Here is a 288,358-nt window from a genome sequence, read left to right as displayed (position 1 = left end):
ACCTACCCTCATCTCGAGCAGCTATGCCGAAACGTAAATGTAAGTTCTCGGATGAATTAAAAAGAAATTCCCATGTTTTGTGTAGCAGATAAAGGTGTAAAGGACTTAAAATCACACATAGGTTCAGCTAAGCACACAACGGCAGCGAAGGGCGTGACCTCATCCCCCCCCGCCCCAGATCTGGTCACCCTACTTTAGCCCACCAATTTACCCTACAGGGCGGCACGGTGACGCAGCAGGTAGTGTCGCAGTCACACAGCTCCTGGAGGTTGTGGGTTCGATTCCCGCTCCGGGTGACTGTCTGTGAGGAGTTGGTGTGTTCTCCCTGTGTCTGCGTGGGTTTCCTCCGGGTGACTGTCTGTGAGGAGTGTGGTGTGTTCTCCCCGTGTCCGCGTGGGTTTCCTCCAGGTGCTCCGGTTTCCTCCCACAGTCCAAAAACACACGTTGGTAGGTGGATTGGCGACTCAAAATTGTCCGTAGGTGTGAGTGTGAGAGTGAATGTGTGTGTGTGTGTCTGTGTTGCCCTGTGAATGACTGGCGCCCCCTCCAGGGTGTATTCCTGCCTTGCGTCCAATGATTCCAGGTAGGCTCTGGACCCACCACGACCCTGAATTGGATAAGGGTTACAGATAATGAATGAATGAATTCACCCTACACTGAGTATACAGAAGTTTAGCCCCTCCCACTCATTCAGAGGTAATTAAGCCTGGTATCTTTCGCTCCAGGGCTGGGCTAAAGAATATCGACCGAATAACAGAGCAACACTGAGCCAGGGCTCGCTCTCAAAGGCCAGCGTCCACTGGGTGGGCTGCTGCTGAACTGGTTCTTCTGAAGATTGCTGCAAGGTGTAACTGGACCCTACACAACTAACAACCCAGTGGTGTGACATTACACTTCTGAGCATGTCTCAGACCCTAGGGAGCCAGTCTGGACACAGCAGGCAGCCATTTAAGTGACTGGACAAAGTCACAGGTCAGTTACAACGGTACACCAGCCACTCCAGCAGGAGGCACTAGTTAACTAACACTGCATTCACATTGCCAGGCTGAACTTAAATCAGATTTTTTGCCTAAATTTGAATTATTTCAAAGCTGTGTGAACATGTCAAATCACATTTCTCCAAATCAGATTTGAGACAATTGGGCTTAATTCACATTATTCACAAGCATTATTAATTAATTCAGATCTTGACGGTTCACATTCATGAATTAAAGTGAGACAAAAAGAGCCAAATCCGATCTGAACCAAAATCGGAAATGATTAATAAGGAGTGTAATGTGAACAAATGTGTAATCTAGCATGTGCAAATACATGAATGCTCCATTATTAAATAGATTACACCACCATGGTGAGGTCCTGTTCATTGTTATAGTCCAGGGTAAGTAAAGATGGTGATCTTAATCATATTGACAAGTCTGACCGACCCGCTGACCTGTTCATTCAACTGATGTAGTCAGACTGACTGCAAATGTGCTCTGTCATAACTACTGTTTCTAGACTGGACACAGATCACTGCGGTCAGTAAATACTTTGTTTGAGAGAACAATCTCAGGTTTTGAACATTTAAGGGTGTCTTTAAATTTAAAATGAATCTTTGAAACTTTATTAAATAATGCTTAAATGGTCCATTACCTCTACACAGAGCCAGTGACATCCATTGTTCTCTGGGGAGACACATTTCGGCAGGTGTGTGTGTGTGTGTGTGTGTGTGTTTGTAGGGGCAGCAAAAGCATGATTTAGAGCTGCAGTTTCATATTTAACGAGGGGAAGGAGTCCCAGACTAATGTGTGGGGCCCTAGGCAGGGTGTGTATGTGTGTGTGTGGGTTAATGAGGGGGGGGTGGTCAGGATTAGGGGGCTTTTCTGGCGCTGGACTCTGATGGTTTACTCTAAAAAAAAAAAAAGAACACAACCTGTTCTAAAGTGAATGGAGTCACCAAACCTTTACTGTAACTCAAGAACCATCCCTGAGAAGAACCTACAGAACGTAGAGAACCCAGCAAGGCTTCAGCACAGCAGAGTCGCATTACAGATTCCAGCCCTGCACAGAGCTTGTGTGTGTGTGTGTGTGTGTGTGTGTGTGTGTGTGCGTGTGTGTGTGTGTGTGCATGCGTGTGTGTGTGTGTGTGTGTGTGTGTGTGTTTGTGTGTTTTTTATGTTTCCAGTTAAATGTCTTAACTGTAGAGACCTACCTGTAGGGGCATGTTATTATTTCATACCGGTATTTAACATGTTAAATATATACTTGTATTTACATATAAATGCTTAAATAATACATATGACATGAAATAATTTTATACTATTTTATGTTATAAAAAAGGACATATTAAAAGTGTATGGACATTATTTTGCATATATTATAGATATAATATATATGAGACATGATTCCATGGGCTGAGATTGCATGAAAACATATCTGTGCATGTGTGTGTGTGTGTGTGTGTGTGTCACACGTATGTCTATCACATAAGGGGTCCAAAATCGGTTAACACACTCACATTGTGGGGATGTGTCTTCCGACTAAAAGCATGTCTCTGAAATGCAAATCTTAACCTTAAACATGAGATGTTCAGGTTAGGGTTAGGGTTAAGGTTAGACTAGTCATATCTAAAGTTAAGATTAAGGTGTCTCTCAGTGAAATGAATGGAAGTCTGTGGTATGTCCCCTGAAGTGGTGGAGACAAGACAGTTTGTGTGTGTGTGTGTGTGTGTGTTGGGGGGGGGGGGTGATGGCTGTGCTGGGGGCTTAAGTGTCAAGTTCGCTCTACAAACACACTTGGACTCACTCGACTAATTCTAACACACACTTACACATACACACCGTGTACGGTCCAGGTCCCTGGTAACCCAAACCTTGATGAAGTTACAAGAGAGGTGATGGCAAGTCTGTATTCAGGATCCGATTTAAAGCTCAGAGTTCAGCCGATGGCAAAAACAGCTCAGCACATCAGAATGATGACTGAGCAAATTTCACTTCTGATTAACATGAATGAGAAACTTCAACAGCTGTTGTATTACTACAGTCGGTATTTTATCCTGTTGAGAAAATGTGACACCTTACAAAAATAAAAGGGCTTTCATCTTTCTTCAGATCTGACACAATCCACAAGGTGGTTGGATTGCATCCTTCCACTGTCAGAGGACAATTCAACACTCTGGCTCTGGTAGAATCTAGAGGAGTTGTCAGAAAGCAATTACTAAGAAAAGGAAATAGACACAAAAGAAGAAACGAAAATAAAGAATGTCCATAGATACAGTGAAACATGCCAAACCATGACAGAAAAGGTGTGTTAACTCAAACAAATGCGTGAATACATTTCATGTAAAACTGAAATTTTGTAAATCTACAAAAACACATATTTATTTTTTGTTTTTCTGATGTGTTAAATACCACTATGTTAAATACTCTTGCACTGTGTTTATATCAGAATTATTTCATAATATTCATATAACAGACAACACTATCTATTTTTTTATATATTTATTTATTGTGGAAATTATTTAGTCAAGCCTAGGACTGGGGGTGGGGGTGGAGGTGGGTGGGCTTTACAGGGAGGATGAGAAGCAGAAGGCTCAGTCAACTTCTAAGAGAGACCTGAGGTCTTCTGAAAAGTCAGTCATTTGTGCTTAATGGCCTTTGGCACAGTTTGGCATGTGTATATTGATACTTACAGCACAGTTATTCTGTAGAAACCTCATAAAACAGAAGTAGAATATCTGTGAATACACACGTCTCTAAATTTGTCTCCAGCAGATGATCTGAGTGTGCTGTGTGGTTAAAGGGGGCGGAGCTGAGGGGAAGTGAATGTAATGTAGTGCTTGGTGACACAGCTCACTGTTGACATAGCAAACTATCAGTTACAGTGTTAATTGAACACGGACTAGTTCGCATACATAAGATAACTCACAGAAGGGCGTACCTCGTAGGGTTTATTTTGAGATTGCGGCTGAATGTAATGGTCGGTAGAGTCTCACACTACACTATAGCTTCCCTCTTCCATTACTCCGATCATTTTCCCAAAGGAAAACCATAAAAGATACGTTTGAGGGGCTACTTTAATATAGACACCTTCTGGAGCCTGCCAAACCAAATTCTATTTGCATGTTACACTTGTTTCTAAATAAGCTTTGGGGTTTTGAGCTGGGGGAGTAGGGGGGATTTGGAGGCTGAAGATGGAACGAGTGAGGACTTTGCCAAAGTGAAACCATGAATGCTCTCTTTCACTAGCTCACACCTTTGAAGCAAGCTATAATTGCTACCCTCTTATTTCCCCAGTCACAGCGGTCACTGAGGAGATTAGGCTAAGCCTCAGTGTTTTAGCGTTTCAGGAGAGCTTTGCTTTGCTGATATATGTCAGCTAACTGTCATTTGATCCCTGCTTCAGGCTAAGTCCCGTCAGATCCCCAAACAACAAGATCTGTATTTGCAGCCCAGAGACTAAGAAAGTGGAAACTAGTAACAGAATGAACATTTCCATTTCAAAGCTTTGTTAAGTCATCTAATTTCTTTCATGTCTCCAGCTGCTATATTCTAAACTTGGAAGATTATCTTTTTTGAAGCAACGTGACCAGTATGAATTTGTCACATATGAGACATAATCAAGAACAAGACTTGGAATGAGATCAAGTCAAATTACAACCAGGAAACACCCTGTCAAAACCAAGGCTATACGGTGACAATGAACCGAGATTGCGGCCAGGAAATTATGAGTCTGAATCAAGAATGGGACGCTAGGACACATCAAATCCAAGATAAGACCAAGATCAGGACACATCAAGCCCAAAATAAGTCAAAGACTAGGATACATCAAATCCAAGATAAGGCTAAGAAAAGGATGCATCAAATCCAAGATAAAGCAAAGAATAGGACAGACACGTCAATTCCCAAACTTGATGTGTCCAAAAAGCAAGAGTAGGGCACGTTAATTCCTAATTAGAAAAGACCTGTTCACCTAGAGTCATACTCAGGACCAGAAGTGGGAAAGCCAAGTAAGTGGTCAGATCTAAAATGGGTGAGTTCAAGTCAAATCTCAGATTTTGTTGTAGAATCTGATTGAAGAACGAGACCAGGATAATGTGAGACTGACTCAGGACAAAGACTAGGACTCGGCAAAGTCAAGTGAAGACACATGGCCTTGATACATTTACAATTGAAGATTACAAGACGCTGACTCTACATCAAGATAAAGACCATGGCGAATCAATTCTGAGTCAACAGTAGGCAGGAATGAACTAAGACCATGATCTGGACGTGTTAGGTCTGAGTCAAGATTAAGACCAGGAGTTGTCGGGACTGAATCAAGACCAAAATCTGAAGACTTTAAGTCTGAGTCAAGACCAAGATGAGGAGTTGTGATTATGTACTGGACTTTCCCTTGTGCTTTCCAGTCGGGACAGACTTGTGTAAGTTTTAGAGCGTCACACTAAACAAAGAAATACAGTAATTACACCAGCGCTGATCATCTCTGTCATAACACAGCCTTTTAACTCTGTTTTTCATGTGCTCCTTCTGTGGATTATGTAAACATTTCATCATGAAGGGACCAAAAGTAATGGTCCGGTGAAGTCTTAGCTTACTTACCAAATTTAAGAAGAAAGTTGTCAAAAGAAAGGTATACTTTCTCCTCTGAAGTTACAGTGGTTTTGCCACCACAGCAGCAATATACTCACCTTCTGAACTTGGGGGAAAGTCCCAAACACTTTGCTCTTGTTCTCCAAATTTTCTCAGCTGTCATTCTTTCTTAAACCACTTCTCTCATTCCCTCGTTCCCTCTCTAAAGCCGAGCTGGGAGCAGAACTGGAGTCAGCTCCTTGCCGAAGAGCAGGGCTTGTTGAGGCAGGTCCTTGAAAAAAGAAAGAGCCTTTCTTCAGTCTGATAGGCCGATGTGACGAGGGCCTTCAATAGCTCGACTCCTTTGAAGAGTGACTTGTGAAGCCTGTCCCTGAAAGCAGGAATTTGATGTATTCAAGTGTCTGGGCTTCACGCCAAAGATGCACTTCAACTCCTCTGGGTAAAAAGCCTTACCCACAGGCTCTCGCCTTCAGCTATGCTAACTGCTGCCATGAACCGAGCGTTCAGCACTTCAGCTGCAGCTATGCTGCACCAAATGATATTTCAGGGACAAGAATCATTCTTCTGGAAGCTCATTTTCCTTGTTTTATGGACGGCTATAATCCTAAGACTAGTAGGCAACATTCCTAATAAGGGATTTCCACTTCAACTAAAGGGCAATGTTCTCGATTTTAGTCTAAAATCACTTTTTGTTGTTTCCTCACCATTTGCTAGCTCTTCAGTTTGTTTGCACATTGAAAATGGTTGGATGTGTTTACAAAACCCTGTGTCAATAAATAGGAAAAAATCAAAGGTCTCAATCTGATATGCCTCAGACGTTCTCTCTCTCTCTCTGCTTCGCTCACTAAGCCATGGCAGAGAAATGGCATCTCCATTCCAAACATTGAAAAGCATGAAATGAGATGTGGATATTGCTATACTCCTGTTCCATAAGTGGGTAATACTGACTTATTTTTTCTGTTTCAGATTACATAGGGTGGATCTAAATTCAGGAGACTACTAACTGCATTAAAACTTCAGTCATGTACAAACAACAGTTGTTTCTCCTCCTTCCCTCTGAAGCATACCGTTCCACTCCAAAAGATTCAGAGATTCTGAACAGAAACAAACAATAGAACAGCAGTTCCCCAGAATGACACTGTTTTAGAAGTTCCATAGGAAAGCATTGACCAGTTGAAGCGGACACATGGTCTAAGGTAATCATTCCCAATGCCAGATGTCAACAAGATGTGTGTAAAGCCCCAACACTGGGCTGGGAAACAGTAGAACTGTGTCCTGAAGCTCTGTCTGATACCTTTGGCATGAGTTTGAATAGCATTTGTGATCCTAATCATCAAACATGAGATCTGACCACACTAGTGAACAACATCAAATCCTCACAATGTTCCAGCATCTGGTGTAATGACTTCCTAGAAGAGTAGAAGTGGTATTTGCAGCAAAGGGGGCAAATGTTCTACCAATAGGACATTTGGGATAATACCGTTTCTAAGCATTCTTCAGTAGAAAATACAGGGAATAATATAAGGCATAGCTTGCCCTGTTCAACCCCAGCAAAGTGATGACTGAATTGAGGCGGGTGGATCTGGCAACCCTCCAGCTCTGCTTTGGTTTTCACTCTCTTTACTGTACACCTGTGCAGGTCCATGCTGGTCCCAGGACAGAGCCATGATATGGAGATGAAATAGAGCAGAGTCAGGCCTTTCATCCACCGCTCAGGTGTGATTCGGCCTTAAGAGATCAGTACAAGACAAGACATGGTGCAAAATATTTAATGCTAATATTTAAGCAACACATTTATTTGAAAATTACAAATGCATCAAAATAATTGTGATGATCCATTCACCTGATAAAAGGGGAATAAAGCCTCTGTCAACGCTGATCTCTGCTCAGCGCTGCATAAACTGCACTATGTACCTTCCAGAGGGGGCAGGACCAAACTTACTTTTTGAGAAATGAACGTGGTCTGAATGGACATGGATCTGTGAAAAGAATCACTTACTGAGAAAAGGAAATAGACACAAATCAAAAAACCTCTTCTGGTCTAAACAGCTAACAATAGATTGGCCACAAAAAAGCCCACACCTCAAATTCACCCATGGGTTTAGGATTGATTTGGATTGTAAGAAGCTGAAAACTCAAACTCTAAGTGAAAGCCTCACGTGAGACAGAGTCCTGTAAAGGGAAGACAGAGAGAAGTGCGTAAGGCCCTATGCGTGAGTTTCAAGTTGTGTTTTTCACTGATGCTATCAACACACAGTAAACAAAAACAGATCGAGGACAAGCTGCATTCTCAAAACGCACAGTGCCTTACGCATCTGAGAACACCAGCATGCATCCGTCTGCTTTCATCACTCTTCATTTTCTCTGTCTCTTTGTCTAGGATTTGGTGAGTAATGCAATTACAGTTCTCTTCATGACCCTGTTTGAGCTGCTTCTGTCCTGTTCTCTGCCTCATTCTTATTCCACTTGTATCGCCATCGGCGGAATGGCTTGTATTAAGAAATCTAATTTCCAGAAACGCTAGGATATTGTGCCAACATAAATTTAAAAAAAGCAATAATGCGCAAACAATTTAAACCATATATTTAGATGAAAATAGTAGAAAGAATTGTTTCATGTTGAAACTGAGAGAGTTTATTGTAATGATATTATATTTTGTTAATGATGAAATCCCCAAGTTCTTTAATTTTTTAAGTTGAGAAACTTTATTCTTTAATTTTTTTCACTGTTTCCCCCCACACAGTTTTGGATAATGGTGAAACCTTCCCCATATTTACTTCTAAAAAAAGACTCATCCTCACTGAGATGCTCATTTTAAACCCAATCACTGACCTGTTACCAATTCTCTATTTTAGAAAAAATATTTTATTTGTTTTTTGTCTGTATCTGAGACACATTATTTCTCATTTCCAAAATTTGAAATATTGTGTTTGTATAATTTTCAGGTAAATGTAGAGTTTTTGATTTGCACATCATTGCATTCTGTTTTTATTTACATTTGGCACAGCGTCCCATCTTTTCTGGAAATGAGGTTTGTAGGGATGCGTGCACACACCTGATAAAACTGACAGAACTTGTGTTGCAGCATGTTGGTATGACATAGTGGATAACGCTGCTGGCCTTCAGACGGTAGACTAGGCTTTGATTCCCCACAAAGACAGTCCTTGGGCAAGACTCCTAACATTACATAACCCTACCTCTGTAACATGGTTTAATTAGAAATCACTGTAACATGTTCAGCTTCTGTCAAGCCAAGTCTCAAGTCATGAAATCTGTGAATGCTCATAAAAATGTGTTTGTAACAGTTATTACAGTATATTGATAAAAATATGCACACTACATAAAAGTAGCATAAGTCCCTGAAAAACACCACATATTTTTTTTCTCTAAAATACAATGGAAAGCCTGACCTCTGCACATTTCATAGCAATTTTTTCAGAGAATAATATAAATTGCTTTTTCAGGTTCATATGGGAATTGTGTGGATGGATTCTTTCCATGCAGTTCTTCCATAAAACATCCTTATGGTGTCTGAATAAGTGATATTCAAAAGACGGAAGTCAAACATTTGGCCTTGTTTGCCTCCACTGGACTTCCACATGTTCCACTCCTCAAATCTTTCCTGAGGTATTCCTAACCTCTGCTCATCTTTGTCTGTTTTCCTTCTCCAGCTACACCCAGCTTCCTGGAGGGAGGAAATGGTGAATGGTCCACATCAAAGCAGGAACATTAAAAATAAATTAATATAAAAAGCATGGAAAATTAACCCCAAGCTTGATCTAAGTTTGTGGTCTATTTCTGGTCTATTATGTTCTTACTGGGCCAGACCTTCTAAAGTCATATACGCTTTATGAAGTGCTATGTAGCTGAGTAGTTGCTAATAACAACTGTGCTATAAGATTTCATGTGTGTCGTAGGATGCCGTATAAATGCTTTATGAAGTCCATTTATGAAGCTCATATGGTCCATATGAAGGTTTGCCCAAGATATGGAGGGAGAAAACGATGAATAAACAGAAGGAAAGCTTAACTGATGGATAGAATGGAGAGAAAAATAGACAAAGACAAAATGAAGAATGATAGAAAGAAACAAACATGGGTTGAGAATGATGCAGAAATGGGTGCAATTCTGAAAGATTATTGCCACATATGGAGAAATAAATGAAAAAAGAAGATATGGATGAGAGAATAATGGAAAACAAATGGAGGGAATGATGAGGAAATGGAGGGAGAGAACAACGGAGAAATAGCTGGTAAGAATGATGAAGAAATGGATGGAGAGATGAAAGGTCAAGCCTGGGGTTGATAGATGAGTAAGAACAGAAGTCAGTGATGTAGTCGGAATTTTACAGAGAATTTCCATCCTCCTCCAACAGAATTCCGAGATTTGCTTCTTGAGAACACTGACTCTTCAGGAAGGCACAATGCAGCCACTGTGATGGCACACACACACACACACACACACACACAGCATAAATCCTTTTTATTTTCTGTCTGTAATCCCTCCATCACCCAAAAAATCCATGCCTCAGGGTTAAACTGTGGGAGATTTTATAAAGTTGTTGTGAATAAAAACTGTATTTATTCAACCCTAGGCTAATATGCTAAAGCTGCTAACAGAATCAAAATGGATGACTGATTACATCATCAATAATCTGGTCCATTAACTAAGGGTAAATGAGCTTAAAAGAGTTACAAACTAATCTACTATTTGACCAATAATATATTTGCTTGAGTTGTGTGTGTGTGTGTGTGTGTGTGAGAGAGAGAGAGAGAGAGAGAGAGAGAGAAAGAGTTTTGTTATTGGTACTCATTGAGGAAGTGTGTATTGACTCACACAGAGTTTTAGCGGCAGGGAACACACTCAGGACCACCACAGGGGGCTTCAGAGAATGAAAACGAAAACTGAAAACTCTGCGCTTAATCAGCCATCAGTTAAACCCCGAGATTTACTGAGCAATCACTCTCTCCCTTACCTCTTTTTCTCTGCCTCTCTCTCTCCTTCGAGCCCTCAATCACTTCATTCTTACAAACAACACCTCCCCCTCCCTCTCTATTCACTCGCTCCAAATACCTTTCCTTCAGCAGCTAAGAACCTAAAGCCCCCCATTCAGGAGCCAACAAAAGAGGAGGGAATCTGTACCTGTCCATCTGAGGGCCTTCCTACCACTCCCTGGGGTCTAACCTGCAGAAAAACAATGAAAATAAACCCTGTATTTTCCATGTAATGTAAACATCTACAATTTAAAATATAACCTTAAAGAAGACGTGACAGCCCTACACTGCCTTTTATAGACTACCTTCAGGACTGAAGTGTTCCCTCAGTGCTTATGAGAGGGAATGTGTTCATGTTGTGGCTGTGATGCAAGTTGAAGTCAGTGTTGTCAATCTCAATAACCTAAGCTTGTTTGGACAAAGCTGAAGTTGGCTTCTTTCTCAGATCTTCCACTCCACCTTAAATGGCACAGCAGTCATATTCAAAAATAGAATTAATATCAATCTCTATTTTCTTTTCTGCTAACCAGACCTTCTTACAAGAAGTCCAGAATTCGATGTTGACTTGCAGTCTTTCCCTTCTTCAGAATTCTTTTTAGTTTCTGTATCCACTGAGCAACCAGTGTTCAGGGAAAGAGTAAGGCTTCTACTCATCTTTAAAGAGTTTAAACTTGATATTGTAACATTGCCGTGAGGCAGTCCGTTACTGGGGTCATGTGGCGATGATGGTTGATAAGTTATTTCACTCTCCCTTTTAGTTGCTGAGCAATATGCCTCAGGATGTGGACACACGGGAGATTAAATTGTTCATGGAGAATGAGGATGTGGTCAGTAATGGGCAGTGCCCATCAGAGTTATTCATCTTTATGTATAGAGCGCTGGCATTGGATGAGAGAGACAATAATATTGAGTGTGAGTGTCTGTGTGTGTGTGTGCATACATCCGTGTTTGTCTAGTAGAGTACAAGTTTGTATTGACGTGTGTGTGTGTGTGTGTGTACACAGCATATTTCCTCTGAACTAAATGCCTGTGGACACTTGCTCATCTAACCTTTCTTCTGAAATCAAAAGAGACCATTCTTCTGGAATGTCACATGATTGGAACATTTCTGTAAGTATTTGATTGCATTCAGCCACATTAACATTAGTGTGGTCAGGTACTGGATTTCAAGCATCACTCCAACTCTTTCCCATTGGATAGAGCACCATCACCACTAAGAACACAGTTCCACTGCTACACTGTTTTATACACTTCTGGCTGACATTTAGCATTGGGCATGCTGACCTCAGGTTCATGTGGGTCTGCTCCAGAATGTCCCATTGTCCATATATAATCAGCCCTGAAACACCCCTCAGTGTCTGAGACCATTAAAAAGCTTCTTTCAAAACCTTCATGCTCACTTCACCCTAAAGCCATGGACAAGCCCACCTCAGAGAGATCAAAGGACAACGAGCTGGAGACAGATGACCATTCTGATGTCCATCAGTGAGAGGATGTCCGGCCTGCTCTGGTTATTTGAAGGACTACAAAAAACACACTCGAGGGGAAATAAGAAGCACAAAACATGCCTGTGTAAACACACTCTCTCTCTCCCTCTCTATTGTCTTTACGATGTCTCTCTCTCTCTCTCACTCTGCTGAAGGCTCGCTTTCACAGCAGGGCAAGGGTTAAAAGACGAACCGTGAGAACTCTCCAGGAACACGTTCATACATTTCTCTAGTAAACAAACTTCAGCCAATGTCCAACAATAATATCAAGGGATAACGACCACCAAAGATGCTCAGTAATAATGCACACTCTCGGCCACCAATAATGACCATCATCAGTAATGGCCATTAGTAATATCCACAAGCAACACCCATTAATAATGTTCACTAACAATGACCAGTAGTAATGTCCAAAGACGATGCTTACCAATAATAATCACCAATAATTAATAATGTCCACAATCAAGATGTGTCATAATTCATTCATTATCTGTAACTATTATCCAATTCAGGGTCGCAGTGCGTCCAGAGCCTACCTGGAATCAATGGGCGCAAGGCAGGAATACACCCTGGAGGGGACACCAGTCCTTCACAGGGCAACACACATTCATACATTCACTCACACACTCACACCTACGGACACTTTTGAGTCGCCAATCCACCTACCAACGTGTGTTTTTGGACTGTGGGTGGTAACCGGAGCACCCGGAGGAAACCCACGCGGACACGGGGAGAACACACCACACTCCTCACAGACAGTCACCCGGAGGAAACCCACGCGGACACAGGGAGAACACACCACACTCCTCACAGACAGTCACCCGGAGGAAACCCACGCGGACACGGGGAGAACACACCACACTCCTCACAGACAGTCACCCGGAGGAAACCCACGCAGACACAGAGAGAACACACCACACTCCTCACAGACAGTCACCCGGAGGAAACCCACGCAGACACAGAGAGAACACACCACACTCCTCACACACAGTCACTCAGAGCGGGAATCGAACCCACAACCTCCAGGTCCAGCAGGTCCCTGCTGCGCCAGATGTGTCATAATGCTTATTTAAATATTCAGGGCTAGTTATATGTACATTATGCGACAAAAAAGCATGTGGACATCAGACCCTCACATTAAAATGAGTGCATAATCCATCATATTTAAAAATTATGATTAGTTCTGGATTATAAATTCCACTCCAACTCATCCTAGACTTATTTTATATAGCTCCATCAAACCAGCGAATGCTGTTCCACTGCTCCCCAGACTAATTATTACCCAGGCACTGATGTATGTGACAATCGTTTAACATAAACACAGTTCGGAAGAACATGACCAGGCTTCCCTTGAGAGGGATGATGAGGGTAGGAATGGTGGAATGGCCTGGAACCCTTGTTGTTAGACAGGTGTGTATGCTTGTGCATATTTGTGAATGAGCACCACCTTAAATAAACACAAAAGGGCCCCCTTTATGTCTTGTGTGCCATGTTTGCAGTGTACCCAGGGATGTGGTAGTAACAGAGAGCTCCATTTTTGGAAGGACACAGCATTGCACAGTGTGAGGTATGTGGGAGAAGAGTAAACACAGACCTTCAGTCTCATGGTGCTTCAGGACTTGGAGCCTTTATCTTGCTTTGAGATCTCCTCTCCACCAAACCCAAGACTTGGCAGCATCCATTGAGCACTCCCTATGACTTGTAGTGATCTTATGCATGCTGCTTGGCTACTGTGGTTACCATGGAAACCCAAACTACGAAACTTCTAACAACAGATCTTGGGCTGCAGTTGCTTCCAAGGGCATACTGAAACTCGGTAGTGAGTTTTGTAGCGAAGGATGGATTACGTTTTTCAGATTCATTGGTCTACAGCTCCTGATGTTTTTACTTCAAAGTAACAGCATTTACAGTTGTCTAGGGCAGCTCTAGCATCCAAGCCACATAGGTATAAAACCTAAAAGCACTTGGCTGAGGAGCAACTAGAGTAAGTTGGAGTGACATTTCTGTTCCAGAACTAAGCATCACAAACCTTAGAGCGCCCTGAAATTCTTACTCCCAGGTTAAGGAACATAATTATACTTTATTCTATTATAATTGTAGACTTTAAAGTTGTATTGATTTCATACGCCCCATTTCATCTCCAGGACTTGTATTATGGTCTTTCCTTTTACACAGTTTTATAATAAAAGATTGTAGATATCCCCCGCTCCTTCTGGAGAAGGGAATGTCATGTACCTATTGGGAACACAGCTGGACTTTTAAACACTGCTGTACCTTTAAAGGTACATTTGTATTGTTTGTATCTTTAGTGACCAAAAATGTACCTCTAACGTACCATTTTTTTCTGAGAGTGTAGTGTAAAGCCTTCCAACAAGGTCAGACATGTTTTTAAATAATTTGGTCACATAGAGAACATATGAAAAACAACACCAACATTTTCTGTATCCTTTTATATAAAGTTTTAATGAGCTGAAATGCATTTATATTATGGACACCATAAATATATAAATTATAATCATCGATATTTTATCCAATCAAGGGCAAAAATTTAAAAATAAAAGCTCAGTGATAATATGTGTCGTCTTGTTTTTGTGTTTTCTTTTTTTTCTCAATGAACAATGGTCCCTTTTCTAAATATAGCGCTATTAAAAAAATAGTTTATTTGAATAGTTAAAAGTGAAAGTTGGCTATGATACATTTCTAGCTTGCTTTATAAATATAGCACCAATTACATTGTCATCAACTTCGCATATTCAGTGAAATGGCGGCGCTCTTAGCTTGAAAACAGCAGCAGTAATTCCCTTAGAACAACAAGTACACTATCCACACAACACATTCTCTCTTTAATATAGCTCCTGTGTCTCTTTAGTTTCTTCAGTACCATTCTGAAAGGTTGGGGAGAAAAGACAATATGGCTGCTCCACAGGCAGATAATCAGTATTCAAATCAGCACAAAGGAAGGGGAGGAGTCAATGTTTGATAGTTTGTTTTACAGAATTTAGGTAATTTACCTTAAACTTGATCTCAGTTCAAAACTGGTTTTAACATGACCTCACCAACTTCAGCCCAACATTACTTGCTTGCTGAAGAAGATAAACCCCAGCTAGCAAGTAATAACCTCTTAGTATTCACGGAAATTCTACTATTTTCTGTTCTATTCTATTTTGGGTGTTGTTAGCTGGGAAGTGGCAAAATTTTCAGCAGGTTTTGGCTGTTGGCTAAGTTTGCCTCAGTGAACTAATTAGAGACCACTTTATTTGCTTTGAAACCATGCACTGCCCCCATTTCTGTTGTTAGCAGTGTAGCTTTAGCTCGCTAACCTGCATGCTTACTGTGTAACTCACTGCTGCAGGACATTATGACGGTGTTGGGGACCTAATTCGAGGAGGGCATATTAAAAACAGCATTCAAATGTTCACCAAATCTCTTATGGATAATTTAAGCGGATTTCAGAATGGTGCCTATTGGATATTCATTATTTTTTATTTTGTAGAATCTCTTACTGATGTGTTATGAATCCTCTCACTCCACAACGGACATTCTCAAACACCAACAAACAGTGTCCAGTTTCCCAAAAGCATCTTAGTGTTAAAGTCCCAGGGAACACTGTGTATTATATTAAATATGTTTGGATTACATTATTCAAATGTACTTGAATTATCTGTCCAGCAAACCTTTAGCACACGTGACCAATAGCCCAGGCTTCTATACAATAGCATGTGTCCAAGAAATGAGGGAAATAGCCTTAGTATATTGATGAAAAACTTGTATCTCCATGTTTTGAACGTAATTTGAATATGCCAGCATTTCTTAACAATGTGGCCAAATATAAGAGCACAGATTTTTTAAGTACCCAGGATTAGGACCACCCAGTTTATAGTATGTAAAAGATTTTATTCAGAGTAATTTTGGAGCATTCCCATTGGTCCCTTCATAATGAAATTTTCACACAATGTGAAGAAGAGCTTCTTCAAATTATGTAGATGACTAAAAATCCACAAAAATGGAGATACACATTTTTCATTGGTTTTTCATTTCATTGGGGTTAAGAGTTAATCCTAGGACATACGTAATGGATACACATTGTGTCCAAACTTATTTTTCTAGAAGACAAAAAACAGGTTTTGAAAAAATCCCACACAAATTTACACCTTACTTTTCAAAACCCTGGGCCAGTTCTGACAAATCAGAGTCAGTTGCTATGCAGAAAGCTTATGTGAACAGCATTAAACTAACTACGGGAGTGTAGATGGAAGCCTTGTTAATGATAAGTGACTGATATTCTATTCTCTTCACATCAGGTCTCTATGGAAGAATGTGTCCACTGTCGGACTGAAATATTTTACTCAGTGAGGAATCCATTTTGTCTTCGTCTTGCGTTCTCAGAGCATTTAAAAAATACACCGGCCTTCATGTGAAGACAACATTCACATTAGAATGCCGATTAGAATCAAGGTGACCAATCAGTGTGAAGCTCACGCTACCATTTCAAAATCAGACACAGATCCTAAGATGCTTTCAGGAAACCGGCCATAGCCCTGACCATGTTAGCGATGTTACAGATGTTAGAGTTGTGGTGTGCTACTGAGTTTAATTTGACTCCTAAGAGTACTAGAGCTGATCTGAGCTTTGGAAGAGTGTGTCTGAATGTTATAAACATAAGAACAGAGTGACTGAACCCCGAAGTGATCCCTGTCCCCATTTTTTTAGGCCAGTTACAGTATAATTCCCTCTCATCTGCTGTGTATAACAGCCCTCAGCTTAGACAAAACAACCACTTTCACCACCATGAAATAGTGAAACAAAATACATACTTCCTGCTGGAATATATATATAAGCATGATATATTTCTTAACAAAAATAAAGCATCTTTCCTTTTTTCTATCTCTTGCACCTATGCTTTCTGTCACACGTTTTCCAGCTGGTATGCTAGCTTTGAGACCGAGGGTATGCTGTAATATAATAAACAACAACAACAGCAACAACAACAACAACAAAAAAGCAGGTTTAGAAAATGACATCAACAGGAGTCAAATGGTGATGATAACAGTCTTATACGGATATTACATTGGTGTGTTTTCTGTGCTGAGAGAGAAAGAGAGAGAGATTTTGCATCTATAAATAGTTTTTCTGAAGTATTATTGAGTAATATGTCTTTTCCCTCATGGTTTGTACAGTTCAGAGTCATAGTTCCCAAAAAGAAGTCAAATGCTACAGAACAGAGAAGGTTCTACAAGGTCTAGATCAGCTCGTATCGTCAGCTGAGAGGAAGTCCAGCAAGGTCCTGTCCTCAAAAAACTCCCCTTGTCTCTCCTTCTCAGTTTCCCACTGGGGTTTATCATCCCAAGCCTTGTTTGTCCCTTCAAGGCTCCACAGATGCGGTCCAGTGGCCCAAGGCCTCGCAAGGTCCTCCAGAGTTCAGAGTACTCCAAACTTAGCTACTCCAAAAAAGTCTTAGATAAACTCATCATCGTCCCTTCCAGACAGTGTGTCGTCATCATCTTCAGCACGTTCGCCAGTGTCTGAAGGAGTTTACCGCTTTGAACCAAATAGAAAGCACCGTTTGTCTCAGGCTGGTGTTTTTTTATTCTCAGGATACAGTTTTATCTGTTTTTTAATCGACGGTGGCAGTGGGGCGGGGTAAGAGGGCAAGGCCACACAGCACAGTGACCTCACGTTAGCCCCTCTGTCTCTAGAGTCCTTCCTCTGGCGTGCTTTCACCTCACGTCCACTGGGGAAGAAGACGAGAGAGACAGAGCGTCAGTAAATAGAAATGTAAACATACCATACAGGTCAGTGATGGGAAAAACAACACACATTAACAGTAGTGTAATGAATTCCTAGGGCCCTGGAGCTATGTGGCAGTGATACTATCTAAAGCGCCACCATGCCACCAAAATATACATCATTTCCTTTTAAGGAACGCTCACTGTGATTGGCTAGTGCTCATAGAACTATTACTTTCCAAACTGGGAACTAACTGTTGTAACTATTAGAGGATCAATTAGACGGCTTTTTTCCTGAATGTACTGAGTAAAGTGGCGTTGGACGGAGGTAATTAATACGTTTTAATGGATTACGTTTTCACAGCTTTTTCAGTCATGCACTTTGTGAGATCATCATCACATTCACCAACTAAAACACAGGTTACAACTGATTTCAAACACACACAATATGATCTGAAGACATGAGCCCTGTGCTTCGTGAGCACGATTAACCCCATACATCTCAGTGAGCCGAAAACAGAGCCGGAGTCGGGTGGGGGGAGTGAAGCTAAAGGTTAAAGCTAGCGTGAAGTGTTGTTATTTCAGTTGAAAGTTACTGCTCAGTCTTACTGAGAAGTTTACGCCGCAGTGGCTTAGTAACCAGCCCAAACAGTCCAGCGTCCCCTAACACACAGCGTGATGAATGTACTGTTGTGCTCTTTGATAAATGGAGTCTCACTGGATTGTTGTTAAGGAACCTCAGAAACAAAAGTGGCCCTGATATTTCCGACCGGAGCTCTGTTTACTGCGAATGAATGTTCCCGACTGTCAGAATCAAAATACCATCAACTTAAGTGGCTTAAAGTGTGCGTTTGGATGTAATGGGGGCAGTTTAGGGGTCTACCGGGTGCTATGGCTGATGGGTGAATGCAGTATTGGCCCATTAATGGAGGAGCCATCGAAAAAGGCAAAGAAAATCATTGATAAAAGAGAAAGAAATGCATGTGATTAAGTACACCACAGAAAAGTAGAACCACACAAACACACACACATTTTCTATCCCAATGAGGTGAGCATGCACTAAGTGTGAGTGAATCATGCAGAAGTGTAATCACACAAGCAGAGCCAAAGCCAAAGCCAATGCACAGCCAATCTGGGTGTGGCATGATCAGGACCGGCTGCCCGTTTCTCCCCTGATTGGCCCGTATCAGTGAGAGGGCGGGCCTGGTTGGTTCTAAAGTCCTACCTGCAGCAGGCACAGCTCCGCCTGGACTTTAGGGAATGGCTGCCGTTTTTATTACGGCACCAATAAATCCTTGCTGAGATGGGACGGCTCTGTTTTTTTTCTGTTTTTCCGTTTTTTACCTTTGACCCTTCGGGGGCCTGGAAACATAAGCGTGTGAAAAGGGGCGGGGCAGTTAGTAGGGACAGGGGCGGGGCAAAAAAAAAGAATGTGGATGAAAGGGGAAAGGAGAACTCATAGGAAAATGAAATATCCAGCACAATTTACAATATATTTACAAATGTTTTTTTTAATATATTGTAAAAGTGCGTGAATATATTTCATTGAGGAATGGGGTAAAGGAAAGAGAAAAAGAGAGAGAAAGTTAGTCATAGCATTGAAAGCAAAGCAGACTAAATATATCAGCCGCTTTAGTAAGCACACTCTTTCTTCTCTCTCTCACACACACACACACACACACACACAGACACACAAACACACACACCCTGAGAGCAAGCTGGCAGCAGGTCTTTCACACCATAAAGCTGGACAGTCATTCAGATATAAGGCCAAACAGTGTGTGTGTGTGTGTGTGTGTGTGTGTGTGTTGTCGTCTCTACCTGTGTCTGCTTCCACATGTTCTGTGGCATGGTGCTGTGATACACACACACACTCCAGATGATCCTCTAACCGAACTAAGACCTCCTTCAACTTCGGCTTCTTCCGAGAGGCAAACTCTACCTTCGCCACCTACACAGAAAGAAAGAGAGAGAGAGAGAGAGAGAGAGAGAGAGACATTAATTATGATTAATAAGGGTCAGTAACAAACCCACATCCTTTCAGCCCACAGAGTATCTCACAGTGGAAAGTTGGACACTTTTTTTCAGAAACACAAGTGAGATTTCCCCTCAAAGGGCTCTGACTGGTAGAGTGTGAATTTCCTTCCTGAGCAGGGAATCAAACCCCGGACTATTATCCACTGTGCTACAACAAACACTTAACACAAACTAATGGTTAAATCTCTAACAGTTATCAGACAACTTCCAGCTTGAGTGTGTGCACAAACAAAACATTCAAACACTGTATTCTGAAAGAGCAGAACACACACACACACACACACACACACACACACACACAGGGAGAGAGAGAGAGAGAGAGGAAGAGAGTAGTGCAGACACCCTGCCCTCTTTGTAAACACTAAATTTCTCTCTGTTTTTCCTCCTGTTCTCTGGAGCTCTTATGAGACAGTTCTGGAATGGATCACGTTCTAATGTTCTGTTGCTCTGATTTTTTAATGTTCTAATGTACCATTCTGAAGTTCTAATTTAGCAGTATTCCGATAACTGAATATTCTACTGAAACAATGTTTTAAATTTATAATTAGATTTTCCAGTATCCCAATGTTCCAATGCTCTAATGATCACCACACTGTCCAAACTCCTGCATTTATGTTAACATTTACTTTAACTGGCCATCAGTTTCACAGCTCTGCAGTGGGAACCTCTCTCTCTCTCTCTCTCTCTCTCTCTCTCTCTCTCTCTCTCTCTCACCATAAAAAGACCCCCACTCTGCAGGAGGCTCCTGGATTGCTATTTATAAATCACTGAGTGCGAAACCCCCTGTTTAAAGCCAAACCTTGCACAGGACACACACGCATACACACACACACACACACACACACACACACACACACACACACACAATTTCACAGCCAAGTGCTTAACGCCATCCCATCCCCATCAATACACCGACACACACCCTACACCCCTTACACCTCACAAGCCCCCTTACACACACACACACACACACACACACACACACTGTAGAGACCATTGTCTGCTTCTAGATTGGGAATTCCCCCTGAAGACAGACAGAGAGGGGAGGGAGTCAAGAGGGAGAGAGAGAGAGAGAGAGAGAGAGAGAGAGAGAGAGAGAGAGAGAGAGAGTCAGGGAACTTTCTTTCTCGATCCAAAGAAAACAGTCCCGAAGGTACAGCAGCAAATCAAGAGTGGGATCAGCATTGGGATAAAGCACAAATAAACACAAGAGCTCCTCAATCTGTCACTGACCAAATTACATTCAATGTGTGTGTGTGTGTGTGTGTGAGAGAGAGAGAGAGACAAAGAGAGTGTGTATGAATCAGTCTGTGTATCAGTATGTGTAATGTGTTGGTTAATCAATCAGTCTTTCATTCCATCTATAGGTCCGTCTATTGGGCAGTCAGTGAGTCAGTCAGAGCCCTAACAGGAAAACATTAAACCACTCATTGCCTGTAAGCGCTTATCCAATTCAGGGTCGCGGTGTGTCCGGAGCCTACCCGGAATCACTGGCCGCAAGGCGGGAACGTACCCTGGAGGAGGTGCCTGTCATTCACAGGGCAACACACACTCACACAGTCAGCAGAAAAGCAGAGAAACCATAGCTGGACCCAGGGTTGATTGTTATGGTGACCAGATGACCACACTGAGAGAGGTCCAAACTTTTTCAGGTTCAATAGCGTGTAGGATGTGTCTTCATCTGAATTCTAGACAATAGGTTCTGCTTCAGAGCTTCCCTTGAAATTAAACCATGCAGTACCGCCAGAAACGCTTTAAAATATAACAGTCAGGTTACTCTGAGAGCTGAGGGGAGTAAACACCAACTGCACGAAGTGATGGAAACTGTGTAACTATAGTGTCTCAGCCCTTTCGGATGAGGTTGGATGTCGAGAGCAATGCTGACTGCACAGACAGACACCTATGTGGCCGTGACTAATAAGACAGCTCACTGAGACTTGGGACACACCCAACATATTTATGACATTTGACATACGTTTTTCCCTAAGCAATAAGCTTTTGATCAGATTACATTGTCTGATGAATGTAGCATTAGCGGTTTTGCCCAAGGCCTCATTAGTACAAACATTATGTTCCTGACTAAGGTGGGACTCAAACCCTAGTCTGCTTTGCGTGTGCCATATATTATATAACCCACATGCATCCACACAAACCTGTAATAGACACACATAAACATCCCCTACACACACACACACACACTTGCAGGCACAAGCATAAACACATAATTTGGTGGCATGATCAAACTGATAAACTAGGAGTGAAAAGAAAGAGAGAAATATGATAATTACATGAGAGCAATTACTGATCACCGCAGGGAGGAACAATAAATAAATACAAGACAGAAGGAATTAAAATCATTAAAAGCAGATAAGTGAAGTGTTTGTGAAGCTAGAGCAAAAGAACGACGGAGGCATGGAACGATGGCAGATGGAGGAGTGTTTATAAATTAAGGGAGGATGAAAGAGGTAAAAGTGGAGAGAGACAGAGACAGATTGAATAGAAAATGCTACCGTTATGCTGTTACACTGCTGTACTCTTACACTGTTACACTGTAACACTACTGTACTCTTACACTGTAACACTGATGTACTCTTACACTGTTACACTGCTGTACTCTTACACTGCTGTACTCTTACACTGTAACACTGCTGTACTCTTACACTGTAACACTGCTGTACTCTTACACTGTTACACTGCTGTACTCTTACACTGTTACGCTGCTGTACTCTTACACTGTTGTACTCTTACACTGTTACACTGCTGTACTCTTACACTGTTACACTGCTGTACTCTTACACTGTTACGCTGCTGTACTCTTACACTGTAACACTGCTGTGCTCTTACACTGCTGTACTGTTACACTGTTACACGGCTGTATTGTTACACTGTAACACTGCTGTACTCTTACACTGTAACACAGCTGTACTCTTACACTGTTACACTGCTGTACTGTTACACTGCTGTATTGTTACACTGTAACACAGCTGTACTCTTACGTTGTTACACTGCTGTACTCTTACACTGTTACACTGTAACCCTGCTGTACTCTTACACTGCTGTACTCTTACACTGCTGTAATCTTACACTGTAACACTGCTGTACTCTTACACTGTAACACTGCTGTACTCATACAGTTACACTGTTGTTCTTTACACAGTTACACGTCTGTACACTCTTTACACTGTTATAATGTTGGACTGTTAGACTATTATAGTCTTAAAATATGATATTTTTATATTGTTACAGTATCATACAATTACCCTACTACACAATGCTGTTATACGGCTGTGCATTTACATTATTACAGTTATATATTACACTGTTGTACTGTTAGTCTTTTTTGTATACTCAGTGTTACATGGTTATAAAAGTACACCTTTGCACCTTTGCACTACTTGGTTACAATGTTTTGCAGTTACACTGTTACATGTTTGTACAGTTAAACAGTTCTCTTCTTATACTGTTGCACTTTGTAATATTTTATATTTTTACGCTGTTACACAATTACACTGTACTATTGTTTCAGTGTGAATAAAACGTAAAATTCCTGTGTTAATAAAATGTAAACTTTCCATGTTTAACAAATGTCCATTTGTTGACCGTGTTCCACACCCAGCCACTGGCCTCTCCTTTGAGACAAGCTTATCACTGCAATGAACCAAAGTACAGCAACACTGCCTAGCACACACACACACAAACACATACACACACACACACACAAACTGAGTTTTTTTATAGTCCTGCTCTGAACAGCAGCAGCTTGTGCAGACCTGCTCCTTTTTTAGCTGAGAGGAGGGGAAAGACGACATCAGCAAAAAAATATATAGATAAACAAATAATGTAAAGTACATTTGCTCAAATATACAGAGCCACAGCTGGAAAGAAACACATCGGACATGCTTCCTTCACTAACAAACAAGCGAAAAGTTCTGAACCAAGTGGTTTGGGGCTTTTAAGAACGCTTACATAAACCAATGGAAAAGCTCTGCACTCTGAACTGAGCCATTCAGCTCAAACTGGAGAGGACGAGGGGAAATAAAAGAAGGGAAGAAATAGAAGAAGGGGGAAAAAGCAAAAAAAAAAAAAGTGCCGGGGGATGTGGCAGGGGGACTTGGCAAGAGATAATGTTCCTTACACCACACTGCACCTGTGTGTGTACCTGCACCTTCCAGGTCCCTGAACCTCACTGGTAAACACCAAATGTGTGTGTGTTTAAGAGAGTTCAGCATTAAGGGTATGCACACAACTACAGAAGATGAACAGTGTATTTTCTATAGGAAATCATGAATAAAATGTTCAGTGCCAAGTTTCAGCCAGAAGAGCATAAAGCCCTGAAGCATTGGGCTGTGGAGCAGTGGAACAGAATTTTCTGCTCTATCCAATAAATCTGGGAAGTGTTTGAGTGGCAGTTCTCATCCAAAACTAACCACCAACATTAAAGGCTTTCATCTCCGTTGCTCACTAGCAGCTCAACAGAGTCCCAACATTGCGCACACAGAGAGCCAACCGCATCCCGCTATTAATATTATGACAAAGGCATATATTCATTCTGCAAATGGAATGACAGGTGGTAAACCATCATTCATTCATTATCTGTAAGCGCTTATCCAGTTCAGGGTCACGGTGGGTCCAGAGCCTACCTGGAATCATTGGGCGCAAGGCGGGAATACACCCTGGAGGGGGCGCCAGTCCTTCACAGGGCAGCACACACACTCACACCTACGGTCACTTTTGAGTCGCCCATCCACCTACCAACGTGGGTTTTTAGACCGTGGGAGAAAACCGGAGCACCCAGAGGAAACCCACGCGGACACAGGGAGAACACACCAAACTCCTCACAGACAGTCACCCGGAGCGGGACTCGAACCCACGACCTCCAGGTCCCTGGAGCTGTGTGACTGCGACACTACGTCCTGCTCCACCATGCTGCCCGGTAAACCATCATAAGAGTGGTAAAAGGTTTAAGATTTTAAAGCATTTACTTATTTATTCTTGTAAAAATAAATAGTGGATGTACACATCTATTAATAAGAAATGAATCCTGTTTTTCTTTTTTGATCCGGATAAAAAAACATGAGCCTTTTTGTTGCAACTGCAACAAACACTGTGGAAAAATTCACTGTGTCCCCAACAGTAGCCCTCTCTCTCACACACACACATGCACACACACACAAACACACACACAACAGGCACAGAAGCTTCTGCTTTGTGTCAGACTGAACACTGGGACTAATGCCAAACAATGACTTACAGCACGCAGCACACACACACGCGCACACACACACACACACACACACACACTCACACACACACACATTCATACCTCAGTCAGATATATGGACAAAGAAGCCGAGTGGCTCTGGAGACACTGACAGCTCACTGCTTGTCTTCTCCACTTTCTCGTACTCTCTCTCTCTCACTTTTCTATCTGTTTTCTTCATCCCTTCCCTTTATCCGTCTACAGAGCCAGTACTACTTTAAGACACTGTACTTTCAGTTTTAGCGATTTAGAGACTTGCCCACTAACACTGCATATTACTTTAATGCTGAGGTAGCTAATGCTATGCTAGCATAACACCCAGGTAGGTATCTATTTCTGGCAAACCTTTACTTACTGAAAGTTTAGCTCTGGATTTCATTGCTTTATCTTTTCCAGGGGTGGATGAAGTGTAATTCTTTCAGGCTTGAGTATACCTACAAGAACTATTGGCTGGTAAACTTTTACAACAATGATTCTGTCTACAATTCTACTAAGTGTAGGCAGTACATTCAGTCTAAAAGATATTTCTAACTGCTTCCAATGTCACTAGAGCTCAACATGCCCTAACGTTAGCTAACACATTCTGAGTAACTGCCCATCTCACCCCTAAGACCACCTACTTGGGAACCGCAGATCTGTATTGGAATTTGAAGATCCTAAACAGTAGAAGTAGAGGTTTGTAGACAGTGTGTATGTGTGTGTGAAAGTGTACCCACCTTAACAGTGCGATGGTGTTTTTTCGAGGCATGGCAGCGCATGTTGCTGGTGTTGCAGCACCCGGTGCACCTCTTCACCTCCACACAGGGCGGCCAGATCAGGAAGTTGGCGGCCATAGGGTCCACCTGACTGCGGGGGATCTCATAGATCACCGTCCTGGTTTTGCACACAGCCGGCACAGCCTCCTCAACTGCATCGCAAAGAGGCAAAAAGAACCGTTTCAAAAAGGTGAACGTCTGTGTGAGTTTTGACCCTGTCCTAGACAATAACATCAGGAGCAAGGCTAGTGGGGCATGAGTGCAGTATGTGGTAAAGACCAGGGCCCGGCTTCTCGGATTATGTCTGCTGGTCCAGGATCAAATTCCTCTTAATTTGCCATGACTTTACCTCTCTGTTAAAATGGATTTTAACCCAGGAACTAAACGCTGATAGGTGTAGGACTGAAGCACACAAAGTACATGAGTATATCAACACTGGACTACAAAGCCTCACCTGACAACTTTCATGTGGTGACCCTAAATATGTTTTATTAGTTAAAAAGAACAAAGTTGTTGTTGACTCTGGAAGGGCTTCTCTGTTCATATGAAGCAGCTGTTTTACCGCAGAGCCAAGCGCACTTCTCCTTTAACACTTTCTGTCTTTTATCTAATGCAGTCCAAGCCAACAAATAAAAAAAATGGCCCCTCACGAGCGGGAGACATAAAGAAGGCTAAAATAAGCCCAGTGAGCACACTGACCACCTCACAAACCGAGCCAGACATTGGGGCTCTTTGAGTGCCAGAGATACGAAAAATAAAATAAAAAACAGAGATGGGAGTGGTTGCCTTGACCATTAACACTGCTTCTTTCTGATGATGGCCACAGACATATTCGTGTAAGTTGGCTGCAGAGCTGGGGAGAGTATGTGTATAGTTTTACATCGCTGGCGCTATGTTGTATCTGCCAGTCTAAACGCTTAGCTCAGCGAGCTGCGACATGAACTCTAAATGCCAGGAATTTCCTCACTCACGGATACATTTACACTCCGTGTCATGTGTAAACCAACCAAAGAGGTGCAGCCAATCAGAACGGAGGACTGACAAAATTCTACTTGCTGTATTTTCCCGAATCAAAGCGAGATTATTTGTCCACCGGCAGGAAATAAACACAGAGGTAATTAGAACCAGGTGCAGCTGGTGTTAACAAATCTCAGTTCCAAATATCTTGGGGCAGTATATGAGACGTTAACAGAAAACAGAGCAGTGATTAGATGATACGGTCTGATCTGCTTTGTTTTGAAAACACTGAAAAAAATTATAATTAATGTCAAAATCAATTACAGTTTTCTCATCCCAGATTTAACGCCTGCAATATGCTCCAAAATGTTTGGACAGGAGCTTTAACCTTGTCTAATTTTATTTATTTATTTTGTCAGATTTGTCTGAGGGATGGAAGGTCATGTGTGGTAAGTTATGTTTTCAGTCTTGCCCCTTTATTCTTTAGTATATCTTTAGTATTATTCTTTACTAACGCATCCACACTTACCAATACTCCTCTTGCGTCTGTGGTGCAGCTGGTTGCTCTTGAGATCGTAGTCGTGGTGATGCAAATGGCTTTTCTGGTGGTGCTTCTGTTTGGTGTGCTCCATCACTTCATTTCCCAAACCTTTTCAAAACACAAGTTACCCATGTCACTTCCATGTCGAGAAAAGTGAAAAAGAAAAGGAAAATCACCCTCATCCCCGAAGGCAGGTCACTGCTGTGTCTACAATGACTCTTTTTAAAGCTCTCGCTAAACTCCCCGAAGCTTAATAAAGCTTAAATCACTTTGTGGTGAGTGACTATCCCACAGCACCAGGTAATTTCCCCCTCAAAGTTCATATTTAAGGCTTTTACAAGCTCTTTCCACAATAAACAATGGCTGCTTTAGTCACCAGCCTGATTGGAAATTAACCACCTTGATTACCTCAGGTTGATGAAGGGTGATGTCAGTCCAAGTCGGCGTGTAGCGACTGAGCTCACTTTCAGACCACAGGGTGATTATAGGTCTTTACAAGTCACTAACTCTTGCCCTTTAAAAAGTGCTTAAGAGTAGACAGTGACTACTATAGACTCTGAGGCCAATTATCTATGACTGGATTTTCTGCAGACATTCATAAGCCCTGTTTACCCCTGGCATTAATGTACGACCGCGATCTGACCATGACGATCCAATCAGGACACAGTCGTCCAGATACTGGCTGAACCCCATTTTCCCACCCAACAATTCAGATTATATCTTATGCTCCATGGCCTACTGTGCTCCATCATCTGGGCATCAGTGAGACGGCAGGAATCAAAGGAAGATGAAGGCCATGATGTCAGCCCATGTGGTTAAACTGGCTGCTGTGCTTATACTCACCTAGATTCAATCACAATATGTTTATAGACACACAGACACAAACAAACACAGATCTGATCAGAACATGTGTTTGACCTCCTGCACATGAACCTATGATCACCATGCTCAAAGCCAAGTGTTGGCCAGAGGGTTATATATCCCCAAGCATTAAGCTTTGAAATGGTAACAAAACACCATTATTACAACAGACTTCCTAACCTCACTATTTTACATATTTTGCTGGATGCCATCAAATCTTTAGAGCACTGTTCCAACATTAGATAAGCCTTGACAAAAGTATAGAAAATGTTACTTAAGCAAATGTGGATAATCTACCTATTAATACCATTTATTTCAGAAGTAGTTGTATGATCAGAGGAGCACTGCATGGCCAAGCTTTACTAAATCTTAATATGCATCTGCTTTCGTGACTGGGTCACACCACCCATTTTGGAGCCTTACCATATGGTTTTCGAGCTAAAGGTTCCTAAAACAAAAGAACAGAGTTGTGCAAACATCCGATCCCATGATGACTGATGCTGGATGTTGTAAGAAAATCCAGAAATAACTTAGTACTTAAGTATTTTGAACTTCTGATTTTGTAAAACTAGAAAACCTTACTTTAGTAGTTTATATTATATTCTAGCTTTAGTACTTTATATACGTTCACTGAGTATGGGTTTTGGTAACGCTACCCAACTCTCAGCAACTATACAACACCAAGCACCCCTCGCCATGCCATGTTCTGTCTCCATGGCAACGAGATCCATTTTCCGGGAGTAAACAAAAGCGGCGCGTCGACAAAAGCATTACTCCATTCACTGAATCTTCTCAAGGAAGTTTAAACCTCCCCCTTTGCGCTTGCTATATAAACACGGCCCAGGCTACATACTGACCCAGCACAGAAATAGAATGCGCAGAGGACACATAAATTTAAAACCCAGTAGGTTTGTGTTAAAAAGTAAACCAAGACTTTTTGTATTCTCTTGGGACTCTCTCTCTCATCCATCAGTGTAAATAAAACACAAGTAACCAACACTGCCAGTCTGTACTGCTTCAGCTTGCTTTATCATTTCAGGAATATCAACATTTCTGGTGTAATTCACCGTGGTGCATCCAACAATAAAACTAGCCTCATGCATCTATTCCACACTGAATTCTGTGACTCTCAGTCCATCAAAAACCAGTCATTCAACCACATCAGTATTTTAAACATATTTCAAAGCTTCACAAAGTGTGTGACCCCAATGAAGCAAGTAAGTAAATAAATTAGACTCAACACAAATGGTTGGGCACAAAACACACATCTACTCCGGCCCAGTCTAGACTGATCAGAGGGGAGGCGTATCTGGACGACTAAAAACAACGCCTCTGAAAAAGCTTTCGGTGAGAACAGGCCTTTGGAGGCGCCTCGTTTTTATTTAACAATTGTTAATTTTGAAACTCTACAGCCACCTATCATTACGGGTCACTGGCAAACTTTGCTAAACCATCCCCCTTGTCTTCCTTTCTCTTTCTGTGGCTGTCCCACCAGCCCCCCACCATCACAACCCCCAGGAGAAGGCCTGAATGAAGCGGAGCCGAGCACAGAAAGACGTTTCTTTGCAGAGTGACTTCTGCTTTCTCCTTCTACCACAGCACCCCGCTGCCTCTTTGCTGTATTCTTTTCATGAAGGAAAAAGGAGCAAGGTGGCAGGGAGAGGCAGACAGACAGAGAGTGATGGAGTGAGTGAGTGATGGACTGAGAGAGAGTGAGAAAGTGAGGGACGGGGGCTGGGCAGGGCATTGTATCAGGGTCTGTTCCAAGCAGAGAGTAAGGACATGGCAGGGGACTCCTCCGTCACCACTGCTTTCACTGCTGTCTCCCAGTGATTAACTTCAGGACACGCTTCCTCTTTCATTTCCAGAATCGTTTCCATAGCAATCTGTAACTGCAACCAGGATTCGTGTCCTTTCACAGTGCAGCCAATAAAAAAGGCAGCATGGGCTTATTTCATATAGTGATAGGAAACAAAGTAGAATACAAACACAATTCCAAGTGTTAGTTTCGCTAACGCTAACATAAAGGTATGCTACAAAAGACACGTGACACAGATGACATGAAGTATCAAGGTCTATGACATAAATAATCATTTGGTAATTCAATTCTGAATCAAAATAATATTATGATATCTACTGTTATTCTTAATCACCAATCCTCTAACACAGAAATGACACGGTTAGCTGAATGAGCTAAAGGCTAACTGTTTGTTATTGCCTCCAAAACTAGAGCAATATCTGTGGCAACAGGCCGTATAAAAGTTCATCACTGATACGGGCAGAAATAATCGCTCATTTAAGGGGCCATAAGCAGGTGTGAAGTTTCGATGATTATAAACTCATAAAGTCATCTGGAACTGATTGCGTGAACTTTGGAGTGGGGAACATGCTGACGGTTTCAGTTCTGAGCCTGGGGGCATTTTTCTTCTCTATTCAACACTGCAGCCGCCACCAATGTTCCACACTTCCATCTGCCCTGAAAGCATGGGTTCCCCCGCCTCAGATTTCAGGCTATCCTTTACTTCCCTAAAGTGCTACAGCCTACTCGTGATTCGGATTGTTTTTTTAGCCATAAAACACCCGGACAGGAGCCGACGACCCAGTCCTTTCTTTCCTTTGCACTGGTGCCAAATATAACACTCCAAACTGAGAGCTACATAGTCTAGCCTTCACTTTGATCATTAGAGTAAACCGCTTTAACAGGAGTGAAAACAATAGCCGGAGTGCAGATTTGGCTTTTTATGGTGATTTACTGTAAATTTTAAATTAAACATTGAAAAAAATGTAAAGTAAAAAATCATTCATTAAAAAAAGAATGGCTCCTAATTGCTTCTGGACACAAGGCCCTAAGAAAGATCTTTAATTAATACGTAAGCTTTATATGATGCGTAGATTATTTAACGCTTTTAAACGAGCACAATTCAAACTGGCATTTTCTTCTTGTTCAAAGAAGTCTATGGGTTTTTGGGTTTTGTTGAAACACCGCTCAGAAATTGCATTGTAACCAGCTTTAAAAATGTTCTCACAACTCATTCATGACTCTTTAAAAAAACTACTGAAAGTTTCCACAAAGAACCAGAAGTAATTCTTCTAGAGCATTTCCTAAAAAGAAATAGGCTCTTTCTAGTAGTAGCTTCTGTACTTGGAACAAAGGCTCATCACAGGCACATATCTAATATCCTCATCTGAACTCCAGAAGCCTCGACAGCTAGAAGAATATTTGAGGTTTGTACACAGGCCAAAGGAGCGGTCACTAAAGTCCTGCAGTCTCAACTCCATTCCTTCTGCCAAGCCAACGCAGCAGTTATATTCACACAGACAGGTGTGTTACATCATCCCAGAGGCACATAAGGCATCTGCTGGTTGGTTTAAAAACAGATACGGCACCACACTGTCTCTGAAATTTGCTCGGTATTTACAGAGAAATTATTATGTAAGACTGTCCCTAATGGTCCTGCTTATTTTGAACAAAATATAAATATACAGTAGTGTAAAAAAATTTCAGAGACCACCCATCGTTTTGCTGAGTTACAGTCAAAACAGTCGTTAAAGTAATTCATTTTCAGAAGCGGGGCACTACTCCACGCATCCAAAGATCAGTCTGAGGAGTTGGTTACATGTTCTGCTTCTCGCCATACGAGTCATCACTCAATAACCCATTCAGTGGTGTTGATGTGTGGGCTCTGGGGTGGTCAGTCCATTGTTCCAAAAGCACAAGCAGCTTCTTTGTTATTCTTTTTTGTCTATTTCTTTTTCTCAGTAAAGGCTGCTGAAAGAACGTGGAGCTGATGAGAAGTTGTCTTTTCACAGTAGAAGAATGGCTGTGGATATTTTCCACCCTGAATCGAGATTGGAGCTTGATTTTCTCTCAGAGGTGAAAGCTTTAAGTTGTCTTTATCTGAAAGTGACAGCTTTGGTGCTCTGCAGGGACTTGCAAAGTTGTCAGGAGCCACGTTTCTACTAAAGTTTTAATAATGTCTTCCTCTTATTTTCCTTTGACTATTCCTTTCTTCAGGCAAGTGAATTATTTCATATCTAACCTCCTTCGATATCTCATTCTTAATGGTCGGTAGGACTGGAAATTAAATTAACGAAGGGTGGTCACATGGGATAATGATGAAAAGGGCTGGCATTTATTCACTCAGTCCACTTTAAATTCACTGTCCTTGCTACAACAAAAGCTCTAAAAGTTCCCAGTCCCTGGCGTCAGCTCACTTCAACGGGCCGTAACGGGCAGCGTGGCAGACAGGCTGATTTACCTCTGGGTAATAATAATCACTTTACTACTGTTACTAAATACTACTGTTACACTCCCTCCCCACTGGCCCAGCACATTCCACTGTCTGAACAGAAGCGTTTTAATTTGATTATAAATTTCCCCTGAGGGAAACAGCTTTACGGTTAGCGTGACTGATCAGCACGCTGGACATACACTTCTCAAAGAGGATAAAACTGAAGCTTTTTTACATTAGCAGACCTAGCATGCCCAACATGCCAAGCTATATTCATCTGTGATGTAAATACTAGCCTTTCTTGTGGGTTGTACACGACTATGACTATGAATATAACAGTTTCTACGGAAACAAACATTGTCTTATCATAGTGTCTGATATATAGCAACAGCCAGTCTAAATACAATCTTGAGGGAATGTGCTAGTGTGTGTGTGTGTGTGTGTGTGTGTGTTTGAGACAAAGTCGAGAGAACGAAAGAGACAGAGGGAGAGAGCATCTTTAAAAGTATATTTACTTCTGGCGAATTTACTCTGAACAAGATTGCCAACTTTTTCAGGACAGAAGCCAATCCTGGATCATTATTGGTGGTGCTTTTTAAAACTAACTTTAAGTAATTTGCTTATGTTTCTGACAATATCTGTCATCAATATCCCATCAATGACCGAATTAAATTGACAAAGACCATAAACTGATGCTGGAAAAACACTGAAACACAGGCCAAAGATGAGAGACTCAACTTGCCTCGTCCTGCCAACACTCATCCACTGGAGCGTGGGTTGTGTATTAGCCTGAGGCAATGCACCAACACATACAGCCAAATTAGCATTAACTTCTTCACCACAAATAGCTTTTCTGTCCTTCTTAAAGAATGGAAGTGACCAAAATTGATGTCCTTAGGCAGAGAAGTGCACAAGAGCACCAAACATATAAATGAGTTCAGATACAACGTTAGCGTGATATTTTTAATGTGTGAATCTGAAGAAAACTCTTCAGTGTGAGTTACATTAAGAAAAAGCTGGACACAATGACCGTTAAAAAGGAAAAATAAACAAATAAACAAACAAACACACACAAGCTAAGACTGGACATTAGAGGAACGTTTATGAAATGGAAAATGGGCTAACACGGTCTCTGGAAAAACAAAACAATGTCTACAATGTGTTAAAACATTTCGACTATTCCTTATTACGCTATTTAGATTTGGAACACTGCCAACAGTGCGGTTAGAAAACCGTTGAAATGCTTTAATTGAAGCGCGTGTGTTAGCTTTTCTTTTTTTAAAACAAAACAAGGCTAAAAACAAAGGGCGAGATAAATAAACAGCCTCTTCCTTTTCATCGAGCAAAGTTCATGAGGGAGGGAATTGAGCCATGAAAGTTACCTGCTGAGTGACCGGAGTGTAGGTCCAGCAGCCGCTGGAGGTCGCTAATGCTGTGGATTTCACTGTGAGAGAGAGTGTCCATCAAATCCTGAGGAATCCCCAGCTCCTTCAGGCGCAAGTTTTTTTTTTGAGGGGAAAATGAAGGTGAATTAGTGTCAGAAGAGGTAAAATAGTCACAGAGTGGTTACAACATGTGAAAATGCCTTGTTGGCCCTAAAGGTACTTCTACTTCTAGTGAACACAGTTCTTTAGTTGTGTTGTGAAGACGGGTCAGTCCACACTCGGTGAACTTGCACTTGTTGCACTCTCTGAGGAAAAGCTTTGAGCCGAAGTGGAAAAAAAATGTAACCCAAACCTTTTTAGGCTGCAAAGAAACCTCAGACCACTTTCACTGTTCACTGAGTTACACTGTCCCCAGCAATGGGTTGGAGAGATGGTCAGATTTTTTATTATTATTATTATTTTCATGGCTATATGCTTTTTTAAACAACATGTACTGCACAGACTATATTCAGAGGCTACAAGAAACCAACCTCATGTCTGATTATCTCTGGATAGACCATAATTTGAGGTTTGAGTCTATTACCCAGCGTTAAAAAACGGCTGTAACCTGTATTCATATTCATATCAAATCATGTAATATCAATCACAACAAAAAAGAGCATGTCTTTTCATCAAGGGGCACTTGGGAAGCCCCAGAACTCCCCCCGCCCCTTTCAAACCTTGGACATTTGCAGTGCAATAACCATATGCTTCACAAGCTTCTAGCTCAAGTTCACTCAATTCACTCAAGTGGTATAAAGCCAGGGTTACCTCAGCAATGCTTATCCCGAGGCAGGTTAAGATCAAGCAGCAGCACAGAGTGGTCTTCATCTCCCCTCACTCTGTTTCACCCCCAGCACCGGACGGACGCTCGATCCGTCAAAACGAGTCAGCAGGCGCGCGAGGAACATGACAGATCCCAGCAGAGCGCGTGAACAATCCCCAGAGAAGACGCGTGCATGGCTTTAACGGGGCTTGCAGTGGTCAGCGCAACCTGGGAACGTTCGAGACTGGTCTGAAGCTCAGTGTCTGGGTCCTCGGGTCAGTGTTACCTCAAGCTGGTAACATCGCTTTTCTTCTTCTTCTTTATCTTCTTTTAAACGGCAGGACACAGGTATCCTCAGAGACAACAGGTCCTCTCCAAGGTGGGCGTCCAGGCTCGTGCTTGTGTCCCAGAAGAAGGAGAGGACACAATAGTGAAAGCTGAAAACGCTCGCGCACACATGCACACAGAAAACACGCGCTCGCGCAAACACACACACACACATACACACACACAAACCAATGTGCAACGTGCAAAACGCTATCCTCCTGCGTCCGAGTGAGAAGTGCGGCGCGCACCGCTGCATATAGCGCCCGGAGGGAGCGCGCGCACGCGCCTCCCCCCAGCGCACTGCTCATTGGTTGGCTGATGAATGCGAAATATAACCCAGCCCCACCACTTTCTTTCTATCTCTCTCTCTCTCCATTTTTTCTCTTTCTCACACACGCACACACACACACACACACACACACACACAGACAATATTCTCCTCTGAGAGGATGAAATCAGAGGCCATTTAACTTCTCCATTTGGTCACTACATGGACAAACATTTCTGGACATCCGCTTAGTCAGCATTTCTCCTGAAATCCGGGTATCAGTAGGTCGTTTGTACGTTGCTGCGAGGGTTTGATTGCATTCAGGCACATAACCATCACTGAGGTCACGTCCTAATGTTGGATGATTAAGTCTGGATCACAAGCCCCACTCCAGCTCATCTCAGATGAATGAACGGGAACCCCATCACTCCTGAGAACAGAGCTGCACTCCTCCACAGTGCAATGCTGGGGGGGTGGGGTTATACCCCTCTAGCCAACACTTGGCATTAAGCATAAAACCCCCAGCATTGGCATGGTGACCTGAGACTCAACAGCCTAATGCTTGAGGGGCTTTATACACATCTACCCCACATTTGGCACTGAGCAAAGTGACCTCGTGTGCAGCTGCTTTGCCCCTATTCATTGAATGCTGTTCTGTGGAGATAATGCAAACTGCATGTGTTCCATTGTGTCACTTTAAAGCTACATTGTTTGGAAATACCAGGACTGTTTCAATCGTGAAGGCGTGCTGTATAAAAAGTACCTCCAGAAAATGTTCTTCTGCTTTTTTGGGTTCTGTGAAAAGGCTCTAAAGAGTGCACCCGGTCTGACGCTGTTATTTGGGCGTGAAATTCAAGGAGCGATTTGCAGGGAATGATCAAAGACGGTGATGGAAACTGAACGCGTCTGAACACGCGTAGTGGAAGTGGTGTGTTAGGAGGGCAGACGAAAGCAGAGAAGCCTGGGGGTCTGCTGGGCTCTGAGACGTGGTGAAGCCACTGCAGGAATGGCAGCAGCTTGAAGGAGGAGGAGATCGGTTCAGCGGGGTCGGGTAAAGGCACAGCTTCTCATATCTCCACCTGTCTGTCTTCAATTCTGCAGCATAATTTAATATTAAAATACCAGCTGATTTTCACTTTGTGGCACAGGCCGATAGAAATAGCTTGGAATGAATCACTGATGCATTACAGTTGACCTCGTTCTCTGGGTGAGTAGGATGACCCCTACTTTAGGCAGCTGTGGCCTAAACGTAAGAGAAGTGGGCTTGGGACTGAAGGGTTAATTGATTGATCTCTTCGTTCAGCAGTAAAATTGGGGGCTAGTGAAGAAGCAGTGCTGTGTCCTCCCTCAACGTTCACGGCTCAGGTGTCCTTCAGCGTAGGACCTTACCCCTAAACGCTCCCCTAAATGCTTAGTCTTTCCCTGGGAACTTAATAAAACGTGACCTACTTTGGTCAAAATACTCCCCCTGTCTAAACAGCCCTGTTCAGAATGTGCAGTTCCAGCATTTCTCATGCTCTTTTTAGCACAGCTCTGATCTCGTCTGAGCTCCACGCCACCTTTGCACAGGTGTGCTGTGATTAGAGATGCTTAGAAAAGGGGTGGGACTGTTCTGAAATCTCTGCACTTGACCTAGAAAGTGGAGCACAATCAGAAAGGCACGTTTTATCCCTTCTTTTTTGACGAGGGTTGTCATGCTTCACACTTTCTGTCTCGGTAGTTTCCAGGTCCCCACATGCACAAGTCTTCTTTAAGACATCATTAATATTAAGGTAAACCCCAAACTCAACAGCATGAGTCAGAGTTGAGGCACAAACCTGTCTTTGTCAAAGAAGGAAAATATTCCAGCTTCCTTCTTGCCACTGTACACTTTCCATGGGTTGACTGTCTATTCTCCGGACGACAGAATGCTGGGAATAACTGAAGGCCTTTTCTCCGCTCAGAGGGCAAGGTTCCCCCTGGAGATAAACGTGTCATTGCTTACTCACCTCATCATGGTAAAGCTGAACACGCTGACCCCTACAGGAACGGAAAAGACCAGAGGAAGGTGAAGGAGAGGAGAGGATGACTTGGATGGACGGATGGAAAGGAATAGAAAGAAGCAACAGTGTGAGGAAAGGAAACAGCAAAAGAGAGTCAGGCTTAGTGTGTCGTATCTGTGTTATGTCACTTTGACAGGCACGTGTCGGTTCAAACCAAAAATATCAAAACCCATGGCACCTTTATGAAAATGATGACTGCTGGTGGCTTATATAGGTCTGTCTGTTGAAGTAAACTCTCTGAAGAACTGTAACTGTGGTAGTGCCCTCAAGGGTACATATTCAGTACTAGTTAGGGAGCCTATTTGTAGCATAATCTGTATTCATTTTAAATGTCTATGTTGTGTTGATTTCATATGGGCAGCGCAGCAGGTAGTGTCGCAGTCACACAGCTCCAGGGACCTGGAGGTTGTGGGTTCGACTCCCGCTCCGGGTGACTGTCTGTGAGGAGTGTGGTGTGTTCTCCCTGTGTCTGCGTGGGTTTCCTCCGGGTGACTGTCTGTGAGGAGTGTGGTGTGTTCTCCCTGTGTCTGCGTGGGTTTCCTCCGGGTGACTGTCTGTGAGGAGTTGGTGTGTTCTCCCTGTGTCTGCGTAGGTTTCCTCCGGGTGCTCCGGTTTCCTCCCACAGTCCAAAAACACACGTTCGTAGGTGGATTGGCGACTCAAAAGTGTGAGTGAATGTGTGTGTGTGTGTCTGTGTTGCCCTGTGAAGGACTGGCGCCCCCTCCAGGGTGTATTCCCGCCTTGTGCCCAATGATTCCAGGTAGGCTCTGGACCCACCGCAACCCTGAATTGGATAAGCGCCTACAGATAATGAATGAATGAATGATTTCATATGCTCTACTTAATCTTCATGCCTTTTATTTATTTTACACAGTTCTTTAATGAAAGATTAAAAATATTCACCTCTCCTCCTGGAGAAGGGGATGTAATGTACCTTTAGGGAACACAACCTGACTTTTAAACCACTACTGTACCTTTAAATAGGCATTTACTACCTGTACGGTCCCTTTGTTTCTGACAGCGCTGCTGTACCTTAGAGAAGCGGTCTTACCTTAGGTAAGTCATCAGTTTGATTCCCAGGACTGCCTGGAAAAATGTGGTGTAGGGAGTGAAGGAACCACATGTTTCTCCTCCCTCAACATCCACAGCTGGAGTGCCCTTGAGCAAGACACCGAACCCTCAACCGTTCCCCAGGTGCTCGGTTCCACTTCTTCTACTTCTTGTATGCCAGTTGTCACGAGGGCTTGTGTAGGTCTTTTGTAGCAGATTCCAGAAGATACTGAAGAAAAACAGTGTGGAGGATGAGAGCAAAAGGCCAACTCCTGAACCATGAGCTGTGCAAGCACTGGAAGGTTTGGACCAGGAGTAGAGAAGAAGAAAAAGGTAAACAAGGAGTATGACAGGAGTGGAGGGAAAGAGATGCAAAAGAAAGACAGCAATGAATGAAGAAAAAAGGTGTAGAGGTAGAGCACGCCACATGCCATTAAACATGATGTTTACTGGCAACTAGACTGTGTGTACCTAACAACATCAACCCCAATAAACAGCTTTATAGAAGCTGGCATGCTGTAAATGCGGCCATAAAGCCAGGACGTGTTTTTTTCCTCCTCTCGAAGCAGATGACTCCTGTTTTCCTCAGGGCACGTAGCTCCTGATGGAGTGATGAAGCTGCTGAGATGAAGCTGAGTAAAGCTGGATGGAAGTGAGTCATTCGCAACGTCTGGCTTTAGTGGTCCCCAAAGACCTGGTCCAAGAAAGCATAGTAAGCATGAGTTACAGTTACAAAGTATTGAAGTGACTCTCCAGGATACAACCCCATGTCTTCACACAGAATGTGATCAATTTATACTTTGTAAGCCCCCATTCTCCCTGTGTTTTATTGGTCAGGACCCCGACAGGACCACCACTGAGCAGGTATGCTACGATTTGGACCATTCTCAGCGCTAGTGGTGGTGTGTTAGTGAGTGTGTGGACACAGGATGCTGCTCACAGGATGCGGTTGGTTTGATATTTTTGGTTGGTGGAATGTTCTCAGCGCAGCAGTGACACTGAGCACTTTAAAAGCTTCAGTAGCAACTGCTGTGTCTGATCCACAACATACACAAAGTGCCTGCAGTAGAGTGGCTGTAGAAGCTGTGTAAGGGAATTTTCACACATTTCATTTCCCCTATATATACACAACACCAGCAGTGCATTCATGAGCAAAGCATGATGGGAACATTGTCCTCAACCGTACCCCCATAAAGTCCAGAGGTCTGAGTGTGAAAAGGACTTTAGAGTTTAAGAGCTTCAGAGAGAAAGAACAAGATCCTCTGATCTCTCGCGCTCGCCAAGTTTCCACATATATCCGACGCCCTTTTTATCGCTCCTGCCTACAAAGAGAAGGGAGCGAGGGATTGAGTATATTTAGAGAGTTTTCCAGACAGGCTGTGGTGTTAAGGCCCACGCACTGTCCCACCGTAATCCCCCGTATCGTTTGAGAAAGAACAGAGGGAGCGTTCTCCTCCTCCACTCCTCCTTGTTCTGATAACTGAACTCTGCCCAGAGCTATTTTTAGGCCTGTGCCACGCTCATGCGGGTAAAGCAAGTAAGAGAGAGAGACACACGGGCACACACTGGCCACAGCGATAAGAGCAGGTACAGTGTCTGTCTGAATATTTGTAGACAGACATTTTAATATTTTAAAGTAACACTAGGTAGTATCTGCACTTTACCATTACAGCTTCAACATCATTGTGATGATCCACTGACTTGTAATAGAGAGAAACGTATGTTTATGGTAGCTACTCTGGGCTCAGCACTGTAGACACTACGCTATGTAACCTTTAGAGGAGGGTAGGAAACCATGTTCCCTCTCTCCCACCTCCCACTTGATTTCAGGACAGTTCTGTAAACATGAATTACAGCCTGCAGCTCCAGGTGGAGCCTGGGAGCCAAAATATCAAATGTTACCTAGTGTTACTTTAAGCTGTACCCTGTGGACACAGATTTTCAACTGTGTACTTATAGCTTGTCTAAGCACCATCCAATGTCTTTGGGATGAAGTGGGGAGGTGGTTGTGATCCAGATTTTATCATCCAGCATGATTCAGTCCCATCAAGTCTTCTATGTTCAAACAGTGCAAGCAGCTGTAAATGTAGACAAATTACCAGTAAATAATGTTGAAAGAAAAGGTGCCCACAAACCTTTGTGTATATAATATAGGAAATAGTCTCCCTCTCTCACTCTCTCTCTCTCTCTCTCTCTCTCTCTCTCTCTCCCTCTCTCCCTAGAGCTAAAACAAGAGAAACAGAGAAGCCAATCCGGCCCTTTACAAGCCATGATTACACGGCTAGCACTATTAGTGGTTTGTGATTAGACAGTTTAGGATGCCATTGCACTTTATCACACAAAAGCCCACAAGTATTTATGACTAGTGCTCTCTCTCTCTCTCTCTCTCTCTCTCTCTCTCTCTCTCTCTCTCTCTCTCTCTTTCTCTCTCTCTCTCTCTCTCTCTCTCTCTCACACACACACACGGGCTGCCTGTTCAAAGGTGTCTTAACATTACATATTACATTACTCCACCAAGGAATCTGACCCTCTGCACCCATTCTGACCACCATAGTCCAACTAGTCTCTTCACTGTAAACAGTGACGCAGCTGATTCAGTGTCAGATTTTAATTGCAGGTCAGGAATGCACAGACACGACACTTTCTCTCTCTCTCTGTTACTGACTGAGACTGGAACCCACACATTTAACTTAGACTCAATGTTGATGAACTTAATAAAACCAACTCTTAAAACAGTAAAGTGTCCCCCTCTGGCTGAGACCTGGCACTGAGCAGAGTGACACAAGTCTCATGTGCAGCGGCTCCTACATACATCCCATTTTACTTCATGCTTTTCTGTGGAGATGCAAACAATTAAAAAACCTGCATTCAATTTAAAGCAGCTGAATTCACTGATTGTAGTGTGTCTATAAACATTTGGACATCTAGTCATTGTAGCGGATGTCAAGAGGTGATATAGAGATAGATAGAGTTGGTCCTATAGGTGTTGTGTGTGTGTGTGTGTTCCATATGCATGTGTGCAAAGCATCAGTCCAGTTCACACATGACACTGCAGTCCATCAAGTTTGCAGAAGAGTAATAAAAAAAAGAGCCAACTCTCTTTTTATTTCCTTACTTTTCCCTCCATCACTTTGAGCCGAAGCCTCTCTCTCTTTGATGCCATTCATCCCCAGGGTTGGAAAACGCTGAGAGAAAGAAGTGACATGAAAGTGAAAAGCAGAACACTGTTCCGATGGAGAGGGAGAGTGTATCGTTCCTTTGTTCTTCATCCTGTGGGTTTCTGTGTTCCTACGTGACCCCGGAGCGTGTTCAGAGGGAACCAGTCTTTTCCCTTTTCTCACATGTGCTGACCACACGAGTCCACATTAACCCTGACCCTGACCGTCCTGTTATGTAGCACACAATCGGCACAAGAAAAGAAAACGTTTAGTGAAAAAAATATATTTTACTGAAATCAGCTTTAGAAGCTGCCAGAAAAAAATCATCGCTCACTAATTAACATTATGCAAATGTCCTACTTAAAGCAGCACTATGTAAGATTTTGTACTTGTGATCATCCTAGTCTGCCATTATAGGGGTGATGTCACTTCCTGAAGTTACATAGTGCAGTTTCTGCAGTGGTGAGGTCAGGGTAGCTATGACAGGGGCTCTATTCTCCCTGTTACATTATGATGTCATAATTAGTGTAGCTTTTAAATATATTGACTCTTGTTGTCTCTGACTCTGACTCTGACTCGATTTGTCCTGTTCTTTGACTTGATTTGGACACAGAGGGCCTTGTCTTCAATCTTGCCTCACACTGGATGTGTTCCACTCTTGATTAGGAATCGATGTGTCCAGGTCTGAGCTTTAATTCCAACTTGATACTTCCTTGTCTGAGCCTTGACTCAATACTTAATGTATTCCAGGTTTGTCCTTGACTCTGACTCAAAGTATCCAGGTCTTGGGTTTGACTAAGGCTTTATATATCCGTGTCCCAGTCTCTAGTTGCAGCCATTTGGAAGCCATACTGTTATCTGCTTTTGTGTTCATTTTTGGGCCCAAACGGAAGTTCCAAAAGGGACTGCAGCACAGTCTGCACGATGCTAACAATGACCACAGCAAAACTACAGCAGGACATTTCAGAAACCAAACATGCCTTTGTTTATCGAGTCCAAGAGGATAAAACAGAACACACTTGATGGTTTATAGCAGATCATGACAAGCTAACATACTCTCGCTAACTGGTACTCTTAACACTCTCTCTCTTTTCATGTACATGAGAGATGTGGGGCTGGTCTGAACATGCAGTTCCCTCAGATCCCCCTGCAGAGACACACAGAAACACTACCTCTTTCTTCTCTCCTCGGAAAAAAAAAGCCCAGGAGTCGGGGAGTTCCAGAGAGAAGGCAATGAAGGCAGAGCTCAGGGTGAAGCTCAGGGGTAAAGTCATGGGTTAGGTCACAGGTTTCCAACCCCGGCCTCGGAGTAACCACTATCAAAGTGTCACATGTTAATGAGCTGATCGGTTTGATATGGTGTGGAGCCCCACAATGTTGGGTACAGCTTGGGAACCACTGGCACAAGGTGGCTGAGGGTGAATTTAGTGAAGTTGCCTGTTGCTAAAGTTGCGAAGCAGACATCCAGAAGCCTTGTGAACTGGGACAGATACTGAGCCAATAGGAGTGAGCCATGTTAGCAAGCCTGCTAATCCTACAGCAATTACAGGGATAGGGCAGGTGGGAGAGGACAAGCAGGGCCTTGAGAAGAGAGGGACTGTTCAAGAGTCTGTGATTTGAATAAATCTCTGTCCCCAAAAACGATCTAATGATGACCGATTGCTAAAGAACATACTTGACGTATAGCCGGTGGGCTTTTGCTGCTACCTCAATGACTGCAACGCCTGAAGTAGTGTGTGTTGGGAGGTGTAGAGAGTCCTTGGTGTCTCTGACAGTTGCCAGTGTTTTCGCTCATGCTCAGTGGATCAGCTGTCCTCAGTTTGGTATTAGCAGTGGGTTAAGCCTTAAATTACCCCAATTCGTGAGGTTAATGTCACGGGGGGGCTTTCATTTCTCTCTCTCAGCAAGCAGTGGATGTGGAGCTGGTGGAAGGAGATGGTGGAGGAGGAGAGGGTGAGGGAAGGAGTGGGTGGAATGAGTGACTCCTGAATGGAAGGGATTATGGGAGATTTCTCCGCTTTGTTTCAGCTTGGCTGGCACCGCAACAGCACTAAGCCCCAGGGAGCAGATATTCGGGGAAAGGTGGATTTCTTTAGAAAGAGAAAAAGCTCAGGCCAGAGTGAGTTTCCTCCACATGGACCACAACCCAGTGCCAAGCATTCCAGAGTTTGCAGTTTGGCCACATGCGGACATGTTGTGTAAGGGCAAACAGTAAAACAACTCAGCCAGCTGTTTCGCACCAGCAGCACACCTGAACCTGTATGAATGGGTGGATGGGGGAAGTGTCCAGGCATATTTTGGCTGGAATGAGGAGATCAATGTGCATGAGTTTTCCTTTGATGTAGCCAAAGGATCTGGGAGGGAGTGTGTGTGAGGTGCTGCAGTGGGGAAGGATCGCACACCTGGTGCTGCTGTGTAGGTACAGATACACTGCTGTTTTATAGGCTCAAAGAGTTGACGTAATTCTGCATGCATTGGGGTATCCATTAACAGTGCTGTTAAACACACACACACACGGCTCCCTGAGGTGCAGTGAGTTCCTATGGAAGCCCTGCTCCAGCTGCCAGACCTTAAAAAATAATTAGAGGAATTTTGCAAAACATTTTAAATTGGAATTTAACCCTCTGCAGTGTCTGTGTGTGAAATTGTCCACATGTGTGAGTGGGTGAGTGTGTGAGACTCTCCAGAAATGTAAGAGTGTGAGTGACTGGGTGAGTGTGTGAAATTGTCCACAGGTGTGTGTGAGAGTGATCCTGGCTCACTGGGACTTCAGAATGAAGCAGTTACAGAAAATGATTAAATTAAAATTAAACTACAATTGTACTCGACCAGCGATGGCATGCAGCTGAGTACTTGTTACCACGGTGATGGCATTCATTAAAAATGAGGGTAATGATCTAAAGGCAGGTTTGTCATTCATTCATTCATTATCTGTAAGCGCTTATCCAGTTCAGGGTCGCAGTGGGTCCAGATCCTACCTGGAGTCATTGTGCGCAAGGCAGGAATACACCCTGGAGGGGGCGCCAGTCCTTCACAGGGCAACACACATTCACTCACACACTCACACCTACGGACAATTTTGAGTCGCCAATCCACCTACCAACGTGTGTTTTTGAACTGTGGGAGGAAACCGGAGCACCCGGAGGAAACCTACGCAGACACGGGGAGAACACACCACACTCCTCACAGACAGTCACCTGGAGGAAACCCACAAAGACACAGGGAGAACACACCACACTCCTCACAGACAGTCACCCGGAGGAAACCCACACAGACACAGGGAGAACACACCACACTCCTCACAGACAGTCACCCGGAGGAAACCCACACAGACACAGGGAGAACACACCACACTCCTCACAGACAGTCACCCGGACCAGGTAGATTTGTCAGTCATTTTTATTTGTTTAAAGTAAAGAAAGAATCAGATGGATGGAAAACCTCAACTTTTGGTTGGCCTTGCATTATGAGAGAGAGAGAGAATAATACCCCTCACCTCCACCCCTGACACTCACACATTCACTCTCTTCAATCCAGCCCCTTGCACAAATAACACTGTCTCTTCTCTCATGCTAAAGTAAACACTCACTCCGACACTCCAACACACACACAGCGAAACACCAGCTGAGCCACGACGTCTGAAGTGTCAAATCCAGCTCAGGAAAAATAAACAGAGGAATCAAAACAGGCTGATTAACAATAGGAAGTGTCTGCATTATGGGCTTATACTGGCCTTCTCTGATTACAGCGCTGCATTCCGAGGCATTCCCGGAGCTTTGGGTGGAAGCCGAGGCAATTCCTTCTTAACCCATCCTCCTGAAAACTGCTGCCAAAGGGACAGTGGTGACCACGCTGGGATGACTAAAGGATCCAAGTGAAGAGGATCCGAAGTCTGTTATTTACACAGAGATCTAGTGTCAGAGATTGGTGTTAAGGCCTGGTGTAGGGAGTCTTACGGGGCGAGTGTAAATCTTTCAGTTGTTTGACAGTCTTTACCTTCCCGGTAAGGACCTTGCCTCCCACTATGATCCCAGTGCCTCTGCTTAATGTTCCCTTTGCACTTCTTCTACATTCGTCCTGACGGCAAACCTCAGGAGGATGGGTTTCCATTTTGAGTCCTGGTTCCAATCAATGTCTTTTCTCTGTTCTCAAATAAGTCTTTCCTACTACTGTCTACCTCAGTCCAGAGGTCTTCCGCCCAGCTTTAGACGATGGGTGCCCTTTTCATGAGAAATGATGCAGTTTAATCAATACGGTGACTGGCCTAAGTGGATGAATTCATTGAATTCCTGATATTCACAGTAACTCTCCAGGGTCTGAACAATCCATTAATGCCAAATGACACAGAGGACACTGGGGCATCAATCAGAGGGGTGCAGGGGGTCTTCATTAGATGATAAATGCGTAGTCTTCATTTTAACATCGACTTCTATTGGGTTCGGCTTATGGCCCCCCTGGGGACCCCTCATTTACTGGAATCTAAAGATATTTTGCATTTTTGCATGAATCCAAGTACAGTTAAGGGCTCCAGTCCAGGCCTCATCCCTGTTTTCTATGCATTTAATGTCCTCATATTGTTTTGGACCTATATTTACATGTAAATATATTCATCCAAAATGTTATGTTTAACAACAAGGTCACACTGTCAATACGTCTCAATCCTGTAATCCCCACAGGGCAATAACGCTGGACTGGAGCATCTCATAACTCTCTTTACGATGTTCCCCAGCACTCTGGGAGTTAAAGAGTGGCCCAGCACAATAAAAAACCCATCGAAACAATAGCTTTTCTGCCTTCTTGTAGGATTAAGTTGGACTGGGAGCTGTGGAGGGCTTCTATGTGGGTTGTAACGGTCATGTGCATGTTTGGGAATGTTGTGGGGAGAATGCAGAGGACTGACCTACTTCTTTGGGCTCAAATCTTATGCTTCTGTTATTCTGGTCGTGACTTCTGTCGTTTCTTGACGAGCGGAACTGAGCTGAGGAACGCTGACACTGTTTACACGCAAAGGGTTCGTCCAAAGAGATGTCACTTGAATTACTGGAATAATGGCAGATGAAGGAAAACATCTTTCAGATGGTTTTAAAGTTCTTCCTTTAAGTTTTAGCCGTTATTTCCACTCTGTGGATCTTGCTAAACGTCCATTCTAATAGCCATAGCATCAGAACAAATTCAGCGAGGCCAAGCAGGTGTGGGCCTGCTTGGAACTGAGACCTCTAGGAAGGCTTGTGTCTGCCGGAAGTGGTGTGGTGAGGCTAACATGGAGTGCTGTCCCCGTGGTCTGTGTGGATCCCAATGCCTGAGTGCAGTGACAGGGACACTGTACTGAACCAAAGTCCTGACTCTCTGAGGTCATGAAAGATCCCTGATTGTTTCCAAGAGAACAGCTGGTGTCTGACCCATTGATGTCAGGGTAAATCTACCACTCTGGTCACTTCTGAACAAATACATAAATATTCTCACAGCTTCTGATTGGGAATGTAATCGGATACAGGTGTTTACATTACCTGGCTATTTGTCTTGTATTTAACTTATGTTCAAAGGAACACTAGATATGATTTGGTATTTTTGCTCATGGGCTCCCCCTACAGTTGCAGTTCATTTTTATAGCACTGTCCTGAAATCAAAGGGTGGTCCTACCCTCCTCCGAAAGTTACATAGTGCAGTTTCTGCAGTGCTGAGCCCACAGTAGCAAACCCTAAAGAAACAATGAAACATCGTGATGATTTTGAAGCTATAATTTTAAGATAAAGATAAAACCTATATTTCCTTTGAAGGATTACACATATCTTTCACTCAGATAGGAACTGGAACCGGCCCTAGTTGGTGTACTCCATTCCGACTGAGGTGAATACATGAATGTTTGAGCTATTACTCGGGTTATTAACAGATTATAAAGCTACTTGTAAATACAGCGGGTGATGAACTGTGACACTGCAGCCCTGAAGGGTTTTTCCTCCAGCAGCATGTGTATACATTCAATGTAAAGCACTTTAGCAGCAGGAAATGACCTAAAGATAAATAGAAAATGATTGGGAACATAAAAGAGCAAAAAGAGAACAGCAAACATGGGAAGCTTATCTTTCTCCAATCTCTCGCTCTCTTCTTCTCTCTCTCTTCGTTGGTCAAACAAAATTTGGTCTTGCTCCAGATCTAAGTTTCAACTGATTTCAGGCCTCTGTGAAGAGGGCGGACGTCATGGACCAAGGCAAAAATGTACATACAAGAAAGTATGCCACTGATCCAAGGAGCATCTGAACCTCTTCAAAAGACCGTGGTATAATTTTACAAGCAGCTGTTGTAAGTCAAAAAAAACCCCAAATATGATCGCTACTGTAGCTGGAGCTTTTACAAATGGGTAGATTCTCTTTGGCCAATCAGCACTCTCCCCCAATATTCAGCACTATTCCAGCCAATGTGGGTAACACAGGTAGTTAGTGTTCTCCTCCAAGCGTGTTAAGCTGTGATTATGTGGCACTGTTCATAGTCCTGTGTTCTATGTTAAAGATAAACAAACTGAAGCTACAGAGGTGGCTTGGTCCATCTCAGTCACTCCATCAATCCCGTCGTCCCTCAGCGCTGCTCCCTCACCTGTGACCCCCGACCCCACTGGGTCAGGATTAAACTCTAATGTGAATAGGGTCCAGTCTGCGATAGCAGCGTTAGGTCAAGCTTAGCTCTGGACGCAATAGGTCAAAGATCGACGGGCGGCGCTTTAAAGCTGGACCTCGGTATCAAAGCTTACTCATTAGCAGCAGCGGTCAGAGGCTAATTTGTGAACAAAGGGTAAAGGTGGCTTGTCCAGAGGGTCTCTGGTTCTCTCTCGCTCGGCCAGATGCAGATGGAGAGAGAGGTGGTTGTAAGGCATTTTAATTAGCCTGAGACATCCCCAGATCTCCAGATGAGCGGCAGAGGGGAATGAAACAACATGGGAACATGGAAAAAGGGCATAGAGAGAGTTGTCTATAGATTTGGTGTGTACAAATAATACAGACATATTAACTGACTGTAAAAGGCATACATCATTGATTTTATAGCATAGATTTTATGGCAATTGATTGGTCAAATTCATTCAATATGTCAGCTCTGATGCTGATTGGCTGCTTTATAAGTTATTAGGTGTATAAATAAAGCTTCATGCTACATTCATGCTAACATCACAACCACCATTTTAAATCACTTAACTAAAACTAATATATACTTTTGGATACAATATTATTCCCAAAACACAACAAATCCATGCACATATGGTCTGGGTTCATCAGGGGTCACCATATGTATGAGCCTAAAGACTACATTCTTAACTGTAAATGGCTATATATTTTTTTCAGAACATCAAGATGAGAAAAAGCCTCCGTTTAAACAACACCAACTAGCATTTTACCTCAAAATTACAGTTTCATATCATTGTGATGGTTCACTGACCTGTAACAAGGAGAACAGAGCCTCTGTCATTGCTCTTCTGGGTTCAGTACTGCAGAAACTGCACTGTGTACATTTTGGAAGCATGTATGAAGCCCCCACCCCTCCCCCTTAATTTCAGGACAGTGCTGTAGAGGGAGCAGGAAATACCAAGCAAAAAATACCAAATCTTGCCTAGTTTTGCTTTAAGACAGTTATTCTGACCACCATACACCCAACGAAGAGTGCCACAGCTCTCAGAACCCTGCAGAGGGTGTTTTAACATTGGAAATGTGTCTGTCATTTGGTGTAATGTTGGTATAAGATTGGCTTGGCAGACTATGGGACACAAGGGCAAAAATGTTAAACGTTGGTTAGCGCGATGTAGCGCTATTTCTAGAGTCTGAGCTCATTGTTCTGGACACAAATACGTTTCTGTGCCACCCACCTCCACCTGCAGGTCCAGATAAAAATGTGTGAACTCCACATTCCTGTATGTTGCGCTGTTAAACATTAACTCCTGAAATGGAGGGTTTGCCCAGTTTATGTTCAGTTTGTATCTTAACGAGAGAGCGAAACAGGACCGGCATTATTCGTTTCCACACAGTTCTGTTTGTAAGGACCCGGGAGCAGTTTTATCATCCCAACCACCTCCAACCAGTCAACCTCAACCAGTCAGTGACAAGAACACCTGCACTATTTATAAGTAAATAATATGACTCATTAATGTGTAATGATCCTGTTGTCTTCATCTTAGTGGAATGTCATGGTTTCTGTGTGTCTTTGAAAAGGAGAATGACTTTTAAAGGCAAAAGACCACTTACAAATAGACCTCTAACCAAATGCAAGCCTCCAGCAGGGGGTGAAACCACTGTAACATGGCCATGAGAGGATTACTGGTTTCATTAAACTGTGGCAAACACAATAGTATAACACCACCAACTTTAATTTGGCATTACACCAAAGCCCCTCCCCCAGTGGGAAACATGTCCTAAACATGTTGTGGTGTAAGAGAGTAGTCTGAGGTGGAGCAGAAAGAGTCCTTTAAAGCTACCGAGAACCTTAATTGCAGCAACTTCTATTCGTTCTCTTTAACAGAACCAAATTCAGTTCATTTAAAGTAACTATAGTCGCAGGCAGTAGCTGTTTACACAAAAAAATGGCAGAAAATGTCTCAAGGACCAGCGTTCTTAAGGGCATGTGTGTGGTGTATTTGAGGGGGTGAGCGTTGATCTTGGACACATTCCTGAGTTGATTTAATGATTTAGTCGCATTAAGATGAGCTGGAATGTGTCAAAGCTTTGTTTTAGCGCTGAGAGAGGGAGAGAGAGAGAGAGAGAGAGAGAGAAGAGCAAGAGAGAGAGAGAGAGAGCAGAGCAAGAGAGAGTGTGAAAGAGAGAGAGAGCAGAGCAAGAGAGAGAGAGAGCAGAGCAAGAGAGAGAGAGAGAGAGAGAGAGAGAGAGAGAGAGAGCAGAGCAAGAGAGAGTGAGAGAGAGATGGAAAGAGAGACTCTCATCGTCCATCAGTGTCCAGTCTGAGTTGAGTGGACATTGAGAGAGAGATAAACACATGGACTTAAAAAAATAAACAGACACTGCTGTTCAGAAGCTTTTCTTTATTGGCTTTAAAAATGGAATGTGTGCGTGTGTGTGTGTGTGTGTGTGTGTGTGAGACAGAAACACACCATACAGAAGCTTATCTTTGTGCAGAATTGAAAATATCTGGAAAAAACTCTCTTGTCAAAAACCAAAAGGCAAATCTAAAATATAGTTCCTCTGGTTGTTTGTGTGTGTGCTGTGTGTGTGTTTGTGTGTGTGTGTGTGTGTGAGAGAGAATGTGGACATATGTCTCCACTGAAATTTATAACACTATTGCATTGGGGAAAATAAGACAATGAAAGATTTCACTAAGCTTTTCAGAAACATCAAGCAAGACCCCAAAAAATCCCCACCCCACTCTTGAAAATAGAAAAAAAAAACCTCGCACCGTTACATGGAAAAAAACACCGTCCAATCAGCACCTGTCCTGAAAAGTTGTCACCAAAATCATCCCTAAACCCTGTTGCCATGTGTAAAGACGGCAGAAGCACAGTTTTAAAGCACTGGGGTCGTTTACAGAACGCCCCGAAATTCATAAAGAAAGGAAATGTCACTAAACGGCTCTGATTTGTGGCCAACGAGTCAGAGCCATGGACCGAAAATAACGGCACACCAAGCCTGAACCAGAAAGCCAAAGCATGAAGGCAAAGTGCGACCACATCTACCCGCAATCTCCTCACCCAGATGCAGGACTGTGCACAAGTCAGAGACCACAATTCACTTACTTCATGAGGAAATCAACACAGACACAGGGAGAACACACCACACTCCTCACAGACAGTCACCCGGAGGAAACCCACGCGGACACAGAGAGAACACACCACAACACTCCTCACAGACAGTCACCCAGAGGAAACCCACGCAGACACAGGGAGAACACACCACACTCCTCACAGACAGTCACCCGGAGGAAACCCACACACACACAGGGAGAACACACCTTCTTCCCCCGGCAGTCACCCGGAGGAAACCCACACAGACACAGAGAGAACACACCACACTCCTCACAGACAGTCACCCGGAGGAAACCCACACAGACACAGAGAGAACACACCACACTCCTCACAGACAGTCACCCGGAGGAAACCCACGCAGACACAGAGAGAACACACCACACTCCTCACCGACAGTCACCCGGAGGAAACCCACGCAGACACAGGGAGAACACACCACACTCCTCACCGACAGTCACCCGGAGGAAACCCACACACACACAGGGAGAACACACCTTCTCCCCCCGGCAGTCACCCGGAGGAAACCCACACAGACACAGAGAGAACACACCACACTCCTCACAGACAGTCACCCGGAGGAAACCCACGCAGACACAGGGAGAACACACCACACTCCTCACAGACAGTCACCCGGAGGAAACCCACGCAGACACAGGGAGAACACACCACACTCCTCACAGACAGTCACCCGGAGGAAACCCACGCAGACACAGGGAGAACACACCACACTCCTCACAGACAGTCACCCGGAGGAAACCCACGCAGACACAGAGAGAACACACCACACTCCTCACAGACAGTCACCCGGAGGAAACCCACGCAGACACAGGGAGAACACACCACACTCCTCACAGACAGTCACCCGGAGGAAACCCACGCAGACACAGGGAGAACACACCACACTCCTCACAGACAGTCACCCGGAGGAAACCCACACACACACAGGGAGAACACACCTTCTTCCCCCGGCAGTCACCCGGAGGAAACCCACACAGACACAGAGAGAACACACCACACTCCTCACAGACAGTCACCCGGAGTGGGAATCGAACCCTGGAGCTGTGTGACTGCGACACTACCTGCTGCGCCACCGTGCCGCCTGATAGGTGGACTGTCTGTGTGAAATTGTTCACAGGTGTGAGTGTGTGATGGACCAGCACCCTGTCCAGGCTGTGTTCCAATGATTCTTGGTAAGCCCTGGACTCACCGTGACCCTGCACAGGATGAACCTCCTAGAGAAGATGGAGGGATGAACGAAAGAATGAATGAACTAATAACTCTGGACTGCAACTGAAACCCATGAAGCGTGATCTCTGATTATTGCACAGTGCCGTATCCTCAGTACAATCTCTGAAGTGTGCATATACTCCTCTCTGCTTTGCATGCACCACATTGTAAAACACGTAAAAAAAATACGTATGAAATCGTCTCCAAACCTCCTCCTCCAAGTTCATAATTAAAGCTACAGCACGAGGTGCACGAGAAAAGCTGAAAGGCATGAAAGCTCAAATATCATCAAATTTCATCGTGAATATTCTCTACCCCACTGCACCCTGCACCTCACACGTGAAAGAAAAGAAAGCTAGGCTCAGACAGTCCAAGAAACGAGATCTTACATCTAGTCTAATATCTAATAATTCACATTATGCGATTATGAGTAAGAATATGGTTTCAATTCTATTGATTTCTGGAACGTTTAACTGGGTTTAAATGATTTTATTCAGAGAAAAACTGTCTTATTCCATTGGCTTCTTCAAACAAGTCCAATTATCTGACAGCCTTCCAATTATAAAATACATTCACTGGATAAAAACACCCAAAATACGCAAAACATTGTCCAGAAATGAGTGGAATAATCATATAATATCCCTACCGTAATCTCACACTGAGAAATATTAGCTCCGTTGACTAGCTTCAGACTCTTTCAGAAGCCAAGTGATCATTTCTTTCACCGTGAACCCCCCCCCCCGACACACAGTGAAAACTCTGCAAGTGAAGCTCAGATAATTCATCACAAACTCTTTCATGCCCCCCAACCCAATCCCCCGCGCGAGAGGGTCAGACAGTCAGCGAGATGAAGCTGTTGTATCTCTGGATGTTCCTCTTCAGGATTTCCGAGCAGGGTCCCAGGACGCGCTCGAACCTCGGCCGGTCCAGTTTGACGCACTTGAGCGGCCCCCTGGCCACCACCGTGGCCGCACGAGGACGATTCAGTAGTAGAGCGATCTCACCTAGAACATACCCAAGCATCAGGAGTGGGTTAGCGTAGTGGATAACACTGCTGCTCTCCTCATGGCAGACTGCTCTAGACCAATCAGAGTCAAGACTCCTTGGGCAAGACTCCTAATGCTACATTTGTATACATCAGAAGCATGATTAAAAACGGTCTTATCTCTGGATAAGAGTGCCACGTTACAATGGCAACCCTCAAGGGGTGGGATATATTTGACGGTTATATATCTATTTATTTAAATAGTTAAATTCAATCGGATTTAACACTGGAGGAGCGTTTTTTAAAATACAGTGTCACAGGGTCCTGTGCTTGTTTATTTGTTTGTTGTCTGGACACTTACCGAAATAATCCGATGGTCCGAGACGCCCCACCTCCACGTATTCCTCATTATCAGACCTGCGCTGCAGAACAGACGCTGTACCCTGAGAGAGAGAGAGAGAGAGAGAGAGAGAGAGAGAGAGAGAGAGAGAGAGACAGAGAGAGGTTATCATTATTGTAGCAAAAAAAACATCCTGTGTTAAGGTTTTGGCACCTCGTGGATAGCTGATGCTAGTCTGAGAAAGTCTAATACAGATTAAGAGTGAAGGAAAACAGCCAGAGAGAGAGAAGGAGAAACAGGGGAGAGAGAGGTAGATAGAGAGAAGAGAGAGAGAGAGACAGACAGACAGTGGCGGAATGGAGAGCAGCTGAGTCCTGCTGGACAAACCTGGCTGAACCCAGCGAACCATTAGTATTTGACTGTTTGTGTGTGTGTGTGTGTGTGTGTGTGTATTTATGTATGTCTGTGAGAAAAAAGTCAGGCGACACTCCCGAACTGAGCAACGGAAAAAATATTTTAATGATTTATCACCAATCTGCAGCACAGCGAACAGAGAGAGAGAACATCAACACAACACAGCTGCTGATGAACACACACACACACACAGAGAGAGAGAGAGAGAGAGAGAGAGAGAGAGAGAAAGAGGGTGTGAGAGAGAGAGAGAAAGAGAGTGAGAGAGAGAGAGAAAGAGTGAGAGAGAAAGAGAGAGTGAGAGCGAGAAAGAGAGAAAGAAAGAGAGAGAGCGATAGAGAGAGAAAGAGAGGGAGAGAGAGAAAGAGAAAGCGAGAGAGAGAAAGAGAGGGAGAGAGAGAGAAAGAGGGAGAGGGAGAGAGAAAGAGAGAAAGAAAGAGAGAGAGAGAAAGAAAGAGCGAGAGAGAGAGAGAGAGAGAGAGAGAGTGAGAGAAAGAAATAAAGAGAGGGAGAGAGAGAGAGGAGAAATGAAATTAATTAATATAAATTAATTAAAATTAATACTGAGAAAAAATAAAGAGAAAAAGATATATGGAAAGAAAGAAAGAAAGAAAGATAAGGAGATAAAGAAAGCGAGACTGTGAAGGAAAGGTGCGAGTGTTGAAGGGAATGAGAAAAATGAGGTAAAAAGAGTAAGAAAATGAGGAAGAATGACACAGAAAGAAGAAGTGAGAGTTAGAGAGAGAGAGACAAGGGGAGTACAAAAGAAAAGAGAAGAGAAAGAGAGAAATACCCTGGACTGAACTGATTGGGCACTGTGTGCGTCTTTAAGGCCTGCTGTGTGCGTATGAATAGAAATGTGCATGTGTTTATTATTATTGTCCTGGTAGCTGTGTTCATATATGACCTGCAGAACATGGTTATGATGTGGTGGGCAGCAGTAGCTGGAAGTTATTAACTCTGTGAACCCTTCTGACCACTGGAATATTCAATACAAGCGTCCATAAGAGAAGAAAGGCCTTTTGTAACAAGGCATATGTTCAGCTTATGGTTCAGTGTGTTTTAATTCTTCCAAAAAGCTGTAACCTCTAACCTGTAGAGGCTTAAACACACACACACACACACACACACACACACCAAGACCCTATGATCTCAATAGCAAAGAGCTCTATTAAACTGGGCTTTCATCTGTTGTTTAAAATGACTGAATATTAATGCTGTACATTATTTAACTTTAAATTTCAAAATTTAACTAAAACGAGCCCATTTTCCCTTTACTTTACACACACTAGGGTGTATGAGGCAAGGAGGCAAACACACACACACACACACGCACGCATTCCACAGGAAAGGCATGAAAGCATGACCGTGACTTTAAATTGACATGGTAAAATGTTGCACTTAGACGTGTGTGTGTGTGTGTGTATTAGTGTGAGAGAGAGAAAGAGACAGAGACACTGACACAGGACGGAGAGTGATGGAGAAAGGTGATACTCCGCCTGCTCAGTTTCAGACCACCCAGCTGTACGTCTGTGTTTGAGTGTGTGTGTGTGTATGTTACACACTTACACACTTAGTGGTTTAGTGGTTATTTTACTAAATAAAAAAAACTGGAACATCTGCAGATTAATATGGCCTTTTGTGACTTTGTAAAATGCTATTGTATTATATATTATTATCTATTATAAAAGGGGTGATGGAAGAACCAACTACACCATTTAGGGGAGAGAGAGAGAGAGAGAGAGAGAGAGAGAGAGAGAGAGAGAGAGAGAGAGATGGAAATAGATCTTGAGTGTAGTTGTGTGAGAATGCTGAGTCAAATTCTGTGGTGGTCTATTGCTCCCTGCTTGTTTACACAGCATGTACACACACACACACACACACACACACCTCTGTGATGATGAAGAAGTCATCTCCTGGTTCTCCCTGCACCACAATCTTCTCTCCATCTTCAAACTGAACTGGCTCCAGCGCATCAGCTACTGTTAACCTCTCCCACTTCTCCAGAGACTCTGTGAGAGAGAGAGAGAGAGAGAATATTTGCATTTACACCTTCCATTTGTTTTTAGGTTCTTGTTTTCACATCTTTAGTCATTTTTTAATTATATCTTCTCCCATCCCAAGTTCAGTCTTTGAAGTTGTTTGCACGGTCCAACTGCATCCCAAACACATTCAGTGATAGGTGCTAAGTTCCACCACCAGCTTGTGTTTTTGGTTCTTCTTTTGTGTCTATTTCCTTTTCTCATTAAGGGCTTCTCAGACCCATAAAGTTGAGTTGTCCGTCCTTTTGGAAGTGGAGGGATGGTTGTGATCAGATGTGAAGTGAGAGTAGAGACTCATTTTCTCCTGTCTCTCCACGATGAAAGCTCTGAGTGTTGTTAATCTGATGGCTCCACGAGGTCTTGTACCTTTCTTAGGAGTCCCATTCTCTCATCAGACTTTATTTCTTTCTGGAATTTCAGAAACTCCTGTATTTTTGGCTTTTCTCTTCATGGATGCAGGTGGATTATAATATATTTACCCTCAGGTATATCTCCTCCTTCTTAATGGCTAATTGGACTGGAATTTAATAAATGGCCAGTGGTTTGTGATCAAACATGGGACATGGGACAATCTGAGACAAATGAATCTGAACTCTTCACACTGTGGTCACAAGTTTGCTCTTAGAGCATAAACAATAATGTCCTTCATTCAATCAGTGGAGTTAGATCTCCACTCCTGGCCGGAGGTGTGCAAGTGTGTGTGTGTGTGTGTGTGTGTGTGTGTGTGTTGGGGCCAGTCTGTCTGCATGCCCCAGACTGATGGTCACTTTATCACTCGGGCTAAAACCTCCTCCTGAAAAACGCCTGTGCAGATCCGTGACAGTCTCAGCTGAAACACGAGCCTCTAAACGCCACGCTCCAGCGAGCAAACGCAGAGTGTGTGTGTGTATGTGTGTGTCTCTTTCTGTGTGTGTTTAAGTGTGCATTACCCCCCTCCTCTTTCTAAACAACATCAAGGGCTTGTCACCAATTTCGTGGCTATCGCCAAAATCAAAGAAAAACAAAAAGAGAGAGAAGAGAAAGAGGACAGAGAGAAGAGGTTAGATGGCTGTGATGAAAAGAACAAGAGAAGAAAGACAAGAAGAAAGCAAGACATGGAGGTGTGTGTGTGTGTGTGTGTGTGTGTGTGTGTATGAGAGAGAGATTGTGTGTGTTTGCTCAGGCAGCTAATATCTCCTCATAGAGCCTCATATGACCTCACAGTACGCAGAGGTCAGGGAGGGTCCACTCTGAACTACTGACCACATCTCCTTGTCTCCGGCTCTCAGTGGAGGTGTTGGACTGTGTAATTGAATCTCGTCTTTATAACGAAGTGGAGAGTTTAGGTATGAGTGTGTGGAGGGGGTTTATGAGGAAAAGATTAGGTTTCGTCCTGCTGCTCTCGCCCATAAGGTCTGGAATGTAATGTAAAAAGAGAAGTTAGGCTAGTGCTGGGGCAGTGTAATGATTCAATGATGTAATGCAGTAAGAGTGTAATGTTGGAACAGTGTAAGGTTGGAACAGTGTAAGGTTGGAACAGAGTAAGGTTGGAACAGTGTAAGGTTGGAACAGTGTAAGGTTGGAACAGAGTAATGTTCAAACAATGTTATGATGGAACAGAGCAAAGTTGTAACAGAGTAATATTGGAATAGAGTCATTTTGGAAAGGAGTAATGTTGGAACAATCATTGGAATGGAGTAATGTTGGAATGAAGAATGTTGGAATAGAGTAATGTTGGAATGGAGAATGTTGGAATAGAGTAATGTTGGGACAGAGTAATGTTGGAATAGAGTAATATTGGAATGGAGTAATGTTGGAACTAAACATCGGAATGGAGTAATGTTGGAATAGAGTAATGTTGAAATGAAGAATGTTGGTATGCAGAATGTGGAATAGAGTAATATTGGAATAGAGCAATTTTGGAAAGGAGTAATGTTGGAACAAAACATCAGAATGGAGAAATGTTGGAATGGAGTAATGTTGGAATAGACTATTATTGGAATAGAGCAATTTTGGAAAGGAGTAATGTTGGAACAAAACATCGGAATGGAGAAATTTTGGAATAGAATAATGTTGGAATGAAGAATGTTGGAATGCAGAAAGCTGGAATGGAGTTATGTTGGAATGGAGTAATGTTGGAATGGAGTAATGTTGGTATAGAGAAACGTTGGAATAGAGTAACGTTGGGATGGAGAAATGTTGGGATAGAGAAATGTTGGAATAGAGAATGTTGGAATAAAGTAATATTGGAATGGGGAATGTTAGAATGGAGAATGTTGGAAAAGAGTAATATTGGAATGGAGAATGTTGGAATAGAGTAATATTGGAATTGAGAATGTTGGAATGGAGAATGTTGGAAAAGAGTAATATTGGAATGGAGAATGTTAGAATGGAGAATGTTGGAACAGAGTAATATTTGAATGGAGAATGTTGGAATAGAGTAATATTGGAATTGAGAATGTTGGAATGGAGAATGTTGGAAAAGAGTAATATTGGAATGGAGAATGTTGGAATGGAGAATGTTGGAATAGAGTAATATTGGAATGGAGAATGTTGGAATAGAGTAATATTGGAATGGGGAATGTTAGAATGGAGAATGTTGGAAAAGAGTAATATTGGAATGGAGAATGTTGGAATAGAGTAATATTGGAATTGAGAATGTTGGAATGGAGAATGTTGGAAAAGAGTAATATTGGAATGGAGAATGTTAGAATGGAGAATGTTGGAATAGAGTAATATTGGAATGGAGAATGTTGGAATAGAGTAATGTTGGAATTGAGAATGTTCCATCCATCCATTATCTGTAACCGCTTATCCAGTTTAGGGTCGCGGGGGGTCCAGAGCCTACCTGGAATCATTGGGCGCAAGGCGGGAATACACCCTGGAGGGGACGCCAGTCCCTCACAGGGCAACACAGACACATTCACACCTACAGACTTTTTCGAGTCGCCAATCCACCTGCAACGTGTGTTTTTGGACTGTGGGAGGAAACCGGAGCACCCGGAGGAAACCCACGCGGACACGGGGAGAACACACCAACTCCTCACAGACAGTCACCCGGAGCGGGAATCGAACCCACAATCTCCAGGCCCCTGGAGCTGTGTGACTGCGACACTACCTGCTGCACCACCGTGCCGCCCTATGGAGAATGTTGGAATGGAGAATGTTGGAATAGAGTAATATTGGAATGGAGAATGTTGGAATGGAGAATGTTGGAATAGAGAAATGCTGGAACGGAGAAATGCTGGAACAGGCTAATGTTGGAGCAGTGTGGGATTTAAACCACTTTTTATGCCACTGCACCACACTTAAATTATATCATTTTGATTATATGTTATTGTACAACATTAATACTTTGAATGACATGGATCTGTCACTCTATTAAACTCACCAAGGATGGACACTTTACTCAGGAACTCTTCATACATCTTCCTCTTCCTCAGTGTGCTGCCCTGAGGACACAGCGACAGCAGAACACACTTTAACCACTCAACCTAAAAAGTCCTTACCACAACACACACACTGTGCTACCCACGGTCACCCATCTAGAGGAGTTCTAACAGCAATGTGTGTGTCCTAATGCAGGTGTGTGTGTGTGTGTGTATGTGTGTGTGTGTGTGTACGTGTGTGTATGTATGTGGGCCTCCCCACCCACTTGGAAAGGGATTTTCCCCCAAAAAAATAATAATGACAAGCCCAAACGCAGAGAGAAGCTCATTTTCACCCTTTCATCTTTTCACTCTCAGCAGAGCGAGCGAGAGCGAGAGAGAGAGAGAGAGAGGGGGAGAGCGAGGCTCCAGGTTTGTAAAGCATGGCGTCTTGAAGTTAAAGAGCTCTGTCTCTAATTTAATTTAATTTCAGATTTTCTTAAAATGTCAGAACTTTTTCCCAGAGAGCGAGGCATTAAAGCAAGTGTTTAAAGCTGCTGATTAAAGGAAAATGATCCCGGCATTTTTGTATCCCTCATCTCCCTCCACCCTCAGACCTACAGACCTCATTTTTAATTCTCACAGTGAACTAGAGTAGAGGTAAACACATCTATACACACACACACACACACTTTATAAATATGTATCACTCATTGCTACATCATTCTCCATCCCTCTTCCCTTCTTTCACCCGATATTGTGCAGCCAAGCACAAACACATCCTAAACACACACACACATACTGCACACACACACACACACACACACACACACACACACACACACACACACTCCATTACTGCCGTAATTAACTACAGTTCTGTCTCACTGACTCCTCGGCTTAGAGAGTGAGAGCGAGAGAGAGAGAGAGAGATAGAGAGAGAGACAAAGAGAGAGAGATAGAGAGAAACACATCCATATTCCTCTGTCTGGTTCTGGTCATACCAACTGTTACCAGGGATGCTGCTCAGACACTCAGAAACATCCAGAGAGAGCGAGAGAGAAACAGAGAGCTTAACAGTTTAGAGAGGCCTTCCAACAAGTAACCTTTAGTTTTCTATCACACACAAACACACACTCCAGAATGTCTTAATAATGATGAGCCATGGCTAGCCTTAGTTTGCAGTGTGCAGTGTGTCTGTGTGTGTGTGAGGGAGAGGAGGAATGTCTGAGAGCGGAGAGTTCAGTTCAGTTACAGTGTGCCAGCCGGGTCATGGGCACTGGAATGTTTCATTTTGGGGGAGTGCGATCTTTGTGTGTGTGTGTGTTTGTGTGTGTGTGTGTGTTTGTGATTGTGTGTTAACACACTCCCGCTTTGTCCCTGAGTTACAACACAAAAAACGGAAACTTCAGGAATGCAGCAAAATACACTCCCTCTCAGACCAGAGATATAAAGCACGGGCAAAGCACGGGAAAAAAGAAATGTATTCAATACATATGCAAATATACCACTGTTCAAAACCCTTCACTTCTGAAACATTCTCCAACAAACCCTACATTGCACATGGTTCTACTGCAGCAGCAGAGCCCCTGACACAGTGGATAACCCTTCTGTCCTTCAGACATGAAAGTGGGGATTGATTCCCCGCTCTCGGAACATGCTACACCACGCTGAATGCCGCTCTGTTCGTTTTAGAACATTAGAAGTGTAACGCCTGCTGTTCTATCATTTTTCACTCGTGTTGGTTGGAGCTAGAGGATCATCACCTCATCAGCCCACCTTAAATATTTAGACATTCTTTCAGATAAGCTACAGCACCAGGAAATGTCTACTTCCGACTGTGTGTGTGTGTGTGTGTCACAGAGAGATTAAGCCTAATGGCTGATTTCCACAGCTGATGTTGTATTATGAGGTGTAAATAAAATCATGCAGAAAAAAAAAATATATACTGTACATATTTATATGATTCCCTCACTGACCACTTTATTGCAAGCCCCCGCACTCTTCACCCCCATCTTTTTGTCTGTGAATATTTCATAAAGCTAGTTCCCCCTCACAACAGTAGCACATGCACAGGTCTAACAACCTATACCACAGTGTAAATCTACAGCAGCCAAACGTTCAGAATGAGTGGGCAGTTATGAAGCTGTTCCACTACATGGTACTTATTCCACTGAACTCTAATTGGCGCCACTTGCTGTTTGGTCCCTGGTCAGTTTACTACTAACACAGTTCCCCTGCAAGTGATGTCAGAAAGCTCAGTCTGTAATGGGAACCATGGGCTTTAGAAGCAACATCAACAGCAGCAGTTATTCATTGTTTATTGGTGTGTCGTTGTTGCTGTTTGATACAAACACAGCCTGCACATCAGCTCAGACAGATCAGTAGAGTTTTTCTTTCATTCCTTGCTGCAGCGTTTAGAGAGTTGTTACATATGTAGAGTGTGTGCTTAATGTCTTCATTTTGTGGTGTAGAGGGATGTAAAATCTCTGTGGCCAATCAGGGCTCTGCAATGTTTACGTGCCTCGTTTAACTTGGAACCATGAGTGAGGAGGGAGTAACAGGTATGAACTTTGCCTAATGGAAAAGCAAAAGTAGGGTGGTGTAGGTACCATGCAGTGGATAAGTGCCATTAGTGAGTGAGTGACTGTGTGTTTGTGTGTGTGTGTGTGTGTGTGTGTGTGGTGGTATACCATGAGTATGCGTCTGTAGCTGTCCCGGTCAATACCCCACAGTTTCAGGTCAGTCTTGGCTTTCACAGTAGCAGCTCGAGGAGTTCCGTAGATCAACGCCAACTCCCCAAAACTGCCCCCCTCTCCAATACCAGTCACCCACTCTCCGTTCACATACACCTAGAAAGAGAGAGAGAGAGAGAGAGAGAGAGAATTAGTGTTCTCCTCCAGGCATATTCACCATATATCAGTTAGTATTCTCCTCCAAGTGTGTTGAGCCACCACCATGGTTTCCTCGAAGCAGTATAGGATCATGATGATTTAGGAAACGTCAGAAATCAGTCATAATTCATCACTAAACCCATCGTATTGTTAGTCTTCTACAGCAGCACTAATAGCCCCCTTGGTCTAGGGGCTACCACTGTTGTCCTAGCTCAAGCTGGAACACCAACCAGAGTCATTGGGCCTTGATCAAGATCTCCACAAGGACACCTCATCAAACCTGGTTTCAAAATTGTGTATTGCTCTTTATAATCTGACCAATGAAATACGAGCATGAAACAATGTGTTTGTGTGTGTGTGTGTGTGTAACCTCTGGGGGTTATTCAAGGTTAAAATGTGATATCTGACCTCACACCTTTATCTCTGAGCTCTCTCTGGCTACTGAATATCTCCCAGCAGGAGAAAATGGAGAAAATGAAGAAAATGAAGAACTGAGTCGGGCTGAAGTTCCTCCGCTTTATCTCCAAACACACCCGACCTTGGGCTCCAGAAACCTGCCATACACTCACTCACACACACCTCGCTGCTCTAGGTGTGTGTATGTGTGAAACTGTGTGTGTGTGTGTGAGCACGGTAGACACACACGCACACACACAGAGGCTCTTTCATTCTCGCTGGGGTCAGGTAGGTTTCACCTGTCGATACACGATCCACCTGTTGACTTTATGAGAAGATAAAAAAAAAAAAAAAACGCAAAAGAGCGTTAGGGGGAGGACAAAAAAAAATCACTCATCTCCCTCCTGTGTCCTGCCAGACGATCTGACCAACGTCCAAACCACGTTCCAGACACACACACACATCTCAGAAAGTGTGACCTCAACCAGAATCACGCAGACACTGGGGGGAGTTGGAGTTGATCATTATTTTTGATTATTATCAACAACTTTTGTTTTAAAACGGTTTGCTTCTGCTCATAAGAATCTTTACACTGCACGTTTATTAAAGTAGCGCTGCTACCAGGCTAAGTCCAAATCCTCAATGCCAAGTACTGACTAGTGGAGTATTAAGCCCCCAGTGCTGTTTGTGATCTAACCAGAGCTAATCAGAGTCTGACCTCATTAATGCTTTTGTGGCTGAATGCAATGCAGACTTTATATATTCAGTGCATTTTTTTTTTTAAACGAACACTGCATCACAAGTGAATCAAATCAGCATTAAATGAATCAATACATTGCTTGTAATTAAACTGGAATGTGATACTGTATCAGTTGGAGACTTAATGTTGTATCTAAGACTTTGACTTAAATAACCTATTGGCACCAACAGCGCACACACACACACACACACACACACACACAATGAGTGTACAGTAAGATGAGTTCCAAGATTGTAGCAGATTTATTCTCTCTGCTAATGAGAGACATCACCAGAGCATTCAGGCATCATCAGTCCATTCCCGTGTGTGTGTGTGTGTGTGTGTTTGTGCAGATGCTTGGAGCTTTATGAACCCTGACGTACTCTTATAAGCCCTGGCTAATGCCTGTGTAAATGTGCATGTTTTGTGTGTGTGTGTGTGTGTGTGTGTGTGTGTGTGTGTGTATTTGTGTGTGTTCTCTGGCATGGTGCTGAATAGTTTTGGCCCCTGAGCTCTATTCTACTTTAAAGTGTCTGCACCCAGGGCCGACTTAGCCGTCTCCAGCTCCGACTTCGAGATTAGCGCTAATATATCACTCTCACACACACACACACAAACACACACACAGATTAAAGTGCTTCTCCGGCAACCAATGAAATTCCCTCATTTTATCCAACCCCTTTTACCCCACATGTAGTCTATTAGCCAAGACACATTTGGTTGAGAACACACTGTTATCAATAAAAAACATGGGCTAAAGTACAGCGATGCTAAGCAGTGCTTGTTGTGCTTTAATCTGACATGGTACAGAATACTGTTATATATCATCTAATGCTGGCTTTACACCAAATGACATTTCAAGCTATTTCACTGCCGCAGACAAATGTACAATGTTGGAATAAAGTCTTAAACTAGTGCTGCACAAATATTTAGTAGCACACAAATAATTACACAATGGTTTATGCAAAAACATCACAGGGAGATGACTTTTTATGGTGGATGAATATCAGATGCGCTTAGAACAAAGCTGATACCAAACAGAGTTAATGAGGAGTGTTTTCCTATTTGAACTACCATGCTAGTTAGCCTAGTTAGCAATGTAGCTGTACCAAATCTCCAATCATTAACAAGTTACTGGTCTGTTGTCTGTCCACCAGAGGTAAACATATTGCCCTGCTGGTGGCTGCCTGTGGTGGACCAATATAGTTTTACTCATAAGTCCTAAAGCAGCCCAGTATAGGTTTTTCAACCTGTTTAATTAATGGCCCAGAATCAGTCCAACTCCAGTCTATTGTTTATGCTGGCAAGCTGCCCCCTGCCTGCCCATTCACCTTTAGCTTCCCAGCCATGGTTTGTGGGCTCCTGGCATGCACACCTATAGTCAGCCAACCATGGTCCAGTTGTGGACCTTAGTAGGTCAATGGCTAATAAGATTTTCTCTCCCCCGGCCCTCACCTTAAGTCATATTTCAGCTATAACTTTAGTTTTGGAGTAAGCTAGTCCGCTAAGCTAAAGATTAGTTAGCCATTAAACTCTACTTTCATGCTTTCACGATTTGGCGAGGTATTGTACGAAGATAGACCAAATATGAATATTTATCACAGCAAATTAGAAACCCTCACATTAACATCTGTATCACAGGTGTTATATCCTCTGCAATAGACAGTAAACTCTGAGGTAAAAAGTGGGAACTATGGTGATGGGTGAAGGAACCAATGCTGGGTAAACCACACAGTGACCCCATGGTGGGTAATGTACAAAGAGCCAAAAATAACCCAACAAACCTAGAGTTTTTTGGAGTGTTGCTGCTCCTGAAGTAACATGTGTGGCTGACCATTAATGGTCCTACAAATTTAGTTTAATGAACACCCAAACAGTAATGTCATTTCAGCACTCCATATCAAACACATCTCCCAACTACTCCTTTAACTCAGAACTGGTTTGAGGCAGGACTTAAAGGGGCCAGGCCAAGAACATGTGGGTGTTGCAGTGGTGTCAAAAAGTCTAGCTTTCTGTGAGAAACAACAAAACACCAACAGTAAACAGAAAGATTCATCACTTTCGACACTTTACAGATTCAAATCAATTGACTTTTCTTTAGAAAAGACAAAACACAAGATTGTAATCACCCCTTTAAAACACAACAAGATGAAAATAACCACCAGATTAAACATCTGTGGAACAAATGCACAGAATATCCTCGTTATAGTTTATAAGAGGGGGCTTGGGCGATAATGTCAACTTAAACAGATGATAATTTTCTTCAGAATTATCACAGCACACAATGCTGTGATCCAAATTTAGCTGTGAAGCACCAACATGTCGGCATCACAGAGACCACACCTTAAACCCTGTTATATTCTGATGTAATTAACGCATAATTACCATGCATTCACCGTATAGGGCACATCAGCATCCTTCCAGTCCAGCTCATCCATTTTACTTTCAACTGGAGTAGATCCCTTCTTTGTTAATTTTGCATATTCCCCCGCCTTCTTTGCCAGACTGTACTACCTGTATTATAATCTTGGCATGCGGTGTTTAAAGTATGTGTACGTGTGTGCGCTGTTAATTAGTTGGTGAAGATAATTAAGAGCTATTTTTTCTACTCTGTAATTTTAAAACCTAAAGCTAACCCTAGAATGACTGCACAAAGAGGAGAGTTAACTATATGATTCGATACACTTTATTGTCAGATTTCACTGAAACATTTCTTGCATCACAGCGGCTCCAATAACAAGGCGAGATTTAACGGGGTCGATTCACAGACATGAAAAACGAACAAATCCTACAGACGACGTGATAAAACATAGTTTACAACCACCCCAAAACACACTGCTCAATTGTAAGCTGGAGGTCTCAGCATGAGGAGCCAGAAGCACAACGTCATCTGCAAATAGCAGAGATGATACTTCTCCTGTTTGCCACCCTGTCCATGAAGATGTGAAACAGGAGAGGAGACAAGGCACATCCCTGACTGACTCCACCACCCACACTGAAGAAGCTTGACGTACTGGCGACGATGCAAACACAACTCAAACTCCCAGAATACAAAGACCAAACAGCCCGCCTGAGTGACCCAGGCACCCCATACTCACCACAGCACATCCCACAGGATATCCCAGGGAACGTGGTCATATTCCTTCTCCAAATCCACAAAACACATGTAGAGTGGAGTAGCAAACTGCCACGCCCCCTCAACCATCTGTGAAAGAGTTGATCCACACTTCGACGGCCAACATGAAACCAACAGTGTTTCTCCAAAATCCTAGGTTCGGTGATCAGACGGAATTTCCTTTCCAGCTCCTTGGCATAGACTTCCCCAGGGAGGCTGAGAAGTGTGATGCCACAGTAATTGGACACCCTGGTTTGCCAATTCAAAGGTACTCCAAAATTTGACCTACAATCTTGGAAGATTCATTTCAGTCTAAGCAATCTTGTTTTTAAATTTCACGGCGAGACAACTATACTGTGAGGTTGCACAATAGTGCGTCACACTACGTGCCACTGTAGCTTAAAACAAAAATAAAATGTGATTATTGGCCCCAAAATATTTGGGCAAATACAATCAGCAGGACTGTTCAATTGTCGCATCTGAATTTAAACCGAGGTATTTAGATGACATAACTTGTTTGACGTTGTCATTGAGGATTCTTAAATAATCTGTCAAAAATGATCGGTCTGTTTTGTATTAACTGTAAGAGAACTGTGGTTGCTCCACTCTACCAGCCCATTAACACCCTGATTAAATAAACTGTCATCATCATTATCTACCTTCATCCAACTGATAATGTACAATAATCAGAGTATTATTTGAATTTAGCTGCTGAGTTTTACAATAATTTTACACCGGGTAAACAAAGAGGCCTCAATTAGATAATGTAATTAAATGAATTAATCTAAATCACATCAAAGCCATAATAAATACACACACTCTTCCTGGTTTTAGCCAAAATGTGCAAGGGGATTTTAGACCTCTCCTTCTCTTTTGCCCACCTCAACTGTCTGCCGCTATCAGGGCTCCATCAGACCTCATCGTGACTGAACCTACACACACACAGTCCTCTCCCGTTACCTGCTGCTTTATCCATGTAAAGCGATAAGGTCTTTTCCTGTTTAGCCACGTTTTGAGCTGTTTATCTTTCCACTTAAACTCTATCCTCTGTGTGTCGCTGATTTAAAACAAAGCCCACTCTGATCTCCCCCACCCGGTTCACTGCCTTACACCAGCCCGTGCCGATGCCATCTGCATCAGCCAGTGTGCGTTTGTGTTTGTCTGTGTGTGTATGTGTGTGTGTCAAGGGGGGCTAGGGGAAGTGTACTGACAAGCCAAACGTCAAACCAACTTTTGCTTCATAGCTCAGGAAAGAACATTCCTGGGTTTCCCAAAGCCTTCATGGCATTAAGATCACTGTCAAATGGTAGAGTGAGCATTACATTCAGCACTCTCTCTACCAGTGAAGATTACCAGTTAATATTACAGCTCAAGAAACCACATCTGAAGATCTAGATCTATGAAGATGAGGGCAACAAAAATACAGCACTGTGCAAGTTGTAGGCACCAGAAATTGAGCTTTAAAAAGCTAATTATCTATTAAAACACAACACAAACAAACAAAAAACAAATAATGCCCAACTTTGGAATAAACCCAATAACATTATACATTATAGAGTGTGATATTCTTTGTCCAAATCTCTCCTCGTGGAGTCTGTAATATTTGAGGTTATCATCCAATACCTAGTTTTACCAAGTCATGCAATCAAAGAGAATCTGAACAAAACATTGTTCTTCAAACTCACTCTCACCTACTACTTTATAGAAAAAAAGATCTTATATTTCTTATTTGTTTTATATTATTATTATTTTTATGTATTTACTGTGATTATATATAACTTTATACAAGCACCACACTCACTGAGAAGGCATTAGTTTAAATATATATCATTATCTTAGCTGCCTAAGACTTCTGCACAGTGCTGTACAACACCTTCCTTTGTAAAGATGGATAATGTAATGTTGGACTTAAAGAAGCAGAGACAGTCACAAGTTGCTTCATGTACGTTTAGGTTGGGATTTTTAGCTTAGTCTTATTTTAATATAGAAAAGACCTTCAGTTTGATGAATTACATACAGAAAAAGAGTAAATTATCAAAGAAGAGTCATGCTCTGGTCAAATACATTTCCTTCATTCATTCATTCATTCGCTAAAAAATTCATTCAGATCAGGATCTTGATGGTTATGGAGTCTACCTGGAAACATTGGGAGCAAGGCAAGAAGACACCTGGGACAGGTGACACACCCAGTCATTCACAAACTCACACCTGTAGACAGTTTCATACATTCACCCAGTCACTCACACCTGTGTACAATTTCACAAAACCAACACTCCTACCAACGTGTGTTTTTGGGACTGTGGAAAGACTTTCATGTGAAATTTATTTGTGGAAATCTGTGAAATGAAATCAGGGCAGAACAAAGATTTCCAGTGAAAAGTTTGTCATGCTGCTTGTGAATGAATGAGTGAGAGTTTTACAGCTGCTGCTTCTTTCAGGTATAAGTGACTTTATGTAATGATTGTGTTCAGTGACATGATGCACTTACATCCACTTCTCCCTGATCAATGACGTAGAAGTTGTCCCCTTCATCACCTGAGAGACAGAGAGAGAGAGAGAGATTAGCAAAATGAGTGTAACCCTGTGTGTGTGTGTGTATAAGGCATGATAGCTGGAAATGTGAGTCTTTGTGTGGAATGTGAGGAAGGTTTAGTGTGTATGTCTGTGTCAGTGATCCATACTTTGTTGAGTTCACTGGAGTTCATACAGCTAATTAATACTGAGCACACTACACACTCGTAAATCACACACATCATTCATCTTAACACACTCTCGCACACACACACACACACACACACACGCATTCTCCTGTCAACTGCGCTCTCTCTTCTCTAACCTGCTCTCTTCCTTTCATCTCATTTGTCTCCCTCTCTCTGTCTTTCCCTCTCTTTCCTCTCTTCCTGTCTTTCATCACCTGTGCTCTGAAGCCTTTGTTTTTCTTTTTTCTTTTTTTTGTGCAGATCCCAAAGCCACAGAGAGCCAGCAAATATTTGACGAGGGCAAACACACACACACACACACACGCCCATTTTATATATATATATATATATAAATAATCAGCTCAAACTCAACACAAATTTAACACAAAAATGTCTAATGCCCATAGTCCTTAGCCTAAAGCCCATAGCCCATAGTCCTTAGCCCAAAGCCCATAGCCGATAGTCCTTAGCCCATAGGCCAAAAGACATAGACCAACCAACATTATACTACATCATAAAACCCAACTCCAACAATGAACCAAAATCCAGAGTACTGACCTTGCTGAATGACCGTTTCTCCAGCAATGTGTGTGACAGGGAACATGGCATCAAAAATATCACTGAAAAAGAAAACAACACAATGTCAATTATATCCTCAACACCACAGTTATCTACTACAGTCCTTTTCACAGTGCAAACACACACACACACACACACACACACACACACACACACACACACAGTGGTTTTTGCTACACATTTGCTTTTTAGGAGATGGATTAATGAGCAAACACATACACAGTAGTCAGAGAAGGGAAACTCTCTATGACCCTGACAGCCAAGCACACACACACACACACACGCGCACACACACACACAGTGTGAGTTGTCATCACAGTGCCGCTTACTTAAGGCTATGCCCACATTTTCACACACTCAAAAAAAGCTAATGTACAAAACACACACACACACACACACACACTTATTTTACCCTTCCAAATCTGATTTAAACAGGTGTGTCTGACAAAGTGACCCTGTGTGTGTATGTGTAAGGTTTATGACCTCAGTAGCTTGGCGGCCCCACTCAGTCCCTATTTCTGACCCCCGCAGTTTGACCCCTGGCCTGTGGTTTTCACAGACGGCCTCGTCACTTACTGCCGTCTGCTGGAGTCACTTTACTGACCGCTGCTGTTAAGAACTCTTAGTGCTGTTGTTGTTGTTGTTGTTGTTATTGTTGTTTCTGCCCCTGCTGTCATTTGTGTTTATAACCTGCCACTGACCAAACACACATGGAGCCGCCTGTGAGTTTACTGTGTTTTACTTTTCCACAAGAAACAGAGCGAGTCTGACGAGTGAAAGTTTCTCAGACTCCAAAGCTCTAGAGTCCAGAACGGTTTATTTATTAATTTATATATTTTACATTTATTTATTTATCGATTTCGACACAGGAAGGTATTAAACGTTTCGTTTCCCCATATACACCTTGTGGGGACTTCTTGTCCTTATGAGAACCCGACCATCTCCCCATTACATTGTAAGAGGAAGATGTGATAAGGTTAGTGTTAGGGTTAGGGGTGGGGTAGTAGTAGTAGTTTATTTAAGGTCAGGGTAAGTCTCCATGAAATTAATAGAAGTCTATGTAATATCCCTTTAAACAATGGAGAGAAGACTGTGTATGTTGTGTGTGTGTGTGTGTGTGTGTGTGTGTGTGTGTTCTTTGAGGAACTTCAGAAGCACACACAACACACACACACACACACACACACACACACCTCTGCCTTGCATCTCTAAACTTCTCTTCTCCCTTAATCCATCTTTTCTCCTGCTAGCACCCATCTTTCTGTCTTCCCCTCTCTCTATATCTCTTCTCTCTCTCTTTCTCCCTCTCACACTCTTTCTCTTATCTTCACATCTCTCACTCTACTCTGTCTCCTTTGCTCTCTCTCCTTCTGAGTGAGTGATGACCCCTGCACACCTAATTGCAGTTTAACGGCTAATTGCTTCCTCACTCACGCCCCACAGCCCCGCCCCTCTCTCTCTCTCTCTCATCTGACTATGTGTGTAATCAAGTGAGCTCAACAAAACCTTAAAATCTTATTTATAAACGTCTTTTTGAAATCAAACGCATACTTTAAAATCCGTTTGATTAGCATAAAGCTGCTAGCTGCTAATGTTTGCGATGTATATATCTCCTGCTTGTTTAATGCAAAAAAATCAACACACACAATATTCCCATTTAAACGGAAGTACGACATCCTAAATCTGTATCCTCCAGCGCTGAAACACTTATCTGATCACTGGATCCGGCTCATGACAGAGTTGAATCGTCTGAGCGTGTGTGTACACTTGTGTGTGTGTGTTTGAGTGTTAGCAAGCCTCCATTCATAAAATACAACAATGCGCAACACACAAGAAAGAATTTCAGACAAAAAAGGCCTTTAGTCATGGGACACTGAGAAAACACAGTGTGTGTGGTGTGTGTGTGTGTGTGTGTGTGTGTGTGGTCATCCTTCTTACGTTGCTTGTGTGTTTAGAGTAAGATAAAGGCTGGAAAAAAAAAAAAAAAAAAAAAGATCAGAGATCAGCCGGATGCTGCATCTTTTTCAAACGACCGATGTAACATCACTGGGCCTTAACACACTTGTAGGAGAACACTAATGCCCCAGTTCTGTTGTGTCAATCAACAGATGCCCATTGGCTATAGAGATGGGAAGAGGGAGGGCCATTCTACACATTCAGAGAGAGAGAGAGAAAGGCCTGTTGGACTCACGGATGGCTGGGGCATCACTGGGAATCCAAGTTGTGCATAGCTGCTGTATCCTATCTCATCGTGCCCTAGCCTACCCTATCCTATCTCGTCTTACCCTATCCTGTCCTACGTGGTTCCTTGTAGTGTCTCACCATAAGAAAATATCAAAATATTTTCAGACAGTTCTCTCATAACGAATTATACAAATATCAAAATATTGGCCAAAATTCAATCTTTCACTATTGTTACTAGCACTGGAGCAGACACCCCGCTATCGTATCATCTCTATCACCTCCTCTACTGAAGCTGAAAGGGTTAAAGAGCAAGGGATTTTCAGAGCTTTGATGTAAACAGCTCTTAAAGCTGTGAGCTCGTCTTTCACTCCGCTGCGGTCTCTAAGACTGACAGATTAGTGTCCTCTTCTGTTGTGGGCGGACGGTGATAACAGGACAGAACAAAGACTGGCATCAAAGAGCTAGACGCACGAGTATGTGAGTGTGTGTGTGTGTGTGTGTGTTTGTGTGTGTGTGGTGAATGAACGCTTCTTCGCGCTTTGCTCCTAAACACTGTTTTACAACAAAACAGGGAAAGTACAGAGAAAACTGTGTGTTTACTATAAATACATCAACTCTGAGACATGGATATAATGATTCTCTGTCTCTCGTTCTTTCTTTCTTTCTCTCTTTATTTATTTATTTATTTAAGCCTGTGCCGTTGTCTCTATCGCTTTCCTATTATTTTTTTCTCTTTATCTTCTCTGTCTTCTATCTTTCTCCCCAGTTCCAATTCTCTGTCATCTTTCCATCTTCCTTTTTTTACCTTCCTCCTCTTTAAAGTCTCTCTCTCTCTCTCTCTCCTTTATCAGTTCTCTCTTTCAAAAACCCAGTACTATAAACACCAACAGAAGATCTGCTTTATCTCTGGTCGAGTCTCTGCGTGTTCTATGCTCAGAGAGAGAGAGAGAGAGAGAGAGAGAGAGAGAGAGAGAGAAGGAAATGGAGGACAGAGCTGTCATTCAGAAATTCCTGCTTTATTCCTTCATGCCCTTCCCATGTGCTTTAGAATTAAAATTTTAATAAAACACTGTGAATTTTGATAAAATGCTTAGCTGCTGACGCTGCGATATTCCCCCTAAACGCTACCTGCAATAAAACGTTATATTTAGCTCCTAACACAGACATAAACGAGGTTGACCTGGGTGGACCCGCAGGGGAAAGGGTTCTGAGGGAGTGAATGATCTCAGCAGAGTTGTTCTCAATGATACAGTTATAAACTGTATAAAAAAGACATGAGTCATGGTCCATTATCACAGAGGGAAACACACTATATAAAGCTCTTTATCATTCGAACCTGGCACGGCTTACACCCTACAGCCCTGTCTCACACACCTTCTGCCAGACCCACACACACACACACACACACAAACAGAGGACGAGAGAGATTAGCTCAGTATTAAACGGCTCACTGCTTTTTAGGGTGGCTGAAAGGGTTGAATAATAAACTGACGATACACTCTGGGTATAATGAGCCTAAAGTGGTGGATACACTTACAGTGGGCTTTCTCCAGCTCTCTTTATCTGTCTCTTTCTCTCTCAATCTCTTTTTCTCTCTCTCCTCTCTCTCTCTTTCTCTCGCTGTGCCAACGTGGCTCAATCCAATCTCTGCTGGTTACGATGCCAACCAGAGTGAAAAGCTCATATAAAAGAAAGAAGAGTAAAGCAAACCACTAGATAGAGAATGGGAGGGGCATAAAAATAATATCTCTACATAATTAAATCAGTTCACTGTAAACAAAGTAATTCAGAGTGGTTTGATGTCAATTGGTTAATTGCAGAGAACATTTATTACGGGGGTTGGGGGGTGGTGCGGGGGGTAGTGGGAAGCAAGGGTTGCCATGGCTTTACAAACACAGCCATTTTAGGATTATGGTAGAACTGTGGGGGCAGCCCTGAAGGAATAGTTTTGAGAGGCAGGCTTGAGACTGATGGGGGTTCAATCCCCTTAACCGGCAGGAAAATGGAGGTGGAGGTAGAGAAGGAACATCACTTTCTCTTCCTTCAATGTCCACGGCGGAAGCACCCTTCAGCAAGGCATTTAGCCCTCAATTGCTCCTGGGTGCCAAGATAGAATGTTTGCTTGTGTGTGTGTGTGTGTGTGTGTTTTCACTGCAACGGATAGGCTACATTTGTCCATAAGCTGTGCAATTTTTTAATGCATCTTTCACTGGGCACTACTTAGCCTCACAACACACTGTATGTACCCCATCACCATGAATTGATTATAATAATAATAATAATAAATAATAATAAATAATAAATGTTTCCTTTGTTGTTAGTTTATTTTGTTTTGTTTGTTAGTTTAAATCAATTCAAGGTGGAGGGGTACCCAAGTAGTCCCCTATGAACGGTACACACCCAAACACACAACTTCCTGTTTGTGGCACATTAGTATATGGGAGGGGAAAAAATTTTCAAGATGGGTGGTGACCATGGTGGCCATTTTGAAGTCGGCCATTTTGGATCCAACTATTGTTTTTTCAATAAGAAAGTGGGTCATGTGACACATCAAACTTATTGGGAATTTCACAAGAAAAACAAAGGTGTGCTTGGTTTTAACGTAAATTTGCCACAAACTGCCACAAATAAGAAGTTAATATCACCAAGCATTCCAATTTCATTAAGGTGTATCCATATAAATGGCCCACCCTGTGTATACACATACATTTTTTGTTGTAGAAGCATAAAATAATTGAAGACATCTGGTTCCATTCATAACCACTACAAATAATTAAGATCTAGAACGGTGCATTGCACATCAAACCGTGCACAATGTCATTGTTAACATCATAACCATTTGAATATGATGAAGTGTGGAATGAAATGGATGATTAGATCTGGATCATAAACTCCACTCCAGCTCATCCCACTCCAACAGACTGGAGAGGCTCCTTCACTTCAGAGAACGCTGTTCCACATCTCCACAGCCCTCCACTGCTGAGAAGCTTTATATTCCTTTAGCTGACTCTGAGCATGGTGAATATATATATATTTTACAAGATGTGTGTGCGCAGATGGAAACCTATGAGTGCACATTTTAGCAGTAGCTGATTTCCCTAATCATAAGGAACGTCCAGAATGTTTAATGACGTCCAAGGGTTTGCCTAAAGCCTGGGGCATATAAAGAGTTTCTAAGCTGATGGAGATCCTCCTCATTGAGGGCCACAGTGGACACACTGAAGGGCAGGAAACTGCAGGTGCTGTGAATTTCACACATTTTAACAGTTACACAGACTTGTGGCATGTGTTTGCCTGCAGGTGGAAGTGAGTGTGTGTGGCAAAGCAGTGTTTGTGTGTGTGTGTGGGTGTGTGTATGTCTGGTGCTAAACCAACAACTCAGGGCGTTAATTATCTTAATGCAGTAGTGGACACACACATACTAAGAGCCTTAAGTCCACACACCTGCAGCGTTTTACAGCAGGACATAAAGCACAGCATCCTGCCATCAGTACACACACACACACACGGCTAAGGCACACAGAGATACTGCTATACTGAATCTGTACTCTATACCGACTCCTATAAATTAAAGTAACACTAGATTACATTAAGATTCAAAATCATTGTGTTGCTCGATTGTTCTGTAACAGGGAGAACAGAGCCTGTGTCCTTGCTACTCCAGGCTCTGCCCTGCAGAAACTGCACTATGTAACCACCCTTACGTATATACCATTCCTTACTTAATCCTAACTGAATCTATTCTAAATCTGCATTGCATTTGCATTGTATTTCCTCTGAACTGAGTCTTTACTGGCTCTATTAGATTTGTATTAGAGCTGTAAGTGTTCATTTGACCTGGATCTGTACTGAATCTGTAGTGAACGTGTTCTGATTGTGTATGTCTCAGTGGGACTGAGAGCTGAAGTCAGTACCAATGAGAAAACAGCTAGACAGACTCAGTTTTATGGACACAGCTCACACCATAAAATATAAGGTGAGGGAGTGCTTTCAGGAAACCGAGAGAGAGAGAGAGAGAACACGGTCAGACACAAACACCTTTACCCTGTGTGATCACTGATAAACCCACACGCACCGCCGTCCCTCACTCTTTCCCTTCGTTCTTATCACATAAAATGTGGCAAAGCACAAGCGTGTGTTTATGCACGCGGCTGTGTGGTTGCTAAGGCGATACGAAGGCCCGGGAGTGTGATAAACTCTCGAAAAGCTTCTTCAGAAGGATAGATTCCACTCTGAATCACGGCCAAGAGTCAGTCAGCATGAATACCAGACAGCTGAGGCTGTTAGCCTTGAGCCTGTCTCTCACACACACATTAACGTCCCAGTAAAACCTCCCGTCCACTGCTCCAAACGAGGACAGAGATCACCATGACAACAGCGTGATAACAACACCAACCTCAGTTCCTAAAGGTGAAATGAAAATACAAACAGAATGCTAACTGCCTGGACTCCTCTGCTCATCTGAAATGGACGGATGCACAGTGGAAGTGGACCGTTTGTGGGGAAAATGGTCTCTAAGTTTACGGGGATCAAGAAGAAAAGGACAAACCAGACAGTTACCAGTGTAAAAGTTCTAAACCAGAGGCGCATTATTTCATATTAGCATTAGCTAATTGCTAAATGCTATGTGGTGAAACACGGTGATGACCACGCGCCATGTGGCCTGCTTAGTGGGAACATGCTGAAGTCCAATGTTGTTGGACAATTACTGACAGTTCAATCACTGCTTTCTCTTTGTATTACAATGTCACATATTGTCCCGGCCTTTTAGGTACTGACTATGTGCACTAGTGAGCATGACAGCCCTTCATTCCACACACACTACAAAGCACCACACACGGAGCTGAGAGCGGAAAAGCCACTGAAGTGGACTGAGAGGGAAGAGAGGAAAGAGAGAGAGAGAGAGAGAGAGAGAGAGAGGGAGAGAGAGAGAGAGACTAAAGGAATGTGTAGGAGGGATGAGAGAAGGTCAGGAGAAATAGCAAGAGACAGAGGTTGAAAGAGAGCGGGAGATAGAGAGAATGGAGGAGAAGAATCACTCCGTTGTGCACACAGTGGACATTCTGAGGGCTTTTTGGGTGAAAAGCTGGAAAAAAAATGAAGGGACAGAAACAATAAAATGGCATGGTGGTCTTCACCTCCATTCAGCACTCATTAGTCAATGTTAGTCATTATTCAGTATTTATAACATATGAATCATACCTATTACAAACTCAGAGAAGGCTACAGATTAAAAAAAAAAAAAAAAAAAACAGGACCAGAAAGACAAAGACAGAGTGAACAAAATGAGAGACCGACAAAGAGAGCGGAAAGACAGGGCTAATGCAAACACCTGGGAGGGAGTAATAAAAACAAGGGGCGTGACTAAAGGAACACAAGGACTAGACAGACACATGGGGAGAGAAACAGGAAACAGGTTCAAAGAGACTGAGACACGGGGGAGAAGGCCAACACTGATGGATATTCAGGATTACCATTACATCCTAAAAATGATAATTCATTATATCTAACATATATTATTCAGTGCCTACAATAAAGTGATAAAGTATTTAGTAGTTACTAAGTATTATTCAATAACTACTCAATATGTGAAGCGTTTAGTTTGCAGTATGAAGTACTTCTATATGAACCTAAGCCACCTATTATTATTTTATAACCTATATACGATTATAACGATTATAACCTATTACTTAATATAAAATTTCATTTGCGCTTGTGTGTGTGTGTGTGTGTGTGTGTGTGTGTGTGTGGTAACAGTAGGGCATTACAATGTTAAAAAATGACAGATCCTAGTCGTTTATAAAGAAAAAGAGGAAGAGGAGTGAATGCAGTGAAGCGCTGGGGCATTCCACACATCGTCATCCTCTCTCCTCAAGAACGAGTGAATCACTCACTCCTTCTCTTTTTTCTTCTCGTCTTCCCCTTTCCCCTTCTCCTCCCCATCGCTCTCACTCCTCTCTGTGACACCCCCCCCCCCACTCACTGTCTGTCAGCCGTTTGTTCTTATTCTATAATCACTTGTTTCTTTCCATCCCCTCATCCTCCCTTCATCAGCCTTAAATCTTAATAACACTCCCTTACTCTCTCTCAGTCTGTGTGTGTGTGTCTCCTTTCTTTGCTTTTCTCTCATACTATTTTTCCTTTCTCCTCCCTTATATTTATTTTTGTGTCATCTCTATCATTTTTGATCTTTACATCCCTCTCTGTCTCTCTCTTTCTGAATGTTTTTGTGCCTTCAGGGGACCCTTCCACACACACACACACACACACACACTTCATGTCTTTATACACATACCACTGCAGCTCAACACTTGGAGGAGAACACTAACTGCCTGATTCTGCTGTGCTAAGATGCCCCCCCCCCACCCCTGGACAGTTACCCTCTCGTGAGTCCAGTCCAGTGTGGAGTGCTGTCTACGTGCTGAAGAAATGGCAGAGGTGAGGTAACTGCAGTATAAAAGGGTTTTAGGAGATGCTTTTCCACACTGATTACTCCCCTTCCCACACACACACACACAATCACATGACTGCCCCATACAAGCATCCAATTAAAAACCCTGCGCATCCTCTCATTCACTGTACACAAACTCATGAATACACACCCCACACACTGTCATCCCTCCATCACTCCTTTCTCATTAACACTGTCTCTGAGGCAGGCAGAGAGAGAGAGAGAGAGAGAGAGAGAGAGAGAGAGAGACTGAATTCAAAAGTCAGACTGCATTAAATCATCATATTTTTTACCCATCCACAGATAAGTTCTCCCTCTCTGTCTGTCCATCTACCCTTCTGTCCTCCTCCTGCCATTCCTTTGTTTTTTTCTCTTAGTTCTCTCTGACTTTATTTTTTCATCTTATACCTCTGTCCATCTTTCGTTTCTTTCTTTTTATGTTGCTTACTCCCTCCTTCTCTCTTTTCTCATTCTTTCTCTCTCTACTCTTTGTTCTCTCTCTCTCTCTCTCTCTCTCTCTCTCATTACAGTAGGCTCAGAGGGCCTCTCTCTGCTCTGATGTGTGTCCAGATGAATGGAGAGTGTTGTGTGATGGTCAGTAATTCTGGTTCGTTCACTGAAAGAGGCCACGCTGTAAACAGAATGACCCAAATGCACATTCATCTTACCTCTTTTTAAAGAAAAATACCACCCCCCCCCCCCCCCCCCCAAGTCAGAGAGTGAAAGAAACAAACAAAAAGAACAGAAAGAGAGAGAGAAACAGAAATAGGAAAAAGGCCAAGGAGGTATTGTACACATACAGATATACACACAGAGAGAGAATGAGGGAGCTGTGTCCTATGGAGAATGACCTCATGGACTGGAATTCACTTTAATGACTAAGTGCAAAGAGAGACAGTTCGCACTAGACACACACACACACACTACGCAGAAATACACACACTTGAACAAATGACCCTAAACCAGAAATGACACTTGCCCAAGGAAGTGAAATTTCCATTGTAAACACACACACACACACGGAGTTCAAACCTTACTGTAATTTAATGTGTTTTTGATTCCTTGAATAATGTAAGTTTTCTTTTGAACATTAATTAAGTAAATGATGACTTTTACACAGTTCTGCACACCTGTATATAAGGGCTACACATTATCCAGCACGTCTCCTACTCAGCCATCAGTGTGTGTGTGTGTGTGTGTGCGTGCTTACTACATCAGCGCTGCCAGAGCAAACACACCTGCTTGAACACTGTACCACACAAACATGACCCTCATCCTACACTCACACCTCTCTCTCTCTTTCCCTCTTACACACACAGAGTAGGTCTTATTCTAGATGTAGGAGAACTGCTGTGAAGGGGTTGATGGTATATAGCCTCATAAACTATCAGGTCCTAATGCTAGACGATTAGTACTGGATGGTGATCAATTTCTCCAGAGAACCCAGCTCCACTACTACACTGACGGATGTGTGGCTGCTTCAGAGCTATAAATCTGCTCAAAGCTTTTGTCAAACCAAGGGCACCACTGGAAACAGCGGAGGTGATTAATTAAAAGAAGTGTCCAAAATCTTCTGTAAACACAGTGTATGTAAACTAAGCTGTCGTGACTCTGTGGAGCTCGTGACTGATTCAATTCTAAATCCAAACGGAAATCTGTCTCGGAGAAACAGCGCCTCCAACAGGATGGACACGTAATTGCAGGGCACACATTTCATTTCTTTTATTCTCTTCATCCCTTTTTTCTTTTATTTCTGATGAAAGGTGTGTGATTACATATCTACAGAAAATACACACACACACACACACACACACACACACCTGCAGCTTTGTGTGCATGTGCTGTAGTTAACAGGGGCTGATAGGAGGCTCAGATTTGCCTGAAGCTTGCTCCCATTTTCATCTGATATCGATACACTGATACGGTTCTAGATAGTTCTATCAGCTGAAACTTCCTCTGGCCTCTGTGAGCTTTATTTATTTTATTTTTTTCTGAGCTCACTGCTCTGAACTTCAGAGGGTCCACTCTGAGCTCATATTTGGAGCAGTGAGAGTGGAGGACACAGAGGACAGGAATTTGTTTAAAGTCTACCTATGGTCAAAGCTTGTATAACTTCAGCAGAGAAGCATGTAACAAAATGGGTCTCTCTGGCATGAGCAGCCGTACATGAGCTGGCTCTGAAGCCCTCTGGTAATGGGCTGCAAACCAGTGCAACTACGTTCTCCACAGAGTTGATTCTCATGATCCAGAACTGAACATGAGGTCATGTACTAATACAGTAGTGACTCCTGACATTTCCTCACAGCAATGTTTGTACTATACATGGCATAAAACCTGTCCAGAAAACAAACACACACACACACACAGTGTGTGAGGATGAACCTCATTTATCCACCTAGCTTCACCTCAGATGATCCCAAAGATGGTCACTGTCCATCAGCACAGGGTCAAAGGGTCAGAGGAGCTGAGGGCAGAGGCTCAGGGCTTAAAGGTTAAAGGTCAGGAAGGTGGCTGCTTCATCAACTCATTACTCTTTCACTTAATTGGTGGATTATAGCAGTCAGACACACACACACACACACTTGCCTAAGTAATACTCTGAAATTCCCTGTATTGTGATTAGTCTTATTATAATTAATATAATTCTGAGTATTATTATTTGTTTACATTTTTTAAGTAGTATCAGAGTTCCCAACACTTTAGGAAATCATTTTCCAGGAAATCTTTCCTGACTTCCACATAGGGCTTCTACTCCTCTCAGGAGTCCATCATAAAATTAGACATCAGCTTTCCACAAGAAAAACACATTACTTTTCCAATTAATTTAACACTTTAATATTTCAGAACTATTCACACCCACAGAATGTGCTTTTCCACAAAATGGTGTGTGTTATAATAGCTACAGAAATGGCACGGCTATCTGACCAGAACAGTTAGGCAAAATTAGCCGAGGGCAGATGCATTCCTACTGAAAAGCCCACTAAAAGTCCTTGTACTGTAAGTGGCCACTTATGTAAAACCACAGTGACACACTCGCGAGTGTTGAGTTGACGTTGCTGAGGGCATGTTATAAAAGTACTGGAACGCAACCCTGCTCTTTGTAATCGTGTGAGTGCAGGTCTGACGGACACACTCCGGTAGTGTTAATGCAAGATCAAAGCAGCACTGACCGCTCGGAAACTCTCCAGAGACACACATCAGCCTATTACGAAGTGCTGACAAATTACCCACAATCCTCTCATCCATCTCTCACTCCGGCCTTCAACACCTCCTCCCTTTCATCTCTCTCTCTCTCATTCATCTTTACTTCATTTAAGCTTCAGATAGGGCTTCCCTTAATGCACACTGACTGGTCACTCTCCACTTGACTGTTTATCTGGAGTTCACGAGGAAGGGTCAGCAGTAACAGATCTTTAGATTAAAAAAAGGGCTCTAAAGTCTGAAGTGGTCCATTTAAAAATGGGACAAATTCAGGTTTTTGAAATGGTGAGGAGGAGAAGAACAAAAGGCATAATAAGGAAGGCTGGTTGCCCTGCTGTTGGGGTTTTGTGCTTATTGTGTGTGTGTGTGTGTGCCTCCAAAAATGGGTTATATTTATTTGTGCTGTTGTGCAATGACAATAGAAGCATGTTTAATATTTTTTGCCAAGGCCCAGGGACCTGCTGAGGCAGGTAACTTTAACCAAACGCTAAAGGCATTTTTATATTTCTGTGTGCATCCATATAAATGGCTCTGTATCATGAAGCAGGCGTCATGTGCTGAGGTTTGCACAGCTGATCTCCTGATTTGTTGTACAGAATGTACTGAAGCAGATGGAACTGGATAAGTTTTATACGTCACATCTGACAACCAAACCCCAAATTGTACCATTTTGTTTCTGCGCTAGGTTAGGTATTGTTTGTGTCTCAGAACCACACCAGATAGCCCAAAGATACTGACAGTGAGAGGAGCTGTTTCAAGGGAGTACAGCAAGGCAAATGAATAAGGCACATATAATGAATGCCAGTTGTAATAATGCAGTACAACGTTTAATATAAATTCTAGTGGAGTCTGGAAGCAAAAGTTTATATATAAGTCGGAGTGAGAGGGCTTGAAAATATTCTCATTTACAAAAGGGGGTCACTGCAGAAAACACCTCCTACCCAGAGGGTACATAGTGCAGTTTCTGCAGTGCTAAGCCCAGAGTAGCAACAACAGATGCTTTATTCTCTCCATTACAATGATGTATCCCCTCCATCACAATGATTTTAAAACTGTAATTATAAGGTAAAAATACTACCTATAGTTTAACACTGGTGTGTTTAGGCTTTGCTGCAACGGTATGTGTAGTGACCTGCATGGGATGCCAATACTTTCGTGTGCACAAGCACAGACACACACACACACAACAGCATCAGCCTTTAGAGGTCAATTCCATTGTTTCTTCAGGTGTGCGGAAAAGCGTTTCACTAATGGAAATCAGATCACCAGGAAACCAGATAGCCGCTATGCTAACACTGCACTAGCCCTATCAGAGGGACAGAGGCCATGTTTGAACAGTAGATAAAATCCTGTGCAGTTCATCAAAGAGGCTTTAGCCTCGATTAAACCCCCTTCCCTCCAACACTCTATCTGCATTCAGATGTTGTTTATCTGATATCATCTTATCGTACACCATTTATTTTACAAAGTTAAACAGCTCTGGAAGAAAAAAAAACAATAACAAACACGCTATGAAAAACGCAGGCTAATTAGCTAATGGTTTCAGTGCGGAGATAGGAGTGTTAGAGCAGGTGTGGTTAAATGCAGTGTTGGGCACAGTGCCATACCACCTGTAACATCACAGCTGTTAGATATGAACGCATACAGATATAGTGTGTGTGTTTGTGCATTTGTGTAAGCGTTTAGCATCGTTATCATGGTTGTGACATTAGGAAATGTTTAACAGTTTGATAATAAACTATGAGCTCATGTTTCATGTTCTCATCGTGTTGCAGATAAGCAGAAAAACTGAAAAATTTGTGCCGAATTTAATTCTGATGATGTAAACAATGTCATTTAGAGTGGTCATTGAAGTGAGTCATTGTACACTGAGATTTCTGTACAGTGGCGGTGATAAGAACCAGAGGTCATCTTGTGTAAAACATTAAAACCACAATTTATTTGTATATTACATTCATCCATTATCTGTAACTGCTTATCCAGTTCAGGGTCGCGGTGGGTCCAGAGCCTACCTGGAATCATTGGGCGCAAGGCGGAAATACACCCTGGAGGGGGCACCAGTCTTTCACAGGGCAACACAGACAGACACAGACACACACACACACACACCTCACAGACAGTCACCCGGAGCGGGAATCGAACCCACAACCTCCAGGCCCCTGGAGCTGTGTGACTGCGACACTAACTGCTGCGCCACAGAGCCGCCCTGTATATTACATATGTATATTTATTTTTATATATATGATCAACAATAACATTATGACCATCTCCTTGTTTCTGCACTCACTCACTTTCCATTCTTGAGTTCCACTGTTGACAGGAGTACTTTGTAGTTTTATAATTAAAGACTATAGCCCATTTGTTGCTCTGTATATAAGGTTTGCCCCTTTCACCCTGTTTTTGAACGGTCAGAACCCATAGGAACCACCACAGAGAAGGTATGATTTGGGTGATGTGTCTGATCCACTTGCAACAGCACAACACACACTAACACACTACCACCACATCAGTGTCACTGCCTCGCTGAGAATGATCCACCACTCAAATCATACCAGCTCTGTGGTGCACCCCGTCTCTGACCATTGATAAAGAGGGTGAAAGGGACAAACAATGTATACAGAACGGCAGATGAACTGCAGCCTGTAATATGTGGATAGTGGAGCTGAGAATGTACAATGAGGTGATCATGATGTTATGATTGATTGGTGTATATATTAAGTCCTTTTAGTGTTTGATGATGATATTATAACATGATGACAGTTAATTTTCAAGTGTGTCCTGAATATAAATATAAACAATGAACAATGACATGTGTTCAACCTTCCAAAAATATACGATAGAGCAGCGCAGAGGTAAACCTGCACCTCACCCATAAACAATACCACAGACTTATCACAGTGAAGAGTAACAATGCTGTCTTTAGTTACTGGACAATGGGCTGCTGTGTGGAGTTGGATAAGAGAGAAGACAGGTGGCACTGTGGGTAATGCCAGCTCAAGGGGGAGTATGGAGGGCAGTAGATGATGGGGGGGGGGTGGTTGGGGAGGAGCTGCCGGTGGCATTGAGCATCTGGGCCAAAGCATTCATTGATATTAGATGCCAGTGTAGATGTTTCGGGGCAGTACACACTGAACTGGTGTAGTACACTATAAGGACCAATGTACTGGGACTGGGAAACATTACATCTTCTATGCTTGGCATCCCGCTATTATTATTTGAATATTTAATATGAAGTGGGCACCACATTCACAACTATAATAGAAGGTTAGAGTCAGCAGAGAGTGGATGATTTGTACCAGCAGCGATCCTGCTCTGTAACTCTGCTCTGTATATATGGTATGCCACTTTGTGGCTGAGTTCCTGTGGTTGCTAAATGCTTTCCAATATTACCACTCACATTTAATCATGGAATATATAAGAGGGAAAAATTTCACAAACTGTATTGTTGCAATGGTGGCATCATATTAAGCCTTTGGAATGACCAATTCTTTATGTTTGAATGTTTATTAAACCAGACTGCAGGAATAGGTGCTTGATTTTAAACACCTAAGGCAATGGGACTTAATGTATGTAGGTAGGTAGGTGAACGAATTTGATGGGTGTGTGGTTGGACAGATAGATAAACAGAAACAGTAAATATTTTATACCAATACAAATAAAACGGAATGCAGAATACCCTCCAAACCGGACAGGGCTTGAGGGCCAGCTGAGTCCTTAACAGCCTTGCTCCTTCTCATAATCAAAACAGATGATAACATAATAAAGTGATAATGGGAAGAACAAATCTGAGGCATTCGGCTTACATAACTGCGGGGTGAGTAATAACAGTGAAGTTTCCTTCACACGAGCACAGTGCCAAGACCACTGCTCACAGGAGGGGCACTCAGGGTCAACACCACACACTCACTGCCCACATCAGCACTACTGTCATTACTGCATCTGCCATAACTTTGTCAGGAGAGTCACACCAAATATTAGTTTATCATTGCAAAAGACCTGGAAAACTACACAAATCTTGGTCCTGTGCCTTTAACATTGAGATGCAAATAACCTCTCTTCTGACTGGCTGTGTCTCATACAAATTGTAGTCCAGACTGAAACACTCCTTAGGGCTAAACCGCAGTATGATAAATTCTTATGATGTCACAAATATATACAATAAATACATTTTTTTTGTGGCATCACAAACCAAGGTTTCAAAACACAGCTTAGTTTTTTTTAATGAACTTTGTGAACTAGAATAGGGTTACATTCAGAGTAAGGAAAGTGGTACTACCTTAAATATAATCAGGGAAAACACATAGCTATATTGGTATAGACTTCTTTCCCTGGCTCTGTGGTGCAGGAGTGGACAGTAGAATACCAGAGTAAAGTGGAATGATGACCCAGTCCAAACCCTGCCCTCCTGCGTGATTCATTCCCCCACAGTCAGTTATGATTTAGCGGTCTGAGCTCACGCAGAGTTGTTCCACGTTCGTTAAACAACTTGCTAATCAATTACCGCCCCAAAGATTACATCACAGGGTGTGCCCTTATGTCACCATCGATCGCCACATCAGGCTTCCACATAACTGCCCTCATTCATGCTGCCAGGGGGCAGGGGGTATATTAACATATGGAAACATATATTTTTGTTTCTCAAAGGACCCACATTTAAATATACAGTAGGTCTTTTTACCGCCCAAAAAATAGCTAACATTATTTATGTAAGCGATTATTTAATATTTACCCACCTTACCTTTAAAAAGTGCAAGTTACATGAGAAGAAGAATCAAATTGACTCATAGTCCCTGTATTAACCAGTTTATGCTCCATAGAGCGGGTCCCCATATGAGGGCAGCCATGTTAAAAACATAGTACAGAATATCTCACACATCCAGGACTGTAGGTGCCAGTATAACGGCTGTTTCATAACATGCAGATGAATCATTGGAGTAAACGCCTGACTGCTACAATGAAGTAAATATACTATTTATGGAAACATAAGCAGAAAATACAGCCCATCTGAAACATTTACATATATGCCTATTCAAGTTAAGCTCCTCCCTTTCATGCCAAAGTTATAACAAGTGTCTCAGCCCAGAATGCTCAGACCTAGACAAACTCTCGGCTGACCAGATCTTCAGAACGAGACCAATCTGATGTGACGTCAATGTCCTGTCAGTTAGCGCTGACCACAGTGTCACAGTCCATAAAAATCAGCAACAATCTGGCCATCTTTGAGTCGAGCTGACACTTTGACAGTCTCACACACACACACACACACTCATACACACACACATACAAACACACACATGATAATTGGACATTGTGTGTGGCCGTTGCCTGCCACTGGGGCTCTGTAACCATGGTAACATGAGGAATGTTCTAGGGAACGCTGAACAAGAGTCCCTCTCGGGACAAAACGTGCATTAAAGGGCCCATATTATGGGAACAAATGTTTGTAAATCATCTTCCAAAATGTACTGTCAGCTCCCTAGTCCTTCTAAGGCAACTAAACTCCCAAAAAATTATTATTTATTTATTTGTTTTTGTGATGTCACAAAACTCAACTCATTTACATACATCTATAATGTACACATATTTAACTCCACGTCTTAATGCTGAAGGGTTCAGCCTGGGCTGCTTTGTGAATGAGATTCAATGAAGCACTAATTTGCATATCAGCCTTGAAGGTACAGTAACAAACACCCTGTCTACTTCTGAGGGAAAACCAGAGATTGGAAAAGAGTCAAGTACAAATGAGTTATGAATGTTTTCAACGATGTATCATAAGTGGGCATCAGGGAGAAAATGAAGCATATGAGCCCTTTAAGTGCATAGCATAACTAGTGGATAACTGCTGGGACCCGTTACCACGCCACCTCTAATCCTACACATTCCCTCTAAGATAAACTAGATATACTTAAGCAGGAGAATAAAGCCTCCTGAAGGCACATCTCAAGTTATAAAACGATAAACATCTGCAACCTGTCAGCCAATCAAAGGCCTGGGTGCTGGGCAAGAGAGCGTGATGAATGGGCAGCTGACGGAAGGCTGGAATAGCTCTGTGTTTTGGGGGGATTTGCGTGTTGTGGTTGTTTTGGGGGCGAGCTCTGGGGAGGCTTTAGCAGCGGAAAGCTGAGGGCTTTCTTTCCTCTTCATGGTGCCTGCCCGACGCTAATGGATTCTCTGCAGCAGTGAAACTTAACTCAGCCAAACAGACGCTGCCACCTGAGCGCCGTTTCCCACAATTCCCAGCAACTTTAACTCCGGCTCAGATGTTAGGGGTAAATGGCGGTAGTGGGGGTGGGGTGGTAGCAAAGGGTGGGGGGGGGTTTCTCTGCCTTCACCCTTTCGTGTTTGTGACATCTCCCTTGACTGGAACAGAGGCCAGGACAGAGTGTGGAGAATCGAAATGATCTGAGTAACTCAATCCTCCTCCACCCAGAACACACTTTCCACACCGCCATATACAATGCGTCTCCTTTTTTTCCCCCCTGTTGTGTCGCCATGGTGATGGATGGGAAACAAAGCATATACAGAGGGTACCCCTTTGGCCCTCGGTGCCTGTCTGCCCCCGTCTTCAAAGCTCAGTCCGGCACACAGGCCAACAAGTGGATCATAGAGTAAAGGACAGTGAATACACAACACATTTCAAGCATTACAACTGTGCGTACAAAACACACTGACCCATTCATGCCTGGCCAAGTTTGGTCTAATGAGTAAAAATGCCATAGAACATAGAAAATGCCAAAGCCCAATACTATTAAGAACCTCATTGAATTTGCTTTTAACTCACTCACTCGTGTTAAGCAGGCTGAAGGTTCCTCCACAAAAGGGGGTCATAATATCAATTTTAACAGTTCAATGTACACGTTTATGTCTTTAGATATGACTGTAGGGGCACTTACAGGTAAAAACCCAATATCCCTTCCACTTACCTCCTCTCATTGTCGTCAAGATGGGCAAAGAGCACGTTCTTAGAGATGGCCTTAGCCAGAGCGGTCATCGTCTTGTAGTCCTTTGGAATGACCTGCATATAAAAAAAACACAATACAACGGGAAATACATCTTTGTATTTTTACACTTACAGTTAACAATAGTGTTATTACAGTTAGTAGTGAGATTCTGCTTGAGTGCGCTTTCCAAATATCATCCAGTGCCTAGTGTTACTGGTTAATAAATACTTATTATGTCATTATTATTAAATCTCTACTGCAGGTCTGAACATTTCTGAGCAAAGCATGTAACCATTCCAGTAGCATTTCCATATGGTCACGGTTCGATGTGGAACACTTACAAATCGTGCTCAGCCCGGTTTCTGTGGCACAGTTATCTAACCGTGCTGTCAGCTGGTGAACGGATCTAGTGGGTTGGCTTAATGTCATAGAAATTCACTGATTGGTTCCACATTTATAATACTCCATTAAACAGCAGTTATATTAGACACTTCATGATCAGCACAGCAGATGGGTAAAGAAATACTAACCAGGCCCATGAATTGTGGGACAGCACACTTTGGATCTGATAACAGTTCAGCTGTGGACACGAGGCCACTGCATCATGAACTTAAAAATAGTATTATTCTCCAAGTGTACAATCAGACTACTATTCTGAGTTAAACAAATTGGAATTCATTCATTCATTCATTGTCTGTAACCTCACAGGACAGTCAACCGGAGCGGGAATCAAACCCACAACCTCCAGGTCCCTGGAGCTGTGTGACTGGGACACTACCTGCTGCCGCCACATATTGGAATTACATTTCTTTACTACTAAATGTGCCAAAACAAAGAACTGAGTTACTTACTTCCACTTATATAACAGGTTTATAAGTCCTCACAAGAGCGAGAGAGTGAGAGAGCATTTGGGATGTGACCCCTGCAGGTGACCATTTTGGCCAGTTTTGAATGCTATGCCCATGCTTCACTGCTCTCTATTACAGCTCGCTGATGTGCCCCAGTCTCAGTGTCATTAGCCCATTATTAATGCCTCGTCACGTTAATCACATCCTAACGAGCAACAAGACGAGACAGAGACGAGTGGGAGATGGAGGACAAGAGGGCCCTGTTTACGCTTGGCATTTACAGCCCCTCAATGTGAACTGAACATGAGGACTGGATCATCCAATCAGGATGCAGAAAATGTATTAATATAGTATAATAAAAAATATAATTACTCCTGTTATTGTTATGACATTACCAGTCAAAACTCTGTGTACATGTGTCTTACCTTCCGGACATAGCTAACCGCGTCCTCCTCTGTGTAGACCTCAGCGCTGACCCCTCCCCTCCGGCGCCGAGCCTTGACCACAGGGTTGGGGGGTGGAGGGGACACCTCATCGTCATGAGAATCCGACTGAGAACTGGACTTCTGTCGGGCCAAAATCTGCTTGCATTCTTCCTGTAGAGTCAGACGGAGAGGGCGGTTAGCATCTTTTCACTTTCAAACTTTATGTAACTTAGCCTTCTTAAAAAAGCCACAGTTCTCTTTCTTCAACACATAAACCCTGGAAGATACGAGAGGGTTGGGTTGGTGTAGAAGAATACGGCTGTCAATTCATCAGAGGAATATGGTTTAAGCCTTGGATGAACTACACGACTGAAATACACCACACCAAACTCTTGAACTGAAAAACCTGGACGTACATGCCGTTATGCTGCAATTATTGTTTGCACTGCTGTAGTAGAAAGAAAGAAAGGAAGGAAGGAAGGAAGAAGGAAAGAAAGAAAGAAGGAAAGAAGGGAGACTTATTTATGGGAAGACATGGTCAGCACAACTTCAGAGCGAACTGGAGATAAGTAGAACAGCATATACCTGAGGGTCCATTCCACCTTAAATGGTTCAGAAGTATCGGACGTACAGCTACACAGTACATTTGCTGCATATTTTTAAGGTGGAACTGAAAATTTGAACCAAGTTTGAATAAAGGCTGTAACAGCCTGGTAACTGGCCCAATTTTGTAGATTTGTGGCCCATGGTTGGAGCGTTTAATCCACCCTCCACTGTAGAGCGGCACTGCACGTGTGGACACAATGCCAGATTTCTGTATCTACAGCCTGTTAATAATTTCTTTGCCCTGTTTTCATTGGCTGTTGACGGGACTTGGTGATAAATGTACACTATGTTCCCAAAGTGGAGGCATGAATCTATCGTGGGGGGGGCACGCCAAGACAAATGAAACAGACACATAATGAATGTCACTTGTAATAATTCCACTCCAAATGAGATTTGTCACTTTATTTTGTTTTGTTAAGTAAGAAGTTGCTATTTTTTCTGAATAACAATGGATAGTCTAACTGTCACAGACACTGCCCAACTGGAAATCAGGATTAGAGTCAGGCTAAAAGTGGTGTAGCGTAACCCCAGCTACAAAACCCCAGAGGTATCACATACTGAGGCTATAATAAGGATAAGTACAATCCTACTTTCTCCAACCCTGCCATTATCAAGCACTTATTATTAAGACTAAAAGCTGCAAATCAATGTTGGCAATGATTAGTGTAAGGTGGTTGGGGTTGGGTTTGGGTTGTAAACGTAGCAGCACCTGTCTGATCTGGTCAGGTTGAATCTCAAAGCCTCAGTATGGGTCATGTTCCAGATTTATTACACAGCCGTACTGAGCTCCACTTGTTCTGTTGATCCAACAGTTTGTGCAGGTTTTCCCCCCATCACCTGCCTATAAAACAGTACAGTCTTAGATCCATGCAGCCTTTCTGTATATCACACACACACAATCTCCCAGCAGCTCAAATAAGGACTGGACAATTAGGAATTAGTCTGATCTGCTCTGCCCCAGTCCCCGTCTGCTGTTTTCGGGAAGCGTGTTGCAGCAGACGATCGTAAACAGATGCAGGTGCAGTTTGTTCTTCCCAGCGAAGCACAGTCATAACTCATCTCTCTGAATAATTCCCTGACATCGCTAATGACAACAGGGTGTCTGTGTGTGTTTATATATGTGTGTGTGTCTGAGCAACACACTGGTTGAGGAAGCAGAAGGAGACAGCAAGTGTGTGTTTTTGAGTGTGTGTATGCGCGCATGAGTTTACGTCCACATGTGTTTGTGCTTAACTGCAGCTGCAGCCGTGGAAGCCAAACGCTGACAAAGAGATTGAGCCACGGCACAAAGGACTGGACACAGACCCGCTGCGGCGCTCGTAGTCGGTTTTTGCGCCAGTGTTATTTAGAAAGATGTAATTCCATACCTCCCAACAGCCACGCCCACTATTTTGCAGAATGGGACACCTGACAGCTGTGTGCTTCCTGACATGTGTAAGTTTGTAGTCAGCTACTTTAAGGTGCATCTACTGGACACAGGTGTTATGCATCTCCATAGAAAACAAATGGGAACACTCAGGCCCAAGTTCATCATGCTGTGAATGCCCTGTGATGGTTAGAGGGGTATAACGCTATAAAGCACCCCACCAGCATCGGGCTGAAGATCAGTGGAACCATGTTCTCTCAACTGATGAAAAGAAGAGCCATCCAATAACGTTGCAATGATTTGGACTGGAGTTTGCAATAATAACTAATGAGGTATCACTGGGGAATAGACACACAATCTCCTGCTGACAGGGCCAAAGCACAGCAGCCCTACTTGCCAGAGATTAAGCTCTGTCAGATTATCACACTGGAAACCGTGTCAGTGGTCGCTGTCTGGACCTTGCATCTCCAAACTGGTATCTTCACACAGAAGGCAAAAATTCTGCTTCGTTTTAAACAGTAGTTAAGGGAAATGCTGTTCTCTCTGGTTTGTTTACGTTCAGAAGCACAGTGTCTTTTATGGTGGAATGGTCTTGAATTGGTCTTGGAATGGTCTGTAATGTTTGAATTACCTCAGAAACTCATTTGTAACTTGAGTTGTTCAGGTTTGGAGCCATATGCACATGATTAATTTGTACAATATATCGTATGGTGTGCATTTTCATATATTTAACAGTAACAAAACATTGCTCTTTTGTTGTTGATACAATGATCAATATGTGGATATAATCACCACAAAAACACTACATTACAGTTTCATAACCTCATCCCCGTTCAAACCGGATTTAACCAGGTTTAATCTTAGTTACCTGAGATGAAGAGAGGATACCAACATAACAACAAACGTCTAAGACCCTACAAACAGTTATTAACGCATCTTGCCTTTCCACAGCACAGTAAACACCAAACCATCAACACGGTGCAAGCTAAAAACAAAAGCACATGTAGCAATACTGCTACGCATGCGCATAACACACAGACAGACACACACAAACACACACAATCAAACACACTTTACGCAGAGTCATTCCCTAAGGGAACAGAGCCAGCGGGAAGGCAAGGGCACATGCACACTGCAGGAATGGAGAAGACAATGCTCGTCAGCCTCATACTCTCTCACTCTCTCTCTCACTCTCTCTCTCACTCTCTCTCTCACTCCAAGTTGGTGTTGCTCAGCATCTTATGAGCCACAGAATGAAAACAACAAAACACAACAAAAGGCATCAATCTAAGAATGCCACATCAGCACAAAACCTAGGACAAGACAACCCAAGAGGTACGCAATACTGAGCAGAAAAACACACACACATACACACACACACCTGCATGGTCATCCCGTAGCTGCGGCGGTTGTCCGGCAGAGAGCTATTATTGTGTCTGGAAATAAAAGGCCCTGATCCACAACGGGTTGCGTCCCATTCAGCAATGAGGACAACACAAACGCACTCACCCGCATGAGCGCCAGCTTCATTAGAGACAGTGAAGGTCCGCGCCACCGCCACAACAACACTGCATGGCCTAGAGAGCGTGTGTGTGTGTGTGTGTCAGTGTGAGAGAGAGTGAGAGAGAGCGAGAGAGACAGAGACAGTTAGGCAGGTAGCACACAGATTGGATGGAGGGCTGAATGGATGGATAGATGCAGATTTGCTATGGAAACAGACAGAAAATTGGCTGTTCTTCTGATTCTGCTCTCCTTTTCACTCTCAACTCCTTCTGTCCATTCCTCTCTCTCTCTCTCTCGGTCTCTCTCTTGCGCAGTTTCAGATGATCAGCCCCTTCTTGTTATGTCCCCCCCGTCGTCATGACAACTAGATATTGCAACATCCTGTCGTTTGGAGGGCACAGGCAGGAAGTGACATGGGGCTTACGTAAATGCCATCACACATAGTCAGTCCTGGGACACACACACACACACACACACAAACACTGAAAGCAGCTAAATAAGCATTGATTGCACATTGAATATTCAATCTACAGTTCTGATGGCACCGAACAGCAACAATCACTATTTAAATTTAGAGAAAACAAGGGAATATTCACAGATTTCTTCACAGAATGCTCTGATAGTTGTCATTTACACTGGGAATTAAGAATGAGTCAAGGGTAATGTAGATATTCAGATGCCTGTATCATAAATTTAGAACAAAGACCGGCATCAAAGAGCTAAACACACGCGTATGTGAGTGTGTGCGCGGTTGGCTACATGGTGCTGAACAATATAGGCTTAAAGAAACACTAGGTAGTATTTAAACCTTGACAATACAGCTTTAAAATCCTTGTGCTGCTCCCCTGAGCTAAATTAGAGAGAATAGCGCCTCTGTCATTGCTACTCCAGACTCAGATCTGCAGAAACTGCACTATGTAACTTTTGGAGGAGGGTAAGAACACACACACTCCCTCTCTTCCCCCTTGATTTTGCACTGAAGCTTCCAGAAAACTGTGAAAACAAATGATCAAGCTCTGCTCTTGCTGTTATTTCAAATGTCATTCAGGTGCAGACGGGAAAGAAGAAAGCAACTTTAAATATTCTGCAGCCTGCAGCTTGTATAGATTCAATGCTCACACACGCATTACCCCAGTTATTTTTCATACGGTTATGAAATGAGAAGATCCTGTAATGGGGACAAGTCTAATTCCTGACAGCAACAAAAAAGGCCAGTCTAGACAGTGCCGGAGTTGGATTGGTTGTCATGGCAACAGCGATGCAGATCCATGGGTGTCTGTCACTCAATCTGCCAATCAACAAGCCATGTGTGTGACAGTAATGGACACTGCAATTCACACACACACACATACACACACACACACACGGTTTGCCCAGTGCTGAAAGCCATGTGCTGGTACCTGTCTGGACTGATCTAAGGTCAGCACACCATCTCAGAGGCCACGCCACCCACAGAGGATCTAAACTCCATATACACCTCCTATAGCCTTCAAATACCACCCACACCCCTCTTTCGCACACACACACACACGCTCTCTCTGGAGCTGTCCACACCTGTCTGTCCATCAGGCTGTAACCCCGTGTCACTATACCATCAGCCCCAGAGGGACAGGACCACCATAACAGTTAGATGTGTGTGTGTGTGTGTGTGTGTGTGTGTGTGTGTGTGAGTGAGAAAGCTGGACCCAGGGTATCATGTTCCTTTTAAAAGTATATGTGTATATGCGGGTGTCTGGTAATAGCTTCGCTGGAAACACAGTTGTAGTGAGATTGACACCATCCCTGCAACTAAATCAAAATAAGAGTCCCTCTTTCAGAACTTTAAGCATATTTAAAGTAACAGTGTGTGTGTTACTTTTCTTCTTTGGCTCAGAGACCTCTATGTCTGTCTGTTATGTGCATGAGCTTTTAGCATCTGTATCAGCAATGGGTCAATGGGAGCAGACCCCACTGATTATATGTGGACAATATTGAGCATAAGATGTGAAGAAGCATTGTTTAATAAAGATTAAAGGAACACTAGGTTGTATTTTTACTTTATCCTTACAGTTTCAAAATCATTGTGATGATCCACTGACCTGTAAGAGGGAAAACAGAGCATCTGTCGTTGCTACTTCAGGCTCAACACAATAGAAACGGCACTGCGTAACTTCTGAAGGAGGGTGGGGAACCACCCTATCCCCAACCTTTGATTTCAGGACAGTGCTTTTCAAGTGAATTACACTCTGCAACTGTAGGGGAGCTCTAGTGTTCCTTTAAATATGCATATGCAGCTATCAGTGATGTGGCCAGCTGAGAATAAACAGCTTTGTCTATGAATTCCATTAAAGCAGCTGAGGCCTGAATCTCAGAGTTCACATTTGGACACAAAGGATGTCTGCTCTTTATAGCTGCTTTAATGTCCCACCAACAAAATCTGGCTGAAACCACATGACTAAAACAGCCAAAGCCTTTAAGATCTGCTCCTGGAGTGATGAAGCATGAAGTCTATCCTCTACTCTTTATTTATCCAATGCACATCCTGCACTCGCACAATCCAGAGCCGATGGGTTCAGAGGGAGATGGGCAGTGAAATGTTTATGTAAATCAGATGTTTACATATGAAGAGTATTATGTCTTGGTCAAAAGCCCCAGCCTGTTACCTACAGAAGACTACTGCAGCCATCTAAAGGCTATCAAACACTGGCTTAGTACAGGAACACAGCCATAACGTACAGCAAGCTTAGAAAATGGTAGATAAAAGCTCTCAACCGCCATTTATTCCAGATACAAGGAGGTGAATAGAATTAAGGTTTAGCTTAAAGACTAGTGGCTTCCATTGCTGTGCTATGTGCTAACTTGACAAAACATGAACAATATCATAACAAACAGCAGTTAAATGTCAGCAAGCTCCTTTAAAAACATCTGATAGCGCACTTCATCAAAAGTGGGTGGCTGCTGATCAAACACACCAGCTGAGAGGTAGGTACACGCTACAGGCTGCAAGACACTGATTCATCCCCATCTGTTAGTGTCCGCACACACGCAGTACGGCTCTCAGACTGGAACACGCGGCCACAGACACGTGGCACCTGCATGAATTTACTGTAGAACAACAGCCATAACAAACATGGTTAAGCACTCAAAGAGAGGAGAGAGTTTCACAAACAACCTCAGAGAAATCCCAATGCTTCTGCCAAGGTTATAGCCATCTGTGTCACACACCACAACACCACACAGGCCTCGTATTCGAAATGAGTGAATACTTACTAAAAACTGTAAAGTTTATCCGTTGGAACATTAATTATCTTGTCTTTGTAGTGTATTCAATTGAATATAGGTTAAAAAGCATAGGCAAATCATCGTATTCTGTTTTTATTCATGTTTTTACACGACGTCCCGACTTCATTGGACTTGGGGTGGTACAAAGGAGGAGTTAGACTCTACCTCCACTCATTGACCTTGAACTTTTGTCCCTTAGAAAACTCAGAAACTGATCACTGATGAATAGCTTTGATAAACTCCCCATGACCATGGTTTTAAAAACATCTGAAACATCCTAAAAAGAGGCAAATTTCAAACACACACCCACAATATAATCTCTGACCAGTAGCCAGACGTCCCAAAGCAACTTGCCTTTCATCTCTTATTGGTAAATGGATAAATGGTTTATGTGTGTGTGTGTTTGTGTGTGTGTGTGTGCTGTAACCGCAGCCACCTGTGGGCCATTACCGTCCCACTGCAGGCCCCTCCCATGTGTCTGTGCTGTTCTGTGGGCATTTGGAGCGAATCAAAGCACTGATTATACTGCATGAGTGAGGATGAAAGAGTGAATGGTCAGAAATAAAATTGACCTTTGCCCATTCACGGCACTAACGAGGGTCAGTTGCATGGCATCAGCACACAAGGCTCACAAGGGCCCACTTAGTGCTTGTGTCTGAGGACGGCATGAGTGACAGAGGAAAAGATGTCCGTGCCACATGTGTGTACATCAGAGAGAGAGAGAGAGAGAGAGAAGGAAAAGGAGAAACAAAATGAGCTGTAGAGATTAGAGTGGAGAAAGGGAAATAAAGAGAGAGAGAGAGAGAGAGAGAGAGAGAGAGAGAGAGAAAGAGAGAGAGAAATAGAAAAGGAAAAGGAGAGACAAAATGAGCTGTAGAGATTGGAGTGGAGAAAGGTAAATAAAGAGAGAGAGAGAGAGAGAAAGAGAAATAGAAAAGGAAAAGGAGAGACAAAATGAGCTGTAGAGATTAGAGTGGAGAAAGGGAAATAAAGAGAGAGAGAGAAGGAAAAGGAGAGAAAATGAGCTGTAGAGATAAGAGCGGAGAAAGGGAAATAAAGAAAGAGAGAGAGAGAGAGAGAGAGAGAGAGAGAGAGAGAGAGAGAGACAAAGTGATGTAGACAGAACTAGGCTACTTGTTTGTTTTTATTTCCATTTTAATCCGCTATAGGCTCCACTGCATGAACAATATTTCTGACATGACCTCATGAATCATGGACACTGGAAGACAAAGAATAATGGGAGGAAGAAAAATGAGAGAAGAAAGAAAGGAAAAGTGGAGATTCTGTAAATTTGACGTCTCCTAGGAAACCAACGCAAAGAGGAAAGACAAATAACATTCATACAGAACAGGACACACACCGCTGGGGGAGAGAGACAGAGAGAACATCCTCAGATACAAAAAGTTGGTTGCAAACAAACACAAGCTTCTTATAGAGAAAGCCTGGGAGGGAGACTAAACTGGGGTGTACGTACACACACACACACACACACACACTTTATAAATCTTTCATAAGCAGCCACCAAATGCAAAATATCTCCAATGTATTTCCCAAAACATCACTAACAGAAAATGAATAGGCCACAAGTATATCATTATATCTATTTGGCATCATTATCATTAATAAGTTAATAATAAATAATATAATTAATATATCAAAAATGTATCATCATTTTTTTAGCAATTTATCATCTATATGTCATGGATATACAATTGTAATATCATCAATGTATCACCAATATGTAATAAATATAACATCAATTTAACAGCAACATCTAATATATTGACAACAGATCATCAAAAACATTATAATAATATCACCAATAAAAAAAGAATCACCAGGTCTTTCTCCATAATTATCCCCAAAAAACTGATCACGTTTATCAAAGTTATTCAAACAGAACTACAAGAATTATGGCAACAGGAAATGACATCACTTACTGCTTCAACACTCATGAAGGCCCTTGAGTTTAGGATTTAAACAGATTCCACTGAAGAGTAAACTTAGAAACGTAAAAACCACAAAACATGTCATTCACCTTCTGTAGAGAGGCAGGAAAATGTAGACAGAATATGAAAATATAGGCAAAAGGATCATTGCAAAATCCAGGTTAGTTTATAATAAACATGGATTAAAATAAAAACTAGTGACCCATTTCCTGTTTACACAGCCATCAAGGCTGGGCAGAGTCTACCAGGGGAGATCCAGTAAGCTTCTTACCAAATACAGGCCAAACGGGTCAGTCACTTGTGTGTGTTTGTGTGCATGTGTGTGTGTGTGGGAGGGGGGTGTCAAAGATGCACTGATAAGGGAATTTTGGGTCAATGCCAAATTCCCACATTTTACTGCACATATCTGCCATTGTCATTATACAAATATACAATATAAAATAAAGGACTTTGAATTTTGAGCTGAAAATTAATCAATTCAACTTCAACAAATGAATCCATGGTTCATTCAATTTGATTCCCTAAAACTGGGATTGGAAGCAGGATACACATAGATAAACCAAAAATGACTATAAACAGTGGTTAATGTACTCCCCATCATTCCATCATTTAACCTCTGAATTCTTGCTCAATGTGCTGCTTGTGGTGCAAACCTTGCTACAAGAAAGATAGGCCTTCCTTTCAGCATGGTGATGTTTCTGCCTGCACAGTGACCATACCAAAGGAGTTCTGATTAGTCAGATTGATTTTAAAACATACAAATTCTCAGATTCTAAATTCTTTACAGTCACAGTCTATCAGTTTCGGACCAGACAAGAAAAATAGCATGACATGCATGCGCTTATTTATCAAAGAAATACATTATATTTTTCACCCATTAAAATGGGACCCTTGGCCTAAAGTCCAGATTGATGGGGAAAGCCAATGACGTTTTAAAATTGCAGAGAGGCCTAATGTCAAATGAGTCACTGTAGAGGATGTTATCAACAAGTATTTACTGTGGAGGTATTTATAGGAACATAGAAATCAGTGTCTGTAGCCATTTTACGTACTACTCAAAATTACCAGTGCCTATACAGATGACTTTATATATATATATATATATATATATATATATATATAAGTTCAGGGACTCATCACAACATTGCCTTTAACTTTTCAGATATCTGGTTCCTACTGTGAACAACTCAGTCTTGGTTTCTCTAGAACGTAGCAGACCTTTAGAAAATTTGATGGAATTTGCCTTTAAACAACTTGATCCACACAAGCAGCATTAAACAACACTCAGATGCTCTGTCAGGTGACTGATCACACACAAATAGTGTGTGGTGTGTTCTCGTGTCTTCTGATAACCAAACATTACCTTTATCTGGAATCACTAAACACAAACTGTGACCCAAACTGCAGCTGTTCAGTCAGGTCAAGCTTAAAAAGCTCTTTGTTGTAAAAGCACATGATTAGCATTAATATTAGCGCCTGTTTCAAGTTAGCACCTCTGGCTAATTCAGTGAGGGCTGTGACTTTCATGAGACTCAGAAGCTGGCATCAATAATAGCACATCTCTTTCACCCTGTAATAACATTCTCTGTACCACTATTGTTTGAGTTTGTTACAGTGCTGCATTGTATAATGCCAGTGAATGTTATACACGCCTGTTGCTACGCTAATAAGAGTGGCTCTGGAGCCTAAAGCAATTACACTGATCTATGACTACTGCAGAGGAGTCATGTGATTAGCACGTAACTTACACATTTGATTTTATTTCATACGATATGTATAATGAGTATTTTGAGTGTTGTCTTATAATTATTACATGACGAATTACACCTTTGGAACAAATAAAGTTAATTCAGTTTGATTCTTCATTTTAATTCAGGTCACAAAGTGATCAATGTATTACTCACCCAGTCACTTATAATCTCACACATGTGGACAGGTACACACACTCACCCAGTCACTTATAATCTCACACATGTGGACAGGTACACACACTCACCCAGTCACTTATAATCTCACACATGTGGACAGGTACACACACTCACCCAGTCACTCATACACTCACACATGTGGACAGGTACACACACTCACCCAGTCACTCATACACTCACACATGTGGACAGGTACACACACTCACCCAGTCACTCATACACTCACACATGTGGACAGGTACACACACTCACCCAGTCACTCATACACTCACACATGTGGACAGGTACACACACTCACCCAGTCACTCATACACTCACACATGTGGACAGGTACACACACTCACCCAGTCACTCATACACACACATGTGGACAGGTACACACACTCACCCCTCACTTATAACCTCACACCTGTGGACAGTTATACACACTCACCCAGTCACACATATGCACATATCTGTGAACAGTCTTACACAGCCAACCCATGTATCAACGTGTTTTTGGACTGTGGAAAGAAACCAGAGCACCCGGAAGAAACCCACACAGACACTGGGAGAACAACCACATTTCTTGCAGAGCAGACCAAACCCTGGTCACCAGGACCAGAGCCTTGTAGTAACGATACTATCTAGAGTGCCAACGTGCCACCCACCACACAAAATATTAATAATAATATTAATAATAATAATAATAATAATAATAATAATAAGACTGTGGTCATTTGTACAATTTACCAGATTGAAATTTTGCTTAAACTGAGCTATGGCACATCTTCACCTGGAGAATGAAAGCAATGCATGGCTACTTTACAGCTGCATAAATGTAACTGTGCAGCTTAAAATGTGTTCCTTCATCTTTAAAATCCATATAATTCATGCAAGAAGCCACTGGAATTTAATTTATAGCAAATCGCAACATTGCTCTAAATAAAGTCCCAATACGGTGGTTCTTCCCTAGTGTTCATAAACGAAACCATCTGAAAGATATGAAACTCAGCATTTATACAAGTAGCACTATACCAGAATCAAATTCATGTCAAAGCCAGAGGAGAATGAAAAAAAAAACGAGTAGAGCTTAAAGAACGCACCTTCTCCAGCTTCTCAAAGTGCTCCCGCAGGAACTTCATAGGACGCTCAGGCTTGGCTATGCACAGGTTCACGATGCACTCCTTCAGTATCTGCTGGATGTTGTGCTTCTGCACGAAAACCTCGCAGCCCTTAAGGCTCTCGTCTTCTTCCAGATTGGAGGAGGTGGAGGAGGTGGCCATCTTATCTCCTATCACTGCTACAGGCTGGAGGAGAGACGTTTCAGCTTTGATTTTATCTGTTTGTAATATATATATATATATTTAGGAATAATAAGAAATAAGACCTCAATACAATTATGACACCTCTTTATCTTCTGATTTTTTTATTTTTTCCACAATATGGCCAAATGTTTGTGGACACCCACATTTCTGCTGAACTCAAATGCTGTAATGGTTAGTTTCCCCCTATTTACGGCTGTAACAGCTTTTACTCTTCACAGATATCTTTACACTAAATACTGGTACAACACTGTAAGGATTTGATTGAATTCTATAAGATAAACCTTAGAGACGTCACATCACTAGTACTGATGTTGGTGGACTGGCTCTGGATAACTTACCCCCTGTGGTGCCCTATGCTGGGGGTGTTAGGACACTTCCAATAGCCTGTGACTGACTGGGGCCTTAAAAGCTATTAATAAATTTGTGTGTGATGCGGCCCAAAGGTCCCAAAATCACCTGCATACACCACTACTCATCCCAGAGTTACTGGATGAAGCTCCGTCACTCCACAAAATGTGTTGCTGCTGCTTAAATGCTCGATGTTGGGGATCTTAACACGCTTCTAGTCGACGCATGGCATTGAGCAGGAGTCCCTAAGCTCACGTGTGGCTGCTCCTGAGTGTCTCATTCTATGGGCATTGCATATTATTTGACGTGGGGGACTCTGTGTAGGTTACATTTGTGCAGAGGTGTCCAAAGATACACTGTTGTTACGTTTGATTCACTGCATTGGAAAGACTGATAAACAAACAATCAGATAAATAAATAAACGAACGAATAAATACATTGAATGCATAAAAACCATGGAGTCCTTATTGCTATTTCTAAAGCATCACCTTACTTCCGCCATTGATTCACACTGAAACCTCAGCAACTGACCACGAAACGAAGCTAATCTAAGCGATGCCCACCCAAAAGTCACCCCCCAAAGAGCAGTCACCTGTTTACACCGCTGCGGTCGCGTGAGATATTAAGTCTCCCTTCTTTTCACGTTGGTAAAACCTAACGCAGGCTACGTAAACACTGCTCAGATTCACAAACATAACGAGCCGTTATTTTTACGCTTTAATTACTCCCAGCCGCCATTAACCTCCGTTTTCTTACCGTTGTTTACAGTAGAGATGCTGTGTTGTTGTAATTCGCTGAAGAAGATGATGATGATGATGGATGCTGCTGCTGCTGCTGTTGATTAGCGACGACCGATTCGTTCATATGAACCGACTCTTTTGAACTAAAGGCTGAACCGGTTCAGGAGACACATGTGAAAAATAAATTATATATACACACTTGTGTTAAAATAAATACATTTTTAATAGTTTTTGTACAGTTCTTCTCTTCCAGGTCCCAATTAAAACCTCAGTAAATGTAGGTTTGAAATATCAGTTCAGTCTAAATATCGATTTTAAATATTTCTAAAGCAAATAACTGCCAATTATCATTATAATCGTCATGATCCTCATCCATTCCTATTATCTAGGCCTAAAAAACTGAAATCTAAAATATGAAAATCACAAACAAGTGTTAAAATACCACATCATAAAAAAATCCCAGTGTATAGACATCTTTGAACGTTTGTAGATCGTGATTTGTATGAATTTCAGTTGTTTCTGTTCATTTTGTCGTGAAGGGAATGACACAAGTTAAGTGTAGTTTAAGTGTATATGGAAAAACATTTGTCCAAACAAACTCTTGATTCGCTGAAACGGATTATTTCAGAGAGTCGATTCAGCGAGTCTGACTCACTGCTGTTGATTCCCCTCACCCCGCTCTGCGTCGATTCCAGTGACGTCAATGGGTCTCTCTGCTCGACCTCAAAGCTGCTTTCCAAACAAACATCAGGGGCCATCACATTTGGAACAAGTATTGAGCATACGATGCTAAAACCTTATAACAATACCTCTCAGTGTAGATATTCTATATTTAAATATGCATTTTTACATTTATCTGAATGGATGTGGCTTTGTGGATTTGATTTCTGGGTTGTGTTTACTCTTTATACCCCCCATAACTTCAGTCAGTTTGCGTCATCAGGCACATTTACACAGATTGTTACATTCCTGGACTAGATTCCAGCATGGCACACTCTGCTCTTTGTAACTGGCTTGTTTGGATTATAAAGTGGCACCAAAATGCAAGCAATGCTGTGAGAATTAATGTGAGGCATTGTTGTTTCCCATGGTATAATCACAAGGTTAGTCTGAAATGAATTCTAATGAAGTATGGAGTTCATTGGCATACAGGACCTGCTGAAACTAATAACCTGGAAAGTATACCCATAAATTATGATATTAGCATTTGCTGTGGATTATAAAATATACTGTGGATTTACATGTAAAGCTTCTCATGACCCAGTCTTGTAAGTCACTCACTCATTCGTGTTTGGCAGGCAGAAGTTCCTCCACAAGACTGTGCTACTTGTACTTCTAAAAATGTGGATGTTTGCATCAGTGGCATTTTTTCCTTGCTTGTTAAATCAACCAATGACAGAAGAAGCACACAGCAACAACACATAAATCCCAAATATCCCAAAACAGGCCTCAAATGTTGAACAGAGGGAGCTGCCATGCCTGGTGACTTGAGTCTCCAGCCAGCATTTCAGTATGAAATTGTCCACAGGGGTGAGTGTGTGCTGCTCTTTCCAGGATGTGTTTCTGGATACCTGGACAGTGATGTGTGTATGCTATGGACCATCCGTGACCCTGAATAGGAAGCAGTTAGAGAAAATGAATGAATGAATGTAGAATGGACTTTAATTATGTGAAATGAATGAAGGTGAAATGGACTTTTATTATAAAGTATTGCTTAAAAACAGATGGAACCCTCCTTAACACAAAGAACTTGCGTTTGATGTGCTAATACTGTTAACCATGTGTATTTATAAGAAAGCAATATCCATCCATCCATTATCTGTAAGCGCTTATCCAATTCAGGGTCACGGTGGGTCCAGAGCCTACCTGGAATACACCCTGGAGGGGGCGCCAGTCCTTCACAGGGCAACATACACTCACACATTCACTCACACCTACGACACCTTTTGAGTCGCCAATCCTCCTACCAACGTGTGTTTTTGGACTGTGGGAGGAAACCGGAGCACCCGGAGGAAACCCACGCGGACACGGGGAAAACACACCAAACTCCTCACACAGTCACTCGGAGGAAACCCACGCAGTCACAGGGAGAACACACCACACTCCTCACAGACAGTCACCTGCAGGAAACCCACACAGACACAGGGAGAACACACCACACTCCTCACAGACAGTCACCCGGAGGAAACCCACACAGACACAGGGAGAACACACCACACTCCTCACAGACAGTCACCCGGAGGAAACCCACGCAGGCACAGGGAGAACACACCACACTCCTCACAGACAGTCACCCGGAGGAAACCCACGCAGGCACAGGGAGAACACACCACACTCCTCACAGACAGTCACCCGGAGGAAACCCACGCAGGCACAGGGAGAACACACCACACTCCTCACAGACAGTCACCCGGAGGAAACCCACGCAGGCACAGGGAGAACACACCACACTCCTCACAGACAGTCACCCGGAGGAAACCCACGCAGGCACAGGGAGAACACACCACACTCCTCACAGACAGTCACCCGGAGGAAACCCACGCAGGCACAGGGAGAACACACCACACTCCTCACAGACAGTCACCCGGAGGAAACCCACGCAGGCACAGGGAGAACACACCACACTCCTCACAGTCACCCGGAGGAAACCCACGCAGGCACAGGGAGAACACACCACACTCCTCACAGACAGTCACCCGGAGGAAACCCACGCAGGCACAGGGAGAACACACCACACTCCTCACAGACAGTCACCCGGAGGAAACCCACGCAGGCACAGGGAGAACACACCACACTCCTCACAGACAGTCACCCGGAGGAAACCCACGCAGGCACAGGGAGAACACACCACACTCCTCACAGACAGTCACCCGGAGCGACGAAAGCAGTAATTATATTAATAACAATAATTATAATTGTATAGCAGATGTGGAATAACAAAGGATAACTGTTTAATTTTTTATTCATTCCCTCGATATCTTTTCTTTAAGTCATTATCATGCCATAACAAAAAAAAATCATCAACTCACTATCACGGAAAAAAAACACGAGGGTTTTTTTTTTTTTTCATGAGGTGAAAGGGAAATGCATGTCCTTTCACGGCCTCCGTAGCAGCAAGGCGTCGTGTTTTGCTGTTGGTTGACTCGGCAACCCGGGACTCCAAGCAGCACGTGTGTTGGAGGGAGACATGGCGGCGGAGGAGGTTCTGCGGGGACTGTCACGAGCGCTGAACTGTCTGAACGAGGACAATAAGAGCAGCAGAAAGAGAGCATTAGAGACCATACGGAACCGAACAGTGGGCTCGGATTTAGCGGGCACAGAGCTGCAGGAGGTCTTCGGGGCGCTGCGGAGCTCTCTGCTCCGGTGCCTCACTGACCCCGCAGAGAAATGCCGGGAAATAGCCGCGGAGATGATCACAGACTTTATCCGGCGCCTCCCAAAACCGGAGGAGTCTCTACCGTATTTATTGCCGTGTTTATCCCAGCGCCTTGGAGGAAAAGAGATCCTCGAACCCGCGGAGGAGCTGCGGTTGTCGCTCGTGGAGCTCCTGTCTCTGACCGCGGATCTCTGCGGGAGACACCTGGCTCCGTACCTCGAAGACATGATCAGGATTCTGAGCAAAACTATAACAGACCCGTTCCCCGACGTTAAACGGGAGAGCTGTAAATGCGTGGTACAGTTCTCGCGCTCTGTACCAGGTAAACATGCTAACAGGCTAAGCGCTTGACATTTTACAAAATTACCCTTAATTTTGCGCATTGGCGGAACTGTAACCGAGATAATAAAGCAGTTTATAACTTACACGAACACTTTAAACTTTAAAAGTTCTGTTAAACAGCCCAGACTTAAGTAATTCAGTGGAAAATATTAGCTGTTAGCTGCCTAACTCTGAGGGAACCTGGCGAGTGTTGTGGATGGTTGCCATGGCAGCAACTGCCACCATCTTCAGCCCGTAAAGACACCCTCTAGTGAAATTGAAGGGTTTAACCTTGCTAACCTGTCCGTGTGATGGGGTTTGTATGCTAGAAGACGTTGGATTCGTGAAATAAACCGTCAACACCGTGGCTGAGAACTCTGTTTTGAAACGGCAGTGTCTTAAACAGATGGATTCAGACAGCCAGAGTTTCTGATGTAATAAACATGAGTAGCCAATCCTATCAACTTGTCAATTTTCAGGGCGCAGCTTAAGGGAGGGTGGCGATATAGGCGGGATCTAATTGCACATTTATAGACTTATATACTGTATGAATGAAGGCAAATGTGTAGAATTACATCTAAGCCTAGATAATGCTTAAGCCCAGTTTATGCTTCTGGGTCAAAATTATACCGTAGCATTGACGCACACCTGTCCAGAAATGAAATTACCTGTTGCATCGACACAGACCACAATGACTGTGACTGGTCCACAGTCAGACAAACAAGGTTCAAGCTGAACCGTATAAGTCCAGAAACATGAACTCCTCTCCTTCTGACTACAGAAGCAGCAAATTCACTGCCAGAGATTTTTTCAGACATTGCTTTGTGCTTCACGGTATGAACAAAACGTTTGAAGAAAGGAAAAATATCTCCGGAACAAACTAAACAGGGCCTCTCGGGGAAAAATGTGTCAGCTATGTATTTGTTTCTTTCCTGTCAACTCATGTAAGCTATGTTCTGTCCCAAACAGTGCCCTACTGTCTAAAATGGTTTTGAGTTTTAGGCCTACTTATTTGGCAGTGTCGTTACAGAGCGATGCAGACACCTACAATGTATTCTCAGTGTTTAGTCAACACAGAAGCCTAAATCAGCCATTAGAAATAACAAAGAAATGTTATTCTCTTCATTAGAAACAAGTTTTTAGGACTTTAATAGATGATCAGACGGCATTTGAACTTTACTCAACCATTGCTGTTTATCTCAGGGAGTAACAGGCCAAAATGAAGACATTTCCTCAAAACATCATCAACATCAAAATAATGGCCTACTATGTTGAAAAATAATCTTTTGTATTTGTTCACACACTAATATCTGTGGATAACTTCACACACAGGGCGGTACGGTGGCGCAGCAGGTAGCGTCGGTAGCGGGACCTGGAGGTTGTGGGTTCGATTCTTGCTCGGGGTGACTGTCTGTGAGGAGTTGGTGTGTTCTCCCTGTGTGTGCGTGGGTTTCCTCCGGGTGACTGCCTGTGAGGAGTGTGGTGTGTTCTCCCTGTGTCTGCGTGGGTTTCCTCCGGGTGACTGTCTGTGAGGAGTGTGGTGTGTTCTCCCTGTGTCTGTGTGGGTTTCCTCCGGGTGACTGTCTGTGAGGAGTGTGGTGTGTTCTCTCTGTGTCTGCGTGGGTTTCCGCCGGGTGACTGTCTGTGAGGAGTTAGTGTGTTCTCCCTGTGTGTGCGTGGGTTTCCTCCGGGTGACTGCCTGTGAGGAATGTGGTGTGTTCTCCCCGTGTCTGCGTGGGTTTCCTCCGGGTGACTGTCTGTGAGGAGTTGGTGTGTTCTCCCCGTGTCTGCGTGGGTTTCCTCCGGGTGCTCCTGTTTCCTTCCACAGTCCAAAAACACACGTTGGTAGGTGGATTGACGACTCAAAAAAAAGTGTCATTGAGTGTGTGAGTGAATGTGTGTATGTGTGCCTGTGTTGCCCTTTGAAGGACTGGCACCCCCTCCAGGGTGTCTCCCGCCTTGTGCCCAATGATTCCAGGTAGGCTCTGGACCCACCGCGACCCTGAACTGGATAAGCACTTACAGATAATGAATGAATATCACACACACATCTGTAGACAATTTCACAAACACCCACTCACACACACCTGTGGACAAATTCACACACTTAACCAGTCACTCACCTGTGGAATATCACACAGTCTCTCCATCTACCAACATGTGTTTTTTTTTTCCAATTGTGGGCAGAAACAGGAGGACACAGAGGAAACCCAAAGACAAAGGAGGAACACACCAAACTTGTCACAGACAGAGACCCAAGGAGAGGATCGAACCCAAAATCCTAAAAAAACTGCAGTGCTGCCCTTTAAAATAATTTTTATTATAATTTCCCCTAATTTAAACATGCCCAGTCCACACTTGGAAGAGAGCACTACTGGTCTAGTTTAACCTTTTTAATACAACTTCAGTATGAACAGAGAAAAAAAAGTAGCCGGTCTGTTTAGCAGATAGCTACCACCCACTTCCAAAACAACAAAAACTAACAGTGGTGTTGCCTATTAAGTCCTTACAGGTGTGTTTTAGCAGCAGCTGCAATTTGCTTTTATATCATTGCGAGCTATCTTTCCAGTGTACAGTTGTGTTGCCAGTGAACTAGACAGTGATTAATGGCATACAAAATTGTCTGGGTTTTTTCTTAAACAAGAATATATCTGGTATTTGTTTAGATATTGCCTAACCATAATGTTTTCTCCTCTGCGTGAGTACTGTCCGTGTCCTTTGTTCTCAAGAACAATGTCTGACAGCTCTTTATGTTTGTGTTTGTATTTGTTTAGATCACTTCCACATGCAGGCAGAGAGTCTGGTGAAGCCCCTGATGCAGACGCTCTCTCACCAGCACTCTCGCGTGAGAGTGTCTGCCATAGAGGCGACTGGAGCTGTTATCCAGTACGGCTCAGGCAAGAACCTTGATGATGTGCTTTCTCATCTGGCTCAGAGACTGTTCGATGATTCTCCACAGGTTAGATGTGTTTCAGCCTTTCATGAACGCTCAGTTCTGCATCATCTACTTCAGCCCCAATTGCACCTGACCCAACTCAGCAATTGCTCTTTACAACTGCATGGTACCTACTCGGCCAGTCTCTACTCTGGTTTTTTGCTTTTCTATCAGCCAAATTTGGTTTCTGGTCCCTGGAAACGGGTACTGTTTTATTACCTGCTTGCTTGTGGTTCCAAGTGAGCTGAGTGCAGAATAAATGTGATGTGTTACTCTTGCAGAGTGCTGATTGGCCAAAGAGAGTTGTCAGTCAGGTACCAGGTCCCAAAAAGTGAGTGGAGTTGAGTAGAGCAGGTACCATGCAGTGGAAAAGCACCATAAGAGTGATGGTCACCAGTTGATTTAACTGTACATTTAACAGCAACACAAATTTGTTCCTGAAGCCAGTGCTTTGAAAGATGGGAAGCCCTGGAGCAGCTGCACATGAGCCTAAGGTAACCGTGCTCAGTGATAAGCGTCGACTAGAGGGGTAATAAAGCCCCCATGGACTTCAAAATCAACACTTTACCTCATCAAATACCCACAGAAATGATCCAATATCTCATGTAAAGTCTCCCAAAATAGTGGCAGTTATTGCAGGAAGGGAGGGTAAATTCCAAACTGGCACAAGACAACATTCTGGAGCATGTCAATGTATTAAAAACCTCTTTGCAGAACTGTTGTTAAAAAGCCATGGAACATTTAATGTAGATCGTAGATTAAGTCACGGATTATTCGATTGGTTTATCTGATTACTAAACAGACCGTTTTTATGGAACATTGATTGTTATGAATGTCTGTCAGCATTACCGTGTTTGCTGCTGTTATGTAAATATTTCTCTCTCTCTCTGTTTGTCTCTGTTTAGGTGAGAAAAGCCGTGACAGTGGTGGTTGGTGACTGGCTTCTTCACCTCTTGGACAGATACTCTTATTTCCACAAGCTCATTCCACTGCTGCTCAGCAGCCTGAGTGACGACATCCCAGAGATAAGGTAAAAATAGGGTGGTAATATTATTGTTAATGTGATTTATTATAGAATTAACAGGCACACTTTCTGAGCATTTTTAAGGAACCTAAAGTGGTCTTTCTAAGGCCGTGGTTCCCAAGATATTTCTGCAGTACCCCATTTTGTAAATGAGAATATTTTCGAGCCCTACCACTCTGACAAATACATATATATCTTTTGCTTCCAGGTGCCACTGGAATTAATTTTAAACATTGTAATTTTTACACAACTGCATAGATTTATTGAACAACACTAAATAAAAAAATAAAAAACAAAACCCTCAAATTTCAATGGAATTATTACATGAGTAAGTGACATGCATCATGTATCTCATTTTCCTTCCTGCAATAGCTCCATACATTATTTATTCATTCATTATCTGTAATGGTTTATCCAGTTCAGGGTCACGGTGGGTCCAGAGCCTACCTAGAATCATTGGGCGCAAGGCGGGAATACACACTGGAGGGGGCGCCAGTCCTTCACAGAGCAACACGCACACACATTCACTCACACACTCACACACTTTTGAGTCGTCAATCCACCTACAAACGTGTTTTTGGACTGTGGGTGGAAACCAGAGCACCCAGAGGAAACCCACGCAGACACAGAGAGAACACACCACACGCCTCACAGACAGTCACCCGGAGGAAACCCACAGGAACACAGGGAGAACACACCACACTCCTCACAGACAGTCACCTGGAGGAAACCCAACGCGGACACAGGGAGAACACACCACACTCCTCACAGACAGTCACCCGGAGGAAACCCACGCGGACACAGGGAGAACACACCACACTCCTCACAGACTGTCACCCAGAGGAAACCCACGCAGACACAGAGAGAATACACCACACTCCTCACAGACAGCCACCCAGAGGAAACCCACGCAGACACAGGGAGAACACATCACACTCCTCACAGACTGTCACCCGGAAGAAATCCACGCAGACACAGGGAGAACACACCACACTCCTCACAGACAGTCACCCGGAGCGTGAATCGAACCCGCAACCTCCTGGTCCCTGGAGTTGTGTTACTGTGACACACTACCTGCTTCGTCACCGTGCCGCCCTCCATACATTATTATTAGAACTAATGGATATTCATTGTACACTGTGGCATTGAGACTCAGTTTGTAGCATACTGCTAAATTTGTTAATAATATCTATATCTGTTCATATTTTTAAGCTGGTGTTATGTTATTTCTACAGGGACATAGCTGGAGGCCTTTGGAAGCAGGTTGGTGCTCAGTGGGAGAAAGAAAATGAGGAGGATCTAAAAGATAAAATGGATTTTCTCCTTTCCCCACCACCTCGGTACCCGCCTGGGGGTGAGTTTAGCGAACATTAGCTCTTAAGTGCCCTTCACAAGGATTCTGCCATTACGCAGCTTTGAAGGGATTTGAAACTCAGGAATGTAAGTTTTTTTGCTCATGTGATCAACAAAATACAGTCACAGAACCCCAGGGCAAAAGGGTTTTGCTGACTTTAAAAACAAGGGAGCACATCCTTTATATGGAGTTTGGGAAGAAATAAAACATTAAATAGAAAATGTGCTGAAACCTCGGCAAAAGGTATGCACTGTTATGAATATTTTGATCACATCAGTGGACTGTGGTATGTTTTCCACTCGCTCAAGGTTGAGGTTTCCCTGCCACAGATCTCGGTTTTAAAACTAAGTTTCTTTTTTTAAGTTAACTTAAACTGGGTCATCTGGAGTTTGCCAGTCTGGCAGACCTTTCCCATTTTATTAATATCTATCATGAGCAGCTGCAAGATGATTTATTAATGATAGATGCACAAATGAGAGCACTGGTACTGCCGGCCTGAAAGAGATTGGATGAAAAGGCACAGTGAAGTTGTGCCTTCATTTATTCAGCACATTCCAGGCCACATATCTGCTGTACACCGCGCTGCTCAGTAACTTTCAATGCCCACCAACTGACCTCACTCACCTCTATCAGCATCGACTGAGGTTATCAGAGCAGATGCTGACAAATATTTTTGACAGTAGTTTTGAAGTTGTGTTTGAGCTGACCTCGTTGTGAGGGTTCTTATGAAGTAAATTACAGTGTGTGACTTTCCTGAGGGCAGGTTAAGTGCAAGTTCAGTGCCAATCAGTGACAGGAAACTTCCCAAGCATTCAGATAGATCAGGGGGGTAAAATTCAAGTACTAAAGAGACTGCATTTACTTCGAATTGGGAATTTGGAGCTTGGATCCATGCTATCAAGGCTAGTTTGGGTTGTTTCAGAAGTAGCGCATTTGCCTTAAGTCTCTAAAGCTCTATTTGGATTAGTTTTACACGGGGATCTGGGGTAATGTCATTTTGCTAAAGGGCGTCTGTAATGTTTATGGTGGATTAGCACTGGATAAGAAATCTTGGTAAAAATAACAGATGGGAGTGGGTACTCGACACCTTCACACATTGTGGATCAGACACAGCAGAGCTAGTGGAGTTTTTAGACTGTCACAGCATTTCTGAGAACAGCTCTCCAATCAGAAATATCCAGCCCTTAACGACAATAAGTTCTAGTCTTTCAAAATAGATAAAGATGGCAGAAATATATCTGATCCTTCACAGTTAAAATAAGTGATATTATAAACCATTTAATGGTAACTTAAGGATACACATGCATTACACATATGGAGTGTGCTATTTTGCACAAAACCTACCTATTATTCTCCACTGAGTGATCCTTTACGTCATTTTGTGGATTTGAGTGTGACGCGTTGTTCAGCAGCTGAGCTTATCCTCTTACATGAACCCTAGATTCTGTCACAAAATGCCTCCTCCAGCCTCTCAATTCAAGAGAAAACCCATGAAAAATTATCTTTCCCTGGGATAAGACGGAATAATCACACACTTCTGGTCATGTGGGATTAACATAACCTGGGGTTATTACAGTAGGTAAAAAGCTCAGGAATCTTTCCTTGAAGCGGTGTTCTCACACCAGAGAAATGACTGAATCTGACTGTTCGGACAGGACTAAAACCACTGAGATACACTGGTAACAATTATTTTAACCCATGTCCACAGGTAAAACAAATCCCATCTAGGGCTTTAATCATATTTTTGATTTCCACCGTAAAATGTGTTGCATTTAAACATACAGTGACCCACATCCATCCATTATCTGTAACCCTTATCCAATTCAGGGTCACGGTGGGTCCAGAGCCTACCTGGAATCATTGGGCGCAAGGCGGGAATACACCCTGGAGGGGGCGCCAGTCTTTCACAGGGAAACTCACACATTTACTCACACACTCACACCTACGGACACTTTTGTGAGGAAACCCACACAGACACAGGGAGAACACACCACACTCCTCACAGACAGTCGCCCGGAGGAAACCCACACAGACACAGGGAGAACACACCACACTCCTCACAGACAGTCTCTCGGAGGAAACCCACACAGACACAGGGAGAACACACCACACTCCTCACAGACAGTCACCCAGAGGAAACCCACACAGACACAGGGAGAACACACCACACTCCTCACAGACAGTCGCCCGGAGGAAACCCACGCAGACACAGGGAGAACACACCACACTCCTCACAGACAGTCGCCCGGAGGAAACCCACACAGACACAGGGAGAACACACCACACTCCTCACAGACAGTCGCCCGGAGGAAACCCACACAGACACAGGGAGAACACACCACACTCCTCACAGACAGTCGCCCGGAGGAAACCCACGCGGACACGGGGAGAACACACCACACTCCTCACAGACAGTCGCCCGGAGGAAACCCACGCGGACATATCTATCCAATAGCTGAAATACTTAGATGAAGGAATCACGCTTTGTAGGTTGTGGAATAAAGCGGGCCAGTGCACTGCAACTGTCCAATTTCTCAAGTAATATTCTGAATGAATTAGAGCAGGACTTTACAGAATACCCTCTGTGAATTCAGATGTTGATAAATCTATTTAGTGCTCACACTCCAGAGCCTCTCATTTCTCCTGAGGCATTTAGATTGATGGGTCAGAAGCGTTAAGCCTCTTGCCTTTGAACTCCACTGCCTGCAGCACTGATTGGCCGGATAGTGAATGAGTGAGTGCTCTCTATTTTACCTGTGTTGGTGTGTTGTATGTGGATGTTGTAGCAGAGAGGGATTCTAAGTAGCTTTACCCAAACCACTTTTTAGCGCTGTTTTGCTAATGTTTTTCTTTGCAATAAAAGCTATCTTGATGATAAATATTATACGTATTTAGAATAGATATTTCTCAAACGTGGACTCTGTCATGGGGAGATCCACCCTCTTCTCTGTCACTGAGGACGATGCTTGTCCAAGGCAATGTCAGATAGCTGATGTAACAGAAATGAAGGTTAGGGTTCTCTTCCCTGTGTGTTGAAACTATAGGCTGTCAATAATAATTTCACACCATTGTTTTTGCAATATTCAGTTTAGACTTTAGAGCTGGAGAAAGTACAACTGTAGTAATGTGCTGCTGGTCTAGACAGGTTCAGGTAATTGCAGCAGCACACTGACAGTAGGAGTTATAACAGTGATAATAGTGTAGACACTCCAGGATACATACACACACACACATCAGGGCTGTCCCTCAAGGATACACAGGATCTACAACCTCAGAGTCAGCCTGGTCATCTGGGTGGGATTAGACAGTAACGAAGCAGTTGGAAAACATGTAACACACACTGAGGGCAAGGTTGTGTATATGTCAGTCATGTCTCTAATATGTTTGTGTGTAGTAGTAATTCTCTTATGTATTATCTATATGTGAGTACACACACACACAGTGAGTGCTTTAAATCTCTCCTTCTCATTCATTGATGTCAGTGTTAGACAGTGTCAGCAGAAAGTCCTGTTTTCTCTTGCCCTGTGCTGTCATGTGCTCTGTATGTTTTTGTGTGATTTCTCTCTCTCTCTCTCTCTCTCTCTCTCTCTCTCTCTCTCTCTCTCTCTCTCTCTCTCTCTCTCTCTCTCTCTCTCTCTCTCTCCTGCTCTCTCTCCTTTTGATTCTCTCTTTAAACTTTCCAGTGTTTTTTCCTCCCTCTCTTGGAGCTTCATCCTCTGTCTTTTTGCTGACTTTCAAAAACTTTCTTAGAAAAGCAGCATCTGTATATTTTTTCCTGCCCCTGAGGCATCCCCGAAGTTGCCTTGGCTATAAACAGCAGGTCCCCTAAAAAAAATGAAGTGCTTTGTACTCTAGAGCCTTGGTACAAACCTGACTGCCCCGCCCCCCAATCACACACAGTACCATCAGCCTTGAGAGGCTGGAGATGAGACATGTGACATCAACCACCACTTCTTTTTGAACTGCTGCTTATGCAATGCAGCCAAACAGCTTAATACACTGGAGGAGAAGGCAAACAGTCCAGCTCTCTCACTTCAGCTGTCACAGAAATGGGTGCTCTGGCTATTGAAGTATCCTCAGGTTAGAAGGTCAAAACCATATTAAACTCTCTCTCTGTCTCTCTGTCTGTCTGTCTGTCTGTCAGTGGAGCGTCCTGCTCTGGGCTGCAGGGAGCTGGTTATCAGGAATCTGTCCAAGCTGATGCCTGCTGTGGGCCGTGATGCCTGTGATTGGCTGGCGCAGACGCGGGTGAAAACCCTGCAGCTCCTGAAGGTTCTCCTGCTTCACGCCGAAGATCATTGCACACAACATCTGCAACCTCTGCTCACCACTCTGTACCGAGCCTGTATGGACCCAGAACAAGCTGCCAGAACACATGTAAGGCAATCATTCAGATGACATTGTTCTGGTGTAAACAGTGGAAATCTCAGTTGTTTATTCTTCACTGATTTTATATTTGTCCAAATGCTTCACATCAGTATCTTTTATCTTTTTGCTGTTTACAATGGCAATAAACATTCCTGCATGTTATACCTAGTATAAACGTAGACTGGAGATGGTATATGTTTGGCCCTGAATGTGGCATTTACTTGTGGTTTCTTTTGCCCAAAGTATGCCCCTCTTCCATGTGTATGACTGTGCAGTAAAAGTTATACTCAGAATGTGTAGGTCTGGGTGACACCATATGCTACTTTTTTTTTTTTTTTTTTTGGTGATGTTTCTACCTTAACACACCCAGTTTAAGTCATCATGCAATTCTGGAGTCAATTATGATCAAAGTCAAGTGTAATAGAGAGGACAAAACGCAAATAAATGCCCATTTCCAATGATCTAAGCCACAATTCATTATATTCAAGGGCTAGTTTTATGAAGTGTCATCAAGCGAAGGGCTACACGTCCACATCCATTCACTCTTGTTCTGAACCGGAAATTACGGTATAATTTACAGCAATTAGAGTCAGTTATAGAAAGCTCTTTCCCCTAATGTTTGAAGGCAGGGTTAATGCATCTCTGATGTAAACACTGTCCGATTAGGCCACATTCTTTCACATGCAGCACATTAAAGATGACACAATGTTTAGTATTTGCTAAGCAACACCACATGCGCTCCATTGAAGCCAAAGACTCGTCTGGACCCATGAGCCGATCTGAACTTTTTTTATATGAACTTCGACAGGCAGGACATCCCTCGGAGAGCTGTGAGGAATGTGTTTCAGTCACATCCCATTAACACAGACACAACGTTTAGCGACGAAGCATCACCGCTAATATGAAATGTCACACTACATACACTACAAGCCAAGAGTACATAACCTAGCAGCGATTTTTTTTTTTCAAAAATATTTCACAGTTTTCAGCATCTATGTATCTGTATGGTTTATCCAGTGCAGTTTGTTCCAGAGGATTCCATACTATAATTGCTATAGTGATATATATATAGTGATATAAACCATACAATGCAGTACAGACACAACCCTTCACTCTTACTCTGTGAGAGGATAGTTTTATGGACTGAAAGCATGTGGACCTGTCTAGATGGCCTTAGTGAGACAAGGAAATGAGAAATGGAGTGAGGTATTATGAACTGAGGAGCCTGCCTTTGTAATAGGGACTGAAATATCCCTGTATGTTCTCATTTTCTTGCAGTGTTTGGAGTGTGCAGAGCTGCTGGGTGTGTTTGTGAGTCCTGAGGTATTCCTCCGTCTCCTTTTAGCTGATGTTGAGAACTCTACCTCCTCCTCTTCCTCCTCTCCGTGGGCTCCTCTGATGATCCTGGTGGCTGTACTGAGGGGAAGCTCTAGAGAAGCTCTCCGTCCACACTTGCTGCAGCTCGGAGGCACACTCGCGCAACCTGACGTCTGTCAAGACTTTCAGCAGGTAAATACGTGGAGCCTGGCTTTCACACTTTTCTGACATACTGCAAACTGGCACATGATCACTGTACAGTCATAAACACCACTGATGGCATAATAATTTCACCTCCTTACAGGAAACAAGTATAAAATTCAGCAAACAGCAGTGAGAGGATTTCAACAATTCTAAGAATCAATTATTGTGATACATCATGATTCAGATGTATCATAAGTATTAACACAGCTCTGAAGCCCATAACCTTCCAACCCTTGTTTTTACCAGTCTTCGTGTTATTTTTTAAGTTTGAAGGATTTGCCAAGCCTTGAGTTGCTCAACATTCGTCACAAGTGACCAATATTTTTTATATTTCCCTCGCTCTAACAGACCTGAGTCAAATCAACAGTTCATCAGCAGGGCCTTCAGGAGTTGAACCAGGTGCATCGGGTCACCTGGACCAAAGCCGGAAACCACTCTGTAGCGTTCCAAGTCAGCAAACTTATTCATAGCAGCCAATTTCTGGAGTGTCGCACAAAATCCAAAACGCAAAACCCAGAGGACATTTCAAACATCTCAAACGTGATTAAATATATGCTGTTTTTCACCTTCTCCATTTCAAAGTTTGTTTGACGAATGAGGTTACGTTCACACGCAACTCTGGCAGCATCCTGCTCCCAGCCTCTTGCTGGAAAAACATTTACTTTGGAGGAGGGCACTCAAATAAACATTAGCTGAGTTTCACATCAAGTACCTCAGTAGTCTACCAGGCAGTATGGCTGCATAATACTAATGATTATTCCTATAATTTATTAATCTATCAGCTACTAATTGAACGAGGTTTAGTCTAAATGTTGGATTTATTAATCCTTCTTCTTCTTTTCTTGAAATAACCGAAGTCATAGCGCCCCCTGCACATCCTGTAGTTTACTACAATTTGTCACAAAGATGTTTATAACCTAAAGTTCACATAATTTGACCAAATGATCATAAGCACATTTCTTGTGCTTTAAATCCGTCATGATGGAAGCCACTGTCATGATGGAAAGGCATATTAAGTAAGGCCTGTGTTGAAATAGGTGTAATTTAAAAAACCCCAGAAGTGTGCTCTTTGCTTTTTCAGACCACACTGTTGATCTGACTTTGATGTGCTGTCGCCAAGGGCTTGTTTTCATCCCTTACCCATGACCCACCAGCGGGGCCGGCAGGAATTTCCTCTGTGGGACTGCAATAATAAAAGTTCCTAATTTTGACCTGACTGCTGCATGTCTGCCGCGACCCCTGATGACACCACCTTTTATATTTTTCTGGCTGCCAGACGGCCCATTGGGTTCGCTCCTGTTCTGTCTATTAGACATCAGCCCCCAACCAGTCCCATCCTCAAATGCTCCACCGCTCTTGGTTTCCTGTGCATTTTAGGCATGATTTTTTTGGAATAGCGGATGGGATTTGGTGACAGACAAAAAAGATGCAAGAGACAGTGTGGGAACACACAAAGCCACAGATGGGCTCGGACAGGCCATTAGTTGTAGTTTGTGTGGTGTGTCACATGTAGTTTCGCTCGTCTCTCTAAAAATGAAAGGGATATTGAAAGAGACACAAAGAATAAGAGAGAAAGAGGGAGGCACACACACACACAGGAGAGAGGGAGAGAGTTAGTTTTTCCAGGCCCTATCACCACAGTGCCATAAATACAGACCAAAGAGCAGGAGGAAACCAAACGGAATGCCGGAGCACCTGCAGTCAACACACACACACACACACATATACATATACAGTCACTGTAGCATCACAAACAGTGCGGCTTCACAAGAATTTACAGCACACGCATTTCTGCACATGCTCGCCTGTTTTTAATATCACACTGAATAACCACGACAACCAGAGAGCGCAGCTGGGAGAGGGAGGGCCATATTCAGCTGTGGGATTTAAAAAAAAAAAGATAAAAAACACTTCAAAAAGCAGCACTTTTCAAAAGTAAAGAGAGAGAAGGGGATTGGGAGAGAGACAGTAAAAGAATAAGAGAGTGGAAAATATAGAAAAATATAAAGAGAGATGAGAGACATTTATTGAAACATAAATGACAGAGAAAGACAGTAAAGGGGAAAGTAAAAGAGATTGAAAATAAGGAAATGGGGGGGAGTGAGAGCGGTTTGATTTGGACAGAAGTGCTGAGTTTAGACGTAAAAGTACAAACTATAAATAGGCTTCAAAGTGTAGGCCAGGGTCTCGAGAGACAGAGACGGAGGGAGGGGGCTTCACCCTTCACCTCTCTGGTCTCGTTTACCAGAAAAGAACCAAAGGAAATAGACTGCCATTTTGATAAACTATTTCCAGAACACTCTCTCAGTTTGCATCAGTTGTGGTTAGGTGTATTGTTAAATATATATGATTATTATTGAAAACGTACTTGTAGTTGTGTTGTATATTTAGCAACAGTGTAAATCGGTGTGTGTGTGTGTGTAGGGCCCATGTGCAACAGCACGTGGCAACAGCTTGTGGTATTGCTGGTGTTTCCATAGCGATGGTGTTCCCCCAGCACAGCTGCAGTGCTAGCAGCGTTAGAGTGAGTGAGGGCTTCAGGTACACACACTGTGAGTGTGAATATGTCTTTCAGTCCAGACATTTCCCAGACGCATGCCTGCTACTGTCGGTCAGCCATTTTCCACTGCATTACTGAGCAATGTTGTCTTAAAAATGGCCTGTAAACGCACACAATTACACACACTCACACACACACACGAGCTTGTACATCACACACAGACACTTGGATGTGCACGTCCATGCCTGCCGTTTGCCTTTACTGACAGATGTGGCCCTCTCACCTCATGAAAATGCAGAACAAGGTCAGAGCTTAGGCATGCCTCGGAAAGACAGCGTGTGTACGTTGGCCGTGGGCTGAGAGTTGATATGAGACACTCCAGTGCTTTGATGTGTTATTCCCAAAAACTTTGTCTGTCCTGGCTAGTTCATGACTACACAATTCTAACCAGACACTAAAAGAACTTACGTAATGCGTACCTGAATCACCTGAATCATCTGAATCACCTGAGCTTTTTTATATGTTGTTATACATAGTGTCCACACGTCTGTAGACACCCTTCACAGTGAGTGAATTCAGCTGCTTTAGCGTGCAGTCATTGTGGACACCGTTGTTCAGTTCAAGACAGAGCTTGTGTTATGCTCTAGAGCATCTGACGTTTGCCAAACTCAATGCCAAGTGTCAGCCTTTGATTGCTTAGTAATTGCACTTCTTGGGATTCTTAGGAATGATAGGGCACTATACAGTAACTCTGAGATGAGTTGGATTGGACCCTACTATGAAAAACCGTCAAACGATCTGCCAGTCATCTCGTCGCAGGGCTAACTTCGCCCCAGGCTGGTTGTAGTGAAGGTAAAAAATTAAAAAAGCAGGTGGAGGGCTGTAATAGCAGTGGACAGGGTGTTATTACTGTTTATTGCAACTGAGGAGATTTTTCCTCCTGCTCTGTTTTCCTTCAGCCTGGAGTACACACTCACTGTTGGTGTTTCTATGTGTCTCTCTCACACACACACACACACACACACACAAACAAATTGAATTTACATAGCGCTTTTCAAAACAGAAAGTTGTCACAAAGCAGCACACACACACTCACTTTCACACACACACTCTCTTTCTCTCTCTCTTACTGTTTGAGTGTGCGTTCCCCTGTGAATGAGCAGCCTTTCTTCCCTCGTGTTTAAATAAACACCCTTCTTCACTCTTTCTCACACACTGAATGCCCTGACCCTCTCCTCTGTCCTGTTTATTCTCCCTCTGCCCCCAGGGCTGCTGGGAAATGGGAGCTATTCCTCCTCTTGTGTGTTGGGATATTCCAGTTGCTGTTTAAATAAAGGGACACTACAACAGCTGTAGAACTGTGAAGTCAAATAATCTTTGGAGCCCCCGAGTGGTCTGCTGCGGTACAGTTTTAACTCCGCCCACCCTTATTTATTATAAATACCCATTCCTGTACCATATATGACCTTAAAAATGTTTCACTTTTATTCTTTAGCCACAGAGAACTCTAAGCATTCTCTTAAAAAACTGAAAGGCTGTACTTATTTGCACAGAGAATTTGTTGAATATTTTGAGGATATGTTTCTTAGTAATTAAAATACTTGTAATTATTAATTGAAGAATGTTCTTAAACTGTGGGATTATTCAGACTATTGACTAAAGATGTTTTCCATTCTGTAGTCCACACAGACACACACACACACACACACACACACACACAGACAGACAGACAGACAGACAATTCAGACATTATCCCTTAGTTCTGCTGAAGGTCAGTGTGAGCACCTGGAGGGTTTCTTTAATCACAGAGCAGAGAAAACAGGAAATGGTGTCACGATCTCTATGATGGAGTGGAAATTGGTCAGAAAGCAGTGGGATGTCTGGCCATGAGTCCAGAGCACGGGAGGGGGTGGGATGAAAGTGGTTAAAAACTTTATTTTTGTTATCTATGAATGTTTTCTCTTTTTTATTTAACCCCCCCCCCCTCCCCATTTGTTGCGTAAGCCAGTTCACAGCAGAGAGAGAGAAACACTACACACTGAAAATCACGTGTTCTGTATGTACTTCGAAACATTCATTAGGGTTAAGTGCAGAGGGGATTAGATGAGCTCATCTAACTTCCATAAAGAAGATGAAATGCAAAGGCTGCCATCTTTGAGATAAAAGCGATGAACATCCATTCTTTCTGCAGATGTGAAAAGGCAACGCTGTGGGTCTGAAAGGACGTAGGGCTGTCATTGGTGGTTACTTACAAAAAAGGAAATGGACACAAAGAGAAAAAGTGTTTTAGTGGTGTTTATCAGCACACTGGACTGGCCTCTCCAGAGCCCAGCATCACTGAGTGTGGATGGGGAGAAGTAGAAAATGCAACCAGCTTCTAGTACTGAACTTTGAAGATGGGGAGCGGGGCGGAGTGGGGGGAGGTGTCACTGTAACAAAAGGTATCTGTAATAAAGTCAATGAGCACACAATGAATATATTTAGCTGTTAGGATTTGTGTGTAATCATTCTCTCTTTTTTTCTTCTTCAGACGGTGTATCTGGAGCAGCTGGTGGTGTGTGTGGAGGTTCTGCTTTGTGTGTGTGAGGAAGACTGCAGCATCATTAGTCTGCAGCTGCTAAAGGTTCTTGTAGCTGTGCAGAGTTTAACCACTGAACAGGAGCTACGCAACAGGGTAAAACACACACACACACACACACACACTCTCTCTCCTCTACCATTACCTCAGGACTGATGTTTATAACCTGTAATTCTGTGCGTCTCTGCTTTTTTTTTTTTGTTTGTTTTTGTTTTTTTTGGTCCTTTGTGAGAGAGAGAGAGAGATTACATGAGAGGGTTAAATTTTCCTCTCTTTCCTCTCATCTCTGTTTTTTCCATCTTTTCCTTTTTTATTGCTTGTGTGTGCTCTATGTTGGAACTATCTGTGGTATGCAAAATGTGTGTGTGTGTGTCCATGTTCGTTTAAAGTGTGTGTGTCTGTGTAATTATGGACAGGAGAACACTAATAGCATGCTTGCGGTGGAACTTTAAACCCACTGATGGGTGAAAGGAGGCGTGTGTTTGTGGAACATTGTCTTTGTGTGTGTGTGTGTGTGTGTGTGTGTGTGTGTGTGTGTGTGTGTGTGTGTGTGTGTGTGTCTCAACTGAGGTAAAGCAGACAACATAACCCCACTCGAGCCTCACACAAACAACTTTTCCCCTGACAACAATTTGCAGACTAATATTGTATGAAAATGAGTGAGACGGAGAGAAATAGAAAAAATGAATTAAGACATAAATGAGAGAGAGATGAGATTTACAAAGACAGAATAAGCAGTTAAAGAGGCAGATGAAGAGATGAGGGAGTGAGACAGCACAGCGGTGGAGTGAGGAAGTGGGTGAGAGCCATAGAGGGTTCTAGAGAGAGGGAATGACTGAGGCAGTGAGACAGAGATGGAATTTGTCCATTTTGGTCAGTTATCCCTGGACTGAGAGACTCCTCAGGGAACACACTTAACCTTCCCACACAGACACACACACACACACTCTTACAAACACACACTGTAACCGGGGCTTACCGTGTCCAACTATGGGTTAGACTTGAATACGTTTATGTGTACGCTACTGTGCAAAAGTCAGAGACCACTGTTTCCTTGTGTCATTTCCAGCTGGAACATCCATTAAATACAAGTAATGAATTTCGCAGAATACATTTCTGAGAAGATAGAAAGACAGAGAGGTTCTAAAAACCATGTTATACCAAAACCAACCTCGTCTAAATCCTTCACCTTCGAAAGAACAGAGAAATCAACCTCCACTCTCTATACACTATGCACTATGTAACCAGTATTTGATGGACACCTGCTCATCTCGTCTCTCATCTCTGTTTTTTTGCAGACGGAGGATTGTGTGAGCCGCGTGTGTTTGGTGTTGGGTCTCAGCAGGGTGTGTGATTTGTACAGGCAGCACATGGCTGATCTTCTTCAGTGGCTGTCCGACTCGCAGCACTGCTGGACCTCTCACTCTGCCCACAAACATCTACTGGACGTCATCGCTCTGCAGTCAGGTGTGTTTCTGTGTGTTCTGATGTACAGTGACCTCTTTAAGCACCTTCAGAAGTCAATCTTGGAAGTTGCTTGGGGTCTATTTAATCCTACACACATTTAGCGGAGACATTTGGTCATTCTGTTCTGGTAAGGGCTGCCCATTTAAAGATCCACCTTCTTTCAGACCCATAGCATTGAGATGTCTTCTCACTGTGGTATAGATTTCTTTCTATACTCACTATATTATTAGTAACTAATACAATGTTTCACTAATGGAATTTAATTTAGAATCAGATTATCTTCAGCTTACATTATCAGCGACTGTATTTTTAGCTTTTTGAAACAGGACTGGGCCCTAATTTGGATTCCCGTCATGTGATTTATGGGAAAATGGGATTTCACTGTTATTTTTATGTGAAAGTGGACCTTCTGTCCTTTTATTGCTTTCTGACATGAGACAAGAGACTCTTCTCTTGTTGTTGTCCTCATTTCAGTCACATATTACACATTCCTCATTCATTAGGCCATTCTCTCTGTCTCTTTCTCTCCCCCTCTCTCACACTCAAAAACGGTCTCTCTCACTCTGGGCAGTCTGGTCATTGCCCTCGAGGCGTCACAGGATTTCCTGCGTCGCCGTCTGCCCTCGCTAATACTGGCCCTCACTGTGTGTGTGTGTGTGTGTGGTAATAGTGGGAATACACTGACAGTGAATTTCCCATACAGTTCAGCGCAGTGGTCAGGAACGGCTATTACAAGAAACAGCAGTAAAACAGATAGAGGAGGCAGTCACTGCAGGGACAGGACAAACAGCCTGATGATGAGGAGGAGGAATCTCCTTTAGACAGTGCTCTGTTTTTGTACATTTGGCTCCATCCAATACATGTGGGATGTGGTTTTGGGATCCAAGACTTATCACAATGAATAGCCTAATATCCCCATTTCCTCTCTCTCTCTCTCTCTCTCTCTTTCTGTCTGTGTGTGTGTCTGTGTCTGTGCAGGTCCCGTGCTGGGTGAGTTTCTCCCAGATTTTTTGTCATTGTTGCGGAGTTGTTTGGAACCCAACAGAGATGCTGAGCTACGGCTACATATTTTCACCGTTCTGTCCAAACTACTGCTCAACTCCAGCAATACACTCAACTCACAGGGGTGAGTCTCATAAATTCACACACACATATATACATAAATATATATATATATATATATATATATATATATAAATGCTTATCAGTAAACATAACCCACAGTAACAGAGACTCTATTGTAGTGCAGCCATGGCCTAATGGTTAGAGAAGAGGGCTTAGGAATGAAATGTTGTTGGTTCAGTTCCCACGATCGTCAGGAATATTGGGGGCAGTGGGAGTGAAGTAAACGCACTGTCCTCCTCTCCCTCAATCCACGGCTGAGGTGCCCTTGAGAAAGTCACAGAACCCACAACTGCTTCCAGTGCCGGGGATGGCTGTCCACTGCTCTGGGTGTGTGTTCACAGGCCTCTTCACTGCTACATATGGGTTAAATGCGGAAGACACATTTCATTGTACAATGACAAATAATTATTACACATTTTGCCATATGCACAACCACTGGTCAAATTACAAGCTGATAAAAGTGAAATATATCAAACACGCAAACTTGCATATGACAAATTAAATATAAAAATTGCATCTTAATACCAATGTTATCTGTCTCTCACACTCGCTATCAAACTGACACACACACACACACACACAAATAAATATATCGCATGTCAGTAAAGTTTGTGATTACATTTGCACAAGCCACATTTATTCACATTTATATGTTAAATTAGGAGCGGTGTGCCCAAGCTTTACATAGTTTAGAGGTCAATGCAGAAATAGAGTCAGAAGGCATGACCAGTCCCGCCATGGTTTCCATGGTTTCTATGGTCTAATTAGAGCAGTGTTTGGCTGGTGGTTCCTAATTAGTCCTGAAACATTTTGGGCTGGGGTTCAGACAGCTCATGCACTTGTACAGTGTCTCCACCTCTAATTACACTGCCACAGGCCTTTTACTAAAAACTCAAGTTTCCCTGCCCTTAATAATGGTCAATTAGGCTGAAAGGAACAGGTCATCTATGTTTTTCTTCCATTTCAGTGTATTTTCCTGGGCGGGGAGTGGAAGTCACCTCTTGACACACTTGGTTTTCTTGAGTCTAATGTGTGTTAAAACTTAGGGCTGGACTGATACTTTATTTCAGTAAAATCCAACAATGTTTAGGTTTTAGAAATGTATCAGTATCAGTGAAAATCCTGCAGATGAACACATGCTCCTGAAGTGAGGGAGGAGGATCTAATGTGAGAATATTGATCCTTGCTTAAACTTTGAATCAGTCTTTATGGAGAATGCTCTGTTTGCTCTCCATTATTACATCATTAAAGGTAGTGTAGGTGCCACATGACTCCGGAGTTTTGGGGTCGTGGGCTCAATTGCAGTATTGGGTTTCTACGGTTTCCACCCACAATCCAAAAACATACTTTGGTAGGGGACTACTTTGGCAGTGTGAAATTGTCAACAGGTGTGTGTGTGTGTGTGTAAGTGTAGATGTGAGTGTGTGATGCACTATGATGGACTGGCTCTCTGTCCAGGGTTTGTTCCTAAATTTCACCCAATGTTTCTGGGTAGGCTCTGGGAACCACTGCAACCCTGAACAGGACGATGAATGAACTAGCAACATAATTACTATGAATTTATGAAATGCTGATCTGCAGGATTTGGAACTGCAGTGAGTAGGCTTGCAGAATATATGTATGGTAGTCTAGGTGTGTCAGAATAAAGAGAGCAAGAAAGCTAGTCTGATATAAGCACACTCAGTACTGCAGGAAATGAATGATTCTGGCATAACATAACATCTGACAGCCACTCGTTGTTCAATTTATACATTTAATTAGATTTTAAAGGTGATTTTAATCAAAAAGGGCAGCATGGTGTTGCAGCAGGTAGTGTCGCAGTCACACAGCTCCAGGGGCCTGGAGGTTGTGGGTTTGATTCACGCTCCGGGTGACTGTCTGTGAGGAGTGTGGTGTGTTCTCCCTGTGTCTGCGTGGGTTTCCTCCGGGTGACTGTCTGTGAGGAGTGTGGTGTGTTCTCCTTGTGTCTGCGTGGGTTTCCTCCGGCTGACTGTCTGTGAGGAGTGTGGTGTGTTCTCCCTGTGTCTACGTGGGTTTCCTCCGGGTGACTGTCTGTGAGGAGTGTGGTGTGTTCTCCCTGTGTCTGCGTGGGTTTCCTCCGGGTGACTGTCTGTGAGGAGTGTGGTGTGTTCTCCCTGTGTCTGCGTGGGTTTCCTCCGGGTGACTGTCTGTGAGGAGTTGGTGTGTTCTCCTTGTGTCTGCGTGGGTTTCCTCCGGGTGACTGTCTGTGAGGAGTGTGGTGTGTTCTCCCTGTGTCTGCGTGGGTTTCCTCCGGGTGACTGTCTGTGAGGAGTTGGTGTGTTCTCCCTGTGTCTGCGTGGGTTTCCTCCGGGTGACTGTCTGTGAGGAGTTGGTGTGTTCTCCCTGTGTCCGCGTGGGTTTCCTCCGGGTGACTGTCTGTGAGGAGTGTGGTGTGTTTTCTCTGTGTCTGCGTGGGTTTTGGATGAGGATACTGCTCTATTCCTGCTCCATCGGTGGGTAATATTGACTTAGTTTTGCTGTTTCGGATCCCCTAAGGTGCAATGTCTCACAAGTCAAGAGGCAGCTAACTGCATTACTGCAAAGTGCTGCAAAACTAAACAACTTGGCTTACAAATGTGTGTGTGGTAATTCAAAGAGTGAATAAACACTTAAATAAAGACAAGTTAAACTTCAGCTGCACACAAACATGTTGTTTTCCATCAAACTAACAGTTCCACCTGCACATTTTTGGTTTTCTTACAATAAAAATAATCCAAAATACACTGAAAGATGTTGAGTACTGTGATGATGCAACTTAATCCTTAAAAGGCTGGTTTTGTTAGGGATTGTGGCCAAAGATGTTCTCATTGGCTCATTGTGAATCAGCACTGATAAGCCCTTTCTGTGGTATTCTCTTGCTCCCTATGTGTAAGTGTGTGTGTGTGTGTGTGTGTGTGTGTGTGTGTGTGTGTGTGTGCGCGCGCATGTGCTTGTCAGGGTCAGTCAGACTGTCTGTGTGTGTGTGTGTGTGTGTGTGTGTGTGCGCGCGCATGTGCTTGTCAGGGTCAGTCAGACTGTCTGTGTGTGTGTGTGTGTGTGTGTGTGTTAAATTGATGTGGGTGATTTTATGAGAAGGACATGCTCCTCCTCAGACATCACGTTAAGCCCTAGAACATTCCAGCATCAGCCTTCTCTGTTTAACACACATACATGGGTATACACACACACTCACACACATACAAACACACCTGCTCTTTCTCATCCACACAGTGAACTCTGAGAAGAGCTGAGAGGAATGGTGTAGAGGGGTCTGTGTGTGTGTGTGTGTGTGTGTGTGTGTGTTGCAGTACTAATCCCAACATACAGTCCCACAACACTGGAACAAATGATATATCCGTCAAAGAGGACCATCACAAATTTTAGTTCAGTCTGTGCACTGCCTTCTTTTCTTTTCAGAGGACTTTTATTTTGTAAAAACATCTGCTCTGATATTGTTCCATATTTTTTACTTAAGTAATTAAAAATACTATTTTAATAAAATGTAGTATTATTATTAAGTCTTAGAAGAAGTTTGTATTTTCTTTTTCATTGAAAGATGTCTGGGCTCCAGTAGATGGTTCTAAAATCACACACACCTTCTTTGTCTGATTTGAAAAGGTCTTCTTGACAGCTCCACGTTCTTTCAGACCCATACTATTGGGTAGCCTTCTCTCAGAGGACTGATGGCCGTGGATGCTGTCAGATCTTAATCAGAGCTTGATTTCTATTGGTCTATCAGAGATGAAAGTTTAGTTTTGCATTGTTTTTAGCATTTTTCATTGTATTTTTATGATATGTTATGAATTTAGGTCTAATATTTAATTTTAAGAGACATATGAACTGGAAATGACTGAAGTTGTGCGTAATTGGTCATTTTAACTGAAAATCATATATATAAATATATTAGTGTCTGAACTGATGGTTGGTCAGTTGTGCCCTCCGGGTGGCCTCTCTGCCCCTGGACCCTTGGGGGTAATCGAGGGGAATGCGTTAAGCCTGGAGCGTGTGCTCTCTGCTCTCTGAGGACAGTGTGACCACTGCAGTTGTCCAGATCACTCAGCAGAGCAACTCATCACCCATCTCACACACACACACACACACAAACCTTGCTCTTATTGCAAAAAGTGTCTGCTTGCTCGCAAATCACACCTAGACATCATAATGTTGCTGTGACTCACCTGTTTGTCTTTCCTTTTTTGGAACACTTTTCCCGTTTCCCTCCTTACAGATGGGGTTGTTTTTTATTTGCCAGCTGCTTCCTTTGCTCTTCCTCTGTCATTATCTCCTTGGGTCTCAGATGGCCCTGTGCGGAAAAATATGCAAGGGCCTAAATCATGTTAATGTGACTTTTCCTTTTTTATGGAGATCCGTATATGAAAGACAGGCTGCAAAAACAGTCCTTTTTAGACTGAACTGCTTTGTAATGTCGTATTTACATATATCTATATATAGGTATGTTATCCAGCCTATAGCCGTTTACTGCCACCCTTTCAGGCTGCGGTAATTGAGCCCTGCCCATTCACACTGAAATTCTAGGGCCTTTCTGAAGAAGCAGAATACGGGCCAGTCAATCAGAGCAGCCCTTATTTCTATTTCAGTGGTAACAAAAACAGACTGCTTAATTTTGAGTAAAGCAATGTTGAAAATGGTTATATGAAGTACACATGTGCGGTAAGTGGACTTCTGGTGAAAGAATAAATGAAAGCGGTGGCAATCCATTGGCCTTGTAAGGTTAGCATTAGTAAGTGCGGGCGTTAACCTCCTAACGCGGCTTTCTCTGTATGTCGCAGAGGGTGCTCGGCTAGACTGTATGACTCAGCTCTGAGTGAGACATTTTGAGATAAACTCCAGACTAGACTAGCATTAGTCATTCCCAGCAACACATCAACAGTGGAATGATTTTAAGAGTGAATGGATTTGAGTGGCACATTCAGCCAATGATTTATTTTAGCTGGAATGTGCATTTCCTGAAGAAAATGTGGTGACTTTGGGCAACTGTGGCCTAATTGTTCGAGGACTGGGCTTGGTACCGGTCGGCTGCAGGTTCAATATCCAAGGGTACATCCACAAGGTGGGAACATCCACAAATGGCTACCCCTGCTCTGGGTTTGTGTTCACAGCCCCTAGTGCACTTGTGTCTTGTGTGTGTGTGTGTGTGTGTGTGTGTGTGTTCACTGCCACTGATGTGTTAAGACACATTTCATTGTACATTGTTTGATGACAAAAAAAATGCTAATTATTATTATTATGATCAGGTGTGGGGCGGCACGGTGGTGCAGCAGGTAGTGTCACAGTCACACAGCTCCAGGGGCCAGGAGGTTGTGGGTTTGATTCCCGCTCCAGGTGACTGTGAAGAGTGTGGTGTGTTCTCCCTGTGTCTGCATGGGTTTCTTCCCACAGTCCAAAAACACACGTTGGTAGGTGGATTGGCCACTCAAAGTGTCCATAGGTGTGTGTGTGTGTGTCTGCGTTGCCCTGTTAAGGACTGGCGCCCCCTCCAGGGTGTATTCCTGCCTTGCGCCCAATGATTCCAGGTCGGCTCTGGACCCACCGTGACCCTGAACTGGATAATCACTTACAGATAATGAATGAATGAATGAATGAATGATCAGGTGTTTGCTTGGTGTTCTTGTTATATTCCAGGTAGTTGCTAATAGTATAGTTCAAATGATCAGGAAAGTGCATTTATATATAAAGTTTAGTGTATATTTTTTTGTCTATAGTCAAAGTTAGTGTACATTGTGTTTAGGGCAATTTTATATATATAATAATAATAATAATAATAACAATCTTCTTCAGCCAACGACTGAGTTTAGCCCCATCCCTTCAACGTATAGCTGTTTATGTTTCAAATGATCTAACTGAAGATATCAGGATGACAAAATACATTGCGTCCAATCAGATCAAAGATTGTTTAATGGAACAGTAACGAGTGAGATTTTATAACAGCAGCCATCCTTTCACTTCAGCTTGGTTTCTCTGGATTGTCCACCTCAATAGAGGCAGTAATAAGCTGACTTCACTGAAATGACACTGAATATAAACATTGTTTTCTCTGTTTCACATGAAATGTGTGGATTATGAGCGCCCCCTGCTGGTGCTTCTATAGCAATCATTTGACACTGAATGGAGAAGCATTGGAAGACTTGACTGATGATATTCTGTTTATGATTCTTCTGAGCTGCAGTAGCTGGATATCTTTTTTTTTTCTCTTTGAGTTTCTAATCTCTCTCTCTCTCTCTCTCTCTCTCTCTCTCTCTCTCTGCAGGAGGTTTGGTCAGTATGTTGAGGATTTTCTGCAGATGTTAATGCCAAACCTTGTGTGGCGTGCTGGACGGACAGCTGCAGCAGTCAGAACATCTGCCCTCAGCTGCCTGCTCGCTCTGCTGCAGGGAGGGGCCATATCAAAGGAGCAGGTAATGATAACACAATACATATTTCATATATGACACTCGGACAATTCAGAGATGTGCACATGCAGCACACAGACGAGGAGATTTCCTTGGTCAGGCGTGTTCTCGCAGCAGGAAATGCTCACGGGCTTTAGGCATGGGGCGGTGCCTGTGCAGTGCGTGCAGGAGAATTCTGGAATATTCCCCTCTCTATTCTCTCATGCACTGGCTCTGACTTTACCCAAAGAGTTTACTAGCGTTCTAGGAGGATACATTCCATTTGCGTTCACATATACAGCTTATATTTTGTCTAGAGGGGAAAGGGACACACACACACAAAGATTTTAACAAAAAACCTGGTCAAATCATTAAAAATCCTGATGTTCTAACAATTCAGAAATTAGCCTCTTTTCCATCTCTGTCCGTGTTCTATCTTTCACCCTTTCTCTTGGCCTCTCTCTCTCTGTTTCTCACTCACTTGAGTGTGAAAGTGTGTGTGTTTGTGTTGGCTGGAACTGTGAAGCAGGTGTGTGTGTGTGCGTCTGTGTGTGTGTTGGCTGGAGCTTTGCAGCAGGTGTGAGTGTGTATATGTGCTTGTGTGTGTGTATCACTAACAGTGTGTTTTTGATTCTCACACTTCTATGTGTTTTATCACTCCCTTTCCTCTCCGTATTGGATGGATATTTTGGGGATAATGTGTGTACAGACAGATATATATCGATAGATATATAACGTATTGAACTCATGACGACCAGAAATAGGACATGGAGGGAGAGGTGGTTCCGTCCACAGCAATAACAGGTGGAGGATGAAATGAAGTTGCTGACAGAAGTGTGGATCTGGGAGGAAGTCTGGGGTTGTGTTGGGACGAATACCATCCTGTTTGGACGAGGTGCTGCTGTGCGTGTGTAAGCTGAGTGGTTCTCAGGGAGACAGGTTTTCATCTTTGTAACACTCTTCACTTCCTCCTGCTAAAACCATCAGCTCCTCCGCTTACAACAGCACTACAACACATACAGTGATGTCAGCTTTCTTCTCCCTGCCAAAAGCTTTGTTTTTCCATCCTCCCTCTCTCTCTCTGCCCAGTGTGTGTTTGTGTGTGTGCTTCTCCTCCACACAGATGCGATAAGCTGGTTGGTATCAGCTCATTTGGAGAAGGAAGCGAGGGTTAGGGTTGACTGAGTCAAACACCGATACATTAACAGTGAAACACACTGATACATTAAGATAGGGCCTTAAAGGATTATGCACGCTTGGTCTTGTGAAATGATTCAAGTTTTGGATGCGGATGGCAGCTTGTTCATGCCTTCTGGCCCTGTTATAAAGTAATCCAGGATGATTAAATACAAAATATGTGCCCTAGACTGTATATTTTTGGGGACCCTAAGTGCCTTAACTCCTACTCACATCAAGACAAATCCTTTTTCTGTGGAGTGTTTGTGAGGAATATAACTACTTTTGAGCATGTTGTAATGTACACCACTCCCACAGCTTTTTTGTATCTTATCAGTAGGTTGTGTACATGTAAAATATAAATAGACTTGATGTGCTACAGTGTGTGTGTTTATAAATGTGTGTGTTAGGTTTTGAGTGTGGAGCTGAAGCTTAGTTCTGATCTGACGTCCGCCCTGGAGGAGGACTCTCAACTCTCACGTCTTCTGGCCTGCAGATCGCTGCACACACTCCTTACCATCACAACATGCTGCCTTAGCACGGACGCACTCAACAAGATCTACCCAGGTACACACACACTCAAACATACATAGCACAGAGGGTCTGTTAAACGTCAGATAATGAGACTGGACTGTCCAGCACCTTGTTGGTATATAGCTAACTAGTTCCATTAATATTGACAGTGGTTGCCCTTCCTTTAACTGGTTTTCTGTATATATTCAAACCAGTTTATTTGCCTGTGTGTGTGTGTGTGTGTGTGTGTGTGTGTGTGTGTGTGTGTGTGTGTGTGTGTGTGTGTGTGTGTGTTACAGAGCTCCTTAAACGTGTAGATGACAGCAGTGATGAGGTGCGTGCTGAAGCTCTAAAAGCCCTGAGTGTGTGGTTCTCATCTTTAGGGAAAGATTATGATATTCAAACAAACCGCCCGCATCTTCAGTTCCTCTATCAGCAGCTACTGCTCTACCTGGATGACCCTGACAACAGGATACAGCTCATAGTGTTTGGTAAGGGGTTTTTGGGGAGGAAATCTTTAACACAGCAATGTTTTGGTGCCTACTCTACAGTACACAGCATTTATCACTGATAAATATCAGGTGACAGGGTGGAACTGCCACACAGCTCCAGGGGCTCAAGGCCCTGTTTCAAGAAACCACCACCCTAATCAAGAAAAAGCACTTACAGGAGCTGGAATAATGTGAGTTATCAGTGGAGAACATCCTCTGTGGAGAACAGTGTTTCTGTTATGTTTACATGAGCTGAAAGGTGATTGGCTAGAGTACAGAGATTTAGCCCCGGCACTGCTCTGCTGGTGGAGATGAAGGATGGATGTAATCACTGCACTCATCCACTGATCTCTCTGTTCTTTCCTTTCAAAGAGCCTCATCTATTCTCCTTTTTTACAGTCCATCCATCACTCACTGTGATCTGCTGCTGGCCAGCTTCCAGAGCTACACACACACACACACACATATCCCTTTCTCACACGCTCCTAATTAATAGCACATGTAGCTTCTATCTCCTCCTTCTACATTTGTCTTTTTCATCACTTCATTCATTGTCTTTTTTTATGTCTCCATTCCTAGACTTTGGGAATCCCTAGGGATTGGGATTCGGGAGATGGATATAATAATTGTCCAGCGTTAATAAAAGGGGTGGTTGTAAGTGGATAGTAGGGGACATAGGACCCTGTAGACCACCAGAACGGTCCCCTTCAGATAAACAGCATTTACAGTTTTAATACAGTCTTTCCTCCGATGTGAGAACACAGCTCTGAGCTGAAAGGATGTGGAACTGCAAAAAGCCTGCACTGAGAAAGAAAATAGACACCACAGCAGACCAAATAAAGAAGGTGCTTTGTTTATTGATAACGATGGAACTGGCCGCTTCACCGTACGACATCGTAGTGTCTGTTTGGGGTTAACCTGGATGTTCAGGTTCGGATGAAACGTTGAGGCTTGATAAACGCTCTGATATGACCTCTTGTTTTGTGCGGAGATTCTGTTTCTTTTATCCTCCCTGTGAAAGCAGTTTGGAATACGGTCATGGTTTCCATGGAAAACATGGGACAAGCTGGGATTGGGCACTGGGTTCTACGTGGGCTGTGATTGGCTGAGGCGCGGGACAGGTGAGGCTGATGGTTTCTGCAGAAGAACATTTATAATCTGCGCTGATATTAAACTCCTCTGAACTTGGCAGGAGCTGCAGTAATGGTCATAACAGCACCAGGGGGCTTTTTAGAACCATTTCAAGGATAACAGGCAGTTATTTGTTGTGGTCGGGGGAAGAAGAGGGGGGTATAGAATGTGCGAGTTTAAACTGATGAGCTGTCAGGGATGGGCATTATTTTACAGTGTGTTTGTAATGTAATGAGAACACAATACCCTGATTCTGGTCTCTTTTTACAGTCCCCTTCTCCTCCTTTATTCTTTATTCCTTCATTGTATTTCAAAGGTACAGTGGAGGGTTTGATGTAAACCCATGCTCTTAAAAAGCCCATACCATAAAGAAACCAAATTTGCTCACATTTGTATGTAGTAAGTACATGTAGATGGCATTCTACATTAAGAGTAACAGTGACAACCTTGTACTGACGTTGGGGGATTTGATCTGCATTACAACATGCCCTCCAGCTCATCCTAAAAGGAATGCAGTTCCACCCCTCCACAGTCAAATGGTGTGGAGCTTTATACCCTTCTGTCAGACACTAAACACTAGGCATGGTGCTCTTAGGCTTATGAACAGCTACTGCAGAACATCCCAAACCCTCTGTGTTCCCGTGTGTTACCTTTACATATTAGATGAAGGCAATGGAACCATCAGTCTGTACACAGAGAGGCATTGTTCTCCACTGCACTGAAGCACAAGCACAATAAAAGTCCCCTACACCACACAGCACTAATGTGTTTTTCACTTCAGGGATATCAGGTGAGCAGTGTTTATAAAGCTCATCATTACATCATTGCTAACCACAATGGGGCAGACACAAATGCTGTACACAACTGAGCCATTACTTTTGGAGTAGACACTGGAGTAGAATTCCAGGAGTAGACACTGTTAAATGTGTGATTAATATTTATTTAATTATCTGTCATGGCAGAATTAAATGAAATCACTCCAGTCCAGCACAACACTCAGTGCACTACTGCTACCTAGTGGCAAATCAAAGCACTGACTCCCAGCAATATCTCTCTCTTTCAGACGTCCTGAAGGTGGGCAGTGGTGTGGACTCTGTTCTCCTGAAGCGGGAAATTGAAGCAGTAAGAGAGAAGCAGCGAAGTTCTGAGTTCTGTGATCAACTACTTCAGCACATAGATACACACACACAAACCTGACACACACAAAACTATATGAAATGACATCAGTTATGATGCCGTTTTTTATTAGGGAACGGTATTGTTCTTTTGTTTATCTTGTTTTTGTTTTATTGTTTAGTTCATTTGTTGACATTGCTGTATTTTACACTTGATTTCATTGGTAGTTTTTATAAATCGAAACTGTGCCTTGAAATACTTGAATATATTTGAACAATTAAATATGGAACTATTTAATAAGGGTTTGCACTAGATTTGACATCAGCGCCGTGAACGTAAACTGACCACTGATAAAGGCTTAGAGTGTGGCTAACGCTAAGGTAAACAGATGGACTACAAACCTTAACTGACATTCATTCATTCATTATCTGTACCTGGAATCATTGGGCACAAGGCGGGAATACACCCTGGAGGGGGCGCTAGTCCTTCACAGGGCAACACACACACACCTACGGACACTTTTGAGTCGCCAATCCACCTGCCAACGTGTGTTTTTGGATTGTGGGAGGAAATCGGAGCACCTGGAGGAAACCCACGCAGACACAGGGAGAACACACCAACTCCACACTCCTCACAGACAGTCACCCGGAGGAAACCCACGCAGACACAGGGAGAACATACCACACTCCTCACAGACAGTCACCCGGAGGAAACCCATGCAGACAGAGGGAGAACACACCACACTCCTCACAGACAGTCACCCGGAGGAAACCCACACAGACACAGGGAGAATACACCACACTCCTCACAGACAGTTACCCGGAGGAAACCCACGCAGACACAGGGAGAACACACCAACTCCACACTCCTCACAGACAGTCACCCGGAGGAAACCCGCGCAGACACAGGGAGAACACACCACACTCCTCACAGACAGTCACCCGGAGGAAACCCACGCAGACACAGGGAGAACACACCACACTCCTCCCTTAACTGACACCTTTACTTAAATAGTGGAGCTCCTTACAAAAGTAACAGCATCAAACATCATATGTGCAAATTGTAAGTGCATGTTTGACCTCCCGTCATGTGGGTGTCCTCTCTTAATGAACTGGTTGTGGGTGCTCTGTTTATCATTTGAATTTAGAAATAGTCACTGATTAAATGGAATTGAAAACATATTTTTATCACTTAAACATGATAAAGCAGGTTTTAAAAAATACAGAGCATTGTAGAGAATATAACACCCACGCTAAACACAAACCTTCAACATACAAGTTCTTGGAACATTAAAGCAACACTAGGTAATGTATGTACCTTAAAATTACAGCTTGTAATAGGGAGAATAGAGTCTTTGTCATGTTTATTCTGGGATCACTGCATCTGGGCGCAGAGAGGAAACCACCCCTGCTCTCCCCTCCTCCTGTTTATTTCAGCATAGTCCTGTAAAAGTGAAATACCCTGCAGCTGTAGAAGGAGCCTAGGAGCAGAAATACAAAATCTTACCCAGTGTTGCTTTAATATATGATTAACTGTGGTGTACATAAAATTTTGGACAGTGCAGCAGCTTAAAATTCATGACTTTCCTTCATCTTTCAGTCTGTCGTTGAGTTGACAGAGCTGCAGTAGAAACCCATCGTTGGGCCCAATCTCCCGCCTCTCTCTCACTGTTGACACAGCAGCTCGCACGTCCAGCCTGTGCCTCAGCATCAAATATGCGATGACTAACGAGGCTGAGCGACTGTATCCTTTCTGACAGTGAACATACACCTTCCCTGAGGAGATAAGAAAAATAATGCTGAGGTAAGGGGTGACCAATACAGTCAAACTTCTCAGTATGTGATGGATATTAAACGTCTAGAACCCTGAAGAACTGCTCAGATCCAATAAATATTAAGATTGATTACATAATATTTTAAATAGGGCTGAACAATATGATGTATTCCCCTCTAGCGCACACTTGGCATTGAGCGTGGTGATGTTAATATTTATCAGGTTTATTACCTGTGCCTTCTTTATACTCTAAAGCCTCCTGGATGAAGTCAGCGCACTCCTCAAAATGCACACTGAGGTTGTAGTGGTCCGTATCGCAGGCTGGTATTCCATGGTAAATGATGCCACTTCCTGTGTAGAAGGTCGTCCCTGTGTTGACATGCATCAAGGAGTCGCCTTCTGCAGCGTTCAGGACATGGGTCACTCCCAGCTGCTGCAAACGACGCACGCTTAACGCCAAAGACCTACACAGAGGCACTTGTTGTTATTTACCATGCATATATTATCACTTTTTCATTGAGGTATTGATAAATTAATTGACTTATGAATTCATACTGTACTTCAATGGTTAGTGGGTGTTACCATTGCTCTCCACACAGCAGAAAAGGGTTCGGTTCCCCATCTGGGTAGGAACACCTTGCTAAAAGAGTGAGTCTTTGAGAAAGAAGCTGAACACTACATAAATGTATCTTTTTAATGTAATTCCATTGGGAGTCTCTGGATAAAAACAACTGACAATTGAGTAAATGTAGTTTTTAATTATGCATAATTATTTTATATTATCCAATCACATTCTACTGATTAACAAACAAGTACACCCAGGATTGCTGCAAAACTTGAATATAGCATGTCATGTCATGTTATGTTATGTCTCAGGGAGAAATATGTAAATGGTTACATGTGCGGTCTGATTAGACACTGAGATTTGCCACAAGGGGGCGTAAAAGTGCTTTGTCTCGCTGCCCTATAAAAAGGCGTTCAGAAGCTACGTTTGTGCAGTGTATCTCTTAGTGGGAGACTGTTGACGGCTACAAACACTTCTCAGACACTCAGTTACATTTTGCCCAGTTGACAGACTTTGAGAGGGAGTGTATCATCGGACTGAGAGAAACAAGATGGACGTTTTTTATGAATTCCCGCCTTCTAGGCCGTTATTGAGTGTTATTAAGTTCTATGCCATATCTTCACTCTTTAATACGGGTTCTCTATGATATTTTGCCTTTAGAATCGTTGAAGAACCTGTTTTTAAGGGTGCCACCAAAACAGACGTTAGCATAGCAGCATACCTCTGCTCAAGAACCTTTCTATAAATAACCAACGTCTATTTTAATACAGCTCCACTCAGTACAGTGTTACTTTAACTTGTTCAATACAGAATGATTCATCAGCAATAGGTGACAATTAGTGACATTAAGCAGTCTTAATTAGTGGGACAAGACGTCCTCTTTTACCCGGACATGTCCTCTTTTTTATACTTAAAAAATGTCCGGGCGGGATTTCACAAACGTCCGGGATTTTGTTTTTCTAGAGCTTACATAGAACTTCGAGAAGTTTCGTTCACAAACTAGTCCCGCCCTCCCCTACTCCGATTGGTTCGCTTGACTGAGAAGGGGGCGTGGTAAAGTAGCCTAAAATCTTCGGATTGGACGGTCTGACTGTAGAGCTACCGTCATTGGTCGATAACCTTCTCTGTAAACATTTAATTGGTCAATCTGCACGTCAGTAGGTCCCCCCACCCCCTCAGATCTCAGATCTGGTCACCCTAGTCTAAATAACCCTAACCCTAAAACCCTGTAAATTAGAGACTTACTCGTTCCCGAGCAGAATCCCAGGCCACACTTGGTTGAAGTCTTTGGATGGCATACAGAAATCTCCATTCTCATCTGTTAACAGGTCATTGAGCTGCTGGACAGACACTCCATAGTCAGACATTTTCACCTGTTGACCTCAGTTTAGCTTCATTCCTTAATCTTTCTTTGTTTAATGCTGATCTCAGATCGTGTTTCTCTGTTGTGGAGCGAGGCCTTCAGTTCCTATATGTCCACATTGGTTTGAATCGCATCCGTTTCTTCTCCACAATCCCTACCCTCTCCACTTTGTGTGGTTTTGTGTTCTCAGCATGCTGCTGTTTTGGGCTGGGGTGTTTGTGCGCTACCTTTTTTCCCCACTAGTCGTCAGCATAGTGTAGTGTAAAATGAAGCCATGAAGCCTTTCCAAACTAGTTTTTCCCCTCTACCACTGGTCACTCTATAGCCCTGTCCCATTTCGTGCCCAGAGCCCTAAGGCCCTTCTTGAAGTGTGCACTTCGGGTATGTTGTGGAAGGGGTGGACAACGGGGGCATAAGGCATTGTGAAGGAAATGTGGATATTTTCACATATTCACCCAGTCACTCACACACCTGTGTATAGTGTCTCATACTCACACAGTCACTTCCACCTGTGGACAATTTCACATTCTCACTCTGTCATTCACACCCTCACATCTGTGGACAGTTTCGCATTAACCAGTTGCTCACACCTGTGGACAATTCCTCACAGCAATTCCTACCCAAGTGGGTTTTGGACTGTGGGAGGAAACCATTATATATATGAATTTCTCTGGAGGCTGTGGATAGTAAATAGAATGTCTATATTTGTGTTGTAGACGTCAGGCTCTGATTCCTATCACCACCACTGTAAAGAAATATGAATCGAACCATTACACATAACTGTTTCTACTTTTCAGTGACTGTGCTTTTTTAAACAGACATTTTGAACAATCAGTGGAGGTCCCCACAGACAGACACTGGAACCGCTTCAAAGGTTCTGTTCATGAATCATGTATACACGCTAATGAACAACTGAACAAAACAATGCCTGTAATTACAAAACTCTACAAAGAATCCATACTTTATTCAACATTACATGCATTTAATAAAAACATTCATGTCCTGGAGAACATCACACCATTTGGAACAGTCTTAGGAATAATCCCAAAGCTTGGATATGAAAAAGCACAGTTCGGAATCATGAGTCTTTGTGATAAAGGAAAGGTTTCTGTGGAAACCTTTGTGATTTTTGGCTGATGTCCTCAGAACCTGTAAGATCAAAAGGAAATCTAAAAAAAACAAGAAAATAATATCATTTGAGTTCTGGCCAGACAGGATCCTGATGGTGGCCTGGGTACCAGTGTCCAAAAGAGTTCATGTATCCTCCAGAGTGGATGGGCGCACTGTTGTTCGACATTGAAACATCCCATAGTGGAGGCATGGCTGGAGAACACTGTGTTCCTGGAGCTGGAGCTGTTTGGAGATGTTCTCCTTCTGGTCCTCCTGAGCCATGCTTCATGATCTTTTTGTATTTGGAGCGCTTGTTCTGAAACCATATCTTTACCTGTGGGAAAAGAGATCAGAAAATTTGTATCAGCACTGAAATGAATACAACCTTAAACACAAAGGGGGCCAAATCATTGTTTGCTAATCTGTCTCTGCACATGTTTTCCCATTTTATTTGTAACTGCGTTTGTTTACGAGTTGTTAAGAAACAGTAAACAGAAATCTGATAAATTAGTGCTTCATGTAAACCCAGGGTTGTCTTATTAGATTACTAAAATACTTTAACTTACTTCACTTGTTTAGAGAACTACTGCCAAATAATTTAATTTTTCTCCTTCATTCGGTTGTCCACAAATCCTCCTTGAATATGTTTCCCCTAATCACGCACTACCGCATCTTTCCAAACTGCTACTATCACAACACATCTGGACAACTCAACACACTTGAAGGAGAATGCTAACAGCCCAGATCTATCGTGAGCTTGAAGACACTCACACTGACCAACATTATGTTGTGGTGGAAGGAGTGGGAGGGCCAGCCTACCCAACCAAAAAAAGACAAAGCCACTTGTGCTGTTTTAGATTCCCATTCTTAAGACAGTTGAGGTTCAAACCAGCCCTCTGTTAATGATAGGGTCAAGTCTAGAACCAATCAAGGACCATTACTACATCATTGTAGTATGTAGAATGAGATTTTGATGGTGGTATTTTGATGTGTCATCTACACTTAGTGGATATAAACTAGTTTGGAAGCCGATGCCTTTATGTTAGCCACAGTTTTGTTTTATTTGTCTCTTAACAGCAGACATTTGTGTGAGTGACTGATCAATTCATATCATCATATATATGCTAACGCTAATTAGCGAGCTAGGTAGCTAGCTAGCTATAAAAGCTGTACCTGTGTCTGTGTTAGCCCCAGTTTAGCCGCTAGGTCCGCTCTCTCGGGCAGAGCAAGGTACTGAGTCTGTTGGAAGCGCTGGTTTAGAGCCTGGAGCTGGAAGCTGGAGTAAATGGTCCGGGGTTTCCGGATTTTCTTCCCTTTTCCGTTCAGTCTGATCTCTCCATTCTCAATCACGGCAGATTTCTCTAAAGGAAAGACGGAGGGATTAGAAAAGGCCAGACAGAGGCCTGATGATTCAATTCAGATTCAGTGAATTAGGAAATCTCACATTTCACCATGACTTGACATGTCTGTTAAATGATTAATATTAACTGTTTTCTCTGCGTGAGTAATGGCCCTCCTTACCCCTCAAGTCCAAGAGGGTGTCGATACCAAATTAGATAATATAATTGCATTACCCACTGCGACCCTGAACTGGATAAGCGGTTACAAATAACCCCGTAAACATTTAGCCGTTGATTCAACGTTGAAATAACGTAATGACAGCCGTCTAATCAACGTTCTCTTAAGATTGAAAATGAAAGTTGAAAAGACGTCCAGACACAGACATTGAAAAGACGACTTTTAGACGTTATTAATTGGTCCCGAAATAAATTACTTGTATAAAACGCATTTTGGACGTCCACTGACGTTATCGATTGGTCACCACTTAACTAACTTATTAAGGTGGATTTTGGACGTCCATTGACGTTTAAAATATGTCTTTGACGGACAGACTACTTTTAGACCTCCAGCAGCCTTACTTTAATAACGTTACTGTAACAAGCTGATTAGTAGATCAATTAAAAAGAAGCTGAACATAATCATAAATATGCTTAATACAAAATTTAGAAACGTGCAGGTACCTTTATACATTTTGACAAATTGTTTGTGACGGCAAATATCCAGAAGAGGGCACTATTCATTAAAATAGCAAAAAATGCGGAATTAAAGTAAGGAAATATAAAATGGGCTTGATATATTTAATAGTGGGTGTGGGTGTGTTTACTATTGCTGTCGTTGTTATAGCAACCCACATTGATATAAACAGATAAGGATATGACGTCACAAACGAGCTGATATTTCTAGTGGAAATAGTAGTGGTGTGTGATAACAATTATTGTTCTTTTGCTGTTGTTTTATATAAAAGTATAATGATTATGTTATTAATTATTACAATTAAATTATATTTTAATAATAACAAGTTCATAGGCTTTTCTGGAGAAAGTAAACATATTTACACAAGTCAAGTCATTAGAAAACTATTGGTAAACGCGGTATTATAGTATAATATGCGGCCTTTATTAGTGTGGCGCTGTACTATTATTAATGTTCAGAAAAAATTCCGTTTGTTTTTATTTCTTAAATTCTAAAATAAAAATCACATTTAAAAAAGAGTCATCAAACGAATATCAATAATAAAGAAGACGCAAATTTTTGAGGAGTGAGACATTTAATATCCACGGCCCTAACAAAGTGTTAAATGGAAAGAACTAATCAAATTGGAATACACTGATGTTTCTAAAGTGATTAAAAATACGAACAACAACAAGTACAACAATGCGCGTGTCACCTGCTGAAATTATTTAATCTGACCACGATCTCTTCGAGCGCAACTATTCTCCAGTCCATAAAGTATTTTTTTTTTTTTTTTGATTGATTTGACTTCATCCGTCGTGAATTTAAATACCCCCTAAAGCACGCTGTGATAATGACGTAGTGAGAATTTCTCCTTCGTCAATCTTTTCGTCATCCTCAGATCTTCGGTGTGAGCGCAAGGGCACGTGCTGACAGTACTTTAAAGCGCTATTGGCTGGCCTGTTTGATCTGTCAATAAAGAATGTTTATAGGATTTGATGACGTCGGCCTTTTAGCCTGCAGTCATGTTCAAAACTTGAACACACGTCAAGTGACGTCTACTGTTGATTTTCTAAGTGAAAGTAAGTGAACACATTGTCCTACCGATGTTATTGAATTGGATTCTATTTATCCATAAAATATTAAACCTTTACATTATAACCATATATATATATTACATATATCTATCACAGGTGACATATTTTATGCTTTTTTCAAAAATGTTTCTTATTTAAAATAATTACATTTTCATAGGTTTCGGGGACTTTTAATATTAATAGAACGACTTATGCGTTGTTTAAGGAAACAGCTTAAGATAGTTTCCATCAAGAGTTACAGCACGTGTAGATTATCTAATTCTATATTTAACATTTGATTACCCTAAACATTTTTATTATAATTTATAGTTTTGACGATATAGTAATTTCCATTAATCTATTACATAATATAAATACTACTACTACTAATAATAATAATAATAATAATAGTAATAAGAATATAAAATGTACCCATGTACCTAAACAACAAAATATATAAATTGTTTAATTTTCTTTCTCACAAATAAAATATTATGCACTGATAACAAAAAAATATAAGTAAAATAAAAGAATATAAATAAAAACAAAATTTCCATTGTTATTTTTTAAAGATATCTTATTTGAAAATAATGACCAGTGAAACAAGAGGGTTATATGAAATGTAAACTGTGTCACAAATGTTTCTTTGAGTTCTGAATATATTTATGTTATAATTATAAAATAGTTTGGCTACAAACGTGACTTTATATCACTGATTATTTTAAGTCTTTAACAAACGAAACCAAAAAACACAAGTTAATCCGATTTTGATCATCGTTATTAACGCTGCACAATCTATAAGAACTTTCATAATATTTAACCAATCACAACAACACATCCAGGTGCAAAATGTTGAACATATCGTGTGCAATAATGTTTTTCTTTTTTCTAAAATATTTCTATATAAAAAGTATTGAACACATTTCCGTTAATGGTGTGTTATGGGATGGTATTTATTGAACTCTGAACGCCAGCAAAACATGTAGATGTCAACATTTTTGAAAATGACTGCAGCTCTGAGTATTTTGGGAATCGTTCGCCAGTTTACATCCGGAGGTGTTTATGAATTTTTATGCAGCATTTAATAGTTGTATAAATGCTGAATTTTTTGGTTTTGATTTACGAACTGAGCTATAAATTACATTAAGTACCGAGGATTCAGGAAATAGCCACCGTACTGAGAATGTTGTACAACGAAAATCAGAGTACATGGAAATTTAGATTCTGAAGGAAAGAATTCCTTCACATTTAACATTCTGCTTGTAGTGTTTGGCCTTAAACAGAAGCACAACATTAGTGAAAAAAGACCGTTCATAAACTGGGAACTTCAGTCTGAAATGAATTATGAAAACAAAAATAAAACACATCCAATATTTAATAAACAGAATTATCTATAAATTAAAGCGCTAGTGCTTTTAATTTTTAATTTTTATTTTTTGTCTGTCCCTGTGATCAGCTGCTCTGTTTCAAGAATCAGGGGAAAATCCGTTATTTATTTTCTTAGTCCTTGTATTATTAATATATGTAATATTAGTATATTAATCTGATTTGAATCACTTTAGTCCTTTATTTAAATACTACATATCTACACAATTTCGGAACCACCAGTCCAAGCGTTCATTGATACATATAGGCTAAAAACCGCTATCGTTTTCGTTAAATAGCTGTGTTGTAAGTTATAGTGGATTATTGATATTTGCAATGCAGATAATCATTGGAGCAGAGACTAAAGATTTTGTTGAGGTCGTGAAATCAGCAAGAAGTAATTTTTCAGATCAACCTAGAGAAAAACAACATCAAAAAACAGTGTATATTTGTATAAATGGACGTGAATTATTTTTATTTAGCATTTTTAACAGGGCACTCGGTTAATGCTGCGATTGAAGAGTGGGTCGCCTGTGCACAGGGGAAAAAACATACAACATCCTTCACATTTAAACATTTCCAGAGACAATCGTCGTCTAATTTTTTGTTCGTTTATTTGCATGTTATACATTTTTCAAGAACAGGCTCTTTAACACACCTAAAAATGCACTAAAGAGTCCACATATTTTAACGAACCCAATCTTTTACATTTCTAAATTTTATTTTGTGGTAAATTAAGATTTCTTTTCCCAATTATATTAAATATGTGCATATAATTTACACAGTTTACAAATTTCCTGTTCATTCATTTCATTTAGAACCAGAACAATAATTAAAAAAAAACATCTAGCTAATTGGACAGGGGATGTTTGTAAAGTATGTGCATCATTAATGCGCAGCTTGATTTTGCCTCCTTTTACTCCTGAAATAATAGGCTCGCCACATGCCGCCCGCACTCACCCGGATGTGGTGTCCCGGCGTGCCCGTGTTGCAGATAGGCTCGTGCATGCGGCGCGCTCTGATAGCCACAGTGTCGCGCGCTGGGGTCCCCGGGCTCGTGCAGCGCGTGTGCAGCGTACTGCGGGTATCCGCGCGCGTGACCGAACTGCAGGAAGGCGGAGCGGGCGGGGTCAGGGGTCACCACGCCGTCGGCCAAAAACGCCATGAGCTGCGACTGAAGCTGGGCCTTATTCTCGTCTCTGAGCTTCAGTGCGTCCTTCACTCATTTCACTCACAGTGTTTCAGTCAGAAAAACAACCTACACTCTCCCACAGTCAGCCGCTATCTTCTAGTAAACACTGCAGATTGGAAACGTCTAGTAAACATTAGCTGAACCTGTAGGAAAGTAGCCTACATCACCTGGACCTGAAGCATACCAACGTGCATTGTGCCTGGTTGCTAAGCAACAGACCTACCTGTATCAATGAATTCGGTCATAAAGGTTTCTAAGGTTCTAGATAGCACAATGGACTCTAATGGGACCTTTTCAATGCATACTTTTTTATCATTCCTTATGATGGAGAAATTTAAGTCGGTTGTTCAAAAACCTTTCATTACAAAATGGCAACTATTAGGCTACTAGCCAAGCAAGACTTTATATGCATATGATAGGCTGGTTTTCTTTGGGCAATAACCTTTGAACCTTTAGTATGCGGTTCTTTAAAGAAACTTGTATTAGTATAAAATACGCAAACTTTTTTTTACTAAATTTCTACGCTATAAGAATCCAGTTTTTCTTGAATTGTAATATTAACGAAAGCAAAAAAGCTACAGAAAAACAGCAACACCCTACAGCTAAAAACAATGACTCAACATGCAAAAATTGCAAGTTCCACCGGTCATGAAGCAAGAATTAAACGTATAGCAAAGGGTCTTTTAATTCTTCCACTACTTCTTCAATGGTTTAAACCAGTCTTACGGCTAAGAACCAGAAGCCAAATGCAGCTATTAAAAGACGCTCATGTTTATTAGATTTATTTATGCGACTGGAGAACAGGCGCACGCTGTTGAACTTCAAATTAACACGCGTTTTAGTTATTAAGAATCCTAAACAAAAACAACAATGATGGTTATGACAAGTGACCTCCCACAGTCGTCTTCAGCAGCTTTTTAAGACACTTAAATTAACTTAAGAAACTATTCACCCACCAGTGAATATGTCCATAATTAATTGGCCTGACGATATGTTCATGAGTTGAAGTCAGACGAGCTGAATAAACAAGAACAATAGCATATGCAAATTGTTGACACCACAAGCCAATAAGAAGACTGCACTGACCAAATAACTCTATTTTCACGTAAACAATGCACTTTACTGTTGCTGTTACGCAACACCAACCAAAGAAACCAGATTAAATCCAATAGCAAATCAGTTTCACTTCTGTATGAATGTAAACTGTCCAAAAGTGAGTAGATTCACCGCCCTATTGCAGCGCAGTAATAATCAGTAGGGATCCATTTCGGTCACAGCGCGTGGTCATCCTGCAGCGCGAGCTCCATTCGAGTGGTCACGAGGAGAATAAACGAAAAAAACGTCTCCGTTTCTTGTGAGAAAAAAAATTAAACCAAAAATCTTCGCTTTAACGTTTAAAGTCCCGCGGATGACGCCGCGCGCGCTTCAACTCCTCAACTCGCACACACTGAGCGCGCGAGTGTGTGCCTCTGTACTCTCTTCTGCGCGCGCGCGCGCAGTCTGAGCGCGGGCGCGCACGCGCACTCAAACCTGCTTCGCCGCCCACGCAAAGTTTGAGCGAGAACAAAGAGTTCCCACGTGCAGAAACGACGAAGTGATAGGCTACATTCAGGATGAGGAGACCTTTAATCCAAACAACGCTCGAGGACTATTCATAATACCAGCACTAATATCACTAACACCACACCACTGTCACTACCGCTACACAGCCATTTACGGGATTGTTGGGGCATTTTGTTAAATGCGATATAAACAAGAATCTTTGAGTTGGTAATTCTCTTGAAGATAGTTCGTCACTCAGCAGACTGCTTGTATTTTGTAAATATAATTCAGTTTAGGAGTTAATACCTGCAACATGCCCTGGTTCACAACGAAACAATTAAAAGTGAAACGTTTATAGAGCGTTCACCGCTTTTAAATATTCCACAATGAGCAGGTGAACATAAAGGTTATAAAAGGAGTATCCTCCACATCCTATTGGCGGAGAAGAAGGGGTCATGGATCAACACTTGTCAGATTTTAAGAGGGAATTGTCAAACAGTAAAACAGCCTTGAAATTCTGTTACGGAAGGAGAAAGCCATACACCAGCTCTGTGCAGAAATAACGCAGTGACCCGGGCTCATCTCAGTTTTTCAGAGTGTTACAGGCTACAGGCATTAAACTTAACATTTGTTTATATTTACAAAAGACAAACAGGCTGCACGCTTCAGAAATCTTCTCTTCATGTTTTTTCAGTTAAACAATCAGACAACAAATCAGATATTATTGTTTTAACTGCGGTGTACAACCACCAGCAATCTTAATAATAATAATAATAATAATAATAATAATAATCATAATGATAATAATAATCATAATAATAATGTTGTGAAGAAATGTGGACACTGGTAAAAGGTTTAGCATATTTTTAAAGTGCTAATACATTTTTCAGTATGACAAATGAGTACAAATGTCCTTTCTCTAAAAATCATATCATTTACACATTCACCTGATGTTTAAACAAATGACATGAAATACACTCATGAGTCCTGACATCTGATATCAAATATTTTATGTCAATATTAATATGAACCAGAAACACAAATAATAAGAACAGAGAATGGATCAGGTTTCTAAACACGTTGGCTATAAATTTCATTTGAATTATTCATTCATTTTAGATTTGATCTGTGTGTAAAAAAGATCCTAGTGTTAACGACTGAGATGAAAGTTCAGAAGAAGAAAAAAAACATTATTAACGGTTACGGGTGTGTGTGTGTGTGTGTGTGTGCAGGGGGGTGGGGAATCATGCCACAGTTAAAAAAAAGACTATACTGTCAGTGTGGCGGTACCCTTAAGGGCACTTAACTTTTTAGCTCGGTACCGTACACTGTACCACATTCTATGTTAATTTTAGATTTTTAAATGGCATAATTTCATCCCCCCACTCCGTCTGGAGAAGAAAATGTAATGTACCTTTAGAGAGCACAACAATGTAAATGTACCTTTAAAGATATAATAGCGGTTTTAAAGTCTATAGACTGTTAAATATACGTTTTTGTCTTCGTACCTGTACTGTACATTTTTCTAACAGCGTAAAAAGACCGGAACTAAAGGAAACATGCGCTGTATTTTGACCTTAATTAGTGTTTTGAACCGTGATTGACAGCTGTAGGCTTTAATAATTTATATCTGTCAATCTTACGACGCCCAAAATGCTGTGGAAATATGCACAAATATTTAACCTAAATGATTTGTGGTACATTCTTCTGTTTTCTTGCAAAAATAAAGCTGATATTAATCGCTAGCGCTACCCACCATCAATAGCCCCTACCCCCTACCACCTACCAACATTATATAATCTGTATTAATATTCACTAATGAATTTCTAGACAAATAAACAGATGAATACGTTGTCAGATGTCTTGTCGTCCATGACTGGGCTTCCGAAAGACTTCGTGGAATTAAGACCATCGTTAAATGTGGCGCGAGCTTAACATTCACTCACCCCACTTCAAATGAAACGAATCCAGCGGTTTTTCCTTTTCTTCCAATGTATGAATCGGTATTGAGTGTAAATGATAATAAATACCGTGACTTTATAAATCACAATCATTATTTCTACAACCTGAAATTTATTCAGAAATGACTGCTTAGGTTCATATGTAATTACTTATATTTCAAAACAGCTGTGTTCTACTGTGGGAGTTTAACGGTCACTCGCTCTGTTTCTGTGGTCAAAGAACCGCACTTCAGTGCTTCCATTCAGATTCTACAACAAAATCATGTCGTCTTAAAAAAAAACAAAGAAACAAACAAACTCATCTCCTTGTTCATTTTGTATCTTTGTACGTCACCTGAACGCATTGCGTGTAATTTTCAAGAAAAACGAATCAATAGAATCCCTCTAAAATGGCTTTAAACACGTAATTCAAATACAACGCGACCCTGAGACGGATAAGCGGACAATATGATGATGATGATGACGTTATTCAAATACCTTTGTTTAAATATGAAAAAACTACAGCTTTTGTGATACGGGGTTTCTGTAGCTGTTTGTTTTGTTGATTGTTTTAGGGATATTTTATAATATTACAAACTAAAAACTGTTGCATAGAGGTGTTACATATTCATAGATCTCCAAAATCTAATATAACAGCAGCTCTGTCTCCTGCAGGAGGAAGAGGTACGATGCTAATAACCATATTACTTTTCAAAGGGTTAATAATCTTTCATTTTTAATGATACACAATCTCATATCTGCTTTGTGTTTATTTTTTAACATGCTTCATCTAATAAGCTCCTTCATTTAACTTTTAAAATATTATTTTAATGTAGGAGCCGGAGAGAAGAGAAGAGAAGAGAAGAGAAGAGAAGAGTGAAATGGAGAAGAGGTACTCTCAGAAAAAGGTAGGTTCAGGTGTATTATTGTCACTAAAAGTACAAAAGTGGTTTTTAATTTTTCTTAAAGGTACCTTTATTTTTCTCCTCTCAATAATAAAAAGTATTTCATTATAGAAGTGTGTTAAATAAAAGATCTTAGTATAAGTCCTGGAGGTGAAGGAGGGCGTATGAAATCAATGCAACTTAAAAATCTACAGTAAATAATGAATATGGTACAATCATGTTCCTGAACTAAATGTAATGAATAATGTTCCCTTGAGGAAACCACCACAGTGACAGCTTTTGTAAAAGTGTAGATAGAGAATTTATAAGACAAATAGAATTCCTCACCACACACACAAACACACACCAAAATCAATACACACCTCCTTATCCTCACTCAGACCAACCTACGAACACATACAAACACACACACACACACACACACACACACACACACACACACACAAACACACACACACACACACACACACAAACACACACACACACACACACACACACACACACAAACACACACACACACACACACACACACACACACAAACACACACACACACACACACACACACACACACACACACACACACACATATCCTCTTACCAACCTGTTTCACTTTCCGTTTCATTCACCAATTCAACAATATATTTTATTTCAAAAACATTTTCTTAGAGCTGCACTTCAAGATTTTTAACATTAAAATAAATGAATAAACACATATGTTTATTCATAGGTTTTTGTCATCGACTTTTATTAGAGAGAGAGAGAGAGAGAGAGAGAGAGAGAGAGAGAGAAATTAGAGATCAAGAAAACGACAGAGCTAAGGATAGGGAGAGGAAAGAGAAGAACACCAAGGCAAAAGGAAAGTGAAGACAGAGAAAAGCATACAACTGGGAACCCAAAAGAAAAAGAGAGGAAAAGAGAAATAGAGAGTGAAAGAAAGACAGGAAAAAAAAGAGAGAGAGAGAGAGTTACTCACAGTTGTAATTATGAGTGAGCTACATTATAGAGCTGAACAAAGCCAGACCCTGGAGACATAACACACACACACACACACATACAGGTTAAACACAACACTGCAGGATTGAGAGCAGACTCAATGGCGACACACTCCTCCGTGCATTGTGTGTGTATATACGTGTGTGTGTTCGTACGCTGTGGCTCCAGGAGCCGTTACAGTAACACAGTTTTGAGCAGGTGTGTTCGTCTTTTGTTTTCATTTGAGAATCATTTTTCATTTAAAGGGGAATTCCATGCATTTTTCAAAAATTCGGCATATTTCAGTGACTGAGATTTAAACAGTCATTCAGTGTTTCAATACCAAGTGCCTCACGGTAGAGAAATTTACTTAGTCAGGTTTCTTCAGTGGTTTTGATAGGGACCAGATGTCTACGTCTAAAAGACAAACATAGCCATCTTATTTACTCCCCACAGCCTTCAGTGAACAGACCTGCAGTTATAAAGATAAAGAGACACAGACACAAAGCTACACTGATGCTAATGTTTTGCTTAAATTTTGCACATGACCGTAGCTGTGCTGTTCAAGATGGTTGGTGCTGAAATGTCTGGACCAAAATGACCAGAACCTTGGCAGTTTTCAGGGCATTAGCCATATAGCATAAATAAATGAATATGGATAATAACTATAGGAATAAGCCAATCACATTGCAGCACCATAAACATTACTGAAGAGTGAGGCAGAGTTTTGGGAGGTGTTTGGTGGTTTACACTTCACAAAAAGAATAAAAAATAAAATAAAATAAATAAATAAATAAAATAAAAAGCTGTGCAAGTAAACACTCTTGGAAACAGGTTTCCTCCAGAACTCTCTCCAGGCCACAGTCTGATTTCCTAAAGTTAATTGTGAAAAACGATTTTCATGAACCGTAAATCAAACCAATAAAATGTGTTTTACTCCTTTCAACTGATTTCATATGCTTCATATTCCATGCGATTCCATGCCAGGTCATTTGGCTCGGCGTGAGACGTCCTTGCCCGTCAGCTGTGGACGTTTCACGTATTGTTCGTTAGCCGCAAGATGTGACAAGAGAGGGAGGTTTTATCAGTTTATAATGCACTTTATGGGCAATTTAAACATACATAAATATAATTACAGCTCACAAATACTCAGGAGAACTCGGTGACCCAGGGACAGCAGAGAAAATACAAAAATAGCCGAAATAAAAATTGTCTGATGGGACTCACACTGAAACATTTATTGTAAACACAAAAAGTGAGCCAAACGTAGGAGAAGACAAAGGTAAGTAGAAATAAATTGGCTTTGGAAGACCAAGAACTACGTCTGAAAACAAAACAAAACAAAACACAAAAGAAACAATAAAAACAATTCAGGTATACCAAGAAAAACCTCTAAAGGACCTATAGGAAGATCTGGCAGAGACAGGAATAGAGACACTGATCCAAAGCCATGGAAGAGTCAGAAATGTTTAGTTGAGTCACTAACACTTACATACTCTAAAACCATTTTGGAATCAAGTGCTTTGAAGGCTTGGCCATATTCAGGATAAAGGAGCAGCATTTGATGAAAGGAATACCTTGCCTCTTAATCATGGGGTGGATCTAGTGCTTCCTTGAAGCTTTACATGAGATTTAAACTTTCCAATGGTTTTTCACACATCTCCTCGTCTAGATTCTCTAGAGTTTTTTGGCGTCAAGTTTGGAAATCGTTGGCCTTAAGGTTCTACGTTATGTGGAGGTTCTTTAAACCTTAACAGTGTTCTCCATCGATCGAAAATGATTGTCTGAACCACCATCCATTCTGTAGCACGGTGCTGGGAGCTATCTTGACCACCCTCAGCTTTGGTGTGTCCCTAGTTGGTTAAACGATGTTAATTCCCTCATACTTTTATCGTCGGACATAAACAACTAGTTGCCTAAAGAGCAATGTGAGTTTGACCGCAAACTGATATTACATTTACAATCGTTCCTGTGCCAAACAGTAGAGGGGAAAGAAGCAACACTTGACACGGATCTGGAGGTTGACTCCATGACCTTCCTCCTCCTCAGGTGTCTCTACCTGCCAGTCTCCTGAGAAAAGCTGACACGTGTTTTTGTGTGTATTAAGACCAGCCGCAGGGTTTAGGGCGGTTTAGGGTTTGCCGAGGCTGGGCGACTCTGGGGAGAGACAGATTGTCTCCTGCTGTCTAGCGGCTGCCAGCAACTTCAAAGACCTTGACGTGGACTCGCCTAGTCTTTGAACCTTACCGAGGCGTTCCTTCTCTCTCTCTCTCTTTCTCTTTCTCTGTCTCTCTCTCTCTCTGTTTCTCTCTCTCTTTCTCGGTCTCTCTCTCTGCCATCTGGGAGCAGGCTCTGGCAGGCCTGCCCTCGCCTGAGGCTGTTTTCTGATAGAGAGAAAGAAGAAGAAGAAAGAAGAGAGAAGATGGAGGACAACGTAGTGGGGTCAGTTAGTAATGAGGCCAATTTTGGGTAAAAGCCATCAATTGGTCCAACATCAGGTGAAGCAATTAATAATGCTGGTCACTGAGAAGTCATCAGAGCATGCTACGTGAGAGTCTGCGAGAATGTATTACGTAGTGATTACAGGAGGCCCCCTCAGATGAGTTTTTTGAGCATATCCTGGGTTTCAGTTCGGATTAATCAGAATTTCTTAAACATATATGTCCCAACTGTTCTGAAACTGGGGTTACAGGCTTTTTACAGTGTACATTTTTCAGAGTGGAACTCAGCCCCCACGGAGATGCAATGTCCTACTCTCAGAAAGTGAAAAGCGCTGACAAGCTTCAAATCCATCATTCAATGGCTCAGAGGCAAACTCCCAGCACTTGAACCCTTCATTCAAACTGTAAACCCCGTAGAGACACAGTGATGGGCAAGCATAAACCTGATACGACACATTCCTAAAAAAAAAGTAATATAGAAAAGCGAAGTGGCTGGTGCAGTGTAGTGGGTAACCGCCCCCATGCTTTGCAGAAGGCAGGTGTTCAGTTATCAGTTTCCTGCTCAGCTAAGTAAACTGAGTTTTGCTTCTGAGATTCCTTGGGCAAGACTCTAAATGCTATATTTGCCTACCACAGGAATATGATGAGAACTGCAGAACTGTAGAATTGTTAGTCACTCCAGATTAGAATTTGCCAAATGCTAATTTTCACACAGACAACCTGTGGGAAGTTTTTCAAACTGCAAACAAAGCAAAATTTATTAGCCAATAAATTAATACAATAATATCTGCCAAACAAATTAACTGTCTAATTTGCTTTGGTGACATATGATCATGACGGGAAAAATGAGAAGAAGACAACTGTGAGAAGATGACTCAACGCTGTGGATCAGAAAGAATGTGGCAATCTGTCAAGACGCCACTGAGAGACAAGGAAATGCATTGTTTTAACACTGAAACTGAACATATGATATGAGGTGTAACGTTATGAAATTTGACATTTGAAACTGGGATTCCCTGAACTGTGAGAAGCAGAATATGAAGCTATCTTCTAGGACTGAACTTCAAAGATGTGTAACAATATATTGTTGTTATGGTGTGGAACACTGAGGCCTGAACCAGCAGGCTTTCACCACCCAAGAGATGTATGCTTTTGGAATGTGCCATAAGAAGCATGCATTAAAGCGTCTGTAATTGTTATATCAGCGCTAAGGACAACAGAAACAAAGCAAATGCCAAAGAAAGCACCAGATAAACCAGACCTGCTGTTGGAATTCTCTCTGAGTATCTCTTTCAAAGGCACTTAAGCGGTGTACAATAGGCACAAAAAAGCCACTTAAGGGATTAGCAAGGATCTAGCTCAAGAGACATGCATTTTAACTATGAAAAACCACAACCGTTTGTGTTATGAAAACCTTAAGTTTGTGATTAATGCCACGCCGCAAAGTTGCAATGAAAATATTTTGATTTGGAAGAATGTAGACAGAACGTAGACTGCTTCCAATTCACTTTCACCTGCTGCAGACTGTAGACCCTTTACATCACATACAGTATGGTCTTGTTTATGATGTAGTTGTTTTGTTGAAATTACCATCTTTTCTCCTAAAGTTTCAGCGTCCTGTACGCTGTAGTTTAACCTTTCTTTAATATGCCCTTGTACATCTGGAATCTCCATTTGGAAACATTTACCACTTGAAAAGCCACAGTCCGATATCATGATGCATCCGCCACCATGCTTCACAGTTTGAAACACCTCTGATATTTCACATGTTAAACATGTTTTTGTTCTTGCGCATACATCAACCCGGTCTCACACTCACTCATGATATAGTCACATATACAGGGGACTGCAATTCGTGACATAGTCGCATATTTACGACATTTTATACAACAATATCACGATCATAAGTGTATGGGTAATTACCATAGAAACACTATGCAACAGTAACACAAAAACTCTTCCTCATTACAGGAGTCATTACTCATAACATAGAAAAAGGCATAATGCGAATTACAGATCATAGGTTCTTATTCCAACAAAGGCATAAACTATTTTATTATAATATTTCTCCAAAGCAATGTGTATTACTGGTGTCCTACTTTAGCTTTAACTCTAACGAGAACATTTCTTTCACTTAACGTTATTTTGACTAATTTTCAAAAGGTTAATACTGAAAAGGACATTTCTCTAAACATTATTTGCTTCGATATTTTAGCAAATAATGAATTAGTAATGTTATATTTTCCGTAAATAAAAATAAGACGGTGGTATTAATGGGTGGTAATGATGCCTTAATAATGAAGTGTTGTTGTGCTACTGTCGCATAACACGGCGCACGGATATGACGGTTTCTATGGTAATTACCCATTCACTTATGATCGTGATATTGTCGCATAAAATGTCAAAAATACGCGACTACGTCACGAGTTGCAGTCCCCTATATATGTGACAATATCACGAGTGAGTGTGAGACCGGGTTGCATAATAAATGCATGCTACATACCAAATGGATGCATTTAACATGTTAAGTATTAAAAAACTACCAAAATTTACCAGAACATCTTTTCGAAACAACAATAGAATACATTTCACCATGATTCAGAAAGTCACCCAGCGTGTTTGTGCCATTTGAAAGAAACTGAAAGAAGATGACCATGCATCCATGCCAGCTTCTGCCCTGCCCTCCTGTCTCTGCTCTGGCTCCTCTGTGGAGTCTGAGAGATACCAATCTCTGCTACGTGTTTACCTGTGGCACAACTTTGCTTCTAAGCTCTGGGGAGTGGGGAAGGGCAGATGGGAGCTGGTGGTCTTCTGGCGGTGCCCCTTCCTGTGGCTGTGGTTCATTACTCTCTCTAATCAGTACTCTGTGGGCGTCTAGGCTCTTCACAGGGGACCTGTGAGTGACCGCAGGCAGCAGGACACCCAGGCTCTCTGAGAATTGTGGGTGGGTGGGGGAGCTGGCAAACCAGTGACCCTGACTGAACTCTCTGAACCATCCTTCTTCTACTTATATATATATCTCAGTGGAAGGTTTCATAAGCTTTATTAGAGAGAGGTTTATTTTGAGAACAAAAGCAGCCTTTGAGGAATCCTTCCACAGTCCAAAAGGGTCAAATCCAAGTGAATACTGACACCACAAACGGCCAGTTAAAAGTCAGTACTGGAATCAGAATGGATCAAGTCAGAACTGACACTGGAGCCAAGAAACTGAGAAAATAGTGTCAGGTCTAGAATGGGTCAAGCCAGAGGTGGTGAAATCTGACTCAAAACTGGAACCAGAGTGGGTCAGGTCCTTCTGCATATGCAAGAATATTCTAGATGACCAGTACAGAGGGCAAAGATAATGTATATCTACTCAAACAGGTTTAAACATGACAAAAGAAAGCAAGTGACCAAAAATTCAGACACAAGGAAAACACACTTAAAAAAAAAAAAAAAAGGCAGGATTGGAATTTTTTCTCAGATCGTCAGGGTTTCACTGCAATTACAGCCAAGTGTTCCCAGATGTGTGATGGCGGAGGTTATCTTATCCTTGAGCTTTAAGCTTTCTCAGACTGCAATAACACAAAAACACGTACACACTGCCACATGGCGAGCTATGATTTATGGTGTCATCCAGTCGAATGGCTGAATCAATAAAACACAAATCTCAAGCTCCTCACTTGGTCTCTGATGTTTGGCCGTCGCTCAGGAACCGTGGTGTATTTCAGGTGCAGCTTTCGAAATCCTCGACTGGGACTTTCATAAACCCAACAATTTAGTCTTAATCCTGAAATTGACCTGAAAATGCAGCGGAGTAGACTGCTCTTTTTCTGGGGGATGGAGGGGAGAAAATTTGGTTTTTGAAAAGAAAACGTTGTGGGTCTGGATTTAGCTGTTTAACCCCAGGATGGTTCCCATTTCAGACACAATCGTCTTTTTCAGGAGGAACACTTAATATTTTAAAGGCAGGCACCGTCTCACAGAGCACCTTCAGAGGAATAGTTTATATCTTATTCAGAACTATTCATTCAGAGTAACACACAGCAGTTGTTTTTAGGCCCTAGTTGTCCCCAGGGGTCCCAAAATTGCAACGGAAGCGCAGCTACTAAGCCCTGGCCGTCCATTTCACAGATAGGAATCAGTGGGCAGGGAAGCGTAGAGCACAGAATCAAAAATGTTTGAGCCATGAAGTGCAAGCTTTGGTAAAACAGTGTTATCTGAGTTAGATTCCTCCACGTTGCTACACACAGCTACAGCTGGAGGTATGTGGCATGTAATGCTTCAGTTTTAAATTCGGTTGTTGTATGAGATTCTTAACAAAAACAAACTCTTCTGCTTTAAAGAAGGAAAAAAGAGTCTCAACTTTTATATACATTACTGAAATGTAATTAGTATTCATTCCAAGTCAAATTCAAATTAAGACACAAATCCACTGCTACACAACAAAGGCAACGAGAAGCATCAAAATTTCTGATGTTATTTTTTTCTTCACAATATTTCAAACACGTTCCAAAAAACAAACGTAAGCTACATTAACTGTGTGTGACAGACTTGTTCCAGAATATAACCTCAGATCTAACCATGATGCAGAAGAATCTGTTAGAATAGTGTTTGGAGTCTTGCCCAGGGGCACTTAGTACACTGTGATATTTTTCCCTGGGCAGGGAATTGAGCACCAACTCAAAAATCTTCACTTTCATATTGTTGTCTAGATTCCTCCTCGTTGCATTCAAACAGCTGAGGTATCTCTTCTCTCTTTTTACTAGAATGGAAAGAACCTTGTCACCAAGGCCTGGTGACAGGGAATGATTGGTGTGGAGGGGGTGATGCTGGTGGAGCATTTCAGACCCAGCAGGGGTTTTAATTAGAGCCGTAATTAAATTTTTTATTGCTCGTTCATGGCGCAGTGGAAAAGAATAATGTTTAAGACGCTTCAAAGCAGTGTCTAGCAAACACATCATGGGCGTCATGGCGTTTGATTTGTGTGTGGCTGTGGGCAAACGTTTTGGCACCACCTGCTCCAATGCTGAAGTGAGAATACACGGTCAGAACACATGCTCAAACATGGCATTCGTTTGCATTTGAGCAAAAAAATGAACAAATACACTGTAAACTATATATGCATTAATTTTGAAATGTTACTTCCTTAAAAATGTGAGGTGCTTGAACACTTAAAAATTAGCTGACAGCAGAATAGTCAACTTTAAATTTACTCAAAATCTTAAAGGATCATTAGGTGTCATCTTTACCTTAAAATTACAGCTTCAAAAATAATTGTGATTATCCACTGGCCTCTGCTAGAGAGAACAGAGCCTCGGTTACTGCAACTCCAGGCTCAGCACTGCAGAAACATCACTATGCACCTTCTGCAGGAGGGTAGGAGGCCATTTCACATCCCACCCCCCTCCATCTTGATTTAAGGACAGTGCTATAAAAGTGAAATACACTTTGCAACTTAGAGCAAAAATACCAATTCTTACCTAGTGTTCCTTTAAATCAATTGACGTTAGATTTAAACAGATATTGTGTAGAACAATATCATAACTGTATCTACCAAATTAACGTATCTGCACATAGAAAATGAACAAAGCAGGTCATTTGGAAGGGGGAACAGTGGGTGCCAAAGCCTTTGCACACGGCTGCATGGCGTCCAGTATTCATGCAACTCGGTGGGTGAGCTCTCCCGATAACACTAAGGTCATTTTCTGCTTTAATCACAGACTTCCAAAGCCCACGAGTCTGTAACTCTGAGAGCTGGAGTAAACTGGACAGCGTAATGAATAACCTTCGGATTGAGGGATTATAAAGCAGTCAAAGGTTCTACAAAAGCTGGAAGGGGAACACGAGCACAACATCCTAACTGCTTCTGAAAGGCCGTCATCAGAATAATGAAGATGGACTCGTAAAAATATTTGGTTCTGCTTTTATACCCATGACGGACAGCTTTCAAATAAGAGTGTGTTGGACAAACATGTGTGGGATAAGCATATACATAAATGTGTGTGTGTGTGTGTGTGCGTGGACCCCATACCCTTGCCCGGTCCACACATGGCTGCAATTGAGCCGAGAAGGTGGGCTGAGTTGAATGGCCATAATTACTAGGACACCTCCATACGATTCCTTAAATAGCCGCCTTGTTTGGACTAAAAATAAACTGTGGGCTAAGCTTGGGGATCGTGACCTCTGACCTCGCAAAAAAGACTTTGACCATGGCCTTCTGAATGGGAAAGGTCCAGCTTGGTGCTCACCTGCAAATAAACACACACACACACACACACACACACACACACACACACACACACAGAGAGACTCAGATTCAAGTCAAAGATTTGAAGCCCCCCAAAAATTCTACACTAAACTACACTCCTCAAAGTAAAGGTTCTATAAAGTGTTCTAGGTTTTGCTGGTGCTGTGAGTTATTCGGGTCCTTCAGTGGATAGTGTGGTGAAAAGGGGTAACATAATATTAAAACTCCACTCCAAAGTGCACTTATATGGTCAGCACTATTTATTTATACATATATATTACATTTATAAATCATGGATTATTAAATAAGGAACAGTCTTTAATATTTTGTAATATTTCTAATATGTTTTTATTTGATTTATATTAAAAGCACTTTAAAATGTTTCTTGTGCCCAGATGCATACACTCCCAACGACTGATCACACCCAACCAGCCACACACACACACACACACACACACACACTGGCATTGAGTTAATGGCTCGTAATTGCAGCCTGAGGCATTCACCTGCAGCAAAACTCTCACAGATGCGAGTGTAAGAAATAACACCACACAAGAAAAGATGAACCCCAGAGAAAATCCCGACAAACTATAGTTAAGTGAAAGTTAAAAGGAGATTTTTCTCAGATTAAATTTAAGATAATCCACTTGCACAAAGATGGGGGACATCAAAGGGAAAGAAGTGGAAAAATTGGAGTTCAAAAATGCTGAAAAGCTACAGAGAAAATGTAGTTCGAAAGGAGGCATGTAACCAACCTCTAATGCCAGAGGTGAGTTTTCTTTTTTAATTCCCAAAACTGTTGAATAGTATATTGATATTTTAAATGGTACACTGTGAGATTTAACACAATGCTGAACAAAACAACTGTCCTGATTGTGGCATTCTCAACAAATCTAAAATAGAACAATGACTTCTATCACGGAGAACGTGAATTTTTTTTTAGTTCGAGCAGATTTTTTTGTGTAAAGTATCACATTCTGACAATTTTCTCGCCCTTTTCTGTTTTCCATTCTGGAATAGCGCTCTCTTTGTTGGAGTCGACTCACTAATAGGCCTCAGCAGATGGGTAGAATGGAGTGAGCGTCCAGGAACAACATACTCACACACACACACATACAATTCGTTTCCTTGCTCCAACACCTGCGAATGTTCCGCAGGAAGTCTACCATCCCCAAACAACTGGCAACCTGTGAGACCTCTGACCCCACTACCACCATGCATTGGCTGGTCCAAGTGTGGTCAGACCACACTCATAAAGATAAATGGCCCCATCAGTGTGACGCTGACGCTGCCTACTTACGGGGGACTGGGGAGGGCTGTGCTTCAGAAACCAAGGCTAGACGGCTGGACAGTTTTCATTTCTCAAAATAAAGACTATTAGTTGCTATAACACTGTAAGATACACCAATGACTTCCACAAATATGACGTCAATATGACGTCATTTACCCTACATTCACCTACATCTGTTGCATGATTTAAAAAACGGAAGTCACCCCAATATTCTGTATTACCAGAAATGTGCACTGAAATGTACACACACATATATTGACTGACCGACTGACTTTGAATTTTGTTCAAACGGTTAGCGCAACTGCTAATTTTTGTCTAATTTTATTTCTGGTTTTAGCTCTAATATTGGCTCTATTGCTAATATTGGTGCTAGTTCTAGGTTAGCCGTAGTGCTACCTGTACCATTACCATCAGTCTTAGCTCTACTAGCATTACTGCTAGTTTTAGCGTTAGCTCTGTAACACTACATTAATCTGTATACTATCTGTTAACTCTAATGTTAGCTATTTCAGTGTTGCTGAGCTTTTCTAAAGCCTTACAAATTGCCCTTTGTGCTGCTGCATGTTTAGCTTTCTAAAAAATAAGCATAGAAGACATATGTGGTGTCCGGGGAGACGCTGAAAGGAATCAAAGGGCCTAATTTGTGGGTGAAACTTCACTTTTAGCTGACACTGTGAAACAGTTTGGTTTCTAAGGCTTAAGTTGAAAGCAGGAAGCGGCGTGTACCACACAAACCTAATGTGCCACAACAGTTAACCATTATTTGCGCTTGACCATGACAGATAAGTGTGTTCTAGTTTGCGAAATTTGCTGCAGCTGCTGTGCTGCTTCCCAACTGTGGTTGACCCATATTATAGGACAAATTATCATCGAGAATCTAAGCTCCAGAGCGAGTTCTTAGACTTTTTCCAGAGCAACAGCGTGTTTTCTTTATTTCAGAGTTAGAGTAATTTAAATATAATAGTTCACCAACGTACTGTACGAAAATGAACATACAGTATTAATTTATATTGGATAAAGACACATGATACTGACCCATGTCCACTTTGTTTGCTCAGTTGCCTGTTTCAATGGCCATTACGTATAAGATAGATATTCAGCATCAGGAAAATAAGAAAAGCTTCAGTCATATAATTCAATAAGGGATGTTAAGGCCTGGGTTCTGGGGTGTGGCAAGTTCAAGGGGTTTTAGATAACCCACCAGCCTCGTTTTTGATTATTAATTTGTGTCTGTTTGTTTTTCTCAGTTCTGGAGTGCAAATCTGGCTGTGGATTTGTTCAGATCTGAAGTGAGTGTGGAGCTTGATGTTCACCCCTCTGTCAAAGATTAAAGCTTTAAGTGCCATTTATCTGAGGAAGAAAATGTAGGTTTGACACCAGGCAGTTGTTGTGCGTCCTAACACACAGTAAGATCTAATGGGAATGTTGTTTTTTATATGTATGATTTACAACTTTCCTGACCTGTTTTATCCTCATCTTTTTGGCCTCTAACCTTTGACCTATTTTGATTAATGCTTCAGATCAAAAAGTAGATCAAAACCCCTAATGTGAAATATAGAGGCCTCTGGTTCTCTGTTATCAGACAGAGCTAATCGTGCTATGGGGCTACTCGAGAGGCAAGGGTCTACAAAAGCTCCATCGCTGCCCTCGGGACACGTCCACTCTAGCCACCAGAGAGTGTGTGACACGGCTTTGGCCCCGTGCCTTTCCCAGCATGCCCCTGGAGTGCTGTGATCTGGCTGATTGTTCCAGCATGTTAGCTAGCACTGCTCCCTTTGAGGCTTTGTGTCGATGTGTGCTTCAAATACTGAAGCAGAGCTTTGTTTATATCTCTTACATCAAACCTAGCCAAGGTTTCTCACTCGAATGTGTGATGGAATGTGATTAAAAAAATAATAATTCAACCTTGAATTTCGCTGGCAGACCAATATCAATGTATACATCCAGAGAAAGGTGAGGTGCTTAGTCAAATGCATACAGTAATAAAACACAGTGCTGTGTAAAAGTCACAGACTACCCATATATTAATTCCTTTACCAGGCCCTGGAATCCTTATGTGGAAGGTGTGGGAAAAGTGATGAAAAATACATCATTTGGACAGTGAGAATGGGAAAATGTGACCAACTTCTGCAACTGAACTTTTTGAATTTCCTAACACTCTGAGAAAAAGGCATATCATGTCCTCCACGAAATAGTCATTGGGATTTCTTGCATCATGGGAATCGCAGACTGTGGGCAGCTTTGGAGATTTGAAAAAACATCCATGATTTTTTTTCTATTTTTTGAATAAAGCTATAACCAGGTGCTGAAAGAAACAAAAAAAGTGCATATTGTCGCTGTCCAATTAAAAACCTCCATTTCTGTCAATGTTTAGTTTATTTTACTACATCATTTGAACACAGGAGAGGTCCTTCACACTGCGTAAATATTTCAGGAATGAACCAATAGAAATGAAATGAAATAAAATCTTTTTATATTCACTTCTGTTGAAAGTTAATAAGGTTTTTTTAACCGTTATATTATTTTATATTATATTATAGTTATATATTTTTGTAATTTTTTTTAGTTTATGTTTCTGCTTTTTGTCCTGACTCTGGAAAATGAGTAATTTGAAAATAAAGGCTGTTTAGAGTGGAAATGACATCAGTGAAAAGATAGTCTGACTTCATGCCCAGGACTCAGTACAATGCTGTCTTTTGTCAGTAAATGTGTTGATGTAATACGTTTTATCAATCTGGAAATTGCGTACAGATCTGAATGAAGAAAATTCAGTGCCTCGCTTTTTTTTTTTTTTTTTATAAAATGCAGATCAACAAGAATTGCAGTCTCCACACCCATCATTTACATCAGCTGCAGATGTGAATACAGATGCGAATAAAGCTGAGGTTGTTGTGTTTGCATCCTTTTACAGATACTCTCAGCTTTAGTCCACACTTTCCAAACCCTCAGTCGAGCCAAAACACGTCTGTCAGTGATTTGGGTTCCTTCAGGAGATCCGTGGTGACGGAGAGACCTCCACAGCTGCTTTGTGGCACATCTGTAAAATAAATAAATAAATAAATAACAAATAAAGCCCTCCAGCTGTTTCACCGTTGGCTTTCAATTGGTGAGAAAAATCTGTGTCCATTTAGATCTGGCAAATACACCCAGCTGCATCCCACTGGACAAAACAAAACACTTTTCTGCTTCTTCTTGTTCTCCAGCACTTGCTGAAATGTCGACTGAACCGGTGGTGTGCTCGGAGGTTTGAGCTTGTTTTTGATGTTAAAACAAGAACACACACTACTACTGAACAATTTCATTTACACTTTAGCTTTATTTGTTGAATAAATATCAACATTAAATGAACGTTATAGAACATAATGAACCTATAGCAGATGTAACATTGTAATTTTGTTATTTATTTATTTTTTTATTGTTGTTTTCTTTTTTGTAAGTGTTGGAGCATGGTGTTCCAGTGCTCCACTGCCCAGTCCTGGTGGACTTCATACTACTCTGTCCCACACTTGGCGTTGAGCATGATAACCTTAGTCTATGCTAAATATTGACTGTGACCAGAACCCTCTAATCCATAGTACCTTAATGTAGCAGCTTTAGAAGAAAATAAAAATCTATTATTATGTGAAATCAGTAATTAAAAGAAAAATGTAAAAAAAAAGTAAATAATTAAAATTAATTAATTAATAAACAAACAAACAAAAAAGGGGGACATACGGAAAATTTTGTGAATTAAACTCATCTTTAAATCATTTTCCAAATTAAATTCTTATGTCCATCAAAACAGGCGAGTAACAGTGTGCACTTTTCAAGCAAATAAAAGAATCTGCTGCCCCCTGGTGGCCATTTTCTTATCTATACTTTCAGCAGCTGTTATTTTGGATGGTCAAACATAATCATGTTTTGTTTTTGTTTTTTTTTAGTACTAATGAGCTCCATCCTGAGGTCACAAAAGATACAGAAAAACGGTGAGTTTAAAAACAACCACGCAGCACCAGAATGACCACAACTCTCCCCATCAGATAATCCCTTAGACACTGGAGAAACTCGGGTTTTGCTCGTGTCCTTCCTTCTACTGTGAATAAATCTCAACACTAAGGGTCTGAAAGCTGCCAGGAAGCTCTTACTGAGAAAAGGAAATAGACAAAACAGAAGAATGAAAGTATATATTTCAGATGTAGCCTGTAGTGTAATCTGTTGCAGGTGCATGTTGCAGTAATGACACCACTCATTCACTCCCAAGTTAGAGGAAGTGAGATGGAGTGATTGTTTGTGCCCTGGAGGGAGGAGTGTGTATCCTGTCTGTAGCTTTTCACTGCATTCAGTTTAATAACTTCCTGCCGTGTATACACCAGGAGCAGGTGGTAACTAGTTCCATCTACTCAATTACATACACTTAAATACAAATATGAGTTGTATATTAGTGTACCATTGCACACCATGATGCACACTTGTGTGGGTCTCTATGTCTTTGGGGTCCTTGGAGTTGTCCAAAAATTAGGGTGACCAGACGTCCTATTTTACCCGGACATGTCCTCTTTTTTAGACTTAAACAATGTCCGGGCGGAATTTCACAAACTTCCGGGATTTTGTTTTTCTAGAGCTTACATAGAACTTCGAGAAGTTTTGTTCACAAACTAGTCCCGCCCTCCCCTACTCCGATTGGTTCGCTTGAGTGAGAAGGGGGCGTGGTGAAGTAGCCTAAAACCTTATGATTGGACGGTCTGACTGTAGAGCTACCGTTATTGGTCGATAACCTTCACTGTAAACATTTAATTGGTCAGTCTGCACGTCAGTAGTCCTTGTTTACGTCAGGCAAAGCTCAGGTACCCACTCTCATCTCGAGCAGCTATGCCGAAACGTAAATGTAAGTTCTCGGATGAATTAAAAAACAGATTCCCATGTTTTGTGTAGCAAATAAAGGTGAGATGAGGGTAGGTACATGACCTAAAAGCACACATAGTTTCAGCCCCCCCGCGAAATGTGTCCTCTTTTTCACCTTCTTACATCTAATCACCCTACAAAAATAATTCCACCTGTTAGCTAGCTCTCCACCAATCACATAGCACTCTGAGTTGGAGGGTGAAGGTTAGCACTGTTTCATCTGAGTCATGTGAAGTCAGACAGCACAATGCCATATAACTGGGGCTCAACACACTTGTAGGAGAACATTAACAGCCAATTGTAGTATGTAAGGCCATGTTTACTCTTGGCATTATGATCCATCATGCATCTGGATGTTGTTTTGATCACATCACAGTGACTGGATGCTAATGCTAACACACAATAGAGTTTAATAATATAACAATGTCTAAGAAGACTCCTTCATTTATTAAACTCCAGTTATTTAACTGTAATGACACAGTGAACTATATCAGCTGTGGTTTAGCTGTGTACTGCTTCAGTTCAAATAAACACAAGTCTCCATTGGGTTTGTGTGCGCTCAATGTTAATGAATGACTTTAATATACTCTTTAACAGCAGTCTCTGAGAGTGGAATTGTGTGTCATTAATACTGAGAAGGTACTTACCCCCTCTGGACCATGCTGACACCATCAGATTAAATGTTGCTGGACAAACTTAAAAATGGTCCCATCAATTATAGTGCTGTGTGTCTTTTAAGTTGATATTAGTTTAAAGACATTAGTTGAGATGGCTCGTATAGGTCAAAAGTTTTCTCATTTGTTCAGAACATAAAATGAAATTAAATGTAAACCAGGCCTTAAAATGTCCAGAAATGTTTTAGACAGAAAAATACAGACATTAAAAATATTTTAAAATTATTTTCACATGCAAAGCTCTTTGTTGAATTGTAGCGCACTCGCTCACAGTCTACACACTCACTTACGTTTAGGAATTGCTCCACAGGGAGGTGCTATTCAGTGATATGCGCCATGTGCTGAAGTTTACATGTAGCTACATATATATTAACACAATGGTATTATAAAACATGATTATAATTCACTTGATGTGTTATACATTTGTGTTAGTTTTTATTTAAAAATGAGGATTATTATGTTTTATAATTATTTTTATTATGGTACAGCCTTAAATGTATAATATATAGCCTACCTTTAGTGTACAGAACATTATATTATTAGTCTATTGTTCATTGAGGGCAGGTAGTGTCGCAGTCACACAGCTCCAGGGGCCTGGAGGTTGTGGGTTCGATTCTCGCTCCGGGTGACTGTCTGTGAGGAGTGTGGTGTGTTCCCTCCGTGTCTGCGTGGGTTTCCTCCGGGTGACTGTCTGTGAGGAGTGTGGTGTGTTCTCCCTGTGTCTGCGTGGGTTTCCTCCAGGTGACTGTCTGTGAGGAGTGTGGTGTGTTCTCCCTGTGTCTGCGTGGGTTTCTTCTGGGTGACTGTCTGTGAGGAGTGTGGTGTGTTCTCTCTGTGTCTGCGTGGGTTTCCTCCGGGTGCTCCGGTTTCCTCCCACAGTCCAAAAACACACGTTGGTAGTTGGACTGGCGACTCAAAAGTGTCCGTAGGTGTGAGTGAATGTGTGTGAGTGTGTGTTGTGGACCTGAGTGGAACAGTATAGTTCAAAACGTACAAAACTGTGCAATTACACATCTTCATATGGAAAGAATATGGAAAGTTTTTGTTTAAACACAAGTCAGAGTGAATTTACAACCCACTGTATTTGGGGTTTTTTTTCGTACGTGTTTGTAGTTTTAATTCAAGCACAACTAAGTACATTAATAAAGACCCAAGATACGTACATTTTTTAATAATGTTATATTTGAATGTTTTATTTGTTTAAAATTGCCAGAATAAAGGTATTTAACAAAAAGCAACTAGGATATTAATTCTATATCAGCTTTAGTTTGAGAAATAGGAATGTTTAATATCTCTCAAACACATGAGGTTGCGTTGTGTGTGTGATTTCCTTGTTTTCTTGTTTGACGTTCTCTCCGAGAGCTCCAGTCTATGGCTGAGGCCGATTAATGTGTGTAACCTGGGTAAAGATGGGTGGAATAAAGAGATTTTTAACACGTTGCGGATCAGTCAATTTTCACACCATTAACCCTGTTCAGAAGTCAGTTGGCTAAGGAAGGTGTGTGTACCTGGCAGGGGCGTGTGACAGGTGGTGGGAAAACGCTCCATCTGTGCATCATCTTGGCCAGTTGAGAGAGGTGAAGATAATGATTGTGATGGTGATGATGAAGTGTTCAGTCATACTGCAGAGCTACGGTGATATCAGAAATGACCATGAAACAGTTCATCTTCCGGTACATTATTTTCCGAAAGGAAAGCTGTAGATAATAGTTTATCCCTCTTTGACTATACGAGTATAACTACTGTAGTACAGGATATGGCACATGGTTGGACAGCATTATGGAATAATTATATTGGAAGAGAATATGTAGAGATTATACCTAAGTATAAAACAATATAATAAATGCATTTTTCCTATGTTGTGATTATGGTAGGATGGTGCAGAAGGTAGTGTCGCAGTCACACAGCTCCAGGGACCTGCAGGTTGTGGCTCCGGGTGACTGTCTGTGAGGAGTTGGGGTGTTCTTCCTGTGTCCTCGTGGGTTTCCTCCGGGTGACTGTCTGTGAGGAGTATGGTGTGTTCTCCCTGTGTCTGCATGGGTTTCCTCCGGGTGACTGTCTGTGAGGAGTGTGGTGTGTTCTCCCTGTGTCTGCATGGGTTTCCTCCGGGTGACTGTCTGTGAGGAGTGTGGTGTGTTCTCCCTGTGTCTGCGTGGGTTTCCTCCGGGTGACTGTCTGTGGAGTGTGGTGTGTTCTCCCTGTGTCTGCGTGGGTTTCCTCCTTGTGCTCCGGTTTCTTCCCAAAAACACACGTTGGTAGGTGGATTGGCGACTCAAAAGTGTCCGTAGGTGTGAGTGTGTGAATGAATGTGTGAGTGTGTGTGTTGCCCTGTGAAGGACTGGCGCCCACTCCAGGGTGTATTCCCGCCTTACGCCCATTGATTCCAGGTAGGCTCTGTACCCACCGTGACCCTGAACTGGATAAGCGCTTACAGATAATGAATGAATTTACTGTATGTGCTTGTAGCCAAAGCTATGTATTACTTATGGCATGTTTAGGTTTGATGACATTGTATAAAATAAGTAACCAGCTGAGTTTCTGTGGGCTTTAAACAGCATCATTCCAGTGTCGGATTAAAGCAGAGAACAGAAAGTCTGGATCTTGTTGATGTATCCACATCACAGCAACACCCATGATAAGACTGATGATCAGGATATATATCTGTCTGATTGTTTATTTCAGCTGGTGGCTTTCAGCCTCGTTTATGTTCTGACATCAAATTCTCCCAGCAATGTTCTGCATCAAATGAGAAGCTGTCCACAGGAGTACCACTGCACTGCTTGTGTTACTGGTGAGCCAGCCCCCCACCAAGGAACTCCTCAAACTCACAAAGTCGAAAGGTGGGAACCTTTGGTGAGGGGAATATCCAACTTTGAGGAACAGGGCAGCTTTGACTCTAAAGGAACTCTACGTAATATTTTTACCTTCAAAATCACTGTGATGATTCATTGACCTGAAGTACAGAGAATAGAGCCTCTGTCATTGCTATCCTGGGCTCAGCATAGCAGAAACAGCACTATGTAACTTTTAGAGGAGGGCAGGAAATCACCCCTCCCCCTCCTCATTGATTTCAGTAAAGTGGTAAAAAAATGAACTACACTAGGATTTGCCCCAGGAGCAAAAAAAAAAAATCTTACCTTGTGTCACTTTAATTGTCCTTATATTTTGCTTGATATTGCAAACCAATGCTCTATCAGCCGACCTACTGTGGTTTATACTGTATATTGCCCGCATGTTCAGGTTCTGTGGTGTGTAAGGCATTCCCATGCTTAAGGGTAAGACTGCCCTGTTCCTCTAGGTTGAAGTTTATTAAATATTATGATAATATTAAACAAATCTTCATGTCCAAAAATAAAAATTAATTTGACTTTGATGAGCAGAAAGTGGAGTGGCTTTATAAATGAACACAGACCTGAGTAGCACTGCGCTTCTTAATCAGTCAGGCTTTAATAAAATCAGCTATTTACTCTGAAATGAATTGCCCACCTTTCTGCCCCCCATCCCCCAGAGTACATTCAGAGACAGAAGCACTTCTCTGAAAACATTTTGTTAATTTACACATAGCAGAGCCTCATAGTAAACAGAGTAACAGGCTGTTCTCCCTAATGGACGCCAACCAATTTGCAGTGCATAGCTTCACCAGTTAATAGCATTCCCCCATAACCCAGGGGCCAGTCGGCTTAAATATTTCACACTAGCCGTTCAGCATTCAACGAACGGTCAAGAACCAACGTGCACTGACCACTTTTATCATGCACAAGAGCTGTGTTAGACCATCAATATTATAAAAAGCTTTCAATCAACATCATTCAGCAACAAGGTGAGCAACCTTAATTAAAAACCATCTGCTGTCCCCTCAGCTGGTCAAGTGTAAAATTACGATAATTACAAACAGCACCACCAAATAAAAACAGAATATGAATATGAAATGGGGAAAAAAGACCACAGTACCACTGAATCTATTTGGGAGTCCTTGGATCACTGGAAGTAGATCATTCCACCAACGAATACCAATGGCTACAGATTTTCTTTGAAGAATTTAAAGCAAGGCCCTGGAAAAGAGAGGAAGATTCGAGTGGACCCACAAAATACAGAGAACTGTGATATTCTTAATTCTTCATGTAAAGCTCTTCACAGCCCCCTGTGTATTTGAGAAATCCTGTCTAGAACACGTCTCCCAGCTGAGGTGGGGTTACTGCAGATCATTTACTGCTCCATTGGTGACAAGTAGTTTTTTAGCTCTTCAAACCTGGAGGAGCTCTTTTTTTCACCAAATACGTTTTCTAAGACTCTATAGATCACAGCCATTGTATGGAAGCAAATCTGTCTCATCAGACTTTGAAATATTACCACCTTTGAATGTGTAGTACTGAATGTTTTTGCACTGAAATTATGCATTTAATTTCCACGACTGTATAGTCCAACGTTCATGTTTCCACATATTCAGGGGGAGGAGGGGGGTGACACTCGCTGCCGTTGTGTGCTTAGCTGAACTTATGTGTGCTTTTAGGCCCTTCACACCTTTATTTGCTACACAAAACATGGGAATTTCTTTTTTACTTCATCCGAGAACTTACATTTACGTTTCGGCATAGCTGCTCGAGATGAGGGCAGGTACATGAGCTTTGCCTGATGTAAACAAGGACTACTGACGTGCAGACTGACCAATTAAATGTTTACAGTGAAGGTTATCGACCAATAACGGTAGCTCTACAGTCAGACCGTCCAATCATAAGGTTTTAGGCTACTTCACCACGCCCCCTTCTCACTCAAGCGAACCAATCGGAGTAGGGGAGGGCGGGACTAGTTTGTGAACGAAACTTCTCGAAGTTCTATGTAAGCTCTAGAAAAACAAAATCCCGGACGTTTGTGAAATTCCGCACTGACATTTTTTTAAATCTAAAACAGAGGACATGTCCGGGTAAAAGAGGACGTCCGGTCACCCTACTTCAATGAGCCTTTCAGATTTTAGTGACACTTTGAAAATAAAGAGATAATATCCGCGGAAGGAAGCTAAACGTGTAGTTTTTCCACGGTATGGAAGTTGTGTTCGTATTTCGCCATTTAGCGGCGACACAATGCAACTAGTGCAGCATTTAAGGCGAAAGAGAAGAAAATCCAAATGAATCGATTGCTCATTCTTGGTGACCCGGATGTGTATCTGAGTTTTTTGTAACTCGTATTTTGGTTTCTGAATTTCGTCTACCGAATTTGAGCAACTTCGAAATATATTGTTAGAGTTTATTGAGTTTGAATGTTTTTATCTGAATTTATTAACCTTGAATAATAACAGTGAAAACGTGTTTTTGAAAATTCACGAGTTCTATTCAAGAGCAATTGTGTTCAGATGCATAATTTCGAAGCAAAATATTCAGAGGTGGAAATCTGAAGACTTAAATTCAAACGCAGCAAAATTCAGATGAATAATTTCAGTGCAAAAAAAAATCAGTGCTACAAATTCAAAGGTGGTAATATTTCAAAGTCTGATGAGACCGATTTGGTTCCATAATTGAACACTTGAATGCACAAATGCACTTGTGTAGGTATATGTAATTGTGTAGGTATATGTAATTGTGTAGGTATATGTAATTGTGTAGGTATATGTAAAAGGACATGATTTAGGCTCCAACTGATCCCAGTCGTAGAGTAAAGTGGGTTTGTAAATGACAGTGCCCACCGTTACAGTGGCTAAGTTCAGTTAGAGCGTGCACAAAACTCAAAATCTCTTACATTTTGAAGCCAAACTCACACTACGTACAGTCCAGTGTTATCTAGGATGAGAGCTTTTCAGTCTGGATTGCTGGTGTGAATTTTGAGTGCATGTGCAATGGTGTTTTAGGCTGAACCTCCACCTCGATTTATTTCTTTTCCCTTTGAGAAGGGATGGTCACTGAAGGTGGAATTGCTGAGATCAAAGGGGCAGTTTAATTTCACCACCTCATCTGGGCATGAGGAGAATGGATAGACACTTTAGGCTCCTGGAGACAAAGAGACTGGATTGAACTCTGCTAATGAGATAATTCTGAGATCATTCTTCATTATACAGTTGGATTGTGTTATATCAGAAATGTAAAACTGTACGTGTAGTGGTTAGTTTTACGTTTTAGGAGTAAAATGATGAACAGAATAGATTTGATATTTAATGCTAGGGGCTTTTGTGTCATCTTCTGACTCTGGACAATGAGTAATTAATGCGCAAGTGGTGATCCTTGACATCTGTACACGGATGCTCAGATAAGATTGAATAAATCAAACATTTTTTATAGACGTCATTTGAAATGGAACCAAACCCACATAAATACATGATGTGGTGAGAGAGTATGACAGCTCTGGGGTGTAATAAATTGGATGTGTAATGGTGTAGAGGTGGAATGGGAGGGGCTTTGGTGTATAAATAAGCTCAGAGCTCAGATTCGGCAACAAGTCCAGCTTCTAACCGCCCGGAAAACTGTATGAGACCATTATCACTGCTTTAAAAAAAATAGTTTTCAATTTTCCTGTTGCACAATGGTGGTTTTGAGGCTGTGTGTGTTGGCTGTGGTCTTGTATGCTCAGATGGAGACCACTATGTCCACTCCCAGTGAAGATAGGACCCTGTGGTCAATGGAAAATTGGCAGGTAAGGGACTTTTTTTGTAATTCAGATTGAATTAAATGAGAAAATGCTGAAATAAATGAGTTATATTAATATTGTGATAATATAAAAAAATCTTCTCATCTCCTCTACACTGGATGAACAGAGTGCACAGGGTTCTGGTTCTCTCTCTGTGTCTCTGTCTCTCTCTCTCTGTCTGTCTGTCTGTCTCTCTCTCTGTCTGTCTGTCTCTCTCTCTCTCTGTCTGTCTGTCTCTCTCTCTCTGTCTCTCTCTCTCTGTCTCTCTTTCTGTCTCTCTCTCTCTCTCTCTGTCTCTCTCTGTCTGTCTCTGTCTGTCTCTCGCTCTCTAACCCTCTCTCTCTCTCTGTCTGTCTGTCTCTCTCTGTCTGTCTGTCTGTCTCTCTCTCTCTCTCTGTCTGTCTCTCGCTCTCTAACCCTCTCTCTCTCTCTCTCTCTCTCTGTCTCATACACATTGTGTAAAGTAACATTCAGATCTATAGTCACTCACTGGATTCTTCTTACAGGACGAGCCGCTGGACAATGGTTTATCCCTTCGCTTCACTGACCTCCTGAAGCGCTCCAAATCTCAGCAGTTCCACGGCTTAATGGGAAGAAGCTCAGGTAATGGCCATTGAACGTTAACCCCTTCTCTGCTGTGCTTCCACCTTCAGACTTGAATTCTGAACCTCTCATTAAATGTAATCCATCTCCTTCCCATCCAGGAATCTCCAAACCTCAACGACACGGTAGGAAAAGTAAGCTTGCTCTCACTCTATTCTCTTTTTCTCTTTCCCATGTCTCCCCCTCTCATTCTGCACCCATTCTTGCTGTGCTCCTCTCCTCTTTCAGCTTCGTCTCTTCTGACTCTCTCTCTCTATACACTTTGCTTGTGTGTTCAGCATTAGTAGCTCTGTTATTCGTTGCCAGGGAATAAAGGAGAGACATTTGTCGGGTTGATGGGCAGAAGATCATCAAATGGAGGTAAATTCAAATATTTAAACACCACAGCCACAACAGTGAATTTGGTGAATTACATTTAATCATAAATAAATTAGACTGGTAAAGGCTTAAAGCTGGACCTCATTAACATACACCAATCAGCCAAAACATTAAAAATGGCCCCCTTGTATATCTACAATTACAAAAGGTATTCCATCTATAGCTCAGCATACGTAGCCCCCGTTCACACTGTTCCTCATTGGTCAAGACCCCCCACAACGAGGGTCATTTTAATGTTTTGGCTAATTAGTGTATATCATTAACGAATCCTGTTTCTAAGTCAAGAGGTCCAATCATTTTTGCAAAGGTCCATTAAGGACAAGATTGGACACATAAATTGAAACAATAATTTTATAAATAAGTAACAAAAAACACAAGATAAACGTGGCCTGCTGCCCTTTAATATATTTTTCTGAGAAAATGTTGTGCTAAAGCTAAAGGGGATTTCTTTTTGTCCACAGACTTCCAAGAGGAACTGGACAAACCGCTGTTATACTGAACAATCGAGCTAAAAAAATCACATCAGCAGCAAATGTTTCCTAATGTTTTTTATTATGGTCTCTGTATTAAATCTCTGAGCACTGTCACAGAATCTTTATAATGCAAAGAAAATTAAACTTGGTTCAAATCAAAAGAGGAGGATTAACCCTGAAATGGATGCATTTATTCACATTAAAGTTTTTATTATTTGGTGATAACTTGTAATATACAGCATCGCCTATAATATATAGAACTGACCCTGTTTTAATTTGAAACACAATAAAAATATAAATAAATAATTCACTGTATTAATGATATCTGACCTTTTTATCTCCTGAGTGTTTGTTTCACTGGGAGGTCTGTACACAACAAACACAAATGGTCAGATATTAAATTGAAGCCACATTGTAGCTCTGCAAGTACAAACAGGAATACTTACCTAGTTCAACAGGGTGAAGTTTTAGCACTGCATTGTGTGTGTGTGTGTGTGTGTGTGTGTGTATCAGAAACCCAATAAACCAATCTGGTATGAGGTGAGTGGCAAAAACAAGAGTGAAGATTAACTGCATATTTATAGTGTGCGTATAGGGTTAGAATTATATCTACAGCACTTTTAAGGCATTAGGGGTTTTATTTATACCTGAGGACAACTTATGAATATGTAAATCTGTAAAACTCTCTCTCTCTCTCTCACACACACACACACACACACACACCTCACTCCAGTCTCAGGGTGTTAGTGAATTGGGACATAGCCTTGACTCTGTGGTCCTCTCGATGATGTCATTTCTACGCGACAGTGTTTAGATTTCGGCAGGCGTTTCTGTTAAAGACGGAGTTGTTTATTGTCAGCAGATTTGATAATTATTAATAATATCTGTTTTACTGAGTCTGAGGATATAGACCGCGGCGCAATGTCGGGTTTGTAGTCTTTAATTCCGACTTGGGTGTTTGAAACAAGGAATAACCCGAATATAACCGTTTATATTGGTTTGTTTTGAAGTGAGAGAGAGAGAGAGAGAAGGATATAGCAACAGGAGAGAAATAGACAGAGAGAGAAAGGATGGTTTTCTACTGCTGCGCTTATAATTGTAAAAATAACACCAAGGACAAGAGCCTGGCTTTTCACAGGTATGAACTCAAAATTACGTTCCTATTATAAAGAAGATATAAATCAGTCTGGCCCCGAAAAGACAAATATACACAGAACAGCCATAAGCCACCAGTCACTGTCCATTTTATCAGCTCTTCTGACTCTGTGGGAGCTTGTACAGGTGCTTCTCAATAAATTGAAACATGATCAAAACGTTACATTTATTTCAGTAATTTAATTCAAAAACTCATATTACACACATATATACATTGATGTGTCTGGTGTGTCTCATCTTCCTCTTGACAATACCCCATTGATTCTCTATGGGGTTTAGGTCAGGTGAGTTTTCTGGCCAATCAAGCACAGTGACACTGTGGTTATTAATAATAATAATAACAATAAACTATTAACATATTAAATAATAATATTAAACCAAGTATTGGAACTTTTGGCAGTGTGGACAAGTGCCAATTCCTGCTGGAAAATGAAATCCGCATCTTCATAAAGCTTGTCGGCAGAGGGAAGCATGAAGTACTCTAAAATGTCCTGGTTGATGGCTGTACTGACTTTGGACATGATATAACACAGTGGACCAACAGCAGCATATGACACGGCTCCCCAAACCATCACTGATTGTGGAAACTTCACACTAGACTCAAGCAGCTTGGATTGTGTGTCACTGAGCAACAGTCCAGTCTTTTTTTCTCCTCGGCCCAGGTGAGACGCTTCTGACATTGCCTCTGTGTCATGAGTGGCTTCACACAAAGAACGCGACAGTTGTGGCCCATGTCCTGGATACATCTGTGTGGTGGCTCTTGAAGCACTGACTCCAGCAGAAGTCCACTCCTTGTGAATCTCCCCCAAATGTTTGAATGGCCTTTTCTTGACTATCTTTTCAAGACTTCTTTTATCCCTGTTAGCACTCTTTTCTACCACACTTTTTCCTTCCACTCAACTTCCCATTAACATGCTGGGATACAGCAGGAGGGTGTCAATGACTGCCTTCTGGACATCTGTCAAGTCAGCAGTCTGCCCCATGAGTGTGTAGCCTACTGAACCAAACTAAGGGACCATTGTAAAGGCTTAGAAAACATTTGCAGGTTTATATGTTGATTATTCGAGTTTTCTGAGATAATGACTTATGGGTTTTCATTGGCTGTAAACCACAATCATCAACATTAAAAGAAATAAATGCTTGAAATAGATCACTCTGTTTGTAATGCATTTGTATAATAAGGATTTCACGTTTTGAATGGTAGTGGTAGTGAACATACAAACACACCTTAGTGAGCAATTTTTCTCACACACAAAACTGGAGCAGCAGGTGGCCAACCTCTTCTGTGCCCAGGGGCCAGTTTGTGGTAGGTGCCTGGCTCAAGGGGAATTCAGACATGGATACATTTTTATCCTGCCAGTCCTGGGAAAATTGAACCAGTGACACCCAGTCTCACTTCTCTAACCTTAAGGCTACAGCTTCCCCCATGATGCTTAGTGATTATTATTATTATTATACTTTTTTTGTACAGCTTTCCTCTGAAAAACCCAGAGCTCCTTAAGAAGTGGTTGAAGAACTTAAAATGGAAAGACTGGACCCCGGAGCCACACAGCAAAATCTGCTCCAGTCATTTTGAGAAGAGGTGTTACAGTCTGTCAGAGGGTCCAAGAAGAAGACTTCACACCTGGGCAGTCCCCACCATCTTCTCCTTCCCCAGCCACCTACAGAACCGAAAGGTCAGCCATACTCAACTGGGCATAAAACGGTTGCTCTTTTTATCAGAAACAAATGCAGGTAATAATTAAATATTTGAACAATGTATCTACATTTTATCTTTATTTCTTTTAGAGGAAAATTGACCCCAGGAGTCGGAGGGCTATGGTGAGTTGACGTAACATTAATGGCGTGGATGAACAAGTGTCTAACAACCTTTGGTCATTTGTTGTAGTTACTGATTGAATGGAGTTAATGTTTTGCCTCTCTGTCGCTAATAAAGAAAACCTTAGACGAGTCTGTCCTTGATCTGCCTACAAGACGTTCATCAAACTGCAGCACATTCCCCAGTGCAGAACATCAACTGGTGCCAAACATAAGTGTACAACACACTCAGCCATCAGAGGAATACAGCACAGAGGACACTGCAGAAATCACAGCAGAAACAGAAACAGAACCAGCTCCAGCCGATCAATCAAAACCAAGCCAGGAGGAGCACGAGAAGAGGTCAGTACCATCAGCAGATCATCCCACCAAGCTTCAGTGTCCGAATGAAACGTGTCATTCTTTTCCTAACCTGTGGTCAGATACAATCTTATAATGTCTCCCTAGAGTAATGGCTCCCTCCTTTAATTAGAAGAAAATATAAGTGGAACCCACAGTGACAGGGACTTGTGGAGGAAGCTCATCACAAAGTGTCCACACTTTGTCTCTTTCTATTAATCACACAAACAATACACAGAGCGTATCCTTACACTCTTGTCTTTCTCTCTCCAGAACAATGACAATTTTTTATGTCACTGAGCGGTTGTTGCTGTGTTTATTATTTTGTGAGGCAGGCCTTCCCTTTCATGGACAATTTTAGGAGACGAATTTCTGGAGAGATGTATGACCATTCCCAGCTTCTTTCACAGTGGCTACTGTTTGCCCAGGGTAATGTAACTGTATGGTATTCTCTTCCTCTAACAGGGTAGTATTTATGAATCCTGTCGATACGTAATGCATATGTATACCACCTAATTATCCTAAAGGATAGATGATCTTGATCTTCGGTTTACTTTTCTTATATCTTTTAATTCTTCTGTTCCAGAGCCTCCAATGGGACAGGGATGATGAATTAAATATTGTAAGTCAATGAAATTATTTTGAGCAAATATTTTGTGATGTGTATTTTAATAAAAGTGGAGTCAGTTGGAGTCAATGGCTTATTGTTTCCTGTAATACAGATGCCTCATGTGGTTTATGGAATTGCAGGACAAGTCAAACCCCGTATTATTGAGGTACGTCTGTTTATATAAGCCTTAAACATTAGGATATACAGCCTTTTTGAAGAGTTTATAACTCTTCTCATACCTCAAGGAGAATTTAATTGGTATTTCTTCAAACAAAGTCAGTCCCCAATAAGAGCATTACTCTAGTGGTGTATCTCTTTTTCAACATGTTGTTTCTAGGTTAAAGAGAAATGGGAGTGGCTTGGACTGGACCTAAGAGGGCCGTTTCCCATCACGTCACACAAACACACCCACATCATGACGCTCACGGATTATTACTCCAAATGGGTGGAGGTTTTCCCATTGACGCAGAATAAAATCCGTGATGCTGCAGTGTGTCTGGCAGAAGTGATCCTTCAGCTGGGATTCCCACTGGGAGTCCTGTCCAGACTTCCTAAACACTTCCTCTTAGAGGTGAGAAAGTCTGCTGTGTTTATGAACTTTAGCACTGCATTGCATTTTCATGTTGTAATGTGATAGCGGAGTTGTGGTAAATTCTTTTTCTTACAGTACCAGGAATGCACATATTTTTCAACCAACTACAACATCAAGAGTTTTATTTCACCCTTTTTAAAATCATGTTGAATATAAACGTTGAGGCCCCACTCATATTTTATATCAACATTTCATCTACTACACTGCCTTATTTCCTTTGCAAATTAGATCAACCGTGATCTGAAAAAACACCTGAATGTGAACACGAGTTCTTTGGTCATTCACCATCGACAGACTGGATACCTGGACCTGACCACCGAGTCGCTGCTCAATGAGTAGGTGTATTACGGCTCATTTTGTAGAACCTCACTTGGAATGGGATCATTATTTTCATACAGTATACCCTTGTGTCTAAGTAAAGGTGACTGTGTATGTGTGTGTTTCAGGTTATTGTGTAAGCTGGTAGAGGAATACCCACGCTCCTGGGATGTCCATCTTCCCGCTGCAGCTCTTCGATTCTGCTGCTCACAGCACCCCACCACTGGGAAGAAACCCTTCACAGTGATGTACAGCAGTAACACCCCAGTCTTCAGAGCCCCCCGAGAACAGCCTGTGAGTTTGAGAGAGAGAGGGAGACTCTTTTGCTACTTCTTAACACGGTGTAGTGTTTTAGGCTTGTATCTTTGTTGTCTGAGATATAGAGGATTTACTAAGTGGATATTTGCCTTAACATAAAAGGTAAACAATGCAGACATTTTGATACTGTTGATTTAGCACACTATAATGTTATGTTAATGATCATTAATATATTCATCCATCCATTCATTATCTGTAACCGCTTATCCAGTTCAGGGTTGCGGTGGGTCCAGAGCCTACCTGGAATCATTGGGTGCAAGGCGGGAATACACCCTGGAGGGGGCGCCAGTCCTTCACAGGGCAACACAAACACATTCACTCACACCTACACACACTTTTGAGTCGCCAATCCACCTACAAACATGTATTTTTGGACTGTGGGAGGAAACCTGAGCACCCGCAGACGCAGTTACAGGGAAAACACACCACACTCCTTACAGACAGTCACCGAGAGCGGGAATCGAATCCACAACCTCCAGGTCCAGAGCTGTGTGACTGCGACAACTACCTGCTGTGCCACCGTGCCGCCCATCATTAATACAATAATGTTAAAATAATATTAATATCAAGCTTAAACTGTGCATTTCTTTTACATTAGAATGTGTTTTTCGTTAGTCTTTTTCCTGAAGTGTAAATCCTATGTTAATACTGTGGATGTGACTGGTTTCTCCTTTGTTTTCAGTGCAGCACACCGGATATTCGCCTGAGCTCCTTCATCATTCCACATCTCGAAGACAGAAAACACAGCAACAAAGAAAATGCCTCCAGTAAGTGAGACGTGGACAGGTTTAATAGGACTCCCCCACCCCACCTGTCTGGTCAATGCGACTTTATAGTACTGTGAGGATGTTAGAACCCCATTCAACCTTTATGTAATTTCCAGCCAAAATATCCACTAAGTACCATTTTATGAGACCCCTTTACCCTTGCTGGTGTACAGTTTGAGACTGTATTACATTAGTTGATGCAGTTTGAGTAGGCCATCATCTGGTTTCAGTTTACCATTCCAGGAGAATGTGGTCCTGCATTGCCACATTTTCCATGCAACATTTAATTTTTTGTCATATATTTTATTCCAGGTGATTCGTCCTTTCTGACAGAACAGAGGTGAACCCAAAGGAAATGTATGGCTTGGGCACCAAGATCATATCTGGACATTTTCACATGAAGGGACACATTTGCACTACAGTAACCTGTGAAGTTCTGTGAAAACACTGAAAAACTTTACGTTACAAAAGCTGGCACTCCCATGCTTTTTCTTTTTTGTTCAGGAAACTTGGAGAGCTGCGCTCAGATCATCCAATAAAACTTTCTCTGTTTTTAACCAGTTTTCTAATACTTTTCTAATTAACATTGTAAAGATGAGAGTTTACGAACCACTGCTGTTTTTTTTTTGACATTTCACAAATTAATTACATTCTGACTGAGTTTTAAGGCCACAGCGTTGGAAAAAAAAAAACAAGATTCCATGATTAAAGTCAGCATTCTGAGAAAAAAATCTCTTTATATTCTCAGAATAATTTGCTGCGTATAATGGAGCAGACACACAGTGTAACTGAAATGCAGTGTGTTGCTGAAGTCATAATATGGTATAGATTTCAGGAATAAACACTCAGTTCTGTTCCACATCAGGACCACAGTGTGATTAGTGTTTAAACCCCGAATCAGTGCACGAACCCATGGCATGTAGTTTCACATGATACAATTAATGATCACGAAAATGATCGATCCAGAGCGAGTGGAACTCCGGAACTCGTACAATAAACTAAAGCCTTATGCATCGCAGTCAGGGGCTGCACTGACGGAGTCGTCATGTCTGTGGATGCGTTTAATAAATAATTCTGTTCACTTCACCGACTGCTTCTTTCACAGCTCACTCTTGGAGCACAGACTGCAAGTCTGTCTGTTTAGATATTATAATAAATAATAATAACCCAAACCGTGTTTCTCTACATATTCTGATTATATTCTCAAAATTATACAGACCTTTTTTTTACTCAATTATTCAGAGATTTTTTCTCAGAACTATTCCAAGAATATTCTCAGAATTCTGACTTTCTCTGAATCTTGTTTTTTTTTTTTAATGCGGTGGCCCTAAAACTCTGTGGAAATATTCAGTGTTTATTAACACAACAAAAATATCACTCTTTCAAAATAAATCAAGTATCTCCAAAATGGGAAAATTACAGGAAAGCCAAAAACATTCCTAACTTATATTTTATCGTAACATGGCAGAGTTTGAACCCAGTCAGCACACGTTAGGGGAACACATGGGTAGAACATGGGCTACCAATATTTAGTAAATGTGGGTATTCCCTATATGTATTGTCTTAATTCTGTTGTCTGTTGGGCTGCCCATATGGTCCCTGTTATTTAACCCATCCTGGTCCCATCACTGCCCCTGAAGGGCATCTCTTTAACCCATGGACTGACCCTGTTGGTACCCAGTTGGACTGCTTCTATGGGTCCTACATGGGTCTGTTGGCAGGGAACTTGTAGCAGATATCAGAAATTATTGTAGCATTTTTGTCTTGTACATTTTGAAGACAATTTTAGATTTATTAGAATGATCTACACGGGCAACAAAACATTTCCAGTAGATTTAAGCTAATCAAAGTTTTTTTTGGCACAAAACACTTGAATAAGTCAGAATGTTGATAAAACTGGGACAATGTCCACATTTCTGGCACATGCCTTCCTCCCACACGCCACATGTAAATGTGCTGCAGTCTTTTACACGCTGTTTGTCTTTACACAAATTTAACCCACGTTATCTGAATGGCCGTGTCCCAAACTTTACACTTGAACCGAGTGTCTGTGTCCAGTCTACGGCCCGAACTCGTCCATAGTCTCCAGCACCAGCGCTAAATGGTCCAAAAACGAGTTCACAGACACGCGGAGGATCCTGGCCTCGTCCGCGGTCCATTTCACACTCAGCCCGCCGTCTGAGACACTCAGAGCCTTGGAGATGCCGCCTTTCCGGGGCTCGGGGTCCGGGGACAACGACCGGGCCGCGATGGACGCCTCTCTCTCGGAGGGAAAGGGGATTTCTAAAGTAAACTCCAGCGGTCCCGTAGAGTTGTTAGCTCCCGCGCAGGACGCCATCTTGAAATCTGGTCGTGTCCCAATTGTCTTCTCAAGACTCCCTCGCCTCGAAGCTTTCGGGTGCCTTTTACGATTATTAGTATCTCTGGTACGTGTTTTTTTTTCAGTCTTCGATAACGTCCCGAAGGTGTACACCTAAAAGAAGACAAGAATTGAGAAAACAAGTGCAAATAAAAATTATATAATAAAACATATAATAATATTGGCATACCCCATCCAGGGTGGATCTCTCCTTAAACTGAATATTGAATATTGGCATAGGTTATTTAACATCCTGTGTATCATTAATATTTAAGCACATAATAAATTATATAATTGTAATTATACACAGGATATTCTATATCTTATTTGTATATTTATCACAAATAAATATGACTGTATCGCCATCTAGCGGCGGAAAAGGGGCCTGCGGAGATTTGTAATTGACTTCTTATCCCGTGGTAGATGACGTCACATGTAAACAACGCATGGCGAGGTCAGCGACTTGAGAGACTTTGGATCATTAACCGCGACCTAAAGAAGAGAGACATGTGTCCACCATGAACTTGTCAAAGAAAGTAAACAGCAAAGGTTTGCAGTGTGCTCTCGGCGCAAAAACACCTACCTGCCTTCAGCTGTCAGCATCTGAACATGAAGAAACTCATCATTGGAATCGGGGGGTGAGTAACTCCAGACCACTCTTGCTGCATTGGGTCATTTAATGTCCAAACAGGAATCATCTCGCAAGGCCGTATTTTGCTTCTTGGAATGTTCACTTCCACCTTAAACTGTGCATTAGTTACTTCCTACTACACGAGATTTCATGATGGAATATTTGGTTCCACTTTAAACGTGACAGTGACTTACTTTCAGACAAATGATGCTTCTCTTTGGAACTGTTCGTTCCACCTTAAATGACGAGGCAGTTAAATAAATCCAATTAAAAGTCAGCTTCTGCTTGAAACACCAGCTGCTCCATTTAAGGTGGAACTGAAAAAATGATAAAAAAAAAAAAAAAGTATGAAGCCAAATTAAGCAGATTGCATATTTTAGGCTGTAACATCTTCACTATTTTCTTTCTCAAAGTTTCGCTCCTTCTTTCTTTTTTCAGAATGACAAATGGAGGTAAAAGCACACTTAGCAGAAACCTTCAGAACATTCTCCCCAACAGCTGCATCATTTCCCAGGATTCGTTCTTCAAAGTAAATAACTTATTTATTCATATAAAATAATAGGATCCTATGTGGTGGGTCTGTAGTAACACTGAATCCTACAGTAAATCTTAGCCCAAACTATTTTGAATAACTCAAACTACACACCAGGGATATTAGTTCATTATTCTACACATTTTGTTGCTTTAAATAATTGTATCATACTGAGCAAAATTAATTGTGCCATAACATTTCATTACAGATTCTACAGGGTGGGCCATTTATATGGATACAGCTTAATACAATGGGAATGGTTGGTGATATTAACTTCCTTTAATTTTTGGCACATTAGTATATAGGAGGGGGGAAACTTTTCAAGATGGGTGGTGACCATGGCGGCCATTTTGAAGTTGGCCATTTTGGATACAACTTTTGTTTTTTTTAATGGGAAGAGGGTCATGTGACACATCAAACTGATTGGGAATTTCACAAGAAAACAATGTTGTGCTTGGTTTTAATGTAACTTTATTCTTTCATGAGTTATTTACAAGTTTCTGACCACTTATAAAATGTGTTCAAAGTGCTGCCCATTGTGTTGGATTGTCAATGCAACCCTCTTCTCCCACTCTTCACACACTGATAGCAACACCGCAGGAGAAATGCTAGCACAGGCTTCCAGTATCCATAGTTTCAGGTGCTGCACATCTTGATGGTATGGTGTGGTATATGGGGTACAAAGATAGTGGGGCCATTCTTCATCAATGGAATCCTTAAGGCCACTGGATATGCGAAACTGCTACATGATGATGTGTTTTCCTCTTTATGCACTGAAGCTGGCACGTTCCCTGAGTTTTTCCAGCAAGATGGTGCACCACCACATTATGGGTGCGAGGTCCGAGCATTCCTAGATGAACAGTTTCCTGGAAAGTGGATTGGTCGTCGTGGGCCAGTTGAAGGTCCCCCCAAGCTCTTCCGATCTGACCCCCTTTGACTTTTATCTTTGGGGTCATCTGAAGGCAATTGTCTATGCTGTGAAGATACGAGATGTGCAGCACCTGAAACTACGGATACTGGAAGCCTGTGCTAGCATTTCTCCTGCGGTGTTGCTATCAGTGTGTGAAGAGTGGGAGAGGAGGGTTGCATTGACAATCCAACACAATGGGCAGCACTTTGAACACATTTTGTGTAGCACTTTGAGATTTCCTTGAAATGTAAAGCGCATTACAAATAAAATGTTTTTCTTGTGAAAATCCCAGTAAGTTTGATGTGTCACATGACCCTCTTCCCATTGAAAAAACAAAAGTTGGATCCAAAATGTCCGACTTCAAAATGGCCACAACCCAACTTGAAAAGTTTCCCCCCTCCCATATACTAATGTGCCACAAACAGGAAGTTAATATCACCAACCATTCCCATTTTATTAAGCTGTATCCATATAAATGGCCCACCCTGTAGTTTTCTCTGTAATTCTTTTGCTCACTTATGTTGTCTTATTTTATATTTGTTTGACTCTTTGGTTCTCATTTGTTTAAGGAGGACTCTGTGGTGCCTGTGGACAGTCGTGGTTTCAAACAGTATGACAGTAAGGAACATTCTCTTATATTTCTGACATTTTCCAACATATTTTCCAATAAAAAAGACCCGTCTTTTCTAATCTTGAACATGCCCAGAGCCATCGACTAACAAGCAGTCTGTCATTTTCTCCAGTGTTTCTTCTCCCATTATAAGACCACTGTTAGAGCAACACCTAAAGGCCTAAATGATCAGAGAAAACAATACATTTTAAATATGGCCATCCCCATGTGGACAACATGCTTTGTGGAGCTTAAAGTGGTTCATTGAGAGACTACAAACAATTCCTGTGATTGATTTGTTTGATTTTTGCAAACCTTCACCAGTGACAAAATCTCACTGACCAATCATCTTTTTCACTGCTATCGGCATAGTCACAGCAGCCAAACGGCTTGTTGTATTTGTGTCTCAGCCTCCAGTACTTACTGACAGAACTGCACTGAGACACTAAAAAAAGAGCTGAGCTTGTGACACAATATGTAAACCTATTGTATGTTAAACGTTTGTGGGCACATTTTAAAACCGACTTAAATAGACTTCCCGACATCTGAAACTCCTCACAACGCTCAATATGAAGTTTCAGCTCTTCTAGGTGTCAATGACACTCTCCGATCTTCAGATGGTATAAGTATCACAGTTTGCATATTGCTCAGAACCGCAAAAGTAAACATCGTGTCTCTGCTTATCCGTATAATTAATTTATTTTAATTTTATTTTTATTTTGGGGCAAACAGATGTGAAATGTTAAGAAAATCTTGTTTTTGTTTTGTTTTTTTTGTGTTCACATGCTGTTTAGCTTCTACACTGAATAGTTTTTAAATATCTTAGTGTAAATGTTAAAGGAAGTATTGGCTTCATTTAATTCAAGCCTGGCCTGGTGTTTTTTTGATCCTGAGTCTCACCTCTTTAAACACTCTTCTCAGCCCTGGATGCTCTGTACATGGACAGAATGATGAGTGTGGTCAGATCCTGGATGCAGGATCCCCGGCGCTTCATGGAGACTCGGGGTCTCTCAGTGGAGCACTCTGAGTCCTGTGTGTTTTCTCTCATAGTGGAGGGCTTCCTTATCTTCAATTACGGGTAAAATAACTCTTCCTCACCTGTGGTAAACTGTACATATGTTTATGATATTCTTTTAAAACTCAGTACATTTCATTTTTAAATGATTTCTGAACGAATCATCGTCTCACAATGTTTGTGTGATTTTTATTCCATCTTCTCTTTATCCCTTAGATTTAAGCATGTTGATATAAATGAGCCCTGTTCTGATAGGCTGCCCTCTAATGTGCCTCATTGGAAATCAGCGCAAAAACACAGCTTATAACTTCACAGTGTGAACGAGGAGCACTTTGACTCTTGGTACAGTGTCATTAGAGTCTCCTGAGGATAAAAGTTCAAATGGATGGGGGTCTTTATCTTAAACAAACAGTTTACCCTCAGATCAGACCGAAAAGCGACGAGTCTCAGGATTATTTCTGCTTGTGAAATCAGTCAGTACAGTTGACCTACGGCCGAGCGAGTACATAAACATTACATCATGGTTCTGATGAACTGCACTGATGCCCTGTTGTGTTGGATTGTGTTTGATTAACAGAGCCTTGAACGTACTGTTTGATAAGAGGTACTTCTTACAGATTCCTTACGAGACGTGTAAGATGAGGAGAAGGTAAGAGGGAGGTTTCTTTCTAAAGTTGCCTTTGCATTCAGATTTGGGGTGTTTGGCACATATACATTTTTTGGATCAAGCCTTTAATTCATGTAGATATTAGATGTCCTTCTACGTAATATTTTGGTCCATCAGTCTCAATTCTACGTTATGTGCAACTCATAATTTCAGGTTCAGACAAATTCAGTAGAGTTTCTGAGTCTAGTTTAATACAGGGGGTCCTCGACTTACGACGTTGGTCCGTTCCTACGTCGCATCGTAAACCGATTTTCAGTGTAAGTCGGAACATACGTACATACTGAACGTAAATAACATACTGTAAGCACTTATCCTGTCCTAATACCTATCCTCCTCGGTCCCGAGCCGTGTAACCGTGTATTCTTCCGCCGCGCTGCACACACCAAACACGAAGTTCGCGTTACGACGCAAAACCACTTAAGTCAAAACAAGGCTTTATACGGTAAATGGGAGATGTGTCGTAACCACGAAACATCGTAACTCGGGACTGACGTAACCCGAGGACCTCCTGTACTGATGTTTCTTTATGTTCCTGATTGTTATGTTCCTTGTTTCAATGTTTGTATTGTTCTTTTCAATCAATAGCTTAAGAGTCTACACGCCTCCAGACCCTGAGGGTTACTTCGATGGTTACGTCTGGCCCATGTACTTAAAAAACAGAAAGGACATGGACAGTACAGTGGAGGACCTGGGTCAGTATTAAACCAAACACGGTTCACTGAATACAAGACACAACAGACATTTCCACTTTCACTGACTAATTATTTCCTAAAGCCCCTATTAACACAGGATTAGTTTCACATGTCGAGGTGTGAGTAATATTAATATCCAGGAGCTCAATCAAGTCCAAATGTGTTATTGCTTTATTTAGTATTTAAACATAATTCATGTTGTAAACATACACACCTCAGGTGATTAACTGTCTGTGGTCACTGTTGTCTGTGGTCACCTTTGTTCCCCCTTGAAATAAACATGGAGTTCCTCAGAAAAGATGTCAACTTGAAGGCAGCATGTGTCTCTCCAAATACTAATTTAATCTCTGCATCAATGGTACCTTCATATATCTGCTGAATCTTTTTAAAATAATATTTATGAACCTTGATGACGTCATTTGCTGTCACTGATAACTGTGCAACCTTCCAGAACAGTGTTATTTATACGTTTTTTTTGGCTCTGGTTCAACTTTTTTATGATAAACTATTACAAAATACAATTACGTTTGTCAGAGAAACACTGAAAACGTGTTGTTTATTCATTTATCACTTTTCAAGGGATTTAAACATGAATTTATTGTTTTTCTTTTCTACAGAATCCCACACAAATAAAATAAAAATAAAAAAGACATTAACAGGGGATTTAATCTGACCTATTTCTGATTTACTTTTTGATGTAGTATTTCTAGATGGCACTCAGAAGAAAGAAGATTTGCTGGCCCCAGTTTTTAAAGACATCCAGCAGATGTTTAAAATTGTGTAGGACTGAGAAGAAAAGATGTGTGATCACTTCCAGGTGAGTTACTCACCTGTTAAATTTTTTAATACCTCTATCAACCGGCCTCCAGTCTCTGCTCTAATAAGGATCTGAAGCATCTGACGGTTTTCGTTTGAATTCATAATGTGAATCTATAGCTTTAATCGAATGGAACAACCATTTGCTCAACATTTGAGTCTCAATGTTCTTTTCTGTTTTTACGAGCCTTGGTTTTTCCTCAGTCTGTTGAATTCAGATGTTGTTAAGGACATTATTAACATTACACTGTGAGTAATGGTTTCTGCTAATGTTGGTCAATAAAATAATACAAACAGTTAGTTTCATTGTCGCATTATTCCAATAAAACCCTGGGATCTCAAACTGGGGCTGGAATGCTTAATTTCTGCACAGGTCACAACTCCACATGAATAAATATGGATTTATGTTCTGTGGGCACCCCTGGTCAAATGATATAGTTGAATAAATTAAATAAATTTGAGTGTTTGCAATTCACAAATCTGCAACATCCAGACACCTGTCAGCTAAAAAGAGTCAGCAAAACACATTTAATAGCTTTACACCCACCAAATTGCCCAGAATATGCGCCCTTGAATGTACTCATAGTTTCAAGTCTAGGTCATTAACCTCAAAAGCAGAATTACAAGCCACAGAAGAAGTAAATAAGCTCTATTTTCTCTTTTGGAGCTGTAAGGGCAGGTGTATAAATGGAACGGAACATCCACTCTCAGGAGGAGCGCAGCTTGTGTCACATTTCAGTATAACTAACCATATATTGGATGAATTCTACGCACCTCATTCATTCATTCATTATCTGTAAGCGCTTATCCAGTTCAGGGTCACGGTGGGTCCAGAGCCTACCTGGAATCATTGGGCGCAAGGTGGGAATACACCCTGGAGGGGGTGCCAGTCCTTCACAGGGCAACACACACACACACACACATTCGCTCACACACACACACCTACGGACTCTTTTGAGTAGACAATCCACCTACCAACGTGTGTTTTTGGACTGTGGGAGGAAACCCACACTCCTCACAGACAGTCACCCAGAGGAAACCCACGCAGACACAGGGAGAACATACCCCACTCCTCACAGACAGTCACCCGGAGAAAACCCACGCAGACACAGGGAGAACATACCCCACTCCTCACAGACAGTCACCCGGAGAAAACCCACGCAGACACGGAGAACACACCCCACTCCTCACAGACAGTCACCCGGAGGAAACCCACGCAGACACAGGGAGAACATACCCCACTCCTCACAGACAGTCACCCGGAGAAAACCCACGCAGACACAGGGAGAACACACTCCTCACAGACAGTCACCTGGAGGAAACCCACACAGACACAGAGAGAACACACCACACTCCTCACAGTCACGTGGAGGAAACCCACGCAAACACAGGGAGAACACACCACACTCCTCACAGTCAGTCACTCGGAGGAAACCCACACGGACACGGGGAGAACACACCACACTCCTCACAGACAGTCACCCGGAGCGGGAATCCAACCCACAACCTCCAGGCCTCTGGAGCTGTGTGACTGCGACACTACGTGTTGCTCCACCGTGCCGCACAATTCTACACACCTGAGATGGTTTTATACGAATTGCTACAAAAAATTGTTAAACATAATTGAGCCCTTTCAGTATCTTTTTGAAAACATTTTTTCTAGGTAAACAAAAATTCATTCATTATCTGTAAGTGCTTATCCAATTCAGGGTCGCGGTGGGTCCAGAGCCTACCTGGAATCATTGGGCACAAGGCGGGAATACACCCTGGAGGGGGTGCCAGTCCTTCACAGGGCAACACACACTCACACATTCACTCACAGTTTTGAGTCGCCAATCCACCTGCAACGTGTGTTTTTGGACTGTGGGAGGAAACCCACGCAGACACAGGGAGAACACACCAACTCCTCACAGACAGTCACCCAGAGCAGGAATCCAGGTCCCTGGAGCTGTGTGACTGCGACACTACCTGCTGCGCCACCGTGCCGCCGTAAAACAAAAATTGAAATACCGAATATAGTTTAAAATTATTTTAGCTACTGGTTTATTTTTTGAATGGAGGATATCAAAGTATAGCATTTCAATCTTCGCAGGTTTTTAAAATAAAATTAATAAATGTCTTTATCTCAGTTTTATAAATTAATCTCACCACAATCCCACGCACTTTCCTCAGTTGCCCTTTTTAATTATCTTTCATTATTTATTTGATAGAATCATTTAACATTGGGATGACTGTGACTTGAAATTTTAAAATATGCTTCTCAAATCTTTAAAAGCTGTCATGAATAAATGAAACATTAAACATAAGTTCTTATAACAGAGAGGAATTAGTTGTAAATAAAGTTTTCTCGAGTTCTCCGATCATCACTCAGCTGACGATGATTAACAACTGAAATTTGAAAAAAACTGGGTCAACCAAAGTTTACAGTGGTTTAATGACGTTTGTTCGAGTGGATTACGCTGCGGATATTATCTGTTTACATCTAACACACTGCTTACTGACACAGTGAACAGCGGCAATACAACTGAACACTTATGAATCACTCAAGACACAGTTTCCACATCATTGTCCGTCACCACTGTAGAACTAGCCTCGTCTAGACATGAGATAGAGTCACGTTGTCTGTAAAAGTTGTGTTATCTTGTTGTCACACAAAGTTTACTACGTCTTAACCTCTCACCTCCTCATCCACCATTTGAATAATGGGTGGGTACTGGGACTTTGTCCTAAGTTTGTTACTGGAAAACATTGCTGTGAGGATTTTATTGCAGCCAAAATATCATTAGTGAGGTCAGGTCCTGAAGAGGGATGATTAGTGCCACTCCTGGACTCATTCCAGAGGTTTTTGATGAGGCTCCATCACTGCAGGGGAGGGATTAAAATACCGTTTCTATGGAGACTTTACAAATTTTATGTTTGCAAAGGAAACACTTTAAAATTAAGTGGAAAGCAACAGTTTAATGTCCTGAAGGACAGCAGGGGTATGTTACTCAGGGATGTACAATAGTAGCTGTGATTTCAAACCATAGCCAGAATATTAACACTTAGCTAATGAGGGTAATTAGAAATAACAAAAGGTAATAAACTAATAAACAAATCAATTTTATAAAAGTGAAAATTATTTAAAATTTTTACCCTCAAGTGTCCATCGTATGAGATGAAGGATCAAAGTGTTTTGTAGTCTGGAAATTAATTAATTTATGCTCCACAGCGCAGGTCCCCCACATTCGTGTTTAAATGTAAACAAATGAAAGATACGAATGAATGTGGCACTTTTAAAAACTTTTAAAGCCTTAACAATCACATGGAGGGTGTTTCTGAGGACACATCTAAAGAATATCATTCATTAAAGAGCCATTTCTGACCAAGTTGTGTATGTTTTAATTGCAAAAAGAGCATTGTATTTTATTAAAATGTTTGCAAACTTTGCCATTACTGAAACAGACCATCTTTCTTTTCTTTAAACAGGTCCACAGCAAGATGAGCACCGAGAGTGAGGACTACATTTAAAACGGGACAAAACCACAGGCCCTAGCTCACTTATAAATTTAGCATTCACTGAAAATAAGGAAACAAAAATAATGTCCACCGAATTGCGACAAATGTTCAGGGGTTCTGATTTTTTATTATTGTTTTATTCATTGTTAGAGATGTTATAAACAAAAAAACAATCAAAATTATTGGTTGAAGGGTTTTTTTATGTTGTTTCGTGAGGACATTGTGAAAATAATCCCTGAAGAACATTTATTTCTTTATATAACCTTTTTTGATTACATCCAGACTTAGTTCATTCTCTGTTTAATGCAATTCAATAATTATAAAATATAACATTTTGAACACATAAGTTCCTTGTAATTGATTATTTTCGATCAAATACTTGGTTCAATGACTCAAACTAATGGAAGAAGTTCTCCAGTTGTCTTTCACCATGTACAAACCCTACTTTAAACACAGCTCAAAAGTCATTACACATGCAGACGTTCTCAGATGGACAGGAGAGAGACTACAGGAACCTGATAGAGGGCTTTGTGTTGGGGGTGCGAATCCAACGACCTGCAGCTGAACATTGAAACAAAGGAGATGTTAATGGGCTTCAGAAGATCCAGGCCTTCTCTACAGATCGGCTAGGGGGGGTCGATGTGGAGGTGATCAGCACCTACAAATATATCTCAGTTCATCTGAATGACAAGCAAATGCTAACACCCTCAACAGTAAGGGACAGAGCAGGCTCTACTTCCTGAGGAGGCTCTGGTCCTTCAGGATCTGCCAAAAACTCCTGCAGATGTTCTACCAACCCTCAGGCCATCAGACTGTTCAACTCATCTCAGCACAGCAAAAGAGTGTCCTGTGACTCTCAGCTGTCCTGTGACAATTAAATGGACGTACCCACTATGTATTTGTATATTTGCACTGCTGACACTGTAACTACTACTGCATGGGTTTGTCTATATAGCGATCTTTGAGGTAAAAATGTATGAAAATGTTTAGCCATCTTGCTAACTGTATTAAATGGAATAACCTTTCATCGCCAATTAAACTAGACATGCCACAGTTCACACCCCTCACAAAGGGACGCTGATGGTCCACATTCATAAATGTAAGTGACCTGTATCTGTCTGTAACGTAAACAAATGTGTCCCAGAAACAACATGCATGAGAACAATGCTACTTTTATGTGGCTCCATCACAAATGAGTCACTAAGCCCTGTTTAGCCCCAGATGTAGGTCCATAAATAACGGCCTCTACACCCAAGTACTGCCCTATACGTCTAACACAAATCCATTTATATTCAGCTCCCTTCTGCAAAGCTCCTTTTCTCACATTCAGTACATCATCTGTAATTTCATCACGTGCGTGTAGGAAGCGCAGAGCCATTTGAGACGCAGCTTGCAGTTTCATGGATGATGACCATGAATGTCACTTGAAATTCAGTTTGAATGTTCACATTCATGTAGCACGCCTCAGGATCAGATACATATCTGATATAGGACCACATCGGTTATATATGTCACGCATGTCTCTCAGAACTCCAGATCCCAGAATGCATCAGACAGTCACATGACTCTACACCGTTCTCACTCACCGGAATTCTGATCATGCGCACCTGGTTATCTCATTATATAAGCTTCACTCACTTACCAATCCATGCCGTGATTCACGTCTGAATATAACGCGTTCTCTAGAAATCTGCCGCTCCTGAATTCCTGTTATCTACCTTGTGCTCGTCTTTCGGTTCTTGTCTTTTTCTTGCTCCCTTGGATTTGTTATTACTCTCCGGTTCGTGGACTTTTTTTTTTTTTTTGACTACTCTTTTGGAATATCTGTAAGGTACTGATTGTTTTCGGTATTCGACCCATGCTTGTTTTTGTCATCCCCCTTTGGATTGTGATTAATAAACTTCCTTTAATGTTTACTGCAAGTTTCTACCTTCTGTCCAGTCGTGACAATATAAATGTGAGGATGTATGCCATTTCAGGGACAGTTTCATATGGCATTATTTTTTTTGCGAAAATTCTGCACTTGGATATTTTGAGCGAGCAAGAAGTTTTTTTTTGCGAGCGCGCGCGGATATTTTGTGCGAGCAAGCAGGTTTCTTGAACGTACACTACAACCTACACCTTGCTCTTCTGTCCTGCGCGCGCGGTGTCTCTGACCCAAGCGCTCACTCCACAATTAGTCATTACAAAGTGCCTCAGTTTTCAATCAAAAATGACAAAGGTAATTTCTGATTGGATGGCTTGACCGCCAAGTGGGCGGGACATACAGACCGGCGACCAGTGAATAGTGGGACACTGGTTACAGGTTATGGTTAGGGGCGAAATCTGAAAATGTCCTCCGAACGGCAATAGACTAGTGCACCCCAGCCAGTAATTTTATTTTATATTCATTGACTTGGGGGCGGCATGGTGGTGCAGCAGGTAGTGTCAAACAGTTCCAGGGGCCTGGAGGTTGTGGGTTCGTTTCCAGCTCTGGGTGACTGTCTGTGAGGAGTGTGGTGTGTTCTCCCCGTGTCTGCGTGGGTTTCCTTCCACAGTCCAAAAAAACATGGTGGATTGGTGACTCAAAAGTGTCTGGCGAAGGACTGGCGCCCCCTCCAGGATGTATTCCTGCCTTGTGCCCAATGATGCCTAGTAGGCTCTGGACCCACCAGATTAGACCACTCAGATTACTGTCCTGTACAGGACATAACTAATTTTTAATCTCCTCAAACAGATTTTAAATTCACTGAGACTATTATTCTGGAAAACTAATACAAACATTACCAACAACTATGAGAGATATAGTAATGAGTATAAGTCTGATATAAAATGATTATGATAAAAATGTTGACACTGCAGGATTAAAATTGTGTAAAACACTAGTGGACCTCCAACTTTGCCCTCATTGCGCAACATACATGGCTAGTTGCTTGTGTAATGCTAAAATCTAAATAACTTAATAGCTTAATACTGCAGTTAGTTTAGCTTGCTGTTAGCTACTCATAATTCTGTCGGCTATAACTCTAATGTAGTAAAATATCCGCGCATGCTCGCAAAAACCTTGCTCGCTCAAAATATCTGTACGCGTGCACGTGGCACAAAAATAATGGCATAAGAAGCTGTCACTGTTGTGGTACCCTCAAGGGTACATATTCATACCTTTAGTTAGGGAACATAGCTGTGCCTTATATATAATATATGGTTATAATTGTACATTTTGTAATTGTGTTGATGTCATTCCCAGTTTTATCCTCAGGATTTTAAAGGTACATTTTACACTGCGCATACATTCATTCACTCATTCATTCATTGCCTGTAAGTGCTTATCCAGTTCAGGATCGTGGTGGGTCCAGAGCCTACCTGGAATCATTGGGCGCAAGGCAGGAATTGCCAGTTCTTCACAGGGCAACACACACATTCACTCACACACTCATACCTACGGACACTTTTTGAGTTGCCAATCCACCTACCAACGTGTGTTTTTGGACTGTGGGAGAAAATCGGAGCACCCGGAGGAAACCCACGCAGACACATGGAGAACACACCACACTCCTCACAAACAGTCACCCGGAGCGGTAATCGAACCCACAACCTCCAGGTCCTTTGGACACTACCTGCTTCGCCACCGTGCCGCCCACTGCGCATACATCTAGTGATAATAATGAACTTTATCATTTTTGTTTTTTTACTTGTTTCTTTGTTTGTTTTTTGTACACTTATGAATTTGCACCATCAACATGGTCTAATCTGATCTGAATTGATAAAAAAAAGATTGCTGGTAATGTAAACGTAGCCAAAGTGACTCAAATCTGATTTGTAAAAAACAGATTTTACCTGTTCACACTGCTCTGACACAATTCTCGCTTTAAGCTAAGAAATCAAATTTGAGCCACTTCAGCCTGGTAATGTGAACATAGCCTATATGTTGATAATGGAACAAGAGCTAGTTGGCAATACTTCAGAACCTGTTAACATTGCAGTGATGTGAAAGTGTCATTGTTTTCTTGTGAAGGTTTCATATATCGAATATTTTCCAAATCCTTCAAACATGCATTCTAAAAATGTGTATTGTTTATAGGTGTAAATATGGCCTTGTTTATCTAATAATACAGTGAGAATTCAGTGAGGTCTTTTTTTTTTTTTTTTGCATGTATTGACTTTTTCAGAAGCAGTGAGTTGTGAGTGCTTAACACTGGGGGCAGGTGTAAACTGATGCAGACTTCCTCTCTCAATCTTTAAAACCTCACTCCACATGAAAGGATATCAGACTGGGGCTACAATGACGACTGCATGTGTGACGCTCTGCTTCGCAGTTTTTCTCCTGAGTGCTGTAGTAACAGCAGGTAATGAATTTATGCTCATCACAATCTATCGTCCTCCTGGCCCTTATACAGAATTTCTTTGTGAATTTGCTGATTTTCTCTCAAGTGTAGTTATCGTATCAGAAAAGGCCTTAATTGTTGGTGATTTCAATATTCACTTTGAGAAGGACCATGATCCACTTAAAATTGCATTTGAATCAATTTTGGATGCGCTAGGGTTCACTCAGAATGTTACTGGGCCCACTCATCAATGCAAACACACATTGGACCTAGTGTTAACACGGGGCATTGAGATAAAGAATCTATCCAATCTCTCGCTACATGAGACCATCTCTGATCACCATCTAATCACATATGAAATAGCGTTAAACTTTGATATTTGTCCACAACCACGCTATATTAGAAAGCGCACTATAACATCCTCAACAGTTAGTGATTTTATCAACAACCTTCCAGACCTTACCACCATTTCTTCTCCAACTCACCCAAATGACCTTGAGCTCATTACAAACAACCTACAACACTTATTGTGTACAAACCTAGATAGTGTTGCACCAGTCATGACCAAACAATTTAGAGAGAAAAGGCTTGCTCCATGGTACAGTGACAGCACGCGTGCATTAAAACTGGCTGCTCGTAACCATGAACGTAAATGGAGACACACAAAACTAGAATGTTTCCGAATTGCATGGCAGCACAGCCTCACCGACTACAAACATGCCTTATCTAAAGCCAAATCACAGTACATCTCTTCCCTTATAGAAAACAACAAAGACAACCCTAGATTCCTTTTTAGCACTGTATCAAATCTAATTGGAAACAAAAAGGAAATCAACCCCATTGTTCCCTCTGATTTCTGTAGCAATGACTTTATGATGTTTTTTAATGATAAAATTGATTGCATTCGCTTCAAAATCCAAAATCAGTCCAAAGTCACATCGGCTCCCGTAGATGAACCCCCCGCCAGCTCTGAGGTGCACTTAGACTACTTGAATTCTGTAGTTGAAAATGACTTGCTTAGTTTAATTAGCTCATCTAAATCAACTACATGCTTACTGGATCCTGTACCAACACAATTATTTAAACAAATTTTACCTAAAGTCATTAGACCATTGCTCACAATAATAAACTCATCCCTCAACATTGGATATGTACCAAAACCTCTGAAACTAGCGGTAATCAAACCAATTATTAAAAAACCCAATCTTGACCCTCTCGTACTCGCAAACTACAGGCCAATATCAAACCTCCCTTTTATTGCTAAGATTCTAGAAAAAGTTGTGTCACAGCAGTTGTGCTCTTATCTACAAAACAATGACATTCATGACATTTTTCAGTCTGGATTTAGACCAAATCACAGCACAGAAACGGCTCTAACAAGAGTAACTAATGACTTACTCCTTTCACATGATAAGGGCTATATATCTATTCTGGTGCTGCTTGACCTTAGTGCAGCATTTGATACCATAGATCATGTGATGCTTCTTGATAGGCTGGAAAATCTGGTAGGAATAAAAGGATCTGCCCTCTCTTGGTTCAGATCTTATTTATCCGATCGTTACCAATTTGTTTATCTGAATAATAAATCCTCTAATCATACTTTAGTTAAATATGGTGTTCCACAAGGATCAGTGCTCGGCCCTGTATTGTTCACACTCTACATGCTGCCACTGGGTCGACTAATCCGTAAGCATGGGATTCAATTCCACTGTTATGCTGATGACACACAACTGTATATATCAGCCAAACCCAATGATGTTGCTTGTCTACATAAAATAACAGAATGTCTAACTGAAATTAAAGACTGGATGATGCAAAACTTTCTCATGTTAAATCCTGATAAAACTGAGGTCTTGTTACTAGGTAAAGATACTCGGATACATTCACTCAGAAATGCTGCTATTGATAATTCAACAGTAAAACACAATGCCATCATTAAAAACTTAGGGGTAGCCTTTGATTCGACTCTCACATTTGATACCCACATATCCAATACAGTCAAAACCGCCTTCTTCCACCTACGCAATATTGCCAAAATTCGGCATATTTTATCATTAAAAGATGCAGAGAAACTAGTGCATGCTTTTATAACTTCACGTCTAGACTACTGCAATGCACTCCTGGCAGGGAGCTCGTGCAAAGCGTTACACAAGCTTCAGTTAGTTCAAAATGCAGCAGCCAGGGTGCTCACTAGAGCTAGAAAATTCAAACATATCACCCCAGTTCTCTCGTCCCTACACTGGCTACCTGTAAAATTTCGCATTGACTATAAAATACTCCTCTTAGCTTATAAATCTCTAAATGGTTCAGTATCTTACTGAACTTCTCATACCTTATCGCCCGTCACGTACACTTCGTTCACAGGATGCCCATCTACTCTTTGTTCCTCGCATTAAGAAAAACACAGCAGGAGGAAGAGCCTTTTCTCACAAAGCTCCTCAACTCTGGAATAGCCTTCCGGTTACTGTTCGGGGCTCAGACACACTCTCAATCTTTAAATCTAGATTAAAAACCTACCTTTTCAAACAAGCTTTTGGTTAATCACTCACCTTCAGGTTACTCCTTCTATATTGGTGTTCGGGCTGGTTTTCATATTATCACTGTTCTGTGTTAACCCTGTCATATCACCATAGCTACAGCATTCTTAGTTAGCTGTGTAGTAACCGCCAACACGCTGTCTGTCGCTGGGTTCTCTTGCCTGACCAGTGGAAGCTTTTTTCGCAGGACAAATTTCCCCGTTCTTTACCATGACCCTACTAACCTCTGTGTTTTTATTTGTTCCCTTTGTCTGGCTTTCTTTCTCCTGTCTCTCTCTCATGCTTTGAGATGTCCTGCTGCTCTCCAGGTGTTGCCCTGATCCAGCCCGTGTCCTGTACAAGATCCTGGCCTTGTCTCATCTACACTATCATGCTTGGCCATGCTGTTTTATTTCAGATTAACTCTGCACCTAATTTTAACTCACACTGAATCCCTGATCACCTCCTCCTTCATCAGACTCATACATCACTAATATCATCATCCTCACCATTTTCATTTCTGCTTCTCCATCATCACTAATATACTACATTTACATTACTATAACCCCTTCATCGGTCATTTCACTTTTACTTCTGTTCTCTGTTGTGTCTCCGGTGTCGACCCGAGGAGGATGGGTTCCCCGTATGAGTCTTGGTTCCTTCCAAGGTTTCTTCCTCGTGTGCTGAGGGAGTTTTTCCTTGCCACTGTTGCCCCTGGCTTGCTCATAGGAGGCTTGGACCCGGATCTCTGTAAAGCTGCTTTGTGACGACTTTTTGTTGTGAAAAGCGCTATATAAATAAAATTTGATTGATTGATTGAGGTAAGAACAATGTTCAAGATCAATTCTAAGTCTATTTATTTTTCAGACCTCTCCAATAGGACATTAAAAGGATCTCCTAGTTTGTCCAATATCTCTGAAGCTTCTCCTTAATTTCTCTCTGGATCCTCATTAATATCTTTGTAGTTTTTCCTTGATTTCCCAATAATATCACTGTAGCTTCACCTTAACATCTATGTAGCTTCTCCAGAACATTGAGATCAGATGGAGATTTTAGCTGAATTCTTTATTCACTCAAATATTTCTCCTAAAAAAATAGCCCTGGAATCTTTGATGTCTCCTCTTGAGATTTCAGAGAAGACTGATATGTTCAGATTTGCAGAGATGGAGATATGTGTCCTGAAGTATTTGAGTAATAGAATTGTCCTCTGGGACTACTGTGTAAAATGCAGCTTTGGGGCTGATGCATTGAACTCCACATGCCTCCATTTTCTCCTATTCCCCGTTCAGGCACACACTTTTACCAGCCACAGCCCTTGGCCTGGACAATAAATCAATAAAATAAAAACGTTACCAAAAATATTAACTCTGAACACTTAAACACTTCTAAACTACGATTAGGAAAAAAACACGTTAAAATAAAAATCTTAAAGCGTGAGAGTGAAAATAACTGTTTATAATGTAGTTTATTTGCTTTTATTAATAAAATTATAATCTATGAATGTATTTTTTAGCCATGTTTTATTGTATTTTTTTTTTGACCTACTTTCGCTATTTTAGTGCAAATGTAACCTTCTTTACTGTTTGTAATAGTTAAGTTTATGCAGAGATAATACTATTACTGTAATCATATTATATCAATTCAAATCAAATGATTGATATTTGGACATATTTAATTAGGCTGCTTATAAATAACATGTACATATGTAAACAATAGTTAGGTTTATTTTTATCACACTTTACTATGAATATGTAGTGTTTACCTGCATTTACTGTAAAAAAAGTATGTTTACTTTACGGATCTATGCACATCATTCAGTCAGTTAACTGTGGTTAGTGTTGCTTGTTCTCACAGGCTACGAGTAAACCCAAGGCTCCCGCACACACACACACATCTGCAGCTGTACTATCAAAGGCTTATCATAAGAAACATCATTTTTGTAATGCTTTAAAGAACAGTATAACACTGCGATGTTGTTTGTGAAGGATATGTGTCTTGACTATGTTTCAGGATCATTATTGGTTGCTGTTTTTTTCTTTTTTCCATTACAGTGATTTTATTACACTTCACTCTGTGGGAAATTTTGCTTCAATTTACCAGCAATGTGACAGTTCAGTCACCTCAAAATGATGTTGATCACTGAATCCTCCAGAAAGCTAGTGTTGACTCATCCATGTAGTGAGGCGTGGCCTGAAGCCTAACCATTTTTTTTCTTTGTTTGTTTGTGTGTCTGTTTCTTTCCCCCAAACCTCTCTTTTCTACAGATTTTGTGACAAAAAATGAAGGAGAAAATCTGACCATGAGCTGCTCCACTGACGAATCTTTTAGCGGGTTATATCTAGATGTGAGGAGGCCTGAGAAATATGAAATCTTTTATTACGACAGCAATTCCAAAGAATTAAGTTACACACCTGAGTATAAAGAAAGAGTTACCATCAAGGGTGACTTCAAGAATCTAACGGTAACCCTCAACGAACTAAACCTGAAGGACTCGGGTGCCTACACGTGTCGGTATTCCTCTTTAATGAATCCAGGTCATGAGAATGGTGCGAGTCTGCTCTTTGTGAAGGCCAAGGATGGTGAGTGTTTTTGTACTATGAAGTTATTCTGCAATAATAAAACATTGGTCACTGGCACTTAGTCATCAAAGATGTGTATGGTATCATTTCACGTTTGGAGTGTCTCTATGACCATACACACCGGGTGTGTGTAGATTTGAGCGTAATAGTTTAACTACCTGAAAGTAGTTGATAGTACATTGATTCTTTTATTTTACATTCAAATATCAATTATTAAAAGCTTTAATCTCATAAAGGGACAGTGCGATTAATCACAGAGAATTGTGAAATTATTTAATCACTCTGCATCCCTAGTATTTTACTGAAAACAGTTGAGTTTCTGTATGTTTACTAACAGGGAACGTTCTGCCTTTTAAACCAATCTGACATGTTTCAAGACGAGCTTTACACATGCTTTATTTCAGGTGTAATCTTGTAAGGTGTTTATCTCTACAGGTAACTGAAAGGGCAAGCAGGTCCCCACACACACACACATTCACGCGTGAGACGTATGTGTTGCTTATTCATATGACTCAAAACGTGCATTAGTGAGGTTAGGTCCTGAAGAGGGATGATTAGTGGCACTCCTGGACTCATTCCAGAGGTTTTTGATGAGGCTACATCACTGCAGGGGAGTCTCCAAAACCCAATACGGGGAGGAATTAAAATTCCGTTTCTATGGAGACTATACAAATTGTATGTTTGCAAAGGAAACACACATCAATTAAATCTGACAAAAAAGCAACAGTTTAATGTCGTGAAGGACAGCAGGCGTATGTTACTCAGGGATGTACAATAGTAGCTGTGATTTCAAACCATAGCCAGAATATTGTCACTTAGCTAATGAGGATAATTAGAAATAACAAAAGGTAATAGACTAATAAACAAATCAATTTTATAAAAGTGAAAATTATTTTTAATTGTTTCTCTCAAGTGTGTCACAGTGGCGCAGCAGGTAGTGTCGCAGTCACAGCTCCAGGGGCTTGGAGGTTGTGGGTTCCATTCCTGCTCTGGGTGACTGTCTGTGAGAAGAGCCATTTCTGACCAAGTTGTGTATGTTTTAATTGCAAAAAAATTTTTATTTTATTAAAATGTTTGCAAACTTTGGCATTACTGAAACAGACCATCTTCCTTTTCTTTAAACAGGTCCACAGCAAGATGAGCACTAAGAGTGAGGACTACATTTAAAACGGGACAAAACTACAGGCCCTAGCTCACTTATAAATTTAGCATTCACTGAAAATAAGGAAACAAAAATAATGTCCACTGTCGTGGGAAACAATTTTATTACTTTGTGTTTGTGGACAAATATCCTTAAATGATGATTAGTTAAAATTAGCATTTATAACTACATACTCATTGTGTGAAATATTGTACCTTATATGCATTTATATGAATGACTAACCAGCATTTACACATGTAGTTAAACATTTTTTTGATCCTGCACGACTAACTATATGGCATGATAACTCACGTGATATTTACACATTCTTAATTCTTAAACGTCTAACCTTGAACAGATGTGCACTCCAGGCTTTTAGCACACTGACATTAATCATAGTGTTGGCTCAGGAGGGCTGAAGTGTAGGGGCATGTTGATGACCTTGAAAGTGCATTTCTGACTCCCTAAATTTTGCTCACGGGAGAGGAGTCTTGGGAAGAGAGGCCCATTGTCAGCCTGGCCATAACGAATGTCTTCGGGGTCACGGAATGCACTTGAAACTTGCACGTGAAGAGCTGAGTACTAACACGTGAAATTATGCATATTAATATTCGCTAATCAGCCAGAAACGCCTCATCGGCAGGGTTTACGTCATATGGGGTATAACTGTCGGAGTCAGATCTTGGAGAGGTCAGAGCTTTTACTTGGGAGGGGCATTAAACTCTTTTCGATGTATCGTTATCCTGGATCCAGTATTGTTAAATAAATACTTTGATTCGCTTTGAACTTCACTCGACTGGTGTCTGCGACTCTTCCGGAACGAACACGTCTCCCCGAAGAGGGAGGGTGTATTTTGGACCTTTTTGATATTTTCTAAATTTTAATTACTCTGAGAACGGTCCAAAAGAACATTTTTATCTTCACCACCGAATTGTGACAAATGTTCAGCGGTTCTGATTTTTTATTATTGTTTTGTTCATTGTTAAAAACGTTATAAACAAATAAAGAAAAAACAATCAAAATTATGGGTTGGTGGTTTTTTTTATGTTGTTTCGTGAGGGCATTGTGAAAATAAAGAATATTTATTTCTTTATATAACCTTTTTGATTACATTCAGAATTCTCTGTTTAATGCACTATGAAGTATTTATAGTAACATTGGTTGTATATTTTTGCAATTGAATAATTATAAAATATGACATTTTGAAAACATAAGTTCCTTGTAATTGATTATTTTGGATCAAATACTTGGTTCAGTGACTCAAACTAATGGAAGAAGTTACGCGACGTTAGCTCGGTTGTGTATGTAGATGTAAGTTAAAGTAACAACACACAGCTACTCGAAACTCTTAATTTGGATTTGTGTTTAAGTTTGAAATGCATGTGAAATGTGAGTTATTTCCTTTCATGGTTCTATGACTGGCTTTGCTCTGACCACAGACCTTAACTGCTTTTATTATTATATGGTCACTGATGTGTCACTGATGTGAACAGAAGACAAATTTTTGCAGTTTTACACCACTGTTGCAGATTAATAGATAAGATGCTGCTGTGCTGATAACAGTGTAATCTCTCAGAGCTGTTCATGTTTCTGTTTTCTTTGACATGTTTTCCATATACAAACTGGATTCCAAAAAAGTTGGGACACTAAACAAATTGTGATTAAAAACTGAATGCAATGATGTGGAGGTGCCAACATCTAATATTTTATTCAGAATAGAACACAAATCACAGATCAAAAGTTTAAACAGAGAACGTATCATTTTAAGGGAAAAATATGTTGTTTCAAAATTTCATGGCGTCAAAAAAATCCCAAAAAAGTTGAGACAAGGCCATTTACCACTGTGTGGCATCCCCCCCTTCTTCTTACAGCACTCAACAGACGTCTGGGGAGACCAGTTTCTCTGCATTAATGATGCCTTTCCAGACATGCAAGCTGCCCATGCCACAAGCACTCATGCATCCCCATACCATCAGTGATGCAGGCTTCTGAACAGAGCGTTGATAACAACTTGGGTTATCCTTGTCCTCTCTGGTCCGGATGACATGGCGTCCCAGTGTTCCATAAAGAACTTAAAATCGTGACTCATCTGACCACAGAACAGTCTTCCATTTTGCCACACTCCATTTTAAAAGACCCCTGGCCCAGTGCAAACGTCTGAGCTTGTGGAACTTGCTTAGATATAGCTTCCTCTTTACACTGTAGAATTTCAGCTGGCAACGGCGGATGGCACGGTGGATTGTTTTCACTGACAATGCTTTCTGGAAGTATTCCTGAGCCCATTGTGTTATTTCCTTGACAGTGGCATTCCTGTTTGAGGTGCAGTGACGTTTAATGGCCTGGAGATCACGAACATCCAGTAGTTTTACAGCCTTGACCCTTACGCACAGCAATTGTTCCAGATTCTCTAAATCTATTGATGATGTTATGCACGGTTGATGATAATAACTTAAAAGTCTTTGCTGTTTTACGCTGGGTAACACCATTCTGGTATCGCTGCACTATCTTTCTGCACAACAATGGTGGAATTGGTGATCCTCTTACCATCTTAGCTTCAGAGAGACACTGACACTCTGAGAAGCTCTTTTTATACCCAATCATGTTGTCATTTGACCTAATTAGTGTTAATTGGTCTTCCAGCTGTTCGTTATATGATCAATTTTATTTTTCCAGCCACTTATTGCTACTTGTCCCAACTTTTTTGGAATTTGTTGACACTGTGAAATTTTGAATCAACATATTTTCTATTTTCTATTACGAATAAAATATTGACATTTGCCATCTCCACATCATTGCATTCAGTTTTTATTCACAATTTGTTTAGTGTCCCAACTTTTTTGGAATCCGGTTTGTAAAAGAAATTGGCTCACGATACATGGAAGACGAATCTGAACAATCCACATATTGGATTCTTAGAATGACTTCTACTACTACAACTAACAATAAAAATAATAACAATGGCACATAAACATCAGTGTGGAAATATGTCCTGTGTCCTGATGCTGAGAAAGAGTTCAGTTTAGCTTTGTTTAAGGCTTTCTCAGTGGGTGTTGACTTTGAACACCATTTTTAGTGAATACCAAATTTAAAACTAGGCCATAGTCTGTGGTTTAGAGTTCTCTTGAATTCCACAAATTTTTGCTTGTCTTTGCAAGCTGCAGATGTCAAGCTGCAACTGTTACGTAATGAAAACATTTACAAAAACATTTAATCACTGACTACCTCACTGAGAGATCACAGCATGTCAGAATCAGAAACTGCACCTCAGACACAGCTATCAGCAGCACGGGAACACCACAGGGGACCGGATCGCTCTCTCTCCAGTTGTCTTTCACCCTGTACACACCCTACTTTAAACACAGCTCAAAAGTCATTACACATGCAGACGTTCTCAGATGGACAGGAGAGAGACTACAGGAACCTGATAGAGGGCTTTGTGTTGGGGTGCGAATCCAACCACTTACAATGCTACTTTTATGTGGCTCCATCACAAATGAGTCACTAAGCCCTGTTTAGCCCAAGATGTAGGTCCATAAATAACAACCTCTACACCCAAGTACTGCCCTATACGTCTAACACAAATCCGTTTATATTCAGCTCCCTTCTGCAAAGCTCCTTTTCTCACATTCAGTACATCATCTGTAATTTCATCACGTGCGTGTAGGAAGCGCAGAGCCATTTGAGACACAGCCTGCAGTTTCATGGATGATGACCATGATGCGTGAATGTCACTTGAAATTCAGTTTGAATGTTCACATTCATGTAGCACGCCTCAGGATCAGATACATATTTGATATAGGACCACACCGGTTATATAAATGTATCAGTGTGAGCATGTGTTCAGGAACAGTTTCATATGGCGTTATTTTTGTGCGACAATCCTGCACTCGCGTGCGGATATTTCGAGCGAGGAAGAAGGTTTTTGCACGCGCGCGGATATTTTTACCGAGAAAGCAGGTTTCTTGAACGTACACTACAACCTACACATCTTGCTCTTCTGTCCTGCGCGCGCGATGTCTCTGACCCAAGCGCTCACTCCACAATTACAGTCATTACAAAGTGCCTCAGTTTCAGCCAATCAAAAATGACAAATGACAAAGGTCATTTCTGATTGGATGGCTTGACCGCCAAGTGGGCGTCACATACAGACCGGTTACAGGTTATGGTTAGGGGCGAAATCTGAAAATGTCCGAACGGCAACAGACTAGTGCACCACTGCCAGTAATTTTATTTTAAATTCATTGAATTGGGAGCGGCACGGTGGTGCAGCAGGTAGTGTCACAGTCACACAGCTCCAGGGGCCTGGAGTTTGTGGGTTCAATTCCTGCTCCGGGTGACTGTGAGAAGTTGGTGTGTTCTCCCTGTGTCTGCGTGGGTTTCCTCCCACAGTCCAAAAACACACATTGATAGGTGAATTGGTGACTCAAAAGTGTCCACAGGTGTGAATGCTTGTGTGTGTGTTGCCCTGTGAAGGACTTGCGCCCCCTCCAGGGTGTATTCCTGCCTTGCGCCCAATGATTACAGGTAGGCTCTGGACCCACCGCGACCCTGAACTGGATAAGTGGTTACAGATAATGAGTGAATGAATGTGTTTATCTAGTTTTACTGAGTAAGCAACTTAGCTGAGGTGCTGAAAATAATGTACATAGTATAAAATAGTGATAGAAACGACTGTAAATGGTACTGCAACTACTGTAGAAACTTCTTTATTAGTAATCCCAGACAGAGAGCATAATGCCATCGGTTCACTGGCATAAAAATACTGGCACACCAGTGACTGTAGACCATGGCTGGTCCACCATTGGACCACGCAGATTACTGTCCTGTACAGGATATAACTTTTATTCTGGAAAACAAACTAATACAAATATTACCAACAACAATGAAAGATATAATAATGAGTATAAGCCTGATATAAAATGATTAAATGCTGAAAATGTTGCCACTGTGCTGGATTAAAATTATTTACTAATCTTATTTATAAAGAATAACAAAAGAACCTAAGAAGGAAAAAAAATGTAAATTGGACTGTGGATGGAAAGGGGCTAAAATTTGGCATTTTGTCTAAAATTGGGTTTAATCACCAGCGGTCCGCCCAGAAAACGCTGTGTAAAACACTAGTGGACCTCCAACTTTGCCCTCATTGTGCAACGTACGTGACTAGTTGATTGTGTAATGCTAAAATCTAAATAACTTAATAGCTTAATGCTACAGTTACGTTAGCTTGCGATTAGCTACTCATAGTTCTGTCGGCTATAACTCTAATGTAGTAAAATACCTTCTCGCTCGCTCGAAATATCTGTGCACATGCAGAATTGGGGCACAAAAATAATGCCTTAAAAAACTGTCACTGTCATGGTACCCTCAAGGGTACATATTCTTACCTTTAGTTAGGGAACATAGCTGTACCTTATATGGTTATAATTGTACATTTTGTAATTGTGTTGATGTCATACCCAGTTTTATCCTCAGGACTTTAAAGGTACATTTTACACTGCGCATACATCTAGTGATAATTTTTTTTTTTTTTTTTGTACACTTATGAATTTGTACCATCAACATGGTCTAATCTGATCTGAATAAAAATCTGAATCGATTGTTTGTAATGTAAACGTAGCCAAAGTGACTCAAATTTGATTTGCTAAGAAATCAAATTTGAGCCACTTCAAACTGGTAATGTGAACATAGCCTATATGTTGATAATGGAACAAGAGCTAGTTGGTAATCCTTCAAACATGCATTCTAAAAATGTATATTGTTTATAGGTGTAAATATGGCCTTGTTTATCTAATAATACAGTGAGAACTCAGTGAGGTCTTTTTTTTTTTATTGCATGTATTGACTTTTTCAGAAGCAATTAGTACAGATATGTTTGCTTTGTGAGTGCTTAACAGGGTGGAGTAAAATAACTAAGACTGGGGGCAAGTGTAAACTGATGCAGACTTCCTCTCTCAATCTTTAAAACCTCACTCCACATGAAAGGATATCAGACTGAGGCTACAATGACGACTGCATGTGTGACGCTCTGCTTCGCAGTTTTTCTCCTGAGTGCTGTAGTAACAGCAGGTAAGAACAATGTTCAAGATCAATTCTAAGTCTATTTATTTTTCAGACCTCTCCAATAGGACATTAAAAGGATCTCCTAGTTTGTCCAATATCTCTGAAGCTTCTCCTGAATTTTTCTCTGGATCCTCATTAATATCTTTGTAGTTTCTCCTTGATTTCCCAATAATATCACTGTAGCTTCACCTTAACATCTATGTAGCTTCTCCAGAACATTGAGATCAGATGGAGATTTTAGCTGAATTCTTTATTCACTCAAATATTTCTCCTAGAAAAACAGCCCTGGATTCTTTGATGTCTCCTCTTGAGATTTCAGAGAAGACTGATATGTTCAGATTTGCAGAGATGTGTCCTGAAGTATTTGAATAATAGAATTTTCCTCTGGGACTACTGTGTATAATGCAGTTTTTAGGCTGATGTAATTAACTCCACATGCCTCCATGTGAACATGGTTCTTTTCCCCGTTCAGGCACTAACTTTTACCAGCGACAGCCCTTAGTCTGGACAGTAAATCAATAAAATATAAACGTTACCAAAAAAGTATGAACTCTGAACACTTAAAACACACTTCTAAACTATGACTAGGGAAAAAATTTCCCTGTGGTTGATACTGTGGGAGCATTATCTCTGGTGTGACCGAAGGGTTTATTGAGGATGCCATAGCGAGTGGTGCCTGGTACGCTGTTGAAGCTACTGAGACCATGGCTTTCTGGTAGTCAGAATAAGCCTGAGGTGCAGTCAGAACTTGAGGTACCCGTTGGGTGGGCATTGGTACTAGATAAGCTTGGTAGCTTGGGATATACTGGGAATGTGATGGTAGCTGAACTTCACCAATGTTGACAGGCTGGCTGGAGCTTGTCCTGAGAGGTAATGTGGATGACACAGTAGGACGGAGTGCTTGGGTGAGGGTGTAGCTGGGAAGTGTTTCTGCCCGAACACCTGATATTGGGGTGTGACCTCTGGGTTGTATGGGTGCAATTGGGGGATCTCCAAATCAAGTGTGATGAGTGGAGTGACAAGCAAGTCCACTTACAACTGAGATGCTGTCCCTGTCACTATTGTCATCTGTGTCCCCATTACTGAAATGATGACTCTGTTCATCTAGTGAATGGTCACTGAGCCTCATAACCTCATTCAGCTATGTAGAAAGATTATGGCTTTCTGCTTGTGAATACCGCTGGTGTACCTCATGATTAGTCCTCGGCTGAGATAACCCAGAGGCGGGTAAGAACATGGTGCTAGACTGGCCTCCTATTGAAACAGGCTCGGCTTGAACACATGGTGACTGCAGTCTAGTTGTACTAGCCCTCTGGACTCCACTCTGAGCCCCATGATTATCATGAGGATCCACTGCTGGCACCAAAGAGGGAGGCAATGTCACTTGGTATTCTTGCAGAGACGCTGGAAGGTGTCTATTCCTCTTACACCCTGGGGAGATGCTATATTGAGCTACTGCTACTCTCTGCTCTGCCATGACACCGAAGTAGGTGAAGAAATCCGGCTCGAAGGACAAATTGAAAGAGATCTTGTTCGAAGGTTCTCTTGAATATAGAATTTATAATAGGTGAAATACAGGCTGGGACTCCTCATCCACTAAGGTTCTCCGGTCAGACAGATAGAGTATACAGAGAATACAGTTCGGGCTCTTTATAGTGAATAACAGCTCAAGAGGAGGGTACAGAGTACAGAAACATGGTAATCTGAAAGTACAGATACACAGGGTAAATACAGAGAAACATATTCTCATAAAGTAACCTGCTGGTACAAACAGCCTAATAGACATAGCTAGCATGCTAGGCTATCCTACAGTGTACATAAAATTCTCACTAAAGAAAACAAGTAGAAAACGTATGCACAACTCGCTATATTATTCTTTACATAATCAAAACGGCCTCAGACATACTCTGAGGTAACATATAAGTGACTTAAAGAAGAATAAATGGTAAAAACAAACTTCTTCACGAATGCATGAACTGACTCTTAGGCACAGAACAAAGAAGCTCTTGCTACAGACTGCAACTGCGCAATGAATCAAGAACTCCTACGTTCAGCTCTATCCCTCTCAACGTCTACCCCCTACTTGTTTCTAACCTGAACTAATACACATTTAGGGGAATGTTTTACAGTCACCTTGAAATGATGTTGATCACCGAATCCTCCAGAAAGCTGTAAACCTCAGAAAGCTAGAGTTGACTCATCCATGTACTGTTGGGTGGCCTGAAACCTAACCAATTATTTTCTTTGTTTATTTGTGTGTCTGTCTGTTTCTTTTCCCCAACCTCTATTTTCTACAGATTTTGTGACAAAAAATGAAGGAGAGAATCTGACCATGAGCTGCTCCACTAATTAATCTTTCAGCGGGTTATATCTAGATGTGAGGAGGCCTGAGAAATATGAAATCTTTTATTATCACAGACATTCCAAAAAATTATTTTGCAGACCTGAGTATAAAGAAAGAGTTACTATCAAGGGTGACTTCAAGAATCTAACGGTAACCCTCAACGAACTAAACCTGAAGGACTCGGGTGCCTACACTTGTCGGTATTCCTCTTTAATGATTTCAGATCATGAGAATGGTGATTGTCTGCTCTTTGTGAAGGCCAAGGATGGTGAGTGTTTTTGCACTATGAGGTTTTTCTGCAATAATATACTCAACACTGCATTAAAGCATGAAATGTCTGCACTAGCAACCAGGGTCACTGCCAATTAGTCATCAAAGATGTGTATGGTATCATTTCACATTTGGAGTGTCTCTGTGACCATACACTGGTACTAGTGTGTGTGTGTGTAGAATTGAGCGCAATAGTTTAACTACCTGAAGGGATCATTCGGATCCAATAATATCATTCATTATTTTCAGGATGGGTGGCGCAGCAGGTAGTGTCGCAGTCACACAGCTCCAGGGGCTTGGTTTCCCGCTCTGGGTGACTGTCTGTGAGGAGTGTGGTGTGTTCTCCATGTGTCTGTGTGGGTTTCCTCCAGGTGACTGTCTGTGAGGAGTGTGGTGTGTTCTCCCTGTGTCTGCGTGGGTTTCTTCCGGGTGCTCTGGTTTCCTCCCACAGTCCAAAAACACACGTTGGTAGGTGGATTGGTGACTCAAAAAGTGTCTGTAGGTGTGTGTGTGTGTGTTTGTGTGTGTGTTGCCCTGTGAAGGACTGGCGCACCCTCCAGGGTGTATTCCTGCCTTGCGCCCAATGATTCCAGGTAGGCTCTGGACCCACTGCGACCCTGAACTGGATAAGGGTTACAGATAATGAATGAATGAATGTTTCTCTTGTGTCCATCGTATGAGATGAAGAATCAAAGTGTTTTGTACTCTGGGAATGAATTAATTTATGCTCCACAGCGCAGGTCCCCCACAATTTTGAATCAACATATTTTTCCTTTAAAATGTTACATTTACTCAGATTAAACTTTTGATCTACCATCTATGTTCTATTCCGAATAAAATATTGACATTTGCCATCTCCACATCATTGCATTCAGTTTTTATTCACAATTTGTTTAGTGTCCCAATTTTTTTGGAATCCGGTTTGTAAAAGAAATTGTCTCACAATACATGGAAGACGAATCTGAACAATCCACATATTGGATTCTTAGAATGACTTCTACTGCTACTACTAACAATAAAAATAATAAGCCTTCCTGAGGTGCCGCCTTTCCGGGGCTCGGGGTCCGGGGACAACGACCGGGCAGCGATGGACGCCTCTCTCTCGGAGGGAAAGGGGATTTCTAAAGTAAACTCCAGCGGTCCCGTAGAGTTCTTAGCTCCCGCGCAGGACGCCGTCTTGAAATCTGGTCGTGTCCCAATTGTCTTCTCAAGACTCCCTCGCTTCGAAGCTTTCGGGTGCCTTTTACGATTATTAGTATCTCTGGTAGGCGGCACGGTGGCGCAGCAGGTAGTGTCGCAGTCACACAGCTCCAGGGACCTGGAGGTTGTGGGTTCGATTCCCGCTCCGGATGACTGTCTGTGAGGAGTTGGTGTGTTCTCCCCGTGTCCGCATGGGTTTCCTCCGGTTGCTCCGGTTTCCTCCCACAGTCCAAAAACACACGTTGGTAGGTGGATTGGTGATTCAAAAGTGTCTGTAGGTGAATGTGTGTGTGTGTTGCCCTGTGAAGGACTGGCGCCCCCTCCAGGTTGTATTCCTGCCTTGCGCCCAATGATTCCAGGTAGGCTCTGGACCCCTATGACCATCAATTGGATAAGCGGTTACAGACAGATACATTTAAAAAAAAAATAAAAATAAATAAATAAAAAAGAGCCAAATTAAACAGATTGCATATTTTAGGCTGTAACATCTTCACTATTTTCTTTCTCAAAGTTTCGCTCCTTCTTTCTTTTTTCAGAATGACAAATGGAGGTAAAAGCACGCTTAGCAGAAACCTTCAGAACATTCTCCCCAACAGCTGCATCATTTCCCAGGATTCGTTCTTCAAAGTAAATAACTTATTTATTCATATAAAATAATAGGATCCTATGTGGTGGGTCTGTAGTAACACTGAATCCTACAGTAAATCTTAGCCCAAACTATTTTGAATAACTCAAACTACACACCAGGGATATTAGTTCATTATTCTACACATTTTGTTGCTTTAAATAATTGTATCATACTGAGCAAAATTAATTGTGCCATAACATTTCATTACAGATTCTACAGGGTGGGCCATTTATATGGATACAGCTTAATACAATGGGAATGGTTGGTGATATTAACTTCCTTTAATTTTTGGCACATTAGTATATAGGAGGGGGGAAACTTTTCAAGATGGGTGGTGACCATGGCGGCCATTTTGGATCCAACTTTTGTTTTTTTAATGGGAAGAGGGTCATGTGACAGATCAAACTTACTGGGAATTTCACAAGAAAACAATGGTGTGCTTGGTTTTAATGTAACTTTATTCCTTCATGAGTTATTTACAAGTTTCTGACCACTTATAAAATGTGTTCAAAGTGCTGCCCATTGTGTTCGATTGTCAATGCAACCCTCTTCTCCCACTCTTCACACACTGATAGCAACACCGCAGGAGAAATGCTAGCACAGGCTTCCAGTATCCGTAGTTTCAGGTGCTGCACATCTTGATGGTATGGTGTGGTATATGGGGTACAAAGATAGTGGGGCCATTTTTCATCAATGGAAACCTCAAGGCCACTGGATATGCGAAACTGCTACATGATGATGTGTTTTCCTCTTTATGCACTGAAGCTGGCACATTCCCTGAGTTTTTCCAGCAACATTATGGGTGTCAGGTCTGAGCATTCCTAGATGAACAGTTTCCTGGAAAGTGGATTGGTCATTGTGGTCCAGTTGAATGGCCCCCAAAGTCTCCCGATCTGACCCCCTTAGACTTTTATCTTTGGGGTCATCTGAAGGTAATTGTCTATGCTGTGAAGATACGAGATGTGCAGCACCTGAAACTACGGATACTGGAAGCCTGTGCTAGCATTTCTCCTGCGGTGTTGCTATCAGTGTGTGAAGAGTGGGAGAAGAGGGTTGCATTGACAATCCAACACAATGGGCAGCACTTTGAACACATTTTGTGTAGCACTTTGAGATTTCCTTGAAATGTAAAGCGCATTACAAATAAAATGTTTTTCTTGTGAATAATAATAAGTTTGATGTGTCACATGACCCTCTTCCCATTGAAAAAACAAAAGTTGGATCCAAAATGTCCGACTTCAAAATGGCCACCATGGTCACCACCCATCTTGAAAAGTTTCCCCCCTCCCATATACTAATGTGCCACAAACAGGAAGTTAATATCACCAACCATTCCCATTTTATTAAGGTGTATCCATATAAATGGCCCACCCTGTTGTTTTCTCTGCAACTCTTTTGCTCACTTATTTTGTCTTATTTTATATTTCCCTCTCTCTCGTTGGGAAAGGGGATTTCTAAAGTAAACTCCAGCGGTCCCATAGAGTTGTTAGCTCCCGCGCAGGACGCCATCTTGAAATCTGGTCGTGTCCCAATTGTCTTCTCAAGACTCCCTCTTTCGGGTGCCTTTTACGATTATTAGTATTAGTATTATTAGTATCTCTGGTAGGCGGCACGGTGGCGCAGAAGGTAGTGTCGCAGTCACACAGCTCCAGGGACCTGGAGGTTGTGGGTTCGATTCCCGCTCCGGGTGACTGTCTGTGAGGAGTTGGTGTGTTCTCCCCGTGTCCGCATGGGTTTCCTCCGGTTGCTCCGGTTTCCTCCCACAGTCCAAAAACACATGTTGGTAGGTGGATTGGTGATTCAAAAGTGTCTGTAGGGGAATGTGTGTGTGTGTTGCCCTGTGAAGGACTGGCGCCCCCTCCAGGTTGTATTCCTGCCTTGCGCCCAATGATTCCAGGTAGGCTCTGGACACCCGTGACCATCAATTGGATAAGTGGTTACAGACAGATACATTTAAAAAAAAAAAGGCGGCACGGTGGCGCAGCAGGTAGTGTCGCAGTCACACAGCTCCAGGGACCTGGAGGTTGTGGGTTCGATTCCCACTCCGGGTGACTGTCTGTGAGGAGTTGGTGTGTTCTCCCCGTGTCCGTGTGGGTTTCCTCCGGGTGACTGTCTGTGAGGAGTTGGTGTGTTCTCCCCGTGTCCGCGTGGGTTTCCTCCGGGTGCTCCGGTTTCCTCCCACAGTCCAAAAACACACGTTGCAGGTGGATTGGCGACTCGAAAGTGTCCGTGAGTGTGTGTGTCTGTGTTGCCCTGTGAAGGACTGGCGTCCCCTCCAGGGTGTATTCCCGCCTTGCGCCCGGTGATTCCAGGTAGGCTCTGGACCCCCGCGACCCTAAATTGGATAAGCGGTTACAGATAATGGATGGATGGAATGGATGGTACGTGTTTTTTTCAGTCTTCGATAACGTCCCGAAGGTGTACACCTAAAAGAAGACAAGAATTGAGAAAACAAGTGCAAATAAAAATTATATAATAAAACATATAATAATATTGGCATACCCCATCCAGGGTGGATCTCTCCTTAAACTGAATATTGAATATTGGCATAGGTTATTTAACATCCTGTGTATCATTAATATTTAAGCACATAATAAATTATATAATTGTAATTATACACAGGATATTCTATATCTTATTTGTATATTTATCACAAATAAATATGACTGTATCGCCATCTAGCGGCGGAAAAGGGGCCTGCGGAGATTTGTAATTGACTTCTTATCCCGTGGTAGATGACGTCACATGTAAACAACGCATGGCGAGGTCAGCGACTTGAGAGACTTTGGATCATTAACCGCGACCTAAAGAAGAGAGACATGTGTCCACCATGAACTTGTCAAAGAAAGTAAACAGCAAAGGTTTGCAGTGTGCTCTCGGCGCAAAAACACCTACCTGCCTTCAGCTGTCAGCATCTGAACATGAAGAAACTCATCATTGGAATCGGGGGGTGAGTAACTCCAGACCACTCTTGCTGCATTGGGTCATTTAATGTCCAAACAGGAATCATCTCGCAAGGCCGTATTTTGCTTCTTGGAATGTTCACTTCCACCTTAAACTGTGCATTAGTTACTTCCTACTACACGAGATTTCATGATGGAATATTTGGTTCCACTTTAAACGTGACAGTGACTTACTTTCAGACAAATGATGCTTCTCTTTGGAACTGTTCGTTCCACCTTAAATGACGAGGCAGTTAAATAAATCCAATTAAAAGTCAGCTTCTGCTTGAAACACCAGCTGCTCCATTTAAGGTGGAACTGAAAAAATGATAAAAAAAAAAAAAGTATGAAGCCAAATTAAGCAGATTGCATATTTTAGGCTGTAACATCTTCACTATTTTCTTTCTCAAAGTTTCGCTCCTTCTTTCTTTTTTCAGAATGACAAATGGAGGTAAAAGCACACTTAGCAGAAACCTTCAGAACATTCTCCCCAACAGCTGCATCATTTCCCAGGATTCGTTCTTCAAAGTAAATAACTTATTTATTCATATAAAATAATAGGATCCTATGTGGTGGGTCTGTAGTAACACTGAATCCTACAGTAAATCTTAGCCCAAACTATTTTGAATAACTCAAACTACACACCAGGGATATTAGTTCATTATTCTACACATTTTGTTGCTTTAAATAATTGTATCATACTGAGCAAAATTAATTGTGCCATAACATTTCATTACAGATTCTACAGGGTGGGCCATTTATATGGATACACCTTAATACAATGGGAATGGTTGGTGATATTAACTTCCTTTAATTTTTGGCACATTAGTATATAGGAGGGGGGAAACTTTTCAAGATGGGTGGTGACCATGGCGGCCATTTTGAAGTTGGCCATTTTGGATACAACTTTTGTTTTTTTTAATGGGAAGAGGGTCATGTGACACATCAAACTGATTGGGAATTTCACAAGAAAACAATGTTGTGCTTGGTTTTAATGTAACTTTATTCTTTCATGAGTTATTTACAAGTTTCTGACCACTTATAAAATGTGTTCAAAGTGCTGCCCATTGTATTGTCAATGCAACCCTCTTCTCCCACTCTTCACACACTGATAGCAACACAGCAGAAGAAATGCTAGCACAGGCTTCCAGTATCCATAGTTTCAGGTGCTGCACATCTTGATGGTATGGTGTGGTATATGGGGTACAAAGATAGTGGGGCCATTCTTTATCAGTGGAAACCTCAAGGCCACTGGATATGCGAAACTGTTACTTGATGATGTGTTTCCCTCTTTATGCACTGAAGCTGGCATGTTCCCTGAGTTTTTCCAGCAAGATGGTGCACCAACACATTATGGGTGTCATGTCCGAGCATTCCTAGATGAACAGTGTCCTGGAAAGTGGATTGGTCGTCGTGGGCCAGTTGAATTCCCAGTAAGTTTGATGTGTCACATGACCCTCTTCCCATTGAAAAAACAAAAGTTGGATCCAAAATGTCCGACTTCAAAATGGCCGCCATGGTCACCACCCATCTTGAAAAGTTTCCCCCCTCCCATATACTAATGTGCCACAAACAGGAAGTTAATATCATCAACCATTCCCATTTTATTAAGCTGTATCCATATAAATGGCCCACCCTGTAGTTTTCTCTGTAATTCTTTTGCTCACTTATGTTGTCTTATTTTATATTTGTTTGACTCTTTGGTTCTCATTTGTTTAAGGAGGACTCTGTGGTGCCTGTGGACAGTCGTGGTTTCAAACAGTATGACAGTAAGGAACATTCTCTTATATTTCTGACATTTTCCAACATATTTTCCAATAAAAAAGACCCGTCTTTTCTAATCTTGAACATGCCCAGAGCCATCGACTAACAAGCAGTCTGTCATTTTCTCCAGTGTTTCTTCTCCCATTATAAGACCACTGTTAGAGCAACACCCAATGGCCTAAATGATCAGAGAAGACAATACATTTTAAATATGGCCATCCCCATGTGGACAACATGCTTTGTGGAGCTTAAAGTGGTTCATTGAGAGACTACAGACAATTCCTGTGATTGATTTGCTTGATTTTTGCAAACCTTCACCAGTGACAAAATCTCACTGACCAATCATCTTTTTCACTGCTATCGGCATAGTCACAGCAGCCAAACGGCTTGTTGTATTTGTGTCTCAGCGTCCAGTACTTACTGACAGAACTGCACTGAGACACTAAAAAAAGAGCTGTGCTTGTGACACAATATGTAAACCTATTGTATGTTAAACGTTTGTGGGCACATTTTAAAACCGACTTAAATAGACTTCCCGACATCTGAAACTCCTCACAACGCTCAATATGAAGTTTCAGCTCTTCTAGGTGTCAATGACACTCTCCGATCTTCAGATGGTATAAGTATCACAGTTTGCATATTGCTCAGAACCGCAAAAGTAAACATCGTGTCTCTACTTGTCCGTATGATTTATTTATTTTCATTTTATTTTGTGGCAATACAAATTTTAAACAGATGTGAAATCTTAAGAAAATTTTTTGCGTTCACATGCTGTTTAGCTTCTACACTGAATAGTTTTTAAATATCTTAGTGTAAATGTTAAAGGAAGTATTGGCTTCATTTAATTCAAGCCTGGCCTGGTGTTTTTTTGATCCTGAGTCTCACCTCTTTAAACACTCTTCTCAGCCCTGGATGCTCTGTACATGGACAGAATGATGAGTGTGGTCAGATCCTGGATGCAGGATCCCCGGCGCTTCATGGAGACTCGGGGTCTCTCAGTGGAGCACTCTGAGTCCTGTGTGTTTTCTCTCATAGTGGAGGGCTTCCTTATCTTCAATTACGGGTAAAATAACTCTTCCTCACCTGTGGTAAACTGTACATATGTTTATGATATTCTTTTAAAACTCAGTACATTTCATTTTTAAATGATTTCTGAACGAATCATCGTCTCACAATGTTTGTGTGGTTTTTATTCCATCTTCTCTTTATCCCTTAGATTTAAGCATGTTGATATAAATGAGCCCTGTTCTGATAGGCTGCCCTCTAATGTGCCTCATTGGAAATCAGCGCAAAAACACAGCTTATAACTTCACAGTGTGAACGAGGAGCACTTTGACTCTTGGTACAGTGTCATTAGAGTCTCCTGAGGATAAAAGTTCAAATGGATGGGGGTCTTTATCTTAAACAAACAGTTTACCCTCAGATCAGACCGAAAAGCGACGAGTCTCAGGATTATTTCTGCTTGTGAAATCAGTCAGTAAAGTTGACCTACGGCCGAGCGAGTACATAAACATTACATCATGGTTCTGATGAACTGCACTGATGCCCTGTTGTGTTGGATTGTGTTTGATTAACAGAGCCTTGAACGTACTGTTTGATAAGAGGTACTTCTTACAGATTCCTTATGAGACGTGTAAGATGAGGAGAAGGTAAGAGGGAGGTTTCTTTCTAACGTTGCCTTTGCATTCAGATTTGGGGTGTTTGGCACATATACATTTTTTGGATCAAGCCTTTAATTCATGTAGATATTAGATGTCCTTCTACGTAATATTTTGGTCCATCAGTCTCAATTCTACGTTATGTGCAACTCATAATTTCAGGTTCAGACAAATTCAGTAGAGTTTCTGAGTCTAGTTTAATACAGGGGGTCCTCGACTTACGACGTTGGTCCGTTCCTACGTCGCGTCGTAAACCGTTTTTCAGTGTAAGTCGGAACATACGTACATACTGTACGTAAATAACATACTGTAAGCACTTATCCTGTCCTAATACCTATCCTCCTCCGTCCCGAGCCGCGTAACCGTGTATTCTTCTGCCGCACACACCAAACACGAAGTTCACGTTACAGCGTTTACGACGCAAAACCACTTAAGTCGAAACAAGGCTTTATACGGTAAATGGGAGATGTGTCATAACCACGAAACATCGTAACTCGGGACTGACGTAACCCGAGGACCTCCTGTACTGATGTTTCTTTATGTTCCTGATTGTTATGTTCCTTGTTTCAATGTTTGTATTGTACTTTTCAATCAATAGCTTAAGAGTCTACACGCCTCCAGACCCTGGGGGTTACTTCGATGGTTACGTCTGGCCCATGTACTTAAAAAACAGAAAGGAAATGGACAGTACAGTGGAGGACCTGAGTCAGTATTAAACCAAACACGGTTCACTGAATACAAGACACAACAGACATTTCCACTTTCACTGACTAATTATTTCCTAAAGCCCCTATTAACACAGGATTAGTTTCACATGTCGAGGTGTGAGTAATATTAATATCCAGGAGCTCAATCAAGTCCAAATGTGTTATTGCTTTATTTAGTATTTAAACATAATTCATGTTGTAAACATACACACCTCAGGTGATTAACTGTCTGTGGTCACTGTTGTCTGTGGTCACCTTTGTTCCCCCTTGAAATAAACATGGAGTTCCTCAGAAAAGATGTCAACTTGAAGGCAGCATGTGTCTCTCCAAATACTAATTTAATCTCTGCATCAATGGTACCTTCATATATCTGCTGAATCTTTTTAAAATAATATTTATGAACCTTGATGACGTCATTTGCTGTCACTGATAACTGTGCAACCTTCCAGAACAGTGTTATTTATACGTTTTTTTTGGCTCTGGTTCAACTTTTTTATGATAAACTATTACAAAATACAATTACGTTTGTCAGAGAAACACTGAAAACGTGTTGTTTATTCATTTATCACTTTTCAAGGGATTTAAACATGAATTTATTGTTTTTCTTTTCTACAGAATCCCACACAAATAAAATAAAAATAAAAAAGACATTAACAGGGGATTTAATCTGACCTATTTCTGATTTACTTTTTGATGTAGTATTTCTAGATGGCACTCAGAAGAAAGAAGATTTGCTGGCCCCGGTTTTTAAAGACATCCAGCAGATGTTTAAAATTGTGTAGGACTGAGAAGAAAAGATGTGTGATCACTTCCAGGTGAGTTACTCACCTGTTAAATTTTTTAATACCTCTATCAACCGGCCTCCAGTCTCTGCTCTAATAAGGATCTGAAGCATCTGACGGTTTTCGTTTGAATTCATAATGTGAATCTATAGCTTTAATCGAATGGAACAACCATTTGCTCAACATTTGAGTCTCAATGTTCTTTTCTGTTTTTACGAGCCTTGGTTTTTCCTCAGTCTGTTGAATTCAGATGTTGTTAAGGACATTATTAACATTACACTGTGAGTAATGGTTTCTGCTAATGTCGGTCAATAAAATAATACAAACAGTTAGTTTCATTGTCGCATTATTCCAATAAAACCCTGGGATCTCAAACTGGGGCTGGAATGCTTAATTTCTGCACAGGTCACAACTCCACATGAATAAATATGGATTTATGTTCTGTGGGCACCCCTGGTCAAATGATATAGTTGAATAAATTAAATAAATTTGAGTGTTTGCAATTCACAAATCTGCAACATCCAGACACCTGTCAGCTAAAAAGAGTCAGCAAAACACATTTAATAGCTTTACACCCACCAAATTGCCCAAAATATGCGCCCTTGAATGTACTCATAGTTTCAAGTCTAGGTCATTAACCTCAAAAGCAGAATTACAAGCCACAGAAGAAGTAAATAAGCTCTATTTTCTCTTTTGGAGCTGTAAGGGCAGGTGTAGAAATGGAACGGAACATCCACTCTCAGGAGGAGCGCAGCTTGTGTCACATTTCAGTATAACTAACCATATATTGGATGAATTCTACGCACCTCATTCATTCATTCATTATCTGTAAGCGCTTATCCAGTTCAGGGTCACGGTGGGTCCAGAGCCTACCTGGAATCACCCTGGAGGGGGCGCCAGTCCTTCACAGGGCAACACAGACACACACACACACATTCACTCACACTTTTGAGACGCCAATCCACCTACAACGTGTGGAAACCCACGCAGACACAGGGAGAACACACCAACTCCTCACAGGCAGTCACCCGGACTGCGACACTACCTGCTGCGCCACCGTAAGACAAAAATTGAAATACCGAATATAGTTTAAAATTATTTTAGCTACTGGTTTATTTTTTGAATGGAGGACATCAAAGTATAGCATTTCAATCTTCACAGGTTTTTAAAATAAAATTAATAAATGTCTTTATCTCAGTTTTATAAATTAATCTCACCACAATCCCACGCACTTTCCTCAGTTGCCCTTTTTAATTATCTTTCATTATTTATTTGATAGAATCATTTAACATTGGGATGACTGTGACTTGACATTTTAAAATATGCTTCTCAAATCTTTAGAAGCTGTCACGAATAAATGAAACATTAAACATAAGTTCTTATAACAGAGAGGAATTAGTTGTAAATAAAGTTTTCTCGAGTTCTCTGATCATCACTCAGCTGACGATGATTGAAATTTGAAAAAAACTGGGTCAACCAAAGTTTACAGTGGTTTAATGACGTTTGTTCGAGTGGATTACGCTGCGGATATTATCTGTTTACATCTAACACACTGCTTACTGACACAGTGAACAGCGGCAATACAACTGAACACTTATGAATCACTCAAGACACAGTTTCCACATCATTGTCCGTCACCACTGTAGAACTAGCCTCGTCTAGACATGAGATAGAGTCACGTTGTCTGTAAAAGTTGTGTTATCTTGTTGTCACACAAAGTTTACTACGTCTTAACCTCTCACTTCCTCATCCACCATTTGAATAATGGGTGGGTACTGGGACTTTGTCCTAAGTTTGTTACTGGAAAACATTGCTGTGAGGATTTTATTGCAGCCAAAATATCATTAGTGAGGTCAGGTCCTGAAGAGGGATGATTAGTGCCACTCCTGGACTCATTCCAGAGGTTTTTTATGAGGCTCCATCACTGCAGGGGAGGGATTAAAATACCGTTTCTATGGAGACTTTACAAATTGTATGTTTGCAAAGGAAACACTTTAAAATTAAGTGGAAAGCAACAGTTTAATGTCCTGAAGGACAGCAGGGGTATGTTACTCAGGGATGTACAATAGTAGCTGTGATTTCAAACCATAGCCAGAATATTAACACTTAGCTAATGAGGGTAATTAGAAATAACAAAACGTAATAAACTAATAAACAAACCAATTTCATAAAAGTGAAAATTGTCTTAAATTTTTACCCTCAAGTGTCCATCGTATGAGATGAAGGATCAAAGTGTTTTGTAGTCTGGAAATTAATTAATTTATGCTCCACAGCGCAGGTCCCCCACATTCGTGTTTAAATGTAAACAAATGAAAGATACGAATGAATGTGGCACTTTTAAAAATAAAGCCTTAACAATCACATGGAGGGTGTTTCTGAGGACACATCTAAAGAATATCATTCATTAAAGAGCCATTTCTGACCAAGTTGTGTATGTTTTAATTGCAAAAAGAACATTGTATTTTATTAAAATGTTTACAAACTTTGGCATTACTGAAACAGATCATCTTTCTTTTCTTTAAACAGGTCCACAGCAAGATGAGCACCGAGAGTGAGGACTACATTTAAAACGGGACAAAACCACAGGCCCTAGCTCACTTATGCCAGAAATAGTTAAATTTGCCAAAATAACAGGTGTAGTATGTCATGTGGGTGGCACTTGATCAAATACAATTTGTTTAGAAACAATATCATCAAAATTTCAAAAGCTATTGACATTTGTAATGAAAAATGTATCACCACGGGCCAGTAATGGTTAAATGTATCAAGGTAAGAGATGTAGTATACATCATGTGTGAGGTTCGTCACCTTCGTTTTTACTGTGTAGTGTAGTTTGTAAACGGTCCCTTAGCTCTCGCGGAGATGGCGGCAGCCCATAGAAAACAATATATTTCGTGTTTTTTAAATGGCAAACATTTCTGACATAAACTGAGTTGTAGCTGCTTGTCTTGGATCCCAAAAACAATACTTTGCAAGTATTAAGTCATTTGCATGCACCGTTTGAGAGCTATTGAAGAAAGAAATCTGAATATGCGAATATTAAACCAACTTTACCGGAGTCACTCACTTACCAATCCATGCGAGTATTTCCGTGATTCATATCTGAATATAACGCGTTCTCTAGAAATCTGCCGCTCCTGAATTCCTGTTATCTACCTTGTGCTCGTCTTTCGGTTCTTGTCTTTGTCTTGCTCCCTTGGATTTGTTATTACTCTCCGGTTCGTCGACTCTTTTTTTGACTACTCTTTTGGATTAACTCTAATGTACTGTTTGTTTTCGGTATTCGACCACTGCGGTTAAGCCAGCCGCCGTTTGAGAAAACCCGGTTAAACTAGCCGCACGTCAGGTTTTAGTGCGCGTATACTAGTGACAAACCGGTAATACTCAATGCGCGTGAAGACCTGAGCTTATACCCTTCATTTTAAAGAAAGTAACAGCATTTAACCGGTTATATATTGGTCATTTCTAGTAAGTAGTCCAAACAATCAACAGATATCAGTTCAGGGTTTACTACACTATGTATCTATGAAGTATGAAGTGATTTTACTGTATAGTTTTTATGTAAATGACATTCAAAATCCCTATAATTGTCCATTGTTTTTAATGTTAACTCAAGTTTGATGTTTTATAAAATTGTAATTTTGAATAAGTAGTCCATACAACCAACAGATATCAGTTCTGTGTTTACTATACTATGTGTATATGAGATATGAAGTGATTTTACTGTATACTTTTTGAGTAAATGACATTCAAAATAACAATAATTGTCCAATATTTTTTTTTAACCTGAGTCAAGTTCACTGCTTTATAATATGGTTATTTCTAATAAGTAGTCCATACAACCAACAGATATCAGTTCAGGGTGTACCACACTATGTACCTACAAAATATGAAGTGATTTTACTGTATAATTTTTGAGTAAATGATATTCAAAATCACAATAATTCTCCATTGTTTTTAATGACGACTCAAGTTTACTGCTTTATAAAATGGTCATTTCTAATAAGTAGCCCATACAACCAACAGATATCAGTTCAGAGTGTAAAACAATTAGTACCTATTAAATATGAAGTGATTTTACTGTATAGTTTTTGAGTAAATGACATTAAAAAATCCCATAATTGTCCATTGTTTTGAACATGTGTCAAGTTCACTGCTTTATAATATGGTCATTTCTAATAAGTAGTCCATAAAACCAACAGATATCAGTTGAGGGTTTACCATACTATATACCTATAAAATATGAAGTGATTTTACTGTATAGTTTTTTCTGTAAATGACATTCAAAAGTCCCATAATTGTCCATTGTTTTTGAACACGAGGTGGTACACACTGAACTGATATCTGTTGGTTTTATGGACTACATATTAGAAATGACCATATTATAAAGCAGTACACGAGTCATTAAAAACAATGGAAAATTATGGGGATTTTGAATGTCATCTGCTCAAAAACCATACAGTAAAATTACTTCATATTTTACAGGTACATAGTATGGCAGACACAGAACTGATATCTGTTGGTTTTATGGATTACTTATTAGAAATGACCATATTATAAAGCAGTAAACTTGAGTCATCATTAAAAACAATGGAAAATTATGGGGATTTTGAATATCATTTACTCAAGAAATATGCCGTAAAATCACTTCATATTTTATAGGTATATAGTATGGTAAACCCTCAACTGATATCTGTTGTTTGTATGAACTACTTATTAGAAATGACCATTTTATAAAACATCAAACTTGAGTCATCATTAAAAACAATGGATTATTATGGGGATTTTTAATATCATTTACTCAAAAATTATACAGTAAAATCACTTCATATTTTTTAGGTACATAGTGTGGTACACACAGAACTGATATATGTTGTTTGTGTCGACTACTTATTAGAAATGACCATTTTATAAAGCAGTAAACTTGATTCATCATTAAAAACAATGGAGAATTATTGTGATTTTGAATGTCATTTACTCAAAAAGTATACAGTAAAATAACTTCATATTTCATAGGTACATAGTATAGTAAACACAGAACTGATATCTATTGGTTGTGTGAACTACTTATTCAAAATTACAATTTTATAAAACATCAACCTTGAGTTAACATTAAAAACAATGGACAATTATAGGGATTTTGAATGTCATTTACATAAAAACTATACAGTAAAATCACTTCATACTTCATAGATACATAGTGTGGTACACCCTGAACTGATATCTGTTGATTGCATGGACTACTTATTAGAAATAACCATATTATAAAGCAGTGAACCTGACTCATGTTAAAAAACAATGGACAATAATAGGGATTTTGAATATCATTTACTCAAAAACTATACAGTAAAATCACTTCATATTTCATAGGTACATAGTGTGGTACACACAGAACTGATATCTGTTGGTTGTGTGGACTACTTGTTAGAAATAACCATATTATAAAGCAGTGAACCTGACTCAGGTAAAAAAAAACAATGGAAAATTATAGGGATTTTGAATGTCATTTACATAAAAACTATACAGTAAAATCATCTCATACTTCATAGATAGATAGTGTAGTAAACCCTGAACTGATATCTGTTGATTGTATGGACTGCTTACTAGAAATGACCAATATATAACCGGTTAAATGCCGTTACTTTTGCTTTAAAATGAAGGGCATAGGCTCAAGTCTTCACGCTCCTTGAGTATTACCGGTTTGTCACTAGTATACGCGCACTAAATTTGACGTGCGGCTAGTTTAACCGTGTTTTCTCAAACGGCGGCTGGCTTAACCGCAGTCAAAAAAACATGGTGAATCGGTGACTCGTGTCCGGTGAAGGACTGGCGCCCCCTCCAGGATGTATTCTTGCCTTGTGCCCAATGATACCTAGTAGGCTCTGGACCCACCAGATTAGACCACTCAGATTACTGTCCTGTACAGGACATAACTAATTTTTAATCTCCTCAAACAGATTTTAAATTCACTGAGACTATTATTCTGGAAAACAAACTAATACAAATATTACCAACAACTATGAGAGATATAGTAATAAGTCTGATATAAAATGATTATGATAAAAATGTTGACACTGCAGGATTAAATTCACACATTCATACATTCATTCACTCATTCATTCATTGCCTGTAAGTGCTTATCTAGTTCAGGGTCGTGGTGGGTCCAGAGCCTACCTGGAATCATTGGGCGCAAGGCAGGAATTGCCAGTTCTTCACAGGGCAACACACACACATTCACTCACACACTCATACCTACGGACACTTTTTGAGTTGCCAATCCACCTACCAACGTGTGTTTTTGGACTGTGGGAGAAAATCGGAGCACCCGGAGGAAACCCACGCAGACACATGGAGAACACACCACACTCCTCACAGACAGTCACCCGGAGCGGTAATCGAACCCACAACCTCCAGGTCCTTTGGACACTACCTGCTTCGCCACCGTGCCGCCCACTGCGCATACATCTAGTGATAATAATGAACTTTATCGTTTTTGTTTTTTTTTACTTTTTTCTTTGTTTGTTTTTTGTACACTTATGAATTTGCACCATCAACATGGTCTAATCTGATCTGAATTGATAAAAAAAAGATTGCTGGTAATGTAAACGTAGCCAAAGTGACTCAAATCTGATTTGTAAAAAACAGATTTTACCTGTTCACACTGCTCTGACACAAGTCTCGCTTTAAGCTAAGAAATCAAATTTGAGCCACTTCAGCCTGGTAATGTGAACATAGCCTATATGTTGATAATGGAACAAGAGCTAGTTGGCAATACTTCAGAACCTGTTAACATTGCAGTGATGTGAAAGTGTCATTGTTTTCTTGTGAAGGTTTCATATATCGAATATTTTCCAAATCCTTCAAACATGCATTCTAAAAATGTGTATTGTTTATAGGTGTAAATATGGCCTTGTTTATCTAATAATACAGTGAGAATTCAGTGAGGTCTTTTTTTTTTTTTTTTTTGCATGTATTGACTTTTTCAGAAGCAGTGAGTTGTGAGTGCTTAACACTGGGGGCAGGTGTAAACTGATGCAGACTTCCTCTCTCAATCTTTAAAACCTCACTCCACATGAAAGGATATCAGACTGGGGCTACAATGACGACTGCATGTGTGACGCTCTGCTTCGCAGTTTTTCTCCTGAGTGCTGTAGTAACAGCAGGTAAGAACAATGTTCAAGATCAATTCTAAATCTATTTATTTTTCAGACCTCTCCAATAGGACATTAAACGTATCTCCTAGTTTGTCCAATATCTCTGAAGCTTCTCCTTAATTTCTCTCTGGATCCTCATTAATATCTTTGTAGTTTCTCCTTGATTTCCCAATAATATCACTGTAGCTTCACCTTAACATCTATGTAGCTTCTCCAGAACATTGAGATCAGATGGAGATTTTAGCTGAATTCTTTATTCACTCAAATATTTCTCCTAAAAAAAACAGCCCTGGATTCTTTGATGTCTCCTCTTGAGATTTCAGAGAAGACTGATATGTTCAGATTTGCAGAGATGGAGATATGTGTCCTGAAGTATTTGAGTAATAGAATTGTCCTCTGGGACTACTGTGTAAAATGCAGTTTTGGGGCTGATGCATTGAACTCCACATGCCTCCATTTTCTCCTATTCCCCGTTCAGGCACACACTTTTACCAGCCACAGCCCTTGGCCTGGACAAATGATTGATATTTGGACATATTTAATTAGGCTGCTTATAAATAATATGTACATATGTAAACATTAGTTAGGTTTATTTTTATCACACTTTACTATGAATATGTAGTGTTTACCTGCATTTACTGTAAAAAAAAGTATGTTTACTTTACGGATCTATGCACATCATTCAGTCAGTTAACTGTGGTATGTGTTGCTTGTTCTCACAGGCTACGAGTAAACCCAAATTTTGCTTCAATTTACCAGCAAAGTTCAGTCACAAATGATGTTGATCACTGAATCCTCCAGAAAGCTAGTGTTGACTCATCCCTGTAGTGAGGCGTGGCCTGAAGCCTAACCAATTTTTTTTTCTTTGTTTGTTGTGTGTCTGTTTCTTTCCCCCAAACCTCTCTTTTCTACAGATTTTGTGACAAAAAATGAAGGAGAAAATCTGACCATGAGCTGCTCCACTGACAAATCTTTTAGCGGGTTATATCTAGATGTGAGGAGGCCTGAGAAATATGAAATCTTTTATTACGACAGCAATTCCACAAATGTAACTTACACACCTGAGTATAAAGAAAGAGTTACCATCAAGGGTGACTTCAAGAAGCTAACGGTAACCCTCAACAAACTAAACCTGAAGGACTCGGGTGCCTACACGTGTCGGTATTCCCTTTTTATGGGTTCAGCTCCTGAGAATGGTGCTAGTATGCTCTTTGTGAAGACCAAGGATGGTGAGTGTTTTTGTACTATGAAGTTATTCTGCAATAATAAAACATGGGTCACTGGCACTTAGTCATCAAAGATGTGTATGGTATCATTTCACGTTTGTAGTGTCTCTATGACCATACACACCGGGTGTGTGTAGATTTGAGCGTAATAGTTTAACTACCTGAAAAGATCATTCGGATCCAATAACATCATTCATTGTTTTCAGGATTTCAGGCCAACGTTTTATAGGTTAACTACCAAAATATCTGATTTAGGACATGCCTCAGGTAAATGATATGCAAATAAGGCACAGGTAGGAGGCCATTGATTGGTTTCATGTGGCTGGGCAGATTTCAATGTTTCAAAAAAAAACAAAAACACACCATTGTTGTCTATGAAAATGTTTTTCTATTAATGTAATTGATTGTATAGCGCTGTCAAAATGAACATGTTAACGTACCACACTAGGCCACGCCTTTCTAATATGGAAGCACTAGCAGTTTATTTTTTATTATATTTTTTTAATATATAGAGAACTGCTAATAATAATAATTCTATTTTGTTGATAGTACATTGATTCTTTTATTTTACATTTAAATATCAATTATTAAAAGCTTTAATCTCATAAAGGGACAGTGCGATTAATCACAGAGAATTGTGAAATTATTTAATCACTCTGCATCACTAGTATTTTACTGAAAACAGCAGAGTTTCCGTATGTTTACTAACAGGGAACGTTCTGCCTTTTAAACCAATTTGACATGTTTCAAGACGAGCTTTACACATGCTTTATTTCAGGTGTAATCTTGTAAGGCATTTAATCTCTACAGGTAACTGAAAGGGCAAGCAGGTCCCCACACACACACACACATTCACACGTGAGACGTATGTGTTGCTTATTCATATGACTCAAAACGTGCATTAGTGAGGTTAGGTCCTGAAGAGGGATGATTAGTGGCACTCCTGGACTCATTCCAGAGGTTTTTGATGAGGCTACATCACTGCAGGGGAGTCTCCAAAACCCAATATGGGGAGGAATTAAAATTCCGTTTCTATGGAGACTATACAAATTGTATGTTTGCAAAGGAAACACACATCAATTAAATCTGACAAAAAATCAACAGTTTAATGTCGTGAAGGACAGCAGGGGTATGTTACTCAGGGATGTACAATAGTAGCTGTGATTTCAAACCATAGCCAGAATATTGTCACTTAGCTAATGAGGATAATTAGAAATAACAAAAGGTAATAGACTAATAAACAAATCAATTTTATAAAAGTGAAAATTATTTTTAATTGTTTCTCTCAAGTGTGTCACAGTGGCGCAGCAGGTAGTGTCGCAGTCACAGCTCCAGGGGCTTGGAGGTTGTGGGTTCCATTCCTGCTCTGGGTGACTGTCTGTGAGAAGAGCCATTTCTGACCAAGTTGTGTATGTTTTAATTGCAAAAATATTTTATTTTTATTTTATGTTTGCAAACTTTGGCATTACTGAAACAGACCATCTTCCTTTTCTTTAAACAGGTCCACAGCAAGATGAGCACCGAGAGTGAGGACTACATTTAAAACGGGACAAAACCACAGGCCCTAGCTCACTTATAAATTTAGCATTCACTGAAAATAAGGAAACAAAAATAATGTCCACCGAATTGTGACAAATGTCCAGCGGTTCTGATTTTTTGTTATTGTTTTGTTCATTGTTAAAAACGTTATAAACAAATAAAGAAAAAACAATCAAAATTATGGGTTGATGTTTTTTTTTATGTTGTTTCGTGAGGGCATTGTGAAAATAAAGAATGTTTATTTCTTTATATAACCTTTTTGATTACATTCAGAATTCTCTGTTTAATGCACTATGAAGTATTTATAGTAACATTGGTTGTATAGTTTTGCAATTGAATAATTATAAAATATGACATTTTGAAAACATCAGTTCCTTGTAATTGATTATTTTGGATCAAATACTTGGTTCAGTGACTCAAACTAATGGAAGAAGTTATCCGACGTTGGCTCGGTTGTGTATGTAGATGTAAGTTAAAGTAACAACACACAGCTACTCGAAATTCTTAATTTGGATTTGTGTTTAAGTTTGAAATGAATGTGAAATGTGAGTTATTTCTTTTCATGGTTCTATGACTGGCTTTGCTCTGACCACAGACCTTAACTGCTTTTATTATTATATGGTCACTGATGTGTCACTGATGTGAACAGAACACACATTTTTGCAGTTTTACACCACTGTTGCAGATTACTAGATAAGATGCTGCTGTGCTGATAACAGTGTAATCTCTCAGAGCTGTTCATGTTTCTGTTTTCTTTGACATGTTTTCCATATACAAACTGGATTCCAAAAAAGTTGGGACACTAAACAAATTGTGAATAAAAACGGAATGCAATGATGTGGAGGTGCCAACATCTAATATTTTATTCAGAATAGAACACAAATCACAGATCAAAAGTTTAAACTGAGAGAATGTATCATTTTAAAGGAAATATATTGTTTCATAATTTCATGGCGTCAACAAATCCCAAAAAAGTTGGGACAAGGCCATTTTTTACCACTGTGTGGTATCCCCCCTTCTTCTTACAACACTCAACAGACGTCTGGGGACAGAGGAGACCAGTTTCTCAAGTTTAGAAATAGGAATGCTCTCCCATTCATGTCTAACACAGGTCTCTAACTGTTCAATCGTCTTGGGCCTTCTTTGTTGCACCTTCTTCTTTACGATGCGCCAAATGCTCTCTATAGGTGAAAGATCTGGACTGCAGGCTACCATTTCAGTCCCTGGATCCTTCTCCTACATAGCCATGATGTTGTAATTGCTGCAGAATGTGGTCTGGCATAATCTTGTTGAAAAATGCAGGGTCTTCCCTGAAAGATAAGATGTCTAGATGAGAGCATATGTTGTTCTAGAACCTGAACATAGTTCTCTGCATTAATGGTGCCTTTCCAGACATGCAAGCTGCCCATGCCACAAGCACTCATGCAACCCCATACCATCAGTGATGCAGGCTTCTGAACGGAGTGTTGATAACAACTTGGGTTATCCTTGTCCTCTCTGGTCCGGATGACATGGCGTCCCAGTGTTCCATAAAGAACTTCAAATCGTGACTCATCTGACCACAGAACAGTCTTCCATTTTGCCACACTCCATTTTAAAAGAGCCCTGGCCCAGTGCAAACGTCTGAGCTTGTGGAGCTCGCTTAGAAATGGCTTCCTCTTTGCACTGTAGAGTTTCAGCTGGTGACGGTGGATGGCACGGTGGATTGTGTTCACTGACAATGCTTTCTGGAAGTATTCCTGAGCCCATTCTGTTATTTCCTTGACAGTGGCATTCCTGTTTGAGGTGCAGTGACGTTTAAGGGCCCAGAGATCACGAGCATCCAGTAGAGTTTTACGGCCTTGACCCTTACGCACAGCAATTGTTCCGGATTCTCTGAATCTTTTGATGATGTTATGCACGGTTGATGATGATAACTTAAAAGTCTTTGCTATTTTATGCTGGGTAACACCATTCTGGTATCGCTGCACTATCTTTCTGCGCAACAATGGTGGAATTGGTGATCCTCTTACCATCTTGGCTTCAGAGAGACTCTGACGCTCTTTTTATACCCAATCATGTTGTCAATTAACCTAATTAATGTTAATTGGTCTTCCACCTGTTCGTTATATGATCAATTTCCTTTTTCCAGCCACTTTTTGCTACTTGTCCCAACTTTTTTGGGATTTGTTGACACTGTGAAATTATGAATCAACATATTTTTCCTTTAAAATGTTACATTTACTCAGATTAAACTTTTAATCTGTCATCTATGTTCTATTACGAATAAAATATTGACATTTGCCATCTCCACATCATTGCATTCAGTTTTTATTCACAATTTGTTTAGTGTCCCAAATTTTTTTGGAATCCGGTTTCTAAAAGAAATTGGCTCACGATACATGGAAGACGAATCTGAACAATCCACATATTGGATTCTTAGAATGACTTCTACTGCTACTACTAACAATAAAAATAATAACAATGGCACATAAACATCAGTGTTGAAATATGTCCTGTGTCCTGATGCTGAGAAAGAGTTCAGTTTAGCTTTGTTTATGGCTTTCTCAGTGGGTGTTGACTTTGAACACCATTTTTAGTGAATACCAAATTTAAAACTAGGCCATAGTCTGTGGTTTAGAGTTCTCTTGAATTCCACAAATTTGTGCTTGTCTTTGCAAGCTGCAGATGTCAAGCTGCAACTGTTACGTAATGAAAACATTTACAAAAACATTTAATCACTGACTACCTCACTGAGAGACCACAGCATGTCAGAATCAGAAACTGCACCTCAGACACGGCTATCAGCAGCACGGGAACACCACAGGGGACCGGATCGCTCTCTCTCCAGTCATCTTTCACCCTGTACACACCCTACTTTAAACACAGCTCAAAAGTCACATGCAGACGTTCTCAGATGGACAGGAGAGAGACTACAGGAACCTGATAGAGGGCTTTGTGTTGGGGTGCAAATCCAACCACCTGCAGCTGAACATTGCAAAAACAAAGGAGATGTTAATGGGCTTCAGAAGATCCAGGCCTTCTCTACAGATCGGCTAGGGGGGGTCGATGTGGAGGTGATCAGCACCTACAAATATATCTCAGTTCATCTGAATGACAAGCAAATGCTAACACCCTCAACAGTAAGGGACAGAGCAGGCTCTACTTCCTGAGGAGGCTCTGGTCCTTCAGGATCTGCCAAAAACTCCTGTAGATGTTCTACCAACCCTCAGGCCATCAGACTGTTCAACTCATCTCAGCACAGCAAAAGAGTGTCCTGTGACTCTCAGCTGTCCTGTGACAATTAAATGGACGTACCCACTATGTATTTGCATATTTGCACTGCTGACACTGTAACTACTACTGCATGGGTTTGTCTATATACCGATGTCTGAGGTAAAAATGTATGAAAATGTTTAGCCATCTTGCTAACTGTATTAAATGGAATAACCTTTCATCACCGATTAAACTAGACATGCCACAGTTCACACCCCTCACAAAGGGACGCTGATGGTCCACATTCATAAATGTAAGTGACCTGTATCTGTCTGTAACGTAAACAAATGTGTCCCAGAAACAACACGCATGAGAACAATGCTACTTTTATGTGGCTCCATCACAAATGAGTCACTAAGCCCTGTTTAGCCCCAGATGTAGGTCCATAAATAACGGCCTCTACACCCAAGTACTGCCCTATACGTCTAACACAAATCCATTTATATTCAGCTCCCTTCTGCAAAGCTCCTTTCTTCTCACATTCAGTACATCATCTGTAATTTCATCACGTGCGTGTAGGAAGCGCAAAGCCATTTGAGACGCAGCCTGCAGTTTCATGGATGATGACCATGACGCGTGAATGTCACTTGAAATTCAGTTTGAATGTTCACGGATATTTCCGCACGCGCGCCCCTATATTTCTGCACACGCGCGCGTATATTTTGAGCGAGCAAGAAGGTTTCTGGCACGCGCGCCCAGATATTTTGAGCGAGCAAGAAGTTTTTTGCGAGCGCATATATTTTGAGCAAGAATGGTTTTGCGAGCGCGCGGGAGCACGCAGGATTCTTTAACGTACACCACAACCTACACATCTTGCTCTTCTGTCCTGCGCGAGCGATGCCTCTGACCCGCGCTCCACACTTACAGTCATTACAATGTGCGTCAGTTTCAGCCAATCAAAAACGACAAATGACAAAGGTCATTTCTGATTGGATGGCTTGACCGCCAAGTGGGCGGAGACGAGTAAATAGTGGGACACCGGTTACAGGATATGGTTAGGGGCGAAATCTGAAAATGTCTTCCGAACGGCAACAGACCCGTGCACCACAGCCAGTGATTTTATTTTATATTCATTGAATTGGCCACATGGTAGAGTTTTTATCTGTTTTTTTTTTTTTGCCTTAATTGTATTTATCTAGTTTTACTGAGTAGCTGATGTGCTGAAAATAATGTACATAGTATTAAATAGTGCTAGCAATGACTGTAAATGGTACTGCAACCACTGTAGAAACTTCTTTATTAGTAATCCCAGACAGTGATCATATATCGGTCCACTGGCATAAAAAGGCCACTGACAGTAGACCACTGCTGGTCCACCATCACACCACTCAGATTACTGTCCTGTACAGGATATAACTCATTTATAATCTCCTCAAACAGAGCCAAAGTGTAAAGTGTAAACATAGCCAAAGTGACTCAAATCTGATTTGTAAAAAACAGATTTTACCTGTTCACACTGCTCTGACACAAGTCTCGCTTTAAGCTAAGAAATCAAATTTGAGCCACTTCAGCCTGGTAATGTGAACATAGCCTATATGTTGATAATGGAACAAGAGCTAGTTGGCAATACTTCAGAACCTGTTAACATTGCAGTGATGTGAAAGTGTCATTGTTTTCTTGTGAAGGTTTCATATATCGAATATTTTCCAAATCCTTCAAACATGCATTCTAAAAATGTGTATTGTTTATAGGTGTAAATATGGCCTTAAGAATTCAGTGAGGTCTTTTTTTTTTGCATGTATTGACTTTTTCAGAAGCAGTGAGTTGTGAGTGCTTAACACTGGGGGCAGGTGTAAACTGATGCAGACTTCCTCTCTCAATCTTTAAAACCTCACTCCACATGAAAGGATATCAGACTGAGGCTACAATGACGACTGCATGTGTGACGCTCTGCTTCGCAGTTTTTCTCCTGAGTGCTGTAGTAACAGCAGGTAAGAACAATGTTCAAGATCAATTCTAAGTCTATTTATTTTTCAGACCTCTCCAATAGGACATTAAAAGGATCTCCTAGTTTGTCCAATATCTCTGAAGCTTCTCCTTAATTTCTCTCTGAATCCTCATTAATATCTTTGTAGTTTCTCCTTGATTTCCCAATAATATCACTGTAGCTTCACCTTAACATCTATGTAGCTTCTCCAGAACATTGAGATCAGATGGAGATTTTAGCTGAATTCTTTATTCACTCAAATATTTCTCCTAGAAAAACAGCCCTGGAATCTTTGATGTCTCCTCTTGAGATTTCAGAGAAGACTGATATGTTCAGATTTGCAGAGATGGAGATATGTGTCCTGAAGTATTTGAGTAATAGAATTGTCCTCTGGGACTACTGTGTAAAATGCAGTTTTGGGGCTGATGCATTGAACTCCACATGCCCCCATTTTCTCCTATTCCCCGTTCAGGCACACACTTTTACCAGCCACAGCCCTTGGCCTGGACAATAAATCAATAAAATAAAAACGTTACCAAAAATTTAAACTCTGAACACTTAAAAAACACTTCTAAACTACGATTAGGAAAAACACGTTAAAATAAAAATCTTAAAGCGTGAGAGTGAAAATAACTGTTTATAATGTAGTTTATTTGCTTTTATTAATAAAATTATAATCTATGAATGTATTTTTTAGCCATGTTTTATTGTATTTTTTTTTGTTTTGACCTACTTTCGCTATTTTAGTGCAAATGTAACCTTCTTTACTGTTTATAATAGTTAAGTTTATGCAGAGATAATACTATTACTGTAATCATATTATATCAATTCAAATCAAATGATTGATATTTGGACATATTTAATTAGGCTGCTTATAAATAACATGTACATATGTAAACAATAGTTAGGTTTATTTTTATCACACTTTACTATGAATATGTAGTGTTTACCTGCATTTACTGTAAAAAAAGTATGTTTACTTTACGGATCTATGCACATCATTCAGTCAGTTAACTGTGGTTAGTGTTGCTTGTTCTCACAGGCTACGAGTAAACCCAAGGCTCCCGCACACACACACACACACACATCTGCAGCTGTACTATCAAAGGCTTATCATAAGAAACATCATTTTTGTAATGCTTTAAAGAACAGTATAACACTGCGATGTTGTTTGTGAAGGATATGTGTCTTGACTATGTTTCAGGATCATTATTGGTTGCTGTTTTTTTCTTTTTTCCATTACAGTGATTTTATTACACTTCACTCTGTGGGAAATTTTGCTTCAATTTACCAGCAATGTGACAGTTCAGTCACCTCAAAATGATGTTGATCACTGAATCCTCCAGAAAGCTGTAAACCTCAGAAAGCTAGAGTTGACTCATCCATGTAGTGATGCGTGGCCTGAAGCCTAACCAAAAAATTTTTTTCTTTGTTTGTTTGTGTGTCTGTTTCTTTCCCCCAAACCTCTCTTTTCTACAGATTTTGTGACAAAAAATGAAGGAGAGAATCTGACCATCAGCTGCTCCACTGACGAATCTTTTAGCGGGTTATATCTAGATGTGAGGAGGCCTGAGAAATATGAAATCTTTTATTACGACAGCAATTCCAAACATTTAACTTACACACCTGAGTATAAAGAAAGAGTTACCATCAAGGGTGACTTCAAGAATCTAACGGTAACCCTCAACAAACTAAACCTGAAGGACTCGGGTGCCTACACGTGTCGGTATTCCTCTTTAATGGATTCAGCTCATGAGAATGGTGCGAGTCTGCTCTTTGTGAAGGCCAAGGATGGTGAGTGTTTTTGTACTATGAAGTTTAAAACATGGGTCACTGGCACTTAGTCATCAAAGATGTGTATGGTATCATTTCACGTTTGTAGTGTCTCTATGACCATACACACCGGGTGTGTGTAGATTTGAGCGTAATAGTTTAACTACCTGAAAAGATCATTCGGATCCAATAACATCATTCATTGTTTTCAGGATTTCAGGCCAACGTTTTATAGGTTAACTACCAAAATATCTGATTTAGGACATGCCTCAGGTAAATGATATGCAAATAAGGCACAGGTAGGAGGCCATTGATTGGTTTCATGTGGCTGGGCAGATTTCAATGTTTCAAAAAAAAACAAAAACACACCATTGTTGTCTATGAAAATGTTTTTCTATTAATGTAATTGATTGTATAGCGCTGTCAAAATGAACATGTTAACGTACCACACTAGGCCACGCCTTTCTAATATGGAAGCACCAGCAGTTTATTTTTTATTATATTTTTTTAATATATAGAGAACTGCTAATATAAATATAATTCTATTTTGTTGATAGTACATTGATTCTTTTATTTTACATTTAAATATCAATTATTAAAAGCTTTAATCTCATAAAGGGACAGTGCGATTAATCACAGAGAATTGTGAAATTATTTAATCACTCTGCATCACTAGTATTTTACTGAAAACAGCAGAGTTTCCATATGTTTACTAACAGGGAACGTTCTGCCTTTTAAACCAATTTGACATGTTTCAAGACGAGCTTTACACATGCTTTATTTCAGGCGTTTAATCTCTACATGTAACTGAAAAGGCAAGCAGCTCCCTAACACACACACATTCATGCGTGAGATGTATGTGTTGCTTATTCATTTTACACGAAACGTGCAATGGAGCTGTGTGTTAAAGTGCAGATGACCTGACCACAGTTTTATAGTCTGTGTGAGGTGGAATAACCAAAGTGTGAGCTGCGTTTTGTTGTAGGCTCTGTTGCTAGGATAGGTAACATTTCCACCCACGTTTGTGTCTTCAAGTAACAACACATCCATTGGTTTGTGGCATGTTTTGCAGCACGGTGAAGTGCAATTTCATATTTGCAGCGTGTTGGGTTGTGTTCTATGCCACAATTAATATCTTCTGCTTCACCACAGTCTCAAGTGTATTACTGAAATTCTACCACAATTTTTTAAATAATTTCTAATAGTGATGTCACAAATCAGAATTCGTTCTGTGCATTGTTTATAGTTCGGCCTGACCTGAGAGAGCATGTTTTAAACGGTTAATGGTTAGAGAAACAGGGCTTAGGACTGAAAGGATGTTGGTTTGATTCCCACAACCTGCAGGAAAATTGGAGACAAAAAGGTCCTCCTCCCTCAATCCACAACTGAGGTGCCCTTGAGCAAGGCACTGAACCCACAACTGCTCCCTGGGCGCCGGGGATGGCTGCCTGGCGCTCTGGATGTGTGTTTGAAGTGCATGGAAGATCTTATACAATGACAAATAATTGCACATATACTTTTTTTGGATAAGTGTGGGTCAATGGCCTTAACCCAAAATGTGTGTCTTTTACAGTTGCAGTCCCAGTCAAAGACGAACCTCCAAGCAACCCTGATATGCTGATGATTGTGTCTATAGTGACTGCCTGCACTGTGTTCTTTTTGATTGTGGTACTCATCGGGGTGTGGGCTGTACCCAAGGTAAGCACGTTGTCCTCGCTCTAGCCGCTATAGCCATATGGAGGGAGCCAAGGGATAGAGTGGGACTTCGAAAATTACAGTTAAGGTTTTCTGGGAAGGCTTTACACTAGATGTCGCAGCATTGCTACGAGGATTTGATGGCATAAGCCACATAAACATTAGTAAGTTCAAGCACGGATGTGGGATGAATATTTTGGGACCACAAACCACAATACATCAAAATAACTAAATTAATATAACCGCATCAGATATTCAGATACTGGATGGTCCTGAAGTTTTAATGCCACTGTTTTATTAACTCTTCATAGTCTACTGTCACTGCCACTATGTGTGGGTGTCTGTGTCTGTTCAGAAGTGCGAAAGGGAAAAAAACTTGTTTGTCTCTCGTATGGTGTTTGTGCATGTGATGATTCACTCTGTTCATTTCCCGAACAGGCCACTGCACTTTCTGCAATGTTGTTAGGTTTCAGTGGAGAGAGAAAAAAAAAAGTAACACAGCTGACTCATCTGAAACATTTTGTTTTTGTGTATAGGTTAAGCACCTGTGTGCAAAACAGAGAGAGGAGAGCTCCAGACCATACAACCCAGTTTACGAAGACATGAGAGCCCATCGCCAGCAAAACGTTATTAAGGATTTTTAATACAATTCACAACTCCAGTGGAGTTGACAAACCAAAGACTTCTGATCTTTAATATACATAAAAAAGTGCATATCTAAGTAATATATATATATTGTACACTGACATTATGCCTTTGCACTTAACCCTGCAGTGACAGTCTACTGTCACTACTGACATTCATAGCCAGCTACTGACTAGTGGTAATTTGTGTGTGTGTGTGTGTGTGTGTGTGTGTGTGTGTGTGCACGTTTGTTAATCAGGAATAATGTTGTGGGCCCAAACCTTTCTTACTTACTCACTTTGACGACTTCTCTTCCTTTTGTACTGGTATCTACTGTAAATTGGAAGTGTGTTGTAAAATGTGTCAATTTTTTATAATTTTTATATCTTGTTCTTTACAAATAAATGTAAATATTTATATTATTTTGGTTTATGTTTAATATATATTCTGAACACAGTAAATTCTGATTCTGAGTTGTTTTATTCTTCTTATAAAATTCATTTAGGTGTTGGTTTCAGCAGCTGATTGGCTGGGTTTGTACGTTACTCGGTACTAAAGTAAACTTTTGAGCTGTTACATTGGTACTTGAAACGCTTGAATCTGAACCTGTGCATTTCAATACTGTTAGAGTAGGAGGTGTTTAGAAGTCCTGCATTGCTCTCTGTATTGTGTAGGTTTAATGTTAAGACGTTGGGATTTTTCTTTTAGTGCTGACATTACAAGAACTAACAATCCCATACTTTGACCTCATTCTTAAAATACACATTTATGTTTTGATTATTCAAAACCGTATCACTACTTCGGAAATCAAACCCCAAAGGGGATTTCCGCTGGAAGACTTGCTTCCCACATCCACCTACTTTTGACATATCATCTGAATCTTTTTAGCTCTGACCTCTCTGAGCCAGTACATTTAGCGCATCTTCTACATCCAGCAGGACCCATTCTTCTCTTCTGGAAGATTTGACACCATTGCTGTGAGGATTTGCTTGTACTGAATCACATAAATAAATGTTAGTGAGGTCTGGATGTTCTGAATTATAAACACCACTCCAGCTCATCCCAAACAAATTAAGTGGAGCTCAGTTGATTCCGAGAATGCAGGTCTATTGGTCCCTAGCCCGATGCTGTGGTGTTTATACCCCTCCAGCCATCGTTTGGCATTAACATGATGACCATAAACCTGTTGGATGCAACCCAAATAACTCTATGACGTCAGGTTTACGGATGTGACATATATCACATTAAAGAAAACCGCAAACAACTGCTGTTGTTGATTTTAAATGAGAAATGCTGTACACAGTTTTTAAAAAATGAGCGTAGACACTTCTGAGGCTGTGTGTATAGAGTTCATTGACTTTCACACCTTAAGAGCGACAGAAAGCCTGCTGTCCACATGCTGTTCAAGTTTCACCTTCTCTCATGTCTAGTGTGAGTTTCGATTCCTGTTGTTGGTAGGTTTCTTGGTTGTCTCAACCATTTAGAGGTCTAGTGTTTTGAAGATAGCCTGCAGATTTCCTCAGTGGTGGTCTTCTGAGGCCCCTTTAAAGAAATAGCTCACTTGTTCTCAGAAAAGGTTTCGGCTCTTCAACACTGATTTCCACCAATGCTCATGCTCTAAATAGGAGCTGGGCATTCACTGTAAACTGCAAAAGCAATCGTTTCCATCCAACAACTTGCGTTTCTATTAAACAGGCTATACTTATTAATGTGTGTGTGTGTTTGTTATTGTGCATTTGTGTCTGTGGTCAGACACATCATTCTGTGGAGACCAAATAAATCTGTGGGGACAGGTCTTCCTGATGGTGATAAAAAGCATGTAAAGTAAATACTGATAATGAAGGTGAATCTAAAGACATGTGGTAAGACTTGAGTAAGGATATGGTTAGCCTTGTGTTATGATAAGACTTGTGTTAGTATGGTTAAGGTCAGTGTGTCAGTTTTTGTTCGTGATGCAGACATTAAATGATAATGGCATGTAACTCAGACATTTCACAAATGTAGCATTGTATTGTTCAAGTTGACTGAGTAATGTATTAGTTATGGTTCAATTAAACACTTAAAAATAAAATCCATGCACACGGATATACACATTTTTTTAAATAGACAAATGCTATCTCTGCAGTGGCAATATTGTTCAATATTTATATTATTGTATGGGGTTTATGACTCTGATATGATCCTGTAGACACCAGGTGAGTTTTATGAGTTTTTTTAGTTTCTGTGTTTAGAATCCAAATTATGCTTCATTGATGTGTTTGACATTTTTCATCATAATCAGAACAGTAATCAGATTTGAACTGTTGACGTCGAAAGATTTTAAATTATTTCAATATGTCACTCTGGAAAAAAGTGTGTCCAACAATAAAGGAAGCCTCAGGCCTCTTTCACACGATAGACACAATGACAGCAAACAGAAAGCTCTGTTTGTGCAGCCTGGCGTCCGTTGCTCTATATATATATTTACACTCTTTCAACCTGGTCTTCAATGGTCAGGACCCAAATATGACTACCCACAGAGATGTGTGTGGTGGATTATTCTCAGCGTTGCAGTGACACTGATGTGATGGTGTTGTGTTTGTGTGTGCTGTGCTGGTACGAGTGGATCAGACACAGCAGTGCTTTTGGAGTTTATAAACACTTCATTCTTTTAGAAACGCCTTCCTCATTGGTCCACCAGCTCTGCGTTTGGCCTTTGGGGGTCCTGACCATTGAGAACAGGGTGAAAGTGGCGAGCAGGGTATACAGAGCAACTGATTGCTTTTCGTCTGTAGACTGTGGACAGTGAAGCTGAAAGAAAAGGACAGTGAATATAGAAACATGGAGGTGGTAATAATGTATGGTTGTTATAATGTGACCCACACGTGACAGACACATACAAATCACTTATAATTATTTCAACAAATCATTACTTTATTGCAAAGGGAATGTCACACTATTACATAACCCCATGGGTCTTGAGGAAAAACAAAAAAAAAAAAATTTGCCACAATTTTGGTGGACACAAGGGCAGATTCTCATGACCTGATAACTGCAGATAATCTTGTGTTGGTTGATTATGAACACCTAAATAAGGACTTTTATAATCTGGTAATGAGAAACTTCCATCTACACGAGTCACTCAGTAAATTTTGTTCTAAAGACATGACACATACCCATCTTAGTAAAGCACCATTAAACCACAGATAATCATGATATATACAAGGTATAAATTAGTTTATATCACTTTAATTAGCGTATTTCCACAATTGCTTGTTTGTAAAACTGATGTGTTTTCTGTTTATTCTTATCTAGAATTTCTTATAATCTAATAGCAGCTTTATATTTTTATCTCACCTAAGTAACTGTAATAAGCTGTTTACTTGACCTTGGCCCTTAAAGAGTGTTTCAGTTTTCATTGTTTGTGTTCTGCCTTTTGTTTTAAACTGAGTCTGGATTAAGTAGCACCCAGTAACCGCTAATAGGTGACTGAACCCTTGTCAGTTTCTGTGAGTGCTGATAACGACGTCATCATAAATGGCTCTGGTTCATCATATACTCCAAGTTCATCTTCTACAGCACCACCTATTGGACTAACTGCAGTGATACCGCTCACGGCATATCATCTTTAATAACATGAAAATAGACCTTCAGTCCTGTTAGAGAATAAATTCACTTTGGTTTAAACGACTAATTTTTTGTCATAATTTATTTATGAGTGGTTTTCTTGTGCATTTTAATTTTATGCTTTTTATTTACTTTACATACACTAAAAAGGTTTAGACTTGGAAAATGTTCATAGTGTAGTCTACAAACCCATCAAAGAGGTGTTTAAGTATGTATTGAATGGAGATATTGGTTATAAACTCACTGAGATAAATGTTAGCGTCATATGTTTTAGGGCAAACATTAATCCTGTCATTCATGTTAAACACATGCCTGAATTCGTGTAACTAGGTTATTACTGGTTATGTTATTCATGTGTATGTATTAATCAATAAATCATTGAAAATAAAGTTTGTGCGGGAAAATATAATACAGCAAATTGGAGCTATTTTGTCACTGTTTTAATCTCTTTCTGAGGTAAATATTAGCATTAGATTGCATTAGATTAGATTAGATTAGAGTAGAGCACACAACAGTGGGGCCTACATGTGTTGGACATGGAAAGATTGGTTTCAGAATAGTCATGGGCTTAGTTTGGGTCATGATACATGGCCTATTAGTGGGACCAGGGTGGGCTAACTATATCGGTTAAATGTGGCCACCCCAGTACCTCTGTTTAAATGGGGCCATATGGGCCCACTGTGATTTATCTTAGAGAGAAATTGTTTCTTCAGATGGGCTGGCCATATAGGCTGTGGGTTTAACACATCCTGGTCCCAAATCTGCCCTTAGAGTGCGTCCATTAGAGGGCTTAATTTTTAACCCATAGACAAAACCTGCTGGTACTGTTCAGGTGCCACGTTTATTCCCACGTTATATTTCTAATATTTTAAAAAATACCCTTTCAAAACATGTTACCCTAATCCCAGTCATATATGTTGAGTTTAAGCATGAACTCAAATGCCTCCTACATTTCACAAAATGTTAATAAACTTTAAGTAATTTAATTGGAAAATACTAATCTGACATTAGAATCATGCTTGAAAAAGTGTGTTAAAATCGACTTAATCAAATAAATGTAGCATGTTAGCATACAGTAGATTAGCCTTTAGGAAACGCCTCACAATTTGAAATAAGTTCAAAATCAGGTGTGTACTGTTCTTTCAGGAGGCGGAGTCTGCCTCAGGTGTGTGTGTGTGTGTGTCTGAGAGAGAGAGAGACAGAGTGAGAGTATATTGGCCTTAGGCGACAGTATTCTGTTCCTTTGAAGCGGATTTTGAATCTTTCTAATCTGAATTAAGTGACCAAGAAATCTGTTTGTGTGCTGCACGCGCCGGACCAGGGGGATTATTTGAGGTGGGGGCGGCGCCAAAAGTGGACGCACGTGAGCTAACCTGGGTCTCGAGACGTAAAGATTGCTTTTAGCTTTAAACGTGAATTACGTTTATATTCACAGCTAGACGGCGTGTTTTTTTCTGTTGGAGTTGTGTTGTTCATTGCTGCCTTCGCTGTGGAACATGAGGAAATCTTCGACATCAGGTGAGTCCAACTCGGAGAGAGAGTAATGACATCAGATTGTTACAGTTATTACACTGTGTGTAGGCACCGTTTACAACGAGTGAACTGAGCTACTTCAAGGTGAACCCATTGTAAACTAATCATAGAAAACCATGAAATGAAGTGACAGTCTTGGAGGTGCACACAAGCTCAAAGTCACAATACTCTGTGCCATACGTAGGCACGAAGGATATAATGCCCTCTAGAATTGTGTGTGCAGCAGTCTGAGTTGGAGTGGAATTCATGATCTAGAACTAACCATTCAACAACATTATATGACCTTATTAATACACTCATGACTTGTGCCCAATGATTCCATGTAGGCTCTGGACCCACCGTGACCCTGAACTGGATAAGCTCTTACAGATAATGAATGAATGATAATACCCTCATGGCTGAAAGCCATTAAATACTTGCAGCAGTGTTCTTGAGACAGTAATGTGAAAGGGGACAAACTCCCAGTGAATATCCTTTATTTCAGAAAAAAGTAACTATCGGCAAGATGGTGTCATCATGTTTTTGGCCACATTAGACCTCTTTAACCTAGGACATGTTGGTGTGAATACAGTACATAGGTGTAATGCTGTCAAACCGCTATTCAATCTCACAATATCTCTCACAATGAACAAGAGCTCTATACTTGTTTGCTTAGTCCATATTACCACTTTGAAAAATGACTGCAAACAACGCACTGTGATTTATGACCAAAACTGGCAGCCACCCACAAATATCTGTATTCACATATAATACACAGACACAAAAGCTGGTTATCCAGGTTGTTGTGTTTAATTTAGCTGTGTGCATCTTCCACCTAAAAACATAGATGGGTGTGTCATGTAGCCCCGTAAACTTCCCCCACAGATAAGTAACTGTATGGCATGTTCAATCCAGTTCCTGAAATCTTGATATGGCACTGTTTTCAGAGCTACAGACCAATGTTTCCATTCCTAATTCTCACAAGGGGTGCAACATGAGCCCGGTTTTGAATTGGTGGGTTTAAAAATGCAATTTTGTTGTCCAGAGCAGGAAAATCAACTTCAGCAGGAGTGCCTGGAGCGCTGTCTTTAAAACGGTTTAAAACGGCAGTTGTGATTGTTTGTTATTTACAATATGTCATATTTATTTGTTTGGATTTTTTTTTGTGTATTTCAGTATTGAGTAAGCAGCCATTTTGTATATGTCATGATCCAACATATCTTACTCTGTCAAATTACATTGCCACGTATCAGTATTTTGGCATGGCTAGCATGTTAACTTGAGGCTAATATATTAGCTTGCTGCTAGAGCATTACACGGTACATTATACTACACAGATATATTTGGTATAATATAGTATTATATCAAATCAGTTCATGTATTTTTTTAATTTACACCTCTATCATTATATTTGGGAAATAAATAATAAACATCTGTGGACGTAGGACGATTGGGAGGCCATTACACCATCTCCACTGCTTAATGCAGAATACCTCATAGATAAACCTGGCTGAGGCATAATTTCGACTTCAACACCACCAGCGTTGTCTAAGTCCCTTCTTTGTTGTGGTCTTTTGTAAATTAACGCTCCATTTCCTTTCTCCCAGCATAGCTGCACATATTTACTATTCATCGCGGGGCGGTTTCACTCAGGTTGAGAAAAGCAGTGGGTTTTTGTCCTCTGAAATCTGCTCAGCTTTATAAACCCTCCCTACATGTTGTGTACACAATGATTTGAGTGGAATGTAAGAGCTGCCAAAGTCACTGTCACACACACCCCACTGCACTCACACACACATGTTGGATCATGTATTCTCAACCTCTATATATTTCTTTCTTTCTTTCTCTCTTTCTTCTCTCTCTCTCTTCCTTGTGTATATAGACACTGATCTCATTCAGAGAATATTCCTCAAATCCAGCTCTGGCCTTTGGAAGGGAGGAAGAATCAGAGTAAGGGAACATACTGACCCAGTGCACTGCTTAAAGGGGAATTCCACCATGTAATCCTACATAATTCAGTCACTGAGTTGTACACACAACCATTAAGAAGGGGTTCCGTTTGAAATGTTTAATTGTAGAGAATTTTACAGTGGTGCGGATAGGAAGCAGGGCTCACTGAGTCTGCAGCACAAATATAACTAATACCCACAACCACCAGGGAATCTACATTTCATCATTGTCCAAGGAAAAACATGTATCTTCAATTTTTAAACCATTTGTAAATTAATAAGTGAAATTAGCATCATGGGTGGTACAGTGGTACAGCAGGTAGTGTCGCAGTCACATAGCTCCAGGAACCTGGAGGTTGTGGGTTCGATTCCCGCTCCGGGTGACTGTCTGTGAGGAGTGTGGTGTGTTCTCCCCGTGTCCGCGTGGGTTTCCTCCGGGTGCTCCAGTTTCCTCCCACAGTCCAAAAACACACGTTGGTAGGTGGATTGGTGACTCAAAAGTGTCCGTAGGTGTGAATGTGTGTGTGTCTGTGTCGCCCTGTGAAGGACTGGTGCCCCCTCCAGGATGTATTCCCGCCTTGCGCCCAATGATTCCAGGTAGGCTCTGGACCCACCGCGACCCTGAATTGGATAAGCGCTTACAGATAATGAATGAATGAATTAGCATCATGAATGGACCAATAGATATGCTGCAAAATGATGTTTTACATTGACCTCCATTGAAAATTAGGAAAGTTGACAATATGTACTTTGCTTTGCTATGCTGTTAGTTTATTTTGGCTATTTTCCCATTATATATCTCCAACACATTTTCTGAAACTATATACTGACTGCCTGAAGCATCCGGCGGAATATTCCTAACATGTCATAGATTATAGCTTCCTGTGAGCAAGATTTGAGTGACATTACACTCTTCCAACATCTGGTTCTTATCACTATCACTATGAAGAATCCTCTACAAGGAGCATTTTGAACGACTGGATTTAATGTGAGCTATCAATTTAAACCTTGCAATTTTCACCTCACTATTGTCAAACACCATAATCTAACCTGCTCTGTCTGTATGTGTTTGACCAGTTATTACTGTATGACACTCCCTCAGCCCTCCAGGTAAATAAGTAACACGATCAGTGTAATATAGGCTTTATTATAGTCTGTGCAAATGGGTATAGCTTTGGGGGGAACTGCTTATATATTGAGATCAGCCATATACAGCCCTTCTGCTCAGCTGGACCAGGGCTACTGGTGGAGATCCTTCCAGTGTCTTTGGAATGGTCTACGTTTGCTTTTTTTTTCTAAAAGGCTGTGCAGTCCTCCATTTGGAAAGGAGCTAAATCAGTCAGGACAAACAGGAGTGAGATGACTGGTCACTTTACTACAGTACCATCCCATGGCAGAACAGTGCTGCAGTGTTTAGAAAAATAAAAGCAGAACTTCCCCAGCTCGAGGCAAATATGTTAAACAAATGTTTGTTTTTCTGGATTCACATTCAGATTCACTACAGCAGGTAGTGTCGCTGTCACACAGCTCCAGGGCTCTGGGGTTGGGGGTTCGAGTCCCGCTCTGGGTGACTGCATGTGACGAGTTTGGTGGGTTCTCCCTATGTACCACGTGGGTTTCCTCCAGGTGATCCTGTTTCCTCCCGTGGTCCACAAACGTATGTTGGTAGGTGGACTGGCAACTCAAAAGTGTCCATAGGTGTGAGTGTGTGTCGTCCTGTGAAGGACTGAGGAAATCTGGCAACAAGCGCTTAGTGAGAAATGAAAACAAACAAAATAGACACAACAGAATAATATTTGCAAATTTAATAAAGCACACTTTCACATAATACTGCAGCAAGCCCACACTTCGCAGATGTTTCCAGTTGAATTTATGGAGATATTTCTCCTTTCATGCATCTTTCTCTCAGCTCCTGGATCACCATGTTTGGATGATAGTCATTATAATTATTAAAAAGACGACAAAACAGATGGCCCCCTCTCTCTTTCTTTCTTTCCTTCCTTTCTCTCTCTTATATCTGTCTTTTTACCTCTGTATTTCGCTCTCTATGTCTCTGGTTCATCCTCTCTCCATTTCACCACCCCTCTGTATTTCTCTGAGAGCAGATTGCGGGTTTATAATTATTATGTTTCAGGCGCAGGAATGTGGCTCTTACCTTTCAGAAGTGTTAGCACAGTAACACTGCTATAGCACTCAAGGTATAAATAGGCTGCTTGTTCCAACTTTGGCTTTACTCTAGATGTTGGAACATTTCTGTGAGAATTTGATAGCATTTTGCCACAAAAGCATTAGAGACTTCAGACACTGATGTTGGATGATTATTACTGCATCACAAAGGATTTGATGGGACTCCATCGCCTCAGAGTGACACGCCTACCCCTATATCTGACACATGGTGACCTTGGGCTCATGTGCAGCTGCTCCATAGCATCCCTTTTTGTGTATCTGTGTGTCAACTGTGAGCTTAAAGCTTAAAGTAGCTGAATTGACTAATTATGAGTGAGATATTATTCTCTCTGGAAGAAGATTCAGTGGCTGAGCATGTGCTTACCTTGATGTCTGGCCCTACTGTGGTTATGTGTGCAAGTATTTTGGACATCTGCCGAAGCCTAGGCCATGTCATTATCTGTGTCCGTTATCAATGCCATGTCCTTCTGAGGAATGAATCATGAGAGCTCTGGAGCGGCGTCTTGACTCATTTCGTGTATAACGCATTAACCTGAAGATAATGACAGGGGATAGCAGTCTTGCGTCACTGCAGAGCATTCCTGTTAGCACAAGATCTTAGCGTTCTACCCACTTAAAGATGGTGCTGAAACCTTTCGTCTCTTGTTAAACACAGTTTATTCAGGATTAAACAGCTGAGACTTCAGTGAGTGTCTCAGGGTAGTTATTCACGCCACTGTGCTTCACAAATTTTTGTGATTTACCTATATTTAACATAGCAAACTTTATTCACCTCATATTTGTTATTTTTGGTTTGTTTCTAACAACAACAGTGGAAAAATAGACCTCCCAGAGGAAAATTCCGTTGCTCATAGGTTGGTCTCTAATGGCTCAGGAGACATAATTGTGATTCTCCTACAGTTCCTTAGGAGAAAAATATGAGACAAAAAAGGAGGCATGAAACACAAGAAACACAAAAGAAGAGAGTAAGGTTAGTTCATCTGGCAAATCTGAGCACATTTTGAGATCTCCCTTATAACTCAAGTGTAGACACACATGAGAATACTGAAGTCTATCTCAGAAGACACATTTGAGCAGTAGGAGACTTATGCTAAAACTCCTTTGTTTTTCCATCGAATCTGAAGCTACAAAGACATTAAGAAAATCTCCTTTTTGATTTATCTTTCCTCTGGGCTGTTCCATTGTGGCTTGCTTCTTTTGTTTTGCAGGATCAACTCTGTTAAGGTATTTATAGCTGGCTGATTTAGCTGGCTTCTAAACATAACTGACTGTTTCCTGGCTAAATGCTAAGGCTTTAGCCTCATACTGGTAAAAAGTTAAATTGCAGAATAACATCAGTTTGTTGTGGCTGATTAACAGCATGTTGCTATACTAGTAGCCCTGTTATTGGTTAAGGCTAATTTAGCTAACTAGGCTACATTTTTTAGAATTTGTCCTAATTCTTTAGCTCTGTAATGAGACAATGTTACAGTGAAATATAAAACATGTTCATTTTGACTGGCTTAAGATGATGCTAGTATTAGCAATACCATGATATGTATATGATAGCCAACTAGCCAAAAGACTGCTTTAGCTAATGCTAATACTTAAGAATCAAACTGAGAAATTAGCAGTGCCACTCTGGCTGACCTAATGGCATGTTGTTTTTATTATAACTATTAGTTATACATAACTAACTAGGCTAATATAGACACTAGTAGACTCTAGCTGCCCCCAAAACTTCAAGTTTAAGAACGTAATAGATATGGGCAAAATTAAAATAGATGAAGTTTTAGTTTCCTTATTTTGTTTTCATTCTAATAATACACGAATGTTTATTAATTAGTATAAAAATGTGGCTTGATAAAGGTTTATATATTTGTTCTGACCATCATGGTGCCAAAACACCTAGCCCCTAGTAATTTATTTCTAAATAAATAAGGAAGAGGTGTTGGACAATTGCTATTCATTGCCAACCATGTCTGTAACAGTGAGGGGATTTGTTGCTGCATGATGTTTTGCTTCTGTTCATTTAACAGTTCCTGCAGAGTTGGGAAATTTTCCAGTAAAGAAATGAGGCCTGCAGTAACATTTAAAGAACCTGTGTGTGTGTGTGTGTGTGTGTGTGTGTGTGTGTGTGCTATACAAACAATGAAACAGCCTCTTACTCAAACACCACCTGCTTTGTCAAGCGCCTGAAAGTAGATGCCTTTACATGCACTGCCCTGAGTAACCACAAAATAAAACCCCAGTGGTGCCGCTATATCCTTTGACCTAATCAATACAGCAAACATCAAAATATAACCTTTTGCTAACTCAAAACTAACTACTTTAAATGTCCCATCGCCTTTATTCCAGATCAGCCAGGACATGCTAAATGTCTGAAGATTATCTCTTAGGTTTTAAACTGTAGCTTCAAGACAAATGGAGATCTGCTAATAAAGCATAACAAATCTGCCTTAAATGGTTGCCATCAAGTTAGCATGCTAGCATGTGATAATAAGCTTCCATTATATTTCTTATCTACATTAGCTTCATAAATCCAATATTAATGTCAGGGAAGCAAACTTCAGTGATCAGCCATGACTTTCAGGTAAAGATGGTATGTTTTATCTTTTAGGAAATTGTTGTAATGACTGTACACTGTGTCATTGCTAGCAACAAAAAGCATCAAATTCCCCATGAGGGCACAGCTGATAAAAGGTTGTCAGTGATGCATTTGCGTCACTTGTGATCTAGGCGATCAGCTCTCACCTTACTTACTTACACACACACACACACATTCATGCACTTGTCTTTATTTGCATTATAAACATGGTAAGTGCCCTCTAGCCCAGTGTGATGACTGTGGTGTGTGTCAATAAGTGATGAAGCAATGTCAAACTTTACAAGGTTTTGGAAACACCTCTGATCAAAAAGGTTTTGTTCATTATAAAAATTAAAATATGGCATTTGCATTTATATTTACAGCATCTATAGTGAACACTCTTCTCAGAGGGACTGCCAAAAGTGCTCTGATTTTCCTGAACACATTTATGCACTGAATTTAACAAACGGCGAAATAAAACATAAAAAATAAATGTGCTATAACACTTGCACAGGACACATAGCCAATCAGAACAGAGTATATTGTCAGTTATTCCTCTTAAAGACACTAAATAAAACAGTTTACATTTAAGAGGTTGGAGAAAGTACTGTAAGGAGTAATTGTCTGTATTTTTGGTACATGATCCCATGACTAATGTAGGACATGGGGCTTTTAAACATCCATACACCAAATATAGTTAGCTTCCTGCTTTTTGCTGTACTCATGAAAATTCCTGTGACGTTGATCTTGACTCAGAATTAGTGTGAATCTGGATCTCTGAGAGATGGACTTGAAAAAACAAGCCCTATTTTTTGATCTATCAGAGAATTTATTCATTATCTGTAACTCTTATCCAGTTCAGGGTCGCGGTGGGTCCAGAGCCTACCTGGAATCATTGGGCGCAAGGCGGGAGACACCCTGGAGGGGGCGCCAGTCCTTCACAGGGCAATCTATCAGAGAATTGAGGGGTGTTATTGCACTTTATCAGAGAGAGGGAATAATCCTGTGTTTATTCAGCTGAAAGATCCCAGCGTATGGCGCCCTAAGTTTACAGATCACCACTGGGCGTTTAGATTTAATTTGCTGTAATGGAGGTTTCCAAAGCATCAATTATTTCGTTAATAACAGAATGGCATTTTGATTGAGAGCAGATCTGTAAATGCTGAATCACTGTCCAGCCCTGAATACGGTCGCTTTAGATGATTGTTTAGCTTGACTTTTGTAATGAAGAAACACAGCTTTAACGTCAGGCTAAGTATTTGTTATGAATAAAAGAGGTCAAGACAAAACATACAATAATAATAATAATAATAATAAATTTTATTTGAAAGCGCCTTTCAAGTGACCCAAGGACACTGTACAATAGATAATAAAAATAAAGAATAAAAAATAAAATAAAATAAAAATAAAAATAAAAATGAAAATAAAAAAGTTAAAAAAAAGAAGAAAGTCAATAAAAGGTAAATGCACATACAAACATAAAATGACCATAGAGACATATACATAGTATCATCCATATGCTAGTTTAAAAAGATGAGTTTTTAGTCTGATTTTAAAAACATCTACAGATGAACAAGCTCGCAGTTCATCGGGAAGACTATTCCACAGCTTTGGACCCGCAACACAAAATGCTCTATTTCCAGAGGTGCTTAGCTTAAAATACAGTATTCTGCGCTCGTCTTGCACGGTCTGGGAATGGAAAATGCTGAAGAGCCTTTGTGGTTTCTACATGTTTCACTTCAGTTCACTTCACTACAGAAGTCAAATGGGGTCCAACAAAAAGCCAGCTGCTTATTTAAATCTGATTGTCAGACTCACCCTGTACCATTGAGTCTACACCGGAAATATTTGTGAGCTACCATTTTCACAAAAGGTGCCTTTTTTCTTGGCGGATGGACCATATTTTTAATCTTTAAATGTTAATCCACCTTAAATTATTGCCAGTTCCAACTGATTAATAATGCAATCACTCAGCCATGCACCCACTCTTTTTAAACTGTCGCTAACTGGGGTTAGATTGAACAAACTGAGTAATATAGGTTTCCAAACCTTTTGCTTTCAGAATGTCTGCTAGTGAAGTTGCAGTGCACACACACACACACACACACTAATAATTCACTATCTCTGCTCTTCTATCTCATCTGATCGCTTGTTTGTCTCCTCCGCATTCTTGGCCTGAACTTTAAGATTGTGCAACCTGAATTCTGTCAAAGTGAAAGTGAGTAAATACAAAGTTTATTTTCTTCATGCTCAGAGAGTAAAATAGGTCAACATACTCTAAACACCTCTTATCCAGTGTGTTTCTTGTACAGGTTTGAGTGTGTATTTGTGTGCATGTGTATGCATGTGTGTGTTTATCAGAAGTGTTGATCTTTCTCTAAGCTTGCCAGGTTGAAACTTTGCCATGGCACATCTTTGTGAAATAATAAAGTACAGTTCCTTGTTTTTATTCCAGATGCATATAGTTGGATCTGCTGAGACAGCTTTGGTTTTATAAAAGCCAAAAAGTAATTACAGGATATTCAGGGTATTTCAGCTTTCAAGGCAACTCTATATATGAAATGCCCATTTGTGTGACAATAAACATCTGGTTTATAAAGATCTTAAACTTGTAAAACGTATTTCTGTTCACTGTTAATATCCTATTGCTATGGAATATTTAAATTTATTTTTTAAGTACATTTATGAAAAGGTATTGTGTACATTTGAATAATCTGTAAGTGCAAGATAAGTGGTGAAGTGAAGTGATTAAATGGAGGGGACCCACAACTGACCCCTGGGGAACACCATAAAAAAAACTGTTCGGAAATGAGAGAAGAAATACCTGTAATCAGTGCAAATGACAAGAGTGTGTGTATTTGCAGGTATTGCCCGTTCCACAAACAGTAGGGTGCGGAGGCTGGAGAGAAGTGACTCTGCTGGTGCTGCTGGAGCTGGTGAGTGTGGTAGCTATAGATTGTACAGAGTTATATTTTTGAGAGTCTAGTCATGTGAGCAACAATTACATGAAAAATTGGTTATAGACAATGAATGAATGAATATAATTTATACACAGTAATGTGTAAAATAAACATGTAATATATGTATAAATAAATTTAAAAGTTAATCAAACGTATACATAATATATAACAAATATAAATAATGTATTACGTAGTAATAAGATACTTTAACGTCATTTTAGTTTTCACTTTAACTCACATATTTGGAAATATGTGAACGAAGCACTCATTGGACAATGATGGCCACTACATTGAAACCCCAATGTTGTGTTTCTACCCTCTAGCCACTTTATTAGAAACCCTAAGCTTATGTTTCTACTCTCTGGTCACTTTATTAGAAACCACAGCCTAGAGTTTCCACTCTGTGGCCTTTTAATTAGAAACATCACTTCCTTCTCTTCGCTGCTCAAATTCACAAACAAAACGTATGTACAACGACAGACAGAGATAATCTATATGCATCATATACTTTATTCTCTACTTTATAAGTTGTTGTTGTATAGAAATTCCAAGTGACTTTGGTTTTTCTGTGTGTGTGTGTGTGTGTGTGTGTGTTTATGCGTGAGTATGTATGTGTGACTATGACGACTGCTCATTCCTGAGGCATCCTCTCCCAGTGAGAAGAGCAAACTGCTTTTGCTGTGTCAGTATTTCTGTCTGGTTCAGCTGCCCTGAGAGCACACTTCTCTGTTACACACACACACACACACACACACATGCATGTACATAATCAGGCACCATATGCTTATTATATTAACTAAGCTGAAAAGCTGCCCATTTTGAAGTCACCATAATAGTGATGTCACAGCCACGGAGGCGGTAACATATGACATCATGCAAAAGTTTAATTATAAGCCATAAAGAGAGAAAATAAATGTATGTAACATCTGTAATACGTGTAATGGTTTTGCCACGGAAAATGACTCCTTACACTGTTTGTCCAACAGATGGTGCTGATGAGCCAGTGAGGGTCAGGCTTTGTTTTAAGTGGAGAATATTCTAGGAGTGTGTGTGGATCAGAGGCAGAGTGTATCCTACACATATAAAAAATGAGTGCAATAAAAAAGTACAAATAATTGCAAAATAAATCAATTTAACACAAAGTGAGTAACTACATTTTAACAAGGGGAGCATAGATAACGTAGCATAGAGGTTTGTATCATTTGGACATACTCAGGAAGATACAAATCAATTAAAGTGCCACTGAACTCCATGGAACTGAAAATGGAGCTCACTGCTACACACCTCTTCTGACTGCTGACTTTATATAGAACAGGCTTCTTAACCTGGAGGTCATGGCCCCGCTGGGGGTCCCGACATGGTCCCGGAGGGTCGTGAGAGTGCTTCTACAAAATCACATCCATGCAAACACATGTGCAGCAAACACAGAGTGGATGGACTTCTTGTTTGATGCCAAGATGCATATGATTAGTCTCATGTGGAGACCTGGCAACCTCAGTAAACCCACTATTTACACGTTTACAGCAAACAGAGACAAAAATCACACTGAAACTAAACTGCTGCGGATGCTGCTGATCCCTGCTGCCACAGATGCTCTGTACTCCACTAAAGCAGAAGGGCTTTTGTGGATCAGTCTGTATTTAAGTAACAGCTGAATGTTATGTGAGGATTCATTAGCAGATGTTTTCTAAATTGGGAGCTTGTGTTTGATTGGCTGTAGATGTTTGTTTCTGTTCTGCAGATTCTCTCTTGACCCTGCGGCTTTGTTTTGTTTTTTCAGCCCCAATAAAGTGAGTGTAATAATAATAATATGGTGGCGCAGCAGGTAGTGTCGCAGTCACACAGCTCCAGGGGCCTGGAGGTTGTGGGTTCAATTCCTGCTCCGGGTGACTGTCTGTGAGGAGTGTGGTGTGTTCTCCCTGTGTCTGCATGGGTTTCCTCCGGGTGACTGTCTGTGAGGAGTGTGGTGTGTTCTCCCTGTGTCTGCGTGGGGTTCCTCCGGGTGACTGTCTGTGAGAAGTGTGGTGTGTTCTCCCTCCCTGTGTCTGCGTGGGTTTCCTCCGGGTGACTGTCTGTGAGGAGTGTGGTGTGTTCTCCCTGTGTCTGCGTGGGGTTCCTCCAGGTGACTGTCTGTGAGGAGTGTGGTGTGTTCTCCCTGTGTCTGCGTGGGTTTCCTCCGGGTGACTGTCTGTGAGGAGTGTGGTGTGTTCTCCCTGTGTCTGCGTGGGTTTGCTCCAGGTGACTGTCTGTGAGGAGTGTGGTGTGTTCTCCCTGTGTCTGCATGGGTTTGCTCCAGGTGACTGTCTGTGAGGAGTGTGGTGTGTTCTCCCTGTGTCTGCGTGGGTTTCCTCCGGGTGACTGTCTGTGAGGAGTGTGGTGTGTTCTCCCTGTGTCTGCGTGGGTTTCCTCCGGGTGACTGTCTGTGAGGAGTGTGGTGTGTTCTCCCTGTGTCTGCGTGGGTTTCCTCCGGGTGACTGTCTGTGAGGAGTGTGGCGTGTTCTCACTGTGTCTGCGTGGGTTTCCTCTGGGTGACTGTCTGTGAGGAGTGTGGTGTGTTCTCCCTGTGTCTGCATGGGTTTCCTCCGGGTGACTGTCTGTGAGGAGTGTGGTGTGTTCTTTCTGTGTCTGCGTGGGTTTCCTCCGGGTGACTGTCTGTGAGGAGTGTGGTGTGTTCTCCCTGTGTCTGCGTGGGTTTCCTCCGGGTGACTGTCTGTGAGGAGTGTGGCGTGTTCTCCCTGTGTCTGCGTGGGTTTCCTCTGGGTGACTGTCTGTGAGGAGTGTGGTGTGTTCTCCCTGTGTCTGCATGGGTTTCCTCCGGGTGACTGTCTGTGAGGAGTGTGGTGTGTTCTTTCTGTGTCTGCGTGGGTTTCCTCCGGGTGACTGTCTGTGAGGAGTGTGGCGTGTTCTCCCTGTGTCTGCGTGGGTTTCCTCTGGGTGACTGTCGGTGAGGAGTGTGGTGTGTTCTCCCTGTGTCTGCGTGGGTTTCCTCCGGGTGACTGTCTGTGAGGAGTGTGGTGTGTTCTTTCTGTGTCTGCGTGGGTTTCCTCCGGGTGACTGTCTGTGAGGAGTGTGGCGTGTTCTCCCTGTGTCTGCGTGGGTTTCCTCTGGGTGACTGTCTGTGAGGAGTGTGGTGTGTTCTTTCTGTGTCTGCGTGGGTTTCCTCCGGGTGACTGTCTGTGAGGAGTGTGGTGTGTTCTTTCTGTGTCTGCGTGGGTTTCCTCCGGGTGCTCCGGTTTCCTCCCACAGTCCAAAATCACATGTTGGTAGGTGGATTGACGACTCAAAAAAAGTGTTTGTAGGTGTGAGTGTGTGAGTGAATGTGTGATTAAGCACACCATTGACTTTTAACATAATTTTGTTTACTGTAAACATGATTTTTCCATTGTTATTACTCACCATATGATACAGATGTAGCCAACAATTGTTAGTTTAAAAAATGCTGGAGCATTTCTTTAATGAATGTGGGGCTTTTACAGTGGGTGTAGATCTGTGAACTCTCTCATAGTGCCGCCATTGTTCCTTCGCGCCTTCAAGCCTTTGGGCATCGAGCTTTATGAGTCAGGAGATATTTGTGTGTAACGCGAGCACAGCTGTGTACATCTTCAGTTGCAGATTAACTGTGACACTGGAACAAAGGCATTTATGTCGTTTCTCTGGTTTGATTTTATGGCGGTTTATTGTTTGAGTATTTATTATGTGATTGAGGGCACAGAGCATTGACCTGGAGAAATAACATCTATTTGCACACCTGAATTAAACGTTGAGGATTAAAACTGTGATTTGTGTCTAGGCTTAAGTCACATCCCCAAAAATGGAAGTGAAAATGTGTTGCTCATAAAATTAACTGCTGAACATTAGAAGCACGTGGGGCCTAAGTGTATAAAATACAATAAAACATAGAAATGTATTTAAAAATAAACCAGGATTGTGATTTATACAACCTCACAACCCTGTTAACATTCAAAGAAACCTGTGCGGTTTGATTGCATTTAGCCACATGAGCATTATGCTACTTTTTACTGCATCATAACTAGTTTATTACTTTAAAAGCAGTATTTTTTGGCATTATTCAGTCATTTGCACTGCCGTATTGCCATAGTTCTTTGTTTGAAGTGTGCGCCTTTTCAAGGGATAAATAGCCCTCCCCCTCGGCCCAACTCCTCTTTCCCAACCAAAAATTGAGAGAGTTGTCACAGAGTTGTAGGGCTGAGCAGTAGAGCTTAGTGCGTGATTGGCTAGAGAAAATTTAGGAAATTGTTGATTCTCCTAGCAACACTAACGACCACATTTGTTTTTATTCGACTCAAAATGGCGGCTAGTAAAGCTACACCATGGCCTGTGAAAAGAGGTTCAAACGCTCCTGAGATTGGTGGCTGACGATAAAAATCCAGCGAGAGTTGAAAGCACTACTGATCTTTCGGAACTCGTGCCTGACTAAGCTGTGATCGGCCTCGAGAAACAACAACAACACTGTGGCATTATTACATTAGATTCATGTGCAGCTGCTCCAGAGCATCGGTAATGCTTTTCAGTGCATGAGAAAATGTGTGTTCATGATTGAACTCCTTGGTCAGCAATAGCTGCACTTTAACGTGGCTTTAATTAGAAGAGGCGTCAGAGTATATTTGGACATAGTGTATAAATCACATTGGTGTGTGTTTAAACACAACCACAAGTGAGCTTTGGGCCAGGCCCTGGGACTCCTGGGTGTATTTGGACTCCGCCTCCTTAGCAAATGACCATTGACCTCTTGAATGTGGTGGATAGGTCAAAGGTGATTACTTCCTGAGCAAAGAAAAAGCCTGTGCTCTCCAAATAACTGCAGAAAGCTGTGTTTACTCGGTTTGAGCAACACACTGCAAAGCTATGTGTTACAGCCAATGGAAGAGTGAATGAGTGAAAGGACGTCAATTGAATTGAATGGAGGTGTTTGTGTGTAGTGTGTGTTAATGAGTGTGTGTTTGAATTGCCTGCTATGGGGCTGTTCCAAGCGAGTGATCGATGTACTATCACTCTTCATTGAGCACACACACACACACACACACACACACACGCTGAACACACCCTGAGGAAGATCCTGACAAGGCAGACATGGATTCCTCATACCACTGAGAAAGAGAGAGAGATATTTTGGGAAAAGGAGCTCAAATCACATGGCCTTGAGTTTCCATCTGAGATACAATACTGCCTTAGTGTCAGAGCAGAGAGAGAGAGAGAGAGAGAGAGAGAGAGAGAGAGAGAGAGAGCAAGGGAGGGAATCAGAAACAAAAGAGAGGGAAAATAAAAAAAAGCAGGCGGAGGAAGGAGAGAAAAAAAATAGAGAAATGCAAAGAAAAAGGGAGGAAATAGAAGGAGAGAGAGAGGGCTAGAAACTGGGAAAGGAAAGAGTGAAAAAAAATTAAAGAAAGAGGGAAAGAAACAGAAGAGAGAAGAAGAAAGAGTGGGAGAGAGAAACTAACTGACGTTAAAAGTCCTTAAAACACCATTAAGAAAAATGCCTTGCAATTGAACAATTTAAAAGGGAGAGAGAAGGGAGAGAGAGAGAGAGAGAGGAGAGAGAGAGAGAGAGAATAACTCTTAACACAAAGAGGAAAAATAGAAGCAACAAAAACTCCATATGATCAGCACATGGGTATGCTGTAATCCTGGATGCACTCATTATCACAGCACACGGAAGAAATTAAACCGAGGAGACAGAGAGAGAGAGAGGAAAGGGGGGAGAGAGAGAGAGAGAGAGAGAGAGAGAGAGAGAGAGAGAGAGAGAGAGAGAGAGAGAGAGAGAGAGTGTGAGGGAGCGAGTGCCGTAGGGGGAGAGAAAAGGGAAGTCCAAAAAAAAAAGAAAACGTTGGAGGAGAGAAGCTGAGGCTACATGTGGCTGCGGAGGGTGTGTGTGTGTGTGGTGTGTGTGTCCAGCAATGGAGGGGGACAAAATCGCAGGTAAGTCGTGGGCTATGTGCCAAATTCTCTCCCTTAGAGCACCTAGTTACAGTGATTTTGCGGTATTTTCCATTGTTGTGTAGGAGAGTTGTTTGTAAGAGTCTGACTCTGGCTTTTCTCTGCTGTGATCTGCTTTACGTGTCTTTGATTCATCGGAGATCAATAGGATTTGTTCAAACCGACACTTCTGAAGACTGTTCCTGAACTTTTTTTCATGGAAAAAGATGTTTATTCCGTACTACTTTTGTCCCTGGTGGCAGTTTCGTGATATGTTCCACTGGCTGGATTTTCCACAAGCTTTGACTGGAAGAGGAAACCAGCCAGGCTGTAATAGCTACCCATAAAGAGTCTGTGTATTTGCTCTGAACAGTCCTCAGTCTGCCAGTCTGCGCATGTGGTGTGTCATAAGTTGCTGTTAACACTGTCTTTCTGAATGAGCGGCTAAATTAATAAAGAGCAAAGTGCAGGGCGGCTTCAACACACCTTTATAACTGACCCTATAACACCAGGCGGGTTACTGATCCTCTTTTTAAGCACAGAGAATAAAGCTCTTCTAGTGGCCGTTCTACCAGTGGACCCTGGATTAAATCAGACTTTATGTAAATCAGCAAATCAGACATTTTTCCCTGTTATCAGATTAATTCAGACACTTAACTGTCTATGTGTGTGAGATTCTGGGACTCTATGTAGAGCTGCTAGGGAGCAATTAGCGGGATATAATGTTCATGTGAACCACATGGTCATTGGGATAGATTATAATAGGAACTCTAGGGGGCAGTATAGCTACACTATGCATAAAGCAAACTTTGAATGGTGACTTTCTTAATCATAGAATCATGGAATCTATTAAAGGAACAATTAATATTTGTACATTTTAACCACAGCTTCAAAATCACTGTGACGTTTCACAGAGCTGGAATAGTGTGAATAGTGCCTCTATCATTGCTACTCTAGAAACTGCACTATGTAACTTTAGGGAGTTTGCTCCTGAGGTTCCCCCAAGTTTAAGTCACTTTTACATCACTGTTCCAAAGACTCTGAGTGTGTGTTACCTAGTGTTCCTTTAATCAAAATAACAGTGGAATGATTAATCGATTGTAGAATGACTCAACATGGTTAATAATATTAATAATCGTACAGCCGTAATCAGATCTGACAAAACACAATTCAGAAATGGTTAGTGCAGTCTCAGGTTAAAGGGATGAGCAGAGAAACAGCCGAATGTGAAATTCAAACTCGGGGCTTGATATTATTTGAAAAATGACGCCCAGTGACCAGCCCCTCAGACAGGAATAGTCGGGCCCTGTTGGACAAATATTTCGAGCCGTGGTGCAGAAGGGCCAGATGTCTGCGGTGAAAGATTCTGCAGTGAGGCGGGACAGGGACAGGGAGAGAGGGATGAATAGTGAAGGAAGGAGGGGGACAGATGGAGAGCAGAATGAGAGTGGAGGAGTGGAGGCCAGTGGGATGGTGGACAGCAGCGAAGGGGAAATGCATTCCCAGCTGTGTGTATGGATTCACATGGATTCACTCTGCGTGCCGTCCAACAGGAGTGCGTTTGCTCTCTTAACACACACACACACACACACAGGGAGAGAGAGAGAGAGAGAGAGAGAGAGAGAGAGAGTGAGGAAAAGAGAGAGAGACAAGTTTGTTTTCATGCATTGCCAGGACTTTACATAGACATTCATTCATTTCACTACTAGCCTAACCTTAAGCCTTAATCTTAATCCTAATCCTAACCCTAACACTAACACTAGTCTAAACATTTAAACATCACCTTCATGTTGTAGGTACCAGCTTGTGGTAAGTAAGAGAAGTTTGCTAAATTTGGGGATGTTAGCAGGTTTAGGTCCCTACAACATGATAAATACATGACACACACACACACACACACAAACACACACACGCACACACACACAAACACACACACACACAAACACACGCACACGCACACACACACACACGCACACACACACACACACACAAACACACACACACAAATACACACACGCACACACACACACAAACACACACACACACAAACACACTCACACACACATACACACGCACACACAAACACACGCACACACACACACACAAACACGCACACACACACACACACGCACACACACACACAAACACACGCACACACACACACACAAACACGCACACACACACACACACGCACACACACACACACACACACAAACACACACACACGCACACACACACACACACACAAACACACGCACACACACACACACACACACAAACACACGCACACACACACACACACACACACAAACACACACACATACACATGCACACACACACGCACACACACACACAAACACACACACACACAAACACACACAAACACACACACACACACACGCACACACACACACACACACACACACACAAACACACACACACACACATACACACGCACACACAAACACACGCACACACACACACACAAACACACGCACACACACACACACACACACAAACACACACACACAAACACACACACACGCACACACACACACACACACAAACACACACACACACACACACACACACACAAGCATGAAATATTTGTTCAAACCCAGCGGGACCCACGTTTAACAGATTTAACTCTGTATTTCTTCCTGCTTCAGTTTGTCTTCTTTCCTCATGAAGTGGCCACTGAACCAAACAAACACAACTCTGATATTTTAAATGAATCTAATCCAGAAAAACATAATTCCACATTACCTCAGCAACTAGGACCCTTTCTGCTCTCCGTGTGTGAAGTGTTGTGACCCTGTGTTGAGCTGCTTGTGAGAAATGAATGATCAAAGCGGAGAGATGAAAAAACCCTGCTGTGAATACAGTTCCCACCTCTTCACACAAATGGCATTGTCAGCACCACTGCATAATAAAAGAATCAGTTCAAACGATACATAAAAGCACTTTATAAACGTTAGCTGGCTCTCTCATCCCCCAGCTGTTTAGAGATGCATCATAGGACTATTTTTATCATATTACTGTGTAGTTTCACCATTCAACATCAGGTTTAATTCAGATCTTGGAGTCATGGGTTGGTTGGGGCCAACCACTACTTCTTTTTGTACGTTGTGTCAATGGATAGACCAGTGCCCCAGAGAAGAGCGCTGACTGCCCAGGTCTGTCACATCAGCTGACAGATGCCCATGTCGGCTTGTGCCATGTGGGTAGGAATGGGATCAACAGGCATCGAACTGGTGGTTTCCCAAAGACAGAGCCAATGCTACGACTACGGGGCCACTCAGGAGCTCCATGCAGTGTTTGTTGTTGGGATTTTGTCCAGGGGCTTTTGGACTTTTACTTGGCAGTTTTGGTAATTGTGACAATCAGCCCTGTGTTCAAGGTTTTTCAGCTAAAAGAAAGCTCTGTGTAAAGTCCCTGGCGTCTCCTTGCTTTTCTCCTTGCATCTGTTTCCCTCTGATTATTTTGATTTACTGTATTCACATAATCTTTAATGGCTTTTCATCTGAGCTGATAAATGCAGTCCAGACCCCAGGCTCATGTGGCCTGCAGCCCTCACTCTGCAGCTCCGTGACCTTCTGTTGCAGCGTCTTTTCTTCAGGGGCTAATTAGGTTGTGTTACTCTATTTGACCACAAGGGGGCAGTGCTTTCTAAAACACAGCACTGCAATTTCCGTACTCAAAATCACTTCGTTGCACTCCTTTTCTCTCTCTCTCTCTCTCTCTCTCTCTCTCTCTCTCTCTCTCTCTCTCTCTCTCTCTCTCCTCTCTCTCTCTTCTCTCTCTCTCTCCTCTCTCCTCTCTCCCTCCTCTCTCTCTCCTCTCTCTCTCTCTCTCTCTCTCTCTCTCTCCTCTCTCTCTCTCTTTATCTCTCTCTCCTCTCTCTATCTATCTCTCTCTCTCTCTCTCCTCTCTCTCTCTCCTCTCTCTCTCTTCTCTCTCTATATATCTCTCTCTCTCACTCTCTCTTCTCTCTCTCTCTCTCTCTCTCTCTCTCTCTCTCTCTCTCCTTTCTCTCTCTCTCTCCCTCTCTCTCTCTCTCTCTCTCTCTCTCCTTTCTCTCTCTCTCTCTCTCTCTCTCTCTCTCTCTCCTTTCTCTCTCTCTCTCTCTCTCCCTCTCTCTCTATCTATCTCTCTCTTCTCTTTCTCTCCCTCTCCTCTCTCTCTCTCTCCTCTCTCTTTCTCTTCTCTCTCTCTCTCTATTCTCTCTCTCTCTCTCTCTATTCTCTCTCTCTCTCTCTCACACAGCTGGTCTATGTGTTTTAGAAGAATCATGAATATTTAATGAATGCATAAGTAGAATATTCTGTTGAAGTTTGAGAGTATGAGTGGTCAGTATGAGTGAAATAGAAATATACTTTATCACAGTAACAGCTGTTATACAGTATTCACACACACACACACAAACACTCACACACTCACAGTAATGCAGACTGCGTGCCAGAGACAGCTGGGCGCACAATAGCAGAACGTAACAGACCTGTAAGCCTAATCACAGTAGGTGTGGATAAGTGTCCATGCAGATGTTTTCTTTTTTAAACTTAAAGGCGCTCTGTGTGAATGAGCACTGTGTACTTATTAATATATCATTCTTAGATAAGTTTTGTGTAGTTTTTGGGGAAAAGCTACTTATTAAAACCATTCATTTCAGAAGAAATGTAAGATGAGCAGGCGTCCACACACTTTAGGCCATAGAGTATAGATATAATACACATGTGCTGTTCGAGCTCAGCCGGGCCAGCGCTGTGTGTGTGATATTTAGTCGTTACCATGTAAACACGGCCGTGCTGTAAATGCTGCCAGCACACTCGGCTCACAGTACACAGCACCTGGAGAGCAGCTCATGACAGAGGTGATGTGTGTGTGTGTGTGTGTGTGTAGCCATTCTGTTCAGTTCTACTAATGATGTATCTCCACAACCAACAGCTATACACACATCTAGCCACCCCTTCTCACACATTCATCACACTGTTCTGTCACACAAAATAAAATACACATGCACACACACACACACACACACACACATACACACTATTTATTAAGAGGTGTAAATGTGAGTGAAAGGTGTTTTCTACCTTGACCATGACCACATAGCTGTATGCCATAATGCAGGTGTGTGTGTGTGTGTGTGCTTGTGTGTGAATGGTGCAGAGGAGTATAAGGCAAGTACATTATTTAATCTCATATACATCAGTGGAAATACACACTCCCTATGTTTTACGAAGCGTGGAGAGTCTGAATAAGCCCCGAGACCTACACTGCCCCCTAATGGTGTTTAACTCTCAGATATTTCACGTTCTTATATAAGAGAACATAAGAAGTTACAGATAATCTGTTTTTGCTTAGAACTCAGCACCATCTCAAACAAAGCTCTGCAAAAGCTCATTAAAAATAATAAAAAAAAACATCTGACCATAACAGTTGGCACCAACATGGCCGACAATTGTCACAGACCTTGGGTTTGTTGGGGCTTGGGGAGTGTGTTGCTGAAAACAGCTGCAAGTTGTGTGTGGGTTAGCTACAACAGCTGAAACACACACACACACAGTCGCACACTTGGAAAGAGCCGCTCCATTTGCTGTATGCCAGATTCCTGCAGTGATACTGATATCTACATTATGATATTTACATAGAAGCGCCTGCCAGCCAATAGGCAAACATTTTTAATGATGGTTATTCAGTAAAATAACCCACAGGAATATTATATTCAGACCAAGGGAGAACCGTTTCAAGGACAGAAGAGGATATGGGTTGTTTCATGCAGAATTTAGTTGTGAGACAGAAATGGGTTTTTCATCGTAGAACTGTATGTGTTATAATTTACATATTGGGTTTTGGTGTGTGTGTGTGTGTGTGTGTGTGTGTGTGTGTGCATGTTTAAGTGAGAGAAGGGTGGGGGAGAGCTGGTGTTAGCCAGAAGAGCAGTGAAATCATCAGCGTGATTAGTCACACAAGGAGCAGGGTTTTGCTTGTTTATGTAGAGCCTGCAATGCATCATCCCTCAGCGCAACATGCATTAGTTTCCAAACAGCAAAGACTCCGAGTGTATCCATATACGGCAAAGAGAACGTACCGTCAAGATCAGAATTAGAAAACAACTTCTACATTTCAAAGAGATTGCTCATCCAAATTTCTTGATCCAAAACTATGATTTGTAGAAGACTGAAGATTTACACTGACACTAATTCGTTCCAGTCTACAACAAAGGCTGGTCATCCACGTAAGACAAATGAAGCTTTATGACTGCATGGTACTGGACTGATTTTTTGGTACCTAACGCCTTGTTAGTTTTCCACTATGAGTGCCCCACTCAAATGTAGCCAGTGACATCACATAACACGCTTTTAGTGCAAAGCAGAGTTGAGTAGAGTAGGTACCATACAGTGAGTAGGTACCATACAGCGGACCAGTTCAAATCTGTAAGGGCAAGGTTCTGTCTCATATTGTACCTCTCTGTAGGAAAGAATCCACACTGAAAGTCCACTTTGCAGTAATCAAGCCTCTCATTAGAAGGCTAGATGAACCCTAGCTGAGAAGCATGTGTGAACAGAGCCGTTAATGTCCCAGAGTATCTCCTGCAAAGTTGCCGCCTCATACCTAAAGCATGTAGAGCGTTTCCTGCTGTAAGAATTTGTCTGACACAGAATATCTCCTGCTGTGCGCTACATGGGTGAAATGACCACTCTGAGACATCTTCAGACCTGATCTTCTGGAGTTTCTCTGGAGTTCCTCGGGAGTTGTGATATGTGAAAGGAGCTTTATACAGCTACAAGGCAAGATAAACTAGAATGTTTATCAGAACCTCCTTCAACAACATGTTCCTCCTTCCCTGCAAACATCTGATCTGTTCTTAATTTGGTGCAGTGTTTTCCCCAGTGTCGTCACTGCCAGTTCCTAGTGGGAAGCCAGCCAGGTCTTGATTTGGAAATGCTGCTCATGTGACATAGTAAGAGCTCAACTGGTTTGGAGGAGAAGCCTAATTCCCTAGACCTGTTATGGCAGTTAGCAGATGCCCACATTGGCCAGCATTAAACTGACAGATTGGAGTGGGTGGCTATTGGTATACTGCTGTGTTCTTGCCCAATTCTGTGCATTCTTCAGCGTGGAGGTGGTAGTTCTGGTGAATGATGGATCTCAGAGTTGAAAATGTCTCAGAGTGAAATGTTCTCACTGATTCACAGCTGATTTATGGTGGCGGAGCTGATTTATGATGTCAGAGCTGATGTACGGCGGTCTCTGATTTCGGCTCCTGTTAAAGAGCCGCTAGCCTGAGGCCGTGCACTAGTTCAGGAAACTTCGGGGGAAGCTGCAGCTTTAACAGAAATCCAAGAACAGACACAGCTTCCTCTGGACTCCGGCTCAAATATGTGCAGCTGTGAACTGGGCTCAATGCAGCTGTGAACTGGGCTCAATGATTTAAACATTCTCGCTCTCCTTTTCTATCCATTTATCTGTCTATCTAGATATATCCATATCTATCTCTAGTTTTTTCTTTCTCTTTCTCTCTTCCTTTTCATTCAATCTACAGTTTCTCTTTCTCCATATTCATTTATCTATTATCTTACTTGCTCTCTGTTTTTCTCTGGTTCTGGTTCTCTTTCCTCTCTCTCTTTCTCCCATATCATTTTATTCCTTTCTCTCTCTCTCTCTCTCTCTCTCTCTCTCTCTTTCTCCCATATCATTTTATTCCTCTCTCTCTCTCTCTCTCTCTCTCTCTCTCTCTCTCTCTCTCTTTCTCCCATATCATTTTATTCCTCTCTCTCTCTCTCTCTCTCTCTCTCTCTCTCTCTCTCTCTTTGGGTTAATGAACTGTATACACAGAATTCGACAGAGTGTATCTTAATCTGTGTGTGTGTGTGTGTGTGTGTTGAATTCTCTGCAAGAAAAAGTGTATTCTGTGCAAGTAACTCTTATAAAAGACAGAAAAAGAGGGGGAAAAGAAAAAATATAAATGAGAGAGAGTAGAAAGAGTTTGAGTGGAGTATGGTGGAGAGAGACAGAGAGAGATGAGAATGAGGGAGTGGGGAGATAGAGCGAGAAAGAGTTAGGAGACAGAGAGAGAAGGAGAGAGAGAGAGAGAGAGAAAGAGAGAGGGAGAAAGAGTGGGGAGCGATAGAGAGTTTTAGAGGGAGTGAGAGGGAGAGAGAGTGAGAGAGAGGTGGGGGTGGGTGGTTTGTCATCGCTCACTCGTTCTGAAGTGCTGGAGGGAGGAAGTGTAGGAAGAAAGAAGTTTTGTCGTTTAAGAAAGAGCTCCTCTCAGATCTGTGTCTAGCGTCCAGAGTATTTTTTCTCTCCGTCACGTCCTAATTTGGGATTTGTTTGGGGGCTGGAGACCAGAGGGAGGGAGAGAGAGAGAGAGACAGTGAGAGAGACGGAGAGAAAGACAGAGAGAAAGAGAGAGAGAGAGATAGAAAGAGAGAGAGAGAGAGAGAGAGAGAGAGAGAGAGAGTTCTCGCTGGGAAAGCTGGGAAAAAAGTACAGAGTTTTAACGGAGTTTCGTGTGGAAAATGTCTGATTCTAGTGTTAATGCGCATTTGGAGGGAATTATCTCAGACTTTGAAGGTTTGTCCTCTTCTTCTCTTTAAGACTTGCTAGCATGGCTAAAAACCAATAGAAGCTAATAGGCACCAATTAGCAAACTCTCATTTGCATAGAGTTAATTGGCGACTAGTTAAATTGAGTAACTGAAATATTCCTTTATTTATATATAACATAATATTTGTTATGTACTTACATTTACTGTGCTCTTATGGTTATTGCTTTATTGCTTTATAAATATGCCTAGGTTTATTACTATATATATATATATAGCACAGCTTACTCAATTAATTTTAACATGACCATTTCTTAACCTCTCTTTATCCCTTAAAACTAAATAGGTTTCTTTATTAAGAAAGATGACTGTAAATTAACTCTGTTCTGATTGGTTGTCATGTACAGTGCCACCTTCACAAACCAGTACTGGGTGCAACACTCCTTATAACTGTGACACAACAAATATGCAAATATGTTAGTTTTAGTGACCTATTGGTTAGGACTTCAGCAGCTGAACTGGAGGCCTTAACCAAAAATGTAATTAGGAAGTGACAGCGGAATCAACCAATCATGCTTTTATATCACAGATAGTCTACTCTATAATTTTCTATATATAGTTCTCAATAAAGTTGTAGACACATTTGTGAATTCAGGCTCTAGTGCAAACAGGTTTCAGTCCATTGTTAGAAACTGAAAACTGCAGCAGATCTATGTCAGAGTGTTTTACAGAAGTGCATCTAGGTAAAATATAGGCTTCGGATGTTTGTTTTAATCTACAATGAGTAAAAATGTTAAAGGAGGTCACCATTAGCTTTGTGCTAAGATACTACTTGTAGCCCATAGAGGTGCTAGAAGTAATTAGTATGGCTTTGTGACTGATTTGTGACATATTTAGCCCAAACTAAATGTATGTATGCATAAGTTTGTGTCATGCAGATCGTGTGAACATTTGTCATTTGAATTTGTGTGTGTGTGTGTGTTGTTTCTCTGACTGTAAACACTGTCTGATAAGCTAACTCCTTATAAGAGCAAACAATTTATTAGAAACCTCCACTGTTCTTCATAGGGACTGTGGGGAGAACACCTGGATCCTCCTCACTCCATCTTTTTATTGCTGAGTATCTCTCTTCTTCTCTTTCTGTCAGTTTTGCTGTTTCTTTATAGCTTTCTCTCTTCTCTCATCTCTTTTCACCCACGTTATCATTATTGTTTTTTTATCTCCTTATAGTTTCCATCTATTTTTCTGTCTTAATATTTTCTTTTTCTTGTCTTTCTCTGTGTATCTATATTTTCCTTTTTTTTATCTCATCTGTCTCGCTGTTTCTGATTCACTCTGTCATCCCTCTTTCCTCTCACCTCTCCTCTCTCAGCACCTCAGCTGGATGAACCCCTGACAGACACACACACCTCACAGCTGACATACACACATCCTCACACACACACGAACACACAACCACAAGCACACACAGATCTCTCTCTCTCTCACACCCTCTCAGGAGCCTCCTCTGTTTGTCATCACTTGGTATGTTCAATATAGGTCACTGAGTAAGTCCATGGTGTACAAAAGTGCCACGTGTGTGTGTGTGTGTGTGTGTGTGTGTGTGTGTTAGAGTTAGTGTGTGTGTGGTGCTGGTGTGGGTGCGTTAATGGCTAATCTGATGTGTCTTCAGGAATTTTACTCTAATGCCCTTTTTAAATAGGACTAGATCTGTATTGGTCCTAAGCAAAATTATTCGCCATTTAAAAAACACCCATAAAAAAACTGTTTGACTTTGGTGTTCAGCAGTGGATCATTAATTTATAAAAAAAATGGGCTTATTTGAGCTTGAGCCGCACTTGTGTTCAGATTTATAAAACTATCGTAATCAACCTTTTCATACAATGATTTGCATAATGAGGAGAGGAGCTGAGATGGGTTTAGTTCAGTTCAGTTGAGGGGAGCTGAGTGTAGATTAGTTGAGCGGAGTGGAGCCGAGTGTTTTGGAGGGGACTAGAGTGAATTACAATTAAGGGGACTTGAGGGGAGCTGAGTGGAGTGGAGTGGAGTTGAGTGGAGTTGAGCTGACTGGAGTGGGGTAGAGTGAAGTAGAGTTAATGGGATCTGAGTTGAGTGGAGTTGAGCCGACTGGATTGGGGTAGAGTGAATCAGAGTTATTGGATTTTGAGTTCAGTTGACTGGAGTTGAGCCGACGAGTGGGGTAGAGTGAAGTAGAGTTAATGGATTCTGAGTTGAGTTGAGTGGAGTTGAGCCGACGAGTGGGGTAGAGTGAAGTAGAGTTAATGGATTCTGAGTTGAGTTGAGTGGAGTTGAGCCGACTGGAGTGGGGTAAAGTGAAGTAGAGTTAATGGGATCTGAGTTGAGTGGAGTTGAGCCGACTGGATTGGGGTAGAGTGAATCAGAGTTATTGGATTTTGAGTTCAGTTGAGTGGAGTTGAGCCGACGAGTGGGGTAGAGTGAAGTAGAGTTATTGGATTCTGAGTTGAGTTGAGTGGAGTTGAGCCGACTGGAGTGGGGTAGAGTGAAGTAGAGTTAATGGGATCTGAGTTGAGTGGAGTGGAGTTGAGCCGACTGGAGTGGGGTAGAGTGAATCAGAGTTATTGGATTCTGAGTTGAGTTGAGTGGAGTTGAGCTGACTGGAGTGGGGTAGAGTGAAGTAGAGTTAATGGATTCTGAGTTGAGTGGAGTGGAGTTGAGCCGACTGGAGTGGGGTAGAGTGAATCAGAGTTATTGGATTCTGAGTTGAGTTGAGTGGAGTTGAGCCGACTGGAGTGGGGTAGAGTGAAGTAGAGTTAATGGATTCTGAGTTGAGTGGAGTGGAGTTGAGCCGACTGGAGTGGGGTAAAGTGAAGTAGAGTTAATGGGATCTGAGTTGAGTGGAGTGGACCTGAGTCGACTGGAGTGGGGTAAAGTGAATCAGAGTTATTGGATTCTGAGTTGAGTTGAGTGGAGTTGAGCCGACTGGAGTGGGGTAGAGTGAAGTAGAGTTAATGGATTCTGAGTTGAGTTGAGTTGAGTGGAGTTGAGCCGACTGGAGTGGGGTAAAGTGAAGTAGAGTTAATGGATTCTGAGTTGAGTAGAGTGGAGTTGAGCCGACTGGAGTGGGGTAGAGTAAAGTAGAGTTAATGGATTCTGAGTTGAGTTGAGTTGAGTGGAGTTGAGCTGACTGGAGTGGGGTAAAGTGAAGTAGAGTTAATGGGATCTGAGTGGAGTTTTATGAAGTTTATTGAAGTACAGAATAGTGGAGTTGAGTTGGGTTGAATGGAGTGGAGCTGACTTGAATGGGGTAGAGCTGAGTGAAGTAGAGTTGGGAGCATCTCAGTGGAGTTGAGTTGGATTGAGTGGAGTTGAGTTTAGAGAAGTAGAGCAGAGTGGAGTTGAGTAGGGTGAAAATGCGGTGAGTTAACTTTAGGTGATGTAGCTTTTAGAACAGAAATTACACAGGAAGTGCTGAGATATCTAAAATAGCTCTAGAACATGTTTCCATACCGTACGGTGTAATTCTCAGCACAAACACACAGAATAGCACTGGATCAGAGGCTCAGTGAATACAGACCGATGTGCTATGGGTTATAATCAGAACCACTTCTTTACTTAGCACCTGATATATTTGTGGACTGTAACGTAATGGAAATCCCAAATGGCTTCTTTTGAGAAATTTAAGGACAGTCACACACTAACAATTCAGACATGCGTGATAGCATTGGGTCTTGCAAGAAACGCCTTAATTATGCAGCTGTTTAGGCACTTTCATGTAGCAGGTCTCGAAACTTTATGGTGTGTGGCTATTTCTGGTGCTCATACACTGGACTGACCACATTGTAAAGCTAAGTATGCACTTTATGAAGTGTCTCCTTGCTACCTACTCTGCGTAGCAGCCTGGCTAGCCCAGAAAAACAGATATCCAATGTCAGTGCAAAGAAAACTATTCTGTGCAAAGGTAAATATTAGTTAGCTATGGTAGCTGATCTTAGCTGATCTTAGCTAGTGCTGGTGTTAGCTAATGTTATTGTTAGAGGTAGGAGTGTGAGAGGGGGGTTACACATTCTATGTTAAATATTCAAGCTGACGTGTGTATGTATGTGTATGCAAAAAGTAATAAAAGGTGCTCACAAAAAGGCTAATGTTATTGTTAGCATGTCAGTTCTAGTGTTAACTGAATTGTTAGCTCTAGGATTAAATTGAGGGTTGTTTTTAGTGTTATCACTTGTATTAAAAGTGTTACTTATTGTGTAGTTAATGTTCCTCTAATAATAATAGTAATGTAACTCTAATGTTAGCTCTAGTGTTAGTTCTAGTGTCTATATATAGGAAGATAGATAGATCACTTTTTTGATCCTAGACGACAATAAAAGAGGCAACATAGATTGTAGCAGTGTTTATTAGCAGTGTTATTTGCATATATTAAAGAGTGCAGCTATATTTTTTATGCACTTATAGTTTTTAGCCTTCAAGCAGCAGTTTCATCAAGCTTTTTCACCTGTGGACAAGACATGGAGGCTAATCCCTTTAGCTGAAGCTGCCAGAGGAAACAGCTAGCACAAAATCATTCAGTCTATAGAAATCATTCTGATTCACTCCGACTGCATCCAGCTTTATCAGTGCTATCAGCTGCTTACCTACAGCCTGCCACCATTTTCCTGTCTATTGCATCGTCTCCTTCAGTGGAGAAAAACACAGCATTCCTTTTGTGTTTGCTCTGCTACCGCTCTTTGTTTTTTCGCCTGTTTTTTGGACGCTGAGGCTGAAATTCATACCCACGTTCTCTGAAACTCCTGCCAAACAGAGCAATGGATTACTTCCCTTCATCTGGAGTACGAGCTGAGGAGCTGAGAGGAGGCCACATGTGTAGACTCAACTCATATTTGAGTCCTACCTTGTGCTTATTCTCACTGGCCATTTCATTAGAAACATTTGAATACATAATTTATCAGACCACCCAGCAGCACCACTGATACATATACCACCACATAGACTTTATAAAGGAAGAGGAGACAAGTCAGTGCTTGAAAAATGAATGAAAACTGGAAACGCTTGTTAGGCAGAACATGGTCTGTTTATGAGGAATGTCCCACACTTCAGTAATGGAGCCAATCAGCTTGCTGTTAAAGCCCCAGTCAGGAAAAGCCCCTTTGGCATTGTGGAGATATGCGCGTACATAGTAGCAGGAACACATTGAAAAAACACACATTTTGTCTGATTTTAATGGTTTCAGGAATATTTTTGACGAATCTGTTTGCATTCTGAGAGACATGATCCTCTTTGTGTATATATGGAAAATGCCAAAATGGCCCCTGAGTGGACAATTTTGCAAGAAGGATTTTGGTATACGTAGGGCTGGACATTAATTCACTATCAATTAATATCACAATGTTCAATGCTCAGTAACAATGATATGATTTTGCATCCATCCATTATCTGTAACTGCTTATCCAGTTCAGGGTCACGGTGGGTCCAGAGCCTACCTGGAATCATTGGGCGCAAGGAGGAAACCCACACAGACACAGGGAGAACACACCACACTCCTCACAGACAGTCACCTGGAGGAAACCCACGCAGACACAGGGAGAACACACCACACTCCTTACAGACAGTCACCCGGAGGAAACCCACGCAGACACAGGGAGAACACACCACACTCCTCACAGACAGTCACCCAGAGGAAACCCACGCAGACACAGGGAGAACACACCACACTCTTCACAAACAGTCACCCAGAGGAAACCCACGCAGACACAGGGAGAACACACCACACTCCTCACAGACAGTCACCCGGAGCGGGAATCGAACCCACAACCTCCAGGTCCCTGGAACTGTGTGACTGCGAGACTAACTTCTGCACCACAAATCATGATATGATTTTCAGTTTCAGTATTCCAATGTACGTTATTTACATCATATTGTCAAGCCCTAGGCATATGCTAAACCACACATAAACAGACACATACATTGATCACTTACTTCATCTGGAGTGAGTTCACTTTACAGATCTTCTATCCCATTCATTGTCAGTTGGTTGGAAAAGCAAATCAAGTCAGAACAATATGCTTTAGCCTTCTACAGCACATTTGCATGGAAAATCTCCTGAAAAAAAAAACAGAAGAGAAGATGTCATTTGGAGATGAGAATAGGTGAGAGGAGAAAGAAACGAGTGGAAAAGCTATCAGTGATATAAAGACAGCTGGGGACACGAGGAAAAAAAGCTGCTGATAGGACCTATCAGACACAGACTCATTATTTTCATGCTTTTGCCATTACTGTAGTGATCTTTTCTTTCTTGGCTTAGACACAGAGAGAGATACTGAAGCTTTGAAGCTCAGGGAGAGGGAGTTTTTGGCCTGAATCAGGGTCAAACCTGGGAACGTTTCTGATTGTACTCAAAAAAAAAACCTACTGAATATGGGTTATGCATAGGGTACCATCTTGACATATCATAGATTCCAGGTGAGTTTCTGTGCACATTGATCCAACACCCATAATCGATCCAACAAATTCCACAGAAAGTTATTTTAGTTTAGTATAGACCTCTGGCTTTAAAATGTTGGGTAGAACTGTTCTGGAGCTTCCCAAGCATGCAGCACAAGTTATCTGTGTGTGTTTACCTTATCCTGCAGCTGTGTGTGCTGAGTGAGAAAGCGGCAGTGTTTCCAGGCCATCTCAAAGCTGTGGAACTAGCTAAACTGAACTCATTATGGTTGTTGTGAAATGAGCAGTTATGACACAAGAGATTAAATTACCTCACAGAAACTATGCTCTCCTGTAAAAGCACTTAAAACATAATGCTTTTACTTACACACAGATTTGGGAGTTAAATGTATGAGTGTTAGATGTAATGGCTAATGGCTAGTGTCACAACAAACCAGCAGAACCCTAAGGATATTTCAGAGGATTTACGTGTCTGCTTTTGTTGGCCTGTGTAGAAATGACTGTTTAAGTAATCGAGAGGTATTTCAGCCATAGACGACATAATCAAATGAATCTTGTCCAAACAGTTCTTAAGTCAAGAGCCTTTTATTCCGTTAACATAGAAGTATTTTAAATGGTTTTGTGATGTTGCTCTGGTAGACATAATAAAATGCCGGTGTCTGTTTCAGTCTCACAGTCCTGGAGTCCTCATCAGATCTTTCAGTTTCCCTCGCTATTGCTCACACTAGCTAGAGCGAGCTTATGTAACAAAGTTGATGTGTGTGTGTGTGTGTTTCTCTGTGAGAAGTCAGGCCACTTATGGTCAGTGAGGAGAGAGAACGGAGTGTATGTAACTCTGGAGTGTATATGGGACAGTGGTCTGTATATAAAGAACCATTCAATGCCATTCAAGACTTCTAGTAAATGGATTCATTCCTATGGAAATAGCCATTGTTGTCAAGTTAGAGATTTTCAGGATATTTCCGTAGACAATAAGATCATCTAAAAACCAAAGGACAGAAGGAAAATACACGGTTCACCAGGTGTTTGTAAAGGCCTCCAAAGTTCAAACGTAGTGGCGGATTGCGTTTCCTGCTTTTCTCAGTCACAGCTGACGTATTTAGACTCACTTTTCCATGACATGATTTTTATCAATTTCCTTTTTTTTGGTAAATGCTCCTTAATGACTCCGCATCCTTTCAGATTCAATTCTCTGGAATTTCTCAGGGAGACACCTGTGGACAATATTTACATTTATGCTACAGCAAGCTCTTTAAAAATTTGGTTTCTCCATGATGTGGCCCACAGGGCATTTTTCTGTGGTATGGGCTCTTTAACCAGAGTCCTGCACCAAAAAGAGACGTGGACTATCTCTGTCACTGAATCTCCCTCTTCCTGTTTAACACACAGTCAAAGTCATTTTCCACTGAGCTGTAACTGTACTCTAGGGTCTGAGTGTAGGAGTGTGTGTGTGTGAGAGAGAGAGAGAGAGTGAGCTATGCAGGGCATTCAGATCTGCCTGGCCTTTTCTTTAACTCTAATTATTAATTCCACCACAAGTTCTATACAGGATATGACATCATCAGTGGTCAGGTGAACTAAAAGCACCCCTTCAAAGATGAGTCATTTGAAAAGTGGCTCATGAGAAAAGCACTAGTAGATTCATAAGGTCCTGACATTTTTAGCCTGTTGTTTTTATCAATATCCAACAGCATGAGTCTTAAAAAAACACTTTTATTTTGTTGGTTTATTTTAGGTTAAATGTGTTAGTTTAATTTGTTATCATCGCTAAGCAAACCACTGTATCTTTTTTGGCTGCTGCAAATGTGGACAGCTCAACACGCCTAGAGAACACTAACTGCCCAGTATTACTATGTTAGCTTACACACAGGGGATGTGGGGAAATAGAGGATTGTCCAACCCAGGGAGTAACTCCTGGCCATTGATGGTTAAGGCATTACATGGGGCTTAGACAATTCAGGACATCTCTAAACTAGACGATTGAACATTGTCGGTAAAATGTGATTGCGTTCAGCCACAAAAACAATAGTAAGGTCAGAACTCCAAGATCCATCCATCCATCAATTATCTGTAATGGTTTATCCAGTTCAGGGTCGCGGTGAGTCCAGAGCCTACCTGGAATCATTGGGCGCAAGGTGGGAATACACCCTGGAGGGGGCGCCAGTCCTTCACGGGGCAACACACACACTCACACATTCACACCAACGGACACTCTTTGAGTCAAAAATCAACCTACCAACGTGTGTTTTTGGACAGTGGGAGGAAACCGGAGCACCCGGAGGAAACCCACGCGGACACAGGGAGAACATACTCCTCAGAGACAGTCACTCGGAGGAAACCCACACAGACACAGGGAGAACATATTCCTCAGAGACAGTCACTCAGAGGAAACCCACACAGACACAGGGAGAACACACCACACTCCTCACAGACAGTCAACCAGAGGAAACCCACGCAGACACAGGGAGAACACACCAACTCCTCACAGACAGTCACCCGGAAGAAACCCAGGCAGACACAGAGAGAACACACCACACTCCTCACAGACAGTCACCCAGAGCGGGAATCGAACCCACAACCTCCAGGCCCCTGGAGCTGTGTGACAGTGACACTACCTGCTGTGTTGGTGATAGGAACCAAACATCTACATGCTCCCACACAGAAAGTTATGACATGAAATAGTTTCCGATATATATTGCCTGATGTCTGAAACATGGATTTGTGATGATGGGTGTTGGAATACAGCCCCCGGCTCAAATCTTTTTCAGATTTACAGCTATTTTACCATGTTCTACATTCCATATAAAATCTCAGAAGGTATGTGTAGGTTCACTGGTCGTTGTTGTATCATAAATAATGTTGTAGATATTGTGAGCTTTGCTTTCTATCACCACCACTGTAAAGAAATGACTGGGTAAGTCATTTTGTATATATCTGAGTTATTACATGCAGACATTATGGTGGGATTTCCCTTTGATAGGACCAACATTATTCTTGGAGTGTGAGATTGAGTTTAACATGAAGGTAACTCCCCCTTTAAAATGTTTACATTTCAAGCACTGAGTGAAGAGAAATGAGGTCAAAAATGACCGATCAGCTCAAGTTTTCCTTGATCGCAGGAGAAATGCTGGCCAGTTGACCTGTCGGTTCTGGGCCTGAGCTGTTGGCTGGTGTCCAGCTCTGTCTTCCTCTGTGTAAGTGAAATTTGATCCACGTGTGTGACGTGCTCCTCTGTGTTGTGATAAGTGTGCGGCTGTCTGGATGATGGAGGCACTATAATGGCTGCCTTTGTGAAGGAGCCTGTGCTGTGAACTCCATTGTGCTGATCCTGCTGAAAGGCCAGGAATTCACACCTGCATCCAGCAGCTACCTGCACAAACCAAACAGCAACCAGAGGTTTTACAGCAGTCTTGTGTGCATGGTTGCCAGATTGGCTTGGTCATTGGCGTCTTCAGAGGCTTTCTTCAAACTGGGAAGCTTTAGGTTGAATAGCATAGAATATATTTTAGAATATACTAGCAATATTAAAGTAAGGATCATTTTTATATGTGGAACAGGTTTTCCATTGTAACTTTATCACACCGCAGATTTTCTGCACTCAAGGAGAATTTAATATTTATTTTGAAAGAAGTGGTATTATTAAGGAGTTTGTCCCCCTTTGCAGTAGCAACCACTACTCTAATAGGAGGTTTTATTTTGTAGCATTTCTGTGAGGATCAGATAGCATTCAGTAAAAAAAAAACTACAGCAAGGGTTGTGATATTGTATGATTTTGCCATCCTTATTGGTGAAAAGAGCTGCAACCTTATTAACAGTTTAAGGCTGATGACATGTTATAAACATATAAACACCCAGCTTTTGTGTTTTATACTTTAAAAGTATTTAATGTATATTGTAATGTCTTTCAGTTACGCTGGTTTTGTCAGTTGTCTGGAAACCATTATTGCAATCTGGCAACCCTGCTCATTGTGGCTGGACCGAGGGCCCTAAGGCTTTTCTAGAAGCAGAAGCTCACTTGGATAGCACTTTTCACAGAGTTATCAGGATTGGAAATGACTGAAACCAGCTTAATGTTATTTTAGCAGCCTTTAATTATGAGTTGGATGTTGCTCAACGTAATGAGAACCAGAGTTTTTTCAGGGAAGCTCTGCCGGTGCTGGATGTAGAACTGATCTCTTACAGATATCATTCATGAATACAGCTTTCAATATGTATTTCCAGCTGTGATCAACACTCTGAAATATTGTCCAACTTTGAAATCAATGCCATAGTGTATGTGGAGAAAAGAAGATATTAAAAGAAATATTCACAAGTCACTGCACTGCTTTTTACTGAACCCTAAAACTCAGAGAAAATAAGGTAGATTTTGGTCGTGAAAATCATGATGGCATTCAAATGCTTGATTTAAACAATAAGAGAATATTAATATCAAACATATATATATATATATATATATATATATAAAATGTGTGTGTGTGTCATATAAAACACAGTTATATCTCAAAACAAATAAAGAAAAGAAAAACAAAAAAACTTTACAAAAGTGTGTGTGTGTGGGGGGGGGCGTTTTTCGAATATTATAGATAATAATTAAGATAATAATTATTATTTTAGTTATTTATGGAATTTAAACACAGTGCCAAGGGTACTTAATGCTTAAATTATGTGGAGAACGTGAGATAGAAAATGTTTTGTGAGATAACAAGCATAAATGGAAATATATCAAGATATTACATATAAACAATTTACATTTAAATTTCAGTTAAATGTTATTTCAGCAATGTAAAGACGACGAGAACTAAATAAAAGACGTTTTGTTTCACGCCAGTTTTTATAAATACTCAGTTATTTCCTTCAACCGCGCATTCGAGACTACATTATCCATAAGGCATTGAGGCCGTCCACTCGATAACAGTACTCTCAGCCTTCCCTCAGCATTGTGGAGGTTGTAGTCATTTCATCGATTTTCTAATGGCGGCAATGCTTTCAAGGCATTTGAAACGTGTAAAGTCAGGTAGGCATGTTTATAACAGCCTACGTTTGTTTGCTCCTTGTTTCTCTTAGGTTTAGTAGAATTAGACACTCAAGACTTTCTCGCTTGAAAATTAAATAACGACATTGAACTCCGCCTTTCAAAATTTAAACGGAACGATTTGTAACGGTTTTAACTCTTGTATTTGGATTAAGATATCGGTTATAGTCGCTATTTTTGTAAATATAAGTATTCTAAAGTATATTTTCGCGTCTTTAAATTAGTAGTTTTGAATTGTTTGCAAAGCGGTTTAAGGGTGTGGGAAAACACAGTAATGGAAATAGACTCTAAAATGGCGTCGCTTTAACTTTACTCTACCGGAGTAGAAAAAGGTGGTTTTGGCCCGATTTTCTGAGATACGTCATTTAACTTCACAAGCCCGTTCCTATAAAAAGTAAAGTGATCTGTTTTCTCCTCAACAAGCTAAAAATACAACCTGTTTGAGTTCTTTGGCAGTCACATTGAAAAAAAAAAAAATATGTTCTGCCAGTTACTTCAGTGATATTCTTAACTGAACTAGCTATCACTACACATTCAAAAACATGGTCAAATCTTTCAAGAAAGAACCTCTTCTGCATTTGTTTTTTGGAACCAAATAATTGAAATGTATCAATATGAATTATGTAGTGTTGTGTATTATGTAATTTTATCATTAATCCACACCTTAGTCTTAATTCATATATGGCTGTTTTGGTCTCTAGAAGCAGACATATCTTAAATAATACACTAGTATAAAGAATATGGGACCATCTGACATGTATTCTGAGTATTACTTCAGTAGTACTGCAAGTGCATGCTGCCATTTGGAGACTAGAAAAACCACTTTCTTCAAGCCAATAACCACATGTGATGAATCGGGTTTACCTACCATAATGTGGGAAACCAGAGCTCTCCTCAGTGTATTTCTTTAATGCTAAGAATCTAAACTCTTGTACAGGCATAAGAACGTTATTCATTTTTTCTATGACCCAGGTGGAAATTCCCAAGAATTCAAAGCTAAAACACCCTATTTAATATAGCTGAGTCATTTACCTCTGTGTGCCAAGACTTGTAAACAACATGTCAGTAATCAACACAGAAAAATATGGTTTACATAAGTGTGCTCTATTTCATAAACATTGAAAACTATATTTGCCTCTACTTACCTGAATTGTATTTGATCAGCCAAGACTGCAGCATTATAGATGCATGGCTAACAGGTTTTGGAGACTCATACAGACTCAAAACACAACTCAGCATCATTATAATGTTGTTAGTGTTATATTGACCATAACAGGCCTCAAGCTGACTGCAGCTCTGTTTAGGTGCATGCGTTAGGCCATGTTTATAGCCAGGCCAGGCCACACATGGTAAAAAACAACAGAAGTAATCCCTATGAGCCCAGATTAACACTGAGTCTAGATTTAGGCATGCCGTCAACATTAAGGTTATTGATGCATTCAGTAATCATTTAGATAACTACATTTTTATCATTTTATGCAAAAAAAAGTCAGAGCCTCACAGTCTGCTTTTTTCTTTTCCAGCACTAAAAAGGTCTTTTGAAGTGGAGGAGGTTGACACATCCTCAAATCCGTCACCTATATCGCGCAGGACGACCAATCCCCTGCGCTCATCCTCCAGCTCTGCCTCCAGCCGCTTCCACGATCTGGGCTCTCGCAACTCCGACTACAGTTCCAGACACGGCTCAGAGACCTCGTCCAGCAGCTCAAGGCATGGTTCAGAGAGCTCACCCAGTGGCCAGCGTTCTCCAAAGAGCGGCCTGAGACGAGCAGATCTTATTGGGGCTCGTCTTCCAGAGGCTTCTTCGAGGAGGACAGAGATTTCCATCGATATTTCCTCCAAGCAGGTGGACAGCTCACCCAGCCCAGGCATCGCTCGCTTCGGCTTGAAGCGGCCCGAGGTGTCTCTGCAGAGCCGGACTCCGGGACAGAGGACTGAGGCTGCTTTGAATCGGACCCAGGATGCTCCTGCCTTGTTGAGAAGGGCGGATGGACAGTCTGCCACCTCCAGGATCCCAGAGCCCATCCAGAGGAAAGCGGAGAGCCCCAGCCCAGTGGACACATCTCCTGTGACCCGACGACCTGAAATCCTTGCCACGAGACAGACAGAGCTGATTTCTCCGGCCAGAGAGTCTGAGAACAGCTTCCTTTCAGCCGCCAGTGTCACTCCTAGCTTCACTGAGTATAAAACACCTCCAGCAGTACAGGAGAACACCAGCAGAGCTTCAGAGAGTGAGTTACCAATCTTACTTTCATACATTCAGCAAATTCTTACAGCCAAATGAGCTCTCTAGTGAAAAATGTTTGGTTTTATTTGGTGTTATAAATAATATACTGCCTGTAGTAGAATGTGTACTTGTTTTTTTTATTTATTTATATTTTTTACCAGTAGAATTTGTCAGTAAATGTAATAGCAAAACATTTCTACACTGAACTTGTATTCTGGAGGACATTCTGAACCCATTGTTTAACACTATTTACTGACTGAAATCAGTTTTTGGAGAATTGTTCATCCCTGCAAACCCTACAGCCTTAATACTCAGCAGTTTACACTGAATATAAAACTGGTGATGAGAAACACAGGAGTTAGGAAAGAATGTGCCCCCGGGCTGAGTCTCAGCCTGACGTCAGACAGATGTTTTAGCGAAATCCTGAGGTGCAGAAACCGGTGTTAGGCTGACAAGCACGCCTGAAGTATTTCGGTCAGATCCCATAAATATTTACCTCATGTGGAGTGGCCGTTTTCCTTCATGGCTGTCTGTCCAGTTGAGATTTGGGGAGGCTTTTCTGACACCATTGAGAATATCGGAGGACTTTCGGCAGTTTCTGTTTTGGTATCGGGACAGAAGCCAAACCATGCACATGTTGGATTTCTCTCTCCATATGTTTACTGCCACAGCCTCTTCAGTGTGAACAGTAAGCGTGTTAAAAATACAATATTACGATATACAATATGCATCACAATACTAGAGGTTTGTTTAGTAAAAGCCATGTTTGGCTGCTTCTGATTGGTCACTTATTGTAGATAATACATTGTAAGTTGTGTTTTTTGTTTTGTAATCATCTGTTTATATACATTTTCGTAAAACAGTCACTGAATTGGGCAAAAAAAGGGGGTGGCTACCAACCCCATCCACAGCCCCCTGTTCTGCTCATTTAAAGAGATACAGTAATTAAAACCAATATGAACCCAGTACAAACCTTCAGATCAGTCCTGCAATCTTCTTTGCAGCATTCTCCTGAGCCTTTAATGTGTCTGCCTTTGCAGTTAATATTCCAGGTTAATAATGTCCACACAGAAAAGGATCTACTGTATCCAACTCAAAGAATGAGAAGGTTGCAATACAAAGCTGAAAATTTAGCAATCCAAATTATTTTATATGCACAGTTCAGGTCGCAGTAGGAATTGTCATTGAGACGAATATAATGGGCTGACATTGGGATCGGCTGATAAGACTTTGGTCTGAAATTTTTATACTTTCGTGCACTCCCAGTACCATATTTCTTCGTCAGGACAGAAGGTGCCCAAAGGGTTAAAGTGTATATAATGATTCTTATAAAGTGTTCAATAAAATGTAGAAATAAAGTTAAATGGAATTAATTGATGGTTTGATTTCTAGAGCATAGGAATCAATATTTCAAATTGTTTGCTGAAAGTTTGTGATGTTGATATATAATCAATGAACCTTTCAGCTGTATTTGATATCTGATTTAAGCTGTTTTCCTCTAAGGCACTAATCCCCATTCTCAGTCTGTCTGAGTCTCTGCCTGTTGGCTGTACTCTGCAGTTTTTGGGCCAGATTTTTTGGAGTCGATGGTTGGTGTGTGAGGAAACCAGACTTTCTTTTTTCCTTCCCCCCCTCAGTCGCCCAACTCCAGAGTTCACACTAATCGAAGAATGTCAAACATATGAATTATTGATTTGAATATTTGCTTATTGTCCCAGTCGTAGTGGCGAGTACTGGTTTAAGACCCTGGTCACAGGGTGGAAAATATTTCAGCAGGAAACAACAGAACGCAGTCTGTTTCACGTTCTTTGCGACTTTTTTTTCCCCTCCAGCATCACATCTGCTGTTGTGACTCTAAAGTGTTAAATTTAGCCGTCGGCCCAAGGACCTCTAACCATGCTCTGGAAGTAAAACATTTCTCAGATGTTTGTTTGCCGCATTTTTTTCTGGCAGTCTGCTTTGTGTGTGTAAGTACGGTTCCTTTGCAAATCACTAAGGGCTTTTTGGTTTGTTGGTCTGCAGCACATGCAGCTGCTAGGTGTGACATTCCGAATCTGGAGTTCATAAATGCGCAATGTAAAAATAGAAAGCCCTCATTTTTCAGCTTTTACACCTCAGTGATGCTCTAATCTCACTGCAGCAAACAGTTTATTGAGAAGCTTTGCTGGCTCCGTCACTCAGTATTGGTTTTAATAGATGATTGGTTTAATAGTGCACTCTTGTGAGAGAAAGTTATGGCATTTATCTGGAGCCTGTGGACACATGCTCATCCCACATATTTACAAAGGGGTACTTTGTTTCTCTATGGCTGCAGTAAGAGCCCAATCTTCTAGGAATACTCTACACTAGACACTGGAACAGTTTCAGTGAGGATTTGATTGTAATCCATGAGGAGAGCAGTGGTGACATCTGGTGCTGATGGTGGTTGATTAGGAATCCAAATGTGTTGTCTCGGACTAAAGTGCCACATGTACAGCCGGCAGCAATGTGGGATCTTTCTCTTTTATTTACAGCTCAAATATTTCAGACCAGTCCAGTCTCTGGATACAGATGATATACTCTTGTCTAAACCACTTGCCCATTTTTGCCTATTAACGTTTAGGATTAAAAGATTAAATTAAAAATAATCAATAACACCTACACAATAAAAAGGCTTTAACTTTGGATTAACATTTTTTGGCAGATAGAAATTTGTATCCATAAATATTAGTGTCTTCCCTTTTAGTGATGCACAAAAACTTACCTTTACTGTTGTAGCAACTTTTCTTGTTGTGGTTTTAATATAATTTTTTATGTCATTTTCTCTTGATCATTTAATTATGAACCACAAACACAAAACTGTTAGCCCCCCACCCTCTCCATTATTTTTTTTCTCTCTAATTCTGAATATGAGTTGAAGAAGAAATCCAGACACGGTGGAAACCTTTTCAAGATGTGAGTGAAGGAACATGGTTCACATTTGGGTTCAATTACTAATCCCTCTTCACTCCAGAGTGGACACAGCACATCTCTGCTCATGCAGCCAGTGAAAGGGGGGGTGGTGGGAGAGGATGTGTGCCAGGGCAATGAACTTCCTGTAAACTGGCTTATTTAAAGGGCACATATTATGGGGGACTGAAATATCCTCACTTTTTAAAATATCCACAGAACAAATGAGTAAAAACAGCCCGTTTTCAATTCGTTGTTTTAAGTCAGAGTTGTAGCCCAGAACTTTTTTTTGTTCAGCACAGCTCATTTACACAGTCCCACGATGTTTTTCTCTTTTTAAATTACTTTTTAAATGAAATTTGAGTAATCAGCTGTAACTTCTATTGTGTGGAAACGGTGGTTGTTCTCTAGAAAATGCAATTAAAGCACATTCCTGTGATTTATTTCACCACAGAGCATGACACACAGTGACAGTGCAGGTTGAGTGGCCAGTTCTGAGAAGCTTCATTGATGTGCATGAGGGCCTACTCCTCCGCTTTGGCTTTTAGGTTAGTGTTATCTTTCCGGAAGAATAGGAATCTTTACAAAGCTAGGCCTAGATCTGTCTTTGATGACTTCACTGCAGTCAGCAGCATGATGAAAGTTCATGGCTGCTTAACAAGGAGCTGAATAGACTAGTACAGACCAATAATGAGGTGATTTATGGTGGTTTCCTCTGGGTTACTGGGTTCTTGATCATGAGAATCTCTGTAAATGGCCACATTTATATCTGCTGGGAAGCACATGGAGGTTTGACAAACTCACAGAGGCTATTCAACGCAGCTGGAGCAGTTATTCTCTTAAAAAGCGTTATTTAGACAGTGATCATTAGGGCTTTATGGACTGAGTAATAAGGCTGCAGTAATTATTCAGCAGTCGATGACTTTGTTGGGGTGGGGGGT

At 41.4% G+C, this 288,358-nt stretch overlaps 13 protein-coding genes and 1 long non-coding RNA gene across 26 annotated transcripts in view; 9 read left to right on the top strand and 5 right to left on the bottom strand.

The window, feature by feature from the left end:
• Positions 1-14,525: 14,525 nt before the first annotated feature.
• pdgfab (platelet-derived growth factor alpha polypeptide b) lies at positions 14,526-35,151 on the bottom strand. The gene is made up of 6 exons (XM_066642099.1): positions 34,616-35,151; positions 33,803-33,908; positions 27,316-27,435; positions 25,791-25,981; positions 19,599-19,728; positions 14,526-17,782 (listed from the first exon to the last, which is right to left on the bottom strand). The coding sequence occupies exons 1-6, from the start codon at positions 34,673-34,675 to the stop codon at positions 17,769-17,771; spliced, it is 621 nt and encodes a 206-aa protein (XP_066498196.1). The 5' UTR covers positions 34,676-35,151; the 3' UTR covers positions 14,526-17,768.
• Positions 35,152-51,870: 16,719 nt separating this feature from the next.
• On the bottom strand, positions 51,871-103,480 carry prkar1b (protein kinase, cAMP-dependent, regulatory, type I, beta). Of its 4 annotated transcripts, XM_066642609.1 has the most exons (12): positions 103,463-103,480; positions 103,037-103,170; positions 101,711-101,914; positions 90,013-90,183; positions 88,722-88,813; positions 69,942-70,003; positions 69,173-69,219; positions 62,234-62,392; positions 59,564-59,624; positions 56,042-56,163; positions 53,762-53,843; positions 51,871-53,419 (listed from the first exon to the last, which is right to left on the bottom strand). In XM_066642609.1, the coding sequence occupies exons 3-12, from the start codon at positions 101,888-101,890 to the stop codon at positions 53,247-53,249; spliced, it is 1,149 nt and encodes a 382-aa protein (XP_066498706.1). In that variant the 5' UTR covers positions 101,891-101,914; positions 103,037-103,170; positions 103,463-103,480; the 3' UTR covers positions 51,871-53,246. The 4 variants fall into 4 exon arrangements, with proteins under 4 accessions (XP_066498706.1, XP_066498707.1, XP_066498708.1 ...); XM_066642610.1 differs by lacking the exons at positions 103,037-103,170; positions 103,463-103,480 and adding an exon at positions 102,873-102,991; XM_066642611.1 differs by lacking the exons at positions 101,711-101,914; positions 103,037-103,170; positions 103,463-103,480 and adding an exon at positions 93,494-93,763.
• Positions 103,481-106,116: 2,636 nt separating this feature from the next.
• LOC136664682 (dynein axonemal assembly factor 5-like) lies at positions 106,117-137,373 on the top strand. Its single transcript, XM_066642030.1, has 13 exons — positions 106,117-106,718; positions 109,492-109,676; positions 110,558-110,682; positions 111,912-112,030; positions 116,175-116,407; positions 117,677-117,907; positions 122,950-123,093; positions 124,296-124,464; positions 125,443-125,590; positions 131,858-132,005; positions 133,565-133,721; positions 133,967-134,158; positions 136,353-137,373. Exons 1-13 carry the CDS (start codon positions 106,208-106,210, stop codon positions 136,484-136,486), a joined length of 2,496 nt encoding a protein of 831 aa, XP_066498127.1. The 5' UTR covers positions 106,117-106,207; the 3' UTR covers positions 136,487-137,373.
• On the bottom strand, positions 137,364-140,222 carry dusp3b (dual specificity phosphatase 3b). Its single transcript, XM_066642033.1, has 3 exons — positions 139,989-140,222; positions 138,410-138,642; positions 137,364-138,180 (listed from the first exon to the last, which is right to left on the bottom strand). Exons 1-3 carry the CDS (start codon positions 140,108-140,110, stop codon positions 137,981-137,983), a joined length of 555 nt encoding a protein of 184 aa, XP_066498130.1. The 5' UTR covers positions 140,111-140,222; the 3' UTR covers positions 137,364-137,980.
• A 690-nt stretch (positions 140,223-140,912) lies between these two features.
• dlx4a (distal-less homeobox 4a) lies at positions 140,913-148,327 on the bottom strand. The gene is made up of 3 exons (XM_066642032.1): positions 146,631-148,327; positions 142,390-142,577; positions 140,913-141,550 (listed from the first exon to the last, which is right to left on the bottom strand). The coding sequence occupies exons 1-3, from the start codon at positions 146,833-146,835 to the stop codon at positions 141,299-141,301; spliced, it is 645 nt and encodes a 214-aa protein (XP_066498129.1). The 5' UTR covers positions 146,836-148,327; the 3' UTR covers positions 140,913-141,298.
• Positions 142,068-175,996, top strand: tac4 (tachykinin precursor 4). Of its 4 annotated transcripts, XM_066642037.1 has the most exons (9): positions 142,246-142,304; positions 151,181-151,252; positions 166,104-166,148; positions 170,421-170,578; positions 174,294-174,356; positions 174,857-174,953; positions 175,055-175,087; positions 175,260-175,313; positions 175,793-175,996. In XM_066642037.1, exons 5-9 carry the CDS (start codon positions 174,294-174,296, stop codon positions 175,828-175,830), a joined length of 285 nt encoding a protein of 94 aa, XP_066498134.1. In that variant the 5' UTR covers positions 142,246-142,304; positions 151,181-151,252; positions 166,104-166,148; positions 170,421-170,578; the 3' UTR covers positions 175,831-175,996. The 4 variants fall into 4 exon arrangements, with proteins under 4 accessions (XP_066498133.1, XP_066498134.1, XP_066498132.1 ...); XM_066642036.1 differs by lacking the exons at positions 166,104-166,148; positions 170,421-170,578 and having other exon boundaries at positions 142,068-142,304; XM_066642035.1 differs by lacking the exons at positions 142,246-142,304; positions 151,181-151,252; positions 166,104-166,148; positions 170,421-170,578 and having other exon boundaries at positions 174,174-174,356; positions 175,055-175,078.
• Positions 175,997-176,618: 622 nt separating this feature from the next.
• Positions 176,619-182,274, top strand: zgc:163143 (uncharacterized protein LOC795946 homolog). Of its 2 annotated transcripts, XM_066642660.1 has the most exons (13): positions 176,619-176,732; positions 176,815-176,942; positions 178,431-178,635; positions 178,748-178,780; positions 178,896-179,119; positions 179,452-179,545; positions 179,703-179,738; positions 179,839-179,892; positions 180,064-180,297; positions 180,547-180,653; positions 180,765-180,930; positions 181,637-181,721; positions 182,034-182,274. In XM_066642660.1, the coding sequence occupies exons 2-13, from the start codon at positions 176,875-176,877 to the stop codon at positions 182,063-182,065; spliced, it is 1,338 nt and encodes a 445-aa protein (XP_066498757.1). In that variant the 5' UTR covers positions 176,619-176,732; positions 176,815-176,874; the 3' UTR covers positions 182,066-182,274. The 2 variants fall into 2 exon arrangements, with proteins under 2 accessions (XP_066498757.1, XP_066498756.1); XM_066642659.1 differs by having other exon boundaries at positions 176,646-176,942.
• A 956-nt stretch (positions 182,275-183,230) lies between these two features.
• LOC136664904 (EKC/KEOPS complex subunit LAGE3) lies at positions 183,231-184,439 on the bottom strand. The gene is made up of 2 exons (XM_066642388.1): positions 184,271-184,439; positions 183,231-184,194 (listed from the first exon to the last, which is right to left on the bottom strand). The coding sequence occupies exons 1-2, from the start codon at positions 184,316-184,318 to the stop codon at positions 183,781-183,783; spliced, it is 462 nt and encodes a 153-aa protein (XP_066498485.1). The 5' UTR covers positions 184,319-184,439; the 3' UTR covers positions 183,231-183,780.
• A 70-nt stretch (positions 184,440-184,509) lies between these two features.
• Positions 184,510-190,227, top strand: LOC136664903 (nicotinamide riboside kinase 1-like). Of its 2 annotated transcripts, XM_066642386.1 has the most exons (7): positions 184,543-184,718; positions 185,150-185,240; positions 186,723-186,771; positions 187,685-187,841; positions 188,356-188,427; positions 189,031-189,137; positions 189,839-190,227. In XM_066642386.1, the coding sequence occupies exons 1-7, from the start codon at positions 184,690-184,692 to the stop codon at positions 189,919-189,921; spliced, it is 588 nt and encodes a 195-aa protein (XP_066498483.1). In that variant the 5' UTR covers positions 184,543-184,689; the 3' UTR covers positions 189,922-190,227. The 2 variants fall into 2 exon arrangements, with proteins under 2 accessions (XP_066498484.1, XP_066498483.1); XM_066642387.1 differs by lacking the exon at positions 185,150-185,240 and having other exon boundaries at positions 184,510-184,718.
• A 4,865-nt stretch (positions 190,228-195,092) lies between these two features.
• Positions 195,093-204,999, top strand: LOC136664876 (T-cell antigen CD7-like). Its single transcript, XM_066642345.1, has 4 exons — positions 195,093-195,282; positions 197,600-197,776; positions 202,536-202,850; positions 203,976-204,999. Exons 2-4 carry the CDS (start codon positions 197,686-197,688, stop codon positions 203,996-203,998), a joined length of 429 nt encoding a protein of 142 aa, XP_066498442.1. The 5' UTR covers positions 195,093-195,282; positions 197,600-197,685; the 3' UTR covers positions 203,999-204,999.
• A 12,253-nt stretch (positions 205,000-217,252) lies between these two features.
• On the top strand, positions 217,253-222,667 carry LOC136665056 (nicotinamide riboside kinase 1-like). 2 transcript variants are annotated; one of them, XM_066642608.1, is made up of 7 exons: positions 217,253-217,443; positions 217,873-217,963; positions 219,159-219,204; positions 220,106-220,262; positions 220,777-220,848; positions 221,456-221,562; positions 222,264-222,667. In XM_066642608.1, exons 1-7 carry the CDS (start codon positions 217,415-217,417, stop codon positions 222,344-222,346), a joined length of 585 nt encoding a protein of 194 aa, XP_066498705.1. In that variant the 5' UTR covers positions 217,253-217,414; the 3' UTR covers positions 222,347-222,667. The 2 variants fall into 2 exon arrangements, with proteins under 2 accessions (XP_066498705.1, XP_066498704.1); XM_066642607.1 differs by having other exon boundaries at positions 217,260-217,443; positions 219,156-219,204.
• Positions 222,668-229,343: 6,676 nt separating this feature from the next.
• Positions 229,344-232,414, top strand: LOC136665433 (uncharacterized). Its single transcript, XR_010795242.1, has 4 exons — positions 229,344-229,509; positions 230,415-230,729; positions 232,017-232,135; positions 232,228-232,414. It is a non-coding gene; the product is annotated as an uncharacterized lncRNA (long non-coding RNA).
• A 4,933-nt stretch (positions 232,415-237,347) lies between these two features.
• On the top strand, positions 237,348-241,932 carry LOC136665283 (T-cell antigen CD7-like). The gene is made up of 4 exons (XM_066642843.1): positions 237,348-237,451; positions 238,927-239,241; positions 240,794-240,918; positions 241,452-241,932. The coding sequence occupies exons 1-4, from the start codon at positions 237,361-237,363 to the stop codon at positions 241,557-241,559; spliced, it is 639 nt and encodes a 212-aa protein (XP_066498940.1). The 5' UTR covers positions 237,348-237,360; the 3' UTR covers positions 241,560-241,932.
• Positions 241,933-246,364: 4,432 nt separating this feature from the next.
• The window catches only part of septin9a (septin 9a), a 73,660-nt gene continuing 31,666 nt past the window's right edge, over positions 246,365-288,358 (top strand). The window contains exons 1-3 of one of the 4 annotated variants that reach the window (XM_066641683.1): positions 246,365-246,663; positions 256,224-256,295; positions 283,786-284,493. In XM_066641683.1, coding sequence (XP_066497780.1) covers positions 246,642-246,663; positions 256,224-256,295; positions 283,786-284,493 — 802 coding nt within the window. In that variant the 5' untranslated portion in view covers positions 246,365-246,641. Of the gene's footprint in view, positions 246,664-256,223; positions 256,296-262,137; positions 262,257-270,695; positions 270,834-282,135; positions 282,245-283,785; positions 284,494-288,358 lie in introns of those variants that run through there. The other 3 variants (XM_066641686.1, XM_066641684.1, XM_066641685.1) reach the window with 3 other exon arrangements.

The sequence above is a fragment of the Hoplias malabaricus genome, chromosome 13 (genome assembly GCF_029633855.1).
Source record: "Hoplias malabaricus isolate fHopMal1 chromosome 13, fHopMal1.hap1, whole genome shotgun sequence".
In the NCBI taxonomy this organism is placed as follows: Eukaryota; Metazoa; Chordata; class Actinopteri; order Characiformes; family Erythrinidae; genus Hoplias; species Hoplias malabaricus.
The sequence above is the reverse complement of the archived record's forward strand: the minus strand, read 5'-3'. Positions and strand labels throughout refer to the sequence as shown.

Bases quoted from the DNA above. Each gene is read 5' to 3' on its own strand.
- pdgfab (XM_066642099.1), bottom strand. From the start codon at position 34,675: ATGAAGACCACTCTGTGCTGCTGCTTGATCTTAACCTGCCTCGGGATA. The intron at 33,909-34,615 runs GTAACCCTGGCT...TTGCGCCTGAAG, and splicing joins TCGGGATAAGCATTGCTGAG to GAGCTGGGGATTCCTCAGGA. The intron at 25,982-27,315 runs GTAAGTGTGGAT...TTTGCGATGCAG, and splicing joins CAGACGCAAGAGGAGTATTG to TTGAGGAGGCTGTGCCGGCT.
- prkar1b (XM_066642609.1), bottom strand. From the start codon at position 101,890: ATGGCCACCTCCTCCACCTCCTCCAATCTGGAAGAAGACGAGAGCCTT. The intron at 90,184-101,710 runs GTGCGTTCTTTA...CTGACTCTACAG, and splicing joins ACTTTGAGAAGCTGGAGAAG to GAAGAATGCAAGCAGATTTT. The intron at 62,393-69,172 runs GTAAGTGCATCA...CTCTCTTTCTAG, and splicing joins TTGATCAGGGAGAAGTGGAT to GTGTATGTGAACGGAGAGTG.
- LOC136664682 (XM_066642030.1), top strand. From the start codon at position 106,208: ATGGCGGCGGAGGAGGTTCTGCGGGGACTGTCACGAGCGCTGAACTGT. The intron at 106,719-109,491 runs GTAAACATGCTA...GTATTTGTTTAG, and splicing joins GTTCTCGCGCTCTGTACCAG to ATCACTTCCACATGCAGGCA. The intron at 110,683-111,911 runs GTAAAAATAGGG...TTATTTCTACAG, and splicing joins GACGACATCCCAGAGATAAG to GGACATAGCTGGAGGCCTTT.
- dusp3b (XM_066642033.1), bottom strand. From the start codon at position 140,110: ATGTCTGACTATGGAGTGTCTGTCCAGCAGCTCAATGACCTGTTAACA. The intron at 138,643-139,988 runs GTAAGTCTCTAA...GCCTCTGTGTAG, and splicing joins GGGATTCTGCTCGGGAACGA to GTCTTTGGCGTTAAGCGTGC. The intron at 138,181-138,409 runs GTAATAAACCTG...TTATCTCCTCAG, and splicing joins AGAGTATAAAGAAGGCACAG to GGAAGGTGTATGTTCACTGT.
- dlx4a (XM_066642032.1), bottom strand. From the start codon at position 146,835: ATGGCGTTTTTGGCCGACGGCGTGGTGACCCCTGACCCCGCCCGCTCC. The intron at 142,578-146,630 runs GTGAGTGCGGGC...TCTTTCCTTTAG, and splicing joins CGCCGGGACACCACATCCGG to AGAAATCTGCCGTGATTGAG. The intron at 141,551-142,389 runs GTACAGCTTTTA...CTTTTCCCACAG, and splicing joins TGGGGCTAACACAGACACAG to GTAAAGATATGGTTTCAGAA.
- tac4 (XM_066642034.1), top strand. From the start codon at position 174,246: ATGGTGGTTTTGAGGCTGTGTGTGTTGGCTGTGGTCTTGTATGCTCAG. The intron at 174,357-174,856 runs GTAAGGGACTTT...TTCTTCTTACAG, and splicing joins GGTCAATGGAAAATTGGCAG to GACGAGCCGCTGGACAATGG. The intron at 175,088-175,259 runs GTAAGCTTGCTC...ATTCGTTGCCAG, and splicing joins TCAACGACACGGTAGGAAAA to GGAATAAAGGAGAGACATTT.
- zgc:163143 (XM_066642660.1), top strand. From the start codon at position 176,875: ATGGTTTTCTACTGCTGCGCTTATAATTGTAAAAATAACACCAAGGAC. The intron at 178,636-178,747 runs GTCAGCCATACT...TATTTCTTTTAG, and splicing joins GCCACCTACAGAACCGAAAG to AGGAAAATTGACCCCAGGAG. The intron at 180,654-180,764 runs GTAGGTGTATTA...TGTGTGTTTCAG, and splicing joins ACCGAGTCGCTGCTCAATGA to GTTATTGTGTAAGCTGGTAG.
- LOC136664904 (XM_066642388.1), bottom strand. From the start codon at position 184,318: ATGCCAATATTCAATATTCAGTTTAAGGAGAGATCCACCCTGGATGGG. The intron at 184,195-184,270 runs GTATGCCAATAT...GTCTTCTTTTAG, and splicing joins AGAGATCCACCCTGGATGGG to GTGTACACCTTCGGGACGTT.
- LOC136664903 (XM_066642387.1), top strand. From the start codon at position 184,599: ATGAACTTGTCAAAGAAAGTAAACAGCAAAGGTTTGCAGTGTGCTCTC. The intron at 188,428-189,030 runs GTAAGAGGGAGG...TTCAATCAATAG, and splicing joins ACGTGTAAGATGAGGAGAAG to CTTAAGAGTCTACACGCCTC. The intron at 189,138-189,838 runs GTCAGTATTAAA...TTTTTGATGTAG, and splicing joins CAGTACAGTGGAGGACCTGG to TATTTCTAGATGGCACTCAG.
- LOC136664876 (XM_066642345.1), top strand. From the start codon at position 197,686: ATGAAAGGATATCAGACTGGGGCTACAATGACGACTGCATGTGTGACG. The intron at 197,777-202,535 runs GTAATGAATTTA...TCTTTTCTACAG, and splicing joins GAGTGCTGTAGTAACAGCAG to ATTTTGTGACAAAAAATGAA. The intron at 202,851-203,975 runs GTGAGTGTTTTT...TTCTTTAAACAG, and splicing joins CTTTGTGAAGGCCAAGGATG to GTCCACAGCAAGATGAGCAC.
- LOC136665056 (XM_066642607.1), top strand. From the start codon at position 217,415: ATGAAGAAACTCATCATTGGAATCGGGGG. The intron at 220,263-220,776 runs GTAAAATAACTC...TTTGATTAACAG, and splicing joins TTCCTTATCTTCAATTACGG to AGCCTTGAACGTACTGTTTG. The intron at 220,849-221,455 runs GTAAGAGGGAGG...TTCAATCAATAG, and splicing joins ACGTGTAAGATGAGGAGAAG to CTTAAGAGTCTACACGCCTC.
- LOC136665283 (XM_066642843.1), top strand. From the start codon at position 237,361: ATGAAAGGATATCAGACTGAGGCTACAATGACGACTGCATGTGTGACG. The intron at 239,242-240,793 runs GTGAGTGTTTTT...TGTCTTTTACAG, and splicing joins CTTTGTGAAGGCCAAGGATG to TTGCAGTCCCAGTCAAAGAC. The intron at 240,919-241,451 runs GTAAGCACGTTG...TTTTGTGTATAG, and splicing joins GGGTGTGGGCTGTACCCAAG to GTTAAGCACCTGTGTGCAAA.